Source organism: Chiloscyllium punctatum, chromosome 39 (genome assembly GCF_047496795.1).
Source record: "Chiloscyllium punctatum isolate Juve2018m chromosome 39, sChiPun1.3, whole genome shotgun sequence".
Taxonomy (NCBI): domain Eukaryota; kingdom Metazoa; phylum Chordata; class Chondrichthyes; order Orectolobiformes; family Hemiscylliidae; genus Chiloscyllium; species Chiloscyllium punctatum.
The window spans coordinates 27,448,181-27,736,538 of record NC_092777.1 but is presented as its reverse complement, the minus strand read 5'-3'; the positions used below and the strand labels follow the sequence as shown (position 1 = coordinate 27,736,538).

The window sequence follows — 288,358 nt, the reverse complement described above, 5'->3', positions numbered from 1 at the left end:
GCACTTTCGACTGCTATGTCACACTAAGTCAGCTGTTTATAAATGCACCGAAAACACTAGGTCTATCTGAGTCAGTTAATAAGAATCCAGTTTCCAATTCTTAGTTATACTTTTTTCAGGGCATTTCTTGGAAATAAACTTGCTCAAAGCTCACAATGACAGAATTTTAAACTGCACATTTCATTTTACTGTCAACTACAAATTACGGTCTCAATTAGTTTTGCACAAATTCCTCTTTGTGACTCCTCTATGTCACATGGTGTGAAAGCATAACATGAGGCTTCATTGTGACCAATGAGAGATTTCAGGAGTTGCTTAAATAAAATTGCATGAACGTTCCCCATAGAGTATCTGCTTGTGCATCTGTCATGGAGGTCAAAATAGCTGCAGTCCTTGTGGCTTTGTTTCAGTTTCAAAGACAATGTTGAAAGAGGCAGCAAATACAACTTTGCCAACAAACTTACCAATAAAAGCTGCTACACAGCCTCCCTGGGACAGAAGCAGCAGGTGAAGATCCACCAAGGAGGCAGCAGAGGATGTTGAAAACCCAGGTTTACAGACTTAGCTGGTATTTTCTTCAATCCATTAAAAAGAAAACACAGGCACCAACTAAAGATGTCCCAGTACATCATCACTGAACTGTGACATCTGCTGTAGTAGAACTTACTCTGAGAAAAACTGGATGCAAATTCCATCCTACTTAGACAAGCAGAAGGCTGGAAGAACACAGCAAGCTAATCCCATCCTACTGACAGTCAAAGTCACAGCTGCCATGACTTTTTATGCTAGATAGCAGCAAGGAACCACTGGGACCTATGTGGCGTCTTCCAATATTTGACCCATAAATTCATTGTGAATGCAGGTGGTGTCATTTTCTTCAGAACACAACACCTCATATCCTTTCTGTGATGAAAGTGACACTCAAGCAACTTGGCCATGGGATTCTCTACTACTGCTTGCTTCCCTAAGTAGAAGGCACTATAGACTGCATCTACAGTACTCTGAGAGTGCCCAGTCACCAAACTGTGCAGTTCATTTATTGAAAAACTCCCACGCCACCAGTACTCAATTTATGTGTGACTATTGATCTCAAATCTTAGATGTCTGCGCAGGATATCCTGGGAGCTGCCATGACTTTCACATATTAAAGAATTTACAGATTTCTGTCTCCTTCCAGTTCCTCAGCAAAGATGGCTACTGGGACACCAAGCAGTACCTTCTCGAAGCACAGCTGGTGAGATCTTTGCAAAACACTCTGCCTGACACTTAGTTAAGATTCAACATTGCCAACACTTCTAGAAAAGCTACAATGGAAGGCAAAAAGCTTTCTTCAGAGGATGTTTTGATGCCGAGACAATTCTGGCAGAGATTTACAGTATAGGGTGCACCACAACATTTTGACATGCTGTACCTTTGCAACTGGAACTGGCAAAGATTCGAAGGTGGGAGTGAAAGAATAGGGGACCAACTGCAATCTCTTGAGGATGAAGATCAGGAAATTGATGAAGAAAGCCATCCAAAAGAGCATAACAGAGCAATACATTGTCAATTGCAAGGATCCAGAGATAACTTCATAGAAGCCTATTACAAGGATGAATGAGCTGGTTTTGGACTTTATTTAATTGTTTCAGATTCTGTTGGTAATCTGGCAAATAGCCCTTGCTTGGTGCACAAGATTTTGGGACCTTGTTATTTTGAAATCATTAGCCTTTTCCTTTGCTGAATAAATGTCTCATTATCCATCTGACTGTTCAGATACTTTTGGCTGATCCCATTTTCAAGAATCTACACATTACAGATCCTACTGATATTTAAAGGAAAAGCAATAGCCAATGAGACAGGGCACGAACAACACATAGCACTATGGTTAGGTAGCCCTGAAGGCTTCATTCAGCATTTGATAGCTGAATCTTGTGCAGTGAAGTCTCATGTGATAGTAAACACCTTGAGAAGATTCCTGAGAAATCTCCTTTTGACCCATTCTACATCAATAACCTTTCATTGTTTCAAAGTGTGCATACACAACTTAGCTTCCCCAAAATGCCTGAGCATCCTTAACTGACTGTTGAACATTTGAGAGTCAGTGCTTTGAGCAGCAAATGTGGAGTAATCAAACCAAACATGACTTTATTCCATATGGGATGGCCTACACCTGGTTTTAATTGGTATGCTTGTATGTAACAATCAGGAACCTCAAACAAAGTCCCCACCAAATCAGGAGGGCATCAAAGGATGCAGAGAAACATGTCAACAATCACAAAGCAGAGTGACAAGTGATATTTAGAAGCTCTAACTCCTTCTGGACCACTGAATGTGCTAAAAACATCACTTATCCTCTGGAGTTGATAGTTTAAATCCCTTTTCCACTTCTATATTCCAACATCTCAGGAAACCGGATTGCATAAGTTAATTTCAAATCAGGCTTTAAGACGAAATTTGTGTATGTTAATAAAGTGCACCACTTCTCCCTGACAAAACTGTGAGACCATACACCAAACACCATGGAAAGAATGGTGTCAGAAATCTGCATTTTAAGTTGGGGTTCTCTATTTGCATTTTTTTGGAATATACCTTTGCAAAAAACAGTCTGGTGAAAGTTGCAATGGGTTTTGTTGAGGTTCATCCTGAGCAGCTCCCTGACTCAAGACTCAAGAACAGTCCATCTTCCGTAATTACGCTGGCACCACTCCCCACCTCTTCCTCCGCTACATTGATGACTGCATTGGCGCCGCCTCGTGCTCCCGCGAGGAGGTTGAACAATTCATCAACTTCACCAACATATTCCACCCTGACCTTAAATTTACCTGGACCATCTCTGACACCTCCCTCCCCTTCCTGGACCTCTCCATCTCCATTAATGACGACCGAATTGACACTGACATTTTTTACAAACCCACCGACTCCCCCAGCTACCTGGATTGCACCTCTTCCCACCCTACCTCCTGCAAAAATGCCATCCCGTATTCCCAATTGCTCCGCCTCCAGCATATCTGCTCCCAGGAGGATCAGTTCCACCACAGAACACACCAGATGACCTCCTTCTTTAGAACATAGAACATAGAACATAGAACAATACAGCACAGAACAGGCCCTTCGGCCCACGATGTTGTGCCGAACTTCTATCCTAGATTAAGCACCCATCCATGTACCTATCCAAATGCCGCTTAAAGGTCGCCAATGAATCTGACTCTACCACTCCCACGGGCAGCGCATTCCATGCCCCCACCACTCTCTGGGTGAAGAACCCACCCCTGACATCTCCCCTATACCTTCCACCCTTCACCTTAAATTTATGTCCCCTTGTAACACTCTGTTGTACCCGGGGAAAAAGTTTCTGACTGTCTACTCTATCTATTCCTCTGATCATCTTATAAACCTCGATCAAGTCACCCCTCATCCTTCGCCGTTCCAACGAGAAAAGGCCGAGAACTCTCAACCTATCCTCGTATGACCTACTCTCCATTCCAGGCAACATCCTGGTAAATCTTCTCTGCACCCTCTCCAAAGCTTCCACATCTTTCCTAAAGTGAGGCGACCAGAACTGCACACAGTACTCCAAATGTGGCCTAACCAAAGTCCTGTACAGCTGCAACATCACCTCACGACTCTTGAATTCAATCCCTCTGCTAATGAACGATAATACTCCATAGGCCTTCTTACAAACTCTATCCACCTGAGTGGCAACCTTCAAAGATCTATGTACATAGACCCCAAGATCCCTCTGTTCCTCCACCTGACCAAGAACCCTACCATTAACCCTGTATTCCGCATTCTTATTTGTTCTTCCAAAATGGACAACTTCACACTTGGCAGGGTTGAACTCCATCTGCCACTCCTCAGCCCAGCTCTGCATCATATCTAAGTCCCTCTGCAGCCGACAACAGCCCTCCTCACTGTCCACAACTCCACCTATCTTTGTATCATCTGCAAATTTACTGACCCACCCTTCGACTCCCTCATCTAAGTCATTAATAAAAATTACAAACAGCAGAGGGCCCAGAACTGATCCCTGCGGAACTCCACTTGTAACTGGACTCCATGCTGAATATTTACCATCTACCACCACTCTCTGACTTCGACCGGTTAGCCAGTTTTCTATCCAATTGGCCAAATTTCCCTCTATCCCATGCCTCCTGACTTTCCGCATAAGCCTACCATGGGGAACCTTATCAAATGCCTTACTAAAATCCATGTACACTACATCCACTGCTCTACCCTCATCCACATGCTTGGTCACCTCCTCGAAGAATTCAATAAGACTTGTAAGGCAAGACCTACCCTTCACAAATCCGTGCTGGCTGTCCCTAATCAAGCAGTGCCGTTCCAGATACTCGTAAATCCTATCCCTCAGTACCCTTTCCATTACTTTGCCTACCACAGAAGTAAGACTAACTGGCCTGTAATTCCCGGGGTTATCCCTATTCCCTTTTTTGAACAGGGGCACAACATTCGCTACTCTCCAGTCCCCTGGTACCACCCCCGTTGCCAGTGAAGACGAGAAGATCATTGCCAACGGTACTGCAATTTCCTCTCTTGCTTCCCACATAATCCTAGGATATATCCCGTCAGGCCCGGGGGACTTGTCTATCCTCAAGTTGTTCAAAATGTCCAACACATCTTCCTTCCTAACAGATATCTCTTCTAGCTTATCAGTCCGTTTCACACTCTCCTCTTCAACAATACAGTCCCTCTCGTTCGTAAATACTGAAGAGAAGTACTTGTTCAAGACCTCTCCTATCTCTTCCGACTCAATACACAGTCTCCCACCACTGTCCTTGATCGGACCTACCCTCGTTCTCGTCATTCTCAGGTTTCTCACATACGCATAGAATGCCTTGGGGTTATCCTTGATCCTATCCGCCAGGGATTTTTCATGCCCTCTCTTAGCTCTCCTAATCCCTTTCTTCAGGTCCCTTCTGGCTATCCTGTATCCCTCCACTGCTCTGTCTGAACCTTGTTTCCTCAACCTTATGTAAGCCTCCTTCTTCCTCTTTACTAGACATTCAACCTCCCTCGTCAACCAAGGCTCCCTCACACGACCATTTCTTTCCTGCCTGATCGGTACATACATATCAAGGACACGTCGTATCTGCTCCTTGAAAAAGTCCCACATTTCCACCACATCCTTCCCTGACAGCCTATGCTCCCAACGTATGCTCCTCAAATCCTGTCTTACAGCATCGTAATTTCCCTTCCCCCAATTGTAAAAACTTCCTTGTTGTGTGCACCTATCCCTCTCCATAACCAAGGTGAAAGTGACAGAATTGTGGTCGCCATCACCAAAATGTTCACCCACTAACAAGCCCACCACTTGTCCCGGTTCGTTACCGAGTACCAAATCCAATATGGCCTCCCCTCTGGTTGGACAATCTACATACTGCGTTAGAAAAGCTTCCTGGACACACTGCACAAACACCGCCCCATCCAATCTACTTGATCTAAAGAGCTTCCAATCAATATTTGGGAAGTTGAAGTCGCCCATGACTACGACCCTGTGGCTTCTGCACCTTTCCAAAATCTGTTTCCCAATCTGTTAGATGACCGGAATTTCCCTTCCCACGTGGTTAAAGATGCCCTCCAGTGTATCTCGTCCAAATCCTGCACCTCCACCCTCAGACCCCACCCCTCCAACCATAACAAGGACAGAACGCCCCTGGTGCTCACCTTCCACCCTACCAACCTTCACATAAACCAAATCATCCGCCGACATTTCCACCACCTCCAAACGGACTCCACCACCAGGGATATATTTCCCTCTCCACCCCTTTCCGCCTTCCACAAAGACCGTTCCCTCCATGACTACCTGGTCAGGTCCACACCCCCCTACAACCCACCCTCCCATCCTGGCACCTTCCCCTGCCACTGCAAAACCTGCCTCCACACCTCCTCCCTCACCTCCATCCAAGACTATAAAGGAGCCTTCCACATCCATCAAAGTTTTACCTGCACATCCACTAATATCATTTATTGTATCCGTTGCTCGCGATGCGGTCTCCTCTACATTGAGGAGACTGGACGCCTCCTAGCAGAGCGCTTTAGGGAACATCTCCGGGACACCCGCACCAATCAACCACACCGCCCTGTGGCCCAACGTTTCAACTCCCCCTCCCACTCTGCCAAGGAAATGGAGGTCCTGGGCCTCCTTCACCGCCGCTCCCTCACCACCAGACACCTGGAGGAAGAATGCCTCATCTTCCGCCTCGGAACACTTCAACCTCAGGGCATCAATGTGGACATCAACAGTTTTCTCATTTCCCCTTCCCCCACCTCACCCCAGTTCCAAACTTCCAGCTCAGCACTGTCCCCATGACTTGTCCTACCTGCCTATCTTCTTTTCCACCTATCCACTCCAACCTCCCCCCTAACCTATCACCTTCATCCCCTCTCCCACTCACCTATTGTACTCTATGCTACTTTCTCCCCACCCTCCTCAAGCTTATCTCTCCGCCCTTCAGCCTCTTTACCTGATGAAGGGCTTTTGCCCGAAATGTTGATTTTACTGCTCCTCGGATGCTGCCTGAACTGCTGTGCTTTTCCAGCACCACTCTAATCTAGACTCTGGTTTCCAGCATCTGCAGTCATTGTTTTTACTTCTATACTCTACAGTCTATTCCCTAGGATGCGCATTGAGACAAACATTGACTGCATCCGGAGAACCATTGACTTGGTGAAAGATGCTCTTCAGTCTGCCAGAACAAGGAGTTGACATTTCAAGGTCCAGGACTACGTGCTGAGGGATGCACTAAAGTTTGGGGCAGCTGCCACTAAGGCACACTAGGGAAAGACCACAGACTGAGGTCTTCTTGCTTAAGTTAAATGGAGTGTATTCAGTTATTGAACCCTCCTGGTGCTTCAAATGCATGTAAATATAGTTTAGTTCAGATAAAAGATGCCTTTGGTTTGTTTGGATAGAGTCAAACTCCAATGTTTGTTTGTTTCCTTGATGTATACAGACTGAACTGCATTTGTGCCTATATGTTATATGTATATATATATATATATATATACACACACACACACCAGTGTATAGGTCAATCTCATGTATAAGTTGACCCCTTATTTTTGGCCAAAGAATCTTGTATTTTCCATATATCTCATGTATAAGTCAACCCTAGTTCTTCACAGTTACAGATCAACATTTATGAGTCAGTGTGCCTGCCCATTGCACTCTGCTCTGGCTTTCTAGTCTGCTGGCCCATACTGCTCTGTTCTGGGTCTTCCAGTCCGCCAGCCGACACGCTCTACTCCAGGTTTTCACAATTACTGTAATCCGCAAAGTCTGTTTCCACGTTTTACCACAGCCCGAACATATTACAGGGAACATTGCAGAACTAGGGACCTGGGGCTGCTTGGAAGGTAAATTTCCCGTTGAAATGACCATATGGATATTGACTTGTTTGTGATTGTCTTTCTCTCGTTAGTACTTAAAAATCTACTGCTGGAAGATGAAATGCAAATGACAATCAAGAGTTGAGTACAAACTGTTTTCTTCACCATGTGTCCTATACTCAGCCACTGTAAGATATTGACCTATATAGTATGAAAGTATTATAATTGTTTTAGCACTTTTCTTTTTGTTGTTTATTATTTTATATAGAGATCTGGCTCTTGTCAATTTTAGACTCATAACGAGCATGAATTTCATCCACTCAAAAACAAACCTTGTGCATTAGTCGAACCCCTAATTTCAGCTTCAAAATTTGACCTATACAGCAGGATATACGGTGTGTGTATACATAAAACTTTTTATGAATAAAGTATGTTTTGAGATAAAAAAAACTTTTTTTCACTACTGTCTTCTGCTCAGTTGTTGAATATCACGGTTAATATCAAGTGCTAAATGTGGGAAATGCAATAACAGCAAATGGAATAAATTAGGGAAAACGTGATGTGTTGAAACCAGAAAACAAGTTGGCTGTTGGAGTTAGCAATTAACACTTTTCTGGGAAAGGAAAGAGTAAGTATTTAGGAAGGAGCAAAGTGATCAAGGAAACCACCCTGAACAAATTACTAGGTCTTGTGTACAACAATCTGCATTTATATAGCACTTCTAAAGTAGTAAGATGTGTCCCAAAATTCTTCATGGTTATCTTATCGGAAAATATGTAATTCTGACCTGTAAGGAGGTATTAGGATAGAGGTTTCATGGACCTTAAGTGGATAGAGAGAGAGAGAAAAAGAGACGTAACACCAGATTTATGGAGGGAATTTCAGAGCTTAGGTCTGAAACTGCTGAGGGCACAGCCTCCAATGTTGGAACAAAGTAAATCCAGGTTACACCTGAGGCTGATATTATACGTCTGGTGTTTAGAAGTATGCCAACAACCTGATCCAATCACCACTTCATCAGAGCGTGGGGAATTGATTATTTGAAGCTTTCAGGCACCAGATGGGCTTAGCACATGTCTGGAATGAGCATATTGAACTATGTGTAACTTATAGGGGCACATGATAATCTGTATACTTCTCCTGTTCTATGCTGAAAGCACAACCGTTACTCAAATATGTGGTAAAATAATTCAGACTGGCAATAAAGTTTGTTTTTGAATATTACCATATGATGTTCACCTGAAGGTATTTAGGAATTTTAGTATTTACAGAGCAAGTAAGTGAGCTTCAGAAAAGTTAAACAGAGGTATAAAGTCATGTAATTTCCTAGACAATGATAGTTCATTGCAGTGCTAATATATGTACTTGTTCATTGGAATCAATGGTCTGATTTGACAGATGCCAAAGAGTAATGTTTTTAACAGGAAGCAAACTCATTGTTCTAACAGTGTGAATGTTACATCACTCACCTTACATTATTTAAACAAACAAATGTAATAACACCAAGATCTTTAGGCAGGTGTAGCAGTGAATTTCCCCCATTAAAGAAAAATCAAATGAAAAATGAATTCCTGATAGTTATTAACAATAATTTTTACCTTTAGAAAATAACAACTAATCTTTAAAGGAGACAACATTTTAGGGGAAACAGACTGCTTATCTCAACAAAAGGAAAGTGGGGAGGTTCAACTAACAGATTTAGAAGAGGCCAGGCTCGCAGATATTACACACTGTAGGTGGCTAAATTAATGCAGGACTGGATGTTTTCCCCTCAATCAGGCAATGTAACAGTTTCAGGGGCTGCCGTGCAATCTGATTGGCCAACAGCTCCCATGCTTCAGAGCCAGGTAGTGAGTGCTGTCAGAACTGCAGCCAGTCCCAAGATAGTAGCTTTGTAGGACCCTGGAGCCAGAAAAGTCAGGGACAGGTGGCTGAGAAAATTGGGTTTTATGGGGAGAAAGGAAGAAGTTTATTATCTTCTGTGTGGAAACTCACTTTGAAAACAGCACGCACTCCCCTCCCCTTTTTGTTTGGGAAATGGACATCTCATTCACACTGGCTGACTATGCCAATTGTTTTATGACACAAGGCCATGTAATGTTGGGATCAAATGAGTTTTTAACAAGCTCAACTGTCTTGCAATTATTTTTTGAAATATGAGAAGTAGCTGCTGATTTCAGCACCCACCTACTCTCAATATTCTAGGAAAAAGATCGGGGGTGGGGGTTGGAGGTGGGTTAGGTATGCTCCCTGTTTTATTGCCTCCACCAGTACTCCATAACCGAAAATACACCAGCACAAGCACATCAAATCTAGCCTGAGGTCTCACTTGTCATGCAATGACAATCATGGTCACATGTCCTCACCGCTTTCCTCTTCATTTGTTTGCCTATTGGAGAAGGACTAACGTCTACAATAGAAAGTAACCTGATACAGGATCAGAGCCTCATTCCACATTCTGCCGCTCAAATATGTGATGCACTTTGAAATTTCCTTCAATGTTACCATGGCAGCCAGATTTTACTCCTGAAATAAATACGTTATTAACTCGGTTGCTACTTAATGCACAAAATAATTTCCAAATTCACTCTTGAAAGTCATATTCTATGTGCATTAACATTTTTTCAATCCAGGGGGGATGATAGGAAAGTTCATGGATGACACAGTGGGCAGAGAAATGGCAAATGCAATCCAAATCAGAAAAGTTCAAGTAATGCACTTAGTCTGATTAACAAGACACAGGATTATACTATGGATGGTAAGCCCTTGGAAAGTATTGAAAACCAGACAGACCTTGGTGTGCATATCCACAGATCCTTGAAGGTTGCAGAGTGGCTAGACAAGGTGGTTAAGAAAGTATATGGGATACTTGTTTAGCCAAGATATAGAAAAGACTGGAGAAGTCATAACTGGAGTACAGCATTTGGATATGGTCAACGCATTATCGGAAGGGTGTGACTGCACTAGAGAGAGTGCAGATGAGATTTATCAGCATGCTGCCTGGGCTGGAGGGTTTGAGCTATTAGCAAAGATTGGATACGCTAGAGTTCTTTTCTATTGAGTAGCAAACAATGAGAGAGGACCTGACAGAGTTAGATAAGATTAAATAGGAAGGCTCTTTCTTCCATTAGTAGAAGGGTGAATAACTAGGGGACATAAAATTAATGTAAGAGCTGGAAACATAAGAGGAGAGAGGAGGAAAAATAATTTCATCCAGGGCTTAGTGGGAATCTGGAAATCACTGCCTGAAAGAGTGATTAAGTCAGAAACTCTTATTAAAAATGTAAGCAATATTTAGCATTGGCAAAACCTCCAGGGCTATGGAACAAGAAGTGGAAATTGGAATCAGCTAAGTCAGTGCTTGTCGACCGACATGGACATGATGGACCAAATGGCTTATTTCTGTGCCATAAGCATTGATGAGTCTTTGAAAACAAACCTAGGTTTGAATCCTGAAAGTGCTAGAGAAATTCAACAGGTATGGTAGAACCTGTGGGTAGAAAGCAGAGTTAGCATTTTGAGTCTAGTGACTCTTCATCAGCTGTTAGCAGCTGGAAGAAATGGTATTTATGGTGAAGATGTGGTTGGGGGAGGGAGGCAGAGTTGAGTGGCTATATGTAAATAGTGTCCAGACAGAGGGATATATGAAAGGGGTGGAGAGACAAGAGGATTATTAATAATTACCCAGGACAGAAGAGAAGCTGAATAAGTGTTAATGAGGGCTGAGAGTAGGAGTGAATGAGTAAGCTGTGCTAAAAGCAATTCATGTCATGACAGGAGCAGGGTATGGTGTAGGGGAAAAATGTATTTTGCTTCTCTTCTGTCCCAGCTTACTATCAATAATCCCCTTGTCTGCCTACCCCTTACAAATCTCTTTCTTTCTCTGAGCTCTGTGTCCACCTATCTGTTCACTTCTTTTCCCTGCCCTCCCCCAACCCATCTTCACCATAAATACCACCTACTATCAGAGCTAGATTAGATTTAGATTACTTACAGTGTGGAAACAGGCCCTTCGGCCCAACAAGTCCACACCGCCCCGCCGAAGCGCAACCCACCCATACCCCTACATCTACCCCTTACCTAACACTACGGGCAATTTAGCATAGCCAATTCACCTAACCTGCACATCTTTGGACTGTGGGAGGAAACCGGAGCACCCGGAGGAAACCCACGCAGACACGGGGAGATTGTGCAAACTCCACACAGTCAGTCGCCTGAGGCAGGAATTGAACCCAGGTCTCTGGCGCTGTGAGGCAGCAGTGCTAACCACTGTGCCACCGTACTATCAGTGTTGAAGAAGAGGCACTGGATCTAAAACGTTAACTCTGCTTTTGCTCCACAGATGCTGCCAGACCTGCTGTGCTTCTTCAGCAATTTCTGTTCTTGTTTTAGATTTCCAGCATCCGCAGTTCTTTGTATTATTCTATGTTTACAACTTTCACTGTCCTAACAGGTGAAACATTATTTATATGTTGTGCGCTAGCCCTGTGTTGCAACTTCAATTTTATTTAGTTGTATTTGATGGATTTTTCAAATAATGGATTAATGTGTGAGAAAGTGTAATATGATAAACCACATACAATCCATACATAATATGTATATGTAATATGGGACTTATGGAGTCATAGAGTCATACAACATGGAAACAGATCCTTCAGTTCAACTTGTCCATGCCGACCAAGGTTCCTAAACTAAATTAGTATAATTAACAAGCATTTCGCTTAAATGAAGAAAGTTTTCCCTCTTCACATGTAGATATAATTAAAATCAATGAGAAAAGTTACCAAGCATCTTAATGTTACAGATTATAAAATTATCAATAATGCACTAAGCATTGAAAGTTCTGCAACTTAATCTCCCCAGGAGCTTAAAAACAACATTTTATCATGCCCAAGTAATCTTTGGAACGTTGGTCATTTAAAGATTTAAGGAAGATGTTACTTATTGAGAGAGATTTCAAAATGCTGTAAATAATACAGATCACTTAAGGAAGCAGTAAAAGTCTGGATACACAGTGGCTTGCATGCCATAAATAAATCAGAGATAAAAGTATGATGATCAAAATTCCAAACGTCTTTGGAGTATCGTTTCAACTCTTTGGTATATTGAAGGTTAACCCGCCTCCCTCTGCTTCCATCTGAAATTGAAAACACCTGCTTTTGAGACTGATGGCCTATTAGAGAATTTCTGGGGCCTTGTAGGCCTGTATCAAGTAATGTTTGCATTCCAGCACAGGACATAGAGTTCACCTGATTGTTATTGGATAACTTGCAGTTTAATTGGTATTTAATATGATTTATTAATGCATGCAAAGAACACATGAAAGAGATACATGGACAGGAAATCACAAGGCATGTTTCCTTTGAACCTTCCAGTATAGTTTTAAGTAAAATAGACTGTGCCAAATGCTATTTAGGCCAGTTAACATGTTTTATTTTCAGATTTGATAGATAAAATACACAGAAAGTTCATTAAACAGGCTACTGATGTTGCCAGAGATTTTTTTTATTAATTATATTTTTGTTTATTTTTCTGCCTATTACTTTTTAATCTTTCTTCCTACCCTGCAGATGCATTGTTTTTATCAGGCAAGTCATAGAAATCATGAATGTTGTTCTGTAGCCAAATCAGTCTTGAGTGACATTTTATTCTCTCAACTCAGATGTTGAAATTGAAACTTGACCCCTCACCACTTTGTTTCATTGTTCTCCACCTTCAAAGGCTTCAAAAGTTATCTGCTGATCATATCCTTTAATGATCTCAAGCATCTGAGTCCTACTTATAATATGGTCTGCTCCATTTCTTTACAACACGTCTTGAAAATCTTTCTACATTAAAGATGTACAACTTCTCTTGGCTAAAGTCTCTATATACAGTCGTAGAGTCATGGAGGTATACACCACGGAAACAGATACTTCGGTCCAAATCATCATGCCAACCAAATATCCGAAATTAATCTAGCCCCGTTTGCCAGCATCTGGCTCATATCTCTCTAAACTCTTCCTATTCATGTGCCCATCAAAATGCTTTTTAAATGTTGTAATTGTACCAGCCTCCACCACTTCCTCTGGCAGCTCATTCACACGCACCACCGTCTGTGTGAAAAAGTTGCTCCTTAAGTCCTTTTTAAATCCTTCCCCTCCCACTCTAAACCTCTGCACTCTACTTCAGGACTCCCCCACCCCAGGAAAAGACCTTGTCTACCTACCTTATCTGTCTCCTCATGATTTACCGAGTTCACCATAATATATTCTGTTCACTCATATTCTACAGAAGTGTTTATATTTCCTTACAGAAAACCTAAACTTTTTAAATTAAATTTGAGTAAAACATATTTTCTTGTGTCCTTTTTAATGATTTCATTGTTTATGCTTTAGTTCAGCACAACACACTGTAGTCATGCTCCCTTTCAGATCAACTGGCCGTGATAAACTATCCATTGCTGAGCCTTGGTAATGGGGATTGGGTCAGAGGCAACAGGAAGTTACAGTTGCCTTTTTTGAAAATAAAGTTATGAAGAAACATCATGAAATACACACAACATAAATGCGTCATTGTAAAAGAGCATAAGTAATAGAAATCTAAATAATTTGTTGTGTTCCAATATTTTATGAACTTGTGAATAAAACATTAAAATTTTCACAGCAACTTATGTGACACTTGGTAATATCAGCTCAAGACATTCACAAGACTCAAGAAAATATTCAAATGAGTACGATCATTTACAGTCATTTAGGGAATTCACACATCCGTTTAAAGATGGATCATCAACAAAAAGAACTATAGCACCAGGTGACCCAACTTTCTGTTTAACCATTGATAAAATTAATATTGACATCCAATCTGTGTATGATGGTTATGAAGAAGATGCCATCCACCTTTCGTTGTATTGTGATGGCCTCTTATCCAAACAGAAAAAGCTTTGCTGTCTCAACTCTCAAAGTGTGAAGATCTGCGACACAAGATGTTTGTTGACCTACTATGCTGCCTTGTTTGGAAAAGGACTCTAAACTTGTGGGTACCTTACTGAAACATGTGAGATTCTGAGAGAACTTAACAGGGCAGATATGGAAAGGTTGGTTCCCCTTGTGAGAGAGTCTAGATTCAGTAAGTGTAAGTGGTCGCCCAGTTATGGCTGAGATAAGGAAGATTTCTTATTTCTTCTTTCAGAAGTTAGTGAATCTGTGGGCTTCTTTACTGCTAAAGCCTGTAGAGTTCAGTTTCTCAAGTGTATACATGGCTGACATTTTTAATTGTGATAATGCTGTGGACTTAAGTAGTATGTCTTGTTCTGTTTTCTTTTAGTAAGAGATTGGGGGCAGGTAGGGAGCAGTCTATGAGAAGATAAACAACTTGTGAGGCCATAGGGTTTTTTTAAAAAGTTGGAACAATAGAAGCAGCCTGAGTGGTTGTGATCAAGCTCCCATAGATCAAGGATTTTTAAGTAGCTTTCAGCAGTTGCTGCTGTGTGCTTAAGGAAGTGGAAGCTGTTTTTCCCACTCTCAAAGCCCAAAGCTGGGGGTTCTCTTCCTAGGCTGCTGGATTGCAAGTGAGATAAAATATTTTCCACAATTTGCCTTTTTTGTCTAAGGGTGTGTTTGTGGGATGTTGCCATATTGGAACAATTAATTAGTAATAGTTACTGTACCTATTATTCTGCTAAGTTTTCCAGTAGAGTTAAGTTATTCTAAGTTCTTCTTCCTTTTGTTGCATTTTAACCAGTGTTTGAAGAAATTATGTTTTACTTAACATTGAGTAGTTTGACCAGTCAAATTTCATCTGGAATACAGCACTCCTAATATCTGCCTTTAAAATTTAAAAAATGTTATGGTCTAGGCTATCTTCTTAAAATATTTTGACGGGGTCTGATCTAATCTATTCCATAATCTGTGAGGGAATCCAAGGTTATGGGGAAAAGTCAGAAAGATGGAGTTGAAGATTAACAGATCAGCCATTATCTCATTGAAAGCAAAACAGGTCAAATGAGCTGAATTGTCTACTTCTACTCCTATATCTTATGGTCTAACAGACACGTTTTTCACCTTTTAATAGTAAAAATGAAACAAACTGATGAATGAAAATTTGAAAGTAAGTAGCTCTGTAGGCAAAGAGACCATCGAAAGTTGTTGAACCAGATGCAATTATCTAAGGAATAAAGGTAATAAACCACAGTGCATTAAAAGTAGAAGGATTCTCCCTCAACATGTTTCAATTTGAAGCTCACATGAGAACAAACTTCCCAGGTATGAGAAACCTCACAGCTCACTGCAAATAATCTGATGCTACAAGCTCCTCACTCAAGCTAAAGCATCAACTTATCTAATAAGCAACAGGCATATTACAGAAGAGATTGAAACACCCAAAGTTGGAATTATGTGTTTTTTTCTTAATTTTTGTGCGACTTATAATGTGTCTGAATCAGGTGAATAAGATGCTGTATTCTTAAAGCTCTGGTGCAAGTATGGGATAATTAAACATCTTTATTTAAAACTCAAAGAAAAAAGTTGCCAGTCGAATTATTTGAATAGAGACAACCACAAGGAGGATAAAAAAAATGTAGACCCTATTAAAACACTTAGATCATGGGCAGTTAAAAAATATATAATTTTTTTTCTGTGATACACTGAACAAAGGAAAGTTCTAAACTTAAATAATAGAGCTACAGATACAAAGAGGGAGTGTGTGAAAATGGCTATTCCCATGGATCTTATCCAATCCGAGCTCGTGAATGACATACATGCATTAGTCTAAGAATTGACCCATGAGGAAGTCTGCAACTTGTATACCAGGAGCACTTTACCAAACATCACTCCCCCAACCACCCAATCCTGCAAATGTCAAAAGCATGGGACTGAAGAGGAGTCAACAACGGAGAAGTAACCCCTTCAAATAAAAAAGAATGGAGACTGCAATCTCTCATTGCTAGTCTGGATATGAAGATGTGCAAAAACAATGCAGGCCTTAGAAGTGGCAGAATAATACGTTCCACTCAATCAGGTTTTCCACTTGCCAATCTCAGTTGTTGTAGAAATGATGGTAAATATTTATTTTCTTTGGGTACACACTGCCATTTACTTTATTCATGAATACACAATGTATATTTTGATTAATAGTACCAAAATATAAGTTCCTATCCTTTCTAACCAGTTGAAATCAACATTCATAAAGCTTTCTCTGAGATGGGATAAGAGGGATGAGAAACTAACAGGCAGGACTTTGCTTTTGTATGAAATTGGTGGTTTCATACAAGATCACAGGCCAATAGGAGTCTAAGGGAGATCCACTCATATTGTTTTTCATTATTTTACAAGCGTTGGGCCTCATGCATCTTGCAGCCCTTTTGAAGTAGCCAGGGGAGTACTTAAGTAAATCTGAAATTTAATTTGAAGCTCAACACAACAGCCATGTGATGGTGCTTGGGCAACTTATTCTACATATCTCTCAAAGCTAAAGCTGTGAAGGGAATATATCCTCAGTCTCACTTTTATACAATATTTTTGTGCAGCTAGTTGGCAAAATAACTGATCAGCAGAGAAGGTCTTTCCAAAGCCTTCCTATAGGTAACAAGTTGCTCATTTCAGAGTCTATTTTTTTTTCTCTATTCACCTGATGATCAATGTAAGCTTCTCAACATTTAAACATCTGTTAGTGAGCATCCACATATGTGATATTTATAGCTTTGAGGGGGATCCCAAAACACTGATTGGAAAATACAGAATGTTTGTTCCCAGTTAGTGATCTACATTGTTTTTTTGGGATCTGGCAGATGCCAGCTCCAGGAGAAAGTGAGGACTGCAGATGCTGGAGATCAGAGCTGAAAATGTGTTGCTGGAAAAGCGCAGCAGGTCAGGCAGCATCCAAGGAACAGGAGAATCGACGTTTCGGGTATCAGCCTCATTCCTGAAGAAGGGCTGATGCCCGAAACGTTGATTCTCCTGTTCCTTGGATGCTGCCTGACCTGCTGTGCTTTTCCAGCAACACATTTTCAGATGCCAGCTCCAGCCTGGATACCATCAGTTGGAGTGACACTACAAAGGAGGCATTGATTTGTTCTTCTCTTGTTGGGTTGCAACTGGATATTTGCCAATACTGATTCTCAGTATCTCTAATTGATGCACCAATCTTTTGCAGGGATATGAAGTGTTGCTATGCTGTGCTCAAAAGGATACCAGCTATAAACTCATTTATTTTACAAATGGTTTAGCCACTCACCATATGACTAGAGCTCCCTGGGGTCTGCTATTCACTGAATGAGGGCTCAAGCAATTTCCTGTAAGTTGTTTTCTTTTATTTTTGGATAGAATATGAGCCTCACTGGCATGGCTGGCATTTTCTGCCCAACCTTAGTTGCCCTTGAATTGGCTGGCCTTCTAAGCCATTTTAATAAAGGGTCCACAGTATTGTTATGGGCCTGGAGATACATGTAGGCCAGGAAAAGTAAGAACAGCAGATTTCCTTCCATTACTGAACTTGATGGGATTTATGACAATTGCTATATGCTACATGCCAGACCACTGTTAATTCCAGAACTTTAGTCTTGAACAGTTGAAATCTCACCATTTGCCAGAATAAAATTCGAAACAATGTGCCCAGAACAGTAATCTGGAGTTCTTGATTACTAGTGTAGTGTCATTACCACAATGCTACCACCTCTCCCTAATCATGCTCACTGACCATTCTGCATAAGGATGCTTGAGTGGTTGCTTTTTTGGACTGGGATATTGCCAATGGCAATTGCTGGGCCATAAAAGTTGGGAGCCAACTTCACACAACCAAGCAAACCATTGCCCTAGAGTGGTCCTGGTCACAAGCACAATACTGTTCTGTCTTACCATACTGTGTGATTTTAACTGTTTAATCTCCAGCTTCAGCTGCAGAGAGAGTCCCTCATTACCTCATATTTAAACACATTGTATATTGATATTTGGAATGCATCTTGCACAATGAATATTCCAAATCAAGGAAAAAAGTCTCTCTGTATTTCCAAGTAACTTGATTAGAAGATTTTTCAACATAAAGATAGCTGACTGTACAATTCAGTGAAATGGCAGAAAAGAAATTATGGTGGCAAAATAATTTATTTTCTATTAAACTCCTCCTAAATATCTCCACCGAGGCCTGTATCCAATCTACCAAGTCACCCCTTATCTACATGTGGAAAGTCCTTGACACTGATCCAGCTCCCTCAGAGCCAGCTCCCAGGGTGAACAGAAACATGGACACTCCTGTTCATAACTGTCAGTCAGGGCTCCCTGATTGGACCAGATTAACAGCCCCAATCAGAGAACTCAAATTCTATAATGTCCACTTTGCTGACCTCATTACAATCAGTCCATCCTTTCCCCTCTGGGTCAAGTTCCTCCAACTCTGCCTGGGATATGATTAACATAAAATGTACAGTAGCTCGCCTCTTGTACCCGGACCATCTCAGAAAAAATTCATTCTCTTCTTTAGAATGTAAAAGCATCGAGTCGGCAACAACCACCATGCCCATCTCACACTTCAGAGGTACCTTTAATGCTTGACAGAGACAGATATCCTTTCTGACTGTTCCGAGGAGCAAGTCATGTTTTGCTCCTGCCCTGTTTGCAGCTTTCATATGGTCCACGTGCTTGCTTAGGATCGTCGCACCTACCAAAACTTTATACTCGCTGGAACTGACCTCACCTTGACTGCGCCTCTCACTCACGCAGGGCCATTCCCATGGTTCCTACACCAAACTTCGTTCCTGAAGTAAGCTGTTCCTTTCACTTAGTGGAGTCCTGTGTCTGGCATTAGCATTCCTGATGCAATTTCTCCCTCCCTGCCAGGTCCGGGAAGATCAAATTTAACCCAGTGTGGAGTCTTCTCCCCATTACCAACTCTGTTGGAACTATGTCTGTAGTTACATAAGGGGTGATCTTGTAATCAACTAAGAACTGGGATAGTTTGGTATCTAATGAAGCTGTAAGCTGTTTATTTAAGCCTACTTTCAGAGTTTGGAATGCTCTTTCTGCCATACCATTTGATGATGGATGGTATGGAGCTGTCTTTATATGATGAATGCCACTCAATTTTAGGGAATACTCAAATTCCCTGCTGGTAAATGATTGCTCATTATCTGTGACCAACACTTCTTGGAGTCTGTGTATTGCAAAAGGTGGGGGTGCTTTTTCTATTGTCATCCCAGAGTTTGATAAATGAACTCTATGTACATCTAGCCACATTGAGTGGGCGTCCACAATAACTAAGAATATTGAGCCTATGAAAGGAAATGGTCATAATCGAGTCCATGGTTTACCCAGCAATTCTCATGAATATGGGGGAGCTGCTGGCAGTAAATTTTGTGCTTGTTGGCACTCTGGGCACTACCCCATCAACACAGCTATGTCTACATCCAATCCTGGCCACCAGACATAACTTTTTGGCAACATCTTCATTTTAGAAACCCCTGGTTAACTCTGGTGGTAACCTTTGCTCAGGACAACCAGTCTTGCTCCCATTAATAATGTGCTGTCCTCTATTGTGAGCTGGTCTCTATGGGTCCAAAAAGGTTTCAATTCTGGTTGTACCGCCCTTTGGTTTGCCCCCATCACCACCAGCTGTTTCAGCATTGCCAGGATTGGATCTTTCTGCGTCGAATGTCTGATATTGTCAACGACTGGAAATATGTCTAGAGAATCTAACACCATTATTGACTTGTCCAGTGGTGGTGTATCTGCCAGTGGGAGGCAGCTCAATGCATTCACATTTGTTACTTGGCCTTCCAGAGTGTGTTACGACTTGTAACTATACGCACTTAATATTAGAGCCCATTGCTAAATTTGGCCTGAAGCTATGGGTGGCACTGTCTTGTCTTCTTTAAGGAAATTGGCAGGGGTTTGTGGTCTGTTATTATTACAAGTTTATATCTGTAAAGGTATTGGTAGAACTTCCTGACTCCAAATATGACTGCTAAACCTTCCTTCTCTATGTGGACATATTTACACTCTATATTAGCCAAAGTTCTGGATGCCTATGCTATTGGGCGTTCCTCTACATTAAGCCACCCATGAGCTAATACCACCCTGTTGCTGTATAGAGAGGCATCACCAGATTTCACTTGGCATCATAGAGTATCAACACCTTCGAGGATGACCACTGTTTCTTCACTTCACTGAAAGCTATGGCTGACACTTTTTAAATTGGTGCCAGGATGGAGGCCAGGTTATAGATGAACTTTCTGTAATAATTCGGCAGCCCAAGGAAAGACCTAAGCTCTGGTACAGACGTGGGAGCCAGGACACCTTTGTTCATCCTCATTTTGTCTTCCAACGGGTGTAACCTGGTCTTGTCAGCTCTGTAGCCCTAGTATGTCACTTAGGTTGTCTGCAAAATCAATTTTTCCCTTCTAACATATACGCCCACCTGGGAGAAACTATGGACTATGTCTAACTTCTCTAAGTGCTCCTCATTGGTCTTCCCTGTTATTAGAAGAGAAATTTTCTCTTTGCTCTTTGTTCCAGTCTCTTAAAGTTAGTCTTTAATCAACCCTTAATTCTAGACCCCCCCCCAATGCTCAGAGTAGTAGATTTTAATTTGTCCTGTTCCACCATTTCATAATTTGAAATGCGTCTGCTATATTTAAAGTGCTTGCAATTTATGTTCTAGTTTTCTTTTTTAATATTCTCCTAAACATTGTTTTCTTGTAAGTCAACATATTAGCTTCTCTAAAGCCTCAAAGTCCTTGTCATTACAGCAAAAAGTATTCTAATTGAGGTCTTTTGAAGTTTTACATAGGGTCGTCCTCACTTCTTAGGGCAACAAGTGAATCAAACCCAATGACGAATATCCCCACAGTCTAAATGGACAACAGAAATGCAAAATATAAAACTTAAGTAACCAAACTTCTGGAAACAGAGGGTGCAAACTGAAACCTCAACAAAATGCAAGTCGATGTGCAACTTTATCCCATAAATGGTAAGTCCTTATGACAAATGTGGATTAAGGTTGCAATAAAGATTGTGGTTAGGTAGAAACATAATTAGGCCCTCTTTCAAAGGTATAAGGTAGTAATCTTGAGAATGGTTAGAACATTGGAGACACTCAGTTCTGAGTCAAAGGGGACATTGTGGAATGAACATCTCCTTCATCTAAATGGATGGATAATGAGAGAGATGGACTTCAATAGCAGAGACATGATGCTTCTAATGAAGCCCTGAACAATTACTTTAACATTTTAATATACAATTGGAAGAAATACTGTCTCATTCATATTTGAATGTTAGACAACTTGAGCAAGCAGCTTAACTGCACTGATATGATCAAAAGGATGATAGAAGCAATGCAAAGTTAGAGTTGGGTTTCAATAGCATACACATGGATGCAAGCTTTTTGCTTTGGTTGAAGTCAGCAGAGGAAAGTATATAAACAAAAATGAGAAGAACCAAAGATATATCTTTGATGACCACTGACTGTATTGGACAAGGTCTGGATAGTTCTATCTGAGGGAATTAATTAGATTGCTGGGGAAAGATGATAACAAAGAATGAAATGGTCAAACATGATGAATAGGAAAGTGCCACAACTGCATTTCTGGAAGATGTTTGTTGTGACTTTAATCAAGAGGGTCGTGGTGATGTGAACAGAATGATAATCAAGTTGAAGAATTTTGAGTGCAGAGTTGTGAAGAGCTTGAAGTAATATAATTATTATTGATATAAATAACACATTGATATAATGTTTTTTAGAGTTCAGATTTTAAACTACATGTATATTGGTGTGGGTTTACTTCTGCAAAGTGTATAAAATTAATGAGGTCATTCTTTCCAGAAACATTTTAAACGAGTATATGCATCTTGGAGTGTTAATGAAGTTTTGTTTGTATTATGAGGGTTTACAACTGGAGAAAAAAAAGTAAGCCATTAATTTATCAGAACTAGGATGAAGAACCTTTTTTTAAAATTTAGGTCAAAAGACTTTGGTCAGTCTCAAGGAGACTTGACCATGGTGAGAAATGAATATAACCTCTCCTCGGAAGGGAGCATGCTCAGAGCAGTTAAGAAAATAAGCTACCTCAGAGGTAAGAGTGGTAGCTTGTGAAACTTCCAGACCTAGAGTGTTTGTTTAGAACGTTGAATATTATTAAAATGTAAGGATGTCTAAGCTCTCAATTTTATGAACGATCAAGGAAAAAACCTGACAACTGATCTGACCAGAACTGAGAAGAAACGGTTAAGTCAAACCTATCGATTCAATTGGGAAGGAATTGTTCTAGATTTTTGTGCAACTGTAAGATGATGGTTTTGTGGAATAAATAGAATTTTGTTTTCTTATTTGTTTCAAAATCATTCGAACTCTACTAGAAGTAAGCAGTTTGTTTCTTTTTTACATGATAATTTTCTGTTTTGTTGTTAGAACCAAATCTGCAGCCTTGTATGCTTATGTTTCAGTGAAAGACTGCTATATTAACAGAAAAACTGAATATGGTCTCTCAGTCCAAAGTTAATTCTGTGATTTGATTTGTCCAATAGTAACATTGTAGAATGAGACAGGGAGCTATGACTCGAAAAACAAAACATTACATGCGCAAAATAAAAATATGAAGTACCTAAATGTATGCATGGACTATTATGTGAATGTCAGCTCTGTTTATTGGCAGTGCTTCTGCCTCAAAGCTAGAATATTATGAGTTTAACATCCATTCCAGAGTCTTGTACACTGAATCCAAGGTGATGCTTCACAGCAGTGCTGAATGCATTACAGCACTTTGGAAGGTTCTGGCTTTCAAAGTCAGTGGAGAGTTAACATCAAGGCCAGTATGTCATCTCTAATGATTGTGAAATATCCCCCAGCACGATTGAAAGAAGAGTGTGCAGAGTTGTCCTGGTGTCCTGGTCAATATTTATCCCTCAACAAACTACAAAAACCGATGACCTTTTTGCTTATTTCACCGTTGTTTGTAGTACAACGCTGTGTACAAGTTAGTTGTTCTGCTTCCTACGTTAAACCAGCAAATACACTTTAAAAATATGTCATTGGCTATAAAGTTCTTTGGGGTCTCTGGAAGTCATGAAAGCTGATATAAGAATGTCAGTTCTTTCTTTACACAATGCTAAACTACTCTTTAGTGTGTAATTTGTCAAACTTTTCTCTTGCAGTTAATGATGGTTATCAAAATCACCTTATTGTGTTATAGAGAGAAGTTTGCATTCTTGGCATAATATAAATGAGGTACACAAGAACACACAGGAATGTTCGAACTAGAAAATACCCGACGGCTCAGTTAGCTTAGCCATTGTTTAGTTCCATGTTCAGGACCTGATCAGCCTATTTTCACCTCTTTGGCACCAAGCCCATGTCCTTCTATTCCCTACTGAATCAGGTATCTGTCTCTTTTTTTCAATGCTTCAGTTCATTCTGTGTTTTGTATTGTCTTGGTGTTGGTGTTTTTCATGAATACCATATATCTTTGAATCACACCCGCTGATCGTCTATAGCTCCCCACCCATGCAGTTACCTTATCCTGCCTCACTTGTCTTTCTTCATGAACAGAAAGAAGAATGTAGTTGGTAAAAATTTTACACAACAGTAGATGGGGGGGGATGAATTACAGACATATGTTGTGGCTCCATGCACATACATCTCTAATTAAGCCATAACGAGTCATTATATCAGTTATGAAATATAATGTGTACGGAACTTCCTCAGTCTAGAGCAAATTATGCTTTGGTAAATATACAGTAAAAGCACACAAAGGAATGTAATAATCATCTGCAAATATTGAGAAACTAAAATTCAGTAGAGAATGCTACAAGTGCCAGACTCGCTTCCAAATAACAATGCATTCCAACATTCCATTCATGGTGCATAAGTACATAAAGCTGCAGATAGAGTAGGTCTAATGGAAACTAGTCTCAAAGGACAATCATAAAGTGTTAACCTGTTATTATTGCGATTCATGTTGCCTTTGGAATCCTTAGTTATAGTTTACTGGTCAATTCCAGCTCATCCTTGTGTGCAAATTCAGTTGGAGTAATTTTAACACATGCATATTGTTGCACATTTCTTCCAATCACATTATTACTAGACATTAAGCATAAGACTGATTATGTTGAGCCAGTTTAATCTAATAACCAGTCAGATTCTCATTATGCAACTATCCAGTGTTTGTATGTATTGGACTAATTATGGTCTGAGGCTGCAATTCTGAAGTCACATGTTATGCAACCAGTAAAAGTTAGAAATGGTTTCTGTACACTGTGATTAACGTCTGCTTTTGTTGTCCTCTTCTCCAGATTTGGACATGGTTGTTGAGTTTTGTCCTGGGATATTTTTAAGTGATTTACCAAAGCACTTCATATTTGTTACTTTTCTTTCTGTTGAATTCATTATTTCCCTTTAGTACCTAACCATTGCAAATAAATTGGGAGTTAAATGTTTTATCCAAAGGGCAGTCTTCCAACAGTGCAGCACTCGGTCAGCACTGGACTGGAGTGTCAACCTAGATTGGACAAGAATCTTTTTGAGTGAAGGACAAGATGGCAGCAACAACTTTGGCACATTCATTAACGCATTTATATTAACATGTTGAATATTGGGCTGCCAGAAAAAAAAATGTTGTTTATCACAAATGTATATGAACAGACTTCATGAGCATACAACTTTGCATTGTAACTAATCTTTGCAAGACAGCAGGAAGAAAGGCAACACAAATCACTGGCCGAGGACAGCATCAACCACAGCCTAACAACAGATAATTAGAAATGTATGGATGGGACATCACAAACCGGGGGTTTCTAATATGTCAGCGTGTGCCCCCAAAGTACACCGAGGAGGTACAGCATTAAATTTTACTTTGATATTCTAATTTGCTGAAACTTGCAATATGCATACTCAAACTGCTTTCAGACATACAAATGACATGTCTGTAATTGTTTTTGGCTAAAGACAGGGCATACCAGACAGTAAATATGGTGTTAGTCAGTTAAATCAGATTGCTGCTAAATTTGGGTTCATGCTCTGAACATGCAAACAGACCAGGGACAGATGTTGGAATCTCTTGTTCAAAGAGGATGGCAGTTTCTTACAGAAAGAAGGAAGGGCTTGAACTTATGTAATGCTTTTCATGTTGGTTTGATTAACAAATTAAACAAGAGAAAGTGAGGACTACAGATGCTGGAGATCAGAGTCAAAAAGTCTGGCGCTGGAAAAGCACAGCTGGTCAGGCAGCATCCGAGGAGCTTATGATGAAGAGCTTATGGTTGGAACATCAACTTTCCTGCTCCTCAGATGCTGCCAAACCAGCTGTGCTTTTCCAGCACCACACTTCTTGACTCTAGCAAATTAACAGCCAATTTGTACTCATAAAATGTCCACAATGATCAGGACACCAGGGGAGCTAGAAAAGCACCACAGGCTTATTTTCATTTCATTGATCAGGAAAAAATCGTTCAAAATCAAGATCCAGACAATATAGCACTCCCACAGCAAAGGACTGAAATGTCAGCATGCAAACATACAAAATAGGAGAATTTGATTCCATACGACTGCTCACTCATTCAATATGATCATGGCTAACCTTGTAGTGTTCCAAATTCCACATTCCTATCAACCCGGATAAACCTGATTCCCTTGCCTAACAAAAATCTATCCATTTCTGTGTTAAAAGTCTTTAATGATCTTGCCTCCACTACCTTCTGAGGCAGAGTTCCAAAGTTGCATGACTGTTTGAAAGAACAGCATTCTCCTCATCTCTGTCCTAAAAGACCCTGATTCCAATTTGTCAAGACTTCAATCAAGTCATTTATCATGCTTCTAAACTCCAGAGCAACAAGCCAGTCCTGTCCAACCTAACCTTATAAAACAACATACCCATCCTGGCTACCTATCTAGTATCAACCTCCTCTGAACTGCCTCCATTGTATTTACACTCTTCTTTAAATAATGAGTCCACAATTACAAGCAATATTGTGCTGTTGTCATACCGATATCCTGTATGAATGAAGCATAGCACCCTTATTTTTAAATTCAGCTTCTCTTACAGCAAAGGATAGCATCCCATGTGGGCAGCACGGTGGCTCAGTGGTTAGCACTGCTGCCTCACAGTGCCAGAGACCTGGGTTCAATTCCCGTCTTGGGCAATTGTCTGTGTGGAGTTTGCACATTCTCCCCGTGTCTGCGTGGGTTTCCTCCGGGTGCTCCGGTTTCCTCCCACAGTCCAAAAACGTGCAGGTTAGGTGAATTGGCCATGTTAAATTGCCTGTAGTGTTAGGTGAAGGGGTAAATGTAGGGGAATGGATCTGGGTGGGTTGCTCTTCAGAGGGTCGGTGTGGACTTGTTGGGCCGAAGGACCTGTTTCCATGCTGTAAGTAATCAAATCTAATCTAATCCCATTAGCCTTTCTGATTATATGCAGAATCTGCATACCAACCTTTTCTGACCTGTATCTCTCCGGGTCTTGGATTTCTGCTATCCTTCTCTACTTGAGTAATACACTGCTTTTTCCATCTCCCTGCCAAAATAAACAACTTCAGACTTTCTGACATTATCCATCTGCCCAACATTCTCTTTAAGCTGCGCACTTATGCAGCCACTCCAACATTCCACGCATGCGATTGGCATGGCACACTGATTGCAGAATTGACTTCCGGTTTGAGACATCGATACTACTCATGGACCTCAGAGGTCCTCACAGTCAGAAAGAAAATTTGAGACAATACGGTGTGTCAGACATTTGACTTATCCATATACCTGTCAGTCTGTTATCGTTTTTATGTCTTTTTCACAGCCTGCATTCCTGCCTATCTTTGTGTCATCTGCAAATTTAGCTACAATACCTTCTCTCCCTTATATGTTCTTGGTGTAAATTGTAAAAAGTTGATACTCCAACACAGACCCTGCAGGACTTCACTTATCAAATTCTGTTAATCAAACATATGCATATGCATTTATGCATACTCTCTGTTTTCTATCAGCCAACTAATCTTCTATCTATACTAATATGCTACCTCCTAACTATGAGCTTTTATTTTTCCACAACACTTTTCAATGTAGAATCTTATCTAATGCCTTCTGAAATCTAGGTAAAGGACAACAGCTAGGTCATCTTTATCATAGCACGGAATTCCTTCAAAAAGTCTAATAAACATGGTTTCCACTTCAGGAAGTGATATTGCATCTTTGCAATTCCCTTGCACTTATCTAAATGCCAGCAATGACTTCTTGAATGATCAATTCTGACTTTCTCCATAACAGAGCTCAAGCTAACTAGCCTATAGTAAGCAGTTTTCTACTTACCACCCAACTTGATTGGAGAGGTTATACTGTTTTTGTTACTTTCCAGTTTGATCGTATCTTCCCTGAATATAAGAAATTTCAGAAAATTATCCCTAATACATCTAGTACCTCCATAGTCACCTCATTTGAGACTGGACTTAGAGACTTGTCAGCCTAGACTCTATCACTAAGTTCATCTCATTCTTCTACCTCTGATTTCCAGTTGTTACTTGAATTTCTTTGTGTCAATTATTGTGATAACAGAAGCAAGATATTTGCACATTTTATCTGTGATTTCCATTTTATCTTTTATTAACATTTAATTCTCACACTCCAGATAACCAACACTCATAGTTATTTATTATATTTTATTTATTCTTGTCTTTTTTAAGTACCTGCAGAAGCTCTTGCTAATCAATTTTACATTCATCGCGTCTTCCCCTCATACTCGAATTTCTTTGTCCTGATTAACATTTCAGTCATTCTCTGCAATTCCTTACATTCTGACCAATCATCTGACCTGCCATTCACCTTTTCACAGTTAGATGATTTTTCCTTAAGTTTGATACTTTCCCCAAATTCTTTAGTCAATATAAGGGCAAGCTGGCTAGTAATATAAAAGAAGATTGCAAGAGCTATTTTTAGTTGTTAAAAAAAATAAGAGAGAGGCAAAAGTGGACAATGGACCATTGGAAAATGAGGCTGGAGAAGTAGTAATGGGGAACAAAGAAATGACAGAAGAACTAAGTAAGTACTTTGCATTAGTCTTCATGATGGAAGATGCCAATAACGTACCAGATATTCAAGGGAGTCAGGGGACACAGGTAAGTGCAGTGGCATCACTAAGGAGAAGATGCTGGGGAGGCTGAAAGATCTGAAGGTGGACAAATCACCCAGACCAGTATTCTATACTCCAGAATTCTGAAGGAGATAGCTGAGAAGGTTGTACAGGCATTGGTGGTGATCTATCAGGAATCACTGGAGTCAGGGAAGGTCCTAGAGGACTGAAAACTAACACCCCTGTTTAAAAAGAGAAGGAGACAGAAGACAGGAATTTATAGGCCAGTTAGTCTGAGTTCAGTCTTTGGTAACATTTTTGAGTCCATTCATAAGTATGAGATTCGGAGTACTGGAAATGTATGATGAAATGCCGGAGAAATCTGTTAGAATTCTTTGACGAAGTAATGATCAAGTTTGACAAAGGATAACCAGTGGATTTCAGAAAATGTTTGACAAAGTGTCACACAGGAGGCTACTAAGTAATATAAGAGCCCATGGTGTTAGGGGCAAGGTATCGGCATGGATAGAGAATTGGCTGACTAGAAGAAGACAGATAGTGGGGATGAATGGATCTTATTCTGGGTGGTAGGCAGTGACTAGTGGAGTTCCACAGGGATTAGTATTGGGACCACAACCATTCACATTGTATATTAATGATCTGGACAATGGTACTGAGGGCATTGTTGCTAAGTTTGCAGATGACACAAAGTCGATGGATAGACAGGTAATGTTGAAGAAATGTGGAGACTGCAGAAGGTCTTCAACAGTCTAAGTGAATGGGCAAGGAAGTGGCAGATGGAATACAATGTGGGGAAGTATGAGGTTATGTACTTTGGTAGGACAAATAGAGGCATGGACTATTTTCCAAATGTGGAAAGCTTTGGAAATCTGAAGCACAAAAGGACTTGGGAGCCCTAGTTAATGATTCTTTAAAGGTTAACATGCAGTTTCAGTTGGTGGTTTGGATGACATGAAATTATGGCATTCATTTTAAGACATCAAGAAAACAACAACAGAGATGTACTGCTGAGGCTATAACAGGCTCTGGTCAGATTTGAAATATTGTGAGCAGTTTTGTGCCCCATAGCTAAGGAAGGATTTGCTGGTCTTGGAAGGATCCAAGGAAGGTACTCAAGGATGTTCCCAGCGATGACGGGCTTGTCATATGAGGAGTGGTTGAGGATTCTGAGCCTGAACTTGATGGAGTTTAGAAGGAAGTGGGGGGATCTGATTGAGATTTATAGAATACTGAGAGGCCTAGATAGAGCTCCAACCTCAAATGAGACCAAATAAGCCATTACAGAAAGAGATTTTGGCAGTTGTGAATGAATGTGAGACGTCCCATATATATCTCTTAGGCAGATGGTTCATAGCAGAGTGATCATCGTCCACAGATCGAAAAGAAACTTCTTCGTAAAGTGCTTGCAAGACAGAGGTTCCTATTCAGAGTTTGATATTACAATTACATTCTGAAAACAAGCCAGGAGGAGGAATGCTGCTGGCAGATACCCTGCCTCAGTAGTCACCACAGAAGTTAGAAAATCTAGGTATAAATATTTATGACCTAATAAATGTAACACACCAAAACTGAACCAAATTGGAGGTGAGACCAGTAAAGACAAAAGGGTGCTAATACTGTCTCATTGAGAGATCCGAGGATGGCTTGATTAGATATTGGCAGATATAGCCAGCAATAAAGCTATACTGGTCTACCAGAGATGTCATCTCACTGGAAGATAACGTTACTGCTAGCCTCATCCAGAAATAATTCATGAAGAACTTCTCCAGAAGATGTATGAGGACCTAATGGGGATTTTCTTCATTCATTCATCGGATGTGGGCAACATTGACTGGACCAGCATTTATTGTTCTTCCCTAATTACCCTTGAGAAGATGGTGGTGAGCTTCCTTCTTGAACCACTGTAGATCTTGTGGTGTAGAAACACCTACATTGCTGGTAAGATGGAGTTCCAAGGTTTTGACCCAAAATTGGAAGGAATGGTGATGCATTTCCAAGTCAGCATGGTGTATGGCTTTGAGGGGAACTTGCAGGTGATAGTGTCCCCATGTACCACTGCACTAATCCTTCTAGGGGATAGAGTTATTGATTTGGAAAAGACTGTTGAAGGGACCTTGTTGAGTTATTGCAGTGCATGAAAATGTGTTGCTGGAAAAGCGCAAAAGGTCAGGCAGCATCCAAGGAGCAGGAGAATGGACGTTTCGGGCATGAGCCCTTCAGGCATTCCTGAAGAAGGGCTCAGGCCCAAAATGTCGATTCTCCTGCTCCTTGGATGCTGCCTGACCTGCTGCACTTTTCCAGCAACACATTTTCAGCTCTGATCTCCAGCATCTGCAGTCCTCACTTTCTCCTTATTACAGTGCATTTTGTACACAGTATGTCGGTGATGGAGGAAGTGAATGTTGAAGGTGTTAGATGTGGGTATCAATCAAGCACACTGTTTTTTCCTGGATTGAATTGACATCTTCTTGAGTGTTGCTAAAGCTCTGTTTATCCAAGCAATTGGACTATATTCTATTATGACTTGAGTCTTACAAATGGTAGACAGGATGGTAGTGAGGATGTGAATTACTCATCACAAAATTCCCAGGCTTTGACCTGCTCTGAAAGCCACTGTATTTATGTGGCTGGTGCAGTTCAGCTTATAGTCAATGTAAGCTGCCAGAATGTTAATAGTGGGAATCAAATAATGGCAATAGCATTGGATGTCAAAGAGTGATATTGGGTTTTCTCTTGTTGGAGATGAACAGTGACTGGCACTTGTGTGGTGTGAATGGTACTTCTCACTTGTCAGCCCAAGTGAGTGAGTGAGTGAGTTCTTGTTGTATATTTACAGAACTGTTTGTGTCTGAGTATTGAATGGTGCTGAACATTGTGTTCAGCAAACATCTTATGATAGAGAGTAGATCATTAATGAAGCAGCTAAAGATGTTTGTGCCTAGGATACTAGCCTGAGAAACTCCTGCAGTGATATCCTGAACTAGAATGATTAACCTCCAATAACTACAACCATCTTCCTTAATGATATGTATTATTCCAACAATGCAGAGTTTTCCCCATGATACCCTATGTCTCCATCCAGTTTTTGTAGGTGTTCTTAATGCCCCATTCAGTCAAATGCTACCTTGATTTCAAAGGCAGAGACCTTGAGTGAGTTCAGCATTTTTTTTCCAATGCTTAGATCAGATCATGTAATGAGATCAGGAGCTGAGTTAACCTGGCAGAACCCAAACTGGGCATCAGTGAGTATGTTATTAAATAAACTTTCCTTAATCGCACTATTAATAACTCCTTCCATCACTTTGCTAATGACCAGTGGGGTGGTAATTGGTTACGTTTGATTTGGCCTGTTTCTTTGTGTGCAGGTCATACCTGGGCAATATTTCACATTATTGGGTAAATGCCAGTGTTGTGTTTGTATTGAACCAGTTTAGTTAATGGCCTGGCTAGTTTTTCAGCACAAGTTTCCAATACTGCTGCCAGAATGTTGTGGGAATCCAAACCCTTTTTAGTATCCAATGCCTTCAGCCATTTCTTGATATCAGATGGAGTGGGTTGAATTGGTTAACGATTATCATCTGTGATCATAGAATCCCTACTCAATGGAAACAGGTCATTTGGCCCAACAAGTCCACACTGACCCTCTGAAGAGCAACCCGCCTAACCCTATTCCCTTACCCTATTACTCGACATTTCCCCTGACTTATGCACCTAACCTACACATCCCTGAGCACTATCAGCAATTTAGCATGACCAATTCACCTAACCTGCACACCTTTGGACTGTGGGAGGAAACCAGAGCACCTAGAGAACCTCCACGCAGACACGGAAGAATATGCAAACTCCACACAGACAGTTGCCCAAGGCTGGAATCAAACACAGGGTGCTGTGAGGCAGCAGTGCTAACCACTGAGCCACTGTGCCGTGATTCTGGGAACCTCAGGAGGAGGATAGACAAACATAAGCTCAGAGTCCGATCAGCTCTGTGCCAGCTATGCATTTCCAAATGCATTAAAAATTTGATGTAATGTATGCTAGAAGTACAGAAACTTAAAGCAGAAACAGATAATTTCTAGACCATGGTATACTGTAAGACAAATTTAGTCAGTACTTCAGCAAGTATGCCAAATTACTGCCTGGGCTGTTATAGGGCAAATGTACAAAAAGGATCCAACTATAAATGATTGGAGCTGTTTCTTAATCTGAAACAGAGTGCAGATTCAATCTACACCTGAGCTGGAAAAAGACCATCAACAGCAACATTGGAAACACCACTATTCAGGGAAACAACATTGACAGCACCAAGCATGATCCTGCACATCACCTGTGCAGAATGCCAACTCATCACTAAGAAGAATAAATACCAATTCTGCAAGATGACAGCACAATATCTTATCACTGATACTGTGAATAATATTTTTTGAAAAGATTACATGCAATGGGAGACTCTAAAAAGGAATTTGGTTCGTTTCCAAAAATAGATCAATCGATAATCTTGAGTTTTGAAAAGTTAATGACTCTTCTGGTGATGGGGTACTACATTTTGAAGCAAGAGAGCTGTGATGTATTATTGTGTTATCTGCAAAGAATTAGGAACCAATCAACAAAGAACAAATTGTTATATGTAAGTGTTCCAGGAGCTGCATTCACAACTGCACTAGAGTGTCAGGAAAAGCGCAGCAGGTCAGGCAGCATCCAAGGAGCAGGAGAATCGACGTTTCGGGCATGAGCCCTTCTTCAGGAAGAATTCGTGAAGAAGGGCTTGTGCCCGAAACGTCGATTCTCCTGCTCCTTGGATGCTGCCTGACCTGCTGCACTTTTCCAGCAACACATTTTCAGCTCTGATCTCCAGCATCTGCAGTCCTCACTTTCTCCTAGAGTGTCAGGAGACATGTTCCAGGACACCTACGTAATGTAACTTTCTTATCATAGAATTCCTACAGTGTGGAAGCAGGCTATTCAGGCCATAGTGTCCACACTAACCCTCTGAAGAGCATCTCACCCAGAGCCACCCTCTACCCTAACCCTGTAACGGTGTATTCCCCATAGCTAATCCACCTAACCTAGACATCCCTGGACATTATTGGCAATTTATCATGGTCATTGTATCGAACCTGTACATCTTTGGACTGTGGGAGGAAACCAGAGCATCCTAAGCAAACACACGCAGACATGGAGAGAACATGCAAACTCCACACAGACAGTCGCCCAAAAATGGAATCAAACCCAAGTCCCTGGCACTGTGATGCATCCCCTTATGAGACAGCATAGCAAAACACTGACAAAAAAAAATCTTCAACCTTTCCAATTCTAAAGTCTGATTATATCTAACAAATAAGAACCAGAAGACATAAATTATCCTTACACTGCTGACCAAAACCTGGCTATTTTTGATCATGGCTACAATGTTATTCCAGAGTGAATTATTCAAGTTTACTTGGTATCAAATCCTGTTTTCAATAATGGGAAAGAAGGTTGAGTGGGAATATTTACTTTTCAAACTTCTCACTCAAAACATATCTGGGAAATAGTATCCAGAGCACCAAACAGCTGCTAACATATACCCCAGAGTGAGTCAGCTCCACACATGAATAAGACCATCCAAGGCACAAGTAATCCTGCAACTATTCTAAGTCCAAAAGGACAGGCAACTCAACTGGTCAGTGTCTGAGCAGCCACAATATTCATTTTAACATAACAGTCCAAGTAGCTACATTCAGAAGCCAATTTAAAACTAATTGCTGAGAAAATTATCTGGAGATTGCCAAATAATTATTCCTGGGATCCTGCCAAATTTATTACATTCAAAAACAGATTCAGGTATTTCCTCGGGCTCTTCACTGTTTGGAAATACATTTTAACATTTTGAAATGGAGCAGATTGATAAAAAGTCGTTTCAGACTCAAAATGTTAACCCTGTTTCTTTCTCCACAGATGTTGCCAGACTTACTACGTTTCCCCAGCATTCTCTGTGTTTGTTTCAGATTTCTATCTCTATCTGTCAAGTGACTCAGAGAGACAAATATAAGGGGGGGCTGGGGGCAAATGTGTATCAACCCAAACTCATAGTTTCTTTACTTTTCAGCTGTATGCCTTTGTTTCAGTGATTATTCTAAATTGTAAATTTGTGTTCATTTTTGGTGAACTTCTTTTCATTCTTTTTTTTGCAAGCTGGCACAATGCAGATGAATGGCAAGCAACACACTTTGTGGATGGTGTCTGACGTAACAGGCATCATGGGAATAATGCTGAAAAATGTGTTGCTGGGAAAGCACAGCAGGTCAGGCAGCATCCAAGGAGCAGGAGAATCGACATTTTGGGCATAAGCCCTTCTTCAGGAATCCTGCTCCTTGGATGCTGCCTGACCTGCTGCGCTTTTCCAGCAACACATTTTTCAGCTCTGATCTCCAGCATCTGCAGTCCTCACTTTCTCCATCATGTGAATAGTGGCAGTTTTCTAGCCTTGGGTGTTTTTCATCTTGAGAATTAAGTCTTCAGCATTGTATGTGCCTTCATATAATTTGACTTCTGTCTTCAAAAGTAATAGAGCATCAAGTTAATTGTCTTCGAGACTGAAATTATTAAACAGTTAAAAAAAACTAATAGGAACATAGGAATTACGAGCAGAAGTAGGCAATTCAGCTCTTCAAGCCCACTTGCCATTTAACATGATAATAGTTGATCTTCTCTTGGTTTTAACTCCACTTTCCTGCCTGCTCCCCATTGCCCTTTATCCTACTTTTCATCAGAAATGTATCTATTTTTTGAATCCATTGATTGATTCTGCCTCTACTGTACTCTGAGACGGTGAGATCCACAGATTCACAACCCTCTGAGGGAAGTAGTTTCTCCTCATCTCAGTTTAGATCTTAATTCCTCTCACTTTATATTTATGCAGTTATACAATGCCAGAAAATAATAATATATGATCTCAAATTCTAATTCGAACCATTAGTGAATTATAAATTGAACCAATTACCTTGTCTGTAAATATGTTAAACTCTGTCTCAAGGTTTACCAAAGATTTAATATATCCATCAACATCATAATAGGATAAATCTTGTATAAAATCCTGATGAAAGATATAACTATTAAATCAAAGCTTGTAAGAAAATAAAAGCAAAATAATGCATAAATCAGAAAACTAAAGCAAATGCTAAAGAAACTCAGTGTACCTGGGAGGTCCGGTGGGGAGGGGTCCCATGTGCCTCTTCTTGTTGGAAGAAAATACACTGCAGATCGTGAAGTAAGAAAAATAATGATGCTTTATTTCATTACATAATGTTAATGAAATTCTTGATCAAATTTTTATCCCTATACTGGCGGGGTAGTCTGCTATATTATCCATAACTTAAAATCGTGATTCCCTGTTATGTTAATTGGAATCACATGACAGGTATTATAACTACTTTTTGTCCTGGATCTATTAAAGAAGCCAATGCTGATAATTGAAAAAAACTCCTAAAATGAACATTTGTTTACATCAAACACTGCCTGATTGGTTATAATATGGTTAGATACTGGTTCTCAAATGTCTTTGATTGTTTCCCAATCTCAAATTGCTCAGTACTGTAATGACAGAACCCCATCTAAATTATAATAGCTTATAATGCTCTCACTATGAGAGTATTCTACATGTGAGAAGTGTTTTAGTAATGCTTAAGAAAACAGTCATGTACTCAGGCTTCAATGAGATGTGTGCCTGCTTCTGAATGCAGAGCTGTCTGCCCTTGAATTCTGCCATTCCCATCTCAGAAATCTGTGGATTGCGGTTTGAAAAGAAATGAGTTAAAGTATCTGCACAGTGCCCAAAAACAATAGAAGTTTACTTCATATTGTACTTATTTAACTGCTGTGTACATTTGGCAACTGGAAATTAAGTTCACGCTACAATGTTTAGAGCCAAAGAGATAAATTCATCCCAATACTTAAGGCAGAATTTAGGCTCAAAATCCCAGAAACCACAAAATATGTTAACCAACTCTACCACCTAATTTTCTCTTCACCCTCAAAAATGTTGAAATCCTGAAGAAATGTCAATGTACAAGTAACAGTTAAGAAATTCTATCAAATGAATAGTTATAGTCGCACCCTTACAGTAAATACTACCTGTTAATTATTTATCTAGCTTCCAGACTCTTACCAGTGTAAACATGCTTACCTCCAAAACCACCCCTAAATTGCCCTTTAGCAGTAAGTCAGCAGGTTTTGATAGAAATTTGATTTTGTTTTCTAATCTTAACCCTTGAAAGGGAATATTTCAGCACCAATAACAAAATAAAGCTGATTATAATAACTGTTATCGTTTTATTCGAAAATACCGGAAATTAAGAAAAGAATCTTTGGTTCAATACAGTTTTCCAACTTTACTTCAAAAACATTTCAACATTAGAAAATAACAGTGTTTATAAAATACACAGACAACTGAAAGTTATTTAATATTTAAGGGGATATATATTCCTAATCTGTAATTTTCCACATTAAAGATGCATTGCAAATAGATACATGTCAACGTTTATACAAATGACAGTGGACAATCCCTGATTACCTCAAACAGGAAGACCCGTGCATCACTTATTACAAGCAATTGATATCATATGTGAAAGAACTGTGTATTAGAAAAAGGTCATATTTGTCTCTGAGTGTGATTATAAACACTGAACATTATAAAATAAACATAAAGTAAGAAATCTCCAGAGGCAGTCTCACTATCTTAAGCACTTAAAATATAATTGGGCCAAACTTTACATATTATCCTGTTTCAATCAATGTGTAGAAAACATCATTGGGCTTGAAGGGGTCACTGATCCTGGCAAACCAAGGGATCGGAATTAATACTTGTGTAAACATTCATGGAGATGCAAACAGTTTATCTCCATAATTTCTCAAAGCTACACACAAATGGCACAAAGAGGAATAAAGCATGAAATGCTGTTAAATGTAATCGTCCACAATTATTTACCTGCTAAAGCACTTATTAAAACTTTGTGTCAATAAAGTTATTTGTGATCATCTATCATAGAAAAATAAGCAGCTACCGGTTTAATCTAACTTGCTCAAAAGGTATCCACCTTTAGGCTAGCCATTTCTTCACTCTGAATAAGCAATAATTCTATGCTTAGGTGAGCAAAAAGCATTTTACATAATTAAAACTGGTGTGTATTCGAGCCGATAATTTGATAAAACATTAACTTCCTTATAGCCTTACTCAGACCATAACAGCATAATATTTAACAACAGACTAAAAACATTTCCTTAAAATAAAGCCAATTTTACCATTTCCCTTCCCATCATTTCCTTTATCCCATTATCTCTAGAAAATTAATTAAGCTACATTCTTAAACAAACAGATTAGTTGAGCTGCCTATTTAGCATCCCATTCCGTTGGTTTTAAATGGGAGGGGGTAAAATATGATCCAATCTTTCTCAGAGGATTGAGGTGCCCACTTAATTAATGCAGCATTGACGATTCATTTTGTGTGTCTTCTCTTTTTGAGCCTCTCAAGCAGTGTTCTAAGAACTGTGCACAACTAGATTTTTTTAACATAGTCATAAACTTCACAAATGCTCCCACTTGTAATCTCCATTAAACAACATGACTGTATTAAAAAAGCAGTACTTTTAAGTTTTCATCACAACTTATTTAAAACTTACGAATTTCTTTAGTAGGGAAACTCTTGATGTGTAATAGTATAGATTAATTCAGTTCCTGTTATAGTGGTTTTGAAATAATGATGTTGATCGTGAACAAATTTTAAATTAACTTTAAAATAAATTGCCTTTTTAGTCAGATTCATTCAGGATTTTCTTCTTTGAAATGGACTCAGCATACATCTAAATGTCAGGATCATAAACCTAATTGTCAAATAATTGGACTTTCCCTGTATCTGAAAGATAAAGAGCCACTTAATATTAAGGCTATGAACATTTTTTTCACATTGAGAAAAAAGAACGAACATCAGTTTGGTAAAATATATTTTATTTGTTTCTTCATAATAAGAAACAGTATGCTTTTGTTCAATATCCTAGAAAGAAACATTTTATCTGTGTAAAATTAATTTTTTGTTGTACATACCACAAAATACTTGATTTACTTTTTTTTTACACATTAACTATTCTAAAGTACAATATTATCAGAAAAAATTTGCTAATATCCGTACTTTTGAATGCAGGCTGAATAAAACTCAACCACATTGACTATTACAATAGCTAACCACCATTTCAAGGTATAAATTTACCCTTCGGAAGACAATGGATTGGATACGCTGTCATGTTACACATTGGGCAGAACTGAACAGATATGTGATTCATTTTTATGGCAAAACTGCTATAGAGCACTTTGCTGCTGCCTCAGTGCATTAGACATCATAGCATGTTACAAATAGCTTCCATTTTGTACGTGAACAATTGTAGTTACTGAAAGGTGGCACCTTGGACAAGATTTTCTGCTTTTAAAAGCAAAAATGACTTTACTTTCAAAAGACAAAAACCTGAATCTATGGGTTTAAACAGGATACCATGCAAAGTGAGAACCTTAACAAAAAACAAAATTTAAAAAAATGTGAAAAATTGTGCTTTGTTCATTAACAAAAATTCTAACTAACCTTACTAGATCAGTGTGGTTGCAGGCTAAATAGCAAACATGTTGATTGAAGCTCACCTTTCTTTAAAAAAAAAGGCAGCATATTGTTCATAGCTCAACACAGAAATGGGTTTGAATAACATCATTGAAGATCTCATCATCATGATTATTGTGGTTTTGATTTCTTGCTCAAGGCTTGAAACGGCACTATGATCCAGAGAAGATTTGAAAATAGTCAAATCCCACAGGAACACATAATAAGTCATGCTTTCATACAGGCTGTCCTCCTGCTTTAGATTTTACTACTTCTGAAATGTGCAGACACAATTTGAGTTGAGGTTCAAGCCATTTTACTTGCACAATCCTTTTTCTGCACAAATCAATATTTAGATTTGAACTAACTGGTTCAGGCAGCAATATGACATGCTGCATTTTGAATTACGGGCAACACTTCTCCCTGTTATTTCATAACCATGTTACATTTTCAGAATTCAATTAATATTTCTGCAAAAACAAGTAGAATCATGAAGTTAACTATGTAATGACAACACCATGGAGATGTGAGTGCCTGCAGGATTACAGATGGCCTCTGAAAGTACTAGACAACTCAACTTTTACAGTAATCATACAAAGCCATTTATGACAGTCTCACTGCTGGTCATCATCAAATGATTGTAAGTATTTTTCCTGTCATAGGGGTTATGGGTATTAGGGTTAAAGAGATGAGGAAAATGTTCAATCCAGAGGTCAAAACCCAAATGATCAAATTTAACAATATGAATGTCTAAGTAAAATGGGAAGTGGAAAAATGTCTTGCCAATTTTAGCCATAAGTTGATGAGGAGAAAGACAGGGCAGTTCAGGCGTATTTGGAATCAGTGTGGGCATCTCAATTTGCACCAACTCTGCAGAGTGATGAGCTAATCTAGTGTTATGCTGTGGACTGAACAGAACATGGGCTTTATGATTAACCAGCGAAGACAAAACAAGGACTCATGCAGCAAGATACTGGTAATTTGTTGTTCATTAGAGGACTTAAATATATTTGTTATAACTAATGATTTTAAACAAGATATGGCGACAGGTTGAATATTTTCCCCTTCTTGTTAATAGGCAAACAAGATTTTATGTTCAACAGTTATGTGCAGCTTTTGCGCTGACTTGTACCATCTGACCACATTTTGTTTTTTTGGCATACTCACAGCAAGAACGTTCTGCATGAAGCCAATGTAGACAGGCAAGGAGACAAATGCTCAGTTGTTAGACCCTATGAACACTGAATACCCGTAACAAAAAGTTGTGCTTTTGGATAGTAAATCTTAAAAATCGATGAATGACAGCACCATCAATGAGCAATGTAAGTAAAAACTGTGGAATGTTAGAAGATATGGGCTGATCTATGTACAGTGTGGTTAGGCAGCTTAGTGAATTAATTGCTTAAGAATTAAAAATAAATTATTATAAAATAGATTTCTGTACAAGTTACATATATATATAGCAATAAATTCACATGTCTTTTTTGTAATTACATGAGGTTAAATTGACCTTAGTCCCAGCCAAAATTCTGTCCTGTCATTTGGTAAAACTTCATGTTGAAAGGCCGGTAAAAGTCTCTCAGTCTCTGAACGACCTCTGGGTCAATGTTGGGATGGGTTCTGCCTTTAGTTTTGCCCAGACAGTGGGGCTTGCTGCTGCCCTCTGGCTTCTTCAAGCAGGGGAAGCCCTTCGTCTTGTTGAAATAGAAATGTTTGTCGGTGATGATTCTCTTCAGACCCAGAAAGTCTTGTACTTTGCCTAATTCTCCGGCTGGGTCACTGATCAGCCTCTCACCACTCACAAACAGAATCTGGTGCATTGGGAAGTACTGTAGCCAATTCTCCAGGTGCTTGGCATAGATGCCAATCTGAATAGCACTCCATGAGGTGTCGATCAGGCCTGTAGTCCTATTTTTGAAGGTCAGGCTCTCAAAACTGGGGATATCCGGTTTCTTTGAGAGAGTTTGTGTATAGTCAGAAATTGCCCTTGTGACAGGATCCCGAACCACCACTATTAGCTTGGCATCCTTGGACATTGCATAGATTCGGGCAGCTACCTCCTTCGTAACAAAGTAACTTGGTGTTTTCTCCATGGTGATTTGTCCATCCAGTGTTCTAGGCATCAGATCCCTAAGTAAAAAGAAAGATACTTGGATGAAGAGAACCATTTCAAAAATAACTCTAGGTTAAAAAAGTCACAAAATCATTATAAAAAATGCTTGACAAATGTAATTATGTAGAATATATGTAGTGCTGCTAATACAGCCTTGTAGCTTGACAGTTGATTCTTCTTAGCCTCAAAAACTGCATTTGCTGGTTCCTCAATGGAAATAAACTAATGTTAATAGAAACAGCCATACACTTAACTCAAGCAAAAGGGATTCTGGGCTAAATTGCCTGGGAAGGGGGAAGGAGGATGAGTAGATAGACGTTCTTTACAACTTTGATGGACTTGCATATTGAATTTTCAGGCGGTTTAAAAAAAAGAGCTGAAAATGTGTTGCTGGAAAAGCGCAGCAGGTCAGGCAGCATCCAAGGAGGAGGAGAATTGTCGTTTTGGGCATGAGACCTTCTTCAGAAATGAAGAGAGTATGCCAAGCAGGCTAAGATAAAAGGTAAGGAGGAGGGACTTGGGGGAGGGGCGTTGGAAATACAATAGGTGGAAGGAGGTAAAGGTGACGGTGACAGTCCGGAGTGGGGGTAGGGGCGGAGAGGTCAGGACGAAGATTGCAGGTTAGGAAGGCGGTGCTGAGTTTGAGGGTTGGGACTGAGACAAGGTGGGGGGCAGGGGAAATGAGGAAACTGGAGAAATCTGAGTTCATCCCTTGTGGTTGGAGGGTTCCTAGGCAGAAGATGAGGCGCTCTTCCTCTAGCCGTTGTGTTGCTATGGTCTGGCAATGAAGGAGTCCAAGGACCTGCACGTCCTTGGTGGAGTGGGAGGGGGAGTTGAAGTGTTGAGCCACGGGGTGGTTGGGTTGGTTGGTCCGGGTGTCCTAGAGGTGTTCTCTGAAACGTTCCGCAAGTAGGCGGCCGGTCTCTCCAATATAGAGGAGGCCATATCGGGTGCAGCAGATGCAGTAAATGATGTATTTGGAGGTGCAGGTGAATTTGTGGCGGATATGGAAGGATCCCTTGGGGCCTTGGAGGGAGGTAAGGAGGAGGTGTGGGCGCAAGTTTTGCATTTTCTGCGGTTGCAGGGGAAGGTGCCAGGAGTAGAGGTTGGGTTGATGGGGGGTGTGGGCCTGACAAGGAAATCACGGAGTGAGTGGTCTTTTCGGAACGCTGATAGGGGAGGGGAGGGAAATATATCCCTGGTGGTGGGGTCCGTTTGGAGGTGGCGGAAATGACGACGGATGATACGATGTACATGGAGGTTGGTGGGGTGATAGGTGAGGAGCAGTGGGGTTCTGTCCTGGTGGCGATTCGAGGGGCGGGACTCAAGGGCGGAGGAGCGGGAAGTGGAGGAGATGCAGTGGAGGGCATAGTCGAACACGTCTAGGGGGAAATTGCGGTCTTTGAAGAAGGAGGCCATCTGGGTTGTTCGGTATTGGAACTGGTCCTCCTGGGAGCAGATCCGGCAGAGACGAAGGAATTGGGAATATAGGATGGCGTTTTTACAGGGGACAGGGTGGGAGGAGGTATGGTCTAGGTACCTGTGGGAGTTGGTTGGTTTATAGTAAATGTCTGTGTTGATTCAGTCATCCGAGATAGAAATGGAGAGGTCTAGGAAGGGGAGGGAGGAGTCTGAGACGGCCCAGGTAAATTTGAGGTCAGGGTGGAATGTGTTGGTAAAGTGGATGAACTGTTCAACCTCCTCATGGGAGCACGAAGCAGCGCCAATACAGTCATCAATGTAGCGGAGGAAAAGGTGGGGGGTGGTGCCAGTGTAGCTGCAGAAGATGGGCTGTTCCACATATCCGACGAAGAGGCAGGCATAGCTGGGGCCCATGCGGGTGCCCATGGCTACTCCTTTGGTTTGGAGGAAGTGGGAGGATTGGAAAGAGAAGTTGTTCAGAGTGAGAACCAGTTCAGTCAGCCGAAGGAGGGTGACAGTGGAAGGGTACTGGTTGGTACGGTAGGAAAGGAAGAAGCAGAGGGCTTTGAGTCTTTCGTGATGGGGAATGGAGGTGTACAGGGACTGGATGTCCATGGGGAAGACAAGGTTTTGGGGACCGGGGAAGCGAAAATCATGGAGGAGGTGGAGGGCGTGGGTGGTGTCCCGAACGTAGGTGGGGAGTTCTTGGACTAAGGGGGACAGGACCATGTCGAGGTATGCAGAGGTGAGTTCGGTGGGGCAGGAGCAGGCTGAGACAATGGGTCGGCCGGGGCAGTCAGGTTTGTAGATTTTGGGCAGGAGGTAGAAACGGGCGGTGTGGGGTTGTGGGACTATGAGGTTGGAGGCGGTGGATGGGAGATCCCCTGAGGTGATCAGGTTATGGATGGTCTGGGAGATGATGGTTTGGTGGTAGGAGGTGGGGTCATGGTCAAGGGGACAGTAGGAGGAGGTGTCCACAAGCTGGCGTTTAGCCTCAGCGGTGTAAAGGTCGGTGCGCCAAACTACTACTGTGCCTCCCTTGTCTGCTGGTTTGATAGTGAGGTTGGGGTTGGAATGGAGGGAGTGGAGGGCTGCATGTTCCGAGGGTGAGAGGTTGGAATGGGCGAGAGGGGTGGAGAGATTAAGGCGGTTAATGTCGCAGCGGCAGTTGGCTATGAAGAGATCAAGGGCAGGTAAGAGGCCAGCATGGGGTGTCCAGGTGGATGGGGTGTGTTGGAGGTGGGAGAAGGGGTCATCAGAGGGTGGGCGAGAATCCTGGTTGAAGAAGTAGGTGTGGAGGCGGCGGAAGAATTGTTCAATGTCTCGCCGCATGTTTAAAAAATAGTAAAGCATTCAAAGTGCCCAATCCAAAATATCCCCCATGATATTTGCTACATATGGTGAGAACTATTTGCAGTTTTTTCAAATTGTCAGAATATAGTTGGTTTTAAAACATTCACATGTTATTCAAAGATATAAAACACCTTAAAATCAGAATGCTGTTGTGACATTCAGCATTGAGAATAACACATTATTCCAACCAACAGTCATTGCAGCAGTTCAACAAAAAAAATCCATAGGGATTTAAATTATGCTCCCTAAAACTATTGCCCATGTTCAGACAGCTGTAGCTTTCTGATCTGCTCAAAACAGAAACTTGAGTCTTTGAGCATAAACGTTTTGCCATTTTAAATAACTTTTAAGTACATTTCTGCAATACAACAATGATTGTTAGAATATACTGTTGGAAGTAGATGGTTTCCACTCGCATTTCATACATATTGCCAAACCAATAAGACAGTTTGATTCTGTTTAGAATAACTTATAATAATTTTTTGTTGGGACAACCATATAATAAATAAACATTTTTTGTTAAAATAAATAAAATCCAACTTCTGGAAATGTTACGCTGCACGGGGCAAGAGGGCATGTTTATTCATGTTGTATGTGTCACTGCTGAATGTATTAGAACTTACTGTGAGAACATTTACAAGTGACCGTGAAGATGACTCATATTATCTTACATGGCTATGATACATGAACATTTGTCTCACTTGGAGCAATAAGCTAGACAGTCACCTCAGTTACAACATTAACCTAGACAGGCAACATGACTAGTATGTTAGTCAACTGGTCCATGAACAATTTATCAAGCCAATTAAATCCTAAGGCATGAGAACACTGTAAATATGCCGCTTCCCACAGTTCATGACCACTGAGAAGGACAACGCTATCAACTCCAGGTTTCTTGCCAAGTCACATTCGCCTTGGACATGGTGTGGAGATGCCGGTGTTGGACTGGGGTGGACAAAGTTAAAAATCACACAATACCAGGTTATAGTCCAACAGGTTAATTTGAAAGCACTAGCTTTCAGGTGGCTTCGGAGTATAAGATTGAAAGACACAGAATTTATATTCTGAATAATGATGGCTCCTCCTTTATCTGCTGGTTTGATGACAATGTTGTGATTGGTTATGAGAGCATGGATAGTGTTGCATTGTGATCGGGTGATGTTTTGCTCTACCTTGTGGGTGGGGCTGATTTTTGCTGTAAATTCAGTGTCTTACGATCTTATATTCCACAACCACCTGATGAAGGAGCAGTGCTCCGAAAGCTAGTGCTTCCAAATAAACCTGTTGGACTATAACCTGGTGTTGTGTGATTTTTAACTTTGCCTGGGATATATATGCTTGGAATTTTCACAAGGGCTTTCTGCTAGTAAATTATTGAAACCTGATGAGGAATGGTAGAAATGGAATTTTAAACCATAATTTTCTGATTTTTAACCAGGATCACAGCAAAAATCTACATAGAAATTCAGATTCAAACTATCTGCATTCATTATTTCTGGATCAAAATCCTAGAATTCCTTGTTGAAAAACTTCAGGGAACACCATCAATACAAGGACTGCAGCAGTTTAGAGGAGAAAGCACACCACAACTTTTTCAGAGCAATACTTACACACATACCTCTTACTATAAAGTTCTGATGCTGCTTAGTATATTTCGATCAGAATGTCTATTAATGGGAAAGGCAATTGGAATGAAATTTTGGGGAATTTACAAATTTCTTACAGCTGGACTTAAACACAATGTCAAGTATTCATGATTCAGTTATTTAGTCTGATTCTATTGAAAGTAAATTCACCATCCCTCTTAAGTTGACAAACCATTTGTATCTATCATTTGAAGTGAGTAATGTAAACAAGAGGGCAACATAGCACCAATAAGACATAATAACCAGAGACTTAATTCAATCAACTTTGAATTAAGAATGGTAGACTGCACATCTTGATTCCCAAAATTTATAAACTTACTTCAAGATAATTTATATTATTAGTTAGAATGAGAGCAAACAATGAAATATATTTTAATGGGGTAATTATGGTTAGTCTATCAGACAATTTATATTGCATTTGTTGCCTCTTAAGAATTCTATTTAGGGAATCATTCATATTAGTACCTTTCAAGAACAGTCTCATAATTTAATGAAGATTTCTTTAGGAATTAAACGTAATTCTATGAATACTTGGATATGTGTCTTAAGTAAAATACCCAATTTGCATAATTTGCCCATTAGCTACAACATTTGGACTCAATCAACATTAGGCCACAAGGCTTGATAGAACAAAAATTCAAAGTCTGTGATGCAATACAAAATGAGTGTTAAGTGCTGAATCTTTAAAAACTTGAGAAAGGCAACAAAGATAGACAAAAGCTGTCAATAGCAGGTTGTCATTTCATAATCCAGTCCTCCAACTTCCTTGGAAACTGTTTTTGTGCAGAGAGGCACTGTGCTAATCTGCTCATGTTTCTCAGAGGAACCTTCACTGACGATAGTCAACTGGAGAGTGTTGGGGACTGGCAAAGTTTCCTTTTTGTTTTCAGCTGTAACCAGTCCTCACTATGATGGGAATATAGTTCAGTACCTACGTAAAGTTTACAGACATATTTGTATTAAAAGAACTATCAAGGTAGCTAATATAAAAGCTATTTAGCTCGACTGTTGATAATACTCTCAGGAACAAAGTAGGAAAGCAGCAATTGGGGTTCAGTGAGCTTATTTCCATCAAGCAGTTTTAAAAAAAATTTTTTGTTCGTGCATTTGACTAGTGGTAAATACAATCATTTTAACAGGAATATGATTCTTAAATTTGTACTAATTAAAGGAAGCCGAACTTTAGCAAGCAACAGATCACTAAGAAATATTCTATCTGGATAATATTTAAATGAACATACATAGGATTTATTCAATTTTTGAAATTGGTCCACTTGGTCAAGTTGAACTTTAAGATAATGTGTACAAAATCAGGACAACTGTAATTTTCTGAACAGATTCCAAAATGAATAGGAATAAAGTCTTTGGGAAAGTATTGCCAATGATTAGGCAACATTAAATAGTTGATCTATTCAAGAATATTCATTATACCTTCCTCAAAAATACTATGATCAGCTATTTAAAGTATTGGAATTTAGATTCAGGGTTCCATTGCCACCCCACAAATTTATTGTGTTTATATTCCATGTACGATGCCTTAAAACATCGAAGGGAATGTTTCATGCTGAAGGCTTGCTTGAACAGGAAGGGTTTTATCAAAACGTGCAACTTAATTTAAAGACTCTTACACAATCATTATATTAGTACTAGTACAAGTCACATGTCTTCTCATTCAGCTGTTACTTAATCCACATTATTGTGCAAGAGTTTCAGATTGGCAGCAAATTTGTGATTGACACAAATTAACTGCAAACAGGCAATGCAAAATCATTTGGACATTGTACCAAGTGCAGTACAATTCCAAGGACCCAATACAGCAAAATCTCCAAAACAGCTTCCGTTGGCTCTTCTGTGGTATAAAAATTAAACTGGCATTTAAGTACTATATATGATTTGGGGTTAGCAGTATGGTTGACCTTCTGACTTACTGTGGCACCAGAAAGTGAGCTAAATTAAATAACCAATTACACAGTCTAACTTTTCTTATTTTTGTGAGGCTTAACAATAAGATCAAGATGGATCTCTGAAAAGCAGGAAGATACAGCATGATCAAATAGCCACAAAATACAGGAATATTCATGTTCCTTTTGCAGCTATCGTCAAATATATTCACTCTTCAATACATTTATAAAGAACCAGGGAATGTGCATTGCTTATGGTTGATTTACCAATAAGCTATAAAGAACTTTTATGGAGTTTTCAGCATAATATTACAACCTAATCTATGTGCCATTCACAGAGCTTGACAACTAATTCTGTTACTGAGCAGAAATAGATACAGCAGTTCTGGTGACAGTGTACACATTTTTTCATAAGAATCCTACTTTAAAATTTGGATAGGATCCATTTTAAACACAATGTCCATTTTGATTTAATATTTGCAAAGAAAGTAAACATTGACAGGAACAATGTAAACTGTTGTGTAAAATTTGGAGAAAGTATGTAGTCAATAATATGTTTTGCTGTGATTTCAATGGTTTCAAAGCAACAAAAGACTATGAAGTCTGATTCACTATTAGATGAAAAGGAAGACACCATCAATATGATTTATATGGTGTAAGTATTCAGAGATTTCATCAGCAAATAGATGTTCTTTCACATTACTTCAGTTCTGCTTTCATGTCTTTTGTTTGTTTCATTTACTTTTCAATTTCAGCACACAAAGCTAGAAGATCTGCTACAGGAAGCAAGCCAGAGACCTCCCTATTCTCTTTTATTCTTGGAGTAGCCTACCTGGTTCCAACAACAATTGTAAGGTATAGTAGCCTTGTCATCTATCTAACAAGTGTCATGCACCAGTCAGAATGTTAAAATGTTGTACTGATGTTTTGAAGGTGCCCTTAAACTAACCAAACATCAAAAGACAATCTTCATGATCCATGAACAAAGGTTCAGTTAACTAAATGGTTGACTACAACTAACCATGGTTCTCTGAACACAGACTCCTGATTGTAGCTTGAATCAGCTGAACAGAAAGTGTTGATCTGCAGATCTCCCTACGGTTTAGCCGCCAAACCATCTTGTTGACCATTTAAATGTCAGCAATATTAAAAAAGGAAGCAATTAGAATTCTTAACAACCCAGTTAGTACTGAGTGAATGTTCAGCCATTTCAGTTTGCTGTAAACCATCAAGAAATAAATCAATTACTCAATGGAAGTAGTCTCTGGTAATCCAGACCTAGTTATTTTGCAATGGAAAACAATCCTGCTACACCATTGCCATATTAAACATTGCACAAAGATTCAGAAGCATACACAATATTTGTGACACAAAGTTTCACAACCATGGCTTTGGACTAAATTATAAAAGGTGCCAGGTACTGGCAAAGCAATGAAGTTCTTGCATCATTGATTGTGACGTCAAGTCTCCTGAAAGACAATTTACCATGCCAATATTTTCTGAAAAAGATCCTATATTTTATTTCATGTTGATACTTCAACCAATATTCAAACAAAATTCTGAAAATTTAAATTATTTTCATTTAGATTCCTATTTTTACCCTAATCCTTGAAATCATTGATGGTGTAATGTAGAAGAATATTATCAATTCATCTATGCCATTACAACTGAACCAAGAATTTTTTCAAATGCGTCATTTTCCTTTCAAAAGGTGCCATTATGAACATGAACTCACTTAATAATTTACATTACAATTTTGCTGTATGGCTAGGCAGTCAAAAAGGGTCTATTCTGTTCTTCCACTCCAATAGAAAATTGACACCCAATTAAAAAAGAACTTTGATTAACACTAAATTCTTGTTAACAGTAAGCTTCCTTCACTAATGTATGCTCCAAATACATATTGTGAAATAATAGAATTAAAGGGAAACTTGTCCTTTTTACATATATTTTGTACTGAAAAGTGGTGACAACAATCACATGGTTGCCAAATAAGAAACTCTCCAGTCACAAGGTATGGTTACATAAAAGTACAGCATGTCAAAGCTTGTTCCAGGAAGAATCTGCAATACTTGAATATGCTGTGATGAACTACTGTATCAATTCAATTAAGATAGATTAGCCTTTGTAGATCCGGCTGTACTCAACTTGTACAGTCTTGTTAAACCTAGGAACACCTGTGCTTTTCATTTATGTACATTGATATTATGTTAAGTGCATTTAATTACACATTCACATTGCTTCCCTAGTTGAAAGCAAGGCAGGGGAATTCTTGAGAGGCAACAGCATTAGAAGCGCACATATTATGGGTCCACATGGTCACCACTTAAAATGTTACAAGCACAGAAACACATTCCCTCTCTTTTGATATCAGCCATCAAGTTCCAAAGGGGTTTGGTTGGAATAGTAACACCATGTAAACAGGGGAGGGTTACTGCAACAATGCCAAATGGCAACATGCTCAGATTTTATCTTTCTCCCTATCTGAGAAATATGTGGTCTCCATGGAATGAGTGAACATGGTTTGGCGTTAAAGTATGTTGGGGAAAACATCTGACACACATCTATCCTACCACTCCATGATTCAATCAATCTCTGTTCTAGTATAAGGCACCATGCACACATGGGCTATTACTTGAATTTCCTGCACATTTCTTAGCAAAAAAACTCACCAGTTGCTAGGTTGCAATCCACAAATGAAAGTGAATGTAATGAATTTGGATTTCTACTTTGTTATTCTAGGGTGAAGTATACTGTAGTTCCTTTAAGTTCCAAGAGGATTAAATGAGAATTACTCTCCACAAGGTTGGTCACTCACTGACATATTTGCAAAGCCTATTAGGGATTCTACAAATCATTACTTTTGTTGAGGTCCAAAAATGTTAAAAGCAGTCAAATGAACCATTGTCTGTTTATTGATGTAAACAGTTGTATTTTAAACATTAACTTGAGAAAATGGCCTGTCAATGTGCTTAATTGAAAGTTTCAGAGAGTTTTTAGGTCAATGCATTGAAGGAGGGATCTGTCACAATCTACAATTCTTGACTTGTAATAGAGTTCAAAAATCCATATTCTATTCACCACTGGAAAGGACCTTCTGTTTTCCCATTGTGATGTGCCTTGCTGTATTTCAGAGGAAATCACTGAAGCATTTGTGAGGGGAATGTCATGTCGGTGTTGTCCATTCTTGCCTAGGCTGCTAGATAGAGTGCCATATGTAACCATCCTAAGGGGAAGGAGGAGGAAATAACTGCTTTGGGTTTCTCATGTATTTGAAAATTATACCATGTGGTTTGCAGAAGGTGCAGACAGAGCCGCTTATTGCACAAACAAGTTTTGCTTCTCATCATTTCAATGAACTGAAGAATGCAAAATGGCAAGCAGCTTCACAAAAATGGGGAAATGGGATGAAATAGAAACCATTAAAGGATATTCTTTTTGTTGAAGAATCTCAAGGAAAAAGGAAGTACAAATGTAAAATGGTAAGCATTGGTGAATGTTCTGCTTAATTTTAAAAGAAAATGAACATGTAGATTAAAATTGTAGCCCAGCTCATACCAGAACTAAAAGACTGATTTTGCATGTTATATCAAAAACATTCACTTAGCAGCGACTTTTAAAGATGAGATGATTAATTTATTTACCCTGGTCTCTTGTCAGAGATGTCAGTCACCTGTTACTGGCCTATCGTATCACTGAGAGAAAAACAGTAGTATATCAGAGCTACAACAGTTAGGGGCCTCACTTAGAATTAAGTTTTTAGCACTCTTTAAAAATAGGTTACGTTTATAGCACTAGATAAACCTTTCAGCAGGTATCCACTACCTTCGAAGGCTACAATGTGCTGGTCATGCGACACATTTGAGAACAATGTTCAATTGACATTTGCCGAAATTTGATCTGCTAAAGCAAAATCTAGCTGCTCCAGATAATGTGGTAAACAGAGCAGTGTAACACCTTGTTGCTTTGTCCTGTGGAGCTGAGTCTGCTTTCTAAAATGTGCACTTTCTCAAGCTTTTCTACATGTGGATTTATCACATTATTGTGTAGAGAGCGATTCCATAATACATGATGCATATTAACAAAAACTCACTAGTCAACTGCAATTAATCCACAACTTTTTCTGTGGCCTACGTTTAATAGAATGTTAAGCAAGTTTCCATAACTTAAACCAACTTACTTCTATTTCTCAAATAGTTTTTTTTCTGATGATATTTTCCGAAAGTGAATTCCAAAAGTAACAGATTGGCAGCTACCCTCCTTAACACACGACTGTAATTTTAGTTTTATTATCTTCACTCCAAAAGATTTTGTACAGTAACTTAGAGGAATCAGTTGAAGTGGAAAAAAATCATTCAGTAAAATATTTCCTTCTATTTAGCAACTTTTAACAGCATCCTGCACAAATGAACAGCTCAGAAACTGGTCATTTCTTGCTTCCAATGCACAGTTGAAAGATACCAATTCAGACCAGAGTAATCAAAAAGGCAAAACAAAAAGTTGGCTTTTTGACTCCCAACTAACACACAAATAACATATATGGTATGACTTCATTTGTTGACATCTTTTAGCATGTTAAATTGCTGTATATCAGCACATTAGCCTCGAGACAGGAATTGCAATTGAAGTGTATCCAGAGCAGAACTTGATGTTTTCTTGAACTTGGGTACTGAACTCTAATATTACATTACAAGACTTAATGGAATAATTTGCAATCAATCACCTTGATAGTTTCCCTGCATAATACTGGTGAAAAGTTAGTGATTTGATCAAAATTATTTTAAATCAACAATAGGTCAGAGTATTACAATCCATTTCCTGCTGTGAAAGCCTTATATATACAGTTAATTGCTCTTAGTTTTCATGGTATTAGCTAGATGTAACTAATTGTTTGAAGTGGTGAATCTCAGGTGCCATATTCATTTATGATCCATTGACAATTAAATCTAACCAGCAAGTTTCAAACTTCCCCCAGCTGTATTATGTGAGCATGAAAATAGTCAAAATTATTTTAATCATTGAAGATCAGAGTTAATTATCTCCTTTCAAACATAACTTTACAGATGCTATGTCTCAGAATGTTTCAGCTTTCTTGAGTCCAGCCTGGATTATATTCGGAACTGGTAGGAGTAGAAAGTTCTGGAGAATTTGCCTCACAAGAGGGAAGCAAATAACATTCGTCATTACATTCACATGACAAGGAACAATTACGCCTTTATTAGGCATACACAACTATTCCCCAATTTTATCATATATTCAGGCTAGCCTCCTGATATAGGTAAAAGCACATTGAACATCCAAAGTACTACATCAAACGTCTATTTAAGACACCATTTCAAACTAGTCATTCACATTACAGAATAGGTACCAGCTTTCCTGTCTTCTTTAAAGAGACAAGTGGTAGCCACTCTTAAAAAGATACATAAGAGTTTATTCCTTAGCCTGTGAAACTGGAAACCACAGGAAATCTGCTTCTACCTCCAAAAGAACTGCTGTCCAGCTTTATCCTTTCCAGTTTACTTTCACTGCACACCCCTTTCCTTCAACTGCACCCCACTCCTTCAAGACCTCGGCTATGAGTCAGTTTGGGATCATTGCTGCCTGAATTCCTAATCCAGTGAGCAGCATTGGGACCTTGAAATTGTGCCAACAGTGCACCAGAGTTAGGGAGTAGAGGCCCATGTTTAGTTAATCCTGGCTGCACATCATTGGGTGTCCATTCAAGCTATGGCATCTATTTTGTGCTAGTTTCCAACACTGCACAATTGTCAGGCTCTGTATTTGAAAGAAGTTCAAAAATTATTATCTTGCTATTGAATGTTCCATATTTCATATACGCCATAACATTCTGTTCATTCATTGGGAAGAGCTTAAGGCATTGCACCACTGTTCAGTAATGCGCTTTTATCTGGCTCTGACCCATTACCAGCGATGGAAAATATGATAGCATGATACTAAAGATGGCAGCAGATAAAACAATTTGTGTAGCAGCCGCAATCATTTTGGTAAGAATGTCACAGCTGTTCAGTTTTTTTCTTATATTCTGGTAGATGTCTTACCCTGGAGTGTTGCAATTTCCACATCAAGCTGGAGTTTGGAAATCCCCAGGCCCATGCAAAATCTTCCACATGTGTAGAATGATACAGTTACAATGGCTACGACAATCCAGGATGTATCTCATGCTTAGAAAGTGGGAGAAATATCGCAAAGTCTGTGGGATATTTTGAACACTGGTCAAACTACGCAAGCATCATAAGTCAGAGGGAGCACTGACATTCAGATTCTGCTGTTTAACAAGAAGAACCAAAATTATTCTCTACTGTTTCTTTGCTTGACTGGATTGCCCTGGAGAAGCAACCAAATACAATCACATGTTTCTGGCTGCCCAATTGCACAATTGTTAAATGCTGAAAGAGATACACTGATCCAAAAGAAACATTAATAGCTCATCATATCTTCAATACTAAATAATTTGTAGTCAATGACAAGCATCATTAACCAAATCAGTCATTACATAACAGACAAGTATTAGTTAAAATCAACCAATTGAAAGCTTCTCGTCTGAGCCTAATTAAAACAGTGACCATATCATTTCATCGAAAGGAAGTTCAACTGTTCTTCAGTGTGACTCTGATATTTGAGACTATTTCTGCCACAAAATTAGTGAGAACTAATTACCCGCGTGGTTGAAGTTTCAATAGCAACATTTTCCTCGAGAAACATCAATCTCCACACAAATTACTTTTATCAACTGAAAATCGTCATGTGAAGAAGGCCTGCATGTGTCAGATACGTTTGTAACTTTTTAGCCAAAATCAGCATGCATCAACTTCTATATGGAACAATACAAGCTATTTCTGCCAAGTCTGTGCCCCTTGATGAATTGACGGGTCGCTGGAGCATTAAGAGTTAATAATTGATACAAGTCTAATGAAAGTAGTTAATGCCAATTGCATTCATTGCCCTTGGTGTTTCTTTCTCCCCTTCTTAAATTTTGTCAATAAACGTCATTGCAGGCCAACATACTAGTAACATAAGTGCTCAACATACAATTTTGAAATTCAAAACATCCTTCTGTTTGGTCAAAAGCAAAACAAATCAAATGTTGAGCATTAGACCTTCAGATCAACTGGGTCCTTTTGATACTGCTGACTTCAGCTACAAGGGAAAGCAAACCTTATTAACAAAGAGGGAATAAGTATTGACAGAAGTTTGATAAGAGGGGCTGTTTGAATGGTCATGAACAATAATTGGCAGTACAGCATGTGTGGAAAGCTTACTGCCAACATGGGTGTTTGACATGAAGTTCCTGTTGGACTGAACTGCTTTTGTTTCCACCTTCAGCAGGAGATTCCTATCTCACTCAGCCATGTTTTCCCAACTGTTGTGGCCACATTCAGTGGTGGCCAGCAGGGGCCAGGCCACCCCAGTAGCCTTGCTCCTCCCCTCTCCCCATGCCCCCCTTACAATTAGTCTCTGTAATTCAGAGTGAAAACAATCCCCGGCTTCTTAGTGCAAGATGAAAGGAATTTGTGCAGCAGAAGTAATTTCACTGCTGTGAACAGGCCACTCCAGGCATTGTGTCCAGCTAAGGAGTTGGAACGGGATTGGCTGGAAGGGATTGCCATGTGATTCTGCTGCTACCTACTGTTTTTATGGTGCTTAGGTAGAACTTGTTGGGATAATAGTGACAAAAGAATACAGGACAGAAAGTAATCTTTTAATGCACAGAGGAAAGTGTTTTATTTATACAACACCAGTTCCTTCACTGCATTCAAACCTAATTGCACTTTCTTCATGCTGAACAATTTCTAAAGAAATCCATTGTCCCTTGCTTCACAGTGGGCTAATTAACTAAAAGCTTTAAACAAGTATGTTTTATAGTTTGAGATCACAGGTTGGACACTATATAAAATCACATCTACGTAAAAGGGGTTGAGTTGCCTAGAGTTCTGAAATCAAACAGAAAAGGGAGCAAAATAAACTATCACAATTCTCATTTGGATCTTTACAATCTTATACGTTTAACTTTCCAAACATATAAACTTTTTGTTAACAAATAAAGTTAAAAGATATGAAATAGAAGCCAGACTTTACTTTTAAATAAACATCAGCTAATTCTGTATCTCAACAGCTCTGCACATCCATAACATCACTTAAAAAAATCAGATTGACACTCAAACAAAGTCAAAATTAACATGCATCAAGTAAGTTACTTTTGGCTTTTCTCAGTTTGATACATTTCAGATGAATACGTTCTGGCAGAATCCTTCTACGATATTTAATAGAAAAGACTAAACTTATTCAACAGAGCAAGAGAACAGTTGCTTCTGAAACTAGATGCATTCAATCTGCTTCTAACTAACATCCAGGACAGCTTTGGCACGCTGCAACCCCTCAATGCTTTTTAATGCAAAGTTATTTCCGAAGGGAAAGAAGTGATGTGTAACCTAACATTAAACCTGTCTAGCCTTAAAGTCTGTTCAGAGCAGCTAAGTTGGCAGTCAAGCAACTAAAGAGAAAACAAGGTTTAGTTACTTTGTTATTTAAACTACAGGATATTAGCCTGACCTTTCCCAGAGTGCTGCTGGTCCAGTTGTCCATTAAAAAAAAATCCAGAATGTAAGGCTAATGAGGCATTTGGGTCAAGAGCCTGCAAACCAGGGAAACAATCAGGGTCAAACACTCGAGTAACACTTTAAAAAAGTCTTCAGTGGGTGTGCAACACAGACAGAAATGCAGAACAAGATAAACAAAAAAATAGCAGCGACAATCGTGTCTTTAGTCCAAAAAGATCCTTTGTCTCAGAGATTGACTGAATGACACAAACCTTGCACATCAACAGAAAATTGAGATAACGTACTATTTTGTGTTATTAGTTTGTAGTTGTATTTCATTACTCTGTTGATTCCAATATCTACACAGCCACTTACTTGTTCAATGGTCTTACTAATGTAAGAGCCAAGAATTCTTACTTATATATACATGCAGTTTTTAATGCAATTCAATTTGATTAAATATAATTGAGACTCTGTAAAATCTGGGAAAGTTTAACTGAAGTACCTGGGGTACAATGTCATTAAATTCCTCTAAACTTTTACTTAAGATCAAATGGACATTTTTGTATTAACAGGTTTACCTATAACTGACTACTCACATTCATATGTTTAAGCAACTTAAGTATTAGAATCATCAATCAACTAATTTACTAAGTTCACAAACTGGAGAGACCAATTGCTGGAAAAATACTTACATTATAGCTTATTAAGGGACAACAATGCAATGATTGAAACTTTGTATTACAAATGACCTGAATTATGAGGGTAATTTCACTATATCATACGAGACCACAACAATCACTGTAAGAAGAATGCTAGAATTACATTGTCCATTGCAGTGACAATATTATGGCTTTAACAGTGTATTTTGTCCTTTTTTTAAACATGAAGAAAGGTTGAGACGGAGGTGATGAGCAGTCTATTCAAAGCCAATAAAGTGAAAAATTTGTGAGGCCTTGGGTTTTTTTTAAAGTTGAAACAATAGAAGCTGCCTGAATGGGTGGGGTTAAGTTCCCACTGAACCAGAAGTTTTAGTTTTTGCCAAGGTTATGTTTATGGGATATTATTAAATTGGAACAGTTCAATGTTAATAGTTAAGACATAGATATTATTTTTAATAATTTCCATAAAGTTACAGTTAAGCCAATTCTTTTCTATTTTTTATTCTGACTGTATTTTAGCTGTTAGTGCAAAAATAAAATGGGGCTTGCTTAAAGTCAAGTAGTTTGACCAACCAATTGCATCTGGAAAGCAATGCCTTACACTTACCTTTGAAATAAGAAATCATTTAAAGTCTAGGCAATCTTCTCAATATGTTATGAGGGGATTGGGTCTGATCCATAACACACCAATGATAATTACAAAGTGAATGTGAAGACAAACGTACTATTGTGGGAACCTGTAAAGCAACATTAGTGTAGCTCTGACTGATGGATTTCCTGGTACTGCACAAGCTTTAAAGCCTCAGTCAGTTTCAGTGTGACTGCCTAAGTGAATATTCAGGACAGTGGCATTAGGGAAATTAAAAATTACTGCCAAATACCTAATAAATCATTGACATGTGGATAATGTAAAGACTCATTCTTCCAGTTACACTATTTTTTTCTGCTACTTACACAAGCTCATAGATTCCCAATCATCTCTGTCCAGTTGATAAACTAGTTGTCAATCGTAAGGTCTCAGATTGATAGTCACAAATTATCTTCCAAAGCAATCCTGAAGGTTTTGAAAATCCCTTTGTATTTGATTAACTCATTTGTGCAACCCTTTCCCTTTACAATATAAACATCAATATGCAGTTCAGTACATCATTAATTAGATACAAGAACATTTAAGTAAGATATTAATCAGAATTGGTGTACTTAATTGACTTGTTTGATTGGCCAAGTTAGGTTTTTGATACTGTAATCTAAACTGTAGGATACGTTGGTGAAAAATATTTCATGCACTGTCTGGATAGTTAGATGAAAGAAGGCTTGCAACAGGCGGCACTTTATTCAATGGTACATCGAGGTTTCCTATCACTGAAGTTGCCCCTAAAAGTTGTTAAATTAATCATAAATTCTGCTTAATCATTTCTTTTGCAAATTTGTTTTAAGCCAATTCTCGATCTACATGTTTACTTAATCACAAAAGAGAACATTGAGAGATTCTGCACCATTCGATTTGAAATGCTGCAGCTGTCTGAAAAAAATTCCCCTGATTTTAAGTAATGTACAACTTTCACATTTTTTATGAATGGCTATTGAGAGTGTAGCTATTAAGCATTTTGTTGCAATGTCCTTCAGCCTATTTAATTGCAATACAGTTGAAAAAGATTTGAATACTGTGTCAAATGAACAAAAAAGAATGAGACACAGCTTTTTGCTATTAACATTCCAGTGACAAATCCACCACAATTAATGATTCTGTCTCATTAAACAATTTAACATTCTTCAACTGGTTGTCCTCATCTTATCTGTAACTTTTAAACCAGTTCATGTCCTGTATTTTACTTTTGTGGCAGCAGAACACTAGTACAGACAGATTAATTAATGATAATTGTAAATATAAAAGCCTCAGTTCCTGTAAAATAAACACCACGTTCACCCTGGTACAGATACATTATATACAATTAATTAAACTGACAATATCTTGGCTTTTGCTACAATGTGCAGATAATTTGAGATGAGCTAATTGCTGTGAAATATTATCCAAATTGAAAATACATTGACTGTATCTTGTGTAATGAACCTCAGCAGATTTTGAGTTGCTCAGTAGCATACAGCCACTCACAACAGAAACATTCCCATGTCTTATATTGTGCAATTGTAATTATTTTCTTAATTAAACTCAATGATGTGCTGAACTAAATTTAAGTCAATTCAAAACAGCAATTTAATGAAACATTTTAATGTACAAAGTAAAATGTTGTTTCCTTTTTTGTATGAACAAATATAAAGCAATCGCTAACTATTTAGGCAGCTATTCAGTAAGGAAGTTATGCACATTGACCTGTCTTAGTCTGTACTTGCAAAACTCTTATCCAAATGTGTCTTTGTAAATCCCTTGACAACAAATAGCACTTACAGATATAGCTTTTCTAATGGAGAGCTTGACTCCAAATACAAACAACATATTGTACATTCATTCTGTTAACATATACATAGGCAACTCATTGCATATACCAAAATGGGAGGACTTAGGTATGAGGTAGTGTAATTTCACTGTTACCTAAGCAATACTCTCTCTTGAACTAACTTGATAAAAAAATCAAAGTGAACATTAGAAAAATAAATTTGCAAATGTTTGACTCATAGATTCTCTCTGAATCATAAATATTCATTGTCAAACTGATTATAACTCAAATCGTCAATGTTTCCCCTTCTCTCTTTCTCAAGCTTCATTAGACAAGGATGCAAATCTCAATAAAAATCAGCTATCCTGGCTAAAAATGCACACATGCTTCCAGGCAAAAAAAATAGCCCTTAACACAAAAGTGAAGATAATATTAAATTAGGTTCAAACAGAAATACTTTGGTCCTGTGATTGTTTGCTGAGGCTAAATTGTATATTACGCCCCATACACCTAGCTACCCAGTGAAACTCTGGTTTTCCTTTTCCCAGTGGACCAGACAATGTTCCTGCTAAGTAACTCAAGACCAAGTTGATGTTATGTTCCCGGTCTGGATTACAATAGGATTTTTGGTCACATATATGGATACAGAAAGACTCAGTGTCTACACACAATATGCAGAACGTAAATCCCTCAGGAGCGGACTAGTATCAGGTCCAGAGGCAATAAAATTGGCATCATTTGCATAGAGCCCGATTTACGAGTTTTATTTACCGACAGATTCCAATCCGGGGACAGCAGCTGATCTTACTAATTAAACAAGGGAACCCTCCTCTATCGTTTCCTCCTTCCTCTGCTCCATATGCTATGTGACAACCACAGCCACATCTTATCAATTACACCCACCCCTTTCCCACTGGGCATCGATTCTCCCTTTTAAAAATCTGCTGCAGCAAGTAGAAATGGCTGTGTGAAAGATGGCCTCTCAGATGCAGCCGCTTCGATAATGTACTTTCAAATAAATATATATTTTTTAAATTATTGGAATCTTTCACCCCTTCGTCGCCATCAAGAGAGAAAATGATTTAGACACGAAAAGGCTATCAGCTTAACAAATGCGGTGTTGCTTAAAAACAAAACATTCGGTAGTTACAGTATTTAGAAAGCCGAAATATATTGGAGAGAGATATCAACAACACCGTCCCTATAAAGGCTACAGTGAGAATGAGTTAAATCTGATAGTTTTGCTGCAGATATCGTTCACAACGGCCAATAGTGTTTCACAAACTCGGGATAAGTGTTACTCCGCGGGTTTAAATTTCAATCGAGTGCTTCGATTTGAACTTTTAACGAACGTGCGAGGCTGGTGGCGAGGTAGTTAGCTCAAGGTGGGACAATTACAGGCTGTTGTCACAAATAGAACAATTCTGTACAGTTGAATAATTACACAGACAGCTCAGAAACCTGAAAATGCAGCAGCGTGTCTGGTAACGGCAATGTCCCTAAGAAATGTGAATCCTCCCGGGCAAATGATTAGGCATCGAGTGCAAAACTGAGCGCAAGAGTGGGATTTATTTGTTGCATCCAGGCTTAATTCGTCCAAAATTAAAACTGGGGCAAAAAGATCTATAGACTCGAGTGGGTTTTCTTTTGAATGTAGGTAGCTGGACAAAGATGGGGCAGTTTAAATAACAAAAGAAATGTGTGGAGAGTTAAGAGCCCAATAGGTCTGGAAGTAAAGCATGATCTTCGGTGTTGAGTTGTGTCTGTGTGTTTCTTGAGCAGACCACTTGTGGACTGTGAGGTTGAGTCATGGCTCGGCAGCCTGTAGGTGGCAGCACTCACACGGAATCAGACAACCATCTGTTTGGGCAACTCACGGGGCACGGCCAAGGATCTGCCTCACATCGTCTGATAGCCAGCTATTTTTAATATTGTACAAGGACCCGCGGGTTTAACCCGCGTCCACCCAACCCTCGGAAAGAATTTTTGAAAAGCAGCACTTTCTGCAAAACAAAATGCTTTTAAATTGGGGAGGGGGTGTGGAATAGAAGCAAATGTCTAAGTCAGTTATGAATTTTCTAGGAAAATTTTGACACAGTTGCTTACATCCCCAATCCTCCTACTTTCTGGAGTAAAATACCGGAGCACTCCATCGAGTGACAACTGGACCCGATCAGAGCAAGTATTGGGCTGGAAACACTCAGTCGGTTTTTAAATAAAAATCCCTATGTTAAGGAGAAGCCAGTGCTGTCTGGTTGTGCTGCGATTTAATGAAGGAGCATTTGTCGGTGTTTAGGTTAAGATTTAAACTCGATGGCCGGCTAGATCGGCATTTTAGCCAACCTGCTGAGAGTGCGGAATCATTCCTGCTGGTACATTACAGCGACCCACCGAAATCATCACTTGGTCCTCATTAACAGCTCACTTGCAGCCAGCATTAGTTGGCGCTTAATGTGAAGACCAGGTCTGGCCTGGATTACAATTATCTTCCCAAAATAACAAAACAAAAAACACAGCCGGCGAACTCTTGGCAGAATGATTTTTGGGGTTTTTTTTTTTGGCCACCTCCGTCCTCAACCTTAGAGTTTAAAAAGAAACAACTGTTGCTTGTTGTGTCAGTAAACAGAAACAAACTGATCAACTCTGTTGCAAGTCGCGGAACATCCGCAAAGTCCAAATGGCAATTGTTGATGAGAGGCTGTTGGGTCAGTGACTGCTCCGGTCCTGGGCAAGATAATTCAGCGGAATCAGAGAGGAGGGGAGAGGGATGGGGAGACAACGTGAAAACATTTTTTTACTCACACTTCATTCACTTTTGTTTAATTACAGTGTCATCGGAACTTTAATTAATAATACAATCCAAATACTGGTTTATATCTGAATATTACAAATTGTATTACTTTATATATTCTCTTCGGAATAAGGAATGGGGATTAATTAGAATCCGTATAAAAGAAAACCATCGTTATTCAATATTTTGCGGGGGGTGAAGATTCGGATCAGAGTGTTATGATTTATTGCCGAATAATTAATGGGAGGGATCGACAGCCTAAATGTTTTCCTCTTGTTTTATTAAAATACTCTATTAGTTGGACAGGCGGGACTGCCTGGTGAAAAACTAGGAGTTTTGCATCCAGTGAGATGACTAATAATCAGACATTACTTTCAGGAGGAACTGTACTTGTCAAACACTCCCCCAGGACTCTCACAGCAGACAGTTTTAGATTGCGCACCGGAGCGGAGGGAGGATGCACACTTTTGGGAATTTATTTTCTTTGCCTCTCGATGCGGTTGGTTAATGTTGACTTTTCCAGTAACAACAAATGGCACCGGCGCAGTTTGAGGCGAGCGTAGAATTCAACGGAACTGCGAGCGGAAGGAGCCCAACACTTAAAACAATATCTGGTGGGGAGAAATTCTGGGCATTTGGTCAGCTTCCTTCGTTTTGTGTTGTAGCCCAGCGAAATACACTCCAGAAGAAGAAAAAAGAGAATCTATTCCCATTTAAGTTGCTCGTGGTTACAATATTTTAAACTCATTCTATTAATTATGTGGAAAGTAGGGATGTTTCTCAAATGTTGCTTGTAAAGACTGTTACAAGTCAAAACAAGGCTGGACACAAGTCAACTATTTCATCTCGCAGCACACCCCCCCACCCCCCGAACTCGCCATGGCAGCTTGTCGACTCATTAGTTAGCAACGTTAAGGAACTAATATTATGGAATGGCCGACACACGTCTCTGGTCACATGCTCTGTGCGATTGTATCTTTTTCAATTTCCTTTCGAGTTAATAAAGTAAAATCTTCAGAAATCCGTAGGTATAATTTTACTTAAAATCGGATTTTGACGGCTTTTAAACGGTGCAATTCACTATCACGTTGTAATACATTCCTCGTGCACTGTTTGGGTGTTAGAATTAGAAAAGGCTTGATACCCTGACTGCACCAACTCTCAAAAGGGGGGAAAATTTGAAGCAGTAAACTTTCTGAAACTCTCCCCGGCTTCGAAGCGGAGAACTATCACAAAGTGGGGGGGGGGGGAGAAAAATCCTTGACATCAAAGCCAAGGCTTTGGAGACTGAAGACAAGAGAGTTCAGATTAAACCACCACAAACTCCGACCCACTCTGATCTTCGACACCTTCTTCCCTTGAAACTAATCTTTCAGACAGACGACGATATTTTGATTTTGTTGAAAAGGAGCGGGTCGATTAATCAGCAGGTGACAATAAAAACAGCCCTTCCCCTCTAGCAGAAGGTCGGAATTGAGATCTTCCTGACAGGCTCGGGCCTGTTTGAGAGTTTGCCGCCTCTCTCTCTCTCTCCCCTTTGTTGGCGAGTTAAAAACCACGAAAAAGGAGGGGAGGGGGAATTACAACTGTTATGTATACTTCATTCATCTCCCACCCCCTCGAACACGTGAAAAAAAATGTTTCGTTGTTTTGAAAAAAAAACATTACTCAATGAACGTTACACTCTGATTGGCAATAGTCGACCACCGGCCATAAATTGTGGGCTGTTGGAAGGGAAACTTGAAAACACAAGGCAGAGGATTAATCTTGAGCGAGTACAAGATAATTTCCAGCAATCATTGTCAATCATCCGGGCGAGAGGCATTAAAAATCATCAGTTTGAGTCACTTTGGTGTTTGAGCGGTACCTAACTGAGACAAACTGCTGATAAATCCGAGCTCTCGTTCTGTGGTAGATGGAGAAACGAGGTCAGGTTTTAAAACCTGCAGTTTACCTGCAGGTGAGGAGGGGACGCCCGCCTGTCTTCGTCCTTTGGGCATGTGTTTTAAAATCAGAAGCCCGCACCCTCCACTCACCCAGCGTTCTGACATCCCATCCGCGGGCAACACTTTGGCAGAGGGTGTAATTTCTCGCTAAGCTGCAGTCCTGGAAGGGAGCTCAGACAGCAACCACTGAAATCAGAAACTCAGACAAGACACAGCAGCAGGTTCTCCCACAAAGAGGAAGAAACCTCGTTGCCTGCATCCGCTACGTTCCCAGGGTTTGTGTTACTCAGCCGTTTCCTGGTTTGATGAATGGAAGCTAAAAGACTGCTGGGTTTCACCTTTTGAACCGTCACAATATTCCCCTTCAAACAGGCCCACTATGGAGATCTATAAAAATACAAGCGCCCTGCCCTCAGTTCCCCACAGTTTGAATCTAATGAGTTTTGCACCATAATTTATTTTAATGATCCATTTCCACCCCCGCTTCCCCTCAATACTCGCTGAATGCACTCCCTCGACGCACCGTTCACGAAAGGTCGGTGAACACCGTGGGTTGAAGTGTCCGACTGAAGAAAGTTATAGGACAACTCTTCCGCATCTGCAGTGAGTAGATCAGTGCACGTCCTGAGAGTGTAAATCAAATTTTAACATTTGATCAGATTTCGCCAAAACTTTGCCTGGCAAGGACGAGGTTGAGGTATAATTTGCTTCAAAGCACCTTGGGGGGGGGGGGGGTGGGGGGGTTTCTTCAAATCCTCCCGCCCCCCCCCCCGCCAGTGCAGAGAAACAGGTAGTACAATATCTCCACCAAACTATCATTAAACACTTTTCCTGGTACCAACCGACAGAACTCGAGTTGCTGTAAGTCAATTCAAATCGTGTTAAAAGTGCACATCCATTTTAAGCTTTCGGTGATACTGTGAAAATAATGCACACATGCTGGAGTTTACACACATGTCCTGTCGGGTCCAGTCCAGAAGTCTGAACCTGCCGCTATCCCAAAACAGTCAACACCCCCTTCCCCACCCCACCGCACCCCACTGAACAAAACTCCTGAGCGCGGTGCGAGAGAAATGCCATCAGGGGCTGGGAAGAGGGTCTGTCAGATCAGGCGAAGAATAAAGAAAGAGATTCCATTCAAGTTAAAACCAAAAGAAATCGCGCCTCTGCCTCGTGCTCAACACAAGATCTGACACAGATGGAGTCCAATGTTTGGGTGTTTTCTTGAAGGTTGGGGTTTGCGCAGACCCGGGGAGGTGCTATCTAAAGGAAGCAAGGATATGCGAGTGTAGTTCACTGCAGACTCTACGGGGAAGGTGTAACAGCCTGTTGCTGCCAGTGGGAATAGACTCCAGACGCATTTACTGCCCACTTTAAAACACCAGGCAGAAGGTGCCCGCTGAAATAATCCCAGCGACAACCTCCCAGTAATTACACACACACACATACAGAGCCAACAAGCCAGCTCCCCGCGGGCTGGCACAGACTCGATGGGCTGAATGGACGAGGGACAAGGCTCAGCTGGGATCGACCTGTGTTTCTCCATCACAATCCCCTCTCCAAAACACACAAAATATAACAAAACTCCCCGCCGGTTTCATGTCAGACACTTACTGATACCACTCCATGCCATTGGCGTAGTGTCTGTCGAAAAAGTGCGGCTCTGCCCCCACCGCCCGGACGTCGGGATGGACCCGGAGGAATTCGAGTAGCGCCCGGGTGCCTCCCTTCTTCACGCCGATGATGATCGCTTGCGGCAGCTTCTTGGCTCCGTAGCCTCCCAGATTGATCTCGAAAGGTTTGGACGAGTGTCCGCTGACGGCCGTGGGGCTCTCCTCAGTCAGTTCGACCCGGTCATCCTGCAGCAAGTCCCGGGAAGCCGACCTGAAGACCAGGCGCTCCCGGGCGGCGGGGAGAAGCGGCTCCTGCTGCCGCCGTGGCTGGGGGCTGAGCTCAGATACACTGCCTCCTGCTGACACCTTCAGGCGGCCCGGCTCGCCGCCGCCGCCGTCCTTGGAGAAGCCCAAGCCGGGCACCGAGAGGCAGAGGCCAGCGCAAGAGTAGAAGATGTAGAGCCACAGGACGAGCATGGTAAGCAGAAGCAAAAGTTTCTTTCGGAAGGCGGCCGGGGGAGTGAATTCTGAATGATACCAGCTCAGGCTGCATTCCATGCCGTGTGCAAGCGATTCATGTTTAACCAGGAGCAACCTCCTACAGAAAGGGCAACGGGATGATCAAATCCATTTCCATCATCCAGGAACACAGGGAGTAGCGGGCTGCAGACAATCACTGCCTTTGGACTGGCCACATCGTGAAACTCCTCTGTCTCTGTGTGTGTGTGTGTGTGTGTGTCTGATCCTCACTTCTGCTCCTAATTCCCAGGCTCTCTCAGCCTCGCAGCTTCTTTGATATAAAAAAGGGGAGGGCGGGCGCATAGGAAGCGCCGCCCCCTCCCCTGACTGACACCTCTCTTCGCCAACCCGGACCCTTCATACGTACCCATCAGCTGCACAATGCCCCAGCTACATCCAATAGGAGCCCGGACCGAGCCCGGGACGGCCACACCGCTCTTCCATTGGCTCTTGGTCCATGAGCTCTTCCCCCCCCCCCAATCCCGAGCCCACCCCCTCCTCAGCCGCAAACCATCAAAGGCCAGCCGCTGAAGTGTTCCTGTGCACCTGGTGGGGAATCCCTCACACCTCCTTTTTACCCTCCTCCCCCCCGGGCGATGGGGATTGGCCAAGTTTTGCTAGACCGTCTCTTGGAAACGTCTTCTGCCCCAACTCCAGGCGTGTCCCAGTGAAACCTAGACCCGCCAAGTCCCTCCCCAATCCAAGGCTCCTGTGTCAGAACACTTCCTACCCGCAGCCGGCTCCTTCATCACGCTTTCTCCCCCTGGCCGACTCTTCGCAGCGAACAACACCTCGGGAACCGATACTGGCAGCGAAATGTAGAGACTGGCGCAGTTTGAGGCATTATAAATAGACTGGGTAATCGGGATGTTTCAGATAAATAAAACGGGTTGTAAAATTCTTTCTGGTGGGCCCCATCAGAAGGACCTCTGACACTGCCATCTAGTGTATCCAGGGATTGCTGGTGGGGGAGGGGTGTGACTAACCCCAACCGTTCAAATGGATCAACGGGAAGAGGAATTAAACATCTCAGAGTAAAGATGCAAACTGCGGGCCAGAGTCCATTAGGTGGCCATGAAACACAACGTGCCCTGTTAAAATAATATCGTTTAAAATACATCGTTTTCTGCAACGTTTGATACCTGTACCAGCCGTGAAAACGAGGGTTTGCCCTAGTATCTGTGGTGCTGTGTTTATCCAGGGAACAAGAGACATCTAACTCTATCTGTAATTACAGAGTCACAGCAATACACTAAACTATAAATTGTTTGAAGGGAGCTGTTGTAACTGCTAACCTGTCAGATTAATGTAGATTTACCAAGTTTCATAGATCGCCCTGTAATTTATTTAGATTGGACACAGTTGTGAAAGGGAGAAACGCTTTTCATATTGTTATTAACATCTGGATCGCTTCATTCTTCCAATGTATTTGGGTCGTTTAAAAGGCGGCGCTTTCAGGAAGGAGTTATCTCCACCTTACAATCGTTAAATAACTTTAATCTCTTTTTAAAAAACACATTAATGTTACCATTTTCCCATTTGCAGAGGCTGTATGGTATGTTGCTTTATTTTTAAACATATCTTGTAATTTGCGGGGGACCGCGTTACTTTTACGATTGGGTTAGGAGGCGAATCGCGGAGTTGAATCTTTGAAGCTTTGTTAAAAACGACCCAAAGCATCCCAAATCTGGCAAGTGTCCCTTCACTTTAGTTTTTTTTTAAAATCCTTTGAGATCTTTCCCTGCTGCAGCCCGGCTCTCAAGGATTATTTAGAAGTTTTCAACATTTTTTACCAAACCCATAGGAACACTCAAGTGCAAAGCGCTGTTTTATATTTGTGTTGGAGGGGAGTTGGTTATGAGGGAGACTGGTCCGTGCGCAGACTGATTTCTTAAAATCGTAGTCCTAACTTTGTTGAGTCTTTTATTTTGTACAGTTCAATCCTCGGGGGGGAGGGGGGGGGGAAGAACTTTGCACGTTCGAAACTGCCGAGAATATATTTTTTAAAATATAAAATCAAGTAAACACTTTCTCCGCTAACGTTATTTTAAAAATATGACAACTGAACCATCGAATGAGTTAGAACTGACCGAGACGACCCAGCTCAGTGATTGAATGTATCTCTTGTTTCCCGAATCTGCAGAGACCTTTACGTTTTCACATTCAACTGCAGGCCCTTTCTTAAAGGTAATATTTATGGGGGGAAATAGTCAGAAACTATTGCTTAGTAGGGGATGCGGAAAAATGTTGCAGAGGAGTTTAATTTTGAGCTAAGTTTATGCGAATTTATTCCGCATTGCAATGGGCAATGACCCCCCCCCCCCCCCCCCCCCCATGGGGGATAAATGAGCAGTTCGGTATGTCCACTTTTGAAGTGAAATACAGTATTCAGCTGACTTGTAACATTTTGCAAACTCGGTCCCCCTTTCCCTTCAACCGGCGCGGTATGAAATGCACATCGAAGTGGAAGTGGACAGCCTCCGTTTTGTCTTCCCTGACCCTCTCATTTCCTTTCCCAGTGACTGCACTTGTACCGTATTCATCAGTTTACCCATGGCCCCCTTGCCTGTAAGCCAGCCGTGCTCACACAGAAATCGCCGCTGCCGCTGAGGAAACTGACATGAAATTGACGCGTGAGTGAGACAGCAACCCGGGGGGCTCGAACACGCGTGACCGATACATATCTGGGCCACAGTTCACCCGAAAGTACAAACTCGATGGCTTTCCCCGCTCCCTGTACTTACTGTCCACCCCCACAACCTCTCCCCGATCGGACATTGTTCTGGCAGGTGTTGGAAAGTCTTTTGCTCCAATGGGGAAGGAAAAAGGCGAGATCGCCCACACCCCAGGCTTTGTTTTTTTTTCCGGTCAACGATTGAATCTTTACAACGAGCGCCTGGAAAGTTGGTCCAACTGTTGGTCCAACGGGTGGATAATTGACGAGTCTGCGAGACGGTCCGGGTTTTCCCATCGTCATAAACAGCGATGACATGAAGCCGACACCTTCTGTAATTGCTGCTTGTGGCTGCAGTCACATTGGGAAGAGCTCGGGCTTGTTGTGCCGCTACCCTGAGAGAGGATGATTGGTGATCCTCGATACTGTAACATCACCCCTCACCGAGCAATCGCATGGGAAGCGACTCCCACTTGTGAACTCTCAGCACAACATATTTCCCAAATGTCCTGAATCCCCCTAATTTACAGCCAGAGTCTAAATACTCCCTTGGTTATAATGTTCCTTCTGTCAACTACCGTTCGGTTCTTTTTTTGAATAAAACGTTCATTGAATACCAAACGCTGTAGATGTTATTAGTTTTCACTGATACTTAAAGCGACGATGCAAAGCGATTTGTTCCAGTTCTGTGTGTCTGAAGCGAAGGATGGAGAGATGTTGGGTATTTATTGCGGTGTGTGCTGTCTGTCCCCGTGACTGTGTTTGCTTGTGTTTGTGTGTGCTGTCTGTCCCCGTGTGCGTCTACCCTCTGTGTGTGTGTTGTCTGTGCCTGTGAGTGTCTATCCTCTGTGTGTGTGTGTTTCCTGGTCCTGGTGTGGATTTGTGTTAGCTTGTGTTTGTGTGTATAGTCTGTCTCTGAGGGCCTATGTTTGTGTGTTGTCTATCCCTGTGTGGGTCTATGCTTTGTCTATGTTTACATGTGTCTCTGTGTTCTTCCTCCATTCGAATGGAGGAAGCTTTCCTTTGCAATCTGTTAGATATTTTGGAATAGTTTGAAATGGGATTGAGACACATCGAGAACAAAAAGCGGGGATCATGTGTAATATTAATATTGTAAAACTTCCGAATGCCGCCTGAGGTGTGATACAGTGAAGCTCCCGGAATCCTGTTTATTGCAAAACTATATGAAATTAGAACGCGTTGTATTCCCAGTATGGAGTGAAATAAAATGTGAACCGTTTCACTCTTTAAACAAGGGTGGCCATTTGTTGTAAATGGTAAACGCTATTGACCTAAATAAAAGAGCAAATGTTTCCTGACAGATAAGCAGTGAAGCATTCCGAGATCAGTTAATTACCCTCAGTCGGAAATTGTTTTATAATCTCAGAGTTAACATCAGTCACTTAGTTACATCAGTGAACATGAGTTACTATCGGTGGGGGAATTGCTTTATATCTCCCGGTTCACAAGGACAAGTTCAAGACACCTCGTGGAGGTTATGCTCGGGGTACATTGTGTGTGAAACTTTTTTTCTACTAAAAGCCCACTTGTACACCAAAAAAAGAGACAAACTTCTTCCTTTTCTTTCCATTGAAACTTGTAGGAGCGAGTTCAGGAGCGAGAATCCTTACAAGGATTGAATTCGTTCTTATTCTGCTTCTAACACCAGAAAAGAAACTCACTTCACTAGAATTCATATTTCATACTCTCTGCTTTCGGAAGTTATTAACATCCAGGAAGAAAGGGAGCTCCGTTTCACCTTCCGTGGTTTACTGTCAGGTGAAAGATGTTTCAATTCTAAAAGAATATCGAGAAATTGTCAGCGCCCAGAGGGTTAAAGCGCAGTGTTTGAGACTGGCGTGAAGAGTGTTTGTAATCTGCCCGGGATGTGGTCAGGAACCATTACAAATACTTAGTCCATTTCGAAAATTCCCCAAGCACTCGTCTGTCTCTTTCTGCCGCTTTGGACAGATTCATTATTCCTTACAAACTCGACATCTATTCTAACCCTGAAATATGAAGTGCCGGTGAATGGTCGAGGTAATATTTAATATCCTGCGAGGCAGCCTTCTCTTTTTTTCCCTAACAAATGAACTACAAGCCTACCAAATGGTTCACATCTGTTTCAGCACTTCTTCAGTGTTTGCAAATTAACATTAAAATATGGGGAAACAATAAGAGAAGCCGTTTCTAGATCACAGAACACAGACAATGATTACTGGACTAAGAACCGTGCCAAAAGCATCTGACATGGTCAGACCAGATGTTTTTACATCTCTTATAGTTTCCTTCCTCTTTAGAAAAAAAATCCACACACACACACACACAAACACACGCTCACAAACTCACAGACACACACAAATACATAGACACAAATACATCTCACACACAAGCACGCACACAGTCTCTGTCACAGACAACACACACGCACACACTCTCTCACACAAACACGCACATAGTCTCTGTCACACCCTCTCTCATACACACAGTCTCTGTCACACACTCTCACACACACGCACACAGTCTCTGTCACACTTTCTCTCACACAAACACGCACATAGTCTCTGTCACACACTCTCTCATACACACACAGTCTCTGTCACACACTCTCTCACACACGCACAGGTCTGATTTTGGATTTTGTGACCCAAAAAAGCATTCAGTTTATCTTGGCCATCCCTCACACTCAGTATTCAGCTTTCACATTGCTTTTCCCATCTATATACACACCCCCTCGTCTATTTATAAAATGTACAGTGTTGAAATGTTAGTCCAGCTTTGAGGTTGGACCTTCTGTGATAGGGTGGAAGTTTTCCCACCAGCGCCGAGTGAATCATAACAAGCCGAACGCGCATTTCCCAGGTCAGGTTGGTCACGGTGGATCATATCATCGCGGACTGTCTAATAACTGTTTATATTGTCTTCGTGCCAGTGAACTACATTACACGGAATTCAGCTGAAAGTTGATCAAGTTATAACCAGTATCCCATGCTCGGATTCCTATCAATTGCTGGTAAGGCCGGCTCATTTCCAAATCTCTACACGGCCGCTCCATTTAGACACCCATTCCAGAATTCGGCATCCAGTGATAATGAAATCCTGAATAAAGTCTAGACTCAGCTCTAAAGGGATTCATGTTTGCAATGCACTCACCGCTTGGGAATTTGGCTGCGGATTGAATGTGTTTGGCCGTTAAAATGGGTTATCCAGGAACTTTCTACACCTGGGTCAAGGAACCTTATCCACAATGCTTTTTCTAACTCCCTCCAGTTTTGCACTGTAGATTATAAACTCGTTAAGAGGGAATTCATTGCACGTACCTTTATTTTCCTATTGTCCTCAGGCGAACAGGCGTCTTTTATCTGAAGTTATCTAGGGCTCCCTGTGACTAATTTTGAGTGTAATCGCTGTTGTAATGTAAAATATACAGCAGCCAATTTATGTGCAGTAAGGTCCCACTAACAACAATGTGATTGGATTTTCTGCCCCTATTAGGATTATAGGTGTTTTCAGTCACCTAAAGCCCGAGTTCTGGAATTCCAGCCTGGGTTTTATCACCTCCCGGCGCAGCACCTTGGAAAGCTTCATTCAGTTTAAAATAACAGGGTTGTTAGGGGATTAGTCATTGAGGGAGGGGGGGGGGGGGGGGGAAGAAGCTCCCTGTAGCTTTTTCCAATCAACCAATCTCCCCTCCCTCCAAAAGACAGGCGGCAGGAATGCTTTAATATTGCATTGGGAAAGTGCTGGAACCTGGCATTGCTGCCACCCTCTCCTTCTCACACTTTACCCAGTGCCAGCCTGAATAACTGGGATTGAGGTTTATACGTATCACCCGGTGACCCAGAGGCGGGAGAACTAACATCTAAAACGAATGTTCTCTTGAAAATTATTTTGCAAGTTAAATACGAAACGTCACTTTAATAAGTTCATTTTTGTAAAAAATTACATCGACGCTCCGAAAGCTAGAGCTTCCAATTAAACCTGTTGGACTATAACCTGGTGTTATGTGATTTTTAACTTTGTACACCCCAGTCCAACACCGGCATCTCCAAATCAACGCTCTTAACTTTTCTGTCCGTGCACTACTTGTAAAGAATGTAAATAAATCCTCGAACGCGGAATCTGCAAGATGAATATCAATATTTTAAAAGGAGCTTCAAACTTTAAATCAGAACCGATCGATCTTAACAATGACGAGCCAATGTAGTCCCTTCTCATGGCGAGCTTCGACCGGTGATAAATTTTGGGCAGGCCATCAGAATTTTAAAATTACACCCTTAGTCCTCGAGTAAAAAATGATAGATCTGAAAACGGGATAGAAGCCGTTTGGAAACAGCAATGACAACGGGAATGTTATCTCGTAAATTGTTTTGCCGCTTTGTGTTTGTGGCTCACTACACTACACAACACAACACGTCTTCTCCAGGAAAGCGTGTGTGGAACAAGTACATACTTTTCATTCAAATCAAGACTCAAAACCATCAACCAATTTAAAAATAAAGAGTTCAATGAATGGCAATAGTTGAAATAGACTGTCTTTGCTGCCCCGATAATGTATTGGGGATTGATTTACACACGTGTTAACCAGCGACACTTTCACAATTAAAAATAACCACCTGATGAATTAGCAAACTGCAAGACTTCACGTTTCAGGGAAATCAGACTTCCAATATAAAGCAGTAACTCCATTCTCCTCATTTAGCTCTTGAAGCACTTCCCCAGAAAACAAATGTACCCCTTTGGCAGAGTTACACAGAGAACAAAAACTTTACTTTGAAAGGTCTTAAATATTCCCACTGTAAAGTCGCTGAATTAGAACCAAGCGAAACAACGTGCCGTACTAATGGAGTAAAACGCTTCATTGACAATCTTTATGACTAAGGTCCGGAATTCTATCCATTGTTTTGCTCGTGGTGTTTCTAGACCAGTCAAGGTTTCACAATGATATGAAACCGCCCTCACCCAGCTGCCTGCAGTTCCCCAAAGCACACATCAGGCAGCTGTACACAAACTAAAACGCGATGAATCTTTATCCTTCGCCCCCGAGGACAGTTTTTAATTTGGGATTAATTACCCTTTAACAACTCCTCCAATAATCCACAGCTCCCCAAATTAATGAGGACGCATCAGCAGGACTTCTATTCAGATCCGGGTGAAGTGAGATTTTAACTTACCATTCCCAAACCCGGGATGTTAGTGATCATTTTCACGGGTTTCTCCGGACTTTGCAATTGAAAACCGATAAGGGTTTGCAATTCTCAATGTGTGAATTTGATTTGACTTCTGTTCTCAGCCTGTGAGAACGGATGTGCATTTGAGTTGATGTAATTGTGAGCTACAAAATGCATTAGTTTCGTCATGATTATAAGATCTCTTTTATTCGGTCGTGGGATAGAAGTGTCGCTAGCCGGCTCGTACTTATTGCCTGTGCCGAGTTGCTCTCCAGAAGGTTGCTCTTCTTCAACTGCCGATGTCTATGTGGGTAGAGCTACAATTCCGTTAGGGAGAGATTTTCACACAGCAAGTGAAAGAACCACAATATATTTCCAAGTCAGCATGCTGAGTGGTTTGGAAGGGGTAAAAACAATGACTTGCAGATGCTGAAAACCAAATACTGGATTAGTGGTGCTAGAAGAGCACAGCAGTTCAGGCAGCATCCAAGGAGCAGCAAAATCGACGTTTCGGGCAAAAGCCTTCATCAGGAAATGAACTTGCAGGTGGTGGAGCAGCAAAAGTAATTTGGCCAATCTGCTATCCATTCAATGAGACCATCTCTTGTCATCCACAACTTCAACTTTTCCACTTTTTTCCCAATGACCCCTGATTCCCTTACTGATCCAAAATCTATTTCAACTGTGAATAGACTTAAGGTCTCCACTTTAGCACCCCTCTCTGGCAAAGAATCCCACAGTTTCATTACCCTCAGAGAAGGAATTCATCATCACAAATACTTCCCAAATTAAGCTTTCTGCATTTAGAGAACTTGTGGAAAATGTTTGCATTTATATCGTCTCCTCGGGGCAGATTCAGACAAAAATGATGTAGGCTTTTGATAAAGTACTTGAAGAAAATGCTTCAATTTGTTGGTATATCATTGTGGGTATAGTTAGTAAGTTTGCAGGTGACACCAAAATTGGAGGTGTAGTGGACAGTGAAGGAGGTTACCTCAGATTACAATGGGATCTTGATCAGGCCAATGGGCCGAGGAGTGGCAGATGGAGTTTAATTCAGATAAATGCGAGGAGCTGCATTTTGGGAAAGCAAATCTTAGCAGGACTTATACACTTAATGATAAGGCAAAAGCGAGGACTGCAGATGTTGGAGATTAGAGTGTAGACTAGAAAAGCATAGCAGGTCAGGAGCATCCAAGGAGCAGGAAAATCGACGTTTCAGGCAAAAGCCCTTCATCAGGAATGAAGGTAAAGACCGAGGGAATGTTGCTGAACAAAGAGATCTTGGAGTGCAGGTTCATAGCTTCTTGAAAGTGGCATCACAGGTAGATAGGATAGTGAAGAAGGCATTTATAATGCTTTCCTTTATTGGTCAGAGTATTGAGTACAGGAGTTGGGAGGTCATGTTGCGGCTGTACAGGACATTGGTTAGGCCACCATTGGAATTGTGTGTGCAATTCTGGTCTCCTTCCTCTTGGAAAGATGTTTTGAAACTTGAAATGGCTCAGAAAAGATTTACAAGGATATTGACAGGATTGGAAGATTTGAACTATAGAGAGGGTTTGAACAGGCTGGGGCTGTTTTCCCTGGAGGCTGAGGGGTGACCTTATAGAGGTTTATAAAATCATGAGGGGCATGGATAGGATAAATAGACAAAGTCTGTTCCCTGGGGTGGGGGAGTCCGGAACTAGAGGGCATAGGTTTAGGGTGAGAGGGCAAATATATAAAAGAGACCTAAGGGGCAACATTTTCACACAGAGGGTGGTATGGGTATAGAATGGGCAGCCGGGGAAGTGGTGGAGGCTAGTACAACTGCAACATTTAAAAGGCATCTGGATGAGTATATGAATAGGGAGGGTTTGGAGGGAAATGGGCCAGGTATTGGCAGGTGGGACAAGATTAGGTTGGGATATCTGGTCGGCATGGATGAGTTGGACTGAAGCATCTGCTTCCATGCTGTACATCTCTATGACTCTATTAAGAACTAAAGGCCTAAATGAGTTAATACAATAAGCATAGAAATAGGCTCTTCAGCCCATTAAGCCTGCACCAATGCCTAATCCTAAGCAGTGTCCTGCTCACATGCAGTTTCTATCCCTTCGTTCATGCGCCAATTAAGATGCACCTTAAATGTTGCTCATGTGACTGCTTCCACCACCTTCACTGTGTTACAGGTACCCAATACCCCTCTGTGTGAAAAATCTTCTCCTCACTTCTCCCCTAAACATTCTCCCTCTCACATTGAACCTGTACTCTCTTGTCATTGTCCGTTCCATCCTGTGGAAAAACCTCTGTCTAGCCACCTTATCTATGCCTCTTGTGATTTTATGGACCTCTATCAGATTGCCCCTCAGCCTTCATCTTTCCAGTGAAAACAACCTCTCCTCATAAATAAAAGCTTGTGGATAAGCCACCATCCTGGTAAACCTTCACTGCATCCTCTATAAAGCATACACATCCTTCTGGTAGAGTGGCAACCAGAACCGCACACAACATCCCAATGTGATCTGACTAAAATTTCATACAGCTGTAACATAACTTGCCAAATTTTATATTTGATGGCCCAGCTGATGAAGGAAATTAAGCTGTATGCCACCTTGACCACCTTCTCCTCCTATGTTACCACTTTCAGGGATCTGTGGACCTATACACCCAGGTCCCTCTGTATGTCAATGCTCCCAAGGGTTCTGTCATTTATTGAATAATTTGCACCTGAACTTGACTTTCCAAAATGCATCACCTCCCATTTGTCTGGATTAAACTCCATCTGACATTTGTCTGTCCAAATCTGCAATCTATCTATAAGCCACTGTGTCTTTTGACGATCCTTGTTATCTACAATTCTGCCAGTTTTGGTGTCAACCACAAACTTACTAATCAGACCACCTACATTTTCTTCCAGATCATTTATACATATAAATAACAAAGGTCCCAACACTAATCCCTGCACAATATCACCAGTTACTGATCTCCATTCCAAAATGCACCCTTCTGCCGCTACTCTCTGGCTCCTATGATCAAAACAGTTTTCAATTCATCTAGCCAGCTCACCCTGGATCCCATGAGATGCCATCTTCTGTACCAGCCTGATGAGGTAGCTTATCAAATGCTTTACTAAAGTCCATGTAGACAACATTCACTACCCTTCTCTCATCAATCATTCTTGTCACCGCCTCAAACAACTCAACCATCTGTGACCTTCTCCTGCATAGATCTATGCTGCCTAATACTAACCAGTCCATTCACTTCCAAATGTTAATAAATCCTATCTCTTAGCATCTTCTCCAACATCTTCCCCACCACTGACGTCAGGCTCACCGGCCTGTAATTACCTGGATTATCTGTTTCCCTTCTTTAACAAAGGGACAACTTTGGCCATTTTCCAGTCCTCTCGAACCTCACCTGAAGCTAGAGAGGATGCAAAGATATTTGTTATGGGCCAAGCTATTTGCTTCCTTGCCTCCTGCTGTATCCTGGGATAGATCCCATCCCTGCGGACCTGTCCAGCTTAATACGTTTCAAGACACCCAACACTTCCTCCTTTATGTTGATGTACCCCTCACCTCCATCCAGGGCCCCCAGGGATCATTTCAAATCCAGCAGAGATTTACTTGTACATCCTCCAACCTTATCTATTGTATCTGGTACTCTAAATGTGGTCTCCTCTACATCAGAGAGACCAAGCGCAAACTTGCGGACTGGATCAGGGAATGTCTATAGTCTGTACACACTAACTAACCCCACTTTACTGAGGCTATCCACTTCAGCGCCTCTGCCCACTCTCTCAAGGACATATTCATTCTGGCTCTCCTCCGCCGCCTATACAAGGCCACCCACAAACTGGAGGAGGAACACCTCATCTTCTGCCTCTGGACCCTACAACCATGTGGCCTCAACATTGAATTCACCAGTTTTCAAATTTCCCCCTCCAACCACTCCATCCCAAACCAACCCTCCGACTCAGAGCCACCCTCTTGACTCTTATGTTTGTGCACACTGTCTGTTCCTCCCACATTCAGATTATCAATTCCTTTATTGCTACCTTGGTTTCTTGCCTCAATCTTTATTTTGTCAGCATTTGTCTCATGGTCCTGATTTCCTTTGTTCATCATTGGCCATTGGGCCAACAGAAGCCTGGGCTTTCAGCTCTCGAATTCCATGTTTATATCTTTTCACCTCCTCCTCTAACACCTTTCCTTGGAACCTTTTTCTTTAATATCCAAACATTTAACCAGTCATCTCAATACTTCATTTTATTCTCTGTTGTTTAAAAATAATTGGAATTGTTTTGATATAAAATGGACAGTATGGTAGCAAGGTATTTGGTCCAAAATATCCAGGATAATGTTTGTATTCCACAGGAGCCTGCTTTTGCCTTATTTTATCTCACAACATATCTTTCCATATCTTTCTCCCTTGTGTACTTAGTTTTGCCTTAAAAGTATTGGCCTCAGCTACTTTATACAGTTACAAATTCCCTATCATCAATACTCTGAGTAAGGAAGATCCTCTTGGATTTATTAGTAATTATTCACTGAAGAGAGGGACGTAAGGAATGTTGAGGTTAGGGAAAGGTGTGTGAATAGGAGACAATGGAGACTGTAGATGCTGGAGAAATCAGAGTTGAAGTGTGGTGCTGGAAGAGGCACAGCAGCTCAGGCAGCATCAGAAGAATAACACGGTCGATGTTTCAGGCAGGACCCTTCTTCAGGACTGGGGAGGTGGAAGGGGGTTGAAAAATAAATTGGTGGGGGTGGGGGTAGTAGGGTGGACCTAGGGGAAAGGTAGGTGATAGTGATAGGTCAGTGGGAAGGGTGGAGCTGATAGGTGGGAAGGAGATACAAAGGAATCTATTTAAGGCAAAGCTAAGTACACAAGGGAGAAAGATATAGAAAGATATGTTGTGAGATAAAATAAGGCAAAAGCAGGCTCTTGTGGAATACAAACATTATCCTGGATATTTTGGACCAAATACCTTGCTACCATACTGTCCATTTTATAACAAACAATTCCAATTATTTTTAAACAACAGAGAATAAAATGAAGTATTGAGATGACTGGTTAAATGTTTGGATATTAAAGAAAAAGGTTCCAATGAAAGGTGTTAGAGGAGGAGGTGAAAAGATATAAACATGGAATTCGAGAGCTGAAAGCCCAGGCTTCTGTTGGCCCAACGGCCAATGATGAACAAAGGAAATCAGGACCATGAGACAAATGCTGACAAAATAAAGATTATGAGGCAAGAAACCAAGGTAGCAATAAAGGAATTGATAATCTGAATGTGGGAGGCACAGACAGTGTGCACAAACTTAAGAATGTGCTAGCAGCTAAGGCTAGAGGAAGCAAAATCAATATTAAAAACATTAAAGGCTCTGTGGCTGAATGCACATAGCATTTACAACAAGGCAGATTAACTGATAGATCATATGTAATTTCTTCCAGTTATACTAATTGGTATTGCAGAGATAAGTCTGAGACCTGATGTTCAAGATGTTTAATGTTGGAACGACAATTCGATGTGTATTTAATGAGGCTGTTACGAATAATCTTGAGGGCCTTCAACCTACATGTAGACTGACTAAACTTTACAAGCATGAAGGTTGTGGAGGATGGATTTCTGGAAAGTGCACAAGATGGTTTTCTAGAACACTACTGAGGATCCAAACCAAGAACAGGCCAATTTAGATCTAGTTTTATGCAATGGGAAAGGGGTAATTGATGATCTCTTTGCAAAAAGCTTCTCAGGAAGAGTGACATAATGGAATTTTATATTAAGTTTGAAAGTGATGTAGATCACTTTGCAACAAGGGCTTTAAAATCTAAACAAAGACACTTACAAAGGAGTGAACAGCTTTTTTTTTAAAAAAAATAACCTGTCTAGACATCTGGGGAAGATGGGACTTAAACCCATGCTTCTGGTCCAAAGCAGTAAATCTACCATGGGAACCCTAAGATGAGGGTGTCATTATTTGTAATGGATTGTTTAACTATATTAAAAGGAAAGATGATAGACAGACAATGGCTAACCTTTAAGCAATTACTGCATGGTTTCTCAACATTTTTTTTGAGAAATAAAACTCAGAAGGAAGGTGATACAACAATAGTTTAAAAGATAAGTCATATGATTATAATAGATGAAATGAAGAGCCTTTTAAAGTTTTTGAAATAGCAAGACTAGGAATCAGTAGCATTTTAGAAGTCAGCAAGGGAGGACGCAGAAACTGATAAAGAAAGTTTAAAAAGAAAGTAAACTAGTGAGAAATATATATATATAAAAACTATAACTTTCTCTATAGGTCAAAATGGAAAAGCTTAGCAAAGACTAATGTGGGCCCCTTACAGACACAGAGGAGAATTTATTTTGGCGAATAAAGAAATGACAAAAAAAACTAAACAAATACTTTGTGTCTGTGTTCACAGAAGAAAGATACTAGACACAGCTAATAGGCAAGAATGATGAACTGAAACAAATTCGTATCTGTAAGAAAATAGCCCTGGGGAAAATAATGGAACAGAAAGTTGATAAATAACCTGGACTTAAAGATCTATATGTTAAAAGACATGTTGTAGTGACAGTGGATATTTTGGTCATTTTCCAAAATTCCATGGTCTCAAGAATAGTTCTTGCAGATTGGAAGACAATAAAAATAACTGTTTTATTTAAGAAAGGAAGCAGGAAAGAAACTAAAGGCTACAGATCTGATACCCTGACATCATTAATGGGGAAAATGCTAGAATCTATCAAAAATATCATAACTGGATACTTTTAAAATAGTGGTAGTATTAGGCAGAATAAACATGGATCTATTAATAGGGAAATCATGCTTGTCAAATGTATTAGAGTATTTTGTGGATTAATAAGCAGAATAGATGATGGGGACTCAGTAGATGTGGTGCATTTGGATTCTTCAGAAGCTCTTTGTAAAGTCCCACACAGGTTAGTAAGGACAACAGAATGCATGCCATAGCAATAATACACTAGTATGGATTGAGAAATTGATATTGGGCATAAACCAGATAGTCGGAACAAATGGGTCATTCCCAGGTTGTGAGTGTTGGGTTAATGCTTGCGCCCCAGCTATTCATAGTTGATTCAATGATTTAGATGTGGGGACCAAATGTAATATTTCAAAGTTGCTGATGACATAACGTGACCAACTTTGATATGCGAAATGCTGAATATTTCTGAAATTTAGAGAAAATTGATCTCTACAGGGACTTGGTATCCCTGAATGTAAATAATTGTCATTATGTGCTGATACAGATGTAATGTAAGCACACGATTAGAAAGGGAAATGGGATTTAGACCTTTACTGTAAGATGATTTGACTGCAGGAGGTAAGTGGTCCAACTCTAGTTATATAGACCCTTGGTGGGGCCACACCTAGAGGTGATCAGATTAAAGTGTGGAAGTGTTGGACAAGGAGAGATCAAGGAGACAAGGCCTCCATTCTCGAGAGTTTAGAAGATCAAGAGGTGCTCATGTTGATGAATACATACTTTTTATAGGGCTCAACAGAATGGATGCAAGAAGGATGTTTCCCCTGACTAGATAGTGGGGAATGGGATTGTGGGAGGGGTCTAGAAACAATGTATACAGTCTCAGAATAGGTGATAGGCCATTTAGAAGGGAATTCCTCCCTCAGAGGCTGATGAATCAATGGAGTTCCCACTACAGAGGTGTGGAGATGAGTACTTTTGAGACAGACTACAACAGATTTCCAAGTATTAAAGATATCAAGGGTATAAAGATAATATGGATTAACCACATTTGAGATGGAAATTCATCCTTAGTTGATCGCATAACAGAACAAGTTCAAGAAGTGGATGGCTACGCCTGTTTCTATGCACAGAGTTGTAGGGTGAGAAAAGGATAAAAGTAGGAAAGACAAGTTCACAAAGGTATCGCAGAGTTTTACATGAATTCATGCAGTTTTTGAGCAGAGTACAATGTAACTCTTCAAGTACAAATTCACCCCACAAAATATGTATATATGTGCATGTGGGTGTGTGTGTGTGTGTGCCTGAAACATTGATTCTCCTGCTCCTCTGCTGCCTGGCCTGCTGTGTTTTTCTAGCACAACATTTTTCAACTCTGGTACTCCAACATCTGCAGTCCTCACTTTCTCCTGTGTGTGTATGTCTGGCTCCCCCCAACCCAGTCAGACACGTGTGCGTACAGACACAAAGACCCACATGCACACATATACATATATTTTGTGGGGTGAATTTGTACTTGCAGAGTTACATTGTACTTTGCTCAAAAACTGCATAGAATCAATCTAAACATCATGGCATAGACAGAGAACACAGGAAGCTAACATCTTCAACATATTGTCTAGCTATTACCAATTGTTACAGTTAACCTGAAAATGCAACTTTTAAAAAAAGGTTTTGTGATTTACACATGAAAGAAGTGAAACTATCATGGTATTTGAACAGATGAAAGACTCAACAGACAATCAAGGTATTTTTCAATGTATAATTTCAGTTACATCACACTAAAGTTTTGCTATAAATTCTGTGCCTTACAACTGTGTCCTCCACAGCCACCTGAAGGAGTGGCTCTCCGAAAGCTAGTGCTTCCAATTAAACCCATTGGACTATAACCTGGTGTTGTGTGATTTTTAACTATGGACAATCTTAACATTGGAATTTACTTGCGAAACTTTGTGACTGTATTTCTGTTTTAAGGTAATCTTCAAAACCCACTTCATTGACTAAGTTTTTGGAATCAACTCTAAAAGACCCTATGTCAAACCTGGTTTTGTTAACAACCTGATGAAGCACCTTCAGATGTTTTACTATATTGAAGGCACAGCATAAACACACTTAAATAATAACAATCTAAGTTTGTTCAATATCATTTCAGTTGCATGACACTGTAATCTTTTGCTATAAACTCTGTTTTATGATCCTGTCCCACAGCTACCTATTGAAAGAGCAACACTCCAAAAGCTATTGCTCCCAAATAAACCTGTTGGACTATAACCTGGTGTTGTGTGCTTTTGAACTTTAAATAAAAAATACTGACTAGCCCTCGAACAGTAGATGCCATACCTGAAACTCAAATTAGCTACTTTTAAAAAAGCAAATCTTGATTTGTTCCGATCTGAACATCGAATAACTTGTTCGAGGCCTGATCTAGGTGTTCAGTTCCAAGTTACTGAGCAGTTCTTATTAATACTGCTAGGTGGAGCACCACTATTTCACTCCAATAGTTCCCAGACTCTGTACACTGCCACAGCCTGATGGTTAAACACAGTGTAGCTCACCATCTCATTTCATTCTTTTGAATACTAAACCAACATGTAGACTAAAGGAAAAAAAAGTTGCAAGTTCAGTTTACAACTGTAGTGTTAACATGGCAAATTAACTGCATTAAAAACACACACTTGAAAAAGAATACCTTGGAGTAATTGCTTCTTTGGTAGAAATAAAGAGAACATCCGGAGTACAGCTAAATCAGACCACAGAAATCAATGCATAGAAACACACGATTAGAGATGGACTGTTGGTCATTGGCAAAGCTACTAAAACCTTTTTGTTAATATATGACTGCTGGGCAGCTATAATTTAAAATGTCGCTTTTAAATTCATGTGTGGTGATATCGTGAAGAGGGAAATGTCACCTCACACTAGTATGTTGAGAGACAAATCCATGTGATCTGATTGTCACAGGTTGAAACTTAGTGAAAATAAGGTGAGAGTTTTAACATTTGAACACAAATTTTGCAGGATCTGAGAGAGAATAAGACTAAGAGTTTTAGAAGACAGCCAATATTAGTTGCTACTATGCAAATGAAAGAAAATGACCATTTTTGGGTTAGCAACCAAATGGTATACTGGTGTGAATGGAAACCATGTTTAAATTAGAAAAGGATTCTGAAGAGTTGAAGAGCACAGATCATCAAGGGTACCTTGCAATGAAAAGCCCATTCAATTACGCTCAAAGGTTTGAGTGAATGAGACACCGTTTAGCAGGATACTGGAAGGTTCACCCTCAAAGGCAGAAGAAATCCTTTTGGAGCTAGGAACAGCTTTGGGTTTTAAACACAAGACCGCTCAGCTGCCAATGCAATGTAATTTTTGAATACTTTGTGAGTTTTTTATTGTATTGCAGAATACTTTTCTGTAGTTAATTGTACTTGTTGCTTAATGTTTCATCAATGTTGATTTTAATTTTGTTACAGTAAAAATCTTAAAATATACCTTGTCATGTGATCCTTTGCTTAGGTCACTGGAAAATTCACAGCTCTTTATAATTTATTGGTTTCTAGAGGAATGACATTTTGTTTGGCAGCCTGTTAATTAGCTGCAATAATATATTCACAACAATAATTATCAATTTTCTTTTCACTAACCCTGGTTGATGGCTAAGCCATGTGAAGGATACTGGGGACTAATCTGAGGTTTAAGTAACATCAGGGTATCTCTTGAGGGCAACTATGGGGAACATAAGCCCTCAGTTCAACATCTCACTGAAAGATGGCACCTCTGAAAGGGCAGAATCACCTCAGAACTGAAGAGTCAGAATATATTGTGCATTTGAGTCTCTGAAGTAGGACTCAAACACAACTTTATCATTTAGTGGTCAGATTGCTGCCACTGGGCCAAATCAGTAGCAAATCATACCAAAGATGAGTTATATGCAAATAATAGAACTACCAGTGAGGAATTATAAAGGAAATACAAAATCAAGCACAATACAACTACATCATCCACCAGAGAATGGAAGCTCTCCATATATGTTTTGAAATTATATTTTCAGCTGCCATCTTGGTTTCTCCAATAAGGTGAGAATTTATTGTCAAAGTTAACGGAAACAATGTTGAATTTACAAGATAATGCTAAAACTCACATTCATATTGTGTGTTTGAAATGTCTTTATACACATTTTCTAATCTCTGCCTCTTTTGAGAAGTATGAAGCTGGAATTCATTGTTTGAGATCTCTCAATAACTGAAGAGGTTTTGCAGACAATAACCTCAATATGCAAAACACACCATGTCTTTCTATCTTAAAGCAATAAGGAACAATATTAGCAGCATGGAAGGCATTTCAAATGTTTGTGTATAAAAGCATTGAAGAGAGAAGCATTTTCATCTTTTCCGGAGGTAACCTGGCTAAATAGAGGCAACTTCCTTCAATGAAATGCTGGTGTTGTAAGCAAATACTACCTCAGTGAGAATAATTTTAAAAAATTCTATTCTTGCAATGTAATAGCAGTTTTATTTATATGTTTGTATTAACAAATCCAGCATTAAAATAATGAATTCTGGAAGGATGAGATTGAAGGTTTTCTTTTACAAAATAAAGGAAATATATTGTTACAGTTCCTTGTCTTTCTCTCATCAGGATGAATGTAAGGTTGTCAGATTTCAACATTTGACATTTTTTGCATTTGTCCTGATAAGTACAAGATGGCAACATGAATCTCTTTACAGCAATATTCAAGTTTTGTATTCCCCTGTGACTGTTAATGCAAACTGCAGAGTACTAACAATATGTACTTACCACGAGAATATATGTGGAAAGGTTTAGGTTTGGGATCATAGCAAACCAGTCTACATTCACAGCAAACATTGTGTAAATTATCTCATTCTATAATAGTATTTCAGCACTTCCTCAAAACAATTGCATAAATTGTATGCATTTCTAACCTATATTTTAATGCCCACTTACTGGACGGATAGACAATGAGTACAATTTATTTCTGTAGCACTTTGTCATTTGTCTGTGGAGCAGTGGTGTAGTTTTCTGGAATAAATCAAAAAACTACTTCACTGTCTCTAAAGAGACCTCTTGCAAACTTCTTTCCAAATCTATTAAGATAGAAATTCACCCTGCTGTCGGTAACAGTAAAAACTCTGACTCAATACGAGATCAACTACCAATTACTCATTTAAAACAATTTACTTTTAATCAAAGATATGACCACAGATAGTTGAGTATCTGATTAGAAACAATATGATTTAGGCAACAAATCATTACACTTCCATTAAAAAAAATCTTTTCAAACAATGCACACAAAGCTAACAATGGTGTGGATTACATTTACACTGGAGCTTAAGTAGCATAATAAAGCCTTTTACACTATAATTTCCCTTGACCTACTTTAAAAAAAAAGTGATGTGGACCATTTTGTTCTAAATATTTTTATTATGTCATTTAAAATAAAATCATAATATAAATAATATTTTTTTTGATTAAGGCAGTTACAATCCGATTCCAATTTATTCATCGCGTTAATCAATAATTGCAGGTCAAAATGACAGTGAGTGAAAACTGAAGGATTACACATTGACCATTCTCTTAATGTTCAAAAAAGTCTTTCATGGGATGTGGGCATTGCTGTGCGTTTAATGCACATTCCAAGACAACAGCATGCCTTGCTCAGCTAACTCTGAGGGAAGCTAAGAGTCAACTGTATTGCCGTGGGTCTGAAGTCATATAAATGTCAGGCCAGTTAAGGACAGCAGATTTTTTTGTTCTAAATGATATTAATGAACTAGGTGAGACTTTACTAAATCCAGTAGCTTCATTGTCCCCATTATTGATACTTGTTTCTTTAACTTTGTACTTATTTAAATGGATGAATTACAATTTTCCGGCTCCAGGGTTGAAAGTGGAACTTTATAACTCCAGATCATTAGTTCAGGCCTGTGGACAATGGGTCCAATAACATAGCCTCAAAGCTATACAGCCCCTCACACAGTTACTAATACATCAATAGACATTTATATGTAAGGTTTGCATTGTTGGCATAAAAAAATCATATTCACATGAATATAGACTATATGTTGTGACCTTCCAAACTGTGCAGAAACAATCTTTGAATTGATGGTAATTACTGTTTTAACAACCTGACATGAAAAATCGACTTAGTTTTAATTGTTGATAGTATATTGATGCAATAAATAGACTTTGTGATAACTTGGACTATGTTTTGGATATAATCCTTTAGTCCTTTCATCATGAGTTACATCATGGAAAGTTATGAGTCTAGAAAGTTTCTGGACAATCAAATTCAAAGGACATTTTCAGCAACATAAATTATTGACAGATTATGACCGTGGGAGTTGTTTTGAAGTGGGAGGATTCAAAGGAGAAATTGTTTTACCTAGATTATGACCGTGGTCCAGCCAGACTTCATGTTTGGAAACATGTACTTTGGGCATAAGGACATGAAATTATATGGAAAGATAACTGTAATGTGCAACGTAAGCTGTTACAGTTCTGAACAAATTGTCACTGTTAACAGGAAATCTTTGGTCAGAACAGAAATGTCTTGAATACATTGGCAAGTGTGACAGGATGTTTTTTTTTAGATTAGATTAGATTACTTACAGTGTGGAAACAGGCCCTTCGGCCCAACAAGTCCACACCGCCCCGCTGAAGCGCAACCCACCCATACCCTACATCTACCCCATACCTAACACTACGGGCAATTTAGCATGGCCAATTCACCTGACCTGCACATCTTTGGACTGTGGGAGGAAACCAGAGCACCCAGAGGAAACCCACGCAGACACGGGGAGAATGTGCAAACTCCACACAGTCAGTCGCCCGAGGCGGGAATTGAACCCGGGTCTCTAGCGCTGTCAGGCAGCAGTGCTAACCACTGTGCCACCGTGCCGCCCAAAAAGTACTCCAACAGATTTAAAAAGTACTCCAACAGATTAATGTTTTGAAAAGCCTTCAAAGTAAGTGCAGTTCAATGAAATGCCACAATCTTGGGAGAATTTATTTTTTTTAATGGAAGAACAACTGAATAATGTATTTTACATTTTGTTTTAAGACGACACACTTGTTTTTCAAATCACTGGCCATTGATTACACAAGAAATTCTGAATTCTCCTTGGTAACATAACAAAATAAAATACTGGTAATCAATTGACTTATGTAATGGAGCAATGGGATACTTTTAGGATCTGAGGCCATAATATAACGTTAAAGGGCAGTTCAGGAAGATCGGAAGACACATTGCAAATTTATGGGTGCAACGTGCAAGTTGAAAATACAGGAATTCACAGGGATTAAATTGTAAGGGCCAATTTCATAAATTGGCTTGTATTTCCTGGAGTTCAGAAGATTGAGGGTTGAGCTCATTGAGACATTTAAACTGTAAAGAGTTGGATACCGATAAACTATTTATCCTAATGAGTGAATTAAGAACAAGGGACATAAAATCTGAGCTAGGTAAGTTAGGAGATAAATCAGGAAGCATTTTCTTCCTCCACACAGAAGATAGCAGACATCTGAAACTTTCTCCTCCAAAAGATTGTGGATTCTGAGATAACTGGAACCTGCAAGACTGAGACTGATATATTCATGTTAGGTTAGGGTATCAAGAGACATGAAGCAAGCAGCCGAGGTTTGGATTTGCATGAACTACTAAATGGCTGAACGGACTTAAAGGGGAGCAATGGAGTATTTACATTCCTAAGAAGACGATGAAACCAATTTTCATCAACAGTAAAAAAATTCACAAACAGTAACATGTAGAACTTCCAGGATGTAGAACCCGTGCACTTAATGAGGATATATCAACATGACACAGAAATACACTTTGACAATTTCTAAAGATTCCTTAATAGATTGAAAGTTACGCTTGCATTTCTGTTTGAACTTTGTGGTGAACCACGTTCTCATTTTCAAAGAGAGATTTCTTGCAGGTCAACATGAGGAGCAATAACATAGGGAGATGCCAGAGACTGCAAAAGAAAAGTTTTCGGGCACTGTTGCGATTCGAGTCCCTGTAAAATCGATAGCCGAGGTAGCTGATATACAAGTTGATTGGGAGTGAAATAAGCGGAAAAGTCCATGTAGTTACATCAAAGACAGGACACAATGTTGACAATCCAATGAGAGCAATGCAGTGGCGGAATGCCACTCGTTTGCAAAGCAATGGATGTGTGACTGACATCATGCGGTAGCCACCTCGTGAGTAATCTTCTCGAAGATTCCAACTTAAAGCATTGAAATGTGGGAACTGCCAGGAATACAGGATACCACCCAATAACAAGGCACCTAAACAGAGGGACAGGGAGGTGAGTATAAAAGTTCAAACAAGATAACATTGTTACTTTTCTAAAATAAATAATTTCCCAGAAGTTGAACTTGTGCACATCAAGTGTTTTTACACACTTCCATGCTTGATAATTCCCCAATATTATGAGCTGAATCTCTTTACAAGTGACAGAAATCAATTGTAGACCATTCTTTAACACATTCCAGTTACACATTGGTTTTTCGTACATGAAAACCAGTTAAAACTGTTGTAATAAATTATAGTACTTAAAATACGTGATTAGATGAATTGTTTAACCTCCAGATCCATAACTTCATTTTTGGACAAAGGTATTAGAGAAATCCCAACCATGAGTGTTGACAGTGCAATATTATCATTGCCCTTCTATTTTGTCACTCTCTCTGGCATCTGTAAGAACATTAGATAAGATAAACTGATGTTGCTATTTTAACAATTCTTAAATAAAAAGTGCTCTCATGAGCACTAAGACAGTGTGTCCCATCTTGTTAATTATTATAATTACTGGAAAGGATAAAGATTTCAAAGATAAACCACTAGTCATCTCTTTATAATGACAGCAGCCTTACGGTCCTCTGGGACGCTGACTTTATCTCGTGTCTTCAAGATAAGACATGGGAGAACTAACAGTCAGTACTACAAGAAAATACTTTATTCATTAATACAAGCATGAAAATTTCTTTTGTTTGCCTTATTTGAACACAGCTCTCAAAGGTAAGGGTAAAATTCCATTGTCTCATGTAGTTGGACGACTGCAATAATCTAAACTCCCTGCAGATCTATTACACATTAGATCCTCATTGCATTTAAAATTAATTCGCTTTCAAATATCAAATCATAGAATTTACAGTACAGGAAGCTATTTGACCCATTGTGTTTGTACTTGGCCCAAAAAAAAGCTACCCAGCTCCTAGCCCTCTAAAGTAATCACTTTTAAATATATATCCAGCTCTCTTTTGAAACCTCATATGAAATCTGCCCCCACCAAGCATACATTTCAAAACAGAACAAGTCTCTGATTTAAGAAGATTCTCTTCATCGTACTACTGGTTTTTTTGCTCACAATCTTGAAATCTATAAATTCTGTGTTACGATTGAGCCCTCCACTATCACCTGATGAAGGAGTGTCACTCCGAAAGCTAGTGTGCTTCTAATTAAACCTGTTGGACTATAACCTGGTGTTGTGAGATTTTTAATCTTGAAATTGTTATTCCTAGTTACTGATATACCTTGTAGTGGAAACGGAATATCCTTCTTTACCTTGTCAAAATTGTTCATAATTTTGAACAACTCAATAAGTGATCGAGAACAATGTTAAATTTAACCTTTGCTAACAACACATTTTGAGAAAACATTAAGCCATTACAGATGCAAGTGCCAAAAAAAATATATAAACTAGGGCTGTTTAATGATATGTACAGAGTACAGGGACTTGCAATCAATTCTACACACAGCAAGCTCAGAATCTCAATTGAACTCTTAGGAGAAAACAAAATGCTGAGATGAAGTGTTGCTGCTTAGTGTGGGAGAGAAAACCAAATGCAGATTCAGATTAAGCTGATCTTTGTGCTATACATGGGGGTACCTAAGCAGAGATACAACTTGCATTGATAGTGAGTACTTGCGTGCAATAAAGTATATAGCAGAGGTTAGATAAAAAGTAAACACATGAATTATCAAGGGTAATAAAGCAAATGGGAACTGAACAGCTAATTGATGGCTTTAGGAAAATATCAGCATTTTGTCCAAATTTGTGTAACTTCAGATATTACCTCAGAAATACCAAAACAAGATCCTATAAGGCAGAACTAATTTTATTTTTCTTTTAGTAAGAAATATCCCTTTTAGTAAGAAAGTCCCTAAGCGGGACTTTGATCTTATGATGAATGGCATAGTTCCAAATATTGCTCATTGTCCCAGGGTGAATAATTTAATCATTGTGAATATTTTGTAAAGAAACCAATGTCACTTGTAAGAGAAAAACACAAATGTGTCTCTAATATATTGAATCTATGACTATCTGTCTCTAGTCATGGAGTCCACGTTAATTAGATATTGTGACCAACCTTAAAATTCTGAAAATTCAATTCTGGAGCAACTCCATTTTAATTCTGCCCTGGCACAATATCAAATTCCAGGAGCCAAACATTTCATAATGGATATAACTCACCATATAATTTCATGAAGTACAGATGGAATTCAAACTTAGAGAGTTTTAAACAACACTTTAACATTAAAAATATCAGAAATAGAGTATTCGATGACCAATTATAAAGTACTACATATTGAAGGAGATTTTGATAACTCAATCATTTTATTATAATTCTGCTCACTTAAAAATATTCTGTAATTATTCACTGACTATCTTCATTGCAGCTCACAGCATAGAAGTGACAGGATGCTCAAGAGTCATTAGTCCTGTTTACGTTAACAGATGGAATGACTATCTGGTCAGTGGGGTTGGTGGAGCCTGAAGCTGCCCTGTTTATATTACAGCATCAGAGCAGGGCAGCACTGATGACAGATTATGAGTTGCATATGCTTGTTTCATTGGAAATGTGTCAAAGGCTGCAATGTGTCAGATACTTCCAACAGTATTCAGCTGGCTTTGCTGTTGCTAGGTAGCTCAAAGGCCATCACAGTGAGGCCACATGAGGTAGCAGTTTATATAACACTTATTCTGATGTCAAACTATTATAAAACACAGAGAAAGAAAATGTTTGTGCTTCCATAGTGATTGTGCTACAAATACCACGGGTATAGATTCAAATGGTGGTGGAATGTGACCAAAATAAGTCAAAAGTCAACATTTTACTAATTTAAATCTGCTGAATTAGTAACAGTTTGATCTTGGTTTGTCACATTTATTTCCTTTTGTAGCAAGTACCAATTCAAATACATACTTTAAGCATTTGTTGAAGTCTGAACCCAAGACCCTTCATTCTATTTGCTCTGTTCTGATAGATTCAGAAGAAACGCAATTTATTGTTTAAACAAAAACGTTTTTAGACAGCAGTAGGGAGCTTGTATTGCTGAGAACCAGATGTATAAAAATGTCCACCTCCAGTCAAAACTTTCCATCCAATTCAAATAAATTTCTTAGGGTCAAAACATATCAGAGATTGATTTTGCCACAAACTTGAATCCATTTTGCACTCACTATGCAACAAACATTAGAGATTGAATGTGATTGATTGCAAGACTGTGCAGAATAGCCTTTATCAATGCACTTCAGATAAAGTAATAATTGCTTCCAAGATTATAAAACTGCAGCATTAATATCATTAACATTTGCAGTAATAGCAGTGCTCCCTGGAATATTGTTGATCTCAGGCCACCAACGCAGCACACTACTGCTCTTCTGATGAGTCACCACCCACTATGAGAAAATCTCCTTATCTGATTAACAATTAATGATAAGGGCCATCATATGTCCACAGGGACCACCTTAGATCAGTTGATGGGTGGTTTGTGCATTTACTCGAAACCTTAGATTATGTCTTGCCCAATTCACTAGATTTGGTTTGGGAATGATGTGACATTTAGCAACAAGCAGGTCAGGTACAATCTATGATTCAAATTCATGCCAGGAAAGCATTCATTCATCTGAATAGTCACGTAGATTATACCTTTTCTCAATCAAACTTTAACTCAGGAAATAGATAGGGTGGTAATTTACTGAATTACCAGGCTGGTTTCACAGGAACTAAACTCAGACAAAGTATGTATAAACATCCAAATATGAACTGATTGTTTTAATCACAAAACATTGGCCATTTGATATATATAGTAAATACCCAATCTTCAACCAACTGTTAATGTATTTTGAGTTCTATGCTGTGGAGTTCAGGAATGTAAATCTCTTCGATTGCTTAAAAAAAGCTAAATTGTTACAAACTAGGTAACAATTTGCTGCTAGACTGATTATTCTACTGAAATAAATCCATACCTGAGTGATCATAAAATAATTATGGATAAAGATGATTGTTCAGCTACCCTTTGTTAATCCATTTATTTTTTAATAATTCAATCTTGGGATGTGGGCATCACTGGCAGGGCTACCATTTATTGTCCATCCTTAATTGCCACTTAATCTGAACAGCTTGTTCGGACCATTTCAGAGGGTGGCTAAGAGTCAATCACTTTTCTGAGGGCCTGGAGTCACATATACGCTAGACCAAATAAAGATTTCCTTCCCTAAAAAACTCTCGTGAACCAGATGGGCTTACACAGCAATTGACAATGGGAGCCATTTTGGATAGCTTATTATTGAAACCAAATTTCACTATCTGCTGTGGTGTGATTTGAACTCCAGAACATTAGCCTGGCGTATGAATGACTAGTCCAGTGACATCATCACTATGCCACTACCTCCTCATAAGTACCTTTTAATTGGTTTGCAAATAAATGTAGGTTCTCCAACTATCTGAAGTTCAACTCTTGTGTTGATTACACACCACATGGAATAAAAGCTGTGGTGTAAATCTAGCTCTGTCTTAAGTCACACCAAGGAACCCAGAAGGAATACCACATTACATAGAATACTGGGAGAGGTGGAATTGGAATAGGGAATGGTATGTTAATAGGTGGGGGTCAGAGAGAAGGAAAAAATAATATAGTTTAAATCAGGTTTACTGCATGTGACCACACGGAGTGTGATACATTAATGAAAAATTAGTGCAGATTACCACGTGTGAAAAAGATGCTATGGATGCAACATTAAAAAGGATGTCTCATTGGGGTCAAGGTCAAAATCAATTTGGCTACAGCTAAGGAACAAGAATATGTTCAATTCCATTAGTGGAATTGAACTACTAGTGGAAAAAGGAGAGGAACAAATTTGCAAGAAAATTACAGAGATGCAAAAAGTACTGAGCAATTATAATGGAGAACTCAATTATTTGAATTTAAACTTTGATCATAGTTGCATAAAGGACTGATAGGGTCAAGAGTTCCTAGAGTAGGTTCCAGAAAATGTTCTGTAGCAGTATGTTTCCAGGCCAATGAAAGAACAGAAAATGCTGAGCTTTGTTCTTGGGACTGAAGTAAGCCAAGCAGATCAAATAACAGTAGGAAAACACAGCAGACAGTGATTATTGTTTCATAATGTTTAAAGTGACTACAGAAAAGAACATTGACAAACTAGAATAATTAATAATAAACTGGGGAAAGCCAATTTCAATAAGAAAAAGAATGGACCTGGGTCAAATAAATTTGTACAAATTGCTGGGAAGTGAAAAGAATAAGGAAAATGAGCAGAATGTGGCCTACCATCAAAGCAGAGATGGTTAAGACTCAGTTAAAATATACTTTCTTAAAAGGGGAAGGTGAGACAAAAAAATTCAGAATTTGCTGGACAATAACAGACAAAAATTAAGACAAAGAAAAATTCTGCTTATTACAGAAGAAAGCACAATTGTCAACCAGGCCGAATATATCAGGCTCAAGTTGGAGGTGAAAAAGAAAACCAAAAAAGTCAAGGTGTATGAGAAAAGACTGGCAGCTAACAAAAAAAAGTATCTCAAAATCTTCCACAGTCATACAAATAGTAAAAGGGTAGAAAAGGAAGCATGGAGCCAATCCGGGACCAAAAAGGGGATTTGCACATGATCATGGCGCTTAACTGAATGTTACATGAGACCTTTACATGCACCTTTTCAAAGATGCTGCTGCATAAGCCAAGGAGAAACTGAAATTAATTGAAAAAAAAAAACCCATAAGGTTTATGATTTATAAGAGGACCACGATCAGCTGTCTGTAAATAAAGTTGATAAGACATTGGGATTGGATAAGATGCATCTAAAGCTATTGAAGAGTGACAGTGGAAATTGCAGAAGCACCAGTCATAATCTTTCAGTCATCCTTAGAATTGGGGTGCTGCTAACATTATGCCCTTGTTTAATACAGTATGCAAAGGTACCCCAACAACTATAGGTCAGTCAATTTAACTTTGGTGTTTGGATACTTATGGGAAACATAATTCAGGACAAAAGAAATAGCAACTTGGACAAATATAGGTTAATTAAGGAAACCCAGCAGGGATTTTTCAAGGGAAAATCATGGTTAGCTTGCTGGAAGTTTTTTGAATCGGCAGAGGAGGTTGTAGACAACAATGCAGTTCATATGGTGTACGTGGACTTCCAAAAGGCATTAGATATACAGAGGAACCTCGATTATCCAAACGACATGGGCAAGGAGTATTTTATTTGGATGATAGAACGTTCGGATAACACAGTTTAGCCATGCATTGGGACCTTGTGATCTTGTCTGGATAATCTGAAACTCGGATAATCGATTGCTGGATAATTGGAGTTTCTCTGTATTGCCATAAAACAGACATATCAGAAAAGTTAAGGAATAAAAGGGACAGAACAAAATGGATACTGAGTTGGCTGAGTGACAGTAAGTAGAGAATAGGAGTTAATGCATATCCTTCGGGTTGGAAGACTGCTTGCACTAGAGTTCAAGGATCAATGCTGGAACCTTTTTGGATATATATAAATGACATAGACCTTAGTATCAAGACACAATTTTAAAATTTGTGGATGATGCAAAACGTGGAAGCATTCTGAACTGTGAGAAGGATAGTTTAGAACTTCAAAAGGACATCAACAAGATAATGAAATGGACAGCCAGGTAACGGCTGAAACTCAGCATGGAGAAATGTGAGGTCACTCACTTTAGATAATAAGACATAGGAACACGAGGCGGACATTTAGGCACTCGAGCCTGCTCTGCCAATCAGTAGGACCATGGCTGATCTGACATTCCTGCATGTTCCCCAAAACCCTTTATTCCTCTACTGATCAAGAGTCTTTCTCATTTTTAAACGTACACAAGGACTCTGCCCCTACAGTTCTCTGTAGCAAAGAGAGTTTCAAAGACTCTCAATCCTCTGACAGAAGAAATGCCTCCTAATCTCAGTCTTAAATTGATGCCCTTTATTCTGAGACCATGCCCTTTGGTTCAAGATTCCTCCATTGGGGGGAGGGGGGGGCAACTTTCTGTGAGCATTTACCCTGAGAAGCACCTTAAGAATCCTATATTTTTCAATGAGATCACTTCTCATTTTTCTACACACCAGTGGGTAGAGTCCCAGCCTGTTTAGCCTTTGCTCATAAGACAATCCTTCCATAGTAGAGATCACCTTTGTGATCCTTCTCTGAACTGTATCCAATGAAGTGATATCTTTTCTTAAACAAAACCGCTCACAGTACCACAGATGTGGTCTCACCAGCACCTTGTACGGTTGCAGTGACACTTTACAACTCTTTACACTTCAACCTCTTTGAAATAAAGGGCCAACATTCCTTTGACCTTCCTGACTATCTGTTGCACCAGAGTGCTAACTTGCTGTATTTCGTGCACGAGTACCCTCAAGTCTGTGTTGCAACTTTCTGCAGTTTCTCTCCATTTAAATAATATTCTGTTCTTTTGTTCTGCTTTCCAAAATGAACAACTTGACATATTTCCACCTTCTAACCCATTTGCTAACTTTTTGCCCAATTAGTAACCTATTACCTCACTTGCAACCGCTTTGCTAAGAACAATATAGAGGGCATAACTCTTAAAGGGGTACAGGAGCAGATATATATATAATATATATATGTGTGTGTGCATATAAAATGCATAAATCATTAAAGGCAGCAATACAGATTAAGAGAGCAATTAATAAAGCATACAGCTTTAGTCTTTACAAACAGGGGCACAGAGTACAAGAACCGGGAGGTTATGTTGAAATTGTATTCAAAATTACATTGGCCTCAGCTGGAGCGTGCACCCACTTTTACCATCACACTTTAGGAACGATGTGAAGACATAGCCGACAGTGTAGAAGAGGCTGATGAGAACAGTTCCAGGAACTGGAACTTCAGTTATGCAGATAGATTGGAGAAGTTAGGACTTTTCCTTGGAGAAATAAGAATTAGAAATAAGAAGAAAGAATCTGATGAAGTAAGAATCTCATGAGGTGATTAGACAGAGAGATGGTCAGAAACTGTTCCTACTTGTGAAAGGATTATGAACAAGAGGGCACTGATTTAAGATTATTGGCAAAAGAAGCAAAGCTGATGAGAGGAAAAAAAGCTTTTTCAAGTAAGTGGTTAGGGTCTGGACCACACTGCCTGAGAATGTGGTGGAGGCAAGTTTATTGAGACAGTCAATGGGGATTAGACGGTTAGCTGAAAAGGAAGAATGTACAGGGTTATGGGGAGAAGGCAGGAGAACAACATCATAAAATGCTGAGTCAGTGCAGGCATTATGGACAGAATGGGCCTTCTTCAGCGCTATAGCAATTCTGAGAGAATGGGGTTAGACCACCTCTATCGGCCATGATTCCATGTCCAATTGTTATAGAAAGTATTCCTTCATAAACGCTCATCCTAAAAGCATTATTCATATTTAAAATTAATACTGATGAGTATGCCAGAAATGACATTCATTATACATTGAATGCACATCCTTTCTTTTCCCAGAAATATTTTTCATTGGACAGACCATATAAAGGACCTACCTGCGCCGATGGTGCCGGTGGCTGCTGTCCAGCCCATGACTGGAGGAATAGCTCCAACCACGGACCCTACCCAGGTGTTAAGTATACTCAACCGCTTCATTGGGGTGTAGCAGCATGTGTAGAGGAAAATGTTAAAGGCTCCTAAAGCTCCAGTCAGTGGATTAACTCCAAGGGTCAGTAGAGCTATACCAGGCACACTGCAGGCAACTGCAAAGGACACTGCATGGAGTGGACTGAAGGTTTCAAAAAGAAACATAAATCAATAAATTACATAAATTATAGTTCTTATACAGTTCCAACAAGATTCCAGAAAAAAAACTCATCAGTAAATGCTATCACTATTTTAGGTTTCAATGTTGATTACCAAGTAGAAATGTGTCTGCTCTCTACAAAACCACATCCATTGTCCACCATAATAATGTGATCATAATTAAGTCACTGGACCATAGTTGTGACATGTACTTTTGTCTAATCTGCAATTATGAATCTGCCACGTTACTTTGAGTTTATATAAGGACAATTAACTTTGTGCACATTGATAGGTTGATAGGGTAGAATTTGACTAACTAGCATAACCATTTCCTTACAGTCATTCCTGGCATAGAAGGAAGCTACCTTTAACATCAAGTCCATATTGTTTCTTTTGAATATTTCTTACAATTAGAACGATAATTTACAAGTTTATTTGTTAAGATACTAAAATTAAACACTTGGTTATTGGCATATCTCCATGAGCCACGAAGACAAAAGATTATGGGAGAGTGTTATATGCAGGATATGCCATGATTTGCTTAGGCATGAAATATACTGTAATAAGGGAAGCTAACTAGATATTAATTCCACAGTAGTTAAGTGTGCTTTGAATGTTTACATGATGTTGCCTATGTATACAGCTGGTAGATTTTCAGCAGGACTCAATTAAATTACACTTAGAATTCCCAGTTGCATTGACGTGTGGACACATAATTGTAACATCATTGTTCTTTTTGCATTGACATGTTGCAAGATTTCTATCTGCTCAAATAATCTGCAATGTTTCTCTCAATGCCTTGTTGAGTTCACCAAGTAAGTAATTGAGCCAAATGGGCAGATTCCAACATTAAATTCTGATCTGATTTCAAAAAGTCAGATTCACACCTCATCGTCACCCAGCCAAAGTTGGATGCACTTGGTGTGTTGGCAGAAGACAGCATCAACTTTAGCTACGAGCCTGTGGTTAAATGCCTGTTCACAGTTAATGCTGAGGTAGATGTTTCGATGGAGTACAGAAGTACTTTAGGCAGTGGACAAAAAGAAACTTTAAACACAGGGAACCTGAAACCACTGACACAGCAGATACTAATTTCACAAAAGAGTACTGATCAGTAACTTTAGCAGCACAGTACCACGATAGTAAACAAATTGCTCCTGAGGTCACTTTAAGTTTGGAAAGCTAACTCATACTAATGTGTAAAACTCAGATTTGAAGTCCTTTGGCAACAGTGGTATGTGTCTGCTGAAGATTTCAATGTTGTAATATCTGTGTGATAATTATAAAATGCACAGACTTTAAAAATTAAAGAAAAAAATGACAAACGTCTGAAATCGTAAAGTAGGATATGTGGAATCCAACTTGTATACAATTAGGTATAAAAAATAGAAATCTGATACTGACAAAATTATTCTCTTTTTGATGTTGATTAAGACATTAATATTGGTAGGATATTGGAGCGACCTGCAGAGAGAGCATCTTAACTTAATGCTCATTTGAAAGATAGCACCTCTGACAATGCAGCATGCTTTCAGTACTGCACTGAAACGTTAGCCTGGAATTTTGTACTCAAGTACCTTTTCTGCCTCGAAGTACTATCAACTGAACCATGGCTGACACCATGTTCAAATTTCTGTGCAATTCAGCTGGCTGCAAGTTCCAAGGGCAAAAATGAAACTTTCATCCAAGTGGTAGCAGAAACTGGATCAAATGTTAATGTCATTAGATGACAATATCTCTCCAGTATTGTAATTCATTCCTCTTGCTTCAGTTGCTCAGCATGAACTATACATGACTCTATCTGCCCTGCTATCAACAGGTCAATTGTGAAATATTAGGCACCAGGAATTCCACTTGAACTTGGGACTCAGTATGACCTCAATGCTTCACTGTAATGCCAAGGTTGTGTTTAATATACCTTAGACACACTTTTGAATGATGGATTTTATACCATATGCACTGAGGCAAAAGCAACTACAGAATAAGTTGCCTTTATTGTACAAGTCAATTTATTACAGCAATGACTACACATCAAAGATACGTCATTGGTTGAGATATGCTTTGGGATGTAAAGATAATTAAGACACTATGTAAATAATATTCTATTAAATTTTAGTCTGCTTTTAGGCACAGCAAAATGTACAACAGAAGATTTATTATCCCCACAGTGCTATGGCTTATGATAAATTTGATTGCTTTATCTTAATTTGAACTTTGCTACAGTAGATGTTGCTGAGCAATGAACACATTCTCTGCATAAGAGAAATTCATTGCTACACAGAAAATATATAAAAAAGACAATTTTGACATATTATCAAAAACTGAACAGATTAGTTTGCAGCAAAATAAACCATTTTGAAGAGATTCTAAAAAGCAACTTGCTTTCACACAGTTTGTCCAAAGATTGTTGTCACAAATCTTTACACTGCTTTTTGAGAGCCTGATTCTTTCATTCTGAAACTAGTTGTTGAACAAAGAAAGTTAACAGAGGGTTAACGAAACAAAGAAACCAAGGCGGTAGAATTCTCTTGTGCAGTAAATGTTGATGACAGTATTTTTTACAAAGGTTTCTTGGGGCAGATGGTGTTGCTTCACAATTGCATAGCGTGAACAGGTTCTGGTGCATGGCCAGGCCTGATGCCCTATCCATCATCCCAGACTAAGCCAGGAACATTGTGGAGTTTCACCAACCTGTCAGGTCAGGATGGTTAGCAACTTTCAGCAAGTTGAAGGATGGGCAGAGTGCTGTGATGATAGACACGCAGTTTGTTCTGAACACCCACTTATACTTTATTCTGCAAGCTTCCACAAATCACTGCAGGGGGAATGTTAACCTTTAAACTTGTAGAAAGCCAAGTAACACTTCAACCCACTTAATAACAGATTTTTACACCTTGAAGCACTTTACAATGAGGCCTGCTTCACTGCAGTTCTTTTACAGTTTGCCTTTTGAAAATAATTTTTCTCCAAAAGCTATAAGTACAATTTCTTTTCCAGGTTATAGGACACTAAACTTGAATGAAAAATCTGTATACATTTTGATAAAATATTTAATTACAAGATATTTGCAATTTTAGGAGACCAATGTTTCACTTGTTGTAATGAAGTGAAACATGACAGTAAATTGGTGCACACCAGCGATTTACAAACAGTATGAGATAAATGACTACACTGTCATCTTGTGATATGACATGAACAATAAATAACAGCCAAGTAACTGAAAAAACACTGTTGTGCGACTTTTGAGTAATTCTATAGGACCCATTACACCTAAAAGAGAAGGTGGGATTTTGATTTAACATTTCTTCCAAATAATCAGTCTTGCATTTATGCACGTTCTTAACAATCTCAGGAATTATAAAGTGCTTTAAAGGCAATAAAGTATTTTTGAAGAGCAGTCACTGTTGTTATGCAGACAAATATGATAAGCATTTTGAACACAGCAAAATTACCTGCTTGGCTTTTCCTGTACAAAATTTAAAAGGTAAATCTTGGCTAAATATTTTATGCCTATCTGAACAGATAAATGAGGCTTCAGTTAAACAGTTGCATTTCCTCAGTATTACATTCAAGTGTCAGCCTACACCCCATGGAGGGATGCCATGGACGTCCCTGCTAATTACACTTGCAGGAAGTGCACCGATCTCCAGCTCCTCCAAGACCGTGTTAGGGAACTGGAGCTGGAGTTGGATGAACTTCGGATCATTCGGGAGGCAGAGGGGGTCATAGATCGGAGCTATAGGGAAGTAGTAACTCCAAAGATGGCAGATAGATGGGTGACAGTGAGGGGGACTGGGAGGAAGCAGCCAGTGCAGGGACCCCCTGCGGTCGTTCCCCTCAAGAACAAGTATACCGTTTCGGATACTTGTGGGGGGGACGACTTACCAGGGGTAAGTGACGGGGCTCAGGCCTCTGGCACGGAGCCTGTCCCCGCTACTCAGAAGGGAAGGGTGGAGAAGAGCAGAGCAATAATAATTGGGGACTCGATAGTTCGGGGCACAGATAGGCGGTTTTGTGGGAATGAGAGAGACTCACGTTTGGTATGTTGCCTCCCAGGTGCAAGGGTACGTGATGTCTCTGATCGTGTTTTCCGGGTCCTTAAGGGGGAGGGGGAGCAGCCTGAAGTCGTGGTCCATATTGGCACCAATGACATAGGTAGGAGGAGTGCTGAGGATGTTAGACAGGCTTTTAGGGAGCTAGGTTGGAAGCTCAGAGTTAGAACGAACAGAGTTGTTGTCTCTGGTTTGTTACCCGTGCCACGTGATAGAGAGTCGAGGAATAGGGAGAGAGAACAGTTAAATGCGTGGCTACAGGGATGGTGCAGGAGGGAGGGATTTCGGTACTTGGATAACTGGGGTTCTTTCTGGGGAAGGTGGGACCTCTATAAACAGGATGGTCTGCACCTGAACCTGAGGGGCACCAGTATCCTTGGGGAGAGGTTTGCTAGTGCTCTTGGGGGGGGGTTTAAACTAACTCTGCAGGGGCATGGGAACCCAGACTGTAGCTTTAGGGTGCAGGACCTGGAGTGTAGGGAGGTTAGGAATATGGCATCAATCTTAAAGGAGGGTGCCTGTAAACAGAAGAGTGGCTTGAAGTGTGTATACTTTAATGCCAGAAGTATACGAAATAAGGTAGGTGAACTTGCAGCGTGGGTTGGTACCTGGGACTTCGATGTTGTGGCCATTACGGAGACATGGCTAGATCAGGGACAGGATTGGCTGTTGCAGGTTCCAGGGTTTAAATGTTTTAGTAGGGTCAGAGGTGGGGGTAAAAGAGGGGGGGGGTGTGGCTTTGCTGGTCAAAGATAGTATTACAGCGGTGGAAAGGAAGATGGACGAAGATTTGCCATCTGAGGTAGTTTGGGTTGAGGTTAGGAATAGGAGAGGTGAGGTCACCCTGTTAGGAGTCTTTTACAGGCCTCCTAATAGTCCTAGAATCGTTGAAGAAAGGATTGCGAAGATGATTCAGGAGAAGAGTGACAGTAATAGGGTGATTGTTATGGGAGACTTTAACTTTCCTGATATTGATTGGGAAAGCTATAGCTCAAGTTCGTTAGATGGGTCAGTGTTTGTGCAATGTGTGCAGGAGAGTTTCCTGACACAATATGTAGATAAGCCAACAAGAGGTGAGGCCATACTGGATTTGGTTCTGGGTAACGAACCAGGCCAGGTATTAGAACTAGAGGTAGGTGAGCACTTTGGGGACAGTGACCACAATTCGGTGATTTTTACTCTAGTGATGGAGAGGGATAAGTGTGAACTGCAGGGCAAGAGTTATAGCTGGGGGCAGGGAAATTATGATGCGTTGAAGCATGACTTAGGATGTGTGGATTGGAAAAGTAGATTCCAAGGCAAGAGCGTAATTGATATGTGGAACTTGTTCAAGGAGCAACTATTGAGTGTCCTTGATAAGTACGTACCTATCAGGCAGGGAGGAAAGGGTCGTGTGAGGGAGCCGTGGTTTAATAAGGAGTTGGAATCCCTTGTTAAATGGAAGAGGGCGGCCTTTGTAAAGATGAGGCGTGAAGGTTCAATAGGGGCGATTGAGAGTTATAAGGTAGCCCGGAAGGACCTGAAGAGAGAGCTAAGAGCAGCAAGGAGGGGACATGAAAGGTCCTTAGTTGGTAGGATTAGGGAAAACCCTAAGGCTTTCTATAGGTATGTTAGGAATAAAAGAATGACTAGGGGAGGAATAGGTCCAATCAAGGATAGTAATGGGAAGCTGCGTGTGGAGGCTGAAGAGATTGGGGAGGCACTGAATGAATACTTTTCGTCAGTATTCACTCAGGAACAGGACATAGTTGTCGATATGAATACTGAGGCACGAATAAGTAGAATGGATGGCTTTGAGATATGTAGAGAAGAGGTGTTGGAAATTCTGGCAAGGGTGAAAATAGATAAGTCCCCTGGGCCTGATGGCATTTATCCTAGGATTCTCTGGGAAGCAAGGGAGGAGATTGCAGAGCCATTGGCCTTGATTTTTGTGTCCTCTTTGTCTACAGGAGTAGTGCCAGAGGACTGGAGGCTAGCAAACGTGGTTCCCTTGTTCAAGAAGGGGAGTAGGGATAATCCTAGTAACTATAGGCCAGCGGGTCTCACTTCTGTTGTGGGCAAAGTCTTAGAGAGAATTGTAAGGGATAGGATTTATGCACATCTGGATAAGAATGATGTGATCAAGGATAGTCAGCATGGTTTTGTGAAGGGCAGGTCGTGCCTCACAAACCTTATTGAATTCTTTGAGAAGGTGACTAAGGAGGTAGATGAGGGGAAAGCGGTAGATGTGGTGTATATGGATTTTAGTAAGGCGTTTGATAAGGTCCCCCATGGTAGGCTACTGCAGAAAATACAGAGATATGGCATTGAGGGTGAGTTGGAGGTTTGGATTAGGAATTGGCTGGCTGGAAGAAGACAGAGGGTAGTAGTTGATGGCAAAGGTTCATCTTGGAGTGCCGTCACTAGCGGTGTTCCGCAAGGATCTGTTTTGGGACCATTGCTGTTTGTCATTTTTATAAATGACCTAGAGGAGGGGCTAGAAGGTTGGGTGAGCAAGTTTGCGGATGATACGAAAGTCGGAGGAGTTGTAGACAGTGAGGAAGGATGTGGCAGGTTACAGCGGGATATAGAGAAGCTGCAGAGCTGGGCAGAAAGGTGGCAAATGGAGTTCAATGTAGCTAAGTGTGAGGTGATTCACTTTGGTAAGAGTAATAAAAAGATGGATTACTGGGCTAATGGTAGACTACTTGGTAGTGTGGATGAGCAGAGGGATCTTGGTGTCCATGTACACAGATCTCTGAAAGTTGCCACCCAGGTAAATAGTGCAGTGAAGAAGGCATATGGCGTACTGGCTTTTATCGGTAGAGGAATTGAGTTCCGGAGTCCTGAGGTCATGCTGCAGTTGTATAAGACTCTGGTGCGGCCGCATCTGGAATATTGTGTGCAGTTTTGGTCGCCATACTATAGGAAGGATTTGGAGGCACTGGAACGGGTGCAGAGGAAGTTTACCAGGATGTTGCCTGGTATGGTAGGAAGATCGTATGAGGAAAGGCTGAGGCACTTGGGGTTGTTTTCATTGGAGAAAAGAAGGTTTAGGGGTGACTTGATAGAGGTGTACAAGATGATTAGGGGGTTAGATAGGGTTGACAGTGAGAACCTTTTTCCACGTATGGAGTCAGCTATTACAAGGGGGCATAGCTTTAAATTAAGGGGGGTAGATATAGGACTGATGTTAGGGGTAGGTTCTTCACTCAGCGAGTCGTAAGTTCATGGAATGCCCTGCCAGTAGCAGTGGTGGACTCTCCCTCTTTATGGGTATTTAAGCGGGCATTGGATAGGTATATGGAGGATAGTGGGTTAGTGTAGGTTAGGTGGGCTTTGATCGGCGCAACATCGAGGGCCGAAGGGCCTGTACTGCGCTGTATTCTTCTATGTTCTATGTTCAAGACCTGAAGCAGTGGTGAGAGTGCTATCATACAAGCTGAGTTGGCTCTTTTTAGAAGACAAATCAGGGTGGGAAATCTTGGAACAATCATATTAGATCACATGGACAATAATTGCAAAGGTATAGTAGGTTCCCATTTAGAAGCAAATCTCATGGCAGCAGCAAGGAAATTTCCGATCAGGTACAGCAACTACGTATGAAACATTCAAAATGATCATGTTGGGCTTTGGACAACTGCACACAACTTCGGGATAGAGCACAGAAGAGCAGAACAATGTATTAAAAAATGATTTCAATTATGTCATGAAGAAGTAGTCTCCTATTTAAAATTTGAAGTTAGCAGTGAATGAATAAATCAATGTTACATCTTCATTGCTAATGTGATACACCTAAACTGTTTTGAAATATAGTTTCATTAATTCAGATTAATATAAAATCAAAAATATACCATGTTGAGATCACTAACAATGTGAGTCCAAATAGTCTACAAATGAGATAAGAATTGGGGACAGCTTGTCAGAATTAATAAACTTATCTCATGCTACTAAACTGGATAATCAACTCATAATAACCAGGCTTCATGTTGAAATAAATTTTAGTTAGTTGTAGGGGAAATTTTGGTTTGGAGGCCAGTTTTAGTCCCATAGATTACACACACATTACGATTAGAATATTTTCCTCAACAGTCAATAAAACAATACAGTATTCAATGTTATGATTGATAGCAAAAATGTATTTAGAAGAATAATCAACACAGAAGGAATTTCTGAATAAAGCAATGAAGATGAAAACACTGGAATCATTTTGAAGTCAACTGGATTTTGCGATAGTGCAGCATCTTTGTAATATTCTAGATGGATCAGCTAAGGATTCAAATGACCATCCTCATTCATATTTATTGAGAGTGGATGGTGCCCATGAAATCGCATTTATGCCTGCAAGTGATGTTAACCCCTTTTGAAAAATTCCAGTAAGGAAGTTTCCTGCAAGATCGAAGAACTGCATTGAAGAGCTTCTGATTATTTCACTTCCAAAGGAATGGGGATAGAAGTGGAAAAAGGATATCCCATATTAAGAGGTGTAAAATGCAAAATTGGAATGAAACCCTCCATTTGCCTCCCCCGCCGCTTCCTCTCACCACACCAAACTTGCAGAGAGTGAAAGTGAAGGAACAGGTCACAGCTATAAAGATCAAACAGACAGCAGTGACATGCTTTTAAAGGGGTATAATGAGGGCAGTGCAAAAAGTAAGATCAATGGAATGTGTCATGCTATGGAGTATATTAGGAAAGATTATTATGATAACAGGAATTACTAGGAAACTGAATCGCTGCATAATGACAGTTTTCCATTTAAATCTAAAATCAACAAATTTTAATTGCGTAAAATCATTTTTTGTGGTTATGGCTTTTGCATATTTGAATGCATTTGCAAGTATAGTATTGGTGCTGAATAATCTTTGCTTTGGATTGATGATGAAATAACAAGAGGCAACTCTAGAATTTGGGTCTGACTTTACACTTGACAATCTCTCTCTACTTCATTCTGGAGTCAGGTGAAACTCAGACTTTGGATTTAGGCTGTCATCATACATTAATGGACGATAGCAAACAAAATTATTGAGAATTGATATTACAGCAATAAAATAAAAGCATGCCTCAAGTTGCATCAGATTCAGATTGAACATTTGTCAATTAAGAATGTTTTGAGCTCTGGAAAAGAAAACAATCTTGGTACTTAGCAAAATCCCTGCAATATAACAGGATTTAGGTTTATGAGTGCCCTTACCACAAGTTGTCAATTTGAGATTTGTGGAAAAGATGATGCAGAAAGCAGAGGAAAATGAAAGATGACATAACCGGTGGAGCCAATGGCATTCAGCACTTCTACATTTTAGCTCAAAACATGTGGCATTCTTTATGGCATATCACAAAAGGTGAGTTTAAAATTGAACAAAATGCACATTGAATTAATTCAAAAATATGTTGAGGATACATAATCAATAACATGCATTCTATTCGCCTGAAACTTCATTTTAAATCCAAGCACTCAATGTTTAGCAAGAGTTACAGCTGTAGCAAAAATGTTTATGGAATAAATGACACTGGACCTGAAAATGAAAGAATGTTCACAGCAAAGCAGATTATTTAATTTACAGAATATAGTTAATGAAATCAAATTCCATCTCTCCAGTTATACTTTAAATACACTGTTCGGTTGTACTGTTAGAAAGTCAGTGGAATGCAGGCCTCGATGCATTTATATTTGATAGGGTACATAACTGGAATGAGTCCAGCAGATGTATTGATTTGTCTCCACTGAATCTAGAAGGAAGGATAAAACTGATCATCATGGTTTGTACATGATGGGTTCAGTGCAAGTGACAATAGTTGGCATGTGCAATGGAAGATGATGAAAGTGCAATGTTGCACTAGTTTTATCAGTGTGTGATGGGTTTTGTAGCATGGATAAAACTTGAACTTTTGCAAATACATTGGACCAGGTGGGAAGAATAACGCTAATGGGTTTAAGTTGTACAGTTTACGAGTATCTTTAACTTGTCTCTTCAAATGTGGGAGGTAAAGTACTTTTCTTGACATGTTGAGTTTAAAGTTCGTTCAAAAAGGCTGCTAATTTGGAAAAACTTCATGCATAATATTTTTGATGTACTTTCACAGAAACCAAATATTTCAAGCCTTAAATCCACAAAACTAGTGAAAAGCTTTATGAGAATATGTCTCCAAAATGTCCAGAATCCTTACCAGTTACAAATGCAACTGGGGACCTTGTTGATCAGCAGTGAGGTTTCCAGATTTAAATACTTTGCAGAAAGCAGGATCAATGCCAGTTAAACATTTGCAGGGGAAGTCTGAAGCCTGAAATAGCAGGTGTTATGAAGCAGTTAAAATAACACTGGACAATTAAGTTGGACTGGGCATTTAAGTTGAAGATTAGTTAAAGAATAATTTTAATCTAAGCAAATTGAAAAGGAGAATGGAGGTTGGGTGTGGGGGGGGGGGGGGGAGGGGCTGCTGTATGTGGAAGATGTGGTTTCAGCTAGCAATGTTCTCCTGTTCTTTTGCTACTTCATATTAAATGTGGAGAATGGAACATTGTAGGGGAAATTTTGGTTTGGAGGCCAGTTTTAGTCCCATAGATTACACACACATTATGCAGTAATCAATGTTATGATTGATAGCAAAAATGTATTTAGAAGAATAATTAACACAGAAGGAATTTCTGAATAAAGCAATGAAGATGAAAACACTGGAATCATTTTGAAGTCAACTGGATTTTGCGATAGTGCAGCATCTTTGTAATATTCTAGATGGATCAGCTAAGGATTCAAATTACCATCCTCATTCATATTTATTGTGAGTGGATGGTGCCCATGAAATCGCATTTATGTCTGCAAGTGATGTTAACCCCTTTTGAAAAAGCTGTATCTTTTGAGAGCCTATGGAACCACCTACCCATTAATCTATGTCACTAAACGAATCAGTGGAAAATGATTTAAATCCAGGTGTTTCATTAGCATTCATAATCTTGTAATGTACTCAAGACACTTCCTCCTTTTCTACTAAATAAGATATATACATTTCAACACACAAAAGTGCTGAGGAATTTGAGTAACAAATGGTGTGAATTTTACTTTAAATATGAGTAAGGAAATCAGAGAGCAAGTAGAATGTTCATAAATAATTTGAATACTGTGTGCACGAGTAGAATCCCTACAGTGTGGAAACAAACCATTCGGCCCAACAAGTCCATACTGACCTATTAAACAGCATCTCGCCCAAACCCACCTCCCTGCCCTAATCCTCTAACCCAGCATTTCCTATGGTTCATACACCTAACCTACACAAGCCTGAAAACTGTGGGTAATTTAGGATGTCCAATCCACCTAATCTGCACATCTTTGGACCGTGGGAGAAAACTAGAGCACCTGACGGAAACCAATGCAGAGATGTGCAGAACCTGCAAACTCCACACAGACAGTCGCCTGAGGGTGGAATCGAACCCAGGTCCCTTGCACTGTGAGGCAGCAGTCTTACACCACTGAGCTACCCCATTCTTCAAGATGCTTTTTCATTGACAAAAAGTGTAATTTCTCAACTAACAGAACATGGTTTTTGGGAAAATATTAAACAACATAGGCAAAGTTTATTCTGAGACAGCATAAAGGTGTAGTAGGAACCCAAAGTGTATTTAATTTGTAGCTTTCTGGGTCTAATTCTTCAAAAGAAGGCTTTAATATACTTAAAAAGCACAAGTCATGAGAGGTAAAGAAAAGATTCAAGAAATCTTTAATAATGCATGAGAAAATTATGATTTAGAGTAGATGCCATGAATTTCAATTGCCTGACATTAATTTACAGCGTAAATATGAATCGTGGGTTTGTGTTGAATAGGACATGAATGTAAGATGTACACAATGGTATAAGCTTTATCAAATTAACTCAGCTTGACTTTTTGAAGATGGCAGCAGCAGAGAAGATAGCTCCAATAGGAGTCCAAGTTTCTTCGCAGCTCCCCACCAAAAGCAGATGGAGCCTCCTTTTAGCAAAATGCACCGTGACTCCAAGTTTTTAGATGAGCATCTGGGATGATTCCTAACACAGTGTGTGGTACAATACAGTCAAATCTATCAAGTGCACAGGCTGATAATGAATGAGTTAGAAAACTGCATTGTATACCTCATGATGCAAGGACCCCTAGCGGCTTCAAAAAAAAGAATGACTTGAGGTGTGAGGGGTCAATGGCATGCGTGTAAGATTAATGTTTAAGAATTTAAGGTTTTGAAAGCTCTTGAACTCTACACAACAATGCCGTAAAATTTTTAAAACTCTTATATCTATGAGGCAGATGCGTAATAGAATATGATAGAGGACTGTGCTAATAACTTGGAAAAGCATAGATCAAAAAAGACAAGCACATTCAGCTAATACATGGCAGAAATTCTGCTAAGAATCACAAAATTGTCTTAAAGATAGGACCCTTTCTGAAACTTTGTTAAAAAAAGTCACATTATTAGTTTTATTTCACAAACTATTAATTAACTCTATTTCCTGCCATGTTATTTTGCCGAGTTGCCAAGTATCCACAAGTAAAATTCTTTGAAAAAGTGAGTACTGAGAACATAACATTAAAACCACAGACACATATTTTTAAAAAAATGTTAAAATTGCACTGATTTGAATCAAAAATTGGTCCAACTGTCATGAAATATGATTATTTGCTCAAAAAAAATCATAATCAGTGTGGAGAATATTTGAGTCGATCTCAGCTGGGCTGCTGTTAGATTAAATGTTAATCAAGGTTGGAGCTGCTAGAAGAGGTAATGAAAAGGCAACATGAGCTTGTGTAGAAAAATGGCTCCATTTAAAAAATACTTACTGAAAGAAAAAGGTGAATACTCAAACCACACTGCTATTACTATCACTGATTCAACAGGTTAAATAGAACAAACTGATGAATTACTGGAAAAAATAGGTTATACATTACAAACATTTCAGCTTTTCAATTACTTTTCATATTTACATACATATTTCATCGTAATTACATCAAAATACATAAAAGATTATTACATACTGCAAAAGCATTGCACAAACAAATGTGGAAATTAAATCACTACTACTGGGTGCATTATCCTAACATGGCAGAGCATACATAATGCTCTATTTGAATGGAGCCCAGGTTCCAGATTATATTGCTTTTCAATTCAATGATATACTTTCTGATTATTGAGTTGAAAGGTGAGAGTGCTCTAAACAATCCCTAAGAAACCTAACCACACCACCCACTCACTGCTGCTGTAAACTGGTCCTCTCTTGTGAGATACACCGTTCCTCAGGGTCATTTCCAACAGTACTCCTAACTATTAAGGAACAGCAAGTGTGCCTTTCCCAGGTTATGCATCCAGTTGTTCACTCACTTCTCATTTTCCCTTTAATACTTCCATCTAATAGTACAGCTATTTCATAAAATTATTTTAAGAGGTAGGCAGGCACAAAATCACTTCGCTAGAATAACATACGCGGCACGGTGGCACAGTGGTTAGCATTGCTGCCTCACAGCGCCAGAGACCCAGGTTCAATTCCCGCCTCAGGCGACTCTCTGTGTGGAGTTTGCACATTCTCCCCGTGTCTGCGTGGGTTTCCTCCGGGTGCCCCGGTTTCCTCCCACACTCCAAAGATGTGCAGGTCAGGTGAATTGGCCATGCTAAATTGCCCGTAGTGTTAGGTAAGGGGTAGATGTAGGGGTATGGGTGGGTTGCGCTTCGGTGGGGCGATGTGGACTTGTTGGGCCGAAGGGCCTGTTTCCACACTGTAAGTAATCTAATCTATTTAAAAACAACATACCACACAAAGCACAAGGATAAAATTTGAAGAAACAAAGTTTCAATGGCTAAAACTATTGCAAATCAATGTGAAAACAGTGTAACATTAAGATATGAAAATACCACCATTTGTTATTTTCTGAAACATCAAGAACATCATTGGAAGTGCAGTTGGCTCCGCCTTCTAATCCTGACTAAACTACACCTGGACTCCACATTTGTTAGTACCCTTAATCATCTATCAATCTAAGTCTTGAAATTTTCAATCTTCCTCTGTAACATTTTAGGGAATTAGGATGGGTGGAATAAAGGGTTACAGATCTCCACCTTGAGTGAAATAAATGTTTTTTGATTTCACTCCTTTGTAGCCTAGTTATAATTTTCCGATTATAACTATATGTCTGGAACACCCTCCCAATGAAAACATTTTCTCAATAGCTACCCAACTGAATCTCTTTTCTATTTTAAACACCTTGATTAGAATGTCTTCCCAAACACCACTGAATTGAAGGAAATAATCTATGCAACCCATGGTCAAAAATTAAAACCTCAACCCTTTGTATTACGATGTTGAATTGGCAGTGTATCTACTCCAAAGTGAATATATCCTGAGATGTAGTGCCCATAACTAAATAGAATATTCCAGGTAGGATCTCACCAAAGCTCTGTGTAACAGAACAACAACTTCCTCCCTTTTGTATTTCAACTCCCTGAAGATAATGGTCAACACTTCCAACCATTTTGGGTATTTTTTGTCCTTATGTTTTAAGCTTTACAGATTTGTATACAATGACACCTAAATCCCTTTGCTTCCCCATAGCTTTTAATTTCTTGCTATTAGGAAAACATTTGGAACATCCTATTAATGCAGTCAGGGTTGACACCATAAAATGATTTCATTATGTAGATTTGCAGAGCCGAATGGTGAGAGGAGATTGACCATACTGCACACAGTTGAAGCAACATATGATTATTCTACTTCTGTACTTCCGAGCCCTTTATTAGCCCAAGATTCAGTAATTCAGCACAGATGAGAAACCAAAGCTTGTATTTTTCTAGTTTGTGTTGCTCAGCATCACACTGTGCAGTTAACGTGAACCATGTGCTAACAAATGTTTCAAAGCTTACAAAACTCATGAAATTCTAAAAAGGTAACAAGTACAATACTGAATGGAGACCAACCTAATTTGTCCTCTGACCAGGGGTCTGTTTTTCGTCCTGTTCATGTTCGAGTCAAATGGCACCTCAAAGAACTATTAGAAATTACAATGGAACAGTGTTAGACACTATCAATTTGATGAAACAAATTCAAGTTTAATGTAATGGATCAAAACATTCTGCCAAGATCAAACTTCAAAACACAGCAAGAAGTTAAACCTGAGATTATACAGAATATGCATACAGTAAAAGCATCTTCATGCTATAGAATATTTTTTCAAATTGCTTAGCCTCTGCTTTAAGATTTTATTTGAAGACCACAGAAAACCAGAATAAAATTTTGATACAATGTATTCTAACACTGCAATATTGCAACTTAAATAAAATGGTTTCTGAATCTACTCAGAATATGGTTTTGTAAAATTAACTTTTCCCTTCTTACTTAAGTCAGAGCATAACGACATTAAAAGTGGTACAGAGAAGATCCACTCGTCTAAACTCTGCAATGAAGGAGTTTTCTTGTGATGAAAGGTTGGGACTATATATGTGGAGTTTAGAAGAATGAAGGGTGATCTCATTGAAGCATATGGATCTTGAGGCAACTAGATAGGGTGGATAGAGAGGATGTTACCCATTTGGGAGAGACTAGAATTAGGGATAAAAGTTATAAAAATAATGGATCTCCCATTAATGACAGAACTAATGAGAGAGTAAATGGAATTCTCTTCCCCAGAGAACAGTAGAGTTAGAGTTATTGAGTTTATTTAACCTGAGCCAAAGGTTACAGAGGGTATATAGGAAAGTTGAGTTAAGGTCAAAATCAGTTCTGCTATCACCTTACTGAATGGGAAGGCAAGTTGAGTGCCAGAATGGTGTTGTCCGCTGCTAATTCATATGTTTATAAATCTATCAGGAAATGCATCAGCCATGATTACCTTAGGAAGCAGAACTACACAGAAAGAGAAATAACCAATTCTATAGTACATGGTACTACACACAAGTGGATAGTTTATGGAGAATTTCAACAACCATCATCATCCAACCACATTGATGTTTCCCTTTTAAAAAAAACATACTTTCTACTTACAAAATGTATCTTTATTAGCAAGTGATTTGCATAAAATTAATAATCTCAGCTCAAACCTCAGTCATAAATTGAGATGAGACTAAATAAAAGAATATAACACTTTAAGTAAAATATGGAGGCCAAAACTCCTTCAATATTGAATTTAAATAATCATATTGACACAGTGGTAATGTTATTTGCAACTGAAACTAGAGTACAAGCAAATCACTGAAACAATTTTCATGAAACATTGTGAAATAGACTAAGTGACTGTATTAAACACATTCCTGATGCATGTCAGTCCAAAACTGCTTTTGTACTATGAAAAGACTTAGCACAGCGGCATCTAACTCCGTTTCATGAAGTTAACTATACTTCAAAGTAAACATGCTACAATTTGCCATGGTCAATGACCTGTCCAGCACTTGGGCTGCACACAGTTGTGCAAAGCATGATCAGGGCATGACTGTGGGGTTCCAATTTTTAAGTATGAATTGTTTCAAAGAAATTGCACAGGCATAATGTACTGAATCTCCATCTTCTTTGTGGTACGTTTCTACGGCTACTTGGATTTCCTGGAGTCCTTTACTTTGATGTGACAACAAAAAAAATACCAGAAACAATTATGTTAAATTGGAACATTCTGCTGGTAACTGTGTTTAACTTTTTCACAATCCTTTCAAGTTCTTTGTGACAGGACAGGGGTGATTTACAAGAGGCATGCCACACTAATAAGACTATGTAATTTTTAAAAAGGATCTTGAAAGGCAGTCTAAACTTGAATTTCAGACAAATTAATTGGATCATGTACACTAGATATTCAATAGTTATTGATTATTCTAACTCTCAGTACTCTTAATATTAGATTTTGCTGAAATTAAATGCTATCTTTGTTAACCAATGGACTGTTAAAATAATTCACTATGTATATTCAAGTTGGTTCAGATCGAAACATATTTTCTAAATGCAAGATTTCTTGAATGCATCTTAAATCTACTTTCTAGGAAGAGAGAACATACAGAAAGATTCAATCATTTGAAAATATATGATGTTTAAAATGTGCTTGAGATCACTGGTTTTGTAACTTCAAAGTCCAAATAGTAAAGAAAAATCCCTCACAAAAAAGCACTCATTGACAGCTGACCCAGTCTACAAAACTGACTTAAGAGCTGTTGTGCAATGTATTTGTGTGTAATTGACCCAGAACATTGCACAATTGCCGATTGGGTTGCTGCTACACTACTGACACCAGGTGCAAGTCTACATAGCACTTTGTTTGAGTCATTGCTGCAAGCCACACCTCCTGGCTGTTCTGTTTATATCAGACAGCTAATGAATCAAAGTACTTCCAGCACACATTGTTTTGGGTACAGCTAGAACAGAATTTTGTTCCTTTGAAGCCCCATTCAATGAAGATGACTTTGAAGATATCTTTGTAATTGTGCAATCTTTCATGTTAGTACTTCCTTAAGTTAATGTCTTGCTTCTTTCCCCAATATGACAATATCTGCTTCTCACATTCACCCAAACATCAACCCTGATTTTGGCTGAGTGGTGTGGTGAAGAGATACCTTCAATAAAGAGGAATAATAAGAGTAACTGCTTAACAAGAGAGTAGAAAACTGATGTTTCCATGACAGAAAACGTCCAAAAGATGAAAGAAATTTTGTCCAAACAAATCAAGCAGGAAGTTCTTTATCATCAAGTAATTACATAAGAGCAGAATTTTGGCACACAAAAGGACAGTATAACAGTCTTGCATAATGTTAACTTCAATAAAATGCATCATCATCAGCCACTTAAAAGCAGCATACAAATAAAAAGAGGGATGATGGGTCCCCTCAGCTACAGCAATTTTTTTTCCACTCAGTTTATGGTAGTAATGGTGCAAGATGGCCATTAACGTGCAAGTCTTTCATCATCAATACAATGTGAAAATTTAATTCCCTCACACAGACTCTTATTCTACTGACCAAATGCCAAATTCTCAATTAAAAAAAATTCAACATGCACAACTGTAATATCTGTTTTCAAGATGAGAAAGCCTGCTTAAGTGGATTTTGCTTCAACATAAATCGACAATCAGGTAATCATGCTATAATTTTACAGCGTCAGATTATTTCAGAATATTTGACTTAAAATTATTTCTGGGATACATGTATAATTAATTTACACAAGTCAATAATTAAGTGCACAGGAAGGTTATCTCAAAATTATGACCTAGGTATATTAACAGCAGGAATTATGTGCTAATGGAAATGTACAATGGAGTTATTTGCTGTTCATTTATTCAAGTAACATTGCACTTGTCCTAACATGATGCACTATTGAAAGTCAATATGCTTGTGTACTTAATGTCAGCAAACTCAGTGAACCCTGATATAATTATTAACCACTCATCTCCTGCTCTTCTTAAATCAGTAACAGTGGAACAAGAGGTATCTGGTGGGCAGTCTAAACAAGGAGGCAATACTTAGATATGATCTTTAATCAAGAGAATAAGGTTAGTAGATGTTGAATTTAAAACTCTACTTATTGTTAACAGCCACCAAATTTATCAGATTAAAACAACATTGAATTTGATTTGGTCGGCTTCTGAAATAGTCCAGCTGTATTGCATAGCAGAACTTTGTTGATTTAAATTAAGGCATGGAGGGGGGAGGGTAGCAGGTGCAAAAGCATAAGGAAGATCAAAGGTATAGACGACCGCAGTGGGGAAAATGACAGGTCAACACTTAATATAGCAGAGAACTAATATGTTGTGCCATGCAGTGTGAGTGAGTTTTCTTCTCTTGTTCTAATCTTCTGACTTGTGGAACTGCTTGTTCCTAAGGTTAGACAGCTAAAGGGCAATATTAACAGTGGCTCAGGAACCAGATGTATGCCCATACACTTTGGTGCAGACATCAGCCTTGGAAAAAAAACTCAGTCCCAAATAAAGGAATTGTCTTCTTTGGTTGCTATTAAATGAATGTTTTCGACAAAGAATATGACAACTGCCCAGTTTTTAAATAGATAAAAGCGATGTCACAAAATCTAATCAAAAGGATATGGAAGAGTCAACTGTACTTAAAATAACAGTTACAAACTTCCTAAACAGGGTGAATCAAAACCAGACAGCACTTGGAATATCTATGTTGATGGTGCTATACTTACGCAAGTTGTCATGTGACATATTCCACTACTACTGTTATATGCAAATTACGTGCCTGTTCTTGGGTAATTGAATTACAATTTGACAAATGTGTTTCAAAATTATCTTTATTTGCAATTTTAAAACAAATCAGTACTTCCACATCTGTGAAAAAAATCTTGAAACATTTTTGGCTCTTTGCAAAAGACCTGCAAGTTATTATAGTTAAACAGCAGGAAGAAATAAAACGTTTACTAAACCTTTTATGGGATTTTAAATATTAGAGACAGAGTTAGACATAAATACATCCTCAAGACAAATGACTAAGGTGGAATATAATAGGGACACAACTTGTCTTTGGGTATTTTTCTGTATACCAAATGTTTACTATGGGACAAAACTTTACATTGACATTGGCAAAACTAAGTTTTTGGTGAATTTCTGGTAAGTCAATACTCATTTTTGTATTTGGATTATTGGTGCCAGTCATCCAAATCAGTAAGCCATTGGTTCAGTGTCATGGAAAACCCTTATTCACATAATCTAGGATAATATTTCATCATAGCATTGAGTGAGTGCACTGTCAAAGGTGCGGTCATTTAGATGTGTTAAAACATTAAACTGAAGCTGTCTGCTCTTCTAGGTGGATGGAAAAAATCCACAGTACTTTGAAGAGCTTGGTGTTGTCCTGGTGTTCTTGTCAATATTTACCTCTTAAACAACACTACGATTATTTAGTCATTTATCTCACTGCTGAATTTTGTTACGTCAAATTGACTTGTATTTTCTACAGTTCAAAAATTATGTGAAGCACTATCGCACATTCTGAAGTTGTGAAAAATACTTTATAGTGCCTCTCAAATGAAGCATTTTTCTTTTAAAGGCAAGATAAACCTGTACTATCTTTTTCATATTAAACAAAACAATTAACAAAGCTTCTTACTGAATGGACAGGTTGTCAATGCATAAAATCTTGAAATAAACATTCCTCTGAAACAGTGAAGCTCCATCGTTAGATCATTAGTTGAACTATAAATGCGCTAAATCCTGCAGAACATTAAAAGTCCTTTTAACCTTATAACCATGAGCTCAAACACTGCTCTCAATTGTAACATGCACAGAAAATGGTGTTATGTTTGAGCTACACACTGGAACACTGTTGAAAACTTTATAATGCATTAGTAGATGCTTAATCTGATTTCTGAGACAGTGGCTATCAATCTGAAGTAAAAGCTGACTTTTGCTTCAGAAGCCTTTAGTTTGTGATGTCATCCATATTGGAGACAACTTGGTGCCATTAGTGGTAAATGTACAGCACTTAAGACTGCATTATGTGGATATTGGAACAGGAGTAACATATTTGTAAGCAAATTCTTTCAATGTGTTCCTCTTTTTGGATAAACACATCATTACATGGGCAATCAAACCTGCTGCATGATCCCCTTATTCATGTCATTTTGAATTGACAAATGTTGTTGTTACATTTTCCAGATTATTCTGTTCCACTGCTTCAAGTAATGTGAATCTTTGTCATGAGCTTCTTCTAAATTAGGCATATAAAATCTATAATACTAAATAAAAACTGGTGATACATCACATCTCTGTCTCCCACTTCAATAAACTACACTAGAAAGCTCACAGCTACAGAAGAACACTTATTATGTCAAATATGGCGATAAAAATATGAACTATCAAATGTGTCTCTGGCTGTGGATTGGCAGACCGGCCTTCATCATGTTTCCATTACAAATATGTCCGTGGAAACTGAAGAGCAGGAACAAGCTGGGAAAAATCACTGAAATCTATTTGACCAGCTGCAACGTCATTATTTTTGGAAAAAAAATTCCATATATTTTAAATATCACAATTTTTTCACTGAACTACCTCCAATGTTATCTTTAAGACAGTCTGTCCACAAATTGCTCACTTATGGAATCACATGGTTTAAAGCAAGTCATCATTCACATTCTCCTTTCCTCAGCTTCGCCTCAAGTCCCTGTTGAAAGTGTCTCACATAAAATTGTCTGACCCCACAGAACTTTGCAAACATTGTTGATACCTTCCAAATGTTCTCTTGTTCTCACAAAAAAAACATTTGCTGCTTCTTCAATTGTCTCCTCACAGATTAGCTATTTAATTTTTGGCTTCAGCTGAGTTCTGTCTCTTAGGTTCACTAGAACTAGAAAGTCTATGCTGTGGCATGGAGATTAATATGAAAATATAGGACTACAAGCTGAGTTGCTGCTTTTCCAGTGCCACACTTTTCGACTCTGACTTTCCAGCATCTGCAGTCCTCACTTTCTCCTATAATACCAACAAGCTTGATAAAGCACAAAATGTCTTGTGTTTTGCGGTTGACCATAAACAAACAGTACACATCATACATTATACTTTTACATACAACCATACAACATTGAAGTAGGGGCAGAATTAGGCCACTTGGACTCTCAGGCCTACCCTGCCATTCTATGTGATCATGGCTGATCTGATTATATCATATTTCCACATGTGCCTGTTAACATCTCACCCAAGTTTTTCAAGAAGCTATCTCTGTCATAAAAATATTCAGATTCTCTACATCCACTGCGTTTTGAGGAAGAGGGGTCCAAAGGTTCATAACCCTTTGGGTAGTAAATTAAAAATTCTCACTTCTGATTTAATTGGTCATATCTTTATTGTAGCATGTATGATTTTGATGAGGTCTTGACAGGATTGATGAGGAAAAGATGTTACCGCTTTGGGAAAACATAGCAATAGGGTCACTGTTTAAAAGTTAAATCAGCTCTTACCTTCTAAACCCCATTTGATCTAAACCTAACCTGTCCAATCTCTCTTCATAAACCAACCCGCCCATTTTGGATGTGATTTGGAGATGCCGGTGTTGGACTGGGGTGTACAAAGTTAAAAATCACACAACACCAGGTTATAGTCCAACAGGTTTAATTGGAAGCACACTAGCTTTCGGAGCGACGCTCCTTCATCAGGTGATTTTTCATTTTGGATATGGTTAGTATATATTCGGTGAAGTCACAACTGATTCATTACTGCTGCATATGCATGAAGCTGGAACATTTTAACTGCACAGTCTTTATTACATTTCAGATCTCACCTGCAGATTTCGATATAACAATTAACATATCGTTCATTGTAGTACAATGCACTAATTTTTTCCTGGCAGTTCCTGAACTGAGGCAACATTAAACTAGAGATTCCATATTCACTTGTAAATAATTCATTACCTTAATAATTTAAAGTTTTCTTGGATTCACCCAGTTAACTGAGTGTTCCTTTGGTGGCATGTTTAATACTGTTTTCTCCACTTCAGCCTCCTTCTCCTCTATACACAGGGCTCTTGCAGACTCTTTCACCAGCCACACTCACCTTGACCCCTATAACATGCCAGAAGCCTCTAAGCAGAACACAGACAAAACTCCTGAATCCAGCACAGTCTCATTCCTGGCTTAGGAAAATAGCCCCCCACCCCACCACCAATTCTGGCCACAGGAAAAGGCAGTTGCTGATCTTGTATTCTGCGAAGGGTGGTTCCTGATTCTGGATTTAGTTGTTTTACAGACCGACAACCAGATGTTGAATTATGCAGCACAAGACTTTTGAGATTTACAAGGGGTTTTATTGTAAACCTACAGTTTGGCACAGACACTGGTTTCCACTTTTTGCTTTTGGATCCTTCCCTGATCCAGAAGGCATCCCCCCTATTACACCATACACAGCAAGGAGCTATCTAATGCCTGAATGCTGTCATATAAACTCAGACTAAAGTCATGGCACTTATGCCTGTTGGCATGCAAGTCCAATTTGCTTTCAGCTATCATGATACTTAAAGAGGCTTGAACACTCTCAGTGCATATTCTATGCTCCTGCAGATTACTATGAATGTTAAGACACCACCCTGAGGGGATGGCAGTGGCTCTGAGGTACACAAACCTTCTCTCATGTTTCAGCATACATTTGTGCTCTCAGTACTGCAACTCCACACTATCCTTCTCTTGCCTGTCAAACTGCCAGCCCTGAAATCTTCCTCTCATATCAATATGGTGCAAGCTGACGATGAGCCCTTAAGACCCATAACCACTTGAGGACATCCTATATGGCCATCTATAGCCTTCCCCAATTCCTACTACGCTAGGTTTCCATACATTTGAATATTCAGTCTTAGGTTCTTGTACAGCAGGGCAATGCAGTCAACGTCCACATCAATCCCTGAACAACAATAAACACAAATAACCTTATCTTTATTCCCATTGCCAAAATCCAGACAAACAGTAGGCTCATCCTTTTTTTTGCCTTAGAAGGTTTGTCACAAAGAGCTTGTTTCTCGAAATAGGATTTTAAATATTGTCACAAGCATGGTTCACAACCCCAGACCACCTATGCACATAGGAATTAAAAATGTGTTTTTAAAGAGGACTGCTACAGCTAGACAAAAGATTGCAGATGTAAATTCAGCAGATGTTTGGAGATGCTGCAGTATCACACCTGACAAGGTATTCAGGAAGTTTTGTGGGAAAGAAACAGCTCAAAAGGAAGACTCACTTTGAGTGCGACCAGCTTAGCACTATCAAATGGAATCACGACAAAAACTACTCTGCAAATCTAAAAATCCCTAAATCAATTATTTGACTATCAACGCTCCACTATTTATTGTTCATCAATGACCAAGAGCCACTGTATAATCTGTGTATATGTTGCATTATTATTTCTTATTGCATTTAGTGATTAATAAATCAACTCTTTTGTTAACTCAAGAAAGTCTGGTAAAATTGGCTCCTTTTAAACAAAAATTCATTTGTTCTGGGAGAAAGCCATCACAGGGAGGAAACCTTTTTTTTAAAATGAACCATATGGTGACCAACTGAAGAGGTTGGTGGATAAAGAAGGGAAGCCAGTTCATCTTTCCTCACCTGGGAACTTAATATTTGGGGCACCCAGTCTGGAACTATAACGAATAACTTCACCTGGGGACGAGATGCAACAATAAAGATTGCATAGGGGTTGCTAATTCTGCCATGCTTCACTGCCCATTGGTGTTCAACAAAAGATGACATTTTTTCCTAGAGTTTCTGTTTCTCGTCTGAGAATATACCAAGAATGCTCCCTTAATTATTAGCCTGAGGGTACTCCTAAGCATAGAAAGTATACAGGATTCTCTTCTGGGCACTGAAATGGTGAGGAAACAAGTAACAATTTTACACGCATTGATAGAAGATCAAGCAATATTTTCTTTCTTAAAAAAGAATTGAGAAAACTAATTGAAGATTATAGTCCAGAATACAGATTACGGTGGAAAGAAGTCCAAGTACACTTGTAAATAATAATGTGTTTTCCTGCAAACAGACAGCAAGCAGCCTGCCTCCCCAAACAAACTCATTAGCTTAATGGCACTTTTTTTGCCCCTTTGTCTGTGAGACACAGCCTCTGCTTGACACATTGACTAAAATGAGTTCAAGGCAGGCAGGAATTCCATTCTAAGGTTCTGCTGACCTTTTAAAAATTGAACATTGCTTTTTCAGCTCATGATGTCATTAAAACTGTCCAATTGAAATAAGTTTGTAATTCACTGCAACACACCAAATGTACAAGGTCAACTCCATCACGTTTATACTGCAGCCACCAAATGTAAAAAACCCTGCTTGTATTACAGGTTTTCTTTTTAAACCACAAAAGCTTCCTCTCATTGAATTCCACATTTACAACACTTAACAGTCTTGCCACGTAATGTGCACTGAAATACCAGATTAATAGCATCCCACATGATCAACTTTTCAAGCAATTATATGATAACCATTTAATTATCTATGTTGATTCAAACACTTAATATCTTCTATCTATAGAATCTAACTGCATAAATAATATCTAATCTCTTTACAGAAAATCCTGCCTTGGAAAGTTAACATGAGAGTGCATTTTTATTCAAAATATTAGTTTGGGCTCCTCTTAAGGCATTCCAAATAATTAATTGTACACTGAAAGAGTGAATTCACTGTTTTAAGAAAAGCCAAAAGGGCATTATGTTTCCACTTTCTAACTTGTTTAAATACATCAGCTTATTTGCAATGCTTTTTCCAGTGCTTTATTTGCAATATACAAATGATATAAGGTAACAAAACATTTACTACTTATACCAAATTGAAAAACAACTTTGGTTAGACTTTAAATGACAAACAGAAAATACTGGAAATACAGTATTCAGCATCACTGGCAGCAAATGTGGAAGGAGAAACTGAGTTAAGGTTTCAGGTCTGTGACCTTGCATATTTTGCTGGCTAGACCATACTAGTAGTTACAGATGAATATTGATTATTAGAGCGTCTTTACAAACCTAGATCAGTAGCTTTGAACTGTTACCGCATTTGTCAATAAAGTAGACAAAGGATATGCTTTCCTATCATTTGTAATAGATGCAAGAATGCAAAGTTCTGATAAATTTCTAACGAATCTGATTGTCTAACTATAGGTGTTCAAACCAAGCAAGTTATATCCATTGAGCAACTGAACTGATTTCTTTGCTCTTTCTTGAGATTCACATCACTTAATCCATTGTTCTCCTATAAAATGTGATTCCAGGAAAGTACTGCACAGAAACCTTTGTAAACACAACAAAATTAAACTTCATACTTTTTGTTCACCCACATACTCATGCACCAACATGCATGGGGGCTGTAATGAAGACAGGGTCCTGCCTTAAACAAGCTGTCAAAATAAACAAAACTGAAGTTCTGTTTAGCTACTTAAGGTTCTCAGTCTTTGCTGGAATTTAAAACTGTAATACCCATTCAGCACACAAAATTAAATGACTGCACATTGTTAATCGTGAAGCAGGTTAAATGGCAGGTTAAAAAAAAAGAGTTCAATAATTAGAGTTCTATTTATTCAGAAATATGGACCTAATATTATTACAGCCAGCTGCCAGTCTGAGGTGGTCAGTATTAACTTTAGGCTCAACACCATATCAGCATATTTTAGAATAAAACTTTTAAAACTTGCACTGTTGCAAATTTTTCACTGCAACACAAAACAATAGGAAAAAACGGAAACATCTAGCGAATGTACCAAATACTTTTGAGGAATGGTTGATCTCTGACTATTGATGAAAAAAAATATTCATTTTTCAAATACCATATGTATGGGTGGAATTGTAACTTCTGGCCAAACTAAACCAAACTCTTTGTACTGACACTTAATCCAGTAGTCATACAGTTGTATAGCATGGAAACAGAACCTACGGTGCAACTTGTCCATGCTGACCATATATTCTAAATTAATCTGGTGTCATTTGTCAGCATTTGGCTTATAACCCTCTAAACCCTTCCTATTCATATACCCATCCAGATGCCTTTTAAATGTTGTAATTGCACCAGCCTCCACAACTTCCTCTGGCAGCTCATCCCATACACGTACCACCCTCTACTTGAAAACGTTGCCCCTTATGTCCCCTTTAAATCTTTGCCTTCTCACTTAAACCGATACCCTCTAGTTTTGGACTCCCCTAAACTGGGGAAAGGCCTTGGCTACTTACCCTATCCATGCCCCTCATGATTTTATCAACCTCTATAAAGTTACCGCACAACCTCTGATGCTCCACAGAAAATAGCCCCAGCCTATTCAGCCTCCAACTATAGCTCAAACCGTGAATCTCATCCTGGAGCAAACTTTCTATTTGAATCATAGAATAAAACACCATCGAAGGCAGCTGCTTAGTTTGTGTCTGTACATATTAACATGTAATGTCACACTACCAGCTCAACGGTGCATTGCATTCTTTCCAAACCTGCCCTGTGACATGGCATCAAGGTGGAATGGCAGATACACAGTCCTAGTCATTGAGATTGCACAGCAGCCAAATAATTACGCAGTAGTGAGAGAATTCTAAATGTCAGAGAAGAACATTTTAGATTGGAAGAGGAAAGTGGTAATGAAAAAGCTAAGAATGAGACAAAAAGAGAGAGGCAGCCACAGCTGATTGACATACTTTGCAACTTTGCCTATGAAAATTGACTGGATTCAATTTCTCAACGACCTATCCAGATTTTTGCCCTAAAACAAGAAAACTGAGCATTGCACATATCCAAGTAAGCCCCAAGTAATACAAAAGGTTTATGAAGAAAAATAAGTTTGCATTGCAAAACAAGACCAAACTTTTACAGCGTCTCCACGCAAAACTTGATGAGAAGGTTATCACACTTCAGTGACTTATAATCAAAAATAGACAAAAACATGGATACAGACTGGCCATATTAGGAACAGAGATGATACAGTCATGAATGTAGATGTCAACCAGGCAAATGATGAGCAAAGGTGGAGAGAAAACAATGTTAATGAATACAAACGGCAACAAAAAGGGCATATTCAGAGTTGTGCCATTATGTGGGCCCATCGGGCAAAAGCTCAAATCAGTGGTGATATTCAGAAGAAAGGATCTCCTAAAACAGCATTTCACAGAAAGATTGGTCACCCATGTTTGCAATAAAGAATGGACAAATTGAGATGGTTTGAAAACATGGTGTAAGAAAGTTTGAAATGTTCAAGCAGGAGGATTATATAAAAGAATAAGCCTCCTCCATCTGGGACCTGCTCAGATCACACATAGTCAATGATGCTGTTGAAACTAAGTTGCAAAGGTGATATTGCAGTAATTCACAGAGGTCGAAATAGCCTTCCTCAACCACTGGTTGTCTCTCTAAACAAATGTCAAGAATAATAAGAAAAAAAGTGAAAAGTCTAGATGATTATTGAAGAGACAGTTGCACAAGGAGTTTGGGCTCTAATGTGAGTAATCTTGCAAGAGTAGGAGTAGAGGTCAAGAATAAAATAAGAACTTAGCATGTCAGTCATCAAGTAATGTGGACACTCAATGTATTTGATGGCACAGGCTATGAAATGATCTGGCAAATGCTGATAATAATGATGATCCACACGATGACATAATTTCAGAAGCAGACTAGACAGTTTCTGAAATAGGAGGGTGATTCTTATGGATTTTAAACACATTCAGTGAATTCTCTGCTGCGAAAATACATTTTTTTCCTCTGTACTGTATGTCTTTAGTTTTTAATGGATTTGATAAATTTAAATGAATACAGCATACAGCAATTAATGTCAGTCTCCGTTGAGGTTTTTAATTACCTATTAATAGTAAACAAATTCCTTTTGGAAACTTGTGGGTGTACGACAAGCAAGAACGGGCTCCGACAAGGCAACTATGATAATGAGGAGATAGAGAAGGTGGATTTCAACCTCAAGAAGTTATTACTCACGCAAAGGATGATATCCTACTTTTTGGCTAAAAATATTTGTATAAAAGTTGAACTTCTATTACTAATATATATTGTATGGTATTTCTTTTCACAAAAGGTTACCAGTCTAGATCATCAAGTACACATTTAATTTGCATCCATTGTATCAAATGCACCAATTTCAAAGCACGTTTCCATTTTGATAGTCCTTTTATGTAGAACTTTGATTTTCCAAGAAAATGAACCTGTAATAAATGACAAGTACTGTTCTCTCATACAATTGCATGACCACTTAGGAACATAATGCCTTGCAGCCTTAAAACCCACTTTGTGTTATTTATAGTGAAGAAATAGCAGAATTTTCCCAGTAGATTTCAACAGGCCTATCCTTGCGAATTCATATGTAATGTTGGAGGCACCAGAGAAAACATATCCTTTGTCTTGACCTGTCCCATTTAATCATGGAATAATTGTTTAAAATAAAATGAAAAACAAACATATTTTCAGACACATTTTGGCATGCTGAGAAAAGTCATTTTTGCCCTGGCTTTTCTTGAAAAATATTCTTTCAAATGTTGATGCGGTCAGATAGGAGAAACTCTTACAAAGCACGAGCACTGGCATGAGCCTGTTGGGACAAAATACCTGGTTGTGCTGTAAATGTAAAATATTACTTCCTGCCATATTTCATTTACCTGCCACACTAAATGTACAAACGCCACCTAGATTGAAAGCATGCTCTTAACAGCACAGTGGCAGTTATCTAAATATTCCTGTCTCAACACATCATCAAGTTTAAACTTTATGCAAATTGAGCACAAGATTTAACTTGATTTATATGGGCTATTCAAAACTACACTTTGAAATTTGTATCCCATATTATCCTACAGTATGGCTACAATTGTAAAATCACATTGTACGTCAAAAGTGGTCTTACTTGCAGGGTAAAGTGCTGTCAACAACCAAGGTAAGTACTCACTGTTGGCAGTCACCAATGGGACCACAATTTGTGATTTTCACATTCTTGGTCAATATATTCAGAAAGCTCTATAGCTAGAAATGCAAGTCCCAAATGCAACATATAAGCAATGTGCAATCTTTGCCAGAGTCAAAACATATTCTTCAGCACAAGAAGAGAAAACTTAGAATACAGGCATGTGCCACAAGATCCACTTCTATTACAAAGTGCAATGTAAATACACATTAAATGCACATCCAGTTAACAATTGACATTTTCCTCCGTGCAATTTAACAGTTCAGTTGATACTTGGCTTTCTTGTACCTGCCTCAAGGGAATTCAACTGCTTTTAGATTAGCCTTCTCATTCAGATTTCAGGATGTTGGTGCTGTGAGCCAACTTTCAGCGTTGTTCTGCAGAATAGCAAAGACCTGCAGATACAGATAAGGTCACCCATCTATGTATTTATGGAATTAAAACAGTTTTCCAATGAACTGGTTCTTGGATGGTAAACAGCCATATAGCCATAGCTTAAATAAAATATGAACAAATGGTTTGGTTTCAGTAACGCTACAACAGATAAGCTTTCAAAAGCCAATCATCAACCATTATATGAATAGAGAGTGCTTTTCTTACTCTGTTTGTCAGCAATTAAAAGAATCAACAGGCTATACCCACAATTGCTGTTCAACAACTAAGAAGTCATCAGTAAAGATTGGTGGCAATCCTGGATCAAATTCCAATGACAGGAATCTGCTTTTGAAAGTACAGTTTTTACAGAAGACCACAGACTGCACGGTAAACATAAAGAGTCATTCTTCACATACCACAATCAGCAACCATTTTTAAAGCCTAGTGGCTAGTTATCTTAGTCTGTCTATGTTTATTTGTTAACTGCAATATTGTGAAAAGCAAGTAAAGAAAAAACAGATAGGTTTTGCTCATTAAAGGTCTTTGTTGCGTTGCAGTTATGCAGACTGGAGCCTGAATACAGGTAACTATCCATATCAATTTTTGTTTTGGTTTAGAATTCAAAGTATGTGGGCATAATATGAACCAGAGTTAGCTGTAACTCATACGTTGAAAACCTAAAACTGGATTTACTGAGAAATTAGATGAAGGGATAGATCTGTAAAAGTAAAGTGACAGGAATTTCAGAGGATAAGCCACAATACTCAGACTCCAGTAAAAATGAAATACTCGAGGGGAAGGACACATTATGTGTTGGTAAATAAGGAAGTCAAAAATGCTATCAAATTGAAAATAAAAGATGAGTGGCAGGCTAGGAGCTTAGACAGAATATAACAACTCAAAATAATGACAAAAATGCATAAATTAGAGAAGGATATAAAGCTAGAAATATAAAAACAAACAGTAAAAGCTTCTACAGGAATTTAAAAGGGAAAATCATTTGTAGCGTGAGTGTTGGTCCTTTAGAAAGCGAATCTGGAGAATTAATAATGGAAAGGAAGAATATAAGAATTAAAAAAAACAGGCAAGATTAGCAAGCCTATCCAGCTATTCAACAACATTATGGCTGATCTGTGCCAGGCCTCAACTCTTCTTTCATGTCAGCTCATCATAATCCTCAACTTCCCAATATTTCAAAAGACCTCTCTACCTCTTTAAATACTTTTAGTGATTTGACTTTCACAATTGTCTAAGGTAGAGAATGCCAGACATTCTGGGAGAAATTCCTTTGCATTTCAGTTTTAAATGAGCGTCCCTTCATTCTTTAACTATGTCTCTTAGCTCACGATTCCACTCATTCTCTCAACATCTGTTAAATTGTGTCAAGCCCCTCAGATTCATGTATATTTCAATACAAATACCCCTTATTCTAGAAGCATGGCACTCATCCACAGACCTCATCAACAAACACAGAGACCTAGACCCAATATACCAGCCACTACAACGAACAAACGGAACCAGCAACCGGAAGCAGCAGGAATGGAACCAAGTAAATTCCAGAAGACACTGTTCAGCAGCACTTCACAGAAGGCTCCAAAGCACTGAAGACGTTACCTAGACAGGGGACGAAATATCTGTAAATCAACTTTCCAGCTCATACCCACAACTATGGCAACTGACACCCGAGCTACAAACCTTTACTTTGAAGACTTCCCAACTTTTGAACTTCAATCCCCTGGCAATAAAGACCACAATTCCATTTTCTTTCTGGATTTCCTGCACATTCACACAAAGTTTATGCTTCGTACACAACAACACTCATGCTGCACAATTTTGGAGTCCCGCTTCATTTAAATAGTATACCTTTTGATTTTTCCAAGCAAAATGCATGGTCTCATACTTTCAGAATTAAACTTCATCTGCCAAGTTTTTGTCCACTCACTCAACCTATCAAGATTCCTTTTCAGGTTTATTACATCCTCATTGCAACATGTCTTTTTTTTGTATCAGCAGCAAATTTGGATATACTACATTCTGCTCCCTCCTCCAAGTCACTAATACTAATTCTATACATTGAAACGCCTGGACTAGCTCGTGTCTTTTCAACCTGCAAAAGATCCATTAATACTAACTCTCTGTTTCCTCTGTGGTAACCAATCCTCAATCAATACCAATACATTACCTAACTTACAAGATTGAGAATGTGCTTTATTTGCAACAAAAAAGATCTTGGATGTTCTTACCTTGTGCGAGAGACTAGAACTAGGAATACTGTTTAAACAAATTGAGAATGTGGTGCTGGAAAAGCACAGCAGGTCAGGCAGCATCTGAGGAGAATCGAGGTTTTGGGCATAAGCCCTTCATCAGGATTAAGGTTTATGGACCGGGGGCTGACAGATAAATAGGAGGTTGGTGGGAAGTTGGGGGTGGAAGAGGTAGCTGAGAATGCGATAGGTAGATGAAGGTGGGGAAGAAGGTGATAGGTCAGAGAGGAGAGTGGAGCAGATAGATGGGAAAGACCACAGCTTGGCACCGCCCCAGCTCAGCACCACACTCTTGACCTGTCCATCGTCTTTCCCATTTACCCCCTCCACCCTCCTCTCTGGCCTATCATCTTCTCCCTCACATCATCTACCTATTGCATTCTTATCCACCCTCCCTCCAGCTCCACCCCCCTCCCATTTATCTCTCAGCCCTCCGGCCCACAAACCTCATTCCTGATGAAGGGCTTATGCCCAAGACATTGATTCTCCTGCTCCTTGGATGCTACCTGACCTGCTGTGCTTTTCCAGCACCACACTCTAGACTCTGATCTCCAGCATGTGCAGCCCTCACTTTCTCCATACTGTTTAAAAATAATGGATGTTCTATCTAAGAGAGAGAAGAAGAAATATTTCCTTCCACAGGGTGAGGAGTTTGTATAACTGTCTTCTCCAGACAGTTGTGAAGGCAGGGTCACTGAATATTTTTAAAGCCGAGGCAAATATAATTCTTGACTAACAGGTGAGTGAAAGGGTGGGAGGATAAACTAAATAGTGGAGCTTCTGGTTTAATTAAATTCGGAAGAACCCAAAGCACACTTCTGAAATATTCCAAAAAACAGTCAATGTAATTCAAACAGTTAACATGGTTAAGAGCTTACCAATTATACTTTTGCATTGTTTTATAATTTCATAGGGAATCTGAACAAACAGATGCAAAAGGTAAAGCTACTATAAATTGCAAAGTCACACTGCAGCACTCACTTGCATCGTTAAAATGCTGATTATTATTGTTATTTTGTTTTTTGTAATTCATTTCTGGATTTAACGCTAATCACTATTTAGTGTGATTTGATAGCTTTAATAAAAAATTGCATAAAATCTCAAGAGCCCAATGGACAACAGTTATTTCATTTTAAAGACAAGTTGTTGACAACTCTGTTCTGATCCAAAAAGTTGGTTACAATCTCATCTGGCAGCAAGATCTGACAAGCAGTGAAGAAAGAGGCCTGGTGGCAGATAGAAATCTATGTATAGTCTACAAGAGACAATATCAGAGGGGCAGATAGAATTTTCACTGGAATCCTAGTTCTGAGCAAATGTTATGTCATTTGCAAAGGTGGTGTGACATGAAAGAAGCTTTGTTTTGTTGAATGGGACAGAGAAAAAGCACAGTGATACAGATTTATACAGGTAAAGTTAGCTTCTTTTAAAAAAAAATGAAAAATTCATTTTGCCATTAACTGGATTATTTTCTTTACTTTCCTCTAAAACGCAGGGCAATACATATACAGATATGTGAGACATGTGTAATCAATCTGTACACCACTGCGCACACAAAATATCACACCACATGGATAATGTGCTCAATGGAATATACAAATAAGGAACAGGAAGGTGTAGGTCCTGTGGCTCGTTGAGGCTGCTCTGCCATTTCTTAAGAGCATTGATGATCAGAAAGTAACCTCAACTCCACATTCGCACCAGCTCAAGATACCATTTCACTCCCTTTTTTTTAAACCAAGAATCCTCCATTTTTGTCTTATAAGTAGTCAAATATTTTGTTTCCATCACATTTTCCAGGAGTGAGTTTAAAAGACTCAAAACTCCCTCTGTGAAAAACAGCTTGCCTCATTGCTGTTTTAAATATGCAACTCCTATTTAAACAGTGACCCCTTGTACTTGTTATGCATGAGGTAGTCCACTTTTTTTTTCTATGTTAAGAGTTTAGTATTTACCCTTCTACTGCATCTTTGAGGAGGAAAACAACCAGTGACTGGACTCTTGCAAATACTATAATGTAACCTGTGTGCCAATGTGCACAAGATACATTCCACACAACTTACCCTCTGACTGCGAGGAAATGCCTTCCCTTCCATTCAAACCTTAATTACATCACAGTGCAAATCAAGAAATTGAGGCAGGTTTTGGAGTATTAACATTAGCACTCTGCATCAGATCTTCACTTTTCTTCAGCTGACATTGCAATATTGCAAATAACAAAATGTTTGTTAAGTTACCCGGTGTCGATTAAGTAAACTGAGACAAGTTATTTTATCCCTGCACTAAGTTCTGCTCTTTTGTCACAAAGGACTGTGAAATATGCTGGATCCACTATATCTGCTTCCCTTTCACCAAACTATACTTTCTACTTCAGAGAACTCTGCCTGCACGTGGTATGTGGTGTCTCCAGTTGCAAATGATGACCACAGAGAGCTCTTACTACTTAGGTTGTCACATAGACTACTAAGTTATCCTTGCCAGCATAATAAGCTTTCTCCAGCAGTCTAGTAAGTAAATGTCTATCCATTAAGTTACAGACGAAGGCTTTTGATTTGATTCCCAATTTCTGTTGAGTTAAGTGTTCTTTGTTAATCAGCAAGGCTTTTACAAATAGTCAGTATTTCTGGGTGAAAGGAATTGCCAGTTAGAGTTCACGCCTGTTTCACAAGATCTGGACTGCAGAAGGCATACTGAATGATTGGTGGTGTGAAATAATCATCAAGCTGCCAAAGAAAAGGCATCTCAACAACTGAAAGCCCATAGCAATGATGTTTGTACCTGGCCAGTTCTTCAGCATAATGTTCCTCAACAGCCTGAAAGCAGAATTAGATGTGATTCTTTGTGAAGAACAAGCAATTTCCAGGTTGGCAGATCGTGCTGTGAGCAGATCTTAATACCCAGGAACCTCACAGATCAAAGCCTAGGGAATCAGAATCTACCTTTTTACCAGCTTCAGTGATTTCAAGTAGGATTTTGATAGCATTAACTGGCAGTCATTCTGGTACATTGCAAGACAATGTGGCAACCCAAAGTGGTATATCAACATCTTCAAAGCTATGACTCCAGCTGCTGCATTCAAAACAAGCATGGTCACCATGGACCCCTTCAACATCATCACAGAAGTATGACAAGGCTGAATACTCTCCTATTCCTTTTCCTGTTGGTTACAGATTTCATCATGAGGAAGGCCATGGTGGTGCACACAGACAGCCTGTGTTGGATGAACCAGAAATTCACAATAGACATTGCCTAGCCTGCTAGGGAATCACCTGTGCTCCAAAACCTGACTACCAGGTGCAGGAGTAGCTAGACTAAGTCTAATCAATTCATCAGCTGGGAGAAGATCACGACAACAATGGCTGTATGCCAACAAGGGCCTAATTTACCATGTCAACTACTTCCCCTACCTAGGAAGCAACATATACAGCAATGGTGATATAGACATCAACGTCTAAAAGAAGGGACGGCACAGTGGCTCAATGGTTAGCACTGCTGCCTCACAGCACCAGGGACCCAGGTTCGATTCCAGCCTTGGGCAACCGTCTGTGTGGAGTTTGCACGTTCTCCCCATGTCTGCATGGGTTTCCTCCGGGTACTCCGGTTTCCCCCCAAATTCCAAAGATGAATTGGCCATGCTAAATTGTCCATAGTTGTTAGGAACATAAGTCAGAGGGGGGTGGGTTACTTTTCAGAGGGTTGATGTGGATTTGTTGCCCCAAAGGGCCTGTTTCCACACTGTAATTTAATCTAAAAAAATTTGGAAAAACACCATTGATTTTCTGGTATCAGGTTAGGTATCCAACATAATCATGAAGCTGCAACTCTACATGCCCACAGTAGCACTAACCCTGATTTATTCCAGCAAGATATGATGGAGAACAGTAAAGATGCGAAGTAAATGAATCGCCTTCCACCAGCAGAGCCAACATTAGAGCTTAAGGGCATCACTTAACAGAACCAAGAAATGCTAAGGACTTGTTAGAGGTACCTGTGAGACAGTGTGGCAAGAGAGGCAATGATGCTGGGAGTGCACATACTCTGCAAATCAGCTGCCAGGCCTACCAGAGTAACAATATAATGTACACCACCACAAGGAAAAACAAAAAGGGATCAGTCAAAGATGACTAGGCAAAGTACTTAAGGTAGACTTTCAAAACCAGAACACCACATAGGCTACAGCAAAAGTGATTGTAATGAATCAGGACTGGTGGTAGAGTTTTATTGCCCATAGAGTCTTTGGTACTGCATGGTACCATCAACAGAGTTTAAGTGAGTCATTGAAAGAGACTCTGGCCAGGCAATGAGTATTTGGTGGCTGGAAAGCTATGAGTAGTAGTGATCAATTGTTGCAGATAGAGACCAAGATAACAAATTGGCTGGGGGAGTTGGGGATAGGGTTAGGAGGATGTTATGATAAGCATGAGATTGCAGTGTAGCTGATGTCATTTAGATGAGAGAGGAGCACTCCTTTGAGCCACACACTCAGATAAGTATATTGCAAGCGTTTACCTTGCAGGCTGTGAAATTAAGGACCACAGGATAAGCTGCATCTAGATTAGGTTTTCCCCAAGTGCAGCCAGAATGGTGTTGAGTGTTTCAGCGTAATCCAATAAGGAGAACGATGCATTTCTGGCTCATAAGTAAGCATACCCCATCTGCCACATTGAAGACTCAGGAGACGGCTTAGAACTTGCACAGTCAGATCTTTTGAATAAGGTTTGATCCATCAGATGGAATTCTGATTTATGAACTTTGCAGAATATGGCCTCTCTTACATTGAGCAACAATTGCACACAGAAAAATGCTCTGCCCAAAGTTCACTGTCTAGTAGATAGTATGTGTTGTAATTTAAATAACTTCAATTTATTTATACCTTTTTTTTTGGTACTCTGCTTCCAACATTTAGCATTTGTTTACCAGAGAGATATTTTTTAAACCTGACGTGTGTTCCAAATCCATTCTTTGCCAGTTTCCATTTATTTTCTCTGATTCATTTTCAAATCTTTTATCTTAGTCCATCCTTCTAACACCCTGGATCAATCTTGCTGCTCTTTCGGTAATGTTCTAATGCAATAGAAGGATCAAAACTGGATCAGGTTCTTGCACGCTTTGTAAAAATCTTGGCCTGATCTTCAAGCCCTCGAGGAAGTTGTCAAGAACTACTTTTGTGGCAAACAGATGATGCTATCACAATACCATCCTAATTAAATTCGCAGCTGAGGGGGGTTGGTTCCATGAGATGTGACGCACTTTGGAACTGTTCTGAAAGTCATATAGAGGTTGGTTGTAGATCAACTTTTTGTTACCTAATCATTAAAACTGTTAAAAATAAATCCCATTCATCAACTATTTTTCCAACAAATAAAAACTGATGTTAGGATGCCTGCTTTGCATTAAGTACATTCCGTACACTGACTGCAAGGACTTATTCTCCATGTTTCTGCTATTTTTCATCCAGGCAGAACTCCAAGTCAAAATGTTTTCATTAACAACTTTTTGCTGAAGGCAACAAATGTAGCCAAACCAGGATTCAATTGCCAAAAGCTATTTATCTTTTTTTTTCAAAGGCAACAATGGTGACATGTCAAGTTCTGCTCACAGTAGCTCATTGGCAGATATAGATGATTTTTAACAGAAAGCAAAATCTAACCAGAAAATGTTAGAAAATTGTAGTAAACAATATCATTGAAAAAAACGATTGCAATTATGAGGCTTGACCATATGCAAGAAGAATTTGTTGAACTAAAACATTCTTATAGACTTAAGTTCCTTCACATTCCCTGTGGATGCAGAATTATGGTCAGTGGTAGTCCACAACTACAGAAATTTGTTTTAACATTACACACTTAATTCCTGCACCAAATGCACATTTTTGGGAAATGACAGCCAAATCAGCAGGAAATAACGCTACTTCGCTGTAAATCACTTTTTAATTGTCAATGTCGGCAGGAAGGGTGAGCAAAACCGATAATCGCAAATGCTCTCAGCTTGTGCAAATGATTTGTGGTTTCTGAAGTAAACTCCCAACATTAATGCATTACCAAGTAAAGCAATTATCCAAATCATTTACCGACAGGTACAGGTTTCAAAATCATGCTCGTTGGGATGAGGAAAGCACTTAGCATTTTGGGGAACTTCAAAAACATCAGTGTGTTGAAGCCCTGGACTGCAGATTCAAGGAAACAGACTTAATCCTTTGGGCTTTCAACTATGTATTTCTACTCAAATGGGTTGGCCCAAACTCTCATACTTTATTAGGGCTTGCTGAACACAAACATTTACAGGTTCACACAGTATACCCTCTGTGCGTCTCCAGGCAGACAGCCAATCAGCTCCGGGGTACCCAGTGCTTAAGCACCTGTTGATTTTATTGATAACAGATGCAATTCTGTTTTCTACATTAGATGCTGAGGAAACAATCCCTTCAAAGCACAATTTCTGCTCCAAACTGCCCAAATTGAACATACTCAGGATTAAATGTCTGCATGAACTCCCATATTTATCTCCACTCATCAGGAAAAATAATTACAGTGTGACTGGTTAATGGTATCTTTTCATTGTATAATATGGAAGCATTATTCAAATTGTAACAATGGGTGACATTTTCACAATACCCAACTTTACCAGTTCAATTTAGCTTTCAGGTAGGAGTCATTAATATAGTTGTACAATGCAATAAAAATGCACTCCAGCTGTCACACGGGGGGGTAATAATACCCTAGTTGAGTTATTACTGCTGGGAAGTATTGAAAACTTTACAGAACAACATCACGTCCCTGTAAATTATGCCTGTAAATAAGTATCTGACCTGAAGACTGAAAAAAACAAATTGCTTGTTTCCAAAGCAAACCATGGGTTAGGAACATGTATTCTCATTACATCATTGATATTTAATTTGAACATTAAATATTTATAAAATTAGTCATTTCCTGCAGTGTTGCTCAGAACACTAAGTTCTTTTGAGGTGAGACAGGGGTTGGTCATTACTGGGGTCAGGTTCCCCGGTCACAAATCTGTGAATAAGTTGCCTGAAGGGATGGAGAGTATATACTGGTGGCTCAGCACTGGAGAACACAAGATCATTCACATGCTGCTTACACAGCACAAATCTCCCATTAATTCCCACAGGTGGAAGCTGGCTGGTCAACACCAATGTGGTCAAATTGTAGCTAAGACCTACACTCTCACATTCTTCAATGCCTTTCCTCCTTCAAACAGAACATTATTTCTCTCCCCCTGAAAACACGACTAGATCGCTGATTTGTGGCACTGTGGAACCTACAAGCCGATAAATAATTTGCTTAGAATTTTATTTTTATACTAAGACTATAAAACTCACTCCTAAATGTGACAGGATGTCAAATGTGCTCCAGGAGTTTGACCCAATGACACTGGAGGAATGGCAATATAGCTCCAAGTTAGGATTGTTTGGCTTGCAGGGGAATTTGCAATTGGTGTATTCCCATGTATCAACAGCCCCTGCCTCTTCAGGTGGTTGAGGTTGTGGATTTAGAAGATAGTGTCAAAGAAGTTATGGTGTGTTGCTACAGTGCAAGTTGTGGCCCGTACATACTGCTGCTACTGTGCTTAAGTTACGAGGAAGTGAATGTTTAAGGTGAAATAACTTAAAAAAACGTTTTACTTCACCAATTCACTTGAGGTAACAGCATATGTATGGTGGTTGTTTCAGGGCAAAGGCTGAAAGTGGGGTTTATCCTGAATGGGTACAAGCTGCAACATGGGTTTATAGTTAAAGAATGTGAAAATAAAATAACATTTTTTCCATACAACCAAAAGCCACAAGTTAAAGAAAACATGTAACAGCCCATTAACTATCTGTAGTTGGTTGCCACTTCTGACTATGTCAAGCAGTAGTATAAACCTACAATATACTATCTACATTAGTGTTTGCTAACAGTATAAAGGATATAAGATTTAGTTACAACATAAATTAATGACTTTTACAACCAATAGTGCTAACCTTATTTAACTGTAATGAGTTCAAAGTAATACAGATTTTGCTGCAGAAAAAATATGGTAACGGTGCAATTGAAGAAATTAAGAACAGCCATCTGTGCTGTTTCCTCTGGTTTTATTTAAAGTTAAGGTGACTAATCTAATCTACATATTCCACTAATCTGCTGTTATAACTGAAAGTGGCAGGAAAAACTGTTTCCTTTTCTAGTCCTTTGCTTCCACTGGTCACAAAAAAATCAAATTTAATCAGGTAGATGATATGGTTTATTATATAGGCTTATATGTGTCAAGTTCAATACAAAGAACAAGTCAGGCAGATTTTAGTCAACAAGAAGTAACTGCTTTATTACCTAAAACAAACTTTCTTGTTTGGATTAGTACTTCTACCCTTATAAAGAGAAACTAACACACACGCGCGTCAGTGAGGGGAAGCAAAAATAACAAAAACTCTGGAGTGTTAATTTTAAAGTAATTTGGTCAAATAACAATTAAAATAATGAAAACAATAGGTCCCATTTTGTCTCAAATGGTGTTCTGATTCCAAAACGATATTCAGAGCATACATGGGGAGCCTTTCAGCAAATTTGTAGTTTGCCGATCCCAGATTGCTGGTCTGGAGATGTTGGGTAGATTCCTATAAATCCGATACAGGAATCATTCACGCGTGGTAAGGAGAATATCTGGTATTTTTCACCTCTCACACTTTGTTGAAAGAAGTTGCAAGAAGAGAGGGTAACAATGAAATGTTCTCAGGCAGGCTTAAAGCCTGCTCAGAGTTAAAAATTACAGTAGTGCAATTGCAAAAACACATACCTCTTTCTGAAAGCCTTCCAGACTCTGTGATCCAAACAAATGTCCTGATCCTAGCAGGTATGACATTAGTACAACAGTGCCTTTTCCTTTGTTTAAAAGTTCATGATATATTTATAAGGGTACAAAATGTTTGACAATAACATTTGAATCACATTTTTTCATAATGGGATTCTGATATGCAATTTGTTATTTATTAGAATTATATCTATTACCCAAGATGAAAAACAATGCCCATTTTAAAGCTGCAAACATTGATTTGTTTAATCTTACTACATTGTCTAAAGACAATGGTGGAAAAATAGCTCACTCAGGCTTTATAACTGTTGGAAAGTCTGTTGAAATAAAATACTTCAAGCATCAGTTTGCTCTCTCTCCTTTCTTCATGTGCAGTTTACCTCTTTGAGCCAGTTCCAGAGTTATCAGAAGATAGTACGATATGGCAGATACTGGCACAAATTGTCAGCACAATCCAACCTATTGCAAAGGGCACCAAACCAGTGCTGGTCAAATGCTGTACCCAATATTTGAGAAGTCTTACACAAATTCCTCAGTGTTCGCAAAAGTCAAGAAATATTCCTGCTCTTAAAGTTATTACCAAGTAATTAGGATAAGTCAAAAAGGGCAGCACATCTATCCTTACATTTATATGGATTAACAGTTCCAATCTGATATTCTTATACAATCTAATGTTATGTGGTATCAAATATCTTGTTCATCCTTGGAGTTGAGAATAACCACATTCTTTATTTGGTACGTTTGGTAGGGTTTTTGCAGATAAGATGATTGCTGAGGCTGATTTATGCCCAGGTTGTTCTACTGCAAACAGAATAGAATACTATAGAAGTGTTCTATAAAGGTTTGCCTGGAATTTCTCACCCTTGCATTTTCTTTTTGGCCTATGTTTTTGCTTTTGACAGAGGCCGCAGCATTCTGATTTGATTGTGTCAGGTGTAAGGATCCTGAATGAGCTTCTCCCAGTATTCGAGGTTGGTATCAGAATGCCTAAATGACGCCTCATGCTTTCTTTCAACATTATTAGAGACTACTTCAGATTCAAGATCTCCATGGAAGATTTGTTTTAGTGACTGTGTATTAGGCATTGTGCCTATATTAGAAAACAATTCAGTTAACGCAGTCTCAATGTGTTTTGGATGAGTGTCATGTCAGATTGTGTGCATGCTTCAGCACCTGGTATTTCATCTGATTTTCAGAAGCTTCGAAAGGCAGCTTCAGTGAAAGTGGTTGAGCTTCATGATATGACTTTTGTACACAAGTTTTGCAGGCATTAGCTGCAAACTGCAATGGGAAAACAGTGCTGACATCTGATTTCCCGATGGTGTGGTCTGACCTTGGTTTTGCCTCCCGTGTGAATAAATGATACTACCAGCAGAGTAATAAGGCTGCATGCGGGATCTTGCCCGGGGCCTATCCGCTCCCATCTGCTTTCCTTCTACTTTTTACTTTTGCTTCTGCTCTTTTCCTTTCACTTTATTTTCCTTTGCTGTTGGATTTTTCTTCTTCATTTCTGTGGTAGGTTCGTTGGCAGCACCAGGGCAGCAGTGAGAGTGGGCTGCATGCAGAATAGCAGACGTGGCTAACTCCATCAATAGGGTGCTGGTGGCAGTGAGTGTGACCTCTTGCCATTTGGAGCTTGTGGCAGCAGCAGCGAGGTCAGTCACCTGGCATTTGGTGTTGATAGCAGCAGTAGTGAGGTTGGTCGCCTGGCATTTGAGGCAGCAAAGTTTTTCCAGCAATTGGGAATGGCAGCATTGGTGGTAGCAGACTATTCAAGATGGCACCGGCAAGGCAACCTCTGCAGTTGAAGCAGAACTTGTGGCCGGGCAGCAGCCTGACCTGGCAGCGACGCTAGGGACAACTGGTTGCAGGTTGAATGTGGGTTCAGCGATTTCAGTGAAGTGGGCCCAATGGGGAAGGGATGACACCTAAAGTGGGGTGACTCCAAATTGGTGAGTCCAACACTGGCAGTGGTGAGGCGGTAGAGGTTTCTCTTGATGCTAGGTGGTGGCATGGCCAGTTTCAGAAAGACTGATATTGTGAGCTTTGTACTTCTTTACTTTCCTAACTTATTCCTATGACCTATAATGCTGGACTATTTATTTCTTTACTGCCAATTTTTTTTTGTTTCTTAAGAATTTGATCTTAAGGATCTGTACCTATAATGTAGCGACTGTAAACTTTTCACTGTACTCATTTCAGAACATGGGTCAATAAGTGCTAAATCAATTCAATTAAATTCAGACACACCTGCATCATTGAGCATAACCGTGGGACTAATCCCCTATCTTCATCATCAACAATAGCAACAGTATGCACCACTGACAAGACTCACTGCACAACTCATCAACTCTGCTTTGTAAGTACCTTCCAAAGCCATGACCACTACCAAGTAGGGCAGTAGCTGCATGGGATCACCAGCAACTGCAAGTTCCGATTCAAGCCACACACATTCCTGACAGAGAATTATCTCTCTGTTCCCTCACTGATGTTGGGTCCTGGAATTCCCTTCCAAACAGAATTGTGGGTACACTTACACCCCAAGGCTTGCAGTAGTTCATGGTGACTCACTTCCAATTTCTCAAAGGCAATTCAGGAACACCAATAAATGCTGACCTAGCCAGCAACACCCAGGAAAGAATGGAAAAAAAAGCAGGAGAAATTAACATTTTAGAAGTATCAGTTTCCACATTTGGATTTCAACAAGAAAATAACTATACTTTATGATATTACATGTAATTAATTTTGGGCTAACTACTGACCAGTTTTGGCCAACTGTGTGGCAGACCACATGTATCAAGTTGTTCCCTGCCCTTGGCATGAAGAGTGGAAAATGAGGACGTATTAATTCAGCAGTAAGCAAATTGCAGAAGGCTTCACAGTCTCAAACCATTAATGCACATAAATAGGCCAAATTGTCTGCTCTAAACATTTCAGGTAATTCCCGCACACCAGGACTTCAAAAACATTGTGCATTTATTTAAATTTACAATGAACAGGTTCACACAATTTAAATTATCTACGCTGGAAACTTCCATTTTGAAGAAAATACTAAGCTGCTCAAGGGTTCAGTGATGTCGCAATTTTTTCATGGTCTGCAGACATGTAGCAATGGTCACTGCATGTCAGTTCATGCAAATTAAAATAATTTGTTTTATTTATTTTGTTTATTACTGTGAGAAGCAAGAAAATTCATAGAGTCAGTTCCGGAGTATTAGTGAGACAGAATAGAATGGTAAATGTTTGAGGAAATATCCTGGATTGAGCACACAATATTGAGAATTTCTCAATGACTTGCCCCCTCTGTCATTGCTAATTATTATGGGAACCATTTAACTATATCACTGCTACCCAGGATACTACAAAATGGTTTCAATTTATTTTGTGTGCTATGCCTCAGCAGTGATTCTGATTAATGAAAACTTTCACTATTGCAGAATGAGTCCCGCAGAAGAAATGCAGCTTTAGCAAATGACTGCATCACTTAAGCATTCATCACCTTTCCCATAAACAGATGAAGCACAGATGAAGTTTGGAAGGTACAGGCTGAAAAGGCTCTAAAGGAGCAATTTTAAAGCTTTTTCCCCAAAGATAACCTGTCCACATCAAAAACAAGACATGCCACTGCTCAATGTAATCAATGTATATGGAGCTCTTTCAAAACTGTTCCCTTAAAAGGGGACTGAATAAAACACTTGAACTGCCACACAAATAGGCCATATTGCCAAACAAACATTAATAGCTGTCCAGCTAGCTAAAGCATCCATTTTGACAAGTTACCATTTTCCACTAGAGTGGCTGTTAATTCAGCCTCAAATAGAGAATGTACACGCAATTGGGCACTACTGCTAAAATCCAAAGTATGCATGCTGAGCAATATAATGAAAATGAAGACATCATAAAAGCATTTTATAAATACTATCTCCGATTATGTTTATGAAGCGGAAGAAATAAATTGAGGGAAAAATATTATGTCAACAACTTTCCACTACCCTGACTTTGTATATCCAATTTGAATCTTTTTATGCAAAAGGATCATACAGAAGAGTGTGAATGATTTCTTAAATAAAGAATCTTGAATTTAATGTGATATTAGCTAATCTTGGATTTGATGTGATCTTGACAAATTTTAAATTTTTGATTAAACATTTGCAGTCTGACTGAAGGCCTGTCTGTTGCTGTCATTTAACTTTCTTTTATAAGCAGAATTCTATGCAAAACATTAGCTCCCCATTTATTTAAGTAAATAACTTGTAATTTTAGAACTTGGTCAAAAGGTGTGGCACTGGAAAAGCACAGCAGGTGAAGCATCATCTGAGGAGCAGGACAATTGACGTTTTGGGCATAAGTCCTTCATCAGAAAAGGGGGGAGGGGGGAAGAAGGAGGTAGCGAGAGCGAGAGAAGAGGTGCTGAGAGATAGACAAGACAGTGGGGCTTGGGAGAAGGTAGGTAGGAAGATGATAGGTGGATGTAGGTGGGGGGGGTGATTGTAATTGGTCGGTGGGGAGGGTGGAGTGGATAGGTGTGAAGGTAAGATGGACAGGTAGGACAGCTCAACAGGGTGGTGCTGAGTGCCAGTCTCAAAGTGGAAGATGGGACGCTTCAAACACATGGCATCAACGTCGACTTCAATAGTTTCCAAATCTCCCTTCTTCCAACCTTATCCCAGATCTAACCCTCGGCACCACCCTCTTGAACTGTCCTATCTGTCCACCTTCCTTCCCACCTATCCACTTCACCCTCCCCACCTGCATCTACCTATTGCCTTCTCAGCTACCTTTCCCCCCAGCCCCAACCCAACCCCACCCTCCTATTTATCTCTCAGCCCCTCTTTCCCTCACTCCATATTCCTGATGAAGGGCTTATGCCTGACATGTCGACTCTCCTGCTCCTTGGATATTGCTTCACCCGCTGTGCTCTTCCATCACCAGACTTTTCGACTCGGACTCTCCAGCATCTGCAGTCATCTCTTTCTCTCAGTTTTAGAACATAAAATAGGCCCTTCAGCCCATCACGTCTGTACTGACCATGATACAATTCTAAACTAATCCCAACTGCCTACATGTGGTCTGTATCCCTCTATTCTCTGCCTGTTCATGTGTCTCAGTGCCTCTTAAACTTTGGTCATGTTTCTGCTTCTATCACGACTCCTGGTAGTGTGTTCCAGCCACCTACCACCACCCGTGTAAAATCTTCCCACACCCATCTCCTTTAAATTTTCCCACTCTCACCTTAAAACCTATGCTCCTGAGAACTGGACATTTCCACTCTGGGAAAGAGACTCTGAATATCCACTCTATCCATGCCTCTCATAATTTTACATACTTCAGTCAAGTCGACCCTCAGCTTCTGATGTTCTAGCTAAAACAGTCCAAGTTTGTTAAAACAAAAACAGAAATTGCTGGGAAAGCACAGCAGGTCTGGCAGCATCTGTGGACAGAAATCAGTGTTAACGTTTCATGTCAAGTGATCCTGTTTCAGAACCCTTCCAGCTATTTCTGATTTACAGCCTCTGCAGCTCTTTTGGCTTTTACCACGTTTGTCCAAACTCTTCATACAGCTAATGCACTCTAATCCACGCAATCCTGGTAAATCTATTTTGTATCCTGGCCAAAATATCCATATTCTTGTCATAGTGCTAGGACCAGAATACCAACACAGTTCCCAGCACTGATCCTTGTGGAACACCACTGATCACAGACCTCCAGTCACGGTCAAGCTAATTATGCATCCAACTTGCCAACGTACCATGGGTTCCATGTGAATCAATTTTCTGGACCAGTCTACCATGAGGTACCTTGCTGGGAAGGGAATTAGTAACCAAGAACCACGTAAACACCATCCACTGCCCTAACCTCAATCATCTTCTTCATTTCTTCAAAAAATTTAAATCAAGCTCGAGAGACAAGACCTCCCCTGCATAAAACCATGGTGACTATCCATAATAGGTCCATTCTTGTCAGAATGCAAGTAAATCCTGTCCTTAAGAATGTTCTACAATAATTTCCCTGACGTTAGGCTCATTGGCCTATAATTTCCTGGATTATCCCTGGTGTCTTTCTCAAATGATGAAACAACATTGGCTATTCCCCAGTCTTCTGGGATCTTGCCTGTACAGAAGTAGATACAAAGGTCTCTGCTGAGGCCCACAAATTAAAAATACATTTGGACTCACTTAACACATCCTAAATCAGAAAGGCACAAACATATATTTGTAGAAACATGCTGCTTCACAAATGCATGAAATCAATCACTTGTCTTAAATAGGCAAATAGCTCAGTGGTGTGGATTCCAACCCTGAAGCAGTAGGTCTGTTAACATCACAACCCATGAAGAGCCAACTCCACAGAGAAACAGATTTGGTAATTTAAAATGTAATATCCCAACAACCTATTATATCCTGTTACTCAAGTTTCTCTGTCAGCACAGCAAAATATCATGATGTGAGCCTTGCTGGGCACTGATGTCATTCATTATTGGCAAAAAGAATAAAACTCATTTGACGTACTTCACAAGAATTAGTGCTGTCAAATTCAAGGGATTTTTAAAATAAATTTTGTTTGGATTGGCATTTCAATTAGATTCTTATTTAAAAAAGAACAACAGTTCGGTAGTTCTACTACATTTGTTAATCTTTCGTTTACAAATTCAGCCAAAACTGAGAAGAAAATGTTTACAACATTGACAATTGCGTCATTTAAACAGCTAACAATGCACTTAGTGTGTGAAGTAAATGTGAAAATAATACAGTAATGGGAACTTTCATGCAGATCCTTTTTATTGACAAAGTGATTATTAATCTTTAGTATGGGCAAAGGATACAGTACATGAAGTTTGTGAGGGTCACTCAAGACTAGCGTGAGATTTGAATGAAACTGCACGCAACACAACCATAAGGAGTACTATTTTGGATGAGATTAAATATATGGATGATAAAAGGTATGATATTGGGAAGGACAAAACTGTTATCAGGAATGACAAAAAGTGAAGCTGAGGGAAGAGTTAAAGAGGAGTAGAAGTAAAAGATGTTTTAAAGGTATATTATGTGATCAGTAGCAATCAATACACATTAAAATAAGATGAGAGCGTTGGGGAAGGAATTCAGTTAGTGCCGAGAGACAGAGTTTATGATTGGCTTGAAAATTATGACTTTAATTGGTCTGATGTTTAACTGAGGGAATTCCAATATTTTCAAGAAGAGGAGTCAGACAAACAATTAACAATACAGATATGATTGGGTAGAATGAAAAAGGAAACAGAGGGGCAGAGGCTGGCTTCCGTCAACATATATGCAAAGTTGGTCCTAATGTAGGCAGCTGATGTGGCAAATGAAAATTTATAAATTATATTTATCACATGCAAAATAAAACGCCATACAAAAACCTTGCAGGGATTGAAAGAGAAGTGATTGCTGAAGATACTCTTGTGGTACTGTTAGAGATAAGAAGGAGAGAGAGTGTGGCCACTCTCACCAAACCGATCTGCACAGTTCTCCAATGTCTACATGGTGAAGTCAATACTGTGAACTGCATTGGCATGCAATCACCATACTCGGACCTTGAGAGCGACTGTGCAGCTTAGAGGGAACATTGCTCAATAACAAATGAATGATGATATGGTTGATATGTTAGTAACTGCACGTCATAGACAATTAATGGACGATGACTACTGTTATAGCTACAGTAATTAATGACTTTGACTACAGTCGTTATGGTAAGCAAGGAAGCTGCTTGAAGGCAGTTAGACAGGACGTAGTTGGAAAGATGAACAAAGTTGCAAGGCCACACCTTCAAGGATTTTGAACAGCTAACAAAATTTGGACAAATAGATGCAGTTAGTAGAGACAAAAAAGCTTGAGGTGGTATCTGTAGAGTGGGTTAATTTTGTGAGGGAAGACAAAATCCAGGGGAACCAAAGCAAATACAGTACTGCACATCCATTACACATTTAAATTGAATTCTTCAATGAAAGTGATCGAATGAATCTGTACTGGACCATTTAGGAGTTCCTTTTGGTGTCGCATTGACAAAAACACAAAGCTTTATGCTAAATATTGTCAGCTATTTTCCAAACTGATCAAATACTATTTAATGAGATTAAACTCTGTTATATTGTGAATATGCATAATGGATTACAATTTTATTGGGTTGATTCCAATCAATGGTACTGACTTCAACTAATTGTCTGACTGAGGTATGAGGCCCTTCAATTGAATAACTTCTTCTGACAGCATAACTTTCTCATGAGGCGCATCAAGTATCACAAGTTATCTTCCAAATCAATTTACCAAGAGCAACACCACAGATGCTGCACTGCATTAGTTGATATTTTCAGGTTTGTTCATCCATCCCCAATCTTAACATTTCCTGGTAAGGCCGTGTCATGCCTCAGGTTTTGTGACTTTGCTCAAGTTTATCAAAGAATGTAACACAGTTTCAGCCCTGAAATTCCACTTGCAGGCTATCCCTTTTGGTGCAGTCATCCACAACTAGAAAGTTAAGACCTGCTGCTTGAACCTAGTACATATAGTTTTATTTTCCCAACATAAGTCAGCTGTTGGGGCAACTTGTTGCATAAAATTTTATTAACAATGGAGATTAGTAAACATTTGCCTTCAGTGAAATGAAATAAATGTGTTTGTCGTTCTAACTGGAGTTGGGAGGTCGTGTTGTGGTTGCACAGGACATTGATGAAGCAACTTCTGGGATAGGGTTCAGAAGAGATTTACCAGGGCGCTGCCAGGAATGGAAGGTTTGAGTTATCAAGAAAGGCTGGATGGGTTGTAACTTCTTTCACTGGAACATAGGATGTTGAGAGGTAACCTTACACAGAGTGATAAAGATGGGTATAAATGGGGTTAATGGTTGGTGTCTTTTCCGTAGGATTGTGGTATATTTCAAGTTGAGAGGAGAGAGACTTAAAAAAAAAATGCGGGGCAAATTTTTTTTTCACACACAGGATGGTTTGCGTGTGGAATGAACTTGCTGAGGAAATGGTGCATGTGGGCACTTACAACATTTAAAAGATATTTAGATAAGTGCATGATTCGGAAAGGTTTGGATGGATATGAGCCAGATTGGGCATGGACTGGTTGGCTTGAAGGGTCTGTTGCTGTGCTGTATGACACTACCATCTTTCTGACTATGTAGCTGCAACACACTTTTCTGGATCCCCTATTCTTGAACATCCCTTCTTCCTCTTTAAAAGCTAGACAGAATTGACTACTTTACCATGATTTTGTTTCCATGTTTCTAGGACTTCTACTAGGGGTTCATCTACAATCCAAACCAGTGTTGCCTATTTGCTTACACATCCATTCATCATAGCACATATTGGCTGAAAGAAAATTACACGTGGATTTAAATGTTAACTATTCAGTTAATGCCGAAGTCTTCAATTAAGTCTTTCCCCAGATACTGGATATTTAGATACGCACACTGATAAAACAGATTCCACAAGTGCAATTTATACAAGCATTCTCCTTTACTTAAGTAAAACAAAGAATTGCAGGTGCTGGAGATCTGAAACATATATGAATTAAAATTGCTGGGGTAACTCAGCAGGTCTGGCAATATGTGGAGACAAAAGAGTTAACATTAACAGCATTCTGTTCTGAAGAAGGGTCACTGGGTTCGAACTGTTAATGTTGACTCTCCATTATTTCACTGCTTTTGGAAATTACAGCATAATAAAGTATTTTAAAACACTTATGCCTTATCAGGAGGCAGTCGAAGAAATGGATCTTAACATCGATCTTAATGCCCAAATAAACAGCTGACTTAAAAATGCAAGCACCAATTCTTCTGCACAAGACTCCATGTAATTGTTAATGTTTCTAAAGCGATGTTTATGCTTCTTAATTCAAGAATCAACTATTACAGTCCTTTCTAGAAAATCTCACGACACAAGCATTTAAGAGTGCTTTTAAAAATCTTTGAAAAACAATTGCATTGCAGTGTCACAACATATCTTATTCATGATAATCTACCACAGGATCTCATTGATTAGTTTTAAACAGAAGTGAAACCCAATTAGCAATTTGCATGCAATTAGCATATGTTTAACAAAATCGTTGTCCTTCCCAACAAACACATTTATATTGATTTCTAGATGGGGTTGCAAATATTGGAGGTGTGACAAATGAGATTTAGTAACTGGTGCACGGAATTGTTATAGCTGGTACAACACACCGGTTGCCACTCAAACATATGGCAAATGATGCATGAAGAAATTGCCCTTGACCAATACATTAGCACCATCATACAATAGATTAATTATGTATTCAAAATGTGTTTGGAGATTGCATTTAATATGATTAGTGAAGCTGTCAGAATTACTCAAAGTTGACCTGCGCTTTTAAAATTGCTGCAAATTGTCTGTGTACAGATTAACTTCCTCGCACAAAAGTGACATACAAAAATAACCATAACATGGACAATAAAAACAGTAACATGACATTTCATTTGAGAGCAAAAGTAGGGCGGAAAGATCTAAAGAGAAAGGTCAGCCAATAATTGAAGGAATAGGTTGACATTTTGTCTCTGCCTTTGTCTGTGACTACAAGGACAGACAAATCAGAATATAATCTTCTGTGTGTTTTAATAGCAGTACTGTTCTATATGTTGTTTTATCTGGAGGCACTCCTTTAGAACAGGTTGAAGCACTCTTATGCAGGTTTATGTTCTTTCTCAGAAAATCAAGTTTGATGTGTCGTTTCCCTTTGGGGGAAAGACAAGTACACTTCCTATGGGGAAAAGGAAATAATCTAACAACAGAACACTTTGAATATAACTACAGTTTATCACCATGAATTGTAAATTTGTTTGTGTTACTAAATCTGCACAGTTTTATCAAATGTCAGTTCTTAGAGGCAAAGATAAATTGACAAATAAATGCTACATAGCCTGAGAAATGAGTCTGTGATTAAATTCAAGCTCACAGTAATACTGTGCATTCCAGTTAAAAAGGCAGTGTTATCGGAGGGTTTCAAGTCAATTAGATTTAAAATCAGTTACACTACATATATTGTGGGAATTGCGTTGCTGTTCTTTAGAATCCTATTATTACACAGCATTTCTTAGAACTGTACAAATCTTGTCAGAACAAGCACCTTTGCTGAGAAATATTATGACATATTTTTAAAGACCAAAACTATCATTTTTAGCCCCAGAATAAATCTTTAACCTCATAATTGACTCTAATCCCCTTCTCAACCACAACCTCAGACTGATTGCAATTTCAACTTTTTGCAATTGGATCCTGAGCGCAGTTTCTAGTCAGGTATCCTCTGCATCACAAAGCTTAATTCCACCTCAATATCATCTGGTTCTGTCCTCACTTTAATTTGTTACCAAAATCTTTACACATCTTTGTCAGCCTCGAAATCTCTGATGCTGTCCTGATCAGGTCACCCAAAACTTTGAATTGTTTAATCCATCCTGCACCAATCTTTTCTTGAGCATAACTGCTGACCCAACTGATCAGCATTCTGTTGCCTCAATGCCTTGAATTTAATATTCTTTTGTTTGTTTTTAAATTCCTTCATGCCAATTGGATAAATACTTGAAAATGAAAAAGTTCCAAGGATTATAGGGCAAGTACAGGGGAGTGAGACCAGCTGGATTGCTTTGAATGACCTAGTATAAATTAAACAGGATGAAAAAATCTTCCTTCTGAGTCATACTATTTCAAAATAAAAATCTGGTCAATGCAGTTTGTAATTTTATTTTGCAAAGGAAGGAGAACAAAATATTTCAAGTGGACATCTACACTAAAGAAAAAGGACAAGACTCAGCAAATGTTTGCTCTATGTTCTTTTTTTAATTTGCAGCAGCTTTATGCAGACTGAGTCTGACAGCATCAGAGATGAATTAAGTAATGCTTGGTTTAATCCATTAAATAAACTGCAGATTCTCCTGCCAACTCTCTTATCTGCCTCTTCACATCTATTCTTGAGGTGCTTCATCATCAGACGTTAACTTGAAATGTTTGGGTGCTTCATCAAATAGGTCAGACCCTGAAAGGGACTATACTCAATTCCAACTGAAACACTTCAGCATAAATATTGACATATTTACACCCTGATCATTAGCCTTGCGAACTGCCCTTGATTTCTTTACAATTCCAGTATCCCATTAACTGAGTGAACACACAGATGACTTAAGAGCAATTGAGATTTAACAATGCAAATATATTAACTCAAATTGCTCTCATGAGGACTTTATTGTTACAAACTTCCAAAATACTCGGTGTTATAAACTAGGAGGACTCTCATATTTAAATGCAACCTGCAAAACATAATACAATGAATCATTTTTTAGTATTAAAATAACTCAGTTGGAGACTTACCATAAATAAAGGGTTCAAAGATCATCTTAGATTACATTACTGATATCAATGAAACTAAACCAAAAACAATAATTTGTTTCAAACCAATTATCTGTTGTAAAGCAAAACTTAATCTGAAAGAAACGAAAGTGGCAAAGACATGGTAAATATCCTACAAAATAATGTTAAATTGGTAATTATGGAGTTTGCAAATGATAATTCTACATTATACACTGGTGTTTAAAGACTGCAATGATTCTGCTAATACTGATGAGCAGCTAAACTGGAGTAATTTAGTTTGGGTAACTTTAAACGTTACATGCATGACACGTCATTTTTTTTAAGATAAGTTTCTTTATATCACCAAGCTGAATGAAGAGACAGGACTACAGAACCAGCAGTAATATGTGGAGCAAAATACATATCAATATGTTCATTGGTGTCATAAGCCAGACTGTTGACTGCTGTGTCTCCACCTTTTTCTGTTCACTGCTCCCCTTACATATTCCATGTAAATCATCTGCATTCATTTTACTATTTTTGTCATTTTTCTTTGACATTTTGCATTGATATTTCTTTGTGATAATTATCTCTACCATCTGATCCAGCACGTGACCAAAGTATTGGGTTTTTCTCTCCTTAGTATTGCTTACTAAACTTCCTCTTTGCTCTAACCAGTTCCAGCATTTCTTTCTGAGCCTTCTGCTATGTTGGATATTTGGAAAGAAACAGGGCGTTGGTTAGCTCTGTTGGCTGAATGGCTGGTTAATGAAGCAGAGTGATTGCAACATCTTGAGTTCAATTACCACACCAGCTGAGGCATGAAGAAGGTCCTGCCTTCTCGACATTGTTTTTCGCCTGACGCATGGTAATCCTCAGGTTAAACTCATCATCAGTCTTCTCTCTCTAATGAGAAAACAGTTCTATGGAGGCTTTACTTATGTTTTGAGCAAACTCCCACATAGCCACATCTCAAATGTTTATCAAGTCTCTTTGTTGTCCATGTCTGTGATGCATATAACATTGATGACAAAATTTCTCAGCTTCATCTCTTAAGATTAATGTTCAATTTACTTGATAATATCATACGCTTCATTTTGATAAAACTGTCACTATCTCAGTTTGCCTTCAGATCGCACAACTTTTTTACTTGTTCCATGTCTTTCATTTACCAATTTTTAATTCTGGGTTCCTCTATTTGTCACCATTGTCTTTGCCATATTTATTCTTCCACAGTTCTTGCTTTCACCTTATTTACAATTTCTTGCAGTGCCTCTTCTGACTCTATAATCAGTGCAGTAATATCTGCTCATCTCAAGTCATTGATGTTCAACCTCCAAAGTTAGATAGATCTTCTATTCCTCTAAGAGATGGCAGTATCCCTTTACCAACTCACTTTTAATTCACATGTGCAAAGTCTTTGATCCAATTCCCTTAGAGGCAGTTCTAAGAGTGCCAGGATGTCTGGCACTCCTGTTCTTATCTCTCAGCCAGGACTCCATGATTGACCCAGACTAAAAGCCCCAATCAGGGAACTCGTTCTATAATGTCTATCTGGTTGACCTCGTTACAATCACTGAATCCCTCTCCCTCAAGTCCAAGGACACAGGCCGGTTCATTTTTTTTGTAGCTTCTACTGGGGTATTTTAGCACCGGGTCAGGTTCCTCAGACTCAGCCTTGGATCCAGGCAGGGTGTAACACACAGTAGCTCGCCCTTTCCTTCCGGAGCATCCTGGAAGAAATTCCCTCTCTTCTTCAGGCAGCAAAGGCTTCAAGGCAGTGACATCCATTGTGTCCATCTCAGATTCTGAGGTCTCTTCAATAGAGCAGGAAAACACATGTGTACTGCCAGCCTTTTTGATTGTTCAGAGGAGCCGGGCATGTTTTGCTCCTGGCCCATTTGCGAGTTTGCAGCTGTCAAATGGTCCAAATATTTGTTCTACCCCGTTGCACCTACCCGAATTTTATACGTCACTGGACCTGACCTCACGCAATCATGCCTCTTACAAATGCAGGACCACTCCTGTGGTTGCTACAACCTTACCCCCAAAGTAAACTGTGTCACTCAGTTAGTGGAGTCTTGTGTCCGGCAATGGCATTCCTGATGCAATTTGCCCCTTTCCCAAATCCCATAGGTGTGGGAGAATCAGATTTAACCTGGTGCAGAGTATTTTCCCCATCAGTAACTCTGCTAGAGCTGTGACAATAAACAATAGATAATAGGTGCAGGAGTAGGTCATTTGGCCCTTCGAGCCAGCACCACCATTCAATATGATCATGGCTGATCATCCACTATCAGTATCCTGTTCCTGCCTTATCTCCATAACTCTTAATTCCACTATCTTTAAGAGTTCTATTCATCTCTTTCTTGAAAATATCCAGAGACTTGGCCTCCACTGCCTTCTGGGGCAGAGCATTCCATACATCCACCACTCTCTCGGTGAAGAGGTTTCTCCTCAACTCTGTTCTAAATGGCCTACTCCTTATTTTTAAAACTGTGTCCTCTGGTTCTGGACTCACACATCAAGGGAAACACGCTTCCTGCCTCCAGAGTGCCCAATACTTTAATAATCTTATATGTCTCAATCAGATCCCCTCTCAACCTTCTAAACTCAAGTGTATACAAGCTCAAGCACTCCAATCTTTCAACATATGATAGTCCCACCATTCCGGGAACTGACCTAGTGAACCTATGCCGCACTCCCTCAATAGCCAGAATATCCTTCCTCAAATTTGGAGACCAAAACTGCACACAATACTCCAATTGCGGTCTCACCAGGGCCTTGTACAGCTGCAGAAGGACTTCTTTGCTCCTATACTCAATTCCTCTTGTTTTGAAGGTCAGCATGCCATTAGCTTTCCTCATTGCCTGCTGTACCTGCATGCTTGCTTTCATTGACTGATGTACAAGAACACCTAGATCTCGTTGTATGTTCCCTTTACCTAACTTGACTCCATTTAGATAGTAATCTGCCTTCCTTTTCTTGCCACCAAAGTGGATAACCACACATTTATCCACATTAAACTGCATCTGCCATGCATCCATCCACTCACCTAGCCTGTCCAAGTCACTCTGTATTCTCATAATATCCGCTTCACATTTCACCCTGCCACCCAGCTTTGCGTCATCAGCAAATTTGCTAATATTAGTTTTAAATGCCTTCATCTATATTATTAACGTATATTGTGAACAGCAGCAGTCCAAGCACCGAACCTTGTGGTACCCCACTGGTCACCGTCTGCCATTCCAAAAGGGACCCGTTTATCACTACTCTTCGCTTCCTGTCAGCCGGCCAATTTTCAATCCAAGTCAGTATTTTGCCCCCAATACCATGTGTCCTAATTTTGCTCACTAATCTCCTACGTGGGACTTTAGCAAAGGTTTTCTGAAAGTCCAGGTACACTATGTCTATTGTCTCTCCCTTGTCCATCTTCATAGTTACATCCTCAAAAAATTCCAGAAGATTAGACAAGCACAATTTCACCTTTGTAAATCCATGCTGACTCTGATATCCTGTTACTGCTATCCAATTGAGTCGTAACTTTATCTTTTATAATTGACTCCAGCATCTTTCCAATCACTGACATCAGACTAACTGGTCTATAATTCCCTGTTTCCTCTCTCCCTCCCTTCTTGAAAAGTGGGACATTAGCCACCCTCCAATCTGCAGGAATTGATCCTGAATCAATAGAACATTGGAAAATGATTACCAATACGTCCACGATTTCTAGAGCTATGTCTTTAAGTACCCTGGGATGCAGACCATCAAGTCCCAGGGACTTATCAGCCTTCAGACCTAACGGTCTCTCCAACATCATTTCTTGCCTAATATAAATTCCCTTCAGTTCATTCATTACCCTAGGTCCTTCAGCCACTATTACATCTGGGAGATTGCATGTGTCTTCCCCAGTGAAGACAGATCAACTCTTCTGCCATTTCCTTGTTCCCCATAATAAATTCACCCGTTTCTGTCTTCAAGGGCCCAATTTTAGTCTTAACCTTTTTTTAAAACTATTCACATACCTAAAAAAGCTTTCATTATCCTCCTTTATGTTTTTGGCCAGTTTGTCTTCGTACCTCATTTTTTTCTCTGCGAATTGCCTTTTTAAGTTATCCTCTGTTGCTCTTTAAAAGTTTCCCAGTCCTCTGGCTTCCTGCTCATCTTTGCTACGTTATACTTCTTCTCTTTTATCTTTATACGGTCCTTAACCTCCCTTGTCAGCCATGGCCGCCCTGGTCTCTCCTTAGGATCTTTCTTCCTATTTGGAATGATCTAATCTTGCACATTCTGCATTATATCCAGAAATACCTGCCATTGTTGCTCCACTGCCATCCCTGCTAGGGTAATGAACCATTGAACTTTGGCCAGCTCCTCTCTCATAGCTCCATAGTTCCCTTTGATCAACTGCAAATACTGACACTTCCGATTCTCCCTTCTCCTTCTCAAATTGCAGATTAAAAATTATCATATTATGGTCACTACCTCCTAATGGCTCCTTTATTTCGAAGTCCCTGATCAAATCCAGTTTGTTGCACAACACCAGATCCAGAATTGGCTTCTCCCTGGTTGGCTCCAGTACAAGCTGTTCTAAGAATCCATCTCGGAGGCACTCCACAAACTCTTTCTTGTGGTCCAGTACCATCCTGATTCTTCCAGTCTACCTGCATCTTGCAATCCCCCATAAAAACTGCAGTAATACTTTTGCGACGGGCCAATTTCAATTCCTCATTCAACTTACACCCTACATCCAGACTACTGTTTGGGAACCTGTAGATAGCTCCCATTAGGGTCTTTCTACCCTTAGAATTTCTCAGCTCTATCCATACTGACTCTACATTTCCTGATTCTACATTCTCCCCCCTCGCAAGGGACTGAATATCATTCCTCACCAACAGGGTCACCCCACCCCCTGTCCCCGTAGCCGCACATTGGGTGGTCCTATAATCAAATAGGAACTGGGACAGTTTGGTATCTAGTGACGTTGTCGGCTGTTTCTTTAAGCCTGCCTTCAAGGTTTGACTGCTCTTTCTGCTAGACCATTGAAGGATGGATGGAATAGGCTTTCCTTACCTGTTGAAAGCCACTCAACTTTAGGAAATAGTCAAATTGCCTGCTAGAAAATGATGTCCCATTATCTGTGACCAACACTTCTGGGAGTCAGTGTGTGGCTTTTCAATTGTCTTCCCGTGTTTGACAAATTAACTCTGTGCAGGTCCAACCACTCTGAGGGGACATCCACAACAGCAAAGAACAATGAGCCAACAAAATGACTTGCACAGTCGACGTGTAACCAAATCCAGGGTTTACCTGGCCATTCCCACGAATGTGGAGGAGCTGCTGACAGTAATATGTGTCCCTGCTGGCTCTCTAGACATGCTACACAATGCAGCTATGTCTGCATCCAATCCTGGCCACCAGAGATAACTTCTCACCAAGATCTCACATTTTGGAAACCTCTGGATGACCTTGGAGAAGATTAACCAGTATCTTGTGAAACCTTTGTTTGGGGCAGTCACTCTTGCTCCCATAATAATATGCCATCCTCTACAGTGATCCGGTCTCACCAGGTCCAAAGAGGTTTCAATTCTGGTTGTAATGACTCTTTGGTTTCCCCCTTCATGACCAGCTATCTCAGTTTTGCCAGGACTGGATGCAAATTTGTATTCTTAATCTGTAAAGGCTTCCTGATATAGGTTCTCAGCCTAGTCAATGTCTTGCACAAATCTAAGGGGTGGAGTCAAGAGCAAATTTTGTTAAAGACTGGTTCTGTGATCACTGAAATGGCTCTGCTGGTATCAGCCTCCATTAGAACTGGGTGACCATTTACCTGTAATCAGAAATTTATTTTGATTGGTTCTGATTTGGATGTTGCTAAACAATTTAACTGTTCCAAATCCGACCTAGGTTGACTTCCCAGAGTGCACACTCTCTGGGATACAGGTCTATGAGTTCTCTTGTTCAACTTAAATCGAGTGGGACTCTTTTGCTTTTTCAAGTCCACATACTGGCAGCAACTGGAATGGTTTGCTGGCCCAGATCCTGGAGAAAATTTTAACCATTTGGATGAGGCTTGGTTTTGTTTTGGTGTTTTACTGTGGGCTGACCTAGAGTCCCTCTGTTCTGGATAGGTCCTGAGTGAGGCAATGCAATTACCTTCGCTTATAGTGGTGATCCCCAAGCTCAGTCGATTGGGAAGGGTGTCCACTTCCTTCAGAATACCCTGTGACTCATAGGCTTAATTTGCCGCACTTTCCTATGACAAAGCCAGCTGTGGTTGCTGTTTAATGTTCAGTTGGGCTTCAGCTAGGAGGCACCTTTGCATGGGTACATCACTAATCCCACATACCAAATGGTCTCTCAGTATCTCATTAAACCAAAGTTACATGTCTCTGCCAGTCTTAACCCAATCAAAAATCCAGATTATGGATTCCACTTGTTCTCGAATTATTGAGTAAAAATGATAAATCTCACAACTAGAAGAGACTTGGGATTGTAATATTCCTTAACAAAATCCATCAAACCTTGAAAGATTTTAGAATCTGTTTCCTCAGGGAAAGTTAAGCTCCTAATAAGTGAAAAAACTGCAGATCCACTAACTGTCAGGAGAATTATTCATTGCTTTTCATCTGTCCCAATGTCATTTGCCTGAAAAAAAGGCATTCTTTCCATATACTGGGCCCAGTCTTTGACAGCAAGATTAAAAGAGTCAACCTTCCCAAATTATGGCATGATGCCAGAAATGCTTAACCCCAACTCAAAGACAACTAGGGTGAGCAAACTTCTTCAGAAGCATGCTTTACTCCCATTGACACTAAAACAATTCCAGATGCCAGTATCCTGCCAACAAGGCACCATTTATTTTTACATGTAAAGTCCTTGACACTGATCCAGCTCTCTCAGACTCAGCTCTCAAGGGTCAGGTTGTCTGACATTCCTGTTTTTAACCTGTCAGCGAGGGGGTCCCCAACTAGACCAGATTAACAGGCACAATCAGGGAACTCATATTCTATGAGGTAGATCTGCCTTTTGCCAATATTTACTGGCATACAAATGTTAATTAAGTGGAATTCTCAAAAATACAGCAATGATTGGACCACCCTCAGATTTTCTTGACCAGAGAATATAGGATAATCAATTGTGCAGATTGTGTCTGCTGGAATCATCAGGTTTGAAACAGGTGCTGTTTTTAAACCAGTAAAAGTAGGATAATAATGTCATGTTATTCTGACTTTCAAGGGAAGGTGTTTAATCTTAAGTGTCTAGGATAACATTTATCCTTAGTTTACACTATTCAAACAGACAAACTGGTCATTTATTTAATTCATGTTTACAGGTGTGAATGTGCAAATTGCTTGCCACACTTGCATTACAGCAATGAGTACAGTTTTAAAGTACTTCATTGGTTGTAAAATGTTTTTAAATGTCTGAAGGTGCAGTAGGTTTTGGAGAAAACATACTTGCCTGTCAATTATCAAAAACTTGAAATTGTTTGTATTCTTCAATCTGTTACCATTACTTAACTGCTGCTTGGGGATGTTTCAGCTGATGTTATAATATCAGATCTCTAGGTATATGGCAAGATCTGTAGTTATGCAACCTGGATACTTTAAAGACCTTTGACAGAAAATTGTATCGTCTTACAAGTTTTCAGTTTGATTTTTCACCTGGGAATGAACTAACAGAACAAAATAAAAGTGAAAAGATCCCTTTAACTTGGACAATAAAAATGATGGGTAAAGTAATATGAGCTAAGAAATTGAGTAACTTTATGCTACTTTGCTTTCATTTGCAAGAGTTGTCACAATAAGATGAAAAACAGATGTGTTCAATTTCCAGTTATGTGAAAAGTAAACTCACTGATCAATGAACAATTAATGCTTAAACTGAATTTGATGGAAAAGTATTGAAACCTGTGAACAGTTTATAGAAAGATGCTCCACTAAATATTTTTGTTTTCTTTTAAATTGTAGTTATTCTTTGTTTAATACACCTTACATGCTCCTAAAATACAGTATGCTAAATTAAAATAACTTTTCTTTAAAAAAAATCGCTTAGACAGAGATTAGGTTGCATTCCTAACCTTGGATCCTAAACTTGTTTTCTGGAATAGAATATGCTAAGTACAATGAATACCTATTATTCATATGTACCTCACATGCATGATACTGTATCTAGACCTGGAACACATTAATTCTAAAGAGTTTGGAAGAAGCTTAATTGTAGAATGTCAGAAATACAGCATGGACTACCTACATGTATACTGATATAAACAAGTGTCTTGGAAGAGAATCTGTCATATTCTAAAATAGGATTTTTTTTTGACTGCCCACGTTGAACAGCAAGAAGAGCAAAGGTGTGCAACTCCCTCACCACTACTGCAGATTCTGGCACAACACTATCAGGCCAGTAAACCTATTCATCACATTTCAGCTCCTAATTAACTATGCACTTAGGTTAATTCACACACAGCTTTGCTGACACTCATAGTGGATGTGGTAATGTTCAATGAATAACGGTATGCTTCTTGATGCATGACTTATCAAATGAACCTTTTGATAAATGTGCACAAATCACACTAAATCTAAAATTGAAGCCAGATCAGCAGTGTCAGAAAGATCTCATTTTAACGCCATTGGAAGACGAATGTGGTTGAAACTAGGAATATCTGTATTGTATGGTCCTTAATGAAGATGACATGAAACAAAAGCTGAGATGGTCAACCCTATAAACTAGCCCATTAGGAATGGACATTTACAGGATTGAATAAACAGGAAGACAAGCTACACTTTAAATACAGCAAGACTCCATTTCAAATACAACACTTGATAAGTTCGTAACTTGAAACTTCCAAAGACTTTAAATCTCAGAACATACAAAATACACCTTTTAAACAATTTATTTTTAAGCAGTATATCATTCGCTAATGTTTGCACAACAGGTAAAAGCAATTATTAGCAAGCCATGGCACAATCAAAGAGTTCAGAATGATGCCAACTGCTATTGTCACAAATGAAGAATTTTTTTGCAACTTAGCTTCTGGCCATATAAACAAATTATCCTAAACCTGGATCCTATTGATGTGGAACCAAGAATTCAAGCCAAGAAACTGGACATGGTTAATACTGAAACATTGCTCCTGCCAACCAACACAATATGTGCTATATATTCTTTTATGAAAAGTGTACTGTTGCACGACTAACAAACCAGACTTCCTTTTCCAACATAAAATACATACCATCGCCTTATATTACTCGACATCAAACTGGAAATCATTTCCACTATAAATATCTCACACAAACATCTGCTTCTTCACTTTCTGGTACTGAATTCTATTATGTGACTGAATTTAACTCATAGCCTATTTAAACACAACAACTAAAATAATTAAAATTATTCTTCTGCAATTAATTTCTGTGAAGATATATTGTTCAGCTGAAATTATCTTTTAAATTTATTGCCAGCTACTTCGACAAGACTTGACATTCGACTTCTTGCTAAGGAGACAAATATTTTTCACTAGCCCACACAGGCTAAGTCATTCTAAATCTTCAAATAAAACCATTAGAAAGCCTTTTGAAACTTACCATTGTTACTGAACAAATTAAAGTTCTTAGCTTCTACACCCAATGTTAGCCAATGTCGTGAGTGCTCTCCATTCTGCAGTACGACATGAACGTGGCTAGTAAATGGTAGAACAATAGAAATAGAACAATACAGCACAGAACAGGCCCTTCGGCCCACGATGTTGTGCCGAACTTCTATCCTAGATTAAGCACCCATCCATGTACCTATCCAAATGCCGCTTAAAGGTCGCCAATGAATCTGACTCTACCACTCCCACGGGCAGCGCATTCCATGCCCCCACCACTCTCTGGGTGAAGAACCCACCCCTGACATCTCCCCTATACCTTCCACCCTTCACCTTAAATTTATGTCCCCTTGTAACACTCTGTTTCAGAAATGTTTCAGTAAGATTAGGGAGGGTGGTAAAAAAGGAGGGGGGGTGGCATTGCTAATTAGAAATGGTATAACGGCTGCAGAAAGGAAGTTTGAGGGAGATCTGCCTCTGGAGGTAGTATGGGCTGAAGTCAGAAATAGGAAAGGTGCAGTCACCTTGTTGGGTGTTTATTATAGGCCCCCCAATAGCAGCAGAGATGTGGAGAAACAGATTGGGAAACAGATTTTGGAAAGGTGCAGAAGCCACAGGGTCGTAGTCATGGGCGACTTCAACTTCCCAAATATTGATTGGAAGCTCTTTAGATCAAGTAGATTGGATGGGGCGGTGTTTGTGCAGTGTGTCCAGGAAGCTTTTCTAACGCAGTATGTAGATTGTCCAACCAGAGGGGAGGCCATATTGGATTTGGTACTCGGTAACGAACCGGGACAAGTGGTGGGCTTGTTAGTGGGTGAACATTTTGGTGATGGCGACCACAATTCTGTGACTTTCACCTTGGTTATGGAGAGAGATAGGTGCACACAACAAGGAAGTTTTTACAATTGGGGGAAGGGAAATTACGATGCTGTAAGACAGGATTTGAGGAGCATACGTTGGGAGCATAGGCTGTCAGGGAAGGATGTGGTGGAAATGTGGGACTTTTTCAAGGAGCAGATACGACGTGTCCTTGATATGTATGTACCGATCAGGCAGGAAAGAAATGGTCGTGTGAGGGAGCCTTGGTTGACGAGGGAGGTTGAATGTCTAGTAAAGAGGAAGAAGGAGGCTTACATAAGGTTGAGGAAACAAGGTTCAGACAGAGCAGTGGAGGGATACAGGATAGCCAGAAGGGACCTGAAGAAAGGGATTAGGAGAGCTAAGAGAGGGCATGAAAAATCCCTGGCGGATAGGATCAAGGATAACCCCAAGGCATTCTATGCGTATGTGAGAAACCTGAGAATGACGAGAACGAGGGTAGGTCCGATCAAGGACAGTGGTGGGAGACTGTGTATTGAGTCGGAAGAGATAGGAGAGGTCTTGAACAAGTACTTCTCTTCAGTATTTACGAACGAGAGGGACTGTATTGTTGAAGAGGAGAGTGTGAAACGGACTGATAAGCTAGAAGAGATATCTGTTAGGAAGGAAGATGTGTTGGACATTTTGAACAACTTGAGGATAGACAAGTCCCCCGGGCCTGACGGGATATATCCTAGGATTATGTGGGAAGCAAGAGAGGAAATTGCAGTACCGTTGGCAATGATCTTCTCGTCTTCACTGGCAACGGGGGTGGTACCAGGGGACTGGAGAGTAGCGAATGTTGTGCCCCTGTTCAAAAAAGGGAATAGGGATAACCCCGGGAATTACAGGCCAGTTAGTCTTACTTCTGTGGTAGGCAAAGTAATGGAAAGGGTACTGAGGGATAGGATTTACGAGTATCTGGAACGGCACTGCTTGATTAGGGACAGCCAGCACGGATTTGTGAAGGGTAGGTCTTGCCTTACAAGTCTTATTGAATTCTTCGAGGAGGTGACCAAGCATGTGGATGAGGGTAGAGCAGTGGATGTAGTGTACATGGATTTTAGTAAGGCATTTGATAAGGTTCCCCATGGTAGGCTTATGCGGAAAGTCAGGAGGCATGGGATAGAGGGAAATTTGGCCAATTGGATAGAAAACTGGCTAACCGGTCGAAGTCAGAGAGTGGTAGTAGATGGTAAATATTCAGCATGGAGTCCAGTTACAAGTGGAGTTCCGCAGGGATCAGTTCTGGGTCCTCTGCTGTTTGTAATTTTTATTAATGACTTAGATGAGGGAGTCGAAGGGTGGGTCAGTAAATTTGCAGATGATACGAAGATAGGTGGAGTTGTGGACAGTGAGGAGGGCTGTTGTCGGCTGCAGAGGGACTTAGATATGATGCAGAGCTGGGCTGAGGAGTGGCAGATGGAGTTCAACCCTGCCAAGTGTGAAGTTGTCCATTTTGGAAGAACAAATAAGAATGCGGAATACAGGGTTAATGGTAGGGTTCTTGGTCAGGTGGAGGAACAGAGGGATCTTGGGGTCTATGTACATAGATCTTTGAAGGTTGCCACTCAGGTGGATAGAGTTTGTAAGAAGGCCTATGGAGTATTATCGTTCATTAGCAGAGGGATTGAATTCAAGAGTCGTGAGGTGATGTTGCAGCTGTACAGGACTTTGGTTAGGCCACATTTGGAGTACTGTGTGCAGTTCTGGTCGCCTCACTTTAGGAAAGATGTGGAAGCTTTGGAGAGGGTGCAGAGAAGATTTACCAGAATGTTGCCTGGAATGGAGTGTAGGTCGTACGAGGATAGGTTGAGAGTTCTCGGCCTTTTCTCGTTGGAACGGCGAAGGATGAGGGGTGACTTGATAGAGGTTTATAAGATGATCAGAGGAATAGATAGAGTAGACAGTCAGAAACTTTCAAGAGTGAAATATAAAACTACTTGAACGTGAACAATGCAATAACTATTACTGACCATTGTTTTCCAAAGCAAACCTTTTGTTTCAGATTGTTTAATGAGTTCCTCCCCTCCCCCAAGTGCATGTGCTTACAACATAACTCTCAGTTCCATCCAGCAACAGCCTCATTCATTTGTGCAGTGAAATGCACGTCAGTATTTTGCATACTTATTAATTAAACAGGCGCAGGATTGTACCCTTTGGGGGTAGAACCCTGCATCAGGATCAAATAATGGTCAACCCTTGTAAATGTGTTGCTAGCATTTTCTCCAAATTGGCTAATTAGATAGGCATAACTGTGTGCCACCTGTAGTACTGGTTCACCAGTCTGCCATGATGAGGCAGCCTCCAGGCAGATGGTCGCGTCGCTGATGCTTTAATAGGCATTTACCTATTTCAGCTGGCTACCTGACACTCGTGGGTGAGTAATGCTACAACCCCCACCTCCCCTCCATGAAACTGACCCAAGGTGGGATGGTGCTGTCACATCAGCAATGCAACTGACCCCCATGTTTAACCCAAGCTAAAAATTCTATCTTAGGATTTCAGAAATGTACATGGGCATGCTTTAATTAATAAGCATTTTCTGCACAACTGCTCTGTCCAGGACCGTAAGAAACTACAGGAGTTGTGCACAGCCCAGACCATCACAGAAGCCAAACTTCCATCCATGGATTCCATTTACATGGCTTGCAACTGCGGAAAGGCTGACAACATCAAAGACCCATTACACCCTGGTAATGATCTCCTACAACCTCTTCCATCAGACAAAAGATACAGAAGCCTGGACAGAGACACCAGCAATTTCAGGAATACCTTCTCCCCGGCTGTTATTAGACTGATGAGTGGACTCGCTAGCCTCAAATAATGTTGATCTTGCTAACGTTGATCTCGCCTCGTGCAATGTAACCTATATGCCTCTGTCTAAGTCTTTTTACAGCCTCTGATCTGTACATTCTTGCTTACTGTGATCTGCCTGTACTGCTCATAAAGAAAGCTTTTCACTGTACTTCGGTATACGTGACAATAAATCAATAAAAAAACTTCATTGGTAGATCAGATATAAATTTTCCACATAAAAGCCTTTCCAAGTATACAGGCTTCTTCTCTGCCATATCCACCACTCTAACTGTATATCAATTACAGATAATTATATATAAGTAGAGGATATTTCACATCAGCACATAATCATTGGGATGGTGGGGGATGAGTTCGGAGTTGCATGCTTCGAATGTTTAGCTTTGTAAATAGAAGTATGGTTAAGTTAAGATTTGTTGCAGTAATATATTTTAGTAATTGCTTTTCTGGAATCAAACACTGCAAGGACACAAATTAAATACTAATAAGATTAAAAATAATAATGATACGGTTTGGATAAACATGCATTTTTTTTTAACTGAACAGTTCCTTATAATTGCACTTGTTAAGTATGTTTACTTTTTATCTCTTTCTAAGCTATCTTTTTTGAGGTCAGAGTTCAGGAGGCTCAGGAAGTGAACTAATTCCCTGAACCTAACAGCAGATTTGGGTCTTCAACAAATACATAGAGATTTCTGGGATGAGCAGGGAGATCTAGTTTATCGATACCAGTTCCTGAAACGTAGTATGATATCCATTTTAATTTTTAAAAAAGCACCAATTCTACAGTGTTTTTTAAAAAAAATCTTGCCTGCATATATCTTTAAAACGTTGAAAAGTGTTTCAATGAAATGTTGAAGAACAAAAGAGAATGCAAAAGGAATGATTAAAAAGTTTAACTGAAGTTGGATTTTAAGGAGAATCTTCAAGATGAAGTGAAGAAGCAGAGTGCAGGGAAGCATTTTGTAGATATTAAAGCCAAGGCAAATAACAATACTGTCCATATTATTCAATAAACAATAATCTTTTTTATGCTAACTGCAATGAGAAGGAACAAACTTGCAATCAAGTCTTTCACAGTCTCCAAATATCTCAGTTCTGAGTAGTCATTGAAATGATTTATTAACTATAGTCATTGTTGTAAAGTAGGAAAACAGTTCCATTTTAAAATGGAACATACAGTGAGATCCATTCCACAAAGGTAATTAGAAAGGCAAAAGAAATCAAAACATAATGTGAGAATGTTAAAATTAACAGTAACAGAATCATAGAGACACAGCACGGAAACAGGCCCTTCAGTCCAACTCAGCCATGCCGACCAGATATCCTAAATTAATCAAGTCCCATTTGGCAGCATTTGGCCCATATCTCTCTAACCCTTTCCTATTCATATACTCATCCAGATGCCTTTTAAATGTTACAATTGTACCAGCCATCACCACTTCCTCTGGCACCTTATTCCAAACATGCTTAAAATGTTGCCCATTATATCATTTAAATCTTTCCCCTCTCACCTATGCCCTTTAGTTCTGGACTCCCCTACCCTGGGAAGAAGACGTTGGCTATTAACCTTATCCATGCCCCTCATGATTTAAAAATCTCTAAGGCAACCATTAGTCTCTGACCCTCCAGGGCAAATAGCCCCAGCATACTCAGTCTCTCTCTATAGCTCTAACTCTCCAACCCTAACAATATCCTTGTAAATTTTTTCTGAACCTTCTCAAGTTGAACATCTTTCCTATAGCAGAGAGACCAAAACTGAATGCAGTATTCCAAAAGTGGGTTAATTGATGTCTTGTGCAGCTGCAATATGACATCCCATTTCCTCAATGCACTTAATAATAAAGGGAAGTGCATCAAATACCTTCTTCACAACCCTATCTAACCTGTGACTCTACCTTCAAGGAACTTTAAACTTGCACCCTAAGATCTCTTTGATTGGCAACTCTCTGGAGGACTCTACAATTAAGTGTGTAAGCCCTGCCCTGCTTTGCCTTACCAAAATGTGACACCTCAAATCTAAATTAAACTCCCCATCTGATCAAGGTACTCTTCACTGTCCATTTCACCACCAGAGAGTCATGGAGTGATACAGCACAGAAACAAACCCTTCGGTCCAACCAGTCCATGCTGACCATAATCCCAAACTAGTCCCAGCTGCCCTCACCTGGCCCATACCACTCCAAACATTTCCTATTCACGTACTTAGCTACATGTTCTTTAATGTTTCAACTGTGGTCTCATCCACTTCTTATTCTTCATGAACCACTGTAAAACAAATTGCCTCTCGATCCTTTTCTAAATCTTTCTGCATAAAAATATGCTTCCAGTCTTGAAATCCCACCATTCCACACCCCACACCCCCCACCCCCTTCCTCCTATATTCACATCCAAATCATTTATAAGAATGACAAAAAGCAGTGGACCCAGCACTATTCCTTGCAATACACTGGTGGTCACAGGCCTCCAGTCCAAAAAAAAACCCTCCACCACCACCCTCTCTTTCCTATCTTCAAGCCAATTTTATATCCAAAAAGCTAGGTCTCCTTGGATTCTATGTGATCTAACTTTGCTAACCAGTCTACCATGAGGAACCTCGTCCATATAGACAACATCTACCATGCTTCCTTCAATCTTCTTTGTCATCTCTTCAAAAATCTCAATCAAGTTGGCGAGACACGATTTCCCACGAACAAAGCTATATTTGGTTATCCCTTATCAGTCCTTTGCCTTTCCAAATATATATAGATCCTTTTCCCCAGAATCCCCTCCAACAATGTACCCACCACCACTGAGGGGCTCACTGGTCTATAGTTCCCTGGCTTTTCCTTACCATCTTTCTTAAAAAATGGCACCACAATAGCCATCCTCCAGTCTTCCAGCACCTGACCCGTGGCTAGCTATGATATAAATATCTCAGCAAGGGGCCCAGAATTCACTTCCCTAGCTTCCCACAAAGTTCTGGAATGTGAAGGGCAAGGTAAGTAGGTGTGAGGAATGCTGGGTGACTAGAGAAATTGAGGCTCTGTTCAAGAAAAAGGGGGCATATGGTAGATATAGACAGCTGGAATTGAGTGAATGCCTTAAGGAGTATAAAGGCAGTATAAGCATACTCGTGGTAAATCAGGAGGGAAAAAAGGAAGCGAGATAGCTTTGGAAAACAGAATTGAGGGAATCCAAAGAGATTCAACTAATACGTTAAGGGCAAAACAGTACCTAGGGAGACAATCAGGCCTTAATGATCGAAAAGACTATTTATGTGCGGAACCACAGGAGATAGGCAAGATACTAAATGAGTATATGTCAGTATTTACTGTAAAGAAGGACATGGAAGCTAAAGAACATGGAGAAATAAACAGTGATACCTTGAAACGTGTCCATGTTATCTTCAAAGAAGAAATGGGCTGAGGACAGTTAAGGTACAGTTCCACAAAAGGGAAAGGTAAGACAAAAAATGCAGAACACCCTGGCTAAAAGAAAAGTGATTAAGCTTAGGAAAAAAGTGTGCACAGGAGAGTATGAAGCTCAGTCACTGGAAATATTTAAAACTGATAATAAGCAAGTATTGAATAGGCTTCTGTTATTTAAAAGCTGATAAGGCACCAGACCTGGTAAGGAACTTCCAATGATATTGAAACGGAAAGTGAAAATTATAAGGGCACAAACAATAATTTGTCAATTTTTCCGAGGTTTAGGGATAATTTCAGAGAACTGAGAATTGCAACTGGAATCACAGAATCATAGAATCCCTACAGTGAGGAAGTAAGGTATTCAGCCCATTGAATTCACACCAACCCCCCCCCCCCCCCGCGAAAAGCATCCCCTAGACACCCATCCTACCCTATCCCTGTAACCCTGCATTTCCCATGGCCAATCCACCAAGGCTGCACATCCCTGGATCCTATGGACAATTTGGCCTGGCCAATCCACCTAATCTGCACACTTTGGACTGTGGGAAGAAACTGGAGTACCCAGAAGAAACCCATGCAGGCACAGGGAGAATGTGCAAACTCCACACACTGAATTGCCCATGGGTGGAAATGAACCTGGGTCGCTGGTGCTGTCGGTCGAGTGTGTGTTGCTGGAAAAGCACAGCAGGTCAGGTAGCATCTGAGGAGCTGGTAAATCGACGTTTCTGGCATAAGCCCCTCATCAGGAACAAGGTTAGTGAGACAGCAATGCTCACCACTGAGCCACAAGGTTGAACACAAGCACATAAGCACAACAATTACAGAGCAGTCAGTTTAACTTCAGTGCCAAGAAGGCTTCTTGTAGCAATTATTTGGGATAGAATTAATACTCACATGCGAAAATATGGGTTAATTACAAACAGCAAAATGGATCTCTTATGGAAAAATCATGTTTAGCAAACTAAGTTTTTTGGAGAGGTAAAAGAGTGTATTGATGAGGGTAGTGCTATTGACGTGCTGCACTTGGACTTTCAAAGGTGTTCATTGCAGTGACATGCAACAGTCTTGATTGAAAAGTACTAGCTTGTGGAATTAACAGGACAGTAACAACATGGATACAAAAGGGGATAAGGGATATAATGAGTTAAGTGAAAATGTTTTAGGCTGGTGGAAGGTTTGTAGTGAAATTCCCCAGGGTTAGCTTCGAAATTGTTGCCTGTACCTGTGTTTTTGTTTTGCTGCTGTTTACCTATTAGTTACTTATCAATGCTATTTAACTATGTGATCTGCCTATATTGCTCTCAAGACAAAGCTTTTCACTGTACCTTGGTACACGAGGCAATAAATTCAGTTCAATTCAATTCACACCAATCGTCTAGATTTTGGTGTGCAGAGGACAATTTTCAAGTTTACAGAAGATATAAAACTTGGAAGCATGATAAAATGTGAGGAGGACAGTGTAAAATTATAGATGGACATCGAAAAGATACTGGAGTGCCAGAGGTGACAATGACGTTCCGTGTGGAGAAGCATGGGTTATACATTTTGTTAAAAATATGGAGATTCAGAATAACCTAAAAAACGTTACCTAAAAGTTCTGCAGGACCAGAGACACCCGAGCGCATACTTGCATTAATCTTTAAAGGTAGGGAAGGGAGAATGAACACTTAATAGATGATACAGTATCCAAGGCTTTATGAATATAACCATAAAATACAGAAGCAAGCTGATCTTGTATAACACTAACAAAACCTCAATTGAATGTTATGTTCAGTTCTGAGAATCACATATTAGGAAGACTGCAAATGCACTGGAAAGAATGCAGAGAGGTTTACAAAAATGGTCCTAGATAGGTAAAAAATGGGCCTGGACAGAGTACATAAGGAGTAACTATTCCTTCGTATAAAAGGATTGCGAACAAGACGACACAGATATTTTGCAAAAGACTTTTCCACATACCATGTAGTGCTGGAAGTGTGGTGGAGACAGGATAAATTGAGGCATTCAAAAGAGCAATAGCTGGTTTTAGATGATTTGATTGATAGATGAATACCGAAGGTTATGGGGTAAAGGCAGGAGAATGGCACAAACTCAATCCAAAAGAGAAAAGGCTGGAAAATCTCAGCAGGTCTGGCAGCATCTGTAAGGAGAGAAAAAAGCTGACATTTCAAGTCTAACTGACCCTTTGTCAAAGCTGTATCCGCAGTAATTTGCTTTTAGGCACTAACTCAATGTTCATTTAGAAAACTGATGCAGACGTAATGGGACAAACATCATCCTTCTGCACCATAACAATCCTGAGATTCTCAGAAATTATGTTGTAAATAGGTGGTCAAAAATGCAAACATAGAAACAGGGGAGACAGAAACATGTCTGCTATATCCTGGTTAGATTAAGAACCTTTCATTCACTTGCAGCACATGGAGAATATTTCTGGCAATTTGAATAAAATAAGAGCAGTGGTCTAAAATTTTTCGTCTGCATGCCAGAAACATATACAACAGCAATTTGAGTCAAACAGATTACATTATATGTAATCTTTCTTACAGTGCACCTTACAACCACTGTTCTTCTTTCAACTTTGCAGAAAGAGATGATTACAAAATTCAACCTGGCTAACTGCGTTAGTATGGGATTGACAACAAAGCAGTCTGGAACTGGTCAGATTAGTCTCCTTCTCAAAATCTCATTTTTACCTGCTGTTGTGGTGGATAGTGAATGAAATAAGAAATGTGAATTCCAATAGTGCAAAAATGTCAAGTAGATAATCAGGAAGGCAGATAGAATGCTATCCTTTATTACGAGGGGGATGGAATACAAATGGAGAAGTCTTACTACAACTCTACACAGCATTTGGGAGACCTTAACTGGAGGACTGTGGAGGGATGTATTGACATTTGCAAAAGTTAATCCTCAGAGAGAGTTAACCATCCTAGGTTAAAGGGGTTGTCTTATGAGAAACTTTGAGTAGGTTGAGCCTATATTTGAATTTAGAAGTAGCAACCATCTTATTGAAACACAGATTCTGAGTGGACTTCTTTGGTTAGAGGCTAAAATAATTTTTCCTTTTGTGGTGGAATCTAGAATTGGAGATTCTCATTTATGGGAGAGATGTTGAGGCATTTCTTCTCTAAGGGCCATTAGTCTTTGGAATTCTCTTCCATGAAGAGCAGTGGAGGCTAGCTGAATGAATATATTCAAAAGTAGATTAGATGAATTTTTGATTTGACTTTGAAGTCAAGAATTATGCATGATGAAAACACGGAGTCAAGGCCACAATCACATCAGCTTTGGTCTTATTGAATGGTACAGCAGGCTCAATGACCTACTCCTGTTCCTTTTTTTTGTGATTCCATGTTCTTATTTGACTGCATGATCTTGTCTCAGAATTGAGCACTGTCATTGAAATATCGTACAAGTGCAATGGGAAGAATGAATGTTGTGGCAACATCAAGCAGCAATGCCCCCATTTAAAAAGCTGCTAAAGCACACCTTTAAACAGCATGAAGCTAAATTTAAAACAAATAATAGAGTTCAGAGAGTTTCTTTTACAGTCCATGAAAGCTAGCTTGACAGTCAAAGACAACAATTGTAGTTTTAAGTACAACTCTCAGACGAACCTGAAAAAGATGGCTTAAATGATAGTCTTTCCTTTGTTCTATCTCTTAACAACTTTTTCTCATTTTGATCATTCTGGAATGCTTTTGTTCTCAGTGTGATGATTATTTGCGAACCAAGACCTTGGCAAGAGATCCATCATTTCTACATACAGCTGCTCAGATCAATCACGAGTATCCATGTAATCTTAAAATTATGATTCAGCTATAGAACCAGTCAGTAATGCAAACTACTTGTGTCAATTCAAACTCACCTGTCTTACTTTAAAAAAGATCTGTGGCTATATTAAACAATATTTATTATGGGCGTCAAACTTTGATCTTGCACTTTTCATACAATAATTCTAACTAAGTGAAAATTATGGTTCATGTCCTTGGGGTAATTGTGTTAAATTGGATGACTGAGGGACTGTCTTATTATTATTTACACATTTAACCTAAGGTAAACTGTCTGCTGTGAGTTTGCTAAGTAAACTCGGTGATTTACTGGAATGTAGCCAACTGAAAAAAATATTTAAACTCTACCATCTGTCGACAAATGTTGGATTTTCTGTAGAAAGTCAAAGGAAAAGGAATATTTTGATTTTATTCACAAAATGGAAGTTTTACTTACTGCTCTAAGTAACAAGATAACAAACAGCCAGTTATTTCAATCAACCCGATTGGCTGGAATAGCTTAAAGGAGGAAAAGGACTTGAAAAGGTTTATGGAAAGAATTCCTAAGTTCAGGGTATAGGCAAATGAAGGCATGGCCACAAAAATGAAACAATTGAAATCGAGGATGCTAAAGATGGCAAAATTACATGAACACACTTATCCAAGGGGTTTTGAGGCTAGTGGAGGTTATAGAGGTACAGAATGGCTAGACCATGGAGGGACTGGAAAACAATGATAATTTTAAAATTGAAGCATTGCTAAACGTCAAACAAATGTCAGTTAGTGAGCATGGTAGGGGTAACAGAAGAGAATTTGATGTGTGTTATGGATAGCAGAATTTTTGATGAATTTAAGATTAAGGAGCCAAGAATGTGGGAAGCTGGCCAGCAATATTTAAGTCTAGAGGTTACAAAGGCAGAGATATGGGTCTCACCAACATATGAACAAGGCAGAGAGTAGAGTCATGCAATCCCCACAGCTTGAAATAGATAGTCTTAACGATGATATGGATGTGCAGTCAGAATGGCATCTTGTGGTCAAATATGGCATGAAGTTTGCAAATAGTTTGGTTTAACTATAGATAGTTGCTGGTGACATGGATGGAGTCAGCAGCTAGTGAACAGACTCTGCAGCAGGAACTAAAGACAATAGCTTCATTCTCCTTAATGTTTAATTGAAGCAAATTCCTGTTTATCCAGAATTGGATGTGGAACAAGCAGTCTGATAATTTAGTAACATGGATGCAGTCAAGCGAGATGATGACAGAGTAGGTGCAGTTCACATTCTTCAGAAAACTTAAGGTAGTGTTTTTGGATAACGCCACTGAGCTTATACATGAGAAATGAAAAAATGTCAAGAATAGATCCTTGGGGAAAACTGGTCAGCTTCGTATAATCTTTTTAAAATATGGATGAAGGAGGCACATTAAATTCATGCGATTGCTTATTCTTGCTTGTATCTCGAATGTCACTATAAATATGCAATCACATGAATTTAATGTGTCTTTATCACCAATAAGTTTATACAAAGATGACCAAAAATAAATATGTAAAAGACATCAGAAATTTACGTATAAATTGAAAACTTCAAATCCAGTTGTGACTGACAACCGCATAAAAAAGTTGTCCTTTATTCTAGAGCAAAGTAAATAATCAGATAAAACTGAACTAAAGCTGCTCATGAATGAATGACAGTAATTACATTGATAGTGGGAACTGAAGAAGCTTAATTGGTATAAACGTTCCGCTAAAAAAGATAAATGTGGAACCACATGCTAGGTGTTAAAAAGTATTTGAACAGAATTTCATTCATACTACAGTATTAGTATGAGGTTAGCAGGGAAGTTAATTCTCATTAAAGTGCTTTACTGGCCTTCAGAAGTTTATTGTCTGGTTTGCATCATTTTCTGATTCATCAAATGAAACCTCATCTATTACTAATTAGAAATATGCACTTACTCTCAAATTGTACATGACACTTGTATTTTCAAATTCAGTTTTGAAACAGCACCATAAACAATCAAGAAATATTTTGACACGTTGCTATCACAGTCACTTAATGAAGAGATGAAAGGAAGCACCACTGCTCAAGGCAATGTGTCTGGCTCAAACCAAGGCAGCTCCACACAGGCCAATCACTGCTGTGGAATGTTACTCTCTAACATGTTCTAAAATTAAGTGGTTTGTCAAATTATTTTTCATGGTTTGAACAACTCAAATCAAAATTTGGAGATTTACAATCCTGCTAGCAACCAATGTTTTTCAAACAGCTGAAACAATAAAACTGGACAAGTCAATTGCATACTTGCCAGAGAAGTTCCTGTTGCAACTGAGACAGAGTGGCACTACCACAGGTTCTATCTTAATTGCATGTAACATATTTATAGTTTAAAAAGTGCAACATAGCCAGCTTCAGGTTTTGACCCAAAAGCTGAAGTGCAAAATGGAAATGTTTATGAAACCGAAAGAAGCCACATCTGTTTATATTGGAGGAGATGACATTCAGTTAAATGTATTTCATTCAACTTCTTTATGGTGTATCGTTTGAAGGATTTCAGTTTGCAGTTAATTTGAACAGTTATTAGAATTGCGATGTTGTGAACTCTAGTATAAAATGCAAATCATTAATTCATCACTTAATATCAGAAAAAGCGAAAATGCAAATCACTCTATAGTCCTAGTGCAAGCTAAGTACTGCAAAGCTTGAAGTGAGAGAGGAAGGATCCAGTCATCATGGATTATGTATGCATCAACAATACAAGCAGGACAATGGAGTTGGTTTTACTTACTCTGAATGAGAAGCAAAGTGTCAAATAAAAAGGCTGAACCTCAAAAGGTCATATCTTAGCTTTACGACTTCAACCATTTGCAAATTGCCATAAGGTAAATCAGATTCAACAGCCGATTGCGTGACTCAAACACTGGAGCAGAAAAAGATAACTTTGTTTTGTGCAGTACTGTACCAGTACTGGGGAAAATGGCATCTGCTCCAATGGGATGATGTCTGCCTGAATCGCCCTGGGGCAGGTGTTGTTGCCAGCTGCATAACTAAGGAAGTAGAGAGGACTTTAATGTAAATAGTGGGGCAAGGAAACAAATTTGGCAAGATGTGGTAAATCAAACAGTTGAGACAAGACCATAGAGAAAGGTATACTATGGGAAATGATAAATGGACTTTGATAGGAAGGGACAGCGAGCATGAATCCAAGAAACCTCAAAAGCGATGCTGTGGTAGGCATTTAAGAGGATATTTCAGAATAGATAATATAGACACTTTCTAATGAGTAAGAAAAATTCCAATGGGTGGACCCACCATCAGGGATTAATAATATTGAAACAAAAGAAAAAGCACATAATTATGCAAAAGCAAGTCGCAGGTCATAAGAAAGGATGGAATTTTTTTTTAAATTACCAAAAAAATTAATAAAGTCGGAGAAAATTAGAGTAGGAGAAAAACTAGCTAGAAACCTAAAAACAGATAATAAGTATTTCTATAAATTTTAAAGAAGAGTTAATGTTAGTATTGATCCTATAGAAATTGAGATTGGAGAGTTAGTAATGAAAATAAGAAAATGGCAGATGAATTGAACAGGTATTTTTTATCAGTCTTCATTGTAGAGGATACAAGTAACATTCCAGAAGCAATAATAAAGCAGAAAATGGAAGGGAGGGAGGCACTCAGCAAAAGTCACAAGCACCAACATAATAGTATGAAGGAAATATGTTGCAGCTGCATACTGATAGGTCTCTAGGTCCTAATGGCCTTCATTCTGGGGTCTTAAATGAAGTGGCTAATGAGATAGTTAATGCATTGGTTTTAATTTTCCAGTCTGGGGGTAGTCTGACTAGATTGATAAATAGCAAATATAATTTCTAATCAAAAAGCAAAGCACTTTAGGGCAGTTAGCTTTACATCTGCCTTGGGAGAATGTTAGAAACCATTATTTAAAAAAGTTATAGCAGGGAACTTGGATAACTTCAAGGTAATTAGCCTGGTTTAATATAATTTTGTGGAAGGAAAGTCATGTTTGACAAATCTATTGACATTCTTCAGAGGTAACACGTACTGTGAATAAAAGGGAACCAGTACATGTACTGAACTTGGATTTCCAGACAGCATTTGCTGAGGTGCCACAAAGTCATTGTGTGCAAAATAAAAGTTTGTGGCGCAAGGATTAGAATATTTGCATTGATAGAAGATTGGCAGGCTCACAGGAAGCAGAGAATAGGCATAAATGGATCTTTTTCAGGTTGGCAAGATATAACGAATGTGCAATAGGGATCGATGCTATGACCTTCACTGTTTACAAATTATACTAATGACTTGGACAAAGGGGTGGTGGTCAATTTGTTATGCCACAGATACATAGGAAACTCAGTTATGAAAAAGACATATAGAAAGAGTATAAAAAGATATAGGTTGGTGAAGAGAGTCGACAAAACTGTGGCAAATGGAGTATAATGTGGGAAAATGTGAAACTCTTCGATTTTGGAAGAAAGAATCAAAAAACATATTATCTAAATGGTGAGAAATTGCAGAGCCCTTGAGGGATATCAATGTCCTCATGTATGAATTGATATAAGTAACTCAAATAATTAGAAAAGCTAATAGAATATTATCATTTATTACGAGAGGAATCAAATACAAAAGTGGCCAAACTTCAGCTTTACAGGGCAATTGTAAAACCACATCTGTGCACAGTATTGTCACCCTTTTTAAGAAAGGATGTAAATGTATTAGAAACAGTTCAGAGAAAGTTTACCTGGAATGCAAGGGGAGGTTTGTTTTATGAGGAAAGGTGGGGGGTGGGGGGGGGGATGGGGAGAACGGAGCATAGAGTAGAATTGGTGAATGGGAGTGGGGATGGAGGTGATAGGTCAGAGAGGAGGGTGGAGTGGATAGGTGGAAAGGAAGATAGGCAGGTAGGACAGGTCATGGGGGTGTGCTGAGCTGGAAGGTTGGAACTAGGGTGAGGTGGGGGGGGGAAATGAGGAAACTAGTGAAATCCACATTGATGCCCTGGGGTTGAAGTGTTCCGAGGCGGAAGATGAGGCGTTCTTCCTCCAGGCATCGGGTGGTGAGGGAGCGGTGGTGGAGGAGGCCCAGGACCTGCATGTCCTTGGCAGAGTGGGAGGGGGAGTTGAAATGTTGGGCCACAGGGTTGATTGTTGCGGGTGTCCCAGAGATGTTCCCGAAAGCGTTCTGCTAGGAGGCATCCAGTCTCCCCAATGTACAGGAGACCGCATCGGGAGCAACAAATACAATAAATGATATTGGTGGATGTGCAGGTAAAACTTTGATGGATGTGGAAGGCTCCTTTGGGCCTTGGATGGAGGTGAGGGACGTGGTGTGGGCGCAGGTTTTGCAATTCCTGCAGTAGATTAGTGTATTGCCCTGTGAAATAAAGCTGCTTACCAAGTCTGTGTCACCAAGTCTTTTTACAGAGCACTTTCAGAGAGACTAAAAATGATACATAAAAGGATGGGTAGATATCAGTTCAGGTCACAAGGAGTTGTTTGCCATGGTTCAGGTTTATACTCAAGTGGATAGTGTGAATCAGCTCTAGTAATAACATGACATTCAGACTGCTTATGGGAGTGATCAATAGTGAAGCTAAGCCATTCACAGCAGATGCAAAACCTTTAACAGGCAATTGGATTCAGTTAGCATCATCCTGCCTTCAGTCAAGTCTGACTCTCGAGTCAATACTTTAAAAATCCAATCGGGAGATGTGAGTGTCACTGGCTAAGCCAGTATTTGTTGCCCATCTCTAATTCCTTAGAGAACTATTAAGAATCATCCAAATTGCTATGGGTCTGAAATCACTTTCATTCTTAAAGGATATTAATGAACCAGTAGGGTTTTTATACCAATCAACAATGGTTACAACTTCCATTAGGCTAACTTTTTATATCAGATTTTTATTAAATTCAAATTTCACCATCTGACAGTGTGTGTTGAATCCATGTCCCCAGAACATAAGAAAGATTTTCTTGATTACTTGTCCAGTCACATTACCACAGTGCTGTTTCCTACTCCTGCTTTACCTAAGGCACCAAAGGGAGCCATTCAGCCCATCCACAGATAAGTGCAGTCAATCCTACTACTCTATTTGACCTCTTTAACCAAATAAAGGTATTTCTTCAAGTGTTCACCCAATTTGTTTTGAAATAATTGTTTCCACTTAACCATCAATAGCAGCAAATCATTGCCTACAAAGAGTTCCTCCTGATAAATGTCCTGTGGTTCTTGCCAAAGACCTTAAACCTGTGTCCATTAGTCATTATACCAGTAGCTAATGGACAGTTTTCCATCAGCCATATTATTTACACCTGTCATCAGGTTGTTTATCACTAATAAATCCCTTCTCAATTTCCTTTATTCCAAGGAAATCCTCCCAAGTTTCTTCAAACAACCCTGGAGTTGATATTCACTGTCCATGAAACTTTACTGGTAAATCTCTTTTGTATTCTGTCAAGGACCCATACATGCCAGGAATTGAATAAAAATCCCAAGACTGATTATAGTACAGCACAGAGGATGTTAGATACCATTAAATGTGTCGTCTTTGAAATGTGTTGTTTTACAAAGATCCTGTTTGACTATTCAGGTGGATGCAAGATGTTCTACAGCATTACTGAAAGAGAATCAGGGAGTCTCATTTTGTCATCTGGATTTCTGACCTCTCAGAATCGAGGATATGACAAAATGCTGGGAAAATGGAACAGTGCTGAAGGTCAGCCACGACTGCATTGCAAAGCAGAGCGTGCTCAAGGTGCCAAATGTTCTATTGTTGATAATACTTCTTTTTTTCTTTTGTCCTTGGCATCAAAATCAACCAACAGGCCATTTATTGTCTTTGCTATTGCTTGGATTTTACAGACAGCAAAGTGCCTGTTGCATTGAACTACGTAACAGTGATTGGCTTCAAAAGTACATCACCAGCATTTTGGGAAGTATTAAGAATGTGAAGATGCTTTATCAACACAAGTTCTTCTTTCAAGCTAATATTCTTCTTAAACATTGATTGCCTGAAGATCAGAAACATGCACTGATATAATTTGGCCTCAGTGGTCAAGGCTACTGGCTTTCAGCAGACAGAAAGGCACCAGTTGTGAACAATGATAAAACACTATCAAAATGCACACATGGTTATATCATGAAATTCAGACAGAAGGACATTTTTCATATATAACCACTATCCCAAGGACAATCTGTCCCTTTCTTAAAATTACTTGGTGCATGCATCAATTTAAAAGTAAAAGAAAATAAAAACCTTACAGTTTATTATACAATCTGAAGTGCATATACATATTGCTTATTTAAGTTTTGGCAGAATTTGAAGATTTTAATAGCTTGCCTTGTCAGTTTTATGTCAACAGAAAGGCCAGAAGATCATCTTTACTCCACTGAAAAAATATCGAAGATTTTACTTTGCTAATTGAGGTTGCCAATTTGCAAGTGCTTTTAACAAACATGATACTGTAAAATGTTTCCGACCCTGAAAAGGTGGTGAAACTCACATCCTACATTAATGTGCTCAGTTTTTGGCCTGGTTTGTGTTAAAGTGAATAACTCACCTGGTTAATGGAGTTGGCAGCACAGGAAGCAAGGCCTGTTCCAAAAGTGGCGAGAAGGAAACAGCCAAGGTCAAAGGGTACAGGTGCCATTGCAAATCCAGCAGATGCAGTTGTTGCAACTAAAGCTGAAAGAAACAAGAAACAGGAAGAGAGGAAATCATTTATAATTTCAAAACAAAGTCAGTAATGAGAGCTTTTCTGATATAGCTTAAGAAGTTTCTGGCTTTAAGAATGGTTGGAAAAATCGAACATCATTTACGCCACTTTCAGTGACTATATCATTTTAATGAGACTTGTACATCTTCAATGCCCTACACAGGCACTACATGAGGCTCAATTTTGAGCCATGGGAGAGAGATATTCCTTTGAAAAAGATGCAAGGAGCAGAGAGGTTGCAGTCTGAACAAATCAATGCTGAATCATTGTTTACATTATATTTTGATGTATTCATAAAATCAATAGATAGATAGATGCCCTCTTTACAAGTACACTTAAAATATTTGAGGGTTAAAGTGTATAATTGTGAAGCTTGATAGCTGGTCCCCAAGCCTAACCAGAAAAACACAAGCAATGCTGATATGATGTCCAAGAAACATTCCAAAACATCTATGCTGAACAAAACGCATTTTAAAAACTAAGCATGATTTAAGGCAACTAATAGGCTTCCTATAGAATAAACCAACTTTACAGACTTCAGAAATGGTTATAAATTTGAATACTATTGTAATTAGTAACAGATGTTACCTTTGATTAAATCCCATTATTAAGACTGAGGGAGCTCCATAGACTTTGCTTCTTTCTGCATTATTTTTGTAGTCAGCTTATCAAGGTGCTCAGATGTAATAAGTCAAAGCAACTTTCCTTGCCAACAGGCTTGCTGCAAAATCAATGACCTTTCCATCTTTCAAATTAAATCAAAGCTTCTCCCTTTCATGCATGAAACAGACACAAAATGCTTGAGAAGAATGGATCAGAGTAATTTTAAGGCAACGTAATTCTGAGATGAGGAGAGGTGGAGAATAGTCAACATTAAAGTAAAACTTAACATCTCATTGGCTAAATTCATTGATCAAAGCCCTATCAAGTCTTCTTTTGCTTTGAACAAATCCCTTGATATATTACATCAGATATAAGAGCTCACTCTAAAAAGACAGTGGAGATCAATTACCTTGCTACAGAGATCCATTGTGGGTTACCTGGCTTTAAAAAAAAGCCGTCATTCAATTTTGTTTAAGTTACTGAAAAACCTTTTTTTTCCATACATTATATTCTTATGTGATAGACCTTATAACCCTGGCATTCTGTGTTAGAATGACATATATTGTGTAACTATGTTTGCTCAAAACCTCAAAATGTGACTGATGCTAACTGGCTGAGGCCATTCAGAGTGCAATTGCAGATTTAACCACCCATCTCTCGTAATGTTACTCAGAGAGAGCGAGAGAATATATAATTTTTATAATACAGGGATTATCAAGTTCCGACAGCAATCAATTCCAGGAAGTAAGAAAATTCCACAACAGTAGGTTATGCTCTTTCTTTTGAAGAATCTCTTTTAAAAAGACCTTTCTTTTTTCTACCCTGTCAGCTTGTTGTTTCCTCTTCAATCCAGAAAGTCTCTCCCTCTCAGGGCCGAAAAGAGAAACTCAGTCAAGTAAGTCAAGACTGTGACATATGAAAGTTATATGCAAGTCATGACCAGCTTGTTAGGAATAATTCTGGTTTTAGATAAACCATTGCACCAGCCTGTTCTTTCATTGTTTTGTTAAGTTTATCTGTCAGCTGCTCATCTTGTGCTAGCTCTATCAGCAGAAACCAATCAAGATACAGAATTAATTCAGCATCGGCTTGGGCTTTGGCTGTAACAGCTAATAACAGAAGATCCAGAATCTTGCTTCTATTAATTAATTCCACTGAATATTATTTTAATTGAGAAATACAGTAGAAGAACAAACTGCTTCTGTTTAGAACACATTTTTAAAAAGACAATCTGTTGTATCAATTTGGTATAAGGCTCAAATATTTGTGAGAAATACTGCACAAACTAGGCAGTCTTCCATCAGTTAGCCTGGAATGCCAAATGGTGGATGTTTTTTTATAAACGTAAACAGGACTTTCATACTTGTGAAACTGATACCATAGTCAGCTTGTACTTTGCATTATACATGCAACTCCTCTCAAATCTGTGCAAGTTTCTACAAGAGGTTCATTCCAATAATTGACTGCATTTACGGATAAATGAAAATATATATAAAAAGTGCTGCTGAGGTGACATTGTACAGTTAAAGTTTCATTTTTTGATCCACAATCGTCTAACTTTGGACAGCATTTTTAGGCAATACAACAGTGATATTTATTGTTTCTGGCAATTTTAAACACATTGGGATAGATTTTACGATCAGTAAAATTAACAATGATCATGTTGAAACAGTACATATCAGACAGTACTTTCTAGCATCCAAACATGCTGCTTAAATATGCAAATATTGAAGCTGCTGTAGAAGATACCCTGCTGTCCAATTTAAATAAAGGCAATTGCATAAAATTATTGCACTTCCTTACTAGTTCTGAACTTGAGATGGCTGAAAAGGTTAGAACTGTGAATTTAGGACCAAGTGAGTTTTGATAGCATGAGAAGTGATAAATATTGAACAGCAGTGTCTGATTTTGAAAAAGTAATTTTGCATATGTGGAACTTCATTAGCGTTTGGTGATTCAATACAAGATTTCCGTTTTACTCATTCTGCCTCTTTTGTATCTTTTAATATTTTCTTTCTATACATCATTTGAATCCAATGTTTATTGGTGCTTTATACTGTGTTATTCAAGTGCTGCTAGTGTGGATTTCCTCTCAACTTGATGCATTGAAGAGACATACTGTTATTTTCCTGCTCTCCAAAGTCCAGTAGAGAGGACCGTGCAGGATCAGATGCCAAGTCAGAGCAAGTCTGTTCGCTAAAGCCCAGTAGATTTTTATGGGCAGTTGATAATGAGCTGATCAGTGAGTAGCATTCCTTTATAACTGGCTGCAAAATTCAGACCATTAAAAACAGCCTTTTTCGTTTTCTTTTTCCAACTATATTTTAGTGTAATGTCTGTTGCTATCACTATGCTACAGGACACACTAGCAGTCTGCTTTTGCCAACAGAAGGCAGTAGAAATTGTGTCAAAACAGAGAATAATAAATTGGTCTGCAAATTCTTTTCTCAATCTTATAAAGTCCCTTTTGAGGAATGACAATATTAAACCAAGTTGACCCACTATATATTTCACCATGTTAATTGTTGTTAAGTACCAGCCTGCTGAAACTAACTTTACTTAAATAACTGACTCATTTCCTCTCTTGGAGTTTTGCCAATACCAGATAACAACAAATTTCTGGTTTTCAGATATCTTGCTATAGCATAGGTTAATCACTAAATAAATTATCAAATTCCCTTCAGCAGTTGCAATTTAATATTGTTTACATATATTAAATGTAGTTGTTGGCACACTTTTATGACCAAGTTAATAAAATAAGGTAGCATTTAATTCTTTAAAAGTAGATGCCATCTAATACCATAACCTTAAGCAATGGTTGCTGCTTAGTTTCTAGGTTTCTAATATATCCCTTCATCATGTATTCTTTTAAACTGTTGAAATAGTATTGACGTTCTTGTGACACATAATGTGTAACACCACAATCCAATTTTTAATGATATAAGAGTGGATGGAATGGACTGCTGTAGGGAAGCCCAGGTTTGTAATTTTGGAGTTCAACCAGCTAAATTAGATTAGATTAGATTAGATTCCTTACAGTGTGGAAACAGGCCCTTCGGCCCAACAAGTCCACACCGCCCCGCCGAAGCGTAACCCACCCATACCCCTACATCTACATCTACCCCTTACCTAACACTACGGGCAATTTAGTATGGCCAATTCACCTGACCTGCACATCTTTGGACTGTGGGAGGAAACCGGAGCACCCGGAGGAAACCCACGCAGACACGGGGAGAATGTGCAAACTCCACACAGTCAGTCGCCTGAGGCGGGAATTGAACCCGGATCTCTGGCGCTGTGAGGCAGCAGTGCTAACCACTGTGCCACCGTGCCGCCTAAAGAATTGAACCCGGGTCTCAGGCACTGTGCCACCGTGCCGCCCACGTGCCAATCTATACACATTGACAAGAGAGCAATGATAAAATAAAAGAAGGACTTATATTAATATAGTACCTTTAATGGCCATGTGAAATTATGTTTTACTGTCAACAGAATAAATTTGAAGTGCAGTGATTGTCATAATGGAGCCACTGCTGGTTTCAACACAGAAAACCCCCACAAATAGCAATGTGCTAATTATCATATAAACAGTTTTTGTGGTATTCATTGAGGGATAAATATTAGCCAGGAGGATGACTCCTCTGATTTACTTTGAAATAGTACTATGGGATCCTCGATGTACACTAGAACAGGCAAGTAGGACCTTAGCTTAATGGCGTAATAGACAGATGGCATTTCTGACAGTGCCACACACCCACAGCACTGCAGTGTCAGCCTTGATCTTTGTACTCAAGTTCTTGAATGGTACTTGAACCCAGAACTTTGACTCACTGGAAAACACTTGGATGTAGTACTATCATCTTCTTGATTACAACACTGAACATGCGTCATACCCATCAAATAGTAGGCCCACCATTTAGTGATGCATAACTTCAGTGGAAGCTGCTTGCTTTTGTGCAGCCCACTCATAATATCATCACTAAACCTTGGATTATGAGCATATGTTCCTGCATATAGCTTTCAGGTAACAACTTCAGCAGCTGTTATTCCAAGTCTCAGTGTTTCCATATCAATGATACAATATCAGTTTCTGGTGCATTTAGCTGTAATCACTAACTTGGTATTTGCTATCCTCATCCACTGACCCTCTGCTGTTACATCCTGTAGAAAGGGAGCATTGCCTTTTCTTTGGGATGAGTAGGAGGCGCCTTCAAATTGTACAGATTAAGTTTTAAGTTAAAGCATTTTCACGCTGCATCAATTATGGGTTGGCTGCAAAACACCATTAACGATTAAATTATCTGTTAAATATAGTGCAGAAGATAGACAGATTAATTTACTGGTTTTGAAACAAATGAATAAAAATGACTTGATAAAGAAAAAGTCACATCATGAAACTGGCCTTTTCCATTAACATTCCTTGAACATGGGAAAATTAATTGCTATGCTGTAATTGAAATGGCCAGTAACAGATGGGTAGTTCGTGAAGTGTCAAACTTAGATTTGCTTTGTTCATTTGTTACAATAATTTTGCCTACACAACTGATCTGTATAAAAGGCAAACAGAGAATAAGTCAGTTGTTTAGTCGCCACCACTGACCTTGAAGGATGTATTTCATCCCACAAATGCAGTTCCAATAGCAATTAAGTTGTTTTAATGGATCCTTTTAGTTAATTATTATAAATGATAAAATAACAGAAGGACCATGTACTTTCCATGTAAGGTGAGTAAAAAATACAAAATAACCACTTTCCATATTACAGAAATTAATTGTTGACATTCTTTGATTCAAACTACAGGTATGATTAAAAGCAAATCATAAAATAACCAAATTAATTGCACTCAAAAGGCAGAATGATCATTGTAAGTGGAACCTTTATGATGAATCTCCGTTAAGGAAAACAAATGTTCCTTACATCCAGATGTTTTGCTGAAGCAAACACTTTGGAATGCAAGAAAAATAAGGGGTGCCTGGACAAATATTACTGCCAAAAAACGTGTTTTAATTCAAGATGCTTGCTGACTACCGTTTGATATTTTAAATTGATTCAAGCTAAAAACAAAATTAAATCCTCTTCTAAACAGACCACTATCCTCACTGCTTGAGTCTAAATACAGAAATTTAAAATGTTTGAAAGCATATTAAAATGAACAACTTTAACCAGGTAATTTTTCTCTCCTCTCTCCAAGACAATGACCTACACTGAGCTATTGGATGAGACGTTAAAGCAAGATTACATTTGTACTCACAGGAGATGTAAAGGCTGGAAAACAGGGGAGCTCCTCTTCTGCAATTGACTTTGGCACTACTTACCTCCAAACTAATATCGCAAAACAGATTTTGTCATGCACTTCACTGTTGTTTGTGGAATTTTGCTGTGTGCAAATCAGATGCCATATTTATGTACGTTAAAATAGTGAAAACATTTTAAATAAACCTCATTGGCTTTAAAATTGCCTTGGGACATCTGAGATCATGAATGCAGCTATTTAAATACAAATCCTTTCCTTTAACATATTGAAAATTTGATTTACCTTATACTGCTAGTGCAAGCTAAATGACGTCAAAGACAAAAGAAAATGTATTCCACTAATCACTCACTGGGTCAACACAGTGTTATCCATCTATAAGTGCCCGGAAGGCAATGGTGAACTGCCTTCTTGAAACTGCAGCTCTTGGGGTGTAGGTACACCCTAAGAACTGTTAGGAGGGGAATCCAGGATTAAGAACTAGCAACAGTGAAGTTTCAAGTCAGGATGCTGTGTGGCTTGGCGAGGAACTTGTAGGTGATGATGTTCCCATGCATCTGCTGGCCTTATCCTTCTCGATGGTAGAGGTTGAGAGTTTGGAAGTTGCTGTTGAATGACTACATCTTATAAACAGCACACACTGCTACCACAGATGATACAATGTTGAAGGGAATGGGTCTTGAAGATGGTGAATGGGGTATCAATCAAGTGCAATGTTTTGTTCTGGATTTGATCAAGCTGCTTCAGTGTTGTTGGAGCTGCACTCACCCAGGTGTCACACTTAACTGCGAGGAACATGCAGATGATTGTGTCCCAGTGTCCCAAAAGCCATAATGAAATATATAAAATCCCATTGTGATTATCAAAGTGATCAATATGTCTGACTGACTGTTATACAGGTCAAAAGCAATTCACACCAGGTGGACAAAACTTTAACAAAAATGCTGAGAAAAGGATTTCTATTTACAACTGCACCCCTTCAAGACCCTGAAATATACACATACACAAACCTATTCACAATTAAGACAGAGAAAGACAAACTGTAAATGGAAAAGGAATATAGATAGGGTAAAAAAAAATTGAGGATCACAATTCCAAATTTCAAGGGTGGGTTAAAATGCTTTCAGTTTTTTATGACGACAAAGTGTTGCCTGTGTATTGACAGTCATTCTTCAATTCAATTCCATGGTCAAGCAAGTAGACCTTGGTCATTTTTTTGTTTGAGTTCCCTCTTTTAAGCTTTTCCAATTTTCATAAAATCTTGACAGTACAGATAGAGGCCATTTCAGCCCATCAAGTCTGCAGCATTTCTCCAATTAACATCCCACGCAGATCTGTCGCCAGCACTCTATCCCTGTAACCCTGCATTTAACATGGCTAATCCACCCAGACTTCACATCCCTCGACATCACGGGGGAATTTAACATGGCCAATCCAACTAAGCTTCACATCTTTGTACTGTGGTAGAAAATACAGCACCAAGCAGAAACTCGTGCAGACATAGGGAGAACGTGCAAACACCACACAGACAGTCTCTTAAGACTGGAATAGAACCAGAGTGCCTGATGCTGTATGGCAGCAGAGCGAAGGACTGTGCCACCATGCTGCTTTTTATTGTCTTCTGCCCACATGCAGAGAGAGAAAGGGAAGAGATGGTTGCTTTTTGCTTCAGGCCTTTGTTTCTCTCTGCTCCCCCGAGAGTTACAGCTTTTAGACATTCAGCAATACAACTAGAGGGCAACTTAATAACAAACTGCTGGTGCTGCTCAGTCTTGAGATCTTCCTCTTTCTGCTTCAAATAACAATATTGTACAACACAGCTCAAAAATATACAACTTGATTTTTAAGTTGCAAAATTCTCCTAGTATTTCAGTTATAGTAATCCATTTCAGTTATAGTCCTAAAAGAGGAAAATATGTGGGTTCTTATGCAACGAAGTGGAGAATTTTCCATCCTAATCCTGATTGTCCTGTGCAGATGGTGGATAGGCTTTTGAAGATACAATTCTGGATTAGTGGTGCTGGAAGAGCACAGCAGTTCAGGCAGCATCTGAGGACCAGGAAAATCGACGTTTTGGGCAAAAGCCATTCATCAGAAATAAAGGCAGAGAGCCTGAAGCGTGGAGAGATAAGCTAGAGGAGCGTGGGGGTGGGGAGAAAGTAGCAGAGAGTACAATGGGTGAGTGGGGGAGGGGATGAAGGTGATAGGTCAGGGAGGAAGGTGGAGTGGATAGGTGGAAAAGAAGATACGCAGGTAGGACAAGTCATGGGGACAGTGCTGAGCTGGAAGTTTGGAACTAGGGTGAGGTGGGGGAGGGGAAAATGAGGAAACTGTTGAAGTCCACATTGATGCCCTGGGGTTGAAGTGTTCCGAGGCGGAGGATGAGGCGTTCTTCATCCAGGCGTTTGGTGATGAGGGAGCGGCAGTGAAGGAGGCCCAGGACCTCCATGTCCTCGGCAGAGTGGGAGGAGGAGTTGAAATGTTAGGCCACAGGGCGGTGTGGTTGATTGGTGCGGGTGTCCCGGAGATGTTCCCTAAAGCGCTCTGCTGGGGGGCGTCCAGTTTCCCCAATGTAGAGGAGACCGCATCGGGAGCAACGGATACAATAAATGATATTAGTGGATGTGCAGGTAAAACTTTGATGGATGTGGAAGGCTCCTTTAGGGCCTTGGATAGAGGTGAGGGAGGAGGTGTGGGCGCAGGTTTTGCAGTTCCTGCGGTGGCAGAGGAAGGTGCCAGGATGAGAGGGTGGGTTGTAGGGAGGCGTGGACTTGACCAGGTAGTCACTGAGGGAACTGTCTTTGTGGAAGGCGGAAAGGGGTGGGGAGGGAAATACATCCCTGGTGGTGGGGTCTTTTTGGAGGTGGCGGGAATGTCGGCGTATGATTTGCTTTATGCGAAGATTGAGCACCAGGGGCGTTCTGTCCTTGTTACGGTTGGAGGGGTGGGGTCTGAGGGCGGAGGTGCAGGATGTGGACGAGATGCGTTGGAGGGCATCTTTATCCTCCTCTGAAGGAGGAGGATACAAAGTGAGTTACCCATTGCAGAATTCCCAACCTTTGATCTAGTTATATCCACAGTATTTATTTCGCTGGTCTAACTTACTATCATCCTGGTAACCCCCAGGATGTTAATAGTGGGGGATTACATTATAAGAATGTCCTTGAACATTAAGTTTGATTTTTTTCTTGTCTGAGATGATCATTGCCCTGTACTTGCACGACATGAATGATACTCGTTAAGCATGGACATCGTCCACGTGCTGCTGCATACGTATCCAAATTGCTTCAGTATCTGAGGGGTCCCCAGTGCTGAATGTGCAGAATGTTGTGTAATTATTATTGAACATCCCCACTTTTGCCCTTATGATGGAGGGAAGGTCATTGATAAAGTAGCTGAAGATGGTTGGGCTAAGGACACTGTGTTGAAGCACTCATGGAAATACTTATAATTCTTACTATGTTAGAAAATCCATGTTTAAATCATAGAAGGGAGAAGTAGTAATCCTTCAGAAACTATACTGAAAGAAATCTTTGACCTGAGAATTTGTTCAGAGAACTTTGAGGATGAAAAGGCACAATAAGTGCAAGCTATTTTGTTTTTTTTTGAAAAAGGCTCATTTTAAGTGAGGTGGATTTGTTATGTCAGTCAGCAATGATGCAGAACACCGTTGTCTTCCAGTCACATGACAGCCACAAAGATCAATCCAACAGCAACAGCAAGGCTTTATGTTCTCGGGAGTAAACTCTGGAAAGATTTGGAATCACAAAAGGTGATCTGCAAAGCTCTGAAACAGCGGGAAGACAAAGTTTCATCCAAACACGTTCTTATAGCACATTCTCAAGTGTGAGCTATCCTATACAAAACAATATGGGGTGATGCAGTCTATTTTATGCAATGCCATATTCCTTTTTATCAGCAATATTTACGCTTCCAGAATGTCAAAGTAACAGATAATTTTATTTTTGTTTCAACAACAAACATGTATTTTAAAACTGAGGTGAGTGAACACAACTCTCTGATCTCTATCCTTGTGCTTATGCTGAAACATGAAAACTCTTAACACAGTGGCAACATTGTAGCCCAGGTTTCTCTGTAATTTGACACAGCCTTTAATGATAAATACCATATAATGAAAGACTAGTGCAGTCATAGAAGTATACTCGGCAACAGTTAATGGCCTAAACTAGTTCTTGTTCATACAGAAAGAATCCCTGAAATAAAAATGCACTCCAGGAAAGTTACAAAAACACAAATCAAAACAGATACTAAAACAGTATCTGGGTGGATCAGAAAGGACAGAGGTTGGCAAGGGAAAATCCCATCCGACTCATTTTAGCACCACATTAACCCACAACACATCCAGCATCTTTCAATTTTTTTTATTGACAGGATGTAGACATCGCTGGCTCAATCAGCATTTGTTGCTCACCCCTAACTGCCCAGAGTCAACCACATTGCCGTGGGTTTGGAACCACATGTAGGCCAGAGCAGGTGAGAATAGCAGTTTCCTTCCCCAAAAGAACAGTAGTGACCCAGATGAGTTTTTCTAACAATCGACAATGGATTCATGATTGCCGATAGACACTTAATTCCAGATTCTGGATTAGTGATGCTGGGAGAGCACAGCAGTTCAGGCAGCATCCGAGGAGCTGTACTGAATTTTAGAAACTGAATTTAAATTTCACCATCAGCTTTGGCAGGATTTGAACGTGGGTCTTTGGAGTAACAGCCCAGAAATAATACCACTAAGCCATCACCTTCCCATGAGGTCAATGCTGAGTCTGAGGTCTTTGCCACCAAACATCCTGTTTATCTGATGGGTAAATGCTGCACCAGCACATTGCAAGTGATGTTGAATTCGATCATCAATAGCTGCCATCTGAAAGCTGCTTCTCAAGATCTGGCAAGTGCCACATTATCAAAATGTGGATCTTAATGGTCAGAATGCAGTAATGCATAGCAGGACAAAGTTGGTACATGACCTTGACCTATGGATAATTAGCCTAAGGCCCATTTTCTCAGACACAATATGAATGCTATGTTTACTTTGTTGAACTAGGCCTTGCTATGAGGACCATGCCCACTGTGTATCATGGTGGAAAGAATCTGCATTGGTGACGACAATGCGAGTTCATCAACCACTGGAAGGTGACTGAGGAGAATATTTGCAATGACCTTCCCCATCTGTACTTACTGCAATTGGCCTGGTCACTTTCTTGAAGACAGTCACAATTACAACATATCAGAAATCTGTTGGTGTGCTCTCCTCTTTCCAAACCAGGGTGATGAGGTCATGCATTCATGCTAACAATGCTCCTCCAGGGTATTTAAGAGGCTGACTCAGGTCTGAAGGGTGCATCAGGGCCCAATACCCCTGGCCTGAGATCTGAGGCCCGCTGTGCTTGGGTCCAGAATCAGGAGTCCAGCCAAGAACAGCACAGAGGCCCATGATTTTAGTCCCTCCTTGGCTGGGATTACATCTGCACCAGTAACCTTTTGGTTCTCAGCTGTCTGATGGGCTTCCTTCAACTTCATGGTGTTGGAAAGCTTCTGGATACAATAGAGGTCAAAAATGTCTTTAGCATTGCACCATTAAGATTTTTCCAATATTTTGGGAATTCTTTGTAATCTTAATTTGCACAAATTTTTCAGAGATTTGATATTAAATGCCTTAAATTAGCTATTTTCTCTGCTGAATAATTGGAAAGAAAACCATTAAAGTCAAGCATTCACAAAGCTCCAGCAAAATGGGAACCTGTGCACAAAGAGAGCACATGTAAATGAGATCTTCCATGACAGATTTTCTGAACAGGTCACAAGGCATTTTTGCACCTCTTGCAGATAGAAAGTGAAATTAAAGTTTTCTACAGAAGCTGGTCTGAATGTATTGAAAATACATTGTATTGCAGCCAATATGATACTAGATAGTACCATACAACCTAGACTGACACTTCAATTTAATGCTGAAAATGTTGCACTGTTGCAGGTGCCACATTTCAGATTAGGTACTCAAATAAAGCCTTTGTCTGGCTGTGTAGATAGATATAGAAGTTTCCATGGCACAATACAAAGACATTGCCCTGAAAAGAATTTCCGCTCTTAAACAAAAAAAACTAGTCATTTAACTTATGTTGGGTTTCACTATGTGTTAATGTTACATTGGCAATTGACTATACTTCTCAAGTAATTCACTGAATGTGAAATATATTGGAATGTGTTGAGGATGTAATAAGGGGTCTATAAAATAAGCTTGCCAAAAAAAATCAGCAGTATACCAAGCTACACATACTATTTTACTGCCTGTTATACCTGCAGGCCTTGGCACATTTCTGCTTTCTCATTGTAGAGATTTGCAACACATATCTGCAGCTAATATGCAAGATTGGATAGCACTTTCACTAAGTTTATGAGATCAATTCTTGTTTGGCCTTTAACCCCCTCAAGTCGAACATGCTGAGTTGTTATCCCATAGGAAAGATAATCTGATGTAAAGAATATAATCCAGGCCGATTAATGCTCGCTTCACCAACTGTGAAATAGGTCAATACATGTACCACTACCCCACCACCCTTGCCAAACGTACGGTCACGTATTGACGATGGGATTAATTTCGCTCCTTTTTAGTTCAATATTTGTTTTCCCCTCTCTACCTGACAAAAGGCTGGCACTGACTTGAGAGATTAGCTGATTTTTACAAAGTTTTACATGTGGCCAGTTAATACTGGATTTCATCGAAACAAATTTTGTAAGCACTTCATTAAACAAGATTCTAAGGCTGCACAGGAAACTGAAGAATTATTTTAAAAAAAACGCTGACTAAAAAAAATGCAGGCCATCAATAATCTGTACTTCTGGCTAGATTTGACTGAAAATTAATCACTCTCTACTGAAGTCTGCTGTAACTTTAAAAATACCAATAATGTTTATACCCTGGCAGGTGAAATGCTTGTACTGCATGTTTTGGGTCTGCACAAAGAGATCTCATACCTCCATGCATTATTGCCCTTGGTAAGTCCACTACATTCTATTACCAGTTTTGCATTGCCAAATGTCCAAATCTACTTTGCATTAATGAAGTAATAGCAGTACAAATGCAGTCTCAAAGGTCTAAGTTCAGTTTCCTTCTAACAGCGTTCTCGGAATGAATCAAAAAAGCACATGCGATACAGTACCTGTGAGTTTTATTTTAGACAATCTTGCATAGATCCCTGGTAGATCTGATAGTTGCACTTTCATCTCTTTCCACTGTTTTGCTTCCTTGATGTCTTGGGTAGTCTCGTTGTCACCAGCCATTGCTGTCCTCTCTGTCGTGCTGTTTTCTTCAAGACTGGACGGATGTGAGGGAATAGCAGGAATTTGTTGTACTGATCGGACGACAGCTTCATCGTTGATGATAGGTTGTTTCTCTGGAAAAGGCAATGCTGATGGTGCAGCTTTGGGTTTTGCACGTTGATACAGTCCTTTATCAACTTTGGTTACATACTACAAGAGAAAGAAATGACAGTGCTTCTTAATTTAAGCACCCAAACATCTTTCAGTGTTTTTATACTTGTATACAGAGGAACCTCGATTATCCAGCAGTTGATTATCTGAGTATCAGATTATCCGGCAAGATCGCAAGGTCCCGATGTTTGGTTAAACTGTTATCCAGCATTCGATCATCCGGAATTTGATTAACTGAACGAACTACTCCACACCCTTGTCCTTCGGATAATCAAGGTTCCTCTGTTTTAGAAAAAAAATGAGTGGAAAATATTTATAGTGATCGCTTTTAAGTGCTAGTTGATTTTTCAGATTGAAAATATGTATTCTATTTAATCTAAATTGCTATCTGGTATTTAGTTTTCAGTGATTGCAAAATGATCCCTAATGATGTAGAATTTAGATCGTTCTTAGTAATTTATTTTTGAACAAGGGAACATGTAAAACACTGATGAAACATATTGGATGTTACATTCAACATCATAACTTTCCCTACCTCTGAATTAGGAGCCCTGGGTTCAAATCCCACCTGTTCCAAAGATGTATATTGACATCCTGAAAAGATTGACTAGAAAATATCTACACCCAATGGACTTCTTCTCAATTTCACTTTTGAAACGCAGTCTAATATTTTTAACCCAACAGTGCTGCATTTATTCTAAGTCATGGTCTTCTTGAACCTTTGTGGAATCTTCTACGAAACCAGAGCTGAAGAGAAATGCACATATTCAAAATGGCTAATTTTACTGGCTGTACCATAATACTGAGTCTATTACTGCGAGGAAAACCTGTGTAGTTGGGGAAACAAAAGAACAAAGGGAGAAAATTACTAGGCTTTTCAGGAAAAAAAATCTTGACGTAATTGAGGTTTATGGAAAATGTTTCGTCTTTGAAAAGCAGCAGCTATCCACTCAATTAAAGTGCATTTTCAGCTCTACAGTTCTCATAATTATGAAGCTGGAATACATATCTCTCGAGCATTTGCAAACCATGATATACAAACCTGAATGCTCCAACCAACACAATTTAACGTCAGTTAACTTAGCAATGTCATCAAGTCACTCCATTAGTTGCACATTATGGCGAGACTTGCAAAATTGCAAAAGAATTGAAAAATTGCACACTGAGAAAGCAGCATGTCTTGCAAAATCTAAAACCTGTTGAAGCAGAATAGTTAGAATATCAAGAGCTTCTCATGGCATGATTGAGTTACAAAATGGAAAGGGAACAAAAGAAAAGGAAAAGTCAAACTAAAATGGATTGTTTGTAAAGCTGTCTTTTATTAAGATCAGTGATTGATTTTACAAAGCATTTGGTCTATCTTATACTGTACTCAAACAACCCAGTTTATACTTCTGTTGTAGCTAATTAGGGTGCAGTTATATTTGGATAAGGTTTCTTTTTGCCAAATTTACTTTAAGAGTCGTCTGGATCTAAAATTAAGTATGATGAAATAGATTGCTTGTTTTTAAATCCTGTGGCCAAAGTAAGTGACATCAGCAACAAGAAATGCTATTTCTCTATCAGTTTCAAGAAATCTCAAGACAGGCAATAGCATATGGCAGGTATAGGTCAAAACTCCCTCTACTGTGCCCCATCACAGTGCACTGAAATTCCTTTCTTAAAAGAACACTTGTCACTGCACCAACATTTTTCGCTACTTGCCACAAACATCATTCTTTTGGCCTCCATCAGCAAAACTGCTAATTTAGTATTAATCAGTGCTGAATCATTGATAGCTATGTCCACTGTGAACCTGATTACCAATACATATACTTACTCCATATTAGAACCTTTACATCTGCTAAAAAAAACACAAACCTTGCCACATCTTTCGATACTGGATTTAAAGCCAGGATTCTAGGAGTCAAAAAACTGTATGGAAATTTACTCAGACACCATTCCCTCAACAATGGACTGTGGAATAACACACTTCAGAGAAAAACACAGAATTTAAGCTCAAAATCAGTTTAAACATTTGGGCTTTCAAATTCATAGTCCAAAGTTATTTATTTCCATGATGGTCATAAAACAGTCAATCCAAATTCAAATTTCACATGTGGAGTGATAAACTGAGATAAAAACAAATGTTCAAACTTCGTTATTTTTGTGAATTGTTAACTATCATGTTAACAATGAATTGAGTGCTATACGCAGCAGCAGGTTTGCAAATTGCGCATTATTGTCGTCAGTTAATAAAAATGTAAAATCAAGCATTAACTTTCTTGGCAATATGATAATATGTTTGTTAGGGTTGGGCTACACTCAAAATATCTTTCCATGTTTCCTTTTGTAAAACATGACTGGCAAACAAAACAGTGCGCCAGACTGAAATTATATGTTGGAATTACGTAACGATCTGTATGAACAAGGCACACAAAGTCAGAAAGGAACAAAAAACAACTTTTTAGAAGTTCTTACAAGTGTCAAAACCAGTAACCTATTTGTAGCATCTGGTGACACCAAGAAATTGTAAATAGAGAAGATAGGTGATTTACATTTACTAAAACAAATTTCCACACAAAGGTGAAAAAACTATTAATGGCTATCCTTTTGCAGTCTGCAAAGGCATTTGTTGAAAGCCTGCCTCAATTAATTATTCATATAAATGACATAGACAATTCCTTCACTGTCACTGGGACAAAATCCTGGATCTCTCCCTGATGGCACTGTTGGTTTTCCGACACAACAAGCAGACTGTAGTGATTCAAGGAGGTTGCTCACTACCACCTTATCCACAGGTATTTAGCGATGGGCAATAATTGTTGACCCAACTAGCAATGCTCACATTCTATTAAGGAACAAAAATAAAAATTCAGTCAGTGGCTAATGTGGAACAAAAATTGGCTATAGAGCACCAGGATAAGAAAATTCTTCAACAGCAACTGTGATTCATGAACTAAAAACTTGACAACACAAATAGGAATGACAGACAATTTCACCGATAACTGTGAGAATCAACAGCAGCTCCAGACAACCTCACCATCATAAGATCTGGATGTGTCAGCAAAGTACCTCTATGTTACAGACACCTACAGGCTCATTTGCTATTGTAAATAGTTAAATTTTCCTTTGGAAAGGAGAGGCACGTTGTATGTATATTTTATCATTCAGCATGCATGTGCTACATGTACAGGCATTGACTACCTGTTAGCCTGCTTTGAGTTTGCAAGCTGCATGCACAGTTGGTTTGCTATAATGTCTGCTTCGTAACTTGCAATGTATTTTACTCTTTCGAATAAACTAATCCACAGTACTTATCACTTCAGATGAATAATATTTAGACAGCAGTATCCTGTACACAAACATTTACAGTAAACAGAACGAGCTTATAAATTCTCATGAAGTCATCAGCATTTCTGATCGCCACAAAGGTTCTCAAGTCTGCTGAGTATAGAGTCAGAGTTGGAATAGAGGGATGTGCAGCATGGAAACAGACCATTCAGTTCAACTTGTCCATGCCAACCAAATATCCGAACTTAATCCAGTCCCGTTTGCCATCACTTAGCTCACATCCCTCAAAATCCTTCCTATTCATACACCCATCCAGATACCTTTTAAATATTGCAATTGTACCAGCCTCCACCACTTCCTCTGGCAGCTCTTTCCATACACGTACTACCCTCTGCCCCAGAGTTTCCTTTTAAATTTATCCCCTCTCATCCTTAATCTATGTCCTCTAACTGTGGACTCCTGTATCCTAGGGAAAATACTATGTCTATTTACCCTATCCACATCCCTTGTGATTTTATAAACCTCTATAAGGTCACCCCTCAGCCTCTGACGCTCCAGGAAAAACAGCCCCAGCCTGTTCAGCCTCTCTCTATAACTCAAATTCTCCAACGCTGGTAACATCCTTGTAAATGTTTTCTGAACCCTTTCAAGTTTCACAATATCTTTCCAATAGGAAGGAGACCAGAATTGCACACAATATTTCAAAAGTGGCCCAACCAATGTCCTGTACAGCTGCAACATGACCTCCCTACTTCTAAAATCAATGCTCTGACCAATAAAGAAAAGCCTATCAAACCCACCCTCCTCTCCAACCGTGTACATAAATGATTTGAACGAAGGTATAGGTTTGCCTTATTAGCAAGTTTGCAGATGACACTAAGATTAGTGGAGTAGCACATAGTGATGGGGACTGTCAGAGAACACAGCAGTATATCGATAGATTGGACAGTTGGGCAGAGAAATGGCAGATGGAGTTCAATCCAGACAAATGTGAGGTGATGCATTTTGGAAGACCCAATTCAAGAGTGAACTATACAGTAAATGGAAAGTTCCTGGGAAAAATTGATGTAGAGAGAGATCTGGGTGTTCAGGTCCATTGTTCCCTGAAGGTGGCAACGCAGGTTAGTAGCGTGGTCAACAGGCATAAGGCATGCTTTCCTTCATCGGACAGGGTATTGAGTACAAGAGTTGGTAGGTCATGTTACAGTTGCATAAGACTTTGGGTCGGCCACATTTGGAACACTGCATACACTTCTAGTCGCCACATTACCAAAAGGATATGGATGCTTTGGAGAGATGTACAGGAGGTTCACCAGGATGTTGCCTGGTATGGCGAGTGTTAGCTATGAGGAGAGGTTGACTGGATTAGGATTACTTTCATTAGAAAGATGGAGGTTGAAGGGGGGCCTGATTGAGGCCTACAAAATCATGAGAGCTGTAGACATGGTGGATACCAAGAAACTTTTTTCCAGAGTGGAGGGCATAATTACTAGGGGTCATGAGTTCACACTGAGAGGGGAAAGGTTAAGGGAAGATATACATGGAAAGTTCTTCACACAGGAGGAGGTGGGTGCCTGGACCGAGTTGTCAGCAGAGGTAATAGGGGCAGGAAAAATAGCGCCATTTAAGATGTATCTAGACAGATACATGAATAGGCAGGGAACAAAGGGATACAGAAAACCGAAAATAGGCAGCAGGTTTAGATAGAGGATCTGGATTGGCACAGGCTTGGAGGGCCAAAGGGTCTGTTCCTATGCTGTAATATTCTTTGTTCTATCACCATTACCCCCACCTTCATCTACTTATCACACTGTCAGCCCCCAGCCCCAACCCCCCTCCCATTTATATCTCTACCCCTCTATATTATCTCTTTAAAGCCTCACTCCTGATGAAAGGCTTATGCCCAAAATGTCAATTACTCTGCTCCTCGGATGCTGCCTGACCTGCTGTGCTTTTCCAGCACCACACTCTCGACTCTAGTCTTCCTGCACCTCACCTGTGACTATCGATGATACAAAGATCTCAGCAAGGGCTCCAGCAATCACTTCCCTAGCTTCCCACAGAGTTCAAAGATACACCCGATCAAGTCCTGGGGATTTATCCACTTTTATGTATTTTAAGACTTCTAATACCTTCTCCTCTGTAACATGGACATTTTTCAAGATGTCAACATCTATTTCTCCACGTTCTATATTTTCCGTGTTCCTTCTCCACAGTAAATACTGATGAAAAATACTTGGAGTCATAGAGTCATAGAGATGTACAGCATGGAAACAGACCCTTCAGTCCAACCCATCCATGCTGACCAGATATCCCAACCCAATCTAGTCCCAACAGCTAGCACCCGGGCCATATCCCTCCAAACCCTTCCTATTCATATACCCATCCAAATGCCTCTTAAATGTTGCAATTGTACCAGCCTCCACCACTTCCTCTGGCAGCTCATTCCATACATGTATCACCCTCTGTGTGAAAACGTTGCCCCTTAGGTCGCTTTTATATCTTTCCCCTCTTACCTTAAACCTGTGCCCTCTAGGTCTGGACTCCCGACCCCAGGAAAAAGATTTTGCCTATTTATCCTATCCATGCCCCATAATTTTGTAAACCTCTGTAAGGTCATCTCTCAGCCTCCGACACTCCAAGGAAAACAGCCCCAGCCTGATCAGCCTCTCCCTATAGCTCAAATCCTTGTAAATCTTTTTTGAACCCTTTCAAGTTTCATAACATCTTTCCAATAGAAAGGAGACTAGAATTGAACAATCTCCTCCCATCTCTTGCAATTCTACACATAGGTTGCCATGCTGGTTTTTGAGGGGCCCTATTCTCTTCGTAATGTATTTATAGAATCCTTTTGGATTCTCCTTAACCCTATTTGCCAAAGCTATCTAATGTCCCCTTTTTGCCCTCCTGATCTCCCTCTTAAGTTTACTTCTACTGAATTTAAGGATTCACTCGATCGATCCTGTCTATACCTGACATCTGCTAAGTATTTACTCCATTTACTCCATTTCTCTAGTCATCCAGCATTCCCTACACCTAGCAGCCTTTCCTTTCACCCTAACGGGAATATACTGTCTCTGGACTCTCATGATCTCATTTCTGAATGCTTCCCATTTTCCAGCTGTCCTTTTACCTGCAAACTTCTGTCCCCAATCAACTTTTGAAAGTCCTTACTTAATACTGTCAAAATTGGCCTTCCTTAAATTTGGAACTTTAGCTTTCAGATCGGTCTATCCTTTTCCATCACTATTCTAAAACTAACAGAATTATGGTCGCTGGCCCCAAAGTGCTCCCTCACTGACACCGAAGTCTCCTGCGCTGCCTTATTTCCCAACAGTTGGTCAAGTTTTGCACCCTCTCTAGTAGGTACATCCACATAATGAATCAGAAAATTTTCCTGTATACACTTAAATTCCTCTCCATCTAAACCCTTAACACTATTGCAGTCCCAGTCTATGTTTGGAAAGTTAAATCCCCTACCATAACCACCCTATTATTCTTACAGACAACTGAGATCTCCTTATAAATTAGTTTCTCAATTTCCTGCTGAATATTGGGTGATCGATAATACAATCCCAATAAGTTGATCATCCCTTTGTTATTTCTCAGTTCCACCCAAATAACTTCCTCAGATGTATTCTCAGGAATAACCATAATGCTATCCCTTATCAAAAACGCCACTGCCTCTCCTCTACTGAACACCCCTTTCTAACCCTCCAATACCATTTGCATCCTGGAACATTAAGCTGCCAGTACTGTCCATCTCTGAGCCATGTCGCCATAATTCCTATGATATTCCAGTCCCATGTTCCTAACTATGCCCAGAGTTCATCTCCCTTCCCTGTTAGGTCTCTTGCATTGAAATAAATGTAGTTTAATTTATCAGTCCTACCTTGTTCTCTGCTTTGTTCCTTCCTGCCCTGACTGTTTGACTCGTTCCTTTCCCCAACAGTACCAGTCTCAGATTGATCTTTTTCCTCACAATTTCCTTGGGTCCCACCACCTTCCCACCCCACTTGACTAGTTTAAATCCTCCGAGTAGTCTAGCAAATCTCCCTGTCAGTGTATTAGTCCCCTTCCAATTCATGCAAAGCTTCCTGTACAGGTCACTTCTACTCAAGATGAGATTCAAATGATCCAAAAATCTGAACCCTTCTCCCATACACCAGCTCCCCAACCACGCATTCATCTGCTCTATCCTCCTATTACTATCCTCACTAGCTCATTGCACCAGGAGTAATCCAGATATTACTACTCTCAAGGACCTCCTTTTTAAATTCCTGCCTAACTTTTTATATTCTCCCTTCAGAATCTCATCCTTTTTCCTTCCTAAGTCATTAGCTCCAATGTGTACAATGACCTCCTGCTGGTCTCTCTCCCTTTTGAGAACATTCTGTTCCCGCTCTTAAATATCCTTGATCCTGGCACTCTGATTTTTCACTGCTGGCCACAGAAACGTTTGTCTGTGCCTCTGACTAGAGAGTTCCTTATCACAATCAAGCACTTGGAACCTGATGTACCCCTTATTACATTAGAGCCAGTCTTGGTACCAGAAACTTGGCCGTTTGTGCTACATTCGAGAGAGTCCATCACCCTCCACATTTTCCAAAACCGTATACTTGATTGAGAAGGGAATAGCCACTGGAGACTTCTGCACTACCTGCCTCCCCATCGTACCTTTTCTGGAGTTAAACCATCTACCTGACTGTATCTGCAGCTTTTCTTCCCTTCCTATAACTGCCATCCATCAGATCTCCTAGTTCCTGTAAATTCCTTATTGCCTCTAATTGCCACTCTAACCGATCCATGCAATCTGATGGGATTCGCAGCCAAAGACACATCCTGCATACATAATCATCATAACGTGGAAACTTTCCCTCAACTCCCACATGCAACAGGAAGAGCATATCACTCTATTAAAGGCCATCCTTGCTCCTTCACAATCTACAGACCCAGAAAATGGCGCCGTGTTATTGCTCAAAAAAATAAGACTGCTTCAGACTAACTTAATACTTATAGTTTATATTTTAAAAAGTTAATCAAGACACTGATCCCAATGAACATATAATCAAGAAAGAACCCACTCTACTCACTATTGTAGATTTCCAGCAAGGCTACACTTAAAAACTGTGCACTTATCTGTTCCTGTGCTGTGAGCTCTCCACATAAGTTCCTCCAAAGTCAGCTGTGAATTTCACTGTTTGTTAATTTTTCCAAGACACACTCTGATGTCCAGAGATATTTGAACTCAAACAGCAAAGGCAGTAACTGTGCAGATTCACTGCTGCATCAGATAGTAGTGTAGGTTTCTTTCTCTGACCATGTGGTCACTGCCTTTGTCTGTCTTCCTTCTTTTTAAAGTGCCATTCTTTTGATCTTTTCCCCCCAAAAGATCCAAAATAATGCAACAGCAAACAAAACAGTAATTGCTGCTCCTGGAATTTGAGGAAATCACCAATATCTAAAATACCTCAAAAAATAAGCAGCTCTAACAGCTACAATTTTGTCCCATCCTCCATCTTGGATGACTTTCAGGATTTCTAGCATCCACAACATTGTGCTTTTGAACACATATATCAGGGAAAGCTTCTGAAATTACTTACGTTTTCACTATGCTCAATAAGTTCAAGAAATAAATTATTTTTCACATTCTGGTTGAGAACTGTATGATGCACAGTACTGTTTCTTTCTTGTATTGATCACAAATTATTAAATAAATAAGGCATCAAACTCAGCAAATGCTTGTTCCTTTCCAACAGACTATTGAACAGATCTGAAGTGAAGATGAAGAAACATTTTCTGTTATCTGGAATGTCTAATGACTCGGCTTCAATGGACAGTCAAGGCGTTACTCAGAAAATCCAAGTAATAACAAATTGGGAAAAACATTTCGTTGGAGGAAAGCTGTTCTTGGAATGGGATTTACTCAATTTTAATTTGATAATTCAGACATATTAAACCACCATGAAAACTGCAGCACTTTTTGGAGGAATTCATAATAACTATCATGACACTGAATAATCATCAGTTCATTGAAGCCAGATTATTCCCTCAATAATCAAGAGGCATAGGTTAAACTCTTAAGAGTTTTCGTCTGCATTTGGACATCTCAGTCAAGAGCAAAGATCTATCAAGTGGAACTAATGCATCATTTTTTAATACGATACAGATATAAAATGGTCAAATTTCCTTACAAAACAATGACTATGCTTCAATGCACTTCAACGTCAAAGTAGCTTTTTGGGGAACCCCAGGGATATGAAAGGTGCTTTGTCCTTGCCACTAATCAGTTTTCTCATAAATCTAGGGCAGACAGCATCCGAGAAGCAGGAAGGTCAACGTTTTGGGTTGAAACCCTTCCGTCTGTACTGGGAAGGGGGAGGGGCCAGATATAAAAGGGGATGGTAGTGGGCTGGGGTAAGGGTAGGTGGGCTAGTACTGGTGGATGCAGGTAGGGAGTTATTGTGAATGGTCAGTGGGAAGTGTGGAGTGGCTAGTTGAGTAGAAAGATGGACAGGTTAGGTCAGGTCATGGAAGCAAGTAGGGGGTGGTGGTGTTGGGAGAGAGGCTGGACATAGGATAAGGCTGGGGTTGGAGGGATTTTGATACTTGAGAAGTAAATATTAAGTCCATTGGGCTTTAAGCCTCCCAGATACCAAAATATTGTTCCTCCAGTTTTTCTTTGGTCCCACTCTGACACTGGAGGAGGCCAAAGGTGGACATGCCAGCAGGGGAGTGGGAGGGGGAATTAAAATGGATGGCAACCGGAAGGTCAGGCATCAACAGGGAGTTTAATTTAGATAAATGCGAGGTGCTGCATTTTGGAAAGGCAAATCAGGGCAGGACTTATACAATGGTAAGATCCTGGGGAGTGTTGTTAAACAAAGAGGCCTTGCAGTGAGGATTCATAGTTCCTTGAAAGTGGAGTCGCAGGTAGATAGAATAGTGAAGGTGGTATTTGGCATGCTTGCCTTTATTGAGTATAGGAGTTGGGAGGTCATGTTATGGCTGTACAAGAGATTGGTTAGGCCACTTCTGGAATATTGTATGCAATTCTGGTCTCCCTCCTATAGGAAGGACGTTGTGAAGCTTGAAAGGGTTCAGAAAAGATTTACAGAGATGTTACCAGGATTTGATGGTTTGAGCTATAGGGAGAGGCTGAATAGGCTGGGGCTATTTACCCTGAAGCATCGGAGGGTGAGGAATGACCTTAACAAGGTTTATAAAATCATGAGGAGTATGGATAGGGTAAATAGACAAGATTTCTTCCCTGGAGTGGAAGAGTCCAAAACTAGAGGGAACAGGTTCAAGGTGAGGGGGGAAAGACTTAAAAAGGACTTAAGGGATAACTTCATCAAGCAGAGGATGGTGTATGTATGAAATGAGCTACCAGAGGAAGTAGTGGAGGCTGGTACAATGACAACATTTGAAAGGCATCTGAATAGGAAGGGTTTGGAGGGATATGGGCCAAATGCTGGCAATGGGATTAGATTAATTCAGGCTATCTGGTCAGCATGGCCAGGTTGGATTGAAGGGTTTCCATGTTGTATAACTATGACTCCAAGGCTCTAATTTGCATTCAAGTACAAGGATTGGGGTTGGGGATGAGGGGAAAGGAGTAGCTTTTCTGCTGCTTGGGCTATATTTTCCCCCAGTGCTTGTTCTGAGCTGTTTTTTCTCCTGCTTGAGCAGCAGTACCGTATCATTGCATTCATATTAGCTTGGTCATCAACTGCTCCTCCACTCTGTTTGCCACAGAATTGTCTCTACTGACTCCCACCCAACCTTCCATTGCTGATTTATAATGAGACAGAGAGATTTGAAAATCTACTGGAAAATGGAGATAAGTTGGTCATTTAAATATCACAGCATTGAGAAAATGAAGCAATGGCAGATAAGAAATTACTGATTAGAATGAGAAGAACATTTTTGTCAATGCTCATTAAGAGAGAGAGAAAAAGAGAGAGAGAGACACACACACACACAGACAGGCAGAAAACTGGCTCACAAAGAGTGTTCTAATGATTGCGCAGCATACAGACCACCTTTTATTGTTGTGGTTCTGTTCGCCGAGCTGGGAATTTGTGTTGCAGATGTTTTGTCCCCTGTCTAGGTGACATCCTCAGTGCTTGGGAGCCTCCTGTGAAGCGCTTCTGTGCTGTTTCCTCCGGCATTTATAGTGATTTGTATCTGCCGCTTCCGGTTGTCAGTTCCAACTGTCTGCTGCAGTGGTCGGTATATTGGGTCCAGGTCGATGTGCTTATTGATTGAATCTGTGGATGAGTGCCATGCCTCTAAGAATTCCCTGGCTGTTCTCTGTTTGGCTTGTCCTATAATAGTAGTGTTGTCCCAGTCGAATTCATGTTGCTTGTCATCTGCGTGTGTGGCTACTAAGAATAGCTGATAACACCAACTTGCCACGAAATGACATGACCAGCTATCCTTACTAGCCACACACTCAGGTGACAAGCAACATGAATTCGACTGGGACAACACTACTATTATAGGACAAGCCAAACAGAGAACAGCCAGGGAATTCCTCGAGGCATGGCATTCATCCACAGATTCAATCAATAAGCGTATCGACCTGGACCCAATATACCAACCACTGCAACGGACAGCTGGAACTGACAACCGGAAGCGGCAGATTCAAACCACTATAAATGCCGGAGGAAAAATCACAGAAGCGCTTCATAGGAGGCTCCCAAGCACTGAGGATGTCACCTAGACAGGGGACGGAACGTCTGCAACACAAATTCCCAGCTTGGCGAACAGAACCATAACAACGAGCACCCAAGCTACAAATCTTCTCACAAACTTTAGACCACCTTTTACTAAATGACCAGTACGTTAATGTACTGTTAGAGACACATGACATCAATCAGTTGCTAAATTACTCAATCAGAATCATTAATAAAACTACTTGTATTGATAGCTACGCAAAATTAACTTCCCTATTCTTCATCATTTTCTTGATGAAGCTGCATGCAAATCTTTGGGGTACACATTCAAGTTTCCATTATTACAGCAATAAAGAAAGCATCCTTTAAACAGCAGTCCCACACAATTTGTCCACTAACTCAAAGTATTGGTCTTTGTCAAATTTTTCTGAACTCAACTGAAATCCAGGTCATAAAATCAGTTTTAGTACAATGTTGAGATATCTATATGTTTAATAAAAAGACAATTAAAGATTCTTCAACCTTCAAAGGGTTTAGACTTGCTTTCAAATTCAAGCTCATCATGTGATCAAAATAGTAATTAAAGATAATTACTTGCATAAAAATAATAGGTTACACAAAGTGGGTGGGATTATTTATTTCAAATCTAAATATAGCCTTGCTGCCCTAAAACATGAGCTTATTAATAATTGTGTAACTGAAAATATGTGCTTAAAGCCACAGGTGCAATACAGAAACTATTACTTTACAATACATCTTCTAACAATGTACAGGTTAAGGCATGATAGCATTAATTTCATCCTTAAGTTTTGAATAAAGCAGCTGCTGCTCAATCATCCTGCTTATCTCAGTTTAGAAAAGAGACAAAATGTAGTCCCCCATTGACCTGATAACTTGCAAGAGGCAAATAGTTGACTTTCAGGTAAACTACTTGTTATATTGCATTGGAAGCCACTGGTGCAGTTTATCAAGAATTCTTAAATTGTGAGCAGGAGAGAGCTCTTTTCAAATTATTTTCAGGGAGGGTATTCACTCCCTCTCTGTAGCAGGTAACTAGAATGGAACTTCTTTCTCATCTCCAAAGTCCTTGAACATATCATAAATGCCAAACTATCTGCACTACACTCTTTGCAACCTATTTCAACAAACAACACCCACTTAAACTATGATCTTGGTCTATTTTGTCCCAGTGAATTGGCTGCAGTTTGGAACAGTTGGCACATCATTTAGTTTGGCGGGGCTGTTGTCAGCTGAATTGGCTCTTACCTATTCAAACTACCAAGAATGCAGCTCCGCAATTATTGCATGATTATAGCTGGAGCTCCTCAAAAACCATTTTTCAGTTTTGCATAACCTAATGCCATATTCAATCCCAACCTTAGAGATGTTTGTGGAGTCATGTGCTATCACGAAGACTGCCTATGCTGTCAATTTCACCCAAGTACATCTGTTCCTAATACATTCCTTCATAACCTTCAGGCACACCTAGCTCAGGACTGTCCTGGCCAGCTTCCCATTTTCCATTAACTTCAGCACAACTAAAGCTTTCTTCGGTATTATACCTCACATCAAAACCCAGTACCATTATTGGCATTAACACTTGCCGGCTTACCATTTAACATTTTCATTGTTACATATAAAATAGTTTGTGGTCTTGTTCCTTAAAATCTCTGTAACCTTGTCTGTTTGGCTAACGATTCATACTATTCCATATATAGAATCATAGAACTCCTACAGTGGGGAAACAGGCCCTTCGGCCCAACAAGTCTACACCGACCCTCGAAAGAGTAACTACCCAAACCCATTCCGCTCTCCTACATTTACCCCTGACTAATGCACATAATCTACATATCTCTGAACAGTATGGGGAATTTAGCACAGTCAATCCACCTAACCTGCAAATCTTTGGACTATGGAAGGAAACCCACGCAGACACAGGAAGAACGTGCAAACTCCACACAGACAGTCGCCTGAGGCTGGAATCAAACCTGGGTCCCTGGCACTGTGAGGCAGCAGTGCTATGTTAGGGCAAGTGACCAGTAGTTTGGTGCAAGAATTTGGTTTTGAAGTGCTTTAAAGAAGTGATGAGACACAGATGAAAAAAATTAAGGAGTGAATTCCAAAAATTATGTCTTAGGGATCTGAAAGCAAGGCCATCAAATAGTGAAGCAATTAAAAACAAAATGCTAAGAGGCCAGAATTAGATGAGTGTGGTTATTTTGAATCTTTGTGGGACTGGGGGAGCTTTCAGTTATAGAAGGGGGAAAGCAATGAAGAGCTTTGAAGACAAGGATGAAAACTTTAAAATTGAGGCATTCCACTGGCAGGAGCTAATGCAGGTCAGTCAGCTCATAGATTATGGGTAAATGCGATTTTGTGCAAATTAGAATATGGGCAGCAAAGTTTTGAAAGAGCTTTATTTCCATTGGATGGAAGCTGGGAGGCCATACAGGTCTGTATCGAAACATTCAAATTTACAAGTAAAAGAGCAACAATTACTTTTTGTACAACATTCAAGCAATTTGAATGAATAACATCCCAGAAGTAGATGAGATCAATGACCAGTCATTTTCTATTAGTACTGGATGAGAGAAGAATGATAAGCAAGACATGGGAGAACTCCCTACTCCTCTTAGTGCCATGTATATTTTGTGCTTGTTTCAATATCTGATCCAAAGCACAGTATCTTTGATACAGTACTGGAATGTTCTCAACACTTTTCAGAACTGAACTGACAACTGTTTGACTTGCAGACAGGAGAGTTAATTATATCAGGTTGACACTTGAAAATCTAATTGCATGCTTCGAGTTACCAACTTAATTACCCAGAAAAGTCTACATGCCTTGTAATGATTACCATGTTTAACAAACAGATTATCAAAGAAGAGATTATATTTGCAAGTTGGAGAGTGCTACTGAAATTTATAATCACCATGTTGCTATTCAAAAAATAGAAAGGGATTAACATCAGTGCTTCAAGTTAGATTTCTAATCAGATATCCAAGTTAACATAACATGCTTAACATAACTTTTAAAAAAAAACTTTCATGGCTCATTCATCTCAGTTGTCACATTAATTTTTATTGATTTACTTGCACTGGTCACCCAAATAGACTGCAGCAAAACTGCATGAAACCAATAGATGTTAAATTTACCATCAGTAATTAGTTAGGATTTAAAACAAGAGCAGCCCACCAATAGCAATAATCATTTATGAATGAAATATGTTATTTGAATGTTCTATACATTATCTGGTGCTGTACTCAATTATAACATGAAACATTTAGAATGCAAGTAGGTAACTACAATAAGTTTCATTTCTCCTTTGAAATAACTAGTATTTTAAATAAAGTACAATGTAAATTACATCATTTAAGCTCAGAGTGGGAGACCTAGTGCACAACTCAGCTATTAAACAATAACACCCATTTGATGCCAAACATTCCACATAATAAATACTCCTGGAATGTGCCAAAAGAGAAAATAGGAAGGGGCACTGCTGCTGTTGTTACAGGCACAAATATTTAGCACAGAAACAGCTTGCACTGCAGTAACATGGGTCTGGAATAGAAACTCTGTTAAGATTTGTAAGACAAAGAAGTACAGCCAATTGCTGCAAAAGAGAAGGGATGTAACAGGAAGCAAGATGGGATGAATGGCAATGAAAAGAGCAACAGTCAGAAGCAGAGAACACAAAAAAGGAAGAGGGAATTCAGAAGTGGAGAACAATGATGTTGGAAACAGTGCATCTTCAACAGTATCTTCCAAACCTATGACCTCTACCACCTCACAGTACAAGGGCAGAAGAAGCAAGAGAACAGAAACACCTGAAAATTCCTGTCCAAGGTATATTCAATCCCTAGTTGTAAATTCACTATCATGGAGTCAAAATTCTGGAACTCCGTTCCTAACACATTGACTGCAGGTGATCAAGGAGGTGGGCCCTAACCACCTCCTCAAACACAATTAGAATGGGCAGCAAATGCTACGTAACCAGCATACTAACCTGTGATGAAATAACAATGAAAAATCAATGCTGAAATATCATTGATGAACTAGGTTTCAAAATTCTTTGTTTGGTATCCTAGCTGTAGCAACAGGACAAATTTTGGCAAACCCAATTATATATTCAATTGACAGAGTCCTAGCATTCCACAATTGAGAGCTACAATTAATCTGCTACCTGCATTTGTCTCTGATCTTCTGCTGTGATTTTGAACTGTGGAGTACAAGAACTACTGCAGTTTCATAGTGATGTAGCATGGAGTAAAAACACATACAGTACTTCAAGCTGAATGAACCTGTTTCTTCCAGGTTTTAATGGAAAAAGCTTTAAGTGCAATAGCTTTTTTTCAAAAATTACCACTCCCCCATAACAGTGCAAGGTTATACCATTGTTAAAATAGACCATCATTAAAAATGTACCTCCTCCAATATCAAGTTTCACATTCCAATTTCAGTTTCTCTCATCAACCAGTAACTTTACACTTCAGGTGCTGTCTTAAAACTGTATGATATAGGAGCAGAAGTAGACCCTTTGGCCCAGAGTCTGCCCTACCATTCAATGAGCTCACAGCTGAATGGATAATGCTCAAACCCACCTTCTGGCCTTTTCCTGGTAACCCTTGATCTCTTACTGATTAAAGATATGTCTATTTCAGCCTTGAATATACTTAGAGTTGAGTCCATTATTTTTCTTATTTCTCATTTTTGGTTTGGAACTGACAGTTGCAATTGAGAACTGAACTTTAACGGCAGCTTGTTTCCACAGAAAAAGGAGAGAAGAGGAGAGAACAAGACTGACGTTTGCTGTCGAAAACTGGCCTGGAACGTTAATGCAGGTCAATTACTGTGAAGGACACTACAGTTAAACCGGCACCAAGACAAATTTTTTAAAATTCATTCAAGGATGAGGGCGTTGCTGGCCAAGGCAATATTTATTGTCCATCCTTAATTGCCCAGAGGGCAGTTAAAAGTCAACCACATTGCTGTGGGTTTGGAGTCAGATGAAGACCAGACTGGGCGAGGATGGTAGATTCCTTCCCTGAAGGACATTAGCGAACCAGATGGGTTTTTCCAACAATCGACAATGGATTCATGCTCATCATTAGACTCTTGCTTCCAGATTTTAATGAGTTCAAATTATACCCTCTGGCATGGTGGAATTTGAACCCAGGTCCTCAGAACATTACCTGGGTCTTTGCACTAATAGTCTCGCGATAGGACCATGAGGCCATTGCCTCCCCAGTGCTCAGGAACTGGCAGCTGGTCGGATGCTGAATTGGCCAATCAAGGGAGTACTTGTATTGACCAGCCAACCACAAACAATAGTTATCCCACAAGATACTGGGTCAAGATGGTGGGACAGTAGGAGACTCCTGTTGGAGCTCCACTTGATCTTTTTCTTTCATTTTCCTTTTTTTCCTACTCTTTCTATTCCTTCTCCACCCTCAGCATTGGAGGTGAACACTTGCGCAGTGGCAGGTCCTGGCAGCAAGTCTCCAGGGCTGCGAGCCCCGGAACACCATGAGCAGTGAGCATCGAGCATCAGTGGGACGTGGGCTATGAGCCCCGAAGCACCAAGCCCTGGAGCAGCATGTGGTCTGCAAGCTCCAAAGCAGCCCCGGAGCAGTATGTGGGGAAGCATCCTCGGAGGATGGCGCAGGCAGCAAGTACGGGGCAGAGACCAGCGCAGGGGAGGCAGTCCTGCCACTTACTTTGGAGCAGCTGAGTGCCAGTATGGAGTGATATGGAGCTTGGAGTGGAGCGGAGATAGCTCTTAGACTGGGGTCTGACACGGGAGGTCAGACTACATGTGGAGGCCCTGCACTGAGCTGCTACATTGCTTTTGCCCGAAACATTGACTCCCCTGCTCCTTGGATGCTGCTTGACCTGCTGTATTTTTCCAGCATCACACTCCTGATGCTAACCTCCAGCATCTGCAGTCCTCACTTTCGCCTACTGATTTTAACCTCACTGCAAAGCCTCTTCAAAGGATGCCTAACTTGAAGAAGTTCTCCTCCCCTCTCTACAAAGATCTCAGTGAGTCACTCTCTCACACCACTTCCCAGGTTGCCTCCTCTAAAAAAGAAATTAATGGGTGAATTGACTTTGACTGGGTTTTTGGACAGGCATAGCGCTGCTTTACAGGACTAGGTTGTTTTTGGGTAGTCGAGAGAGTGGTGCTGGAAAAGCACTGCAGGTCAGGCAACATCCAAGGAGAAGGAGAATCAATATTTTGGGAAGAACCCTCCATCAGGAATAAGGTTTGTGAGCTGAGGGAATAGAGAGATAAATGGGATGGGGTGGGGCTGGGGGGAAGGTAGCTGAGAGTGTGATAGGTAGATAGAGGTTAGGGTAATGGTGATAGGTTGGAGAGGAGGGTGGAGTGGATAGGTGGGAAGGAAGATGGACAGGTAGGACAGGTCACGAGGCTGGTGCTGAGTTGGAAGGTTGGAACTGGGATAAGGTGGGGGGAGGGGAAATGAGGAAACTAGTGAAGTCCACATCGATACTATGTGGTTGGAGGGTCCCGAGGCGGAAGATGAGGCGTTCTCCCTCCAGGCATCGGATGGTTAGGGTATGGTGATGTAGAAAGCCCAGGACCTGCATGTCCTTGGTGGAGTGGGAGGGGAGTTGAAGTGTTTGGCCACAGGGCGGTGGAGTTGGTTGGTGCAGGTGTCCCGCACCACCTTCCCACCTATCTGCTCCACTCTCCTCTCCGAGCTATTACCATTTCCCCCACCTCCATCTACCTATCCCACTCTCCACTACCTTCCCCTCAGCCCCAGCTCCTCCCATTTATCTCTCTATCCCCTCGGTCACAAGCCTCATTCCTGATGAAGGGATCTTGCCAAAATGTCAAATCTCCTGCTCCTTGGATGCTGCCTGACCTGCTGTGCTTTTCCAGCACCAGACTCTTGACTCTGATCTCCAGCATCTGAGGTCCTCACATTCTCCCTTTTCTTTGGTGGTGCGCTCTCTAATTATTGTCCAGTTACTGACTTATTAAAGGGGCCCAGTGTATAAGAAATAAGGAAAAGACCCCAGAGGTTTGTGGAAGCTGTTTACATTGACTGGTGACTTCAGAATCCAAGCAAGATGCAATTTTACATGCCTGTAATAGAACCCAATGGATTTAATGAAAGCTTGGTATTCATCATTGAAATGATTAATGAACTAGCAACTTATGAATATTTTTAATTTTTTTTTTAATTCATCCCTTAACTGTGTCTATCTGTATGTAAGTAGGAATTGTGATCAAAGAAAATTGGGCTGAGATCATAGATGTTAATTAAGACAGCCTTGTAGTTCATTTCTGTTCTGCTAAAGTTACATTAGTAATAATGTGTCAATTTTTTTCAAGTATAAACTTGGTGTCCAAAATTAGTTATTTGTAAAGTCTGTTGAGAAGCAACTGAGTAATTTTGAGAGTCACCAAATGCTTTACTTTCACTGGATTGTGAATCTAGTTCAATTTGGTCTGGCTTGCTATCCATGCCACAAAATTAGTGACTTTAGCCTCTGCGGTAAAAATCCCACAGAATTACCAAAAATAAAATCCTCAAATGGGTTTTAATGGCCAACACCTTAATCTGAGATTGCATCTACTGATCCTGGACTTTTCCACTCTCTCTACATCAACCCTGTCAAGCCCTCTAAGAATCTTACGTTTCAGTAAGATCTCCTTTTAGTCTTTTAAACTCCAACAAGGTACAACCTACTCAATTTTTCCTCAGCTGAAAACTCCGTCATACCTAGGACTAGCCTACTGAACCTTCTCTGGAGTGCCTTCAATATCAGAGTATCTTTGCTCAGGTAAGAGAACCAAAAAGGTTCACAGTATTCCAGGTGTGGTCTAACCAGTGCCTTGTGTAGTTTTGGCAAGACTCCATATTTTGAAACTCCACTTCCTTTGAAATAAAACCCAACAGTCCATTAGCCTTCCTTATTACCAGAAATTGTGTGTTAGCTTTTTGTGGTTCATGCATAAGGATGACCCCCCCACCCCCACCCCAAATCTACTGTGCTGTAGCTTGCTGCAGTTTTTCTCCATGTAAAGAATAATCAGCTCCTCCATTCTCTCTGTCTAAGTGCTGAACTTCACAGTTTTCTGCATTATATGCCATCTGCCATGTTTCTGCTCACTTAATCTAACTATATCCATTAGTACTATCTTTGAGTCATTCTCACTGCTTGCCACATTATTCTGTGTCACCCGCAAGCCTGACTACAGCATATTCACTTGCATCATTCAAGTCATTTACACGTGTTTGAAATAATTGCCGTACTAGTCCCTGTGGCGCACCTCTAGTTTCAGGCTGCCGTCTTGAACATGGCCCCCTTATCTCAACTATATATTCTATTAGTTTGCAAATCCTTTATCCATGCTAATATATAACCTCATCTGATTTTATTAAATAGCCTAATATGCAGTACCTTATCAAACACCTGTTGGAAATTCAAATAGGTCACATCTACAGGTTCCCCTTTATCTATCCACAAACAAATATAATACATTTAGCAGACATGATACGCCCCTCATGTTGACTTTGCTTTATTATATTGCACATTTCTCAATGCTCTGTGACATCCTTTGTAACAGATTGTAATAGTTTCCCAATGAAAGATATTAAGCTACGTTTCCTGTTTATTATCAAATTTACTTTCTGAATAAGGCTGTTATATTGTCAATTTCTCAATCTTTGGGAACTTTTCCAGAATCTAAGGATTCTTGGAAGACTACTACCAGTGCATACAAAATCTCTGTTGCTACTTTCTTTAATATCGTAGGATGCAACCATCAGATCCAGGAGACCCAATAGTCTTTAACTCCATTTGTTTTTCCAGGACTGCTTCTCTAGTAATGGGTATTGCATTTATTTTCACTCCCTCTTTTTCCCTTGGACTATTTTGAAATGGCATTAGTGTCTTGTACAATATAAAAAAACTGATGCAAAATACTTATTCACATGGAAGTTCCTAATTCCCACATTATTATTTTTCGAGCTGCATTTTCTAAAGAACCTATATTCATGTTAATCTCTCTCCACTTCATTATATGCAAAGAAGCTCTTGCTGTTCATTTAGATGGAACCTGCTACATTTCCCTCAAAGTTTATTTTTCCCCTCTTTTCTGGCCAACTTTTGTTGGTTTCTAAAACTTTGGAAATCCTCTGTTTTCCCTCTAAACTTTGCTATATTGTAAAGTTTTTCTTTCAATTGATGCTGTCTTTAACTTCCATGGTTAACCCATCCTGGAATCCTGCTTCTTCACTCAGATATAATTGTTTGTGAGACATGCTCTATTTTCTTGAAAGTCTGTCATTATTCCTCAACTGCCTTTTCTGCTAAACCCTCTTCCCAGTCAACCCCAGCTAATTCTGCCTCTTTTGGTACTGTAAAATATCTAGCGATTGGTCAAGCAACATCATTTATGCTATTCAGTACAAAAGGAAACCAACAACAACCACATTTAAAAGTTATGAAGTTGTTTGGAAACGGAGTAAACATTAAACTGTCCATATACCCCATTTGCTTTACCCCCATCATATCAACTCAACCTTTTACCTTATATTTTGTTCAAGAAACATATCTATGTTTTCCAAAAATATAAGAACCATTGAACAATCAAAATGCATTTACTAACCTGGCATTTAGGAATTGTAAAATGCCGAAATGTGAGCCATTCATGATTGCCTGATCTGCAATGACGGACAATAACCTTTGGAAATTGCTTTATGATTGTTACTTTTTGAAGCGTTTCGAAAACACACACTCCCAAGCGACCTGAGACAGAAGAAAACAAACTGTAAGCACTGCAGGGAATAAAGTTTTAATAAGAGTTAAAATATGCAAAACTTTTAGAACATAGCGCAGTACAGGCCCTTTGGCCCTCCACGTTGTGCAGGCCTGTGAAATTAATCTGATACCCATCTAACCTACACCGATCCATTATTATCCATATATATGTCCAATGCCCATTTAAATATCCTTAATGTCGGCGAATCTATTACTGTTGCAGGCAGGCAGGCAGGCCGTTCCACACCCCTACTACTCTGAGTATAGAAACTATCCCGATATCTGTCTTAAATCTATCACCCTCAATTTAAAGCTGCGTCCCCTCATGTTAGTCTTCACCATTCAAGGAAAAAGGATCTCACTGTCCACCCTATCTATTCCTCTGATTATCTTATACATCTCAATTAAGTCACCTCTCAACCCTTTCTCTCCAGTAAAAACAGCCTCAGTTCCCTCAGCCTTTTCTTGTAAGACCTTTCTTCCATATCAGGCAACATCCTAGTAAACCTCCTCTGAACCCTTTCCAAAGCTTCCACATCCTTCCTATCATGCGGTGACCAGAACTGTGTGCAATACTCCAGGTGCAGCCTTACCAGTGTCTTGTACAGTTGAAACATGACCTTGTGGCTCCAAAGCTCAAGCCCCCTACCAATAAACACCACATGCCTTCTTAAAAATCCTATCAACCTGGGTGGCAACATTCAGGGATTTATGCACCTGGACACCAAGATCACTCTGTTCATCTACACTGCCAAAACTTTTACGATTAGCCCAGTACTCCGAATTCCTGTTACTTCTTCCAAAGTGAACTGTCTCACATTTCTCTGCATTAAACTTCATTTGTCCAGCTCTGCATCTTATCTATGTCCCTCTGTAACCTGCAACATCCCCCGTCACTATCCACAACTCTGCCTACCTTCGTGTCGACTGCAAAATTTACTAACCCATCCTTCTATGCCCTCATCCAGGTCATTTATAAAGATGAAAAACAGCAGTGGCCCCAAACCAGATCCTCACAGCACACCACTGACAACTGAGCTCCAGGATGAACATTTTCCATCAACCATCTTTCTGCTAGCCAATTTCTGATCCAAACCGCTAAATCACCTTCAGTCCCAGAACTCCGTATTTTGTGCAATAGTCTACCGTGTGGAACCTCATCAAACGCTTTACTGAAGTCCATATACACTACATCAACCGCCTTACCTTCATCTACCTGTTTTGTCACCTTCTCGCAGAACTCAAAAAGGTTAGTGAGGCACAACCTACCCTTCACAAAACCATGTTGACTATCCCTCATCAAATTATTCCTTTCCAGATGATCATAAATCCTATCTCTTATAACCTTTTCCAACATCTTACCCACAACTGAAGTAAGGCTCACTGGCCTATAATTACCAGGGTTGTCCCAACTGCCCTTCTTAAACAAGGGAACAATATTTGCTATCCTCAAGTCTTCTGGCACTAGTCCTGTTGACAATGATAACATAAAAATCAAAGTCAAAAGCTCTACAATTTCCGCCCTGGCTTCCCACAGAAGCAGAGGATAAATTTCACCTGGCCCAGGGGTCTTATCTATTTTAAGATCTTCCAAAATTGCTAAAATCTCCTCTTTCTCAAACTCAATCCCATAGAACATAGAACATAGAACAATACAGCACAGAACAGGCCCTTCGGCACAGCCCACGATGCTGTGCCGAACTTCTATCCTAGATTAAGCACCCATCCATGTACCTATCCAAATGCCGCTTAAAGGTCGCCAATGATTCTGACTCTACCACTCCTACGGGCAGCGCATTCCATGCCCCCACCACTCTCTGGGTAAAGAACCCAGCCCTGACATCTCCCCTATACCTTCCACCCTTCACCTTAAATTTATGTCCCCTTGTAACACTCTGTTGTACCCGGGGAAAAAGTTTCTGACTGTCTACTCTATCTATTCCTCTGATCATCTTATAAACCTCTATCAAGTCACCCCTCATCCTTCGCCGTTCCAACGAGAAAAGGCCGAGAACTCTCAACCTGTCCTCGTACGACCTATTCTCCATTCCAGGCGACATCCTGGTAAATCTTCTCTGCACCCTCTCCAAAGCTTCCACATCTTTCCTAAAGTGAGGCGACCAGAACTGCACACAGTACTTCAAATGTGGCCTAACCAAAGTCCTGTACAGCTGCAACATCACTTCACGACTCTTGAATTCAATCCCTCTGCTAATGAACGATAATACACCATAGGCCTTCTTACAAACTCTATCCACCTGAGTGGCAACTTTCAAAGATAAGCTTGTAGCCTCTATCTCCGAATTCTTGCTAACACTGCCCTTTTCCAATATGAATACTGACGAAATGTACTCATTAAGCACTTCCCCATGTCCTCAGATTCCACACACGACTTTCCACTACTATCTTTGATTGGGCCTAATCTTACTCTAGTCATTCTTTTATTCCCAATATACCTATAGAAGGCCTTAGGGGTTTCCTTGATCCTATCTAGCAACAACTTCTCATGTCCTCTCCTGGCTCTTCTTAGCCCTCTCTTTAAATCTTTTCTGGCTAACTTATAACTCTCAAGCACTCTAATTGAACCTTCATCCCTCGTCCTCACATAAGCCTCCTTCTTCCTCTTGTCAAAAGCTTCAACTTCTTTAGTAAACCGTGGTCTCTCCCTCTTGACAACCAATGCCCTGCCTGATAGGTAAATACTCATCAAGGACCCACAGTAGCTGTTCATTGAATAAGCTCCACATTTCAAGAGTGTCCATCCCCTGCAGTTTCCTTCCTCATCTTATGCATCCTAAAACTTGCCTAATCGCATCATAAATGCTGTTCCCTGAGATATGCACCTATCCCTGCTCATTGTTATTGTAAACGTAACTGAAATATGGTCACTCACTATCGCCAAAATGCTCACCTACCTCCAAATCTAAAACTTGGCTGGGTTCATTCCCCAGTACCAAATCCAATATGGCATCACCCCTTGTTGGCCTGTCTACATTCAGTGTCAGAAAACCCTCCTGCACACTTTGAACAAAATCTGACCCATAAGAATCTACACTTGAGAATATGGAATAAACTCAGTACTGAAATGCATTCTTTTCACCATTTAATATTTCAATGTCACTGTTTTCTTTTGTTACATACACAATAAATATGTCAGAAAATGCAGATAGTTTGGGACAAATATCAGCTACTTTTCCATTCGGTTGTGTGTAGTTCTACTGCACTGGATTCCATTATGTAGAATCCTCACAGCCAGGAGTTATTCCAATGTTAATATGATGGATCTCCCAATGCAAACAGTTAAGAGTGTTTGATAGAAATGTTTTCCTAGCTTGGAAAGCCAACATGTGGGCAAAAACATCTCAGTTCCTTGTTCACGTGTCTATACTAGTCTGGGCCTGCTATGTGATAACTAATAGGTAGTTTTCAAAGTCAAGAAGCTTTCTAAATAATTGCAGTAATTTTAGGAGTACCATAATTTAGAATTATTTTTACTTCAGAATCCCAATTAATCTTAGTCAATTTTATACATTAAACAAACAGCCTTAGGGCAATGTATTTATTGTTCATAACAGTCACACAGTAAGGTACATGCAGCAAATCATATGTTGAATGCACACTTGCTCTGGTGTAATAAATTACTTTGTTGGAATATAATTTCTGAACTGATGTGATGTATTAAAATAACATTTTAATATGAAACATTATGTCATCTTTCTGGGGTGATTTAGTTTAACACTGATATTATCATTTGTCACTTGTGTCATTACATGCAACAAATCCTAAGTCATTCAAAACTCTGAAGGACTTAGCTGATCGGTATGTGTTGGATAAACACCAATAAACGATTCAGGCCAACTATTAATAACTTGAAATTTGTTGCTAAATAATTAAAAATACAGAAGTCTGGCCTACAAATATTAAGATATCACCAGGAACGTCAAAATACTTTTCCACTAACAAAAATGCAGTTTCTCTTTAATTACGACTCTTAAGAATTCACAATGCAGCATACTGGCTATCGTGACCACCTTTGACCTGGAAGAATTACTGTAAAGAAAGCTTAAAATGTTTGTGAAGTCTGTAACTGTTTTTCAGATTATCCAAAAAACACAAGAATCTACATCAAGTGTAGACAGATGAGTTGTCACTTCCTTGCATTGCAAAAAAACACCAATCCATGTGACCCACTGACACTTGACTTGGAAGCAGAACCAAAAGAAAGCTAGTTAAGATACAAAAGCTGAGAGGTTGGCAGACATAAAGACAAATTGGAGGCAGAAGATGACCTGTACACAATTGTAGGAGCCCAGTAGGCATTGTTCAAGTGAGCTGAACCGCTGTAAAAGCCAGAAACACAATGGATATGCTAACCAACTGGGAGTTTGAACAGTAGACCATAAACCAAGGTTCTTCGTTGACTGGTTGAAAAGAAATTATGAAGAACTACGCTATCACAAGTATTATGATGAGAGTGCAAGAGGCTTGTAAAAGAGACTGTTTTGCTGATAAAATTTGTATCTGTGAAATGCGCAGGTCAAAGAAACTTGTTGATTCATGTTTAATTGACATTGGGTCTGATTCATACTAAAGTGAAAATAATAAAACCTACGGCACAGAAGATCTTTAAAATGCTAAGCTGCACTTCAAACTCCCTTGAAAATAGAATGAAATCACAAGTGCAATGAATGGCAAGTGCTGAAAAATTGAAAAATCTAAGCCACTACAAAAAATGTGATCATAAATAATGTGATCTTCTTGTAGCTTCTCATTATTTCAACACACAGTTTTCAGACACACAAACCATTTAATTTTGACATGACTTCGGCAATTGGCTGAGTTAGATCATGCATTGGGATTTGTTGCAACTATTCAAGCAGATCACCTCAATATAAAATGAAACCATAAACTCATAATATTCATTCACCTTTCTGGTATGCTGGACAACTTTACTACAAACTAGGATGTTCTTTGCAAATGATCTATCATCTTGTAAAGCTGTTGTCTTATTCTCGGTGTTACATCAATAAAGGAAAATATGATTGGCATGAAGGCAGGCAGACATCCTGGAATGATAAAATTTTTTCTTGCTTTTTATAGGTACAACATTGTTTAACATTCCTGAATATATTTTCATTAGTTCACTGGTTGCAAATATTGCTGGCAATGTCAACATCGGTTGCCCATGACAAATAGCCCTTGAAATGATGTTGGTGAGCTTTCTCTTTGATATACTGCCAACCATGTGGTACAGGAAGGAGTTTCCATATTTTCTCCAACTAAAACTAGAGAAATGGTGATATAGCTCGTGAACTGAGGGGAATGTGCAGGTGGTGACACCTCCAATGTTGTGCTGCTGTACATCTAGCTGAGGATAGTTGTGAATACTTAAGTCTTTTTCATTCACAAAGTGGACTCCCTGATCATTCAAAATGGGCATATTTGCAGAGCATTCTCTTCCTCATATTAATTGTTTAATTGCTATCATCTGTCAAGACTGGATGTAGCAAGATTCAGAATGTTTGAAATAATCTGCTGAATGTATTGTACCAGAACCTTATTTTTAGGTATCCCTCGTGTTGCTGTTGGTGTGCTCATTGAACATTCCTCATTGAACCAGGGTTGATCCTCTGGCTTCAAGGTAAGTTGAGGGATGTGCTGATGTCACAGACTGGGTGCCAATACAACTATTTCGCTGCTGCATATAGCTCACTGTCTCATGGACACCCAGTTTGAAGCTGTTCTGGACTTACCTCATTTAGCACACATTATGGTCGAGGATGAAGATGGGATGGTGTCTCTGAAATTGACACTCCTGCCAACTCCATTTAAATAAGTAAAAGGAGAGGATGAGCTCAAAGGCTTACTGCTTAGTGGTCCTCTCACCACCAGAACTAGCACAGTCTGGTAAATATGTCCTTCACATTAGTTGATCAACTCAGCCAGAACTGCTGTGCTACTACCAAGCCACACGTTGTGATAAACTTTGAAGATAGCAAAGGAGATTCGGTGCACTTGATACACTTCATGCTTCTCTCACATGGTCTTCAACATGGAACATCAGGTATTCTTCAGCTGATGGGGACTTGTGAATAATCAGGGTTTCTGGCCTATAGTTGACCATGGGTTCTGAAGTCAACATTAAAAATTTCCCAGCTAATCAAAACATTCTCCTCCTCTTCCCCAACTTTAGTATGATAATCTCATCCATGCTAAGTGATTTATGGTCATGCAAATCACTTTCATCTATTAAATATTCTTCAATGTCATGAGTTGCACACATAGTCAAGAATTGAACAGTAATTAATAGAAAACTCTTTCACAAATCAAGGACGCATGAACCAAAGACAGTTCATATGACTTTGAACTGATGTCTCAAATTTAACTGCAATAGTCATGAATTACCTTAAAATTAAACCACTTGGATTTACAAGAAAACATTTTTTTGGCTGTCTTTACTTAAATTGTAACTTGAAAGATAAACATACCTTTTCTGTACTTTCTCACATTTTTAGAAGCATAATTTTGCTAAAGAATACCGTGCAGTTGTAGCCATTTTATCTATAAATAAAATATTCCAAATAATTTCACTGACTAAAAACTGCCCGGAAAATAAATGGTTATAATTTGACTTTGTTCTGTGTAAATATGATCTGTAACCAGCACAAAAATTGCTATTTTCAAACCAGTGACTTAATTCAATGTGTGACAAGATAATTCATCTCCAATTTCAGACATTTCCCTTACCTTAGAAAACATTAATTCAAGTAACCAATTAAGATATTTATATCTAATTTCCTTGAGCAGAAATCACACAAACCATTAGACACTGACGCATTAATGTAATGTCCTGCACATTTATCACAAAAAAAATCACTTAAACAACAATTTACTCAATTTTCCAGAACACCGATGCACTTGCTTTAATGCAAACGCATCAAAAAAGATTTCAAAGGGGATTTGTCTTGAATCTTATAAATGCAGCAGATCAATTTTCTCATTATTCATGCTCCACATAAATAGTTATCAGAAGCTCTCCACAAATACAGTATTTAATTCTGAGTGCCTATGTAGCCTCTTGGCACCAATTACACGGAGATGCCAGAAACCAGGCATTCAAAAGTGATGTGGGAAATGAAAGGGCTGTCCTGCCATGATTCATTTGGTAGCAGTACAATATTTAATCCAGCTTTTCTAATTCCAAAGCTTCCAATCCAGAATTTCTGGAAACATTGGTTTTAGAGGGGAAAAATTAACCTATTACTACGTATCATTGATGTCTGGGAGCTGAGCCAGGACAGAAGGCTGCAGATGCAAGCTCCATTTTGCTGCTGTCTAACCCCATTTCCTTTGCAGCATTTTATACTGGGACTGGAACAATGTACTCAGGTTTTCCCTTTGCCTGACTTCAGAAAAGAACATGCATTGATAAAACAATACCATGACATTCTCAGAATATCCTAAAATGCTTCACAGCTGATGAATTTCTTTGTTAAGGACTGATTCTGAAGAAGTGTTACAGAATCTGAAACATTAACTCTCTGTTCTTTCCAAAGATGCTGAGTTTTTCCAGCAATTTTTGGCTGTGTTTGTGAATGATTTGATTCTGGTAGTACTGTTGAATGAGAAAAGCTGGTCAGGACATCAGGAAAAGTCTTTCAAGCAACACCAAGGAATACTTTACATGCACCCAAAAGGCCACTCAAGATCTCAATTTAATGTCGCATCTAACAACAAAAGTAAAAGTGATTTACTTTCATGCAATGACATTGGTAGAGCTTCTAGACAGCAAAAAAAATTAAAATGAAAAAAAAAATCAGAAGGATCTAGGGTAGATACACTAAAGTTTAAAAGTAGCAATACAGATTTTTAAAAAAAGCTATTTACAAAAATATAAAGTGCTGAGACTCATTTAAGGGAAACATTTAGTCAGGTTCAGAATACAGAACAACCTCGATTATCCAAACATCAATTATCCGAATTTCAGATTATCCAAACAAGATCTCAAGGTCCCGTAAAAATGTTATTCATTATCTGAACAATCCGTTATCCAAATTCTCAGTTATTTGAACAAAATACTCCCCGCCTGTCTTGTTCGGATAATCAAGGTTGCTCTGTATTCTGAACCTTTCTAGTCTACATTCTCCTTGACATGCAATGACATTACTATTGTTGAATTCCCCCTCTATCAACATGCAAATTTAACACTGACTAGAAAATTGAATTGGATCAGTCATTCAAACACTATGGCCTCAAAAAGCTGAGAATTCATTAGCGAATAACTTACAGCCTGTCTCTTCAATTCCTGTCCATTATATACAAGTCAGGATGTGATTGAACACTCTCCAATTGCCTGATTTGTGCAGCTCCAACAAAACCCATTGTTCAACACCACCCAAGACAAGCAGCCCACTTGATTTGCAATCCAACCACAGCCTGCACTCCCTTCAGCACCAAATGCAGAGTAGCAGGAATATGCTCCATCTACAAGATACATTGCAAAAACTCACCAAGTCTCCTTTAACAGCATCAACCAAACTCACCTCTGTTAACTGGAAGAACACGGACAAAGATGCGTGGAAACATCATTCCCTACAAACATTCCTCCTAATCACACGCCATCCTGGTTTTTGAACTTTATTGCCGTTCCCTCACTTTAATGACAAATTCCTCAAACTCCCTTCCTAACAGTTCTGTGGACATCTCTACACCATCACCTTCTCCAGAGGAATTAAAAATGGACGATAAATGCTGACCCAGTCAGCAGTGCCCATACCCATGAGTAATTTTTTTAAAAATGCTACACAAAGGGCATAGACACATTACAAAAGATGCAAAGAGGATTTACTAGCACTACACAAGAACTACACGTTCGGAAATGCTGAAGCTAGAACTAAGTAGGGCCAATTGACTCAAGATCTTTAAGCTTATGAAAGGGTTTGACAAGATAGACATAGGTAAAGTATCTCCAATTTATGTGTGACACTAGAATTAGAGGCAATCAATACAAAATAGCCCATTGTAAATATAATGGTGAACACAAGATAAAGTTGTTTACCCAAAAAAGTAGTTAGAAGAGCTCACTACCACAAGACATATTTCAGATGATTATGATGGACATATTAAAGAGGAAGCTAGTAAATAGGTGAGGAAGAAACGTTTATGGTATTCAATGAAGATTTTTATGGGAGGAGGCTTATGTGGTTCACAGACACCAGCAAGTACCTGTTGGGCTACATGGCCAGTTTGTGTGCTGTAAGAACAATGTAATAACTTTCAACAAAATGGCCTTTCACCCAAATGAAATTAAATACTGGCCTTTTAAACTGTGTTAAAGTTTTAAGCCTCACTTTTGTTTACTCATGACCCAATCATTCTCCCATGTTTCCTTGGAGGGGTGAAGAGGGGTGAGTCACCTTGATATGTTGTTGTATACAGCAGACTCTCAGATTCAATTTTAAAATTACTTTCCATGTAAATAGTTTAGACGCAAGCCCAAAATGATGCTTTATTCAATTAGTGTTGTGGAATCTCCATCTCCAATGATGCATAACGTACTGACATTAGATAAGCTCAACATTCTCTTGTAAGGTTATTGACTCAGTTGGTAACAAGCAATTTTACTTCCTCCTAATATCCAACACTGACTTTCATTTTGTCAGCCTCTTCTGATCAACTCTGCTAAATTAACTTTTTATCATCTCACATTTTGCTTTCCTTTATACTCTCACATCAGGCCTGACTAATCTCTCGCATTTTCAACTGCACTGTTTTCTTGCCTTCAAATCACCTCACTTCTCAAACAATTATTTAATTTAATGTCTCATGTTCAGATGAAAAGAAAAGGTTGAAACAAAGATTGAATATATCACCTGTGATTCACCTTCAACTTCCATCACCAAAGTGGAATTTTTAATTCAGAAATTACACCATAAAATTCAAAAGAGTTTGCTTGTAGTCATATTAAAGTAGGTTTAGTAGCTTATTAGAGGTAAAAACAATGACTGCAGATGCTGGAAACCAGATTCTGGATAAGTGGTGCTGGAAGAACACAGCAGTTCAGGCAGCATCCAAGTAGCTTCGAAATCGACATTTCAGGCAAAAGCCCTTCCTCTGGAATAAGCTTAGTAGCTTATTAGATTAGTTTGAGTAAGCTATGGTGGGATCTTTCTCATTATTCCATAGCCACTGTCAATAGCATTGTATTGGCTTGTTTAAACCTGAACATTTTCAGTGTTAGTCTTCCCGCAATATACTTAATTGTAAAGAAAATCAAGTAGAAATTAGTCATTAAGCAGACGGCTATCATAAAAAAGTGAGTAACTGAAACAACCACAATTAGAAGCCAAACTATTACATACATATTGACTCACAAAAGCTATCCTTAACCATAGTCTAGACACCTAGTACTGTATAAGTCATCAGAAATGCCAAGGCAGCTGCATATTCCAGAAACAAACACAGAGGAATTACCGAGTTGCAGTCAGATTCCAAAACTGAGTACCTTTACCAACATCCTCACAAAAATTAAACAAGAACAGCTTAGACAATATATGCGATTTTTGAGAAGATTTGTAGCTCAGGTTGTAAGTTTGCTCGCTGAGCTGGTAGCTTTGTCCTCCGATGTTTTGTCACCATGCGAGGTAACATCATCGGTGAGCCTCCGGTGAAGCGTTGGTGTTCTGTCCCGCTTTCTATTTACGTGTCTTGGTCTATTAAGGTGAATGATATCATTTCCAGTTCTTTTTCTCAGAGGTTGGTAAATGGGGTCCAGATCAATGTGTTTATTGATGGAGTTCTGGTTTGAATGCCAGGCCTCTAGGAATTCCCATTTGTGTCTCTGTTTAGCCTGCCATAGGATGGATGTGTTGTCCCAGTCAAACTGATGTCCTCCTTCGTCTGTGTGTAAGGATACTAGTGATAGTGGATCATGTCTTTTGGTGAGTTACTGAAGTGCATTGTGTAAGTGGTACATACTACTACTATTGCTAACAATGGTGGAGGGGTTGCTCATCACTCAGGCTGTTTTTATCCTGGCAGGTGTTGAGCTTCTGGAGTGTTTTTAGGAGTTGTACTCATCCGTGCAAGTGAAAAGTATTCCATTAATTCCTGACTTGGGTCTGCTATATAGTGGACATAGTTTAGGGATTCAGACAAGTTGCGAGAGGGGTACAGGCAGTTTACAGTTTATAGGGAGATATTGATAGAATAGTTAAGTGGACAAAAAGTTGCAAATGTTGGAAAATATGAACTTGTTTATTTTGGAAGGGAGAACAAAAAAAAGACTATTATTTAAATGGAGAAAAACTGCAGAAAACCCCAACACCAAGAGACTTGGGACCAAGAAACACAGAAAGCTTGCACACAGCTCGCAGTTTAGCAGGAAGGCTAATGGAATACTGGCCCTTATTTCAAGGTGATCAGAGTATAAGAGTAGGAAAGTCTTACTACAACTTTCCAACTTTTGCTGATGAGACCACATCTGGAGTACTGAGAGCAACTTAGTTCCCTTATTTAAGGAAATATATTATTTTGCTGGGTCAGTTGAAAGAAGGTTCACGAGATTGATCCCTGGTAAGGAGGGAGTGCTTTATGAGCAAAGGTTAAGCAGATGGGGACTCTACTCATTGGAATTTGGAAAAATAAATGTGGTCACCTTGAAACATAAAAGGATTCTTTTGGGGCTTAACAGGGTAAATGCTGAGACAATGTTTCCCCTCATGGGAGAATCTAGGACCAGAGACATAGGCTGAAAATAAGGATGCCAATGAAGACTGAGATGAGAGGAATTTCTTTTCTTGGAGGGTTGAGAGCCTATGGAGCTGCATGCCACAGACGGTTAAGAGGGCACAGACCTTGTGTATATTGAGTCATAGAGATACACAGCACTGAAACAGTCCCATTGGTCCAATTCATTTGCACAAATATCCTAAACTAATCTAAACCTATTTGCCAGCATTTGGCCCATATCCCTTGAAACCCTTCCCATTCATGTACTCATCCAAGATGCCTTTTAAATGTTGTAATTTTACCTACCTCTATCCCCCCCCTTAGGCTCAAATAGATAGATTCTTGATCAATCAGGGAATCAAGGGTTACGTAGAAAGGACAGCAAAGAGAACATGAAGAATGTTGGGTCAGCCATGATCCTATGAATTGCAGTGCAGACTTGAGAGATCCAATGAACTATTCCCATTTCCAATTTCTTATGGTCTTAGATGGTGATCAACTGGACATATGATTCAAAGCCTCTAGTGGGTCACTTCCAGTTCAGCTTCTGGTCAACAGTAATCCCAGGATGTTGACAGTGGGGGAATTCATGGATGGTAATGCCACTGAATATAAAGAGACGATGTTCCTATGTTTGAAATGGTCAAATTTCACCTTGCAAAGATAGATAATGAGCAACCTTACAGGCCAGACTGGATCTTACTGCTGATGCTGCTCCAGAAGAAACATATCAAAGCTTCAGTGCTGGATTCTTCCAATCAGGTGACTGGGCACGGCAGGAAGTACAACACAAACTTGTGTGATGAAAATGACAAAGAAATCCAAAGTCAGTTTATCAGTTTTACCTAAATCAGCCAGACAAGAGAAAAAGGCATTCTTCCATCCAGGATACAGCACCCTTCAATGTAAACGGAAAATCAAAAAAGACTGACTCCACTTGCAGAAAAACCTCAAGTGTACTCTGATGCTAGGGATATAAAAAACGCTTATCAAGCACTCTAGCATGGAGCAGCAAATCAAGCCAAAAACACCCTGATGGCAAGTCATTACACACCAACATGTAATCAGTTCAGGATCCCTGATTGTGCCATTTTGAAATATTCTTCAGTGCACAAAGCTTGATTCTACCATCAACTGTGTCTAACAACAGCCTGCCAAAAAAGAAATAACTAACAACCTATCTGGAGGAAACTAAGACTGTCATAAACCAGATGAAAAGTTATAAAGTCTCCAGAATTTCACTGAAACCTTGATGTAGGGGGTCCTATCCTCAATACCAAGCTCCATTAGGCTCCATCAGCTCATACAAAAACATAGGAGAAAAATCAGATTTCAACTATGAAATCATCATTATTTCTATTGCTGGGAAGATCCTGGCTCGAACACTTATGAACAGGCTTCTGCCTGCCTTACAAACAAGTAACTGATAGAGGCTACATTTTAGTGTGACTTAAACCCAAGAACTGGTTGAGAGACAACCCAAAGAAATTTTGAGACAGCAGCCTGTGCAATTTTTGTAGAAAAAAAACCTCCCAGAAAGCCACCGCAGTTTCAGAGTAAATACAGACACCACGGATGCGATATTTGCAATCTGACAAATACAAGTGAAGACCTGTATATCACTTTTATAGAATTGACCAAGGCATCACTTTTATAAACACAAAAACAAAAATTCATAGAAAAGCTCAACAGGTCTGGCAGCATCTGTGCTGAATCAGAATTCTGAGGAAGGGTCACTGAACCCAATCATTAACTCCGATTTCTCTACACAGTTGTTGCCAGACCTGCTGAGTTTTTCCAGCAATCTCCATTTTTGTTTCTGATTTCCAGCATCCACAGTTCCTTAAACTTTCATCACTTTTATCAACCTCGCCAAAACATGCAACACTGAAGAGAAATAGACTTTGGAGAATCGATGAAAAACTTGAAATCCCAGCCAGATTTCAGACCATGGTAAAACAGGTTCATGAGAATCAAGGTGGACAGTCAAGCACAATACAAACTACTCAAGTTCCTTCAGAATCTCCAACAGCATGAACAGTAATGTGTAGTGGCTCTTACTTAATTTGCAAACTTTGCAGAGGGAGTTTACATATGCTTCCAGATAGATCAAAATATTTACAACCACATAGACAAGGAAGTAGACAATAGGCTTTCAAAAGCTGTACATTTAGTTGATCATATGAATGGGCATGGAAGAACTACAGAGGAACCTCGATTATCCAAAGAACATAGACGGATAGTACTTTGCTCAGTTAATCGAATACCGAATAGTTTAGTCAAGCATCATGACCTTGCGATCTTCCTGAATAATCCGAAATTCGGATAACCGAATGCCAGATAATCGAGGTTCTTCTGTACAGTCATAGAGCACAGACCAAACCCAAAGTGTGTAAAAGCCATAGTCCTCCCTACCCTTCTGTACAGCATTACATACCAGGTTTTGCACTGCTGTCATGTGCTTTGGAATATGGACATCCATAATGTGGAGGTGTTGGACTGGGTTGGACAAGGTCAAAAATCACACAACACCAGGTTATAGTTGAAAAATGTGGCGTTGGAAAAGCACAGGAAGTTAGGCAGCATCCAAGGAACAGGAGAATCAATGTTTGGGCATAAGCCCTTCATTGGGGAAGGGGTCACTGATAGATAAATAGGAGGTAGAGAGAAGTAGCTGGGAAGACAATAGGTAGATGCAGGTGGGGGGGTGATAGTGAAAGCTCGGTAGGGAGGGTGAAGTGGATAGGTGGGAAGGAAGTTGGATAGGTAGAGTAGTTCAAGATGGCAGTGCTGAGTTGGAGAGTTGGATCTGGGATGAGGTGGGGCGGGAAGAGAGATAATCAAACTGGTGAAGTCGACGTTGACGCCATATGGTTGAAGAATCCCAAGGCGGAAGAGGAGACTTCATAAAGAATCATCTGCAAGGTAATCATATTTTACAAATGGGAAATGACCCAAAGCTTATTACCATCAGAATGAGAAATCATATCACAAAGTTGTACAATACACTCATAAATTGAGAACATAAATAAAACTTAACATAGTTCACAAGTAAACCATGCAATAAAATGGCATTTGCTATACATTATCTGACAAGATGGTAATACATGTGCATATCTGCTGTACAAGACTACAACTGAAAAGAAAGTCAGTTGCGGTCTCGAACCACAATTGTAATCACTGTAAAATTTGACCATTCTATTATCTCAAACCCTAACTTTTAAATACAAATATCTGCTTATAGGAATAATGTTTTGCACTTTTAACCAAGAATGGAAACATATTTAACTGTCTGGCACAAAAGGAAACTACATAGCCGTTATTACCAAGTATTCTGTTTCTTCATGAACAATAGCTGATGGAACAAAACCAACTGTTAATATTACCCAAGATTTAATTCCCTTTGAGAGGAAATATGCAAGGAACACAGAAAGCCCCCAATTAAAAGAAACCCCCGAGAGAAGCTTGGCATTGCGCTATTCTCAAGAGTAGTATATGCCAATTAATGGGAAAAGTAATTAGTGTGGTCACTTTCAATTCATTCCACGGAAGACTCTCAGGGGAGGATTTATTTTAACTCTTGGGGATTGTGTATGTTTTAAGGGCGCTCTTGGTCTTTATAAGTCTGTACCCAGGAGAGACTTTGTGTAAAACGTTATTTAAAAGTGAAACAACCGAGCTCAACTGAACATATCCTGCGTTTGCAGGTTTTCATCTTTTTCCTCGATTCAAGGTTGAGAGGGTCAACAGGAAATGGAAGGCGGGAAGATCACAACTGTTTTATTATCCTTCCTTTTCGTTTGTGTTCCTCTCCAGACAACTTGCGTTCTCTCGTCCAATAACGTACCTGGCAAGAGCCGACATAACACACTGTACATGGTCTCAGTATCTGAGACAGAGGCCTCTTTACCGGCTCCGCCGCCCTCACCTACTGCACGCCGCCATCTTGCGCCGCTCCCTGACCCCGCGCCACAAGCATTTCCGGTTCCCAGTTTCCGGCCGCTCGGCGATTGGTCACCGCTTCGTTCCCATAGTGACCAGGCCCGGAACCTTGGAACCGACGCCGGAGTAGCGAGGTGTTCGCGGACTGGTATCTCACAATGTGTTTTAACGTAAATCTCATTGCAGGTAGTTATTCTATAACGCGACGGTTGTGTTCTTGTGCAAGCCCGCATTATGGAAAAAGGTCGCGCTTTAGAAACAGCGCTGAAAGCGTTGGCGGGTCTAACCGCGTTACAGCCAACTGATGTTTCTAAAAGGGCGCAGGTGGTTCGCGTTATAGCAGAATGGTCTGTGCAAGACCCAAGGGTGGGGGCGGCTGGCTGTATACAGGCAGGAGGCTGGGAGAATACAGCAACCCAGGCAGCAGCAGCAGCAGGAGGAGGAGGAGCCACAGCCACAGGTGTGCCCCTACGTCAGGACCGTATAAAGGCAGTTGTGGAAGCCCACAGCCCCAGTGCCGTAGTCTGAGCAAAGGTAACCAAAAGGCAATTCCAGGTGAATGGTGGCTGTGCCTCCTCACCTCCCCTCTCCATTGATGTCGATGTCCGCTGTACCAGCTGAAAATCCTGACCCCGGCCCCGTCAGAACTACAGTGCATGCCTGAATCCTTAAGACATCCCCTGTAGGGGTAGCAAGGTCAGAGAAGGCAAACCATGCCTCCAGTTGCAGCACTCAGTGTGCCCTGTTCTGAGATTTCAGTGTCTAGCGGTGCTGCCAAGCACTTTTACAGCTGCTGTGAAAGGGTAAGCATGTCTGGTAACTCTGGAGTTAGGGCGGCAGTGTGTTAAGGGGCCAGTTGAGCTAGATGCCAGGTAAGTGACAGATTACTCAGGCTAGTGGAGAATGTCAGGACTAGTGGGTGAGAGGCTAGGGAGAGGGCCTATCGAGGTCTAGCAAGAGGAATCAAGTCCTGGGTGTTCAGGCTAATTTTGGTAAGAAAAGGTTTTTGATTCCAAGATTCAGGCCAATTGGTGTAGGGTTAGAGGGATGGGGGAGGGTGTAACATCTGGCTTGTGGGGCATTAGGGTTTGAGTCCCAAAGGAATTAGCTGGCAACGATGATGGGTGTTGGGTCTCTTGAATAGAGTGAAATCATTTTGGGGTGATGCAGTGTTGTTTTTTCAGTAGTTTAAGGAATTGAAGTAATCTCAGAAGCTGTAGATGGGGAAAGATTGTGTGGTAAACTGGGAGGAGAAAGTGAGGACTACAGATGCTGGAGATCAGAGCTGAAAATGTGTTGCTGGATAAGCGCAGCAGGTCAGGCAGCATCCAAGGAACAGGAGAATCGACGTTTCAGGCATCATCGTTCCTGAAGAAGGGCTGATGCCCGAAACGTCAATTCTCCTGTTCCTTGGATGCTGCCTGACCTGCTGCGCTTTTCCAGCAACACATTTTCAGCTCTGGTAAACTGGGAGGTCAACTTTAAAGTTCCCTGTGAATTGTACAAGTTTTTAATTTCTTAAGTAATACTTACCCAGGAAAAGTTAAGATCTGCAGAAGATGAAAGGTTTTGTAGATTAGAGGAGAATTTTCAATCAAAAGTTCAAGTCTCAGGAAGTCTGCTGTGTCTGAAATTCCACAGGATCCTGATGTACACTGCAGTCTGTGTTACTTCAGTGATATCTGGCTATCAGAATATCTGGGACATATTTGCATCTAAAAATGTACTACTTAAACTAAAATCCCAACCCATCACTCAACACCTTCCCCCCCCCCCCCCCCAATCAACACCTGCAACTACTCCACCCTTTCCAATCTGATCTTACACTGCTGTCTGCTTCATCTACTTTAAGTATTCATCCACTTGCCCAGCATCCAACTCCCTCAGCCATCTGAAAATATGTCCCCTTCAAATATTTATTAATCATCCTGTTAAAAGATGTTATTACACACCTCTGAAGCAGGTAGAACTTGAACCCAGAGGTAGGGTATACTAACGCTGCACTACAGTAGTCCTCACACTTAACTTATGTATTTTGCAAAAAAAAATTGCAGACACTGCAAATCTAAAGCAAAAACTTTGTAACTTATAAACTTACCTTTTACAGTCTAGCTGGCTGCAAAGCATTTAACTTACAGCAAACAGCACATGCACTGCTGAAAAAGTGATGTGATGTTTGCATTGATGGCATTGCTACTGGCTGTGATGTTTTCTGGATTTGTCTCTGCTACTTTGGAACAGGAAGTTAATGTCCAGGAAACTCCAGAGCAGAACTGATAAAAAGCAAATTTTTTAAAAGTCTCATCAAGATTAGAATCAGAATTTCTGGTCCAATAGTTTTTTTCAAGTAGTAGGCAATGTTTGGGTGATAGTTTGAGTATTAGATACTTGAATTAGAAACTAAATGTATGCTGAGTACTCCTATTAAATGTTTCTGTACACGTAACAACAATAAGAGCAGCTTCCATTAAAGTTTCTCTTTCTTAAAAAGTTAATTTTGTGACTTTGCGTTTTCTTTCAGCCTGAGATGTGACAGATAAATCAATTTTTAAAAATGAGTTATTTGACAGTGTCAATTGTTCAGCACAGGTAAATGGTAAGATGGTTCCCCCTTTTTATAATTCTTGACTGACAAGAGACATGTCTTAAATAGAAAGTGTTTTAATTCCTTGAATGCTGTACAAATGTATGAACAAGGAGCTGGATTAGGCCATTCAGCCCTTGGAACATGCTCTGGAACAAGATCATATCCAATCTAATTTATAACCTCAAATCTGTACTCCGATCTATTCCTGATAATGTTTCACATCTGAACAAGAATCTGTTTACCTCTGCCATAAAAATACGCCAGGATTCTGCTTCCATCACCTTTTCAGGAAAAGCATTCCAATACAATCAGCTGAGCGAAAAATAATCTCATCTGTGTTTAAATGGATTGCCCTGATTTTTGAATGTGATTCCGATTCCAATTTTTTCTATTAGATGAAATATCGTATCCACGTCTCCCCTGTCAAGACACCTCCAGATTTTATATGTTTCAGTCATGTCACCTCTTATTGTTCTGAAGGCTAGTGGATACAAGCCTAGCTTGTCCAATTTTACCTCATAAGACAACCCACCAATTCCAGATATTTGTCTGGTGAACCTTCTCTGAACTGCTTCCAATATAGTTACATCCTTTGTAAAAGAAAAGGTGACCAGTACTGTGCACAGTACACCAGATGTGGTCTCCCCCCTAGACTGTATAACTGAAGCATAATTTCCTTACTTTTGCATACAATTCCCCTTGCAATAAATGATACTTTCAATTGGTTTCCTATTTACTTGTTGTATATATTAAACTTCAGTTATTCATCCGTGAGTACACCATTTTGGAATTGACAACCAGACTGCTTCGACCACGAGGGATCTTGACAGCTCACCAGAATAAAGAACCTGATGCCCACTATCTGCTGGAAGAGTGTAATTTACAAAACCCCATGTAGCAACTACACTAATCACTACAAAGGACAAATAGGCAGACAACTGGCAGCCTGCATCCATGAACACCAACTAGTAACCAAGCGACACGACGAACACTCCTTGGTATCCATACACACAGACGACAAGGACCATGAATCTGACTGGGACAGCACGACGATACTAGGACAGGCTAAACAAAGAAAAGCAAGAGAATTTTTGGAAGCATGGTACTTATCCTTTGATGCCATCAACAAACACGTTGACCTGGACCCAACATATGAACTGCTGCAATGGAAACCGGAATCAGCACCAACTAGAAACAGCTCAAACAGAACTACATAAACTCAAAGCAGAACAGTACAGGAGGCAACACAGCACTTATGATGTCACCTAGAAAGGGGCAAAACGTCTGCCAACAAACCTACCAGCTCAGTGAATGGACCAACAATGAATCTGCACAAGTCCTTCTACAATACAGAGCTCTGTAATCGCTCACCATTTAGATAACTTGCTTGTTTTTATTCTTCCTTCCAGAATGGATAATTTTACATTTATTCACAGTGTACTTCATTTGCCAGATCTTTGCACACTCACTATAGCTCTCAAGAACAGACAAGTTTTCTCATAAGTTTAAATAAAAAGCTAAATGTTTATGACTCAAATGTATTTGTAGCAGCAGCCACTCAAATACATACAATTGCATCCACACATATATATGCAAAAAAAATGCGATTACAAAAGAAGTAGCCTGGTCTTTAGAGTCTGAACTTTCACATGTCACGCTTGATTCTCTCGAGATGCTGCCATGAAACATTGCAGGCATGTTGTTTCTTCTGATTCATCAAAGAGATAGAGGTTGGAAGTTTCTGATGATGACCTTGCAGTGACTTGCTGCATGCGACAATCGTTTTCTCGGGCTTCACTCCAGTTGAGATGTATTGAAAGCCCTGCAATGAAAATGTGGCTTTGTTCTTTAATTAATAGATAAAGAGAAGTCCCAATTTTTGCCAACTGATGGGTCGGAGGCAGTGTCCTTCCTGCATTAGTTCTGGATCTGTTCTTGTTTTTTTTTCTGTCTCCCTGTGGGTGTTGCTCAAATTATGCATCAATACTTATTCCTTGTCAAAATCTGGTTTCTGTTAGGTGACCAGAGTATTTGTTTTCTGCTGTCAGCACAAATGGGTGCTGACAATTTCGGTATTGACATACAAAAATGTTTTGAGTTTCACCCCTCTGCAACTTCTTGTGAAGGATTGGTTGCTTCTCACACCCATTCTGTGGAATTTCACTTTGAAGCAATAAAGTCTACAAGTCCAATATGAACTAGCTTCTGCAGTTATTTTGACAATTGCAGCCATTAATTCATGGAAAAGGTTTGCAGCATTTTAATTACTTCACAGAATAATATCCCAAAAGGTCATTTGTGTTTTAATGTCTTGTCCACACACCATAGACATATACCTGAAGCATTAAGTGATGATCAAACATTGTGAAGCAGCAATAATAATGGTTTTACTTAATCTAGTGTGCATAGGTTTAAGGTGAGGAATAAGTGATATAGAGGGGGGTATGAGGAAAAAATGTTTCACCCAGAGGGTGGTAGAAATATGGAATGCATTGCCTGAGAGGGTGGTGGAGGCAAGTATTCTCACAACATTTAAAAAGCATCTGGACAGGCATTTACGATGCCCGGACATAACTGACTGTTAGTCAGAGTAGACATGATAGGCCAATGGATCTGTTCATGTGCTGTGTGACTCGAGTTTCTCTGCCTCATGTTTCTGCACTCAAAGTAATAAAGTGATGCTATTCTGCTCAGAACACTTCCAGACAACTGATATTTCTGAACAATATATTTTCAGACTTTAGCGATTATAGTGTATGGTGAAATCAAAGTGAATGATGCATTAAAAACTATTTCATAATCACTGCCTATTACCCATGGGTAAAAGATTGAATAATGTTGAAAATAATATTGTAATTGATACTTTGAAATCATTTCAATTAAGAATTAGTTAAATTAAAATGCTTTAAAATTGCCCTTTTAATTAGGTTATAATAATCTGAGATTTCCATAAATATAATAATAAATGATAACACTTATGGACTTTGAATTGTCTTGTCTAAATAGTGACCCAGTTGGACCTGAATTAGAGAAATTATTGCTATTGAACAATAGTTTTGGTCTGTTTTAATTGTGCATATTGTGCCAAGAATCTGCACCAAGTGATATTCTCTCTGAAACGTATAGTTTCTGAAATTTAATGGGTGTGTATTAGTGTTTGCATACACTTTCTGATTCTCTGTCAACATTCTGGAAAATGTTTTCTCTTAAATAATATGGTTCTACAGCCAGAATCCGCCCTGCGTTGCTGTACCTAAATTACCAATCTTCACACATGAATTTAGAAAGCAGGAAAGCAGGTTCTTTCTTGGTGTATATGTCGGAGTTTAAATCAAAATTAAGCATGTTTTTCCCTTTATTCAATGTCCGAATGTGCACATTTTCACGTTAACTAAGCAATGAACAGGAACCAACTTGAACCTTTGTTTTCAAAGCCCAAGTATACTGAACCCTAATATTGTACACTACTGAGAACAGTTGTGGACTGGAGAAGGAGCATGGAACCTTTCTGATCTGGATCTGCCAATACTAAACAGTAAATTTACTAACTGTACCATCATGACCACATTGCCTATACAGATAATACTTTGATAATGATGTCCATTATTCAGTCTACGTTGATCAAATTATTCTAATCTACACTGACCAAATAGTCCAATAAATTAATAGATTCCTCATTGCCAAAACTTATGACGTTAAACCCTAGAAAACCATCACTTGATAGCAAAAAGATAACTCAGCATTGTAATTTGTTGCTTTGATTGTGTATTTATTACATCAAAATTATTAAGATGTTAATTATTAAGTTGTGCAGTAAATCCATAGTTAAATTACCAGCTACTCATAGAAAGGGTATCAGAATTTAATGTTATCACTCCTGGGAACAATATGTTTTGATATTTTCTACAGGATATGTATATATATAACTAGTATACAGAATATAATATGTGTTTAATATCTTGTAATTTCTATCTTCTCATGTGTACTTTGGTTTATGTGCATATGGGAAAGATTAAAATTTACATGGAGAGGTCGTTTCTTATTAATTATGTTGACAAGATGTAGGGCTTTTAGAAACATAAGGAATAGGAATAAAACATCACCCCCTCCCCCCACCCCCAAAAGCCTGTCCCACTATTCTATAAGATTATGACTGATCTACCTTAGGTGGCAACTCCTCTTTCATGCCAGCTCCTCCTAGCCCTCAATTCCATGATATTTCACAAATTTTAAATGATTTCAGTGACCTAGTTTCCACAACTCTTAGATAGAGAGTTCCAAAGAGGTTAACAATCCTCCAAAAGAAGTAATGCCTTTTCATCTCAGCTTTGGATGACTGTCCCCTTATTCTCTAATTATGTCCCCAACTTTCACGTTCCCCTACCTGGTGGAAACATATTCCTAAATTCCAACCTGTTAAACCCCATCAGGATATTGTATATTTCAAGAAGATCACCCCTCATTCTTCTAAACACAAATGAATAAAGGGGTAACCTGTTTATTCTTAATATATCGACTCCTTCATCTAAGGAGGCAACCTACATAATCTCTTTCAACAGCCTCCAATGCCAGTATAGCTTTTCTAATTATGGGGACCAAAATGTATATAGTACTCTAAGTGCAGTCAAACCAGCATCCTGTACAGTTGTAACAAGACTTTCCTATTTTCAAACTCCAATTCATTGCAATAAAGATCAAAGTCCATTTTGCCGGCTTAATTGCTTGCTGCACATGCAGGCTCTTTTGTGTATGTTTCATGCACAGGAATATCCAGATGCCTCCATTCAAATGCTCGCCAGTCTGCCTTTTGATTCTTCTGACCAGAGTGCATGACCTCACATGTCCCAACATTAAACTCCATCTGCCAATTTTTTTTCCACTCACTCAACCTATGTACATCCCCTTGCAGATTTCTTATGTCTTCATTGCAGTGTGCGCTCCTATCTATTTTTGGACCATCAACAAATTACACTCTGCTCCCTCTTCCAAGCCATCAATACAGGTAGTAAATAAATGATACCTCAGGACTGAACCTTATAACACTTCACTAGTTAGATATTTTCAACCTGTAAAAGATTCACACATCTTGGATCTGTCTTCTGTGTGTCAACCAATGCTCAATACATGCTAATACGTTGCTCCTAATACCATGAAATCCTATCTTGTTCAATAACCTTTTATGTAACAGCTTATCAAAAGCTTTCTGGAAATCCAAATTAACCACACCTACTGATTCCCATTTAATTATTCTGCTTGTTCTCAAAGAACTAGCAAATATTTCAATATGATTTGTCTTTCAAGAAAACATATTGACTCTGATTGTACTTTTCGAAATGTCTTATTTTTTCCTTATAATGGACTCTAACATTTTAAATATTAAGTTTACTATTCTTTAGCTTCTTGCATTCTATCTCCCTCCCTTCTTGAACAGGCCTCACATTAGCACTTCTTCAATCCATTTGACCCCACCAGGAATGCAGTGAGTTCTGGAATAATTGCCACCACTGTCCCTGCAACCACATTGTTTAAAACCCATGGATGTCGACCACCAAGTTCTGGCAACTTGCCTGCCTTCAGTCTGAATAATTTGTTAAATACTTTATCCCAAAAGACAGAGAATGTTGCTCCCATTTCTACCTTGTTTGTCTGATATCTTTAAAACGTTTATAGTGTCCTCCACTGTGGTGACCGATGCAAAATATTCGTTTAAAGGATCTCCTTTTGCTTTGTTCCCCATTTTCAATACCCTGTTTACAAATCCAAAGAACTTCTTGCTATTTGTTTTATGTTTGCTATCTTACTTTCAATAATCAATATTCTTCCTTCATATTGGCTTTTTAGTCACCTGCTGCTGGTTCTTAATCCAATCCTCTGGCCTACCACCAGTTTTCACCACTTGTATGTTTAGTTTCTGATTGCATACTCCCCTTGACTGTGTTTTTTGACCACGAGTGGTTCTTCCTTCTCATTGAGTCTTTCTTTTTGACCAGGATATTCTTTTTGCTGAGCACTATGCTGCTTATCTATTGGCATTCCCTTCAGCCCACTTTGTTTCCCCTCATTGGCATTTTCCTCAGCCCACATTTTATTCATACCTTTCTAACTGAAAAATTGCAAATGTAAACTTATTTAAATTGAGAATACTGGTTGGAGATGCATGTTGCTCTCCCACAAACTAAATTTGAAAATCTAATGTATTGTGACCACTACCCCTTAGGGAACCCTTAACTACTAGATTTCTTATTAGTGCTATCTCAGTACACTTTACCAGATTTAAAATCACCTGTTCCCAGGTAGTTTGTGCAAAGTACTAGACTGAAAACAATCCCTGAAACAATCTACAACTTGTTCCTCCATGCCACCCATATCTATTTGACTTTTCCAGTCAATAAACAGATTTAAATCACATGATAATTGTAGTGCTCTTCTTGCATGCCTCCATTTATATCCTGACTTATACTTTGTCCTACAGTAAGACAACTCTTTGGGAACCTATAGATGGTGCCCACATGTGCCTTCCTTTCCTTGCTGTTCCTTGTTTCCATCAAACTATTTCCACATCTCAATCTTTTGCACCTATATCATTATTCACCATTGCACAAATACCTTCTTTTATTAGCAAAGTATACCCTGCCATTTCCTTTTAGCCTATTCTTCCAGAGTGTCAAATACCATTGATAATTGAGTTCCCAGTCCTATTCATCCGAACAACTAATTATTTATATTATTTATCAAGTCATGTTCATTTATTTCAGAAAGATCAAAAATTCCCCAATCAGCAATGATGCTTTTGATACAAGTCATATCTTTATGACGAAATATCTATTGTGCTGAGGGGAACAATACTGATGATATTGCAATGAGAGATAGTGTGACATAGGATAATTTTAAACAGGATTTTGAAAATGTATTAGTATTATTAGGACCACAGGTAAAAGATAATGTGATTAAAAAGTGTGTAACATGTATGGTATTTGGAATTTGAAATAGAGGCAGTTGAAGTTTGGTCAGTGAAGGTTTTGTTTAAAAGGTCAGAAAGTCATTCAGAACAGTAACCTAAATACAGTCCAAAAGGGCATGTAACTTCAGTCAAGTGCCTGCAGGAGGCCTGGGTGTTTTTGGTTTGAACGTTTCTCTCTGTTGACTATGCAACAGATCAGCAGCCATTTTTGGGCGGCACGGTGGCACAGTGGTTAGCACTGCTGCCTCACAGCGCCTGAGACCCGGGTTCAATTCCCGCCTCAGGTGACTGACTGTGTGGAGTTTGCACGTTCTCCCCGTGTCTGCGTGGGTTTCCTCCGGGTGCTCCGGTTTCCTCCCACAGTCCAAAGATGTGCAGGCCAGGTGAATTGGCCATGCTAAATTGCCCATAGTGTTAGGTAAGGGGTAAATGTAGATGTAGGGGTATGGGTGGGTTACACTTCGGCGGGGCGGTGTGGACTTGTTGGGCCGAAGGGCCTGTTTCCACACTGTAAGTAATCTAATCTAATCTAATCTAAATCATGTGAGCAAGGCTGGCTAGGACAGATTTATTGCCGAGCCCTAGTTGCTCTTGAGAAGCGGTAGTAAGCTGTCTTCTTAAATCACAAGTAAGAATCACACCACGCCAGGTTATAGTCCAACAGGTTTATTTGGAAGCACTAGCTTTCAGGTGGACATGTTTTGGGGCATCACAAAGTTACTCAATGCAAGACTCCTAGCCTCTGACATGGTGTTGTGGCCTGTGTATTTTTATGGCTTCTCCAGTTCGGTTATGGTCAATGGTAACCCTCAGGATTTTTCTGGTAGTGGATTCCGTGATGATAATGTAATCAAGTGTCAAGGGATGATGCTTAAATTCTCTATTTAAGAGTTGGTCTTGCCAGGCACTTGTGTTGCATGAATATTAATTCTCATTTGTCAGCTCAAACTTGGATATTGTCCAGTTCTTCTTGTATTTGGATAAGGACTGCTTCAAACCTGAGGAGCCAAGAATGATGCTCAACATTGTGCAAGGTCAGACGTCACACGACGCCAGGTTATAGTCCAACAGGTTTATTTGACCTGTTGGACTTTTGGAGCACTGCTCCTTCATCAAGTGGAGTTAACCTTGGGTGTGACTCCACCTGATGAAGGAGCAGCACTCCAAATGCTTGTGATTTCAAATAAACTTTGTCCATCCCAGTCCAGCAACAGCACCTCCACATCATGGCGAACATTGTGCAGTCATTAGTGAGCATCTCCACTTCTGACCTTATGATGGGGCGAAGATCATTGGTGAAGCAACTGATATTTGGATCTGGCACACTACCCTAAAGAAAATTCACACAGATGACCTGAAGCTGAGGTGACTGACATCTAACAGCCTTAACCATCTTCCTTTGTGCTAAGTATGACTCCAACCAGTTGAAAGTTTATCCCAGATTACAGTTTGGTACGAATCTTGATGCCACCCTTGGACAAATGCAGCCTTGATATCAAGGGCTGTCACTCTCAATTCACCACTGAAATTCAGCTTTTGTTACCCATGTTTGAACTAAGGCTGTAGTGAGATCTGGAACTGAATAGTGTTTAATAGAGTGTTTAATAGAGCCCAAATTGAGTATCAGTGAGTAGATTATGGCTAACAAGTGCAGTTTGATAACACTATTGATGATACCGTTTGTCACTTTCCAGACAATCAAGAATAGACTGAAGGGGTGGTAATTGGCCTGGTTGAATTTGTCCTGCTTTTTGTGTACAGGACGTACCTTGGCAATTTCCCCCCTTGTCAGAGAGATGCCTGTATTATGGCTGGGCTTGAATAATTTGGCTCAGGGCACAGCAAATTCTAAAGCACACATATTCAGTACTATGCCAGAATGTTGTCAGGGCCCACAGTCTTTTTAGTTTCCAGTGCCTCCAGCAGTTTCTTGAAGTACTATGGAAATTGGCTTAAAACTGAAGACAGGATCTTTGGAGAAGGTTGAGATGGATCATCCCCTTGGCACTTCCGGCTCGGGATTGTTGCAACTCCTCCAGCTTTATATTTTGCACTGATATGCTGGGCTCCCCCATCATTGAGAATTGAGATATTTGTGGAGTCTGCATCTCCTGTGAGATGTTTAATTGTCCACCACCGTTTACGACTGGATGTGGCCAAGATTGCAAGTTTAGATTTAATCAGTTAGTTGTGGAATTGCTTGGCCCTATCTATCAGTAGTTGCTTAGAAAATCTGAATACAGTGAATCAGGGTAAACACGGTATTGTGAAAGGGAATTGAGTTGACTAATTCATTGCTTAGTACTTCATCAAAAAAATCCAATGTGGCTAAAGGGAAATATGTTAGATTTCAAGAAGTCAATTGACAATATGATATCAAAGCTTACAGCTCAAAGTCAGAGCAATGGTATAGAAGTAACATTTTACCCTGGATAGAGGATTGGTTAGCTATCAAGAAACAGTGTTAGATTAAATGGATCATTTTAGGATTGACAAGATTTAAGGAGTGAAGTATCTCAGGGATTCATGCTGAATGAGAACTGTTTACGATCTATATCAATAACTTGGATAAAGGAACAAACACATAGTTCCTAAATTTGTCAGTGACACCAAAATAGTTAGGAAATTAAGTTATAAAGAGGACATAGGAAGATTATGAATGAATATTAAAAGGTTGTGAGAGCAAACTTTTAGCAGGTGTAATGTTATGTGGGGAAATGTGAACTTGCCCACGTTGGCAGGAAGAGTACAAAAGCATCATGTTATTGAAGTGGCGAAAGATTGCAGAACTCTAAGCTACAGAGGGATCTAAGTGTCTTGAATTGCAATAAGATGCCGGTATGGGAATTGATAAGGAATGTTGTCATGTTTTGGAAGGGGAATGGAATATGAAAGAACAGATGTTTTGCTACATCTGAGCAAGCCCGTAAACAACTTTAGTCTCCTTATTTAAGAAAGCATATAACTGCATTAGAAGCAGTTCAAAAGAGGTCAACTTGAGTAATTCCTGGGATGAGATATTTATATTGTGCAGGAAGATTGAGTACATTGCGCCTGAGAGATCTTTGCAGTTCTTAACATGAGGAATTGGCACTTGCCATGTGTGAGAGAGGAGAATAAAGGGATAGTTTAAAAATGCTTGGTCTGTCATGTAAGACAGTGCTAGCAAGAATTCATTTTCTTTCAGACGGCTTGTGTCATGTTCATCCATAGAGAGCAATGAAGGCAGAGACATTGAATATTTTTAAGGTAGTGTTTGATAGATTCTTAACTAATAAGGGAGTCAGGGAGAGTGTGGGGCAATCAGGAAAGGATGTTGAGGCCACAATCAGAGCAGCCATGATGCTTGAGGTGCCAACTAGCCTACTTCTGCGCGTTACTCATATCTTTATGTGTTTGAGAATTGCTAAACTGGTACTGTTTTCTGATGTGTTACATCAAATAGCTACTTTGAATTTGGTCACTCCATAAAACCACAAATAAAATGCATATGAAACATATATATTTATACTCTTAGTCTAAATTTTAGAGAGACATTTTTAGGAAACAGGAGAATGGTTCAATTTCATTTCCATATTGTATATAAATGGTGAGGGTTTTCACAATGTATACTTAGGCAAATAATTACTTGTCCCTATCTTCCTGAGACGGATGTTTTTGGAAACATTAATAAACACGCAGTGAGCAGTGGTTCCTGTTGTGTGATTCCAGTGGGGAATCACATTCTGTCCCACGAGATCAGATGACAATGGTCTTCAATTGCTTTCTAGCAATATTGATAGGAAACTTCATACTGCTGAAGACAATTTAGCAGCTGGCTAAAAACATTTATTTCCAGTCTCACCTTTGGCTTCCAGCCTTACATATTTACAAATTGAATTGAAGGGTAAAATAAAGCCCTCAGTGGTCAGGCCACAAATAATCCCAATGATGAGAACATCTGAGCACTCAGATCTTCAGGCTGATTAATTACTTTGAATACTGGAGCAGCAACATTAGAGCAGGACCTAATTTGGAAACTCTCATGTTTTTGCAAATGACTGGATAAACTTCCAAAGTCTATTTTGCTGTCACAATCTGCCAGCATTTGTAAGTAGTGTATAAATGATTGAAGAAGATAGAATCTGGTGATTTTAAGTCTGTGACAAAACTAAATTATGAACACATGATCAGGACTACAGTTAAAAGTAACTCTACCAAACATATTAAGGGGTTACAGTCTCATTTACTATGAAATTGTAATTCTAAGGGAATGATTGGAAACATTAAAAAGTTTAGAAGATGTAATGTTGTTAAATAAATAAGCCCTAGATAATTTAGACAAAAATATTATGTGCCAACATGATTTACATTTTAAATCAGGGAAAACCTCCTGTTTGCTTTCATTTTCTTACTGGCACAGATAACCCAACATAAACTGGATTAGATCCACCACCTGTCTTGTTCTCACCAAGACATTGTAGCTATTATTAATGGAGTTTCACTTTTGCCTGCATTACGTGAATGCAGGTGATATATTGGGCAATGACAAGGTGCAGTGCATATATTTTTTGAGACTTACAGAAGTTGTGAAAAAGACAAAGAAAAGAACACTTCCCTTTCACATTCTCATTGGTACTAATGTGAAGGCACAGAATTCCAACGTTTGCAGATATTGTTGGTTCAAAGTTTAATTCCATAACAACATTTTGCTTATCAATTGTGATATTGGGCTAAATGTTCTTTTATTTTTGGTGAAGTGTTGTTCAAATAAGATTCATACAACTTGATCCACTCTTCATATTAATGATTATGCAACTGGCCACTTCATCAAGTGTCTTGTGAAATTATACTGCAAGAGAGGTGAAAATGCCTGCTGTTGTCAGATTTGGCAACATTGCTACCACCAGCACATAAATAAATTCCAACTACACATTGAACCCGATGTTGCAAGCCAGAAACTAGCCTTCACAAAAACGAGATACCAAAAGACTACGAATTCTTTAAATCAGACGCAAAATCATAATTTTCTGGAAAAACTCAGTGGGTCTGGCAAACTTTGTGGAGAGAAAGCAGAATTAGCATCTTTGGTCCAGTGACCCTTCTTCAGAACTAATACAAACTAGGAAAAGTTTGGTGAGAACGTGTGGGAAGAGGGTAAGAGTAAATGATAGGTGAGGATGGAGCCCGGAGATAGCAAATTACAGGGGCATTAACAAAAGTAATGACAGTGAACAAAGAAAAGGATGAGAACAGAAATCCTGTCAGAGAGAGAATCAGAACCTCTTCAGGGTGGCCATACCTGGAAGAGATGTGGCAATGATTTAAACACTAAAGAAAAAAAATAAAGAACTGCAGATACTGAAAATCAGATACAAAATCATAAATTGCTGGAAAAACTGAGGAGGTCAAGCTGCATCTACTTTCAACTAGCTTTCACACTCTGTTGCTTCACCAATATTCTCAGAGAAATGGCCCAGCGAAGGAGGTTAGCTCTTCGATTGGCCAACAGGGACCTCGAAGTGTTCATGGATGGATTGTTAAAAAAAAAGAGGGCAGTGCTCCTTCCTGCTTACTGGCACAACAGACTACACGACTACACTTAGGTGACCTGGACCAAAATAACGGACTGGGTCTTTGCAAGTCCTGAGTGAAATGCAACACACAACATTTTTGGGAGAAAGTTAATGATCTTCTGCACCTCACAATGTTAAGTGCCATTATCTTCTCTCAGCTATCTCGCACATGGAGGGACATCACACACTTTGACTCTAATGTTACTGCAAATCCCATTATCGCTTGCATCACATCCACTCAATGGTTCTTGCTTTCCTCATCCTCCTTTGTCCGAGTCACTTCCTGCTTATTCACTGGGGACATTGCACTATAGCAACTGCTCCTATATCACTGCTAACTGCTTTCTACTTGCATCATACTCTGTCCCTCCCATTGTCTCATTGCAGAAAACTGGCCCATTCCCTTGACCTATGTCTCCAGAGCACCTTAACTGACCTATCTGTTATCCCTCGATGTTTGTACCAATTAGCAGGACCAACAACAACCAACACCCTTGGAATGAAATCAGATGAAACCCTTGACCGACTGTGGTAATTACCATGACTGACTGCAGTTTCCTTTGAATTTCAGATATGGCTATTTGGTCGAAGCGTGTACAGTGTGTTTGCCACATCAGCTGGTGGGGTTTGCCATGGGCATGACATTGATGCAACATGGTTCTCTACTGGAACATGCTCACTCCTTTGATGCTCAGTGCTGAGGATCATGACAAGCTGCTGTCTCCCTATGGGCTGAAAATACCAATGCTCATCACAGAGGCTGGCAGGGATTGATCACTAAGAATGTAAGCAAGGAGACGTGTATATGTCTGTGCACAGACAGTGACTTGGCAGAAGTCTGAAAGTTGCAAGTGTCCCTGGGCTCCAAGTGAAACCTTGAAGGACTGTAGTGCTATGTGAATTGGTGCAAAGGCAACTAGGATGATGCAGTAATGCTTGTGGTTTGATGAACCCTAAATGTGGACGAAGATGATGTCCATGGATTATGCAGGGATTTGTGGTGAACATGTGGTTGTATGGAAGCCCAGAAAAGCTGCAATGACCTACTGCCACCTGGAAACACACTGGCCTTCATGTCATAAATTGGGGGGTGATCTAATTTCTCAGGGAAAGAGGACAGAATTGAGACTGCATAGAAATGTGGTGAGATCAGCTAATAATAGTGGTTAGCACTGTTGCCTCACAGCACCAGAGACCCGGGTTCAGTTCCTGCCTCAGGCAACTGTTTGTGTGGCGCTTGCACATTCTCCCCGTGTCTGCGTGGGTTTCCTCCGGGTGCTCGGTTTCCTCCCACAGTCCAAAAATGTGCAGGTTAGGTGAATTGGCCATGCTAAATTGCCCGTAGTGTTAGGTGAAGGGGTAAGTGTTGGGGAATGGGTCTGGCTGGGTTGCTCTTCGGAGGGTCAGTGTAGACTTATTGGGCCAAAAGGCCTGTTTCCACGTTGTAAGTAGTGTAATGTAAAATGTAATATAACATGCAAATTCATAGAAATAAGGTAGGTGTGCCTCATTTGTGACGTCCTGACCTTGCTATTTAACCTTAGGAGAAAATTGAAGCACTTCTTTCACCTTCAAGAAACTGATCTTTTTTTTAATCTCAATGCTTTTCCAAATTCATCGCCAAAACCCACACCACGCAATGAGTGGAATATTCCAACTATTGTCATTTATAATTGTCCTAGAATGACAAAAATTGGTAATCGCTACTCTATGTTTTAGCAATGTTCAGAAAGATTCTTTGCCACTCCTTTGAGAGGGGTGCACTTTTGCTTTATTCCCAAAATCTATGCAATTGAGAATGACCTTTTTCAGCAGTTCCAAAGCAATGTACATGTCCAGTCACTGTTGACAATGAGTATAAAAGGGATATATCATTGAAACAGCCAACTGTTGTCATCTAATGAAGACCATTTGGGCCAGCGTATTGATAATCTTGTTACTTTGTTAATCCCAATTCCCACCATTTTCCACATGCCCTAATAAACCTGTTGTTTATCTCAACTTTTGTCTCCTGCGACCATTATTTTGCAATTTATTATTTTGTTCCTTTCAAATCTTGCTGTGTGCATACTATCTGTTTTATTTCCCTATTTTAAATATACTTCAAAAAGCAGTGAGTGGTTTCAAAAGGCTGTGGGACTTTTTAAGATCATGAAAACTGTTATATGAAGGCGAGTTCTTGCTTTTTGTAGGTATAGGAAAGAAGGAACACTAAGGTGACCATCAATGCAGACATATTTCTAGATTTCATTAAGAATGGGAAGGTAAATATGAGCTTATATAGGACACTGACTAGACCTCAACTAGTGACTGCGTACAATTCTAGATGGCACACTGTCGGAAGGATGTGACTGCAATAGATGGAATGAGATACTTCAGTTATGAGGAAAGATTGGAGAAGTTGGGACTATTTTGTAAGGAGGAGGAGACTTGATGGAAGTTTTAAGAACCATCAAGGATCTGGACAGAGTAGAAACTTTACCCACTTCTAAAAGGATCAAGAACCAAAGGACAAGGTTTAAAGTGTTTTGCAATAGAAGTAAGATCAAAACAAAATATTTTCACGTTACCTGTTAAGGTATGGAAAGCTCTGTCTAGAACTGTGGTGATGGCAGTTTCAGTTGAGGCATTAAAGAGAACATTGAATAATTATTTAAGTCGAAATGTGTGCGGGCTTTCAGGGAAAAAGACAGGAGATAGGCTCAGAAAGCTGGTGTAGACATGGGTGGCCAAATGACTTCATTCTGCACCATAACAATTCTCTGATTCTGTGCAACAACAGGGTCTGAAAACCTGCACTGGCCATGATTCCGACTATTCCCTGCAGCTTACCTGGCAGTGACTGTGGGAAACTGGTATCACACAAGAGCAAAAGCAGGCAGTCATAGTAACAGCTACAAACTCAAATCTCTTCGTAAGTAAATTGACATGCTGGCCTTTGGGATTGGTGCCCTGAGGTTCCCTATAGGCCAGTCTGCTCGTAACTACTTCATGTAGCACCTTGTCCAAATAATAGCTGTCAAACGGGGGACTGGGCATTGGGCAACTCTGATAAATAACTGGAGACTCTATTTTGTATTTTAGTGTTAACTTCCCCTTCAACACTTTTTACACCCTTCTTTTCCCCTCTCAACATCTGCAAAGCCCACCACTGTATATGAGGTTGAAATCCCTGTGGATCCTTGCACAGTATATAATTAAGTGCCAGCATCCTCTTAAATTTCAGTTGAAGCATAATTTTTGTCTTCCAATTTAGTCCTTGAGGCTCTGAATGATTACACTAATGAGCTGTCAATGGGAAATAGTGCACAATTGGTACACTACAGTATTAGTCAGCTTGGCAGCGCAAATGGCATTTTCCAAGATATAAACAGGATGGCCAACTTTAGCAAGACCATTTCTTGCACTAGACAGATATTTAAGTTTCCATTTCATAACATTTGAAAATATAGCTTTTTACACACTGATTGGGTAGAATTAAATGTTTTCCCCATGACGATGAAGAGATGGGTAGGCATATAAGGGAGCACAGGGATGAGGAAAGGGAGGTCCATAACCTAGGTAAAAACAGTGACTGCAGATGCTGGAAATCACATTCTGGATTAGTGGTGCTGGAAGAGCACAGCAGTTCAGGCAGCATCCAAGTCGCTTCGAAATCGACGTTTCGGGCAAAAGCCCTTTTTTATTCCTGATGAAGGGCTTTTGCCCGAAACATCGAGATCCATAACCTATATGACTACTTCCAATTAGGCCTGGGGTGAGAAAGATTGAGAAACTAATTGAGGCTTTAAGAGGCCATTTAAGAAACTAAGCCAGCCACTAGTGGTAAACTAACAATGGCAAGGAGATCACCCCTTGTGGACTAACCCCTTAAACCCTGTAGCCTGTGATGGGTGGATTCTCTACGTTTTGAATTCTTTGTGCCCAACAGAGGGAGACCCACCAACAACTGCAAGAAAGCATCCTCCTGGTCTTTACACTGACGTCCCCTCACTAGACCTCCCTCTGGCAATCCCACCCCACTTATTTGCGTTCTGGGGCTCCAATGATGATCCTCATCCTCAGGCTGACTGCATTATTGGCAGTGGCCACTGCTCTCATTGGTACCACTGTGACTGGAGAGCTGTTGTTTGGTCAGCAGCTGGCTGAGCTGTGACATCAACCCTGCAGGAGAAATTCCCCTTGTTGAATTTGGAACCCCAGCTGCAGGCACAAGGCTGCCTATTTGGATTTTAATCCTCACAGATCTCCCAGAAATGGCCATTGGACTTTCAGCCAGTGGATAAGCCCACCTTCCTGAGGTTTAAATTCTGTGCATTAAGCAAGCTCCTCTCTTTGCCCTAAGCTTTATTTTGGTAAACATTTAGAACATTATTTGAGGAATAAAGACATGATAGAAGGGGGAGAGCAGGCTTTGAAAACCTAGACAAGTCAGTTATGTTGGGAAATTTTTCACTTGAGCTTTTCATTTTTTGTTGAACGTCTTGGCCCAAACAATTCATTAATCTGATCAGAAATGCAGAGTCAATGTTTCGGATCCAGTGACCCTTCCCCAGAACTAGCAGTAGATTGGAAAAGATTGTATATATGATCTAGGAAAAGCAGAGCAGGTCAGGCAGTATTGGAAGAGCAGGAGAATCAAAGTTTCAGGCATAAGCCCTTCAGCATTCTTGATTCTCCTGCTCGTCAGATGTTGCCTGACCTGCTGTGCTTTTCCAGCACCACACTTTTCAACTCTGATCTCCAGCATCTGCAGTCCTCACTTTCTCCAATACATGCTGTCGACTGCATATATTGTGAAGTGTATGAGTGAGAGATTAGTGGGGACAGAGCCCAAAGGAAGAGAGAGCAAAGTGAGATTACTTTTAGTCTAAAAAAAATAAGTTTGTCTTAGAATTATATCATTGCCATCAAACCACCTTGGGACGGCATGGTGGCTCAGTGGTTAGCACTGCTGCCGCACAGTGCTAGGGACCTGGGTTCAATTCCAACCTTGGGTGACAGTCTGTGGAGAGTTTGCACAGTCTCCCCATGTCTGTGTGGGTTTCCACTGGGTACCCCAGTTTCCTCCCACAATCCAAAGATGTGCAGGTTAGGTGAATTGCCCATGTTAAATTGCCCATAATATTCAGGGATGCCTAAGTTAGGTGCATTCGTCAGGGGAATGGGTCTGGGTGGGATACTCTTTGGAGGTCGGTGTGGGCATGTTGGGCCAAATAACCTGTTTCCACACTATAGGGATTCTATGATTCAAATGCAGCTATTAAATTCCTCATAGTAATTGGTTCAGAGTCACAAAAAAAACTTTTTTTTGAGAATTGGCAATCAGCCAGGCCTTACAGGGAACAATATTTGTGCCCTGGCACAACAATTTGTCATTTTCTAATGCCTAATGTTCTTGCTGATCCAATACAGCCTTGAACACATTTACAGTTCAATCAAGCAATTAATATAGCTCTGCTTGGTTGGAAGCAGTGGCAAGTAATTTGGGGCATCAAACCTCAATTGAATTACTTGTTTGACTGGGAGAAGAGATGTTTGCTCCCTAATTTATCAGGCCTTAATTTAACAGTATTTTATATTTGCTGTCACTTATAAGTCACTCTGTGCTTTTCACAATTTCTCCTAAAAATATCATAAGAATAGCAATAGTATTGTCAAAGGACAGAAGCTTTGATTTAAAATATATATGTTTATCTGAAGAATGGCAATACTGCAAATTGAATATTTATTTTTTCATGACAGTATCAACAGAAGAACTTCATTTACTTATTATATTATACTTAATTTTTTAAGTAAATAGAAATAAGGTGGTTCTAATACGTAACTGAATATTGATACTTACACACTGTCAGTACTGTATTCAATTCTTTAATACTTGTTTCTTCTTCATACTGTTGACATATGATTACATTTTTAAAATATAGACTATCAGTACTAAGTTAGCCTGCAACACCGCTTCTTAGAGCAAAAGGATGGTGCTTTTTTTCTAGGTCTGTAGATTGTGAAGGAGCAAAGAGGACCTTTAGTAGAGTGATATGCTCTTCCTGTCGGATGTGGGAGATAAAGAGAGTTTCCATGTTACTGATTATTACGTCTTCAGGAAGTGTCTTTGGTTGTGAATCCTATAAGATTACATGGATTGGTTGGAGCGGCAGTTAGAGGCAATGAGAAATTTACAAAACCTAGATGGTATGATGGATGGCAGTTATAGGTAGGGGAAAAAAGCTACAATTACAATCAGCTAGCTAGGTTAACACCAGTAAAGGAAGGAGGGGTAGGCAGGTAGTGTAGGAGTTTTCTGTGGCTATCCCCACTTCAAACAAATATACTGTTTTGGAAAATAGAGGGGGCGATGGATTCTTAGGAAAATGTAGCACGAGCAGCCAATTTTCTGGTTTTGAGACTGACTGTCATGTAATGAGGGGTGCGTCAGGTTCCAAGCGATTAATTGTGATAGGAGACTCTCTAGTCAGAGGAACAGATAGACGTTTCTGCAACCAGTAGCAAAAAATCAGACTGATGTGTTGCGTTCCTGGTGCCAGGATCAAAGATATCTCTGAGAGGGTGCAGACTGTTCGCAAAGGGGAGAGGGACCAGCAGGAGGTCATTGTACACATTGGAGCTAACAACATAGGAAGGGAGAAGGATGAGATTCAGAAGGGAGAATATAGAAAGTTAGGCAGGAATTTAGAAAAGGAGGTCCTTGAGGGTTACTCCCAGTGTTATGAGCTAGTGAGGGTAGGAATAGGAGGATAGAGCAGATTAATGCGTGGCTGAGGAGCCAGTGCAAGGGAGAAGGGTTCACATTTTTGGATCATTGGAATCTATTCTGGAGTAGAGGTGACTTATACAAGAAGGACAGATTGCACCTGAATTGGAGGGAGACTAATATATTGGCAGGGAGATTTGTGAGAACTGCGAGGGAGGATTTAAACTGGTACGGGGGGCACGGTGGTGGAGGGGGACATGGAGAAATAGTGAGGAAAGAGATCAGTCTGAGACTGGTACAGTTGGGAAAGAGAGTGAGTTAAACAGTCAGGATGGACAGGACAGGCAGCTTAATATTCCAGGATACAAATGCTACGGGAAGGATAGAAAGGGGCGCAAGAGAGGAGGGGAAGTGGTATTTTTGATTCGGGATAGCATTACAGCTATACTTAGAGAGGATATTGCAGGGAATATATTCAGGGAAGTTTTCTGGGTGGAACTGAGAACTTGGAATTGTATTATAGACCCCCTAATCGTCAGTGGTAAATTGAGAAATAAATTTGTAAGGAGATTTTAGTTATAGGGTGGACATGGTAGGGGATTTTAACTTTCCAAACATACACTAGGACTGCCAAAATGTTAACGGTTTAGATGGAGAGGAATTTGTTAAGTGTGTACAGGAAAATTTTATGATTCAGTATATGGATGTAACTACTAGAGATAGTGCAAAACTTGACCTACTCTTGGGAAGTAAGGCAGGGCAAGTGACTGAGGTGTCAGTGGGGGAGTACTAATGGGGCCAGAGAACATAATTTTATTGATTTTAAAATACTGATGGAAAAGGACAGACTCAATCTAAAAGTTGAAGTTTTAAATGGGAGAAAGGCTAATTTTGACAGTATGAGGCAAGAACTTTCAAAAGCAGATTGGGGGCTGATGTTCACAGGTGAAGGGATGGCTGGAAGAAGGAAAGCCTTCAGAAATGAGATAACAAGAATCCAGAGACAATATATTCCTGTTGGGGTGAAAGGAAGGGTTGGTAGGTGTAGGGAATGCTGGATGACTGGAGAAATTGAGGTTTTGGTTAAGAAAAAGAAGTAAGCAAATGTCAGGTGTAGACAGGATAGATCAAGTTAATCCTTAGAATAATATAAAGATAGTAGGAGTATACTTAAGAGGGAAATCAGGAGGGCAAATAGGGTTAAGGAGAATCCTAAGGGTTTTTGTAAATGCATTAAGGACCAAAGTGTAACTAGGGAGAGAATAGGGCACCTCAAAGATCAGCAAGACGGCTTATGTGTGGAGCCGCAGAAAATGGGGGAGATACTAAACGAGTATTTTGCATCAATGTCTACTGTGGAATAGGACATGGAAGGTACGGAATGTGGGGAAATAGATGGTGACATCTTGAAAAATGTTTGTATTACAGAGAAGGAGTTGATGTGGATAAATCCCTAAGATCTGATCAGGTGTACCCTATAACTCTGTGGGAAGCTAGGGAAGTGATTGCTGCCCCCCTTGCTAAGATATTTGTATCATTGATAGTTACAGATGAAGTGCCAAAAGACTGGGAGTTGGCTAATGTGGTGCCACTATTTAAGAAAGATGGTAAGGAAAAACCAGGGAACTATAGCCCTGTGAGCCTGACGTTGGTAGTGGGCATTTGGTTGGAGGGAATCCTGAGGGACAGGATTTACATGTATTTGGAAAGGCAAGGACTGATTAGGAATAGTCAGCATAGCTTTGTACTTGGTAAATCATGTCTCAAACTTGATAGAGTTTTTTGAAGAAATTACAAAGGATTGATGAGGGCAGAGTGGGAGACGTGATCTCTTTGGACTTCCTTAAGGCATTCAACAAGGTTCCTCATGGGAGACTGGTTAGCAAGGTTAGATCTCATGGAATACAGGGAGTACTAGCCATTTGGATTCAGAATTTGCTTGAAGCTAGAAGACAGAGGGTGGTGGTGGAGGATTGCTTCTCAGACTGGAGACCTGTGACCTGTGGAATGCCACAAGGATTGGTGCTGGGTCCACTACCTTTTGTCATTTATACAAAATTAGAGCGAAGAAGGTTACCTCAGATTACAGTGGGATCTTGATCAGATGGGCAAATGGGCAGAGGAGTGGCAGATGGAATTAACTTCAGATAAATGCGAGGTGCTACATTTTGGAAAAATAAATCAGAGCAGGACTTTTACACTTAATGGTCAGGTTCTGGAGAATGTTGCTGAACAAAGAGACCTGGGAGTGCATGATCATAGTTCCTTAAAAGTAGAGTTGCAGGTAGATAGTATAGTGAAGAAGGCATTTGGAATGATTTCTTTTATTGGTCAGAGCATTGAGTATAAGAGTTGGGAGGTCATGTTGCAGCTGTATAGGACATTGGTTACTTGCGTGCAATTCTGGTCTCCTGTTGTGAAACTTGCAAGGGTTCAGAAAAGATTTACAAGGATGTTGGATGATTTGAGCTATAGGGAGTGGTTGAATAGACTGGGGCTATTTTCCCTGGAGCATCAGAGTCTGGGGGGTGACCTTATAGAGGTTTATAAAATCATGAGGGGCATGAATAGGATAAATAGACAAGGTCCCTTCCCTGGGGTGGGGGAGTCCAGAACTTGAGGGCATATGTTTCAGTTGAGTGAGGAAAGATATGAAAGGGACCTCATGGACAACCTTTTCACACAGCGGGTCGAGCGTGTATGGAATGAGCTGCCAGAGGAAGTGCTGGAGGATGGTACAATTATAGCATTTAGAAGGCATCTGGATGGATATATGAATAGCAAGGGTTCAGAGGGATATTGGACAATGGCTGGCAAATGGGACTAGATTAGGTTAGGATATCTGGCTGGCATGAATAAGTTAGACTGAAGGGTCTGCTTCAGTGCTGTACATCTCTATGACTGCGGAGTAATAACTTAGTCCAGTATTCACTATTTGGCAAAATGTCCACTTCCTCCCAACTTTGAAATGAATTATTGTTCTGTATTGTAGTAGTATGTCCAGCTAAATAATCTGTTGATTAGATCATTTTAAATTTGAGGAATGTGTGAAGCCATGTCCAGGAAAATAGAAGTATAGATAAAGGAATATACTGTGCAAGAGAAAAAGGATGACTAATTTGAAAAGAAAAATCAAAATAGCCAAGTGTTTCAAGTGATTTGGCAGCAGTAGTACCAAATTTGTAAGGCTGTGGTTCATGACAGCCAGTTGGCAAGATAGAGATTGGGTACAGTACTGAGATGTTCTTTTCACGAATGCTGTTTAAATAATCCAAACATTGCTATCTTGAAAGTCAGTAATATATGCAAAGAACATACTTCAGATGCTACTTTTTAAATTCATACCATATGGGTGACTTGACTGGGCCATCATTTGTTGCCCATCCCCAGTTGTCCTGGAGAAGATGCTGGTGATCTGCCTTCTTAAACCACAGTCGTCCATGTGCTATAGGTTGAGCCACAATAACATCAGAAGAAGATTCCAGGATTTCGACCCAGCAGCACCAAAGGAATGACGATATATTTCCATGTCAGTGTGATGGATTGATTAGAGGGAATGTGCAGCTGTTGCTGCTCCCATCTATTGCTGCCCTTGTCCTTTGAGATGGTAATAGTCATATGCTTGGAAGATGCTGTGTGAGGAGCCTTGGTGAATCTCTGAAATGCATCTTGTAGATGGTACACATTGCTGTTATTGAGCATTTCCAGTGGATAGAGTGAATGTTTGTGCTTGAGACGCCAATCAAGTCAGTGTCATAGAGTAATACAGTGCAGAAAAGGTCCTTTGGCCCATCAAGTCTGCACTGACATAATTACCTGTAATGGCGTACTAATCTCAACTTCCTGCACTTTCCTATATCCTTCACTGTTATGATAGGTGGGCTGCTTTGTTCTGGATAGTGTTAATCCCTTTAGTGTTATTAGAGTTGCACTCATCCACCAAACAGAGTATTCCATCACGCTCCTGACATGTGCCTTGTAGATGGTGGACAGGTATTTGAGGCATCAGGATTGACTTACTCACTGCAGGATTCCTGCTCAGAGCTACTTTTGTAGCTACTGTATTTATATGGCTAGTCCAGTTCAGTTTCTGGTCAATGGTGACCTATAGAATATTGACAGTGGGGGATTGAATGTCAAAACACAAAGGTTTTATTGTCTCTTATTGGAGATGGTCATTGCCTGGCATTTGAATTTCACAAATGTTACTTGCCACTTTTTAGCCTAGACTCCAACATTGTGCAGATCTTGTCACAGTTGGACGTGGACTGCTTCAGTATCTGAGGAGCCCCAAATGGTGCTGGATGTTGTGCAGTCGTTGGCGAACATGCCCACTTGTGATTTTATGATGGAGGGTACATCATGAATGAAGCAGCTGAAGTTGGTTCAGTCACTCTTGCTATCAGTTACATTTTAAATGGTCCTAAGGCATAACAACAATTGCACTGTCTTTTTATCTATCCCTGTGGGAAAATGACACACCTTCAACGTGGCAAAAATAACAAATAAAGCCACTTGATGGCTTTGGGCATAGTTTCCTTCTTGTCATTTAGTCCAACAAATATTGATAAAATAATTTCAAATAGTATAGGCGAACAGGCAGTGCTTTTAGATGCAACAAAAAAGACAATTTAAATTAGAATTGCAACACAGCCCCCAGGCATTGCTATTAAGTAACAATCACTGTTGAACAGTAACCCTGTTAAAAATTATGGTAAAACAAAACTTTTTTGAAATTTGACAATCAATCAAATTTTACAAGATGCAATATTCTTGGGCCTTAAGGGCATTTGAAATACATCTCATACCACAGTTGCTTCAGACAATTTTAAGGTTTCTTGGGTGGTCTTTGTGGGCAGATGTGTTCTTTAACTTGTTAATGATGGTTCCAACAGAATTTAGGAGTCATTAGGGAAATTGGTCAGTGCTTAGCTTTTTAGATCTACATACTGACAAATAATATTAAAAATGAAAAAGCTGTGGTGTCAGATTGTGGGGTTGAGTGTTTAGCTGTGCTTAACCTTGCCTTAACAGATTCTTGAGGGTAGCTGCTAGCTCACAATCACTCCACTTCTATTCTCTTACCCATCACATTTCAGGTCCTTCCTGACGGCCATTGCTCAATAACGGCTAGCACAGCTTTGTATTAATGGAATAACTTTCAAAGTGCATTATAATATGCTGATGAGGCCAAAGACCTACTTTTGAATGAGCTACTGTTCGCCAGCCTTTACCTAACATTACCAGTGCAGCACAAACATATTGAAACAAATCAATAGTTAATCTGTTTTTTGCTGGTCCTGCAGAGAATTTTGCTCCACAGGCTCTTCCAACAGTTCCTGGCATCCTTTGTACCAACCTGAATCACTGGAATAGACAGATGTTGATCTGGAGACCTGACAATTTCAACAATATAATATTCCCTCAGCATGGGCAAATACAGAACTAGATTCTTGCACCCCATAGCTTTAAAACAAGCTGAGAATACCAATCTCTGATCTTCCCATTTATGTAGCTGATTGAAATCATAAAACTACTTTTTAATTAAATAATATTAGACAAGATTTAAATATATCAGATTTGAATGTTAACAACTGGTGCAGCCATATTAATCAATATTACGAGACAATGTGTGAAAAACTACTCATAATATAGCAGCAGCTCAAGTCTAAGTATAAACATCGACTGTAACATGTAGCACTCTGCAAAAAGGCAAGATTTTCCTTATTCTGCTCAATGTTGTAACAAACCTCTTCATATTTAAAGATTAGTGTTGATCGGAGGCTGAGGGGTGACCTAATAGAGGTTTACAAAATTATGAAGGGCATGGATAGGATAAATAGGCAAAGTCTTTTCCCTGGGGTCGGGCAGTCCAGAACTAGAGGGCATAGGTTTAGGGTGAGAGGGGAAAGATATAAAAGAGACCTAAGGGCAACTTTTTCATGCAGAGTGTGGTATGTGTGTGGAACGAGCTGCCAGAAGAAGTGGTGGAGGCTGGTACAATTGCAACATTTAAGAGGCAATTGGCTGGGTATATGAATAGGAAGGGTTTGGAGGGATATGGGTTGGGTGCTGGCAGGTGGGACTAGATTGGGTTGGGATATCTGGTCGGCATGGACGGATTGGACTGAAGGGTCTGTTTCCATGCTGTACATCTCTATGACTTTATATCTAAATGGTAATTTGTTTTCCTGTGGATCTGAGTCAATGGCAAAAATCGTACAAGCTTTGTTGAACTTACAACTGAGGAATAGGTATGAAAGTCATCACTATTTCTGCCTTAGAACCCTAACCAGTTTATAGATGTAAGAGGGCTATCTCTTAAAGTCATATAACTCTTGTTACATTTTGGAACACATATCTAAATGTGCCTAATGCTAACAGTAACTGGGCATATTAACAGACTTTTCACCTTTGAGGACCAAATAAAATAGCTACACTTGAGGAGGGAAAAATTGATTCATGTGAGGCAATCTTGTGGTCTGCTGAAATTTCACTCTTGAGAGAGGGATTGGTAGATAGTCTGATTAAATCAGTACTCACCTTCAGGGGACCTCCATCATCTGTTGGCTTCATTGGCAGGGTTCCTGGAAAATCCCTAAAGGATGGGGGGGGGGGGGGGGGGGGGATGTGTTGGTGGGGGAGGGGGAAGGTAATTTAACTTACAGCAAGTTTAAATATAGTTTACATTTTACAAGGTTCAGGATACTCAAATATGCAAGATTTTCCTCCTAGGGCTCTTTTTTTTGGCAGTGCCATGTCACCTCCAAAATAATGCCCATGACACATTTGCACACTTTTGGTTGGTGCCACTCCATTGTCCATTTTGGGTGTGCCACCCCATTGCCCAGCAGAAGCATTCAGAGTATTGCTAATTTGATGGCAATTCTGCCATTTTGGAGTTCACCGCTCAGCCTATTTCTTCCCCTAACCTTGCATGGTTGAACCTGCTGTTCAGCAACAGCAAAAACTTGCCACTAGCTGCCGCCTCAAAGAAGTTCAGAAATGGTATTGACTGTAACTGTAAATATTTACACATTAGACTTCTACCAGGGCACACAAAGTGATATCTTCAATATGTCTCAGCTTGCTGTCCACTGTCAATTCCTGTCTTCCAAGAAAGCTTGCTTACTGGTCTTGAAAGCACCCTCTTCACTTCAATGCTAAAAAAGTAACTGCTTTGTGTAATCTTGGAGATTTGATGCTTTGTACCCACCTCCCTCCTTGTAACCTGGAGAGAGAGTCATGAAGAAGGATATGTATGGAAAACATCTGTTCTTTTTAGAGATTTTGTCTGACCTTTTGAACATTTCCAGCGTTTTATGATTTTAGTTTTGGATTTCCAGCTACTGCAGTGCTTTACCTTCTTGTGCATCTAGATAAATGGATTCTTTAAATTCTTCCATTCAATTCTAATCTAAAATTTGATCTAGAATTAACTTTCAAAAAAGCGCTAAGGCTAATGGCATATGTGTTATTTAATCACAAATGGTTCAGCAACTTAAGGCAAAGGATGTGTAGTAAATTGCAACTATCAGAAGCTGAGATCTATATTGCAACATTGCCTTTTCATTATTTTAATGTTGGGTCGTGCTGTAACAGATCTCTGGGACATGTGGAACTTGGCCTGGACCTTCTAGTTCAGAAGTAGGAACACCATTACAGTATCACAGACCCTTTAAAGTGTAACTAGTTGCCATGCTGTGATTTGAACCTGTGCAGCCAAAGCATTGACCTGTGTCAGGGGATTACTAGTCCAGTGACATTACTATGGTCTCCCACCCAACCATTTGCCTATAGCTTTGGAAAATTGATACACCAGTTGGAGAATCAGCAGGATACCTATGTCACCTTTGTTGTGGCTCAAAGCAAACCAGTACCCATCAGGCACTTAACTGGCCATTGTCAAGGTGCCCGCAGATTTAAAACCCCATGGATGGAACCATGTGAGATCTGCTGGCCAATCAACACAGGGACTCAGGCCACAAGTGAATGAGTATGATACAGGAGTGTGTGAGGGTGATCAGAAGAATGTCTGGGTGCTGGCTCAGTGGATCCCCACTTCATGATGCCAGTGACTCGCTCAAGCATCAAGGACCTTTAAATAAGGGTTTCCAAAACCCTGCCCAGAAGCCCAGTGGTTTGTTTCTTGAACTCGCTATGTGGCAGCTCCCCATGACCCATTGGTTGAATGTCAGCGGCAATGAGGTAAAGCTTTTAAGTGGGCATTAATGCTTATTTAAGGTATTTAATTAGCATTCACTTGGGAACACTGTCCATGTCCTTTCCCACCCTAGACTTTGTCAGACTGAGACAAGAAGGCCCATTAAATTTTTCCCTTCATATTTACTCCTGTACCTGTTTTGGCATTGAATTCATTCAATGTATATTATACTATTTCTAAGCTTTTTTGCTATTTATTTCATTATCCTTAATTTGATTGGGTTGGAACGTAACACACTTATTGTCATAGAGATGTACAGCACGGAAACAGACCCTTCGGTCCAACTCGTCCATGCCGACCAGATATCCCAACCCAATCTAGTCCCACCTGCCAGCACCCAACCCATATCCCTCCAAACCCTTCCTATTCATATACTCATCCAGATGCCTTTTAAATGTTGCAATTGTATCAGCCTCCACCACATCCTCTGGCAGCTCATTCTATACATGTACCACCCTATGCATGAAAAAGTTCTCCTTAGGTCTCTTTTATATCTTTACCATCTCAGCCTAAACCTATGCTTTTATGATTTTATGAGCCTTGATTAGGTCACTCCTCAGCCTCTGATGCTCCAGGGAAAACAGCCCCAGCCTATTCAATCTCTCCCTGTAGCTCAAATCCTCCACCCTGGCAACATCCTTGTAAATCTTTTTTGAACACTTTCAAGTTTCGTAATATCTTTCCTATAGGAAGGGGACCAGAATTGCATACAATATTCCAACAGTGACCAAACCAATGTCCTGTACAGCCGCAACATGACCTCCCAACTCCTGTACTCAATACTCTGACCAATAAAGGAAAGCATACCAAACGCCTTCTTCACTATCCTATCTACTTGCAACTCTACTTTCAAGGAGCTATGAACCTGCACTCCAAGGTCTCTTTGTTCAGCAACACTCCTGAGGACCTTACCATTAAATTTGTTAGTCTTGCTAAGATTTTCTTTCCCTAAATTCGGTACCTCACATTTATCTGAATTAAACTCCATCTGCCACTTCTTAGCCCATTGGCTCATCTGGTCAAGATCCTGTTGTAAGCTGAGGTAACCTTCTTTGCTGTTCACTTCACCTTCAATTTTGGTGTCATCAGAAAACTTACTAACTATATGTGGCCGGCATGGTGGCTCAGTGGTTAGCACTGCTGCCTCACAGCACCAGGGTCCCAGGTTCGATACCACCCTTGCACGACTGTCTGAGTGGAGTTTGCACATTCTCCCCTTGTCTGTGTGGGTTTCCTCTGGGTGCTCCGGTTTCCTCCCACAGTCCAAAGATGTGCAAGTCAGGTGAATTGGCCATGTTAAGTTGTCTATAGTGTTAGGCGCATTAGTCAGAGGGAAATGGGTCTGGGTGGGTTATTCTTCGGAGGGTTGGTGTGGACTTGTTGGGCCAAACAGCCTGTTTCCACATTGTCGGGAATCTAATCTATACCTTCTATGCTCACATCCAAATCATTTATATGAATGATGAAAAGTAGAGGACCCAGCACAGATTCTTGTGGCACTCCACTGGTCACAGGCCTCCAGTCTGAAAAACAACTTTCTACCACCCCACCCTCTCTCTTCTACCTTTGAGCCAGTTCTGTTTCCAAATGGTGAGTTCTCCCCGTATTCTATGAGATCTAGCCTTGCTAACCACTCTCCCATGGGGAACCTTGTTGAACGCCTTACTATATATATATATATATATATATATATATAATATATATCACATCTAGTGCTCTGCCCTCATCATCCTCTTTGTTACTTCTTCAAACAACTCAATCAAGTTTGTGAGACATGATTTCCCACACACAAAGCCATGTTAACTTTCTCTAATCAGTCCTTGCCTTTCCAAATACATGAACATCCTGTCCCTCAGGATTCCCTCCAACAACTTGCCCACTGATCATTCTCACTGATCTATAGTTCACTCGCTTGTCCTTACCACCTTTTTAAACAGTGGCACCACATCAGCCAACCTCAGTCTTCTGGCACCTCACCTGTGACTATCGATAATACAAATATCTCCGTAAGAGGCCCAGCAATCACTTCCCTAGCTTCCCACAGAGTTCTAGGGTACACCTGATCAGGTTCTGGGGATTTATCCACTTTTATACGTTGAAAGACTTCCAGCACTTCCTCCTCTGTAATATGGGCATTTTTCAAGATATCACCATCTATAGTATTTCCCTACGTTCTATATCTTGCATGTCCTTTTCCACAGTAAATACCAATGCAAAATATTCATTTAGTATCTCCCCCATCTCCTGCGGCTCCACACAAAGGCCACCTTGCTGATCTTTGAGGGGCCCTATTCTCTCCCTAGTTGCACCTTCGTCCTTAATGTATTTGTAAAAACCCTTTGGATTCTCCTTAACTCTAATTGCCAAAGCTATCTCATGTCCCCTTTTTTGTCCTGATTTCTCTCTTAAGTATATTCCTACTGCCTTTCTACTCTTATAAGGATTCACTTGATCTATCCTGTCTGTACCTGACATATGCTTCCTTCCTTTTCTTAACCAAACCCTCAATTTCTTTAGTCATCTAGCATTCCTATATCAACCAGCCTTTCCTTTTACCCTAACAGGAATATACTTTCTCTGGACTCTTGTTATCTCATTTCTGAAGGCTTCCCATTTTCCAACTGTCCCTTTACCTGCAAACATCTGCCCGCAGTCAGCTTTCAAAAGTTCTTGCCTGATACCGTCAATATTGGCCTTTTTCCAATTTCGAACTTCAACTTTTCGATCTGGTCTATCCTGTTCCATCAGTATTTTTAATCTAATAGAATTATGGTCGCTGCCCCAAAGTGCTCCCCCGCTGACACCTCAGTCACCTGCCCTGCCTTATTTCACCAGAGTAGGTCAAATTTTGCTCATTCTCTAGTAGGTACGTCCACATACTGAATCAGAACTTTTCTTGTCCATACTTAACAAATTCCTCTCCACCTAAATCCTTAACACTATGGCAGTCCCAGTCTATGTTTGGAAAGTTAATATCCCCTACTATAACCACCCTATTAAACTTACAGATAACTGAGATCTCCTTACAAATTTGTTTTTCAATTTCCCTCTGACTATTAGGGGGTCTATAATACAATCCCAATAAGGTGATCATTCCTTTCTTATTTCTCAGTTCCACCCAAATAACTTCCTTGGATGTATTTCCGGGAATATCCTCCCTCAGCACAGCTGTAATGCTATCCCTTATCAAAACGCCACTCCCCCTCCTCTCTTGCTTCCCTTTCTATCCTTCCTGTAGCCTTTGTATCCTGGAACATTAAGCTGCCAGTCCTGTCCATCCCTGAGCCATGTTTCTGCAACTGCTATAATATCCCAGTTTCATGTTCCTAACCAAGCCCTGAGCTCATCTGCCTTCCCTGTTAGACCTCTTGCATTGAAATAAATGCAGTTTAATTTATCAATCCCACCTTGTTCTCTGCTTTATCCTTGCCTGCCCTGACTGTTTGACTTGCCTTTACTCTTAACTGTACCAGTCTCAGATTGATCTCTTTCCTCACTATCTCCCTGGGTCCTGACCCCCACCTTACTAGTTTAAATCCTCCTGGAGCAGCTCTAGCAAATCTCCCTGCCAGTATATTAGACCCCTTCCAATTTAGGTGCAATCCGTCCTTCTTGTACAGGTCACGTCTATCCCAAAAGAGCTTCCAATGTTCCAAAAATGTGAATCCTTCTCCCATACACCAGCTCCTCAGCCTTGCTCGTAGCACCAGGAGTAATCAAAACATTACTACTTTTTAAATTCTTGCCTAACTCTGTAATCTCCCTTCAGAATCTCAACCTTTTCCCTCCCAATATGTACAATGACCTCCTTGGGCCCTCTTCCCCCCTTGAGAACATTCTACACCCTCTCTGAGACATCCAGGGAAGCAACACACCATTCTGATTTTTCAATGCTGGCCACAGAAATTTCTGTTTGTACCTCAGACTAAAGAGTCCCCTACACAATCGTTTTCTTGGAACCCGTCATACCCCTCATTGCAATAGAGCCAGTCTCAATATTAGAAATTTGGCTGTTCATGTTATGTTCCCCTGAGAACCCATCACTCTCTACATTTTCCAAAACAACATACTTGTTTGAAATGGGGATAGCCACAGAAGACTCCTACACTAACTGACTACCTGTTACCTTTCCTGGAGTTAACCCATCTGTGTGACTGTATCTGTGACTTTTCCCCCTTCCTATAACTGCCATCCATCTCATCCCCTTGCTCTTGTAAATTCCCATTTGCCTTTAGCTGTCTCTCCAACTGATCCATTTGATCTAATAGGATTTCTAGCCTTATTCATTCATGTTCTGGATGCATTGTTTCCCTGGTGCAAAAAGACCAGTTTGAATTTTTAATAATGTGTCAAATCAAAAAGTAAAACAATTCTAAAGATGCAAATACAATTCTATCCACCAGCAGATGCCTTTAGAAGTAATATGCCAACAAATTATAGACTTTTTACTTTTTGAACTGTAGAGATTTCTTCTTCAGTAGGTTTCTACAGCTTTTGAAGAAGTATCATTAGCTGTAGAAAGTAAACAGACTTTAATTTCTCAGAAAGTTTAATATTCATGAAAACCTAAAGCGTGAAGAAAACTTATTGATAGTTCTTTTTATTTCCTTTGCTGGCAAGAGTATGCACCACAGACCAAACACATCAATGTTTATGTACTAGAAGGTTTCTTATCCTTGTGAAAATATATATTGGAGGCAATGTCCTTGTACATGAATGGGTAGATTCAGGTGTAATCTGAAATATGGGTGACCTCTCACTTCATTTAACTGTTTAAATATTTATTTTAAACTCAATAGCTCTGTTCTAATTTATCCAAAACACTTTCAATGAGCACTTTGTTTAACTGACAAAAATCATTTTAAAAAAATTCCATGCAGGAAAACATTAAGTGTGCCTGCCTTTTTCTGAAGTAATTGGTGTGGCCCACTTAACCATTTTAACTATAATTGTTAGTGTGACCCCATGTGAATGAGGAGGTTCTCACGATTTGGGATTATACAATAGGCTATATTGTTCTGCCGCAGAGATTAGAAGGCATGATGTATGATTTTCAAATTGTTTTCATTCTGTACATGTTCAAACATTTAATGACCATTATTCCTTGACCACCTATAACATTTCATGATGAACAATAACCATTTCACTAGCCAACCTCTGTTGCCGTGACATCGAACAATTCTTCCGTCGCCTCCGCCTCCGAGCTTACTTTCACAATCAGCACTCCCGCCCACCTTCCGAGGACCCCTTCGCCCACCTCCAACACACTGCATCCACCTGGACATCCCGCGCTGGCCAATTACCTGCCCTCGACCTCTTCATTTCCAACTGCCGCCGGGACATTAACCACCTCAACCTGTCGACCCCCCTCCCCCACTCCAACCTCTCACCCTCACAACGCGCAGCCCTCCAATCCCTCTACTCCAATCCCAACCTCACCATTAAGCCAGCGGATAAAGGGGGCGCAGTGTTAGTCTGGCGCACTGACCTCTACACTGCTGAAGCCAAACGCCAACTCGAGGACACCTCTTCCTACTGCCCCGTCGACCATGACCCCACCCCCCATCACCAAACCATCATCTCCCAGACCATACAAAACCTCATCACCTCAGGAGATCTCCCACCCACAGCTTCCAACCTCATAGTCCGGGAACCCCGCACTGCCCGGTTCTACCTCCTTCCCAAGATCCACAAGCCTGACCACCCTGGCCGACCCATTGTCTCAGCATGCTCCTGCCCCACTGAACTCATCTCTACCTACCTCGACACTGTCCTATCCCCCCTAGTCCAGGAACTCCCCACATACGTTCAAGACACCACCCACGCACTCCACCTCCTCCAAGACTTCCGTTTCCCCGGCCCCAAACGCCTCATCTTCACCATGGATATCCAATCCCTCTACACCTCCATCTGCCATGACCAGGGCCTCCAAGCCCTCCATTTTTTCCTCTCTAGACGTCCCCAACAGTACCCTTCCACCGACACTCTCATTCGTTTGGCCGAACTGGTCCTCACCCTTAACAATTTCACCTTTGAATCCTCCCACTTCCTCCAGACCAAAGGCGTAGCCATGGGCACACATTTGGGCCCCAGCTATGCCTGTCTCTTTGTTGGCTATGTCGAACAGTTCATCTTCCGTAATTACACCGGCACCACTTCCCTCCCTCTTCCTCCGCTACATTGATGACTGCATTGGCGTCACCTCGTGCTCCCGCGAGGAGGTTGAGCAATTCATCAACTTCACCAACACATTCCACCCTGACCTTAAATTTACCTGGACCATCTCTGACACCTCGCTCCCCTTCCTGGACCTCTCCATCTCCATTAGTGACGACCGACTTGACACTGACATTTTTTACAAACCCACCGACTCCCACAGCTACCTGGATTACACCTCTTCCCACCCTCTCTCTTGCAAAAATGCCATCCCGTATTCCCAATTTCTCCACCTCCGCCGTATCTGCTCTCAGGAGGACCAGTTCCACCATAGGACACACCAGATGGCCTCCTTCTTTAGAGACCGCAATTTCCCTTCCCACGTGGTTAAAGATGCCCTCTAACGCATCTCGTCCACATCCCGCACCTCTGCCCTCAAACCCTACCCCTCCAACCGTAACAAGGACAGAACGCCCCTGGTGCTCACCTTCCACCCTACAAACCTTCGCATCAACCAAATCATCCGCCGACATTTCCGCCACCTCCAAAATGACCCCACCACCAGGGATATATTTCCCTCCCCACCCCTTTCCACCTTCCGCAAAGACCGTTCCCTTCGCGACTACCTGGTCAGGTCCACACCCCCCTACGACCCACCCTCCCATTCTGGCACTTTCCTCTGCCACCGCAGGAACTGTAAAACCTGTGCCCACACCTCCTCCCTCACCTCTATCCAAGGCCCTAAAGGAGCCTTCCACATCCATCAAAGTTTTACTTGCACATCCACTAATATCATTTATTGTATCCGTTGCTCCCAATATGGTCTCCTCTACATTGGGGAGACTGGGCGCCTCCTAGCAGAGCGCTTTAGGGAACATCTCCGAGACACCTGCACCAATCAACCAAACTGCCCCGTGGCCCAACATTTCAACTCCCCCTCCCACTCTGCCGAGGACATAGAGGTCCTGGGCCTCCTTCACCGCCGCTCCCTCACCACCAGACGCCTGGAGGAAGAACGCCTCATCTTCCGCCTCGGAACACTTCAACCCCAGGGCATCAATGTGGAATTCAACAGCTTCCTCATTTCCCCTTCCCCCACCTCATCCTAATTTCAAACTTCCAGCTCAGCACTGTCTCCTTGACTTGTCCGGACTTGTCCGACCTGCCTATCTCCTTTTCCACCTATCCACTCCACCCTCTCATCCTTGATCTATCACCTTCATCTCCTCCCCCACTCACCCATTGTACTCTATGCTACTCTCTCCCCACCCCCACCCTCCTCTAGCTTATCTCTCCATGCTTCAGGCTCAGTGCCTTTATTCCTGATGAAGGGCTTTTGCCCGAAACGTCGATTTCGCTGCTCGTTGGATGTTGCCTGAACTGCTGTGCTCTTCCAGCACCACTAATCCAGTATAACCTCTGTCACTGCTGAACAGGAGACCTGAAGGAGCCAATTAGATTGAAGTGGATAGCACTAAAAACTCTACAAGTGACAGAGATATGAAAGCTTAGCAAACTAACAGTTCCAAGGTGTCAGGGATGGGTGGCCTAACCAGAAAAAAATTTGAAGTGGCACTTAAATTATTGGAGCACTTATTTAACAAAAAGATGTTCTGCATTGCCTTAAGAGGACATAATATTTTCAATAACGTTAAATTTTTAAAGCTTATCTAAATATTTCTCACAAGCTGTATGTCAAAAATATACTTCTATAATTGATTTTTTTTGTTCCCTAACAGACTATGACTTTACATTCATTAGGCAGCAATGTCTCAGCCAGCTGGAGGTGGGTTCATAAATGACTGGTATGGGAAAGTCCTTGAAATTGATGCCAAGTCAGGATTCTACCTTCTTCCAAGTTGCCCTGGGGTGGCATTGAAAATAAATAGGGAATCACTTTGGATCTGTCAGGTAAGTATTTAAGAAGTTGTTGAAAATATTATGAAGCCAATTATGAACTCAGCCAACTTGGAGTTGTGAATTTCCCAGCTATGGAACATGTTTTCTGATCTGTCAACAGCTTACGTGGGTTACGAAACAAAATCTTGTTCACTGAAAATGAGAAGCTGTGAAACTTCCAAACAGTTGGACTGCAAAGTCTCAACCATGACCATGAGAGATACTGCTGTTCAAAGCACTCCTTCTGACAGATATTGCTTTCACTACTTTGTAAATGATTACCAACTGCTTGTGAGACATGTCATCTGTCCAGATTTAACTTAGCCTTTGGCTGCACCACCCTCACAGTCTCCATCACAACATGAGAGAATCTTGAGCATTTCCACTTTACACCTGAAATGAGAGAGGAGTCCACACCACAACCTACTGTTCCAACAGCCACATGAGCAACAATAGCAGCAGAACCATCTGCTTTCTTCTTTGGGCAGAGCTAATAGACACTGAGATCCAGTTGGAAAAGGTAAGAGCACCAATACAGAATTTAGAGGAAGAAGATCAACTCCCTCAACATGTGTGAACCTCAAGACATTTGAGCTATTGTGACAGATCATTAGTGACATTAGCAAACTCTGGGAACAGGTAGGCATGCATTGTTTTTGGATATCTCTCCATCCCTCTTCTCACTCCATCAATCTTCTGGATTCTGCCTCTCACCAAGTTGAAAGATGTGAATTTGGAACAGGAATAGGCCATTCAGCCCCTCAGACCTGCTCAGCCGGTTGTTGATATCATGTTAGTTTAGAAGCTATTTTCATCTACCTTACAAATATTCAAAGCCCTGCTTCCACAGCTCTCTGAGGAAGACGATTTTAGGGATTCACAATCCTCTCAGAGAAAAGAAATCTCTTCATCTTTGCCTTAAATGGGAGATCTCTAATTTTTAAACTGTGTCCCATATTTAAGTTGTTTAAAAAAAAGAGAAGTGTAATTGGTTTGGAATGATTTGTGCAAGAAAGAAAGATGGACACCATTTGTGCAGGAAATTGGTTGCACAGGTGCGAATGTGAAAAGCCTGCAGAGATAGAAATAAGTGATACTGATGTTTGACTTTAAGCGAATTGTGTAGAAGAATGCTGGGCAAGTCAAAGTATGGAGCTTGGCATTTGAAAGTATTGTACAAATTACCTGTCATGCCCTTCTGAATGTGAGAGATAATATGTGCCTGAAAGACCATGAAGGCATCATTGCGATAAGTGACCAATTCACCTACTTTAGTGACTTGGTCACAAAGAAAGAACTAATGTTGGCCAGGACATAGGGATAACTCTCTTGCTTTTCTACTAATAAGGCCAAACTCTTTTAGATGTTACCAGAACAGGTAGGCATGCCTTTATTTATTATCTCAGTTGAAAGGTGCCCTTCCCTTGATAATGTCACTGATAATTCAACACATTATATGCTCAGGTACTTGGTCAGGCTTGAAGTAATGATCCTCCAACTCAGATGCTGTGGCAAGTTGACAGTAAGTTATTATTTTATTATTAGGTACAGAAATAATGCAGATTACCACCCAAATAGAGAGGAAAAAAGACATACATTTAGTTGTTTTTTTTTGTAGCATTCACAGAGCTTTTCAAAATAGAAATTTGTCTTTAAAGAAGTGGCCTTCAAAACCAAGTTTGTTTTCTTAAGTCTTCTTGAGAATTTGCAAGCTGTTTTCAGGTCTATAATTTTACCAGCACAAAGTTTCCATGATATGCCATTTGACAGATCAAATTTTTAATTCTGTACACTACAACTCTATGTTAATAAGAATAATTCATTGCATAGTGGATATTGAAACCAATTTTTAGTTTTAAAAGTGTGTTTAGAATGTATTTCCTCTCCTTCCTTTTGGTTTTTTCCTAAGTGTCTCCGTACCCCATGCCCTGCTTACATTGAGACGTCAAGCAAGTGATTGAGTTGCTCCTAAGCCTCTGACACTTGCACTCTATAACCTCTTTTATAAAGACAAGCAAAAGCTGCCACAGACAACTTCCCCTTATGAAAAGCACTTTGCTTTCACAGTGTGCTTTCATTCCACAGCACTATCACAATTTGGAATTGTCTGAGGAATCCTGAGTGAAAATTTTGATTCTTAAGACCTGAATTGGAGCCACAATTGTGCTGGTGGTATGAAGTCAGGATTACAGGAAAATTATTCCACAATTCAAATATTTGTCCAGTAGTACAATTTATGTTCAGGACAGGTAAACTTTAAATGATGCTCTGTCTTAAAATAATAGCTTGCTATCTTTTTAAATTCACGTTATGTGGTAATATTTGTAAATGTCATGTAGAAGATCAAAGTAAGATTTGAGAAATACAAGAAATCATATAATGCTTTTGCATTTGTAATATTCAAGACAAAAACATTAATTACAATGATCAGCACTTCAAATTCTTACAAGTGTTCAAACGCTGCTATTTCTTTATGGACGGCAGTAGTTTAAAGCAACTCATTATGACGTATTCTAAACAAGCTTGATTATAAACCAATTTAACTTTCCTGTAAAGTTACATTCACAATACTGTGCAATTTAGGTTCTGGAAAGAAAGTCTCTTGGGTAAATAATATGGAGACTGCTTTTTGTAGTACACCTGTCATTTTTGACGAGGTTTACATTTACTACCATAAATATTATGCCAAGCCTGGGATATGTGGAAGAATGGTGTGAAAAACATGAGTGTTGACAGATGGAAAGTCAATGCCAACAAAATTGAAAAATGTCTTGTTTTGAAGCTATCTTTTACTAAATTTTACTTGGAATTCTTGTTTTCTGCCATCAATTTTCTGGTCATTAAAAAGGGTGATGATAGTGCTACAAAACAAAATTTTATTGCTTTTGTCTATGTGCCAATATCATACATTCCCACATGGTCTACATTCAGTTTGTATTTCTTCCTGGGCAAAAAAAAACAGTGTGCCCTAATTCCCCAAGACGGAAGAGAATAACCTACTGAATCAATGTGATATTTCCACTTTGCCTATTTGCTTTCTTGACGGATGTATAGTGAGATTGATCGATTAGCATAGCATTTCATTATTAGCTGAGTTATTTTGTGGTCCCACATCCAATCAAAACTAAATTTGGACTTTCCATACCAAGTTTCACATCCTGATCTGAACAGCCATCAGACAATCTTTTATCCCATTTGCAAAGACATAGGCTCAAACCCTAAGGATTTAAAAATTAAAGGCATATGTTTAACTCAGAATACCAAGACAATATTGTTTAATGTGAAACACAGTTACAAGCATAATAAAAAATGAATCTGACTCAATGAATTGGGGTTGTGAATATTTCAGTGCACATTTAATACCGGAAACAGCAATTGGAGAAATTGAACTTCCATTCATTCATCTAGCATTCTTTTATTTGAAGGAAATCCAGTGATAGAAAATTATTTCTATTTAGGAAAAGGTTAGGTAGTCCAAAAATGTCTGAAAATTTACTGCATGGTGCTGAAGTGGCCATACAGGGATTAAAGTCAGTTAAAGTCGCCGTGAAAGTCAATTGGTCTGGTCAATAGAAATGTTAAAGTGGAGATGTCAGGTGTACACAATGCTACCCTTAAAAACGACCAGCTGGTTAGGTATTGCTGTTTCTGAGGACTTGCTTTGTGCTAAATAGTTGCCATATCTCTCTACATTACAACAGCAGCAGGTCTTTATAAAGTCATTCTTGGGAACATTTTTAAGGAATTTTAGGAATTTGATAAGGTGTCATATATATCCAAGGTTTTTATTTCACAGTGTTAATTTGTTAGAAAGTAGTATAAATATGCAGTATTTAGTGTTTTAATTTGGGTTTGTCTTCAGAAGTCTTAAAATATAGTACATTCTGATAATGACAAACAGTCCACTAGTCTGAAGCTACCAGGTAAACCCAGTTTTACCATTGACTTAAGAGTAATTAAAGTATTATTTTGCCAAGCTAGAAAACATTAAAAAGCAAAACGAAATGCATAAAAGATAGTGAGAGATCAGGAACAATGAAGTAACAAAATGAAATAACAACTGTGCAATCAATTTGATTTCTATAATTGATATAATATTCAATAACCATCATAATGTCTATACTAATCTCTTTTTTTGTTTCAGAAGACATATTTTAAGCACAAACTAGCTAACTAGGATATTATTAAGGGATTCATTCCCAACATTTGTCTCTTGATCTCATGACTTGAAGTCAGGTTCTTTTCTACTCTCAAAACATAGAGCCAAAGAAGAACTAATCCATTCTATGCCAACTCTCTGTTGAACAATCCAGTCCCATTCCCTTGGTCTATCCCTGTAGTCTGGTATGTGTAATTCTATCAAGTGCCCATCCAATGTCCTTTAGAAATTATTGATCATTTCTTCTTCATTCATCCTTATGAGCAATGAGTTCCAGGTCATTACAAGCAGCTGCACAAATAAGTTCTTTCTCAAATTTCCTCTATATCTATTGCCCAAAACATGATTCGTTTTTCCTTACATGGGGCATAAGCATTGCTGGTAAAATCACCATTTATTACCCATCACTAATTCCGCTTGATGAGTTAGTGATGAGCTGCCTTTTTAAACTGCTGCAATCGATATTGTGTAGATTCACTCGCTGCACTGTTAGAAAGGGAGTTCCAGGAGTTTAGGAGGGAATATTATTTCTGAATCAATTTGGTGTGTAGCTTGATGCAGAGCTTCATGTGATAATTTTCAGATGTGTCTGCTGGATTTGGTGAAAGAAATTGCTGGTTTGGAAGGTACTGCCAAAGGAGCATTAGTGAGTCAATGCATTGCAACTTGTATATATTTGACCTGTTGTCACTGTTGATAGTGATGGAGAGACTGAATAGTTCAAGTGTACATGAATAGTAAAGGTTTGGAGGGATATGGATCAGGAGCAGGCAAGTGGGACTAGTTTAGTTTGGAATTATGTTTGGCATGGACTGGTTGGACCATAGTTTCTGTTTCCCATGCTGTATGACTCTATGACTCTGTGGTGCATAAATGATGATTAAACAGGCCAATATTGTCCAGAATGATATTGAATGGCATGAAGCATCACTGAAATGGCAGATATTCTATTTTACTTCTGTCTTTTGCCTCCAATTGATGGACATGCTTTCAAAAATCAAGAGGTGAGTTACTCGCTGCAGAATTCTCATGATCTTGTCATAGCAGTAATAACATGGCTGACCCAGTTAGACTTGCCCCAGGATGGGGCAAGTTCAACAATGGTAATGGTGTTAAATGATAGAGGATATAGCTTGATTCTCTGTTGTTGACAATGGTCATTGTCTAACATTTGTGCAGTATGAATATTCTTTATCACTTGTCAGTCCAAGCCTCAATGTTTTCTAGGTGTTGTTGCATATGGCTGTAGACAACATCTGTATCACAACTGTTACTGAATTCTGTGTAATTATCAGCAAACATCTCAGATGTGACTTTATGATAGAGGAAAGGTGAAGAAGCTGAAGGTGGTTAGGCAAAGGATACACCCTGAGAAACTCCTATAATGATGGAGTAGGGCTGAGATTATTGGCCTTTGTGTCTCCTGGTTCTTGTATATTACAACTGAGAACTTTTCAGTCTACCTTATCCAAGTCTGCCGTAGGATTATATACATATATCCTCTTAATCTCATTTTAGTTGAAGGACAATAAACCCAACTTCTCCAACTTTACCTCATAGCTACCCATTAACAGAACCATTCTGGTAAATCTTCTCAGCCCTTTCTCAAGGACCCACACATCCGCCCTAAACAAGGACGCAGAACAGGCAGAAAACAAGAATAAGACATAACAAACAAAATTTAAATGGCTCTCTGTTTGATTGGCAGAATGAGCAATGTTTTACAATTTATATCAATGACTTGGATGAAGAAAGCAAACATTGTAGTTAAATCAGTAGATGACACCAAGATTAACAGGGAGGTATGTTGTGAAGCAGGCATAAGGGAGACACAGACTGATTGGCAGATAGGCAGATTGAGTGAGTGGGCATAAGTCTGGCAGATGGAGTGTGACATGGGAAAATGTGAAGTTGTTCATTCTGGCAGGAGAAATAGAAAAAGAAAGGTATTACTTAGACTGAGAATGATTGCAGAACTCTGATTTGCAGAGGGAGTTAGGTGTTCAGCTGCACGAGTCAGAAATAGTGTGCACGAGCAGACCTTAATCAACAAGTCTAATGGGGTGGTATCTTTTATTATGAGAAGAATTGAACATAAAAGTAAGGACGAAATACTTTAGTTACAAAATGTATTGGTGAGACTTAAGGCTATGTGCAGTTGTAGTCCTCTTATTTCAGGAAGAATGTAGAAAGATTTGATGGGTGTGGTTGGTGAAGGAAAACATAAAGAGGGAGAAAGCAGCAGAGAGCTGAACAGAATGGGAGCCACTGTGGGCTAGGACGTTTCATAACACTCGGTGTTGGCCACCTGATATCCAACAGAACTCTAGTTCCCAGGTTTGCTACAAACGGAAAAACAGCTGCAGGCTTCATGGTGAGAGGCTGAGGTTAACACCACCATCTTTATTAGGGGCATTCCTCTGTGATACACATGCATGTAGGCCATATTTCTAAGGGGCAAGGGGCAGCAGGGTGCATGCACAGTCTTCCTTTGACATAATATGAAAACATCAATGGTGAAGGTTTTTCCAAACAGATTCATCAAAACCAAACATTAAATCAAGATGTGACAAAGTCCTCAATTCATCAAAATCTAAATATCACTGGTTGCTGCATATGAAAATGGATGCTTTTAGAAAAAGATCATATCACGATCTGACAGTGACACTAGATTAATCAGGATCTGGATATTATTGGCCTTTGAATGGGCAACGGCTGCATCAGCAAAGCTGACCAAGTGTGAACTCATGGTTCTGTACTCGCATTTATTTAATAAGTGTGGTAATACAGGTTTGTGTTTAGCAGTTCATTTGCTGATGGTTGGGATAGTTTATTTTACCACACTCAGTTTCAAAACTGACATATTTGAATCAAAATAATTCAGGCAATTGTTATGAATGAGGCTTATGTATTATTTTAATCTCAGCAATTACCTCACACAGGCAGAAAACATATCAGGAATTGTTGAATTGTACATTGATTGTATTTTGAGTTGGAAAATATGTTTGTAATGCACATTCAAGAGTGGTTTTACTGTTATATATTGTTTAAATTTATAAGTTTTAATTAGACTTTCTCAGTGATCATCATATCTCAGTATGTACCATATATGTTAATAACAACGATATTCATTATTTTTAAAACTATAAGACAATTATGTTTGACTTTTACCAATGTAATGTACTGTCGACCTACCCGCAGACACTTTACTGACAAGAAGATGGAGTGACAAGTTCAGTAGTGAATCTATTGCGTCTTTCATGTAGCAGGAATATGGTCAGGCAGCAGCTGCCACCCATTTACAGTCTGCTCAGCCTGACCACATCTGACAGCCTTTCAACAGTGCCAGGAGGACTCTTCCACTTAAATATACTTTTTAATTAAAACACTGCTTTAATTACAGATTGTTGGTGGTACAATTAAATTATTAATTGCTCTGCTGCCAATTACACCAATTAAAATGCACCACACTTTCAAAAGCAAGATTTAAAACAAAAACATAAGGTTGTATCATTTAGTTATCCAAGACTTTTCAATAAATTGCTTTAACCCAGTAGATAGGTCTTTGTCAGATGCTAAATTTTGATTAACGATTCTGGAAAATAGCTGTTATACTTTTAATATACAACAGAGAAATTGTATTTAGTTTTTATGATGTATTTTGCACAGAATTTGCTGAAATGCTGAACATTCACTTTATTATGGTATAGATGGAAAAATGGGAATCTCCCTACAGACCTCCCTATACCCAATGAATTTCTCCTTGTAATAGAACCTAACCTTCATGTGTAGTACTCTGTAACTATTTAATTAAAAGTTTCCAAACGGAAAATTTTGTTTACAGTTTCTGGCCCCTGGGGATGGAAAGTAATGCCTTACACCAGTCAAAGACTTTCAGTTGGTTTTATGCGAGCCCACTAAACTGGCACCAAGGCAGTACACAACACTGTCCTGTTAGGCGCAAGTGAAGCAACACTCATAGCAATATTTGCATGTGATTCCATATAGTCTGAATAGAAACTAATGTTATAGTCACATAACATTAAACAAAATTATTTTTATGTCATCGCTACCATATTATACGATTAAGAATACACATAGTGAAGGAAAAGAGAGGTCTGATTCTTTAACCATAGAAACCTTGAAATTTTGAGGATTCCTTTTGGTAGCGAAGCTAAAATGAAATAATGTTGCTTCTGGCACATGACAGTCATAAATCTAAGTGCACAAAAGGCACATCTGTGTTTAATATGCTTTAAAATTAGACTTAGTTAAACATCAAAACATCAAGTAGGAATAATTCAATCTGGGTTTACTGAATAGAGCTAACCACCCTGTTAAAAATATTTTATCTGTTTTATCGAAAGTGCCGTCTGATTGGTGCCATGAGACATTTACTGTTTCCTATGGATCTATCTAGGGCCACTCATTTCACAATATATAATAGCAATAACTTAGGAAAGTAAATACAAAGTTGCATATTCAGATTTGCAGATTATGCTACATTTGGAAGCAGGTTAAGGTGTGCAGAAATGAGCAGAGAAAGTGAGTATGTATAACTGTGGCAGATGAAGTTCAATGTTTGGAAATGCGAAGCAATTAACTTTCGATCTAAGAAAGACAAATAGGAATATCTTCTTCTTGGTGACAGACTAGAGGCTGTAGAAGAGCAGGTGTTCATGTAAACAAAGAATTAAAAGCTAATGCACATGTATAAAAGGTAAATAAAATTGAGGTGTAGATCAGCCATGATCAAGTTAGAGGATCAATCTCAAGAGGTTGAATAGTTTATTCCTTTAAACATTCTTCTATTGTCTTGGATTTATAGCTGAACATTCAATAATATTTTTAAACTTGAAAATATAGCTTTCTGTCAACTATTTTTCCACTCATCCCTGCTCTTCAAGTTCCTCCATCACATTTCTCATGATTAAATTTCACAACAATGTTATTTAGATCTCTAACATACAATATCCATCAGATTTTTTAATGCCAATGTGGTTTAGGCTCTATTACCTTAAAGTGTTAGTACTGAGAAGTGTTGCATTCTTGACAAGCTGCAACCTGTACTATGTCTACATACTGATTTGCACAGAGATGGAATAACAAGATTTTTAGGATATAAAATTCCTCTAGTGGTTTTCTTAGCTTTCCCAAATCATACATCACCTACATTTAAGAAGCTTAGTAGACATTCCAGCTCTTTAGAATTTCTCCAAGGAAGTTTCAGTGCATTTTGCTTGACCCCTCGTGGGAGTCATGAAAGTAACAATATTCTTCAACTAAATTATATCATTTGATACACCTTTGGTCCATATGATTTGCATGGCTATATCATTTTAGAAAACTAACATATCTTGGGGAATGTTTTGCACTGTGTAGAAAATATCTTGGCACTGTTTGATTAGCTATGTAGTCTCTGTCAGCTGAGAGCTTGTGTAAAGTAACATCAATAACTGCACTCTGCAACCTGTTCTCTCCATGTCCAATGAAATCAAGATAAAACTTGAAAAAGGCTATAAAATCAGCTTCTAAAATATAAATACTGAAAACAGTTTCTTGTGTGTTGTTATTCAACATTAAGTGGATATCAGTAGAAACTGAGGTAAAAAGGGCCAGAGCCTGGAAAGTTTATCTCACATGTTTTGTGTCTCAACTCCCTTGATGGAAAGTCCTTGGGCTTAAGTCATGTTGACTTTCTCATTGAAAACATATTTAGCTTCTGGTAACTAGAGTTTAGCAAAACTAGCTGGTCAAGCTAGATGTATTTTGCTTTCATATGCTCTCTCTAACTTTTAATATTTGCATGTCTTTAGACATAGGAAATCGCAGAATAGGCTATTCAGCCCCTTGAGCCTGCTCAGCCATTAAACTACATCACAGTCGATTCTTCCTACACTATCCAAATATTCCTTTATGTCTGTAATATCCAGAAATAGATCAACCTCTGATCTCTGTCTCAAATGTACTCAATTGCTGAATCTCAACAAACTTCTGGGGTAAAAATAATTCCAAAGTTTCATTTTCCCTAATGAAGAAATTCCTCCACATTTTGGTCTACTCCTTATTCTGAGACTGTGTACCCTAGTTCTACTATACAAATAAATACCTCTGTTAAATTCTCCTTTTGTCATGGATTATTTATGCCCCAGTCTTTATTCACTAGCAGCTCATTCAGAACCATCCAGTAATCAATGATGCTCATGAAAGACAAGGAGAAGTCTGTGTGCAGTGGTACAGCTGGGTCCATGAGTTCAAGCAAAGCCATCTGGCAGCCAATTAAAATGTGTGTATTTTATCCAAGCACAATCATTGCATCAACATGCTTCCTTTTCAAAAGATTTTTATTGCCATTCTAAAATTAAGAAAAAAGGAAAATAGTTGCTCAAATAAATCTTGAAGAATAACTGGTTTATGTGTTGGAAAGTGTAGTTTTTGAAAGTAAGCGGTTGTAAAAGGAGTGCAAACACGAATAAGTTGCTCCTCCTTTGTTTTGCGCTTTTGATTATTTGTGCTTTTGATGAGTTCTGTCCAGGTTAATTATGAAGAAAGGTCAAAGTTTCCTGCATTCTTGAAATCTAAGCACTTTTTAATTGCTGTTATGGTTCATTTTCCAGATGGCTTCCTTCAACTACTTGACTTTAAATGTACTGCAGCTGAAAAAAAATAGGACTTCACAAAGAAGAGAATAAAGATCTCTGTTTTGTGATGGTTAAACATAAAAACTTTTCAATTTTAGGTTAATGTATCAATATTGAAAATGTAACTTTAACATATAATTAAACCTACCAACTTTTAATAACTATATTGTAGACTTTTTGGGACCTTTGTTTGATGTTTGAAGGAAAGATGAATCATACATGAATGGTAAAAGCCACACACTACTTATGTCATAGTTAGAATAGCCATAAGGGAATCCTGACCTACTGGAAAGCCCATGGCAGGAACAACACATAAAATCAGTGGATAGAATAATTCAAACCAGATTCTGGTTTTTGTAAGTGACTATGTTGGGTAAATATGTAAGTGTGGTGGAGGAGAAGAAACGGATGTTTAAAATTGATTTTATGGCTTTAAAATAATAATAATGGGGATTGATTTTGTGGCGTGCATCAGCTGTGCTCTGCTGTCATTTTTTTGTGCCATATGGTTAAGGCTTTAAACTTCTTCATAAATCAGATTTACTCCATAAGAGTGTGGTAGCATTTATAATAGCATAAAAGAAATATTCCACAAGCCCACGTTTATATCTTACTATGCTGTATTTATCTCTAACTTAAATGGTTTTATGTCAGTAACAATTAAGACAAGTCTCTGTCACTGATTTTCTTTCTCATTTGTTAGGGGTGTGCTTTCTGGTCCTTCTCCACTGACACCTTTACTGGTATTGGCCTGCTGAACTTCTCTCTCATCTCTGCTTTCGAAGTCTTTGTTTTGAACAAATTAATTACGATCTTTCATTCCTGCCATTTTTCTGCTTCAATTCACAACTTGGCTCCTTAGGTCTGAGAGTCACATACTCAAGCAAACCTGGTGCAAGTCTCTCCCTCATTAAAAACCTTGTCAAAGCCATTGTTTCAAGCAGGCTTTCAGTTATCTCTCCAAGCTCTTTTAATGTTTCTCAGTGTTCTTTTTTTTTAACTTGTCATTTTTTTGGCAAATGTGACCAATTATTGATTATTCTTATTGGCTATAGAATGATTGAGATGTATAGCACATCCAACTCATCTATGCCAACTGGATATCCTAAATTAATCTAGTCCCATTTGCCAGTATTGGCCCATATCCCTCTAAACCCTTCCGACTCATGTACCCATCCATATGCCTTTTACATGTTGTAATTGGTGTTCAACTCCATCCTTCATGACTCCTCCTAGCTGATGTTAGTCTAGCAGGACCTTGGAGACGAAGAAGAACATATATATATACTACTTTCCACAATAAACCATCTTCTTAAACCCCTTTCCTCTGCCCCCTTTAAAATTACTGTGAGCGTCAACTGTAAAGACTGAAGAATTGCATCGTTTCTCAGATGGAGAGTATTGGCCATGTGCATGATCCTGTTTCTTTAACCCTGCCCTGGCACATTTTCCACATTCCAGGAAATACAAACCTCTACTCACCCACCTCCAATCCTGCAAAGCATTCACAAGAATATCTGCAATGACCAATGACAAAGATTTGCTTGTGACAAGAATTTATGTTTCATACAGTTGGACACTGCATACATTTCATTCGTAGAGTGCAATGATCACACGTGTCTTCAATCTGTGTTGTTAAGTGCCTGATTAATGACATTGTCTCTTGAAGGACCTTACATCATTCACATGTACTCAGACAGAAAAATAAATTTACTCAGCCCACTCCAGGTATGATTACAGCCATTTTGCTTTTCTGTTGTGCAGATGTAATTCAATGATGAAGGAAAGCAGCACAAGTTGTGGTTGGCAGAGTCAGTCATAGACTCAGTTGAGTTATCAAGGGACTCCCAAAAACCTTTATGTTTTTTCTTCCTTGCACTTCCTGTGTCTACCTGATTCCACCCAATTCTTTTATTTAAGACTTCATCTCCTGATATTACCTTTTCAGCTTCAGCCCTAGAGTTTTGCTATGTCAACCATTCTGCTGCATTGTTCCTATATTGATTGTCACTGTCAATGAGCCCCTTCCCACAGTAACCATTGTCTTCCAATGCACTATTGTTTCCAACCCTTAAATGTTTCCCTCCTTAACTATTATTGTCCCCTCTGTATCCCAGCATGCTGCCTCCAAACCCCTTCACTGACTTCCTCAGCTTCCCTACCACAGCAGTGGCTCCTGATGATAGCTCTTGACTTTCATTGAGCAGATTCCCCAGTCTGACATTCACCCCTCTCACTGCCCTCTTCCAGACTGACATGGAAAGACTGCCCCAAAGGAAAGTAATCAAATGCCTGACTGATCTCTGTACAACTTCCTGATGTAATCTGAATCCTTGAACTGATTGCATTGGAACTGCAGAACTGACCGTGATAAGTTCCCTGGACTGTAATGATATGGATTCCTTCATCCTGACCATACCAAGCAGTTGATCTTCTGTGTCCAAGCCACTGGACTGAGATAGGATGCTGCCCTCTATTGACTGTAGTAGACCCTTTGACTGATGACAATCCCCTTAGACTTGACTATGTCACTTCGACTTTCAGAAATGGCCTTTGGTCGCAACTCATGCAAGGCAAGACAAGGCAATGCAGAGATGCTGTGAGGATTCAAGTAGGTACAGAAGGAGTGTGTGCTAAGGGAGCAAATGAGGTGCCCAGAGATTTATCCAGTTATGAGATGGGTGCAATAGTATGAAGCAATAGTATGCTCCAAAGTGCACGATTGAAGTGGAGAACTGTATTTCAACTGAGTCAGGAATTGTCATCATCTAAATTCCCTTAAGTGCTTGAAAAATTGGCAACAACATAAAATTGAGGTGAGATTAGATCATAGATAATATTTAGATAACATTTACATGTTAAAGCATGTAAATAAGCCTATTGTCACTCACAAGTGAGATTCTCATCTCATGGTTTAAGACTTGGTTAAAAAAATCTGATTTTGTTTTCTTGATGTTAAGAACCTAATCTTGCCAAATTTTCCCATCTGACTCATCATTACTTAGGGACTGGGAAAATTTGAGTCCCAAGTCTTTGAATAGGGTTTCAATTTTCATATTGGCACAACGCAAATACATTCTCTTGAATTATAACAGATAAAAGTTTTCCTTTCTAAATCTAATATTGTAACTAATTTATCATAACTTCAGTAACTGTGCTTAGGGAATTTTTAAAAGCTACTTGCGGTTTGCCACAACTTCCAAATGGTTTTATAAAATTCCACACAAAAGACTATTAATTAAACTTGAAGCTGTGGGTGTTCAACTAACTCTGAGAATAGATAAGAAACAAGTTAAAGGGAACATAGAAATGAAAGTAGGCAATTTTACCCTTAAGTCTTTTCCAACATTCAATTAGACTGTGCCAATCTCATTGGGAACTCAATTTACTCACCTTTGTTTAATAACCTGTGTAACTGTTACCTAAGAGTAACCTATTAATCTCAGTTTTGACAAGTTTGATTGACCTGATCTCAACAGCTATTTGGGGACAGTGTTTAAGATTCCCACTATGAAGAAGTGCTTCCTGACATCTAGTGTTAATTTTAAAGTAATGTCCTCATAGAATCATAGAATCCCTATAGTGTGAGAACATGTCCTTCGGCCCAACAAGTCCACGTTGGCCCTCCAAAGAGTAACCCCCGACAGACCCATTCCCCAATCCTATTACCCCACATGTTTTGGACATCTCCACCAAATAAAATTAAGTTGGAAAACATCATATATATTAAAGGAGTTGAAGAACATAATGACTGGCATAGCCAGGGCTCAGTGTTGTGATGACAACTATTTCTGTTTTTTAATAATTTTCTTGATTAAAAGACTCAGTGCAAACTGGTCAAATTTGCTGATGACACTGAATCAGATTTGGATATTGGAAATGGAAGAGGCAGTTCAGGAATTAAGATTCAGCTAGGTAAAATAGACACGTGGATGAAACAATGTCAAAATAGATTTATGATAGATAAATATAACATCCTCCACGCAGGAAGACAAAATAAATGATGGACACACTTTATGAATGGATCTGAAATAACCAAGCATGAAAATGAAATAAATTCATAATTCAATGCTAAATATATCCAATCAATGCAAAGTGGAAATTAACAAAGCTAACAGCATTTTGACTTATTTTGCCAAAATACAATTATTTATGTTTAAAGAGGTGAAGATTGGAGAAAATGGGAAAATATTAAAAAGTAAAGCATCACCAACATGTATAAATATTAGAAGCCAACACCCACTGCATAGGCTCTCATATTGAGAATAATCGATAGAATTATCTAGCCAGAAGACTACTATTCATTTGATATATTTTGTGGTATCAAAGTCACAGGGTGGGAGAGACAGGGGAAAAAAGCCAAAGAGAAAACAAGCATATCAGAAATCTTAATTATTTTGTCTCCTTTTCAACGTCTTGCACACTTTTGGTAAATAATAATATCTTATCAAGGTGGGAACTAATTGTGTCCTGATGTTTATCACGTTCATGATCAGTGATTAACACTGCTTTTTGCATTGATTCAGTGCTTCTCACATCAATATTTGCCATCTAGATTCAATAGCTTCCAACCTTAAACAAACTGTTTGGCTCGATTGCAAAGGTGAATGATTAATCAAAGTGTCACAGTGTATTGCATTTCATATTGCACAGTTACAATGACTGTGGAACAGCTTTGCAATTTATTAAGAGAGTAAAGGCCGTTTCTAATGACAGTGTCCACAGTGAATATCCTGTCTCAAAGCAATATGGCCATTATTTCTCAACTTTGACAAATCTTTCCTCATGTCCTGTTTTATTATGAACATAAAATACTTAGCGAGTGCATGATGGAGCATGTTACAATTGATGTCACTGCAGCTGATGTTTTAATTATTCAATCTATGAACCATATTATTCAGTATTTTGAAACATTACCTTCTTTGCTGAAAGTTTCCATATAAACAATGATATTTTGAATGGTCATTACACTGTTTTTCTGTTATAAATACACTCAGTTTGTCAATACACACCTGCTATTTCCTCTGTTCTCAGAAATAAGCTTTAGGGAAAGAGAAAGGAAAATCACAGTTCTGAAAATGTAACTGAGATATATTATTTATTGTTGCTTTGATATATCTGAATATGTTTGGAAAGAGTGCTTTAAATAAAATGTGATTATTTTAGGAATGCATCAACAGTAATGAGAGTTGCATCAGAACATAGAGATGAATGAAAAAGGATGTGTTTGGGTGGAATTTCGATGGTGGATCCCTGAACAATCCTATTAGTGGAAGAGTGACAGGAAAGAACAACAGAAATTATATTACATGGTGCTGCTATTGCTAATTTTGCCTTGAGTTAAATTAGAAAATTGGAAGAAAACTAACAGAAACTTCAAACAATTACATTTTCAGTTTTTCTACCATTATTACCTTGTATGTTTCCATCATTTTCTTGTTGGCACATCCTAGATCCATGGACTGGATTTTGACTTTGTATAAGGATATAAAACAAGCAAATGCATATTCTTAAATCATCTCATTTTTCCTTGGAAATTAATGCACTAATCACTGTCTTCATATCACCTTCAGTCCCTCAGTATCAAATCTTGGCTGATAGTGGCTTCATGAAGTATCTTCTGATATTTTACTATTTTAAAATATATTGTTAAAGCAATTGATGATTGATGACATGCTGGTAGCAATTTTTTGTTTTCTGCCTCTAGAACTGTAGCACAAGAGATGTTCGGGGGCAAGTCAAAGACAACAATTTAATTTCATAGCACATCTTGTTCTTAAATTTTGTTTTGGCTTGCAACAGAGAAGTACATCCACTCCAGGGATTAAAATAGTGAGATTGACAGGAGTGCATTGAGGGAAACTGAGAGCAGGAGCAGTTGGAGCTGCAATAGAAGAAACAGAAAACTGGCTAGTGCTTTTCAGGACAGAAATGCTGACCTTATAGAGTCATAGAAATGTACAACACAGAAACAGACCCTTCGGTCCAATCCGTCCATGTCGACCAAATATCCCAACCCAATCAATTCCCACCTGCCAGCACCTGGCCCATATCCGTCCAAACCCTTTCTATTCATATACCCATCCAGATGCTTTTTAAATGTTGCAGTTGTACTAGCCATCACCACTTCCTCTGGCAGCTCATTCCATACACATACTACCCTCTGAGTGAAAAAGTTGCCCCTTAGGTCTCTTTCATTCCCCTCTCCCCCTAAACCTGTGCCCTCTAGTTCTGTACTCCCCAGGGAAAAGACTTTGTCTATTTATCCTGTCCATGCCCCGCATGATTTTATAAACCTCTATAAGGTTATCCCTCAGCCTCAGATGCTCCAGGGAAAACAGCCCCAGCCTATTCAACCTCTCCCTATAGCTCAAATCCTCCAACCCTGGCAACATCCTTATAAACCTTTTCTGAACCCCTTCAAGTTGCACAACATTTCTCCGATAGGAAGGAAACCAGAGTTGCATGCAATATTCCAACAGTGACCTAACCAATGTCCTGTACAGCCGCAACATGACCTCCCAACTCCTGTACTCAATACTCTGACCAATAAAGGAAAGCATACCAAACACCTTCTTCGCTTTCCTATCTACCTGCAACTCCAATTTCAAGGAGTTATGAACCTGCAATCCAAGGTCCCTTTGTTCAGCAACACTCCCGAGGACCTTACCATTAAATGTATAAGTCCTGCTAAAATTTGCGTTCCCAAAATGTAGCACCTCATATTTATCTAAATTAAACTCCATCTGCCATTTATCAGCCCATTGACCTATCTGATCAAGATCCTATTGTAATCTAAGGTAACCTTCTTCGCTGTCCACTACACCTCCAATTTGGTGTCATCTGCAAACTTACTAACTGTACCTCTTATGCTCGCATCCATATCATTTATGTAAATAACAAAAAGTAGAGGGCCCAGCACCGATCCTTGTGGCACTCCACTTGTCACAGGCCTCCAGTCTGAAAAACAACCCTCCACCACCACCCTCTGTCTTCTACCTTTGAGCCAGTTCTGTATCCAAATGGCTAGTTCTCCTTGTATTCCATGAGATCTAACCTTGCTCACCAGTCTCCCATGGGGAACCTTCTCGAACACCTTACTGAAGTCCATATAGATCACATCTACTGCTCTGCCCTCATCTATCCTCTTTGTTACTTCTTCAAAAATACTCAATCAAATTTGTGAGACATGATTTCCGACGCATAAAGCCATGTTGACCATCCCTAATCAGTCCTTGCTTTTCCAAATACGTGTACCTCCTAAATAATGCGTTTTCCAAGGATGAAAGTTTGTTGTGCACAGATCATAATTCTTTTATATTTCTCATTCTTTTGCTTGTAGACTGAAAAGGAAAAGGACTATTTTATAAATGAAAGATTGTTGTACTTGTAAAAGCAAGTTGCCTGACACTTATTGTTTGTACTGTTGCTTCTTCAAGCAGTGTGAGAGGTTACCACAAATGAGCTGAAGCCAGGGTGTGTGTGCAAAGGGAGATTCGATTGGCAACAACTAGTTGGTTCGTGTTTGGAGTGGTGACCAGTCATTGTCAATAACAAAAGCCTTCTGTCTTCAGACAACTGTATGTTTGGCTCCCTGAGCAAGTACCTGAACAGCTTGTGGATGTGAATGTTTGGTCAGAAGCCTTGGATCTCGAGAAAGGAAGGTGCATTCCTATACTCTGCAGTTGAAAAAAGAATCTCAAGCCTGGAGAAAGCTAATTTATTTCTTCTCACCAGTTGCTGTGAGGTGTTGCATTTAACCAATATGCCAGAGACTGCATAAGTTGTGAACCAGTTTGCTCTGTGCCTCCTGCAAGCAAATAAAAATATCTGGAGAAGGAAAATGGAGGAGCAGCAAGTCCTGACAGATAAAAGGATCATCGCAGTGACACCTATAGACACTGGCCACTGAATTCCCTTCCCAGTCTTTCTCTCCACCATGACACCCAATGTTTTGTGCCTGTCTGCCTGTATATGTGTGTTCAGGAGGAGGTTTATAAGTGTTTAGAGCTTTAACCAGCAGAGCTATGGCGAAATGTTCATAATTGTTTACCTGTAAGCAGAATCTATTAATTTGTAAGAAACAACCATTTTATTAAGTACTAAAACCTGGTATGTGTTTTCTGTCATCTCTTCGTCTAAAAGACAGGTAAATTGGGAAATTGTATACTTTTATGCAATCTTTAAATTTTGTGACAACTCTGGGAACAGTGGGGCTTGATATCCAGCACACTAACCTAGTGAGGTGAAACAATTGTCATCACTGAAGAATGGACCAATACCTTTTAACATATGGCAGCTAACCTGAAGGATTCTATAACTTACATATATGATATGTTCCATCTTGGCATCCCAGGAACCCATTACTGCTCTCCTCCTCTCCCCTCCAGTACAATCATTAGCCTTGGAATGCAATGCTATCTTGTACTAGAGAAGGCTTACTGATTCAATAAGCCATGGGCGAAACAGTGGCACAGTGGTTAGCACTGCTGCCTCACAGCGCCAGAGACCCGGGTTCAATTCCCGCCTCAGGTGGCTGACTGTATGGAGTTTGCACATTCTCCCCATGTCTGCGTGGGTTTCCTTCGGGTCCTCCGGTTTCCTCCCACAGTCCAAAAATGTGCAGGTTAGGTGAATTGGCCATGCTAGGTTGTTTGTAGTGTTAGATGAAGGGGTAAATGTAGGGGAATGGGTCTGGGTGGTTTGTGGGTCAGTGTGGACTTGTTGGGCTGAAGGGCCTGTTTCCACACTGTAACTAATCTAATCTAATCTAATCCAATGGCAGTGGTTCAATGACATTAATATCACAAGATCCGCTCATTAACAGATCAATGGTGACATGGATCCTGGGGAAATAAGAAATGGCAATAAATGATTAATTTCTCTCCTGTTGCCAATAACACTATAAGATACAAGAGCAAAATTTGTTCATTTGGCCCAACAATTCCACTCTGCCATTCAATCATGGCTGAGATGTTTCTCAGCCCATTCTCCTGCCTTCTCCCCTTAATATTTGATCCCCTTACTAATCAAGAACCATTCTAACTCTGTCTTAAATACTCTCAATGACTTGTCCTCCACAACCTTCTGTGGCAATGAGTTCCACAGATTCACCACTCTCTTCTCCTCATATGACCAGCCTTTCATTCCCAGCATCATTGTTGTGAACCTCCTCTGGACCACCTCCAATGCTAGCACATCCTTCCTGACATACGGGGACCAAAATTGCTCACAATATTCCAAATGCAGTCTGACCAGACACTTATACAGCCTCAGTAGTATACCTCTGCTTTTGTATTCTAATACTCTTGAAATGAATGTTAACATTGCATTTGTCTTCCTAACTGCCAACTGAACCTGCATGTTAATCTTAAGAGAGTCCTGAACTGGGATTCCCAGGTCTCTGAGCTTCAGATTTTTTAAGCTTTTCCTCATTTAGAAAATCGTCTGCACCTCTCTTCTTCCTACCAAGGTGTACAACCTCACTTTGAAATTGCAGGATGAAATTGCAGATTATTTGGAAATCCATGGGACTGAGTCAGCATGGCTTCCTCAAGAGGAGGTCATGCCTGACAAATCTGTTAGAATTCTTTGAGGAGGTGACAAGCAGGTTAGGCAAAGGAAGCAAACCAGCCTCTAATTTCCTCTCTTCTGCCTCCCTACATGCTTAAGCAGGGGTATTATATTGGCATGGATCACCACCACTGGCCTCCAATGACCTTACACAACAGGACTCAGAGCTGGAACTTGTAGCAGGAAAATCTCACACTTGTACTCACAGTGATTGAAAGACACCTCAACCAAGGAGTGTCTCACAGTCACAACTGTGAGCCTTC

At 39.6% G+C, this 288,358-nt stretch overlaps 2 protein-coding genes and 2 long non-coding RNA genes across 4 annotated transcripts; 2 read left to right on the top strand and 2 right to left on the bottom strand.

The window, feature by feature from the left end:
- Nucleotides 1-36,729: 36,729 nt before the first annotated feature.
- LOC140463894 (heparan sulfate glucosamine 3-O-sulfotransferase 3B1-like) lies at nt 36,730-66,162 on the bottom strand. The gene is made up of 2 exons (XM_072558341.1): nt 65,382-66,162; nt 36,730-41,109 (listed from the first exon to the last, which is right to left on the bottom strand). The coding sequence occupies exons 1-2, from the start codon at nt 65,936-65,938 to the stop codon at nt 40,491-40,493; spliced, it is 1,176 nt and encodes a 391-aa protein (XP_072414442.1). The 5' UTR covers nt 65,939-66,162; the 3' UTR covers nt 36,730-40,490.
- On the top strand, nt 41,521-57,065 carry LOC140463895 (uncharacterized). The gene is made up of 3 exons (XR_011954806.1): nt 41,521-41,594; nt 48,170-48,269; nt 53,465-57,065. It is a non-coding gene; the product is annotated as an uncharacterized lncRNA (long non-coding RNA).
- An 18,900-nt stretch (nt 66,163-85,062) lies between the features above and the next one.
- Nucleotides 85,063-229,649, bottom strand: cox10 (cytochrome c oxidase assembly factor heme A:farnesyltransferase COX10). The gene is made up of 7 exons (XM_072558340.1): nt 229,534-229,649; nt 213,805-213,944; nt 191,931-192,240; nt 178,746-178,870; nt 112,518-112,588; nt 97,309-97,541; nt 85,063-88,777 (listed from the first exon to the last, which is right to left on the bottom strand). The coding sequence occupies exons 1-7, from the start codon at nt 229,562-229,564 to the stop codon at nt 88,353-88,355; spliced, it is 1,335 nt and encodes a 444-aa protein (XP_072414441.1). The 5' UTR covers nt 229,565-229,649; the 3' UTR covers nt 85,063-88,352.
- On the top strand, nt 115,991-164,097 carry LOC140463893 (uncharacterized). Its single transcript, XR_011954805.1, has 3 exons — nt 115,991-116,062; nt 141,822-141,923; nt 163,732-164,097. It is a non-coding gene; the product is annotated as an uncharacterized lncRNA (long non-coding RNA).
- Nucleotides 229,650-288,358: the final 58,709 nt, after the last annotated feature.

Excerpts from the sequence above, each read along its gene's own strand:
- LOC140463894 (XM_072558341.1), bottom strand. The coding sequence starts at position 65,938 with ATGGAATGCAGCCTGAGCTGGTATCATTCAGAATTCACTCCCCCGGCC. Across the intron at positions 41,110-65,381 it reads AATGGCATGGAGTGGTATCA|GGATCTGATGCCTAGAACAC; the intron begins GTAAGTGTCTGA and ends CTTTTTACTTAG.
- cox10 (XM_072558340.1), bottom strand. The coding sequence starts at position 229,564 with ATGTACAGTGTGTTATGTCGGCTCTTGCCAG. Across the intron at positions 112,589-178,745 it reads CTGCCAACTCCATTAACCAG|TTCTTTGAGGTGCCATTTGA; the intron begins GTGAGTTATTCA and ends AATTTCTAATAG. Across the intron at positions 88,778-97,308 it reads CACCGGCACCATCGGCGCAG|GTGCCTTGTTATTGGGTGGT; the intron begins GTAGGTCCTTTA and ends CCCTCTGTTTAG.